Genomic DNA, 244727 nt, shown 5'->3' with positions numbered 1-244727 from the left:
TCCCTTGGTATTACACTTAGTGAAATCCTTCAGGGTGTAAACCTTTTTATTCTGTGGATCTATAAACTCTGTATTACTTGTATTACTGCAATAAACACAATGCCCACATGGATTTTGTCCTACTGGTTGCAGGGAAACCGTGTAGAATACTGGGAAATAGTGATGGTGTAGTATCTTTGAACTCACTTCTAACCAATATATCTCTTGGATTCTTAGACCTTTTAAAGGATATCTGTATTCCCTCTTCAAACCCCTCTAGATCTTCTAGCATGTCCCAGTGCCTTTTTATGCATTTGGTCAGTTGATTTGTTACGTGATCATATATCAGTATACAGTTTACATGGTCCGTAGGTATCCTTACTTTTTTATTTAGGAGATCGCTGTGTCTCTTCTTAGTGGCCTTAGCAAGGCTATTTACTATGACCTCATCTGGATATGAGCATATAAGTTTTAGTACAGGCCCCCTGCAATCTATTTTAAAGATGAATCTCTGCTCCCAGAAATAACCAGAAATGGCAGTCCCCCATTGGAGAGCGGGGGGGGGGAGAGAGAGAACATTCTGAAGGAACAGGAGAATCAGAATTTGAGCACAGGTACTCAGCCTCTGTGCTGCAAGGTCAGAAGACCAGCAGTCATAAAATTGAATCCACGCAACGGTGTGAGCTCCCATCGTTTGTCCCAGCTCCTGCCAACCTAGCAGTTCGAAAGCATGTAAATGTGAGTAGATAAATAGGTACCACCTCAGTGGGAAGATCACGGCATTCCGTGTCTAGTTGCGCTGGCCATGTGACCATGGAAACTGTCTACGGACAAACACTGGCTCTACGTATTGGAAACGGGGATGAGCAGCGCGCCCCAGAGTTGGACACGACTGGACTAAATGTCGATGGGAACCTTTACCTTACATTGTACCTAATGACAACCAAGTTATTCTGGCACATGAGGTAACATATCCCACAAGTATTTATTCCTGCCCATAAAATAACATATTCATAAGTAACAATTTTGCCCTTCTATAATGTTCAGTATCTTTTACCTGAAGCAACTGCCTCACTCTGTCTTATTGAAGGGCTGGCCCTCTTTAGCCAAATTGGAGTGCATTAACTGTACTGGATCCTCGCACCACAATGTCAACATAGAAGCAATGCAAGGAGATAATTAGCATTCAGGAATTACTACTGGAGCTATCTAGAATAACGTGGGGGAGGAGCCATAGGTCACATGCTTTGCTCACAGAATGCCCTAGTATAATTCATGACATCTACAGTTTCAAACAGAAGTACAGGCATTCTCCATTCTGTTTCTATGTGCCATCAAGTCAGTTCCTACTTATGGTGACCCTACTATGTTTTTTCAGCACTATGAGGTAGGTGTTCAATGAATGGTTTACCATTGCCAAATAGTCCCTCCCTCCATGCGTTTCAATGGCTGAGCACAGTTTTGAACTCAGATTTTCTGCAACCTAGACGACAGAGGATGAGATGGTTGGACAGTGTCATCGAAGCAACCAACATGAATTTGACACAACTCCGGCAGGCAGTGGAAGATAGGAGGGCCTGGCATGCTCTGATCATGAAGACTCGGACATGACTTAATGTCTAAACGACAATGAGTCAGGCACTCTATCTACTATGTAACACTTAGCCCTGGATAATTTTTTCTATTCAACTACTTCAATGAAATTTCTCAGAAGACTTTTTTTCTGGGAGCATTTTCTCAACCACACCATAGATTCTATACTATAGAAAAAGAAAAGAACTTAGCAAAATGTTTTCTAAGATAATACTGTATTATTAGTGTGTGTGTGGTGGCTACCATTCCTGCCCCACAGGCCCCAGAAGTAGGGAAATAATATGAGAAAGAGAACTAGACTCTTATGTCTTTAATAGTTGTGTGGAAGGCGTAGTTTGTCCTATATCATGTCACCACCGATCTATGACCCTTCATTCCCTTTCCACTCAGAACCTCAATACAGTATGTGTTATTTGTTCCTGCCACATTTACCATATCAGCAATTCTGTAAGGTAGTTCAGGTGAGATTGAGGGAAGGTGGCCCAAGGAACTTTGTGGATGAATAGGAATTTAAATTTGGATTTTCTCAGTACTACTCAGACAGTCATAGGTAAAGGTAAAGGTTCCCCTTGACAATTTTTGTCCAGTCCCCATGTTCAACTCTAGGGGGTGGTGCTCATCCCCGTTTCCAAGCCATAGAGCCAGCGTTTTGTCTGAAGACAATCTTCCGTGGTCACATGGCCAGTGCGACTTAGACACAGAACGCTGTTACCTTCCCTCCAAGGTGGTCCCTGTTTATCTACTCGCATTTGCATGCTTTCGAACCACTAGGTTGGCGGGAGCTGGGACAACCGACAGGCGCTCACTCTGTCACATCACTCTGTCACATTGTTCTTATAGATGAAGATCTACAGAAGATCTACAGCACAGAGGCTTCTGCGGTTTAACCCACAGCACCACCATGTCCCTCGCGCCACCACGTCCCTCAGACAGTCATATTCATTTAATTTGTATCCAGCCTTTCTCCCATGAGAAAGCTCAAAGTGGCTTACTATAAAATAGTAGAATTGTTTAAAATGAAGAAAGGCATACAAATTTTAAACACAATCTTAAATATTCACCAGTAAAAAACAAACTCAGCATCCATAATGTTAAAAGCTTCCTCTGCAAAAGGCAAAAGCTGTGTTGAAATTAGAAGGTCTTTGCAATCCTTCAATGAAGGTTATCCTATTTTTGAGGGATGCATAAACTGCTTCTGAGTACATACCTTATAGGCAGAAAACTCTTGAAGGGTCATCATAACTCAAAATCAACTTGACAGCACATTAGCGTTATTTATTATGATTATTTGTGGCCCATGAAATGTTAGTGGACCGTAATTCCTGCCAGCTTGAGCCAGAACACCCAACAGTGAGGGACAGTGGGAATTGTAGCCCATCAGGATCTGAAGAGTGACACATTTCTTACTTCTACTGCAGCATCTCAGACTCTGTGTGAAAAAACACAGACAAAACCTCAGCTGTCCACATATGGAAAGTGAGCATCTGGGAAAAAGCTAGGCTAGACTTTTTTTATCTTCCAGATGCTTTTACTCTACAACTTGGCATTTCACCCATTTTTCTGTTATCCCGCTTCTTAACTCCAGGGGGAGTTGTATAAGAAGTGAGGCCCTTATTTCAAATCACCAACTTCTTCAGAATGTACACTCAAGGTCCTGTTACCCAGAATGGCTGGTGATTAGGCGAAAAGTGGAAGCTTCTTTGATTATCAAAATATACTGTAAAGCAAAAAAAAAAAAGAAAAAAAGAGAGAGAGAGAGAGAGAGAGAGAGATACATTTCGTTATATACCTTTGATGCTGGGGTTATTTCTCCTTTCTGCAATTTGATCAAAGGAAATTGTGCTGTTATCTGAATGAGTCTCCATGGCTAATTCATTTTCAGTGATGAAAGTTTGCCACCTTGATAAAAAGGAGAAGAAAAAAGAGAAAGGGAAGGTTTACACCTGCATATAAATGAGGGATCAGGTAAACTTTCTTTGTGTGGTTTTGTCTTGAGAATCTGGGCTGGCCCTATCATAAGACAAAATGAAACAATCATGTCAGGCGTGTGGATGCTACAAGACGGTAGTAAGATATTGAAGTAGAGATGAGCCGTTCCTGCAGTTTATGATGCTTCGTTCAGATGCAGTGATGGGTACCAGCCATGTAGAAATATTAAATGGTCCAATCCAGTCAGTTTATGTACAACAGATAGAAGGGGCCCCTATTTGTTTCAGGCAGCAAAATATTTCAAGATGACTTAGCATAATTATATAATTATACAAGAGGAATGAGTTCTTTTGTTCATCCACACTTGATCATCCAAAGTGAGATCTTGCAAATCTAAAGCCCTAGACACGTGGTATATCAACATGGTTACAGGGGACATCCAAGCCCTACTCCCCCTCCCATTGCTTTGTTCACACAAGCAGTGAAAAGTCTGAAGGGGGAGATCCCTGCTTGTGTGTAAGTTCTACAAATAATTCTGGGTTCTGGCTCATGTGTGGAGTCCACATATGAGCAGGACCCTTCTCTTCTTCAGCCTTATATCTGCACATGTGAGCAAAGTTACAAGGGGTGCAGGTGGGGGTAGTCATCCCCCGGGAAACACATTGATGATTACTGATTTTAGAATGACTGGGGGGGGAGGCGGGGCTTTGTTGCGGTGCTGCCAGCAACTCCAGAGAGGAGCTCTCTCTGGAAAAGCTGGAACCCTCCGGTCCAGGATCCCCTTTTGAAATGGGGATCAAAGGAGAGTCTAGAAGAAGTCTCTCTGAAGCAGATGGTGAGCAGCAGAAGGAGAAGAAAGGGAGGCAGACCCGGACTTTTTTCTTCTGAAGAAATCACCGTGCACAGACCGGAGCGGGCGCCATTTTTTGGCACTGAGCCGCGAGGAACCCTTTACCGGGGGAGAGGAGAGCAATCAATATAAACTAAAAATATATAACAAGTAAGTAAGCCGAAGCCTCTGATTTATGAAACAGCCTCATTAAGCTGAAATAAGAATGAAAATATTTGGCGGAAAGAATAAATGCAGCGGCGGGTTTATCTTATCAGTCTGACTCAAAAGCGAAACTAAGCTTCTCCAAGTGAACTATTAAAACGCCAGGCTGATTCTAAAGCCGAGAGTCTGAGATGGAAAAATAAATCTTATGTTTCTGGAGAAGAATCCCAGATAGCAACACTGTCTGACTGGATTTAAGAGACTTCGGTGGATGCAGTGTGGTTGAGATACGCTACTCTTTGCCTTCTCTGGACTTTGTGAACTATAAATAATAGAATCTGGTGGTTTTCGGGAGAAGGAGCTGACGTGGCCAACTGGACTAAGGAGCATTAAGGGGTTAATGAAGATCACAAGACGAGCTCCAAGGACAATCTACTGGACAGTTTGAGACTCTGTGACTGTTGTTTTGTTTGTGACCACGTGTGAGTCTAATAATAGAAGCTTGCTGAACTCAGGAGAAGAAGAAATAACTGCGTCACGGTTCTAATTGATATTGTATTTGCTGGGCTAAAAGTTGATTTTTATACTACAATATTTGGACAAAGATTGGAGGGAGATCTAAGGGGAGGTTTATGATGAGGGGTTTGAACTGTTGATTATTGTGGTATTTATACAAACCCCAAAGCCTGAGATGGACCCCAAAAATTTAAAAGAACAAATGGAGACTTGGTCTGTTCAATCCCAAAGTTCTGGAATAGTGGTGCAAGAAATAGAAAAGGAATGGCAGATTAATATACAAAGGCTAATTTTAACAGGGTTTCAGCAAGTGAATGCAGGTCTTAGCAAAATAGAAAATTTGATGAAAGGGACGAAAGAGGGGACAGTAGATGCCAAACAAAACTTAAATGAAGTTGTACAGACTTTAGAATCGTCTGTATTAGACATGACACCAGGTAATATGAATGCAGTAGAGAGTTATCCAGTGACCCATGCAGCTTCCAAAATTAAAAAGCATTATGACAAAAATCTTAAGGAGGCAGAGATACTGAAACCAGATAATTTTATGGTGAAAATATGGGAAGTGAAAAAAATGGATATTCTGTCAGATGGGCTGAAAGATTGTTCAATTCAAAAAGAAACGGAACGATGGGATGTATTGTATAAATGGCAGCAGCTACCAGACAATGTTGGAATAACATAGAATAAAATTAAAATTAAATGATAAGATAAAAGCAGGAGGGTAATCAAACTGTGAAAAAGCAAAAAGTTGATATGTATTAGTAATATGAATTGATTGGATGATGCTATACTTTATGCTCTCCTATCCCCCAAAACCATTTTTCCTTTTCTATCCCCTCTTTCTTTCTGTACCCTCTATCCTTGTTTCTAAATAAAATAAAAAAAAAAAAAAAGAATGACTGGGCATGGCATAACCAAATGGCAAGCAAACATGAGTTCAAATGATTCTTGTTGAGACTATACATTCACTATAATTTAGGCTTAATTTCAACAGTGAAGCTCATTTTCTACAGTAATAAGAATCTTCTTTCTGGCCTGCCTGACAGAGTTGTTGTAATAAACTAGTTTATAGAAAAATGCTTTGAGCACTAAGGGAACATACCCCCGAAACGTATGTAAAATAGCATTTATAGTGTCTGCATTGAGCAAAAGGTGGGAGTAGGCGCAATGTACATCTGCAGGAAAAAAACTATATGACAGGGATAAATGGATCTGTTGACCTCTGAGCCATACAGGGCCAATCCTACCACTAGGGAGATTCGGGTAGATTCTGCGGAGGGGAGACTGATGATAGCATATTAGTTGTTGCTCATGGACTCCCTTGTTATTTCTATCTGTTCAAAAACAAAACCATAGATGTTCAAACCTTTTCCACCCCTGATATCTCAAACATGCCTGCTGCTTCAACTCTGGTGGAGGATGTACTCCTAACATCAGCTTAAGAGAAGTTTCAGCTGCCAACAACTCTGTCTTTTCTAAATGGAATTGGGAAGTACCACCGTCTTATACTTCACCTAAGGCAAGAAAATGTTTGGGCCAGCCTTGGATCCATGTCAATTATATGCAAGCCCATTCATAAATCCTTTATTTCATTTTTCAGTAGGGAAGTATCACAGAAATTGCATACTACATAGTCAGGACAGAAATGAATGGAGGCTTCTAAAGAAAGGTGAACATAACAGAAGGTGAAGCAAGTAAGATTGTCCTGTCCCTATAAACCCAATTATTTCTACAATCTTATACTTTGGGGCAGTGTGCATTCATTTTGCATCACTTCTGCAGCTTCTGCTTCTCATGGCTTGGCAAAAAAGATATTTGATATGTTCCAAACCATTTGGGATCCCTGGTCAACCTGCTTCAAACTTTTGTGATTGCATCAGTCCACCTGTCTCATTTTGGAATGGTACACTCATGCACATAGCTGCCTAGAGTGGTCGTTCGACTAGATAGGCGGGGTATAAATGCAATCAATCAATCAATCAATCAATCAATCAATCAATCAATCAATCAATCAATCAATCAATCAATCAATCAATCAATCATCTGAACCATTAGTGGAGTAATAGACAGGCAGATGCCTCGGGTTCATTTTTTTCATCTTGTCTTCTCTAGAACTACATGTAGCTTGGTATTCTTAGATTCCCTTATCCATCTGAGGTCACTTCCTGCTTTTGCCTTTTCTTAGAGCATGGGTAGTGTGGCTGTTCCTGTAGCTCATGCACAGAATGGCAGCCCCTATTAGTGACTGTGATTTCTGTGGACCATTGGAAGTAGACCATAAATATTTGCATTGATAAATTAAAGTAACTGAATTGATTAATCAAAAATTGGATAAAGTTGTGGAAAAATATAAAAACCATCACTACAATGCTATAAAACATGTTTGCCTGGATTCTCCCCTATCAATGGGGTGATCATAGACTTCATCTAGATTTAGTCATGCTTGAAGTAGACCCACAGTGCAACAAGTAAGTTAGTTGTAATGGACTCATCTCATTCCAATGTCTCTCTCGAAGCAACCCAGTGGGCCTAATTTACAGAAAAATGATGGCACCTATTTCAAGCCATTCTTTATCCAAAGGGCTGCCCAATCAATATCCACATTAAAGGCAAAGATGCTTAAGAAAATAGAATAGCAGGGGCTTTGAAGCTGCCCATCAATCATTAGCACTTGGATAGCAGACTGTGCAGACAGGCAAAGACCACACCCGGTCACAGTCTTTCCACAATGACCAGTGAGGTATTTCATTTCTATTTCTATTAGAGTAATTCTTTCAAAATTAGCATCTATGTGTATGAAATACCATTTCCCCAAATATAAGACCTAACCTGAAAATAAGCCCTAGTAGGATTTTTCAGGATGCTCGTAATATAAGCCCTACCCCCAAAATAAACCCTAGTTAAGTGAAACCCCACCCTCCACCATTGTGCAGCAACCAGAAGATGACATGACTGTATTTGAATAAATGTGGATGGTTGTACATGAAAAAAAATCCCCTGAAAATAAGTCCTAACGCATTTTTGGAGCAAAAATTAATATTTTTGTCTTATTTTCGGGGAAACAGGGTACCTCATTCAATTATTTTTGACAATTAGTGTCTTGGTGTGTGTGTGTGTGTGTGTGTGTGTGTGTGTGTGTGTGTGATTATTTCTTCTTTTTGACAGTGCATGATTGGCCACCCAACACACAATTGGTATTTAATCATCATACATAGCACACTTGAGCACACTTGTACTGCTGGATCTGACTTGTAGTTTTTTTTAAAAAAAAATGGGTCAGAAAGGCAGTTCCAAAGTTAAATTCAGACGAAAGACATTCTTCACCATTGGGGGGCTTGAATGGAACAGTTCTGAATCTGAATTTCTCCATCAGAAAGAAGACAGAGATGGCTTACTCCTTCTTTTGTATAAATCTTTAATGGTTTTGCTTTCCTTCCATAGACTATGAACGTGAATAAATGGCAGATACATTTTAATATCATGATTAGGCATCCTTCAGTTTCGAGAGACTGTATGGAGAACTTGGAACAGCGTCTACTGTGGCTGAGAAGGCCAATTCGAGAGTGACAATCCCTTCCACACTGAAGACAAATCCTATCTGTCCCCTGTCCAGCTCCCTGATTTTGCTGCTTTCGTTACTGCCTCTTTGCCTTGGCCTGCTGGAGCAGGGTCTCTTCAAATTGGGAGAGGCTGTGATGCACCGCCTGCCTCCAGGCTGAACACTCAGATGTCAGGGTTTCCCATCTATTGAGGTCCATTCCTAAGGCCTTCAGATCCCGCTTGCAGATATCGTTGTATCGCAGCTGTGGTTTCCCTCTGGGGCGATTTCCCTGCACTAATTCTGCATACAGGAGATCTTTTAGAGATTCTAAGATTTCTAAAATTTTAATATCACATTGGATGTAAATATCTGTATCTCAAGAAAGAAAACATGGCTGGTGTATAGAAACCACTGGAATCTTAGAATGGACGGTTGTCACTCTCCTTTTCCTCTTCTTCCATCATCATGATCACAACAGCATACTCATAACAGGAGCGGCAGCAACAAAATTTATATCCAACATTTCATACAGTTGAAGATAGCATATATGGTTCTCCATCTCTCACTTTATTATAACTTATACATAAGTTTTTATTTATTTGCATTATTTGTTATTTATTTATATTTCCTTTTTCTACCAGTGTTGAAATCCAAGTCAGTTTACAATGTAACTGAAATATATATATCCAGCTAAAACACAGGTTTTAATAGTAATATGGGAAAAGAATGAATTATTGGCCAAAGTCCTCTTGCATAATCATGCCAGCACTAATGCTAACAGCATATCTTTGGGTGGTAAATAGTCTCAGGTTAAGAAATAACTGTAGACATGATATGTTGCACAACAAAGGTAGCTGCAGCAGTAGCTGAAGGGCAACAGCAGTAGCTGAAGGTAATACTGGCTGATGAGGCAACAGTAGTGACATTCAAACTAACTTTAATTAGTACGGCACAGAGGATATCAATGGTAAAGCTTTGCTGAACTTTCCTTACTATGAAAACTGTATCATCATATGGTTGACCATGAACCAAAAGAACTATGGACTGAAACCAAAGAATACAAAAATACATTTTTAGTAGTAAAGAGAAAAGAAAAATCCAGATGGATGATGGAAGAAATACTTAAAATGGTGAAGTACAGGTGAGAAGCAATAGGTGACAGAAGTAGGGTCAGAATCCTAAATGCAGTTTTTCAAGAATTGTCATGTAGGGACAAAGAGGCAATAACTGGTACAAGGAAACAGAACAACAAAGGGGGTGGGGGATAAGAGATCTCTTCCAGAAGATCAAAGAAATCAAAGGGAAATTTAGTCCTAGATTAGGAAGGCTGAATGACCAACAGGGAAGCATACTAACTGACTAGGAAAAAATGAAAATAAGGTGGAAACAGTATACTGAAGAACTAATACAGGAGAGGTAAAAGAATGACAGACTCCTCTGAAGAGGAATCCCATGGAGAAGAAGCTACAGTTCTAGAAAGTAAAGTGAAAGCTGTTTTGAAAGCACTAGGAAGAAGTAGATCACCAGGGGTAGATGGAATACCAATAGAACTATTTCAAGTTACAGAGACTGAATCTGCCGAAATCCTAACAAGAATATATCAAGAAATATAAAAAACAAAACTATCACCCACAGACTGGAAACACTCAATATACATTCCAATTCCCAAGTAAGGAAATGTCAAGGAGTACAGGACCATAAGAATTTCAGAAGATCAGTTTATGATTTATTGACTACAGAAAAGCCTTGTGTGGATCATGAAAAGCTGTAGGTTGTTCTGATAGAAATGAGTGTGTCTCAGCACTTGATTATCCTGATGTGTAGCTTGCATTGTGGAGAAGAAGCTATCATTAGGAGAGCTTTCAGACAGACAGAATGGTTTCCTATAGGCAAAGCCATCAGACAAAGGTACATTTGTTCCCTTTATCTGTTCTATCTGTATGCAGAACAGATCATATGAAAAGCCAGACTAGGTTCAGATGAAGGAAGAGTGAAAATTGGTGGAAGAAACATCAGTAATTTAAGATATGCAGACGACACCACCTTCCTGGCAGAAAGCAGCAATGATTTTGAATGACTTTTAGGGAAAGTGAAAAAAGAAAGTGACAAAGCAGTTCTGTAGCTAAATATGAAGAAGGCTAAAATTGTGACTACAGAAGAAATACACCACTTTAGTGTTGACATTGAAGAAACTGAAATAGATGGAGATTTTGTATACTTTGGCTCAAACATCAATCCAAACAGAAACTGTAGCAAAGAAATCAGAAGTCAGACTTGGAAGAACAGCAATGAAAGAATTATAAAAGATCATAATATGTAATGATGTGTCACTTGAGACCAAGACCATTCATATTCTTGTATTCCTAATCACCATGTATCAGTATGAAAGCTGGACAGTCAAAAAAAAAGCTGACAGAAAAAAAATGCTTCATTTGCAATACAGTATGTGCTTGAGGAGCTTTGGGGATACCCTGGATTGCCAGAAAGACAAACAAGTGGGCCCCAGAGCAAAACAAGCCTGAATTAACTCTGGAGGCAAAAGTGGTGAAACTTATGCTATTCTACTTTGGGCACATCATGAGAAGGTAAGATTATCTGTAAAGACAATAATTCTGGGAAAGGTTGAAGGCAGCAGGAAAGGAGGAAAACCCAATACAGGATGAATTGGCACTTTAAAGGTGCCCACAAGCTTGAGTTTAAAAGACTTGCTGAGGACATTTTAGAGATTGTTCATTCATAGGGTTGCCGTAAGTCAGAGGAAACTTGATTGCACATAACAACAGTCCACATTATAAAAGAGAGACTAAGTCTCAGGATGTAGAAAATAGAATCAAGCTCTTTATCCTGTATTCTTTAAATGAGCCATTAAAAAGCTCTACACGCACACGCACGCACGCACGCACGCACACACACACACACACAAACACACACACACACACACACACACACACACACCTAGCTTGGGACTCTCAAATTTTATAAATACATGCATTTATAATGAGCACATTAGGCCTGATAAAATATATTAGACAGAATATCAAACACATAAGCTTCTTTATACCCTTTGTATCTTTCTTTGGTGTATATCAGCTCCAAAACTAATTGAAAGTGTTTGAAAGTGCCGTGGTCACATGGCCAGTGCGACTTAGACATGGAACGCTGTTACCTTCCCACCGAGGTGGTTCCTATTTATCTACTTGCATTTTCATGCTTTCGAACCGCTAGTTTGGCAGGAGCTGGAACAAGCAATGGGAACTCACTCCGTCGCGTGGATTCGATCTTATGACTGTTGGTCTTCTGACCCTGCAGCACAGGCTTCTGAGGTTTAGCCCGCAGCGCCACCACGTCCGATGGGAGAAAATCTATTTCCTTGTTTAACCCATGAGAAACTAGGCCAGTGGTTGGGAAACAGGGATAAATTATCCCAAATGGGATAAAAACGAAAATCCTTGGGGTAATGAGGAGTGATCATTAAGCCCAAGAAGGTAAAATCTTTCACTGCCTCCATATCGTCCCCTTCTATTTGCCAGGAGGTGATGGGACCAGTCATACTCCTTTCCCAATTTTGAACCAATCAGTTGTTGCACATCCTGTTCTAACTGTTGCTTCCTATCCCACGTATAGGTTTCTCAGGAGAGAGAAAAGGTGGTCAGGCACTCCCCTTTCTTTAAGAACTTGCCATAGTTTGTTGTGGTCCACACAGTCAAAGGCTTTTGCATAGTCAATGAAACAGAAGTAGATGTTTTTCTGGAACTCTCTGGCTCTCTCCGTAATGCAGCACACGTTAGCAATTTGGTCTCTAGTTCCTCTGCCCCTTCAAAATCCAGCTTGTACTTCTGAGAGTTCTCAGTCCACATACTGCTGAAGCTTACCCTGGAGGATTTTGAGCATAACCTTGCTAGCGTGTGAAATTAGTGCAATTGTAGAGTAGTTGGAGCATTCTTTGGCACTGCCCTTCTTTGGGATTGGGATGTAGGCTGATCTTTTCCAATCCTCTGGCCACTGCTGAGTTTTCCATTGAGAATGATAAAAAAAAATAGCGCGCTGCTCCTTTGATATTGGGCTGTGGCACCAGGGTGGGTGACATGACCTTTAGCCTGGTTTGTTCCTTTTTGCACACCACACACAGAATTATTAAAATGGTTTGAAAAGCCCCTCCACTCTGCATTGGCTGTCTCTAGCAAGCACATCATTGATAGCACCACTCTGGTAGCCATTGATGATGATTAGATCCTCTACGAGCTAGCAAAATTTTAATGCAACTTGCTAGGCACATTGGACACCTTACTACTCCCTATACCACCCCATGGCTGGAGTGCAATGTGTTCCAGCAAAAATAGTGCACATCTTTATTAAATTTGGTGCATCCTGCTAGTTCGGTACATAGCATGGCAGCCATTGATACTGATGATATATACTGCTAGTTCGGTACACAGCCTGTGTAGATTCAATAATATTTTGAATTCAAATAATGTATGATTTCTTTCCTTTCAAATCAAGGGGGGTAATAAATTATTCAAGTGCATATAAATTATTTTGGGGGGGTAAAAGGTAAAAAAGTTCCCTGACCTTTGAGCTAGAGAGAGAGTGCTGAGTAGCACAACAACAGTTACTGGGATTAACAGCAAAAAGACAGGTCCTTAAATCAGTACTTACACTCAATACTAATTAACTCAGATGTAAACATGTCACCCAAATGTAGCCAAAAGGGGAGTCGTTAGGCAGAAAGTTTACCTCAAGAAATGGAGGGAAATGGAGACCCTTTAACTTCAATGGAACAGGAGGAGACTGATGAAGGTGCCTCAGAGAGAAAAAGGGATCTAGTCTCCGAGGATTTTAAAAAATGGAAATTGGAACAGGAATTCAGGCTCAAGGAAATGGAAATTAGAGAAAAAGCCAGAGCTGAAGAAAGAGCTAGGAACTATAGCAGGAAAAACAAACAAATGGAATTTCAAATAGAGATGAAAAGATTGGAAACTGCTGCTCAAAACAATAATAGCAATAATAACAAGAACTTTAGTGAGGGGAATCTCTCACAAATCATCCTAAAGAAATTTCCCCAATATAGAAAAGGAGATTGCCCAGAATCTTTCCTCATTTCATTTGAGAGAGCATGTTCAGACTTTGATATTAAGGATGATGAAAGGATGATAGTGTTTAGATCACAAATAAGTAGAGATTTAGCTGATCTTTATTCTCACATGCCTCTGGAGCAGGCTAGAGATTTTGAGGCCTATAGAAAAATGATGTATTCAAAATCTGACATAAATGCAGAACATCTGAGGAGAAAATTTCATTCCCTTACCAAAAAGCCTGAAGAATCTTATTCTTAGTTAGGGGCTAAATTGGTTCAGTGTTTGGACAAATTGATTGAATGTGAAAATGTCACTTCTCTAGAGCAGATGGAAAATGTCATTGAGTTAGCACAATTTTATTCTATTTTGCCTGGGGAATTGCATTATTTAGTCAAATACAAAAATCTTAAAAATTTACTAGAAGCAGGTAAAAAAGCTGATCACATTGGTGAGATTTGAAACCACAAGTTCTCTGTGGTAAAATTTTACAAGCAGAACTGGGACAACGGTAAGAAACCCTTTAATGAAAATTACCTCAGTAAAACATCAGGGAAAGAAGGCCAGTGTAGTACCTCACCTAAGTTGCCAAGGCCTAGTCTGCAGAAGTCAATGAACCCTGAGGAAAAGTTTAACAGTTCACCTCAGAATGATTGGAGGACTTATAGACAATGTTATAAGTGCAGAGAGTTTGGGCATTTTCAATTTAATAGTATGAAAAATCAAAATAAAACAGAAAAAGTTAATAATCAGACCAAGAATTCTTGTTGTGTCAAACCCATAGAAGCCACTGAGGGAAGTTGTAGCCATAGTTCAGTCTCCATGACAACCAAGACTGCTGCTGAGCCTGAGGAGATCCCTGAAGCCCTTGTAGTTCATTGTTTTTATATAGAAAATGACAATTCTCTTCTTAAACAATCTGGGGAAGCAATAGTAGTAGACAAAAAGAAGTACATTGCTCTAAGGGACACAGGTTCGCAAATTTCTATTGCACATTCAGACCTGATAGCTCAGGACAACATAATTCCAGGTAGAACTATGACCTTAAAAGGAATTGAGAAAGAAACTGTAGTTTTGAAAGTGGCAGAGGTTCAAATAACTTATGGGACACCGCGCTTACCATGGAAACAGGTGGCGTCCATGGTCCGTTCCGCCTATTTTCATCTATGGCGGATTGCCCAGCTGCGACCATATCTTGACAGGGGGGCTCACTACTCTTGTCCACATGCTCGTAATCTCGAGGTTAGACCAATGTAACACACTCTACATGGGGCTGCCTTTGAGAAGGATGCAGAAACTTCAAATGGTGCAAAATGCGGTAGCCAGGCTTGTTAGTGGGGTGAGAAAATATCAGCATATCTCCCCCACCCTGGCTGCTTTGCACTGGTTGCCCATTTGTTTCCGCATTGATTTCAAAGTATTAATGATGACGTATAAAGTCCTTAATGGTTTGCGACCTAGATACCTGGCAGATCGCCTTCTCCCACCCAGGTCTACCTGAATCACTCGACAAAGCCAGCAAGGACGGCTAAGGGGTCTTATGCTGAGAGAGGCCTGGAAGGAAAGAACAAGAAACTGGGCCTTCTCGGCTGTGGCCCCTTGGCTATGGAATACCCTCCCAACGGAAATCCGTCTGGCTCCCTCGCTGGGCATTTTCAAAAGCCATTTAAAAACCTGGCTCTTTAGGCAGGCCTTCCCTCCAGTCAATTAATTGATTTTTTTGTTTCTTAACTATCCCATCTTGACAATGTACATAGACATTAGTTTGTTAGTTATTATGTTTTATTATGTATGTTATTTTATTGTGTTTTATTACTCATGTCGCCCCTGTCTCCTTTGTTCTTGTACAATGTGACGATGTTTGCATCCTTCATGTCCTGTGGTACTCCACCTTCCCTCCAGCAGAGACAAAAGACTTCATACAGTTCAGTGGTGATGATCTCCTTACAACATTTCAGCACTTCAACAGGGATGTCGTCAGTTCCAGGTGCCTTGCTGGAGGTGAGGGAATCCAAGGCCACTTTTATTTCTGCTAAAGCTGGTTCGCTGTTCAACTCTTCCAAAACAGGCAGGCACTCAATGTTATTTAATGCTTCTTCAGTTATTACATTCTCTCTGGAATATAGCTTAGAGTAGTGCTGCACCCAGCGTTCCATCTGCTGTGCTCAGTCCTGGATGATCACACCTGTAGCAGACCTCAAAGGAACAGATTTCTTCTGTATTGGACCTAGGGCTTGCTTGATACCATCATACATTCCTTTGATGTTACCTGTGTCCGCTGCTATCTGGATCTGAGAGCAGAGCTGAAGTCAATAATCATTGGAACATCTCCTGGCATCCTGTTGGACTTGGCTACGAGCAGCTCAAAGAGCTTGCAAGTTGTACTCACTAGGACAGGCTTTGTATGCTGCTAGAGCTCTTCTCTTCTCCTCGATGTCTGGTATTAGTTCCTCCGAGTGGGCTTCGAACCAGTCAGCCATCATTCTGGTCTTTTTGCCAAAGGTGGAAAAGGCGGTGTTGTACACAGCGTTCTTGAAATGTTCCCATCGTTCGGGTGCATATACATTAGCCGGACCTGGAAGGGTTTCCTCAAGTGCTTGGGCAAATTCCTTCACTTTTCTTTGATCGCAAGCCTTGCTGATGTCAATACGTGGTCTTCTTTCCTTTTTCATATGATACAATCTCTTTGTTCACAGTTTTACTCTACTACACACCAGGGAGTGATCAGTATCGCAATCAGCACTCTGGTAACTGCGTGTGATCATAATACTAGGAAGGCTAGAACGTCTAGTGAGGATCAAATCGAGCTGATGCCAATGCTTGGATCTTGGATGCCTCCAGGAAACTCTGTGTTGAAGCTTCGTATTAAAGAATGTGTTGCTGACACAAAGACCATAATAACAACAAAACTCCAGCAAGCGTTGGCCATTTTCGTTCATTTTTCCAATGCCAAAATGGCCTAGACAAGTGGGCCAAGAATTGTGATCAGCACCAACTCTAGCATTAAAGTCTCCAAGAACGAACAGTGCCTCCCTTTCAGGGACTTTTTTGATAGTAGCTGCCAGATCGTCATAGAATTTGTCTTTCACTTCTGTAGTGGATGACAGTGTAGGTGCATATGCACTAATGAAGGTTACTGGTCCTGCTGATGAGTGAAGCTGCAGAGACAAGATTCTTTCACTCCCCACAGTAGGTGGAACAATGCATTTCAGAAGAGTATTTCTGACTGCAAAGCCAACACCATATTCCCTGGTCTCATTCGATGGTTTTCCCTGCCAGAAGGATGTGAAATTTTTTTCTTTGACTGATCCCGAGTCTGGAAATCTTGTTTCTCGCAGGGCAACAATGTCCATCTGCAGTCTACTCAGTTCCATGTCAATGACAGTTGTCTTGCGCACATTGTCTATTTCTTGTAAGTCGTCAGCAAAGCCACCATGGCATCTCTCTTCTTAGCGTTGTAGGGAAGCTGCTTGCCTGTGTTGTGCTGAAGAGGCTCCAGGTGCAGACATCTTCATGCTGGCTGATGGGCCAGTTAACTAGAATAAATAAATTAAATAATTAAACTTTTTTTTGTTAGCCAGCCTGGTGCAAAGGGCACCGTCCTGTGGCAGTCCTCTTAAGATGGTGGCAGCAGTGGAGGAAGAGGAGGCAGCAGCAGGAAAACATAGGTAATGGGGCAGTGGGAAGGGGAAATGGGGCAGTGGGGAGAAGGCAGGCTGTGAACCAGAAGGTTTAGAAATTGCCAAAAATGTTTTTGGTTCAGGAAAGTTTGTGTTCTCCAGTTTCAACAAAACCAAACTGATCTGAATCAATGAATTACTGATTTTTGAGGAATTTCCTGGTTTAATGTTAACTTTGTGTCCATTTCTAATTACAACCCATGCACCAGCATATATGAAAATCTCCATGTGAGTTACCAGACATAAGAACTGTAAATGCAAAATGCTTAAACTGATCATCATACCTTTAAAACAACAAAAACAAGAACAAGTCAGAAGCAACCAATAGACATTCCTGTAATCAGCACAAAGACAGCTATGGCAGAAATTTCCTGTGCCCTGACAATTTTAGTTGCTCTCATTAAAGCTTTGTCAGTCAGAAATATAGCAGTCACAAAGATTCTGATCTACTTCCTGCGTGCACCTGTTTCATCAGAATGGCCACATGAGAATTAGTCCTCCGTCAGAGGGATTGTTCACACCAGATCCAATTTAAAAATAAAGAATCATGAGAAGGGCGAGCAGTGTGGGTGGGAGGTCTTTGAAGATGCCCCCCAACTCACAACCTTTGGTATCAGGAGAGAGATTGAACAGAAGGCATATAAGTCAATTGGGAATGGACCTTCATCTATGATGTTAAATAATAAAACTTCTTTCAAAATTCCATCTGTGATTCTAAATTGGCACGTTCAATTATTTTTACAAAAAGATGCATTTCCTGTTATAATGAATAACTAGGTACCCAAAGAAAGTCCCAAGTTCTGCTCTGGCATCTCATATAAAAGGAGCAGGTTGAAAATGGAGATCTCTGTTGTGAGGATCAATGTGAACGAAAAGTGCCTAATCTGAAACCATGCATATTTCCTGAAATCAGAGAAGTCTGTCTGCTGTTACATATTACCAGCAGAAAAAGATGGCCATGACTTCTTGGAATTTGTAGGCTAGCCAAGCGTAACATGACATGAAACCTCTCCTTGTGGCAGAAAGAAGACGCAGAAAGGTTTCAATCTTTCAGCCTGAAAAGACAGCAGTGTCTCTTTCACAAAACTGAATCTGACAGTGGCAGTATTTATTTTTCTCCCCCCCCCCCCGCAAGATATTTCCATCTAGGGACAGGATCCATCATGAACTTCAGATCTTGGGAAACTGTTCTTCTAAGGTGTGGCCCACTCCTCCCCTTGTTCTCTGGAATTTTGCTTTGGGTGGGGTACCGGAGTTGGAGAACTCTTGTTCCTGTGTGAGGTGTGAAGGTAGTGATGCTAATCAACACTTTGCTTTATCACCTGGATGACTTGTTTTGGGAAAAGAAAATAGACTTGCACTTTGGAAGTACCTGGCTTAGAAAGAAAATATAAACTAGCTACTACCTCTCATTTGGAAGGAATTTAAATATGCAGCATAGGGGTAAGGGGAGTCAAGGAATAGAGCACTGAACAAACCTGCACACAAATGGTCTCCTAGAATTCTCCACCCTATTTGGGGGCAGAGAAATGTCATCAAATTTCTCCAGAAATGAAGAAAAAAATCATAGTTTCTCAAGGGCGGGGTTCACACTTAGCTCTGGCAGTAGCAAAAGTTCTCTCTCTCTCTTCTTTCAAGATGAGGTGGGATCCTTTGGCCTTACAAATGTTTTGAACTCCAACTCAAATAATCCTTTGCTGTGGGCCATGTTGAGTAGATAGACAAAACATCTGGCAGACCACATGTTCCCACCCATGCTTCCATTTTTTCTCCCTTTTTCTCTCTGTCTCTTTTGTGAACATGTGTTGCCACTATGATTGAGAGCTTTCTCTCCCAGGAAGTTCATGTGGACTGGAATACAGTAGCTGTTGTCCTAAGCTTTGACAAAGGGATTGAAACCAGGAATTCATTCAAACACCCTGGTCAGCTTGGACAACCTAAAGCTTTGACAAAGGAACTGAAGCCATTGTCAAAGAAAACTATAGTGCAAAGGAATATGAGCTTTTGTTGAAGTCTTCCATGTAAAAGAAATGGACCACACAAACTGAACATCTCTTTGAAAGACCTCTCGGCTTCCGGGTAGAATTGTTTGTTTTCACTGAATGTGTTCTGACCATACTGATATGGTATTTAAAGTAATATAGTATTTAAAGGAAATTTAGTTACTGTGGGTAATTTGTATTTTGCATTTAGTTAGACTACATGGGTATTCTTTTCATTACTTTACTATAGCACCATGTTTCTCTTGTTTTGGGTGACCACTGTTTACACATTCTGCATCTTCCATAATGTCTAAATGGCTTGGGTCCAAGTTATGTAAAAGACCATATTTCCATCTATGAGCCTGCTCAGGTGTAAAGATCATAAAGAGAGGCCCTATATAAATTAATTAATTAATTAATTCTTGGTCCAGCTATCTTCTGAAGTGCATCAGGTGGAGACACAGGAGAAGACCTTCTCTGTTGCTGCTCCCATACTTTGCAACTGCCACTATTCACACTGGGTTTCTCTTAGTGACTGTCGTAAGAGGGGTTTTTAAATGGATTATTGTGCCTTATAGCTTTGAATGTGCTTTTTCGTTTGCCTTTGCTTACTGTTTTTAAGTGTGGTATTTGCTTGATCTTTTTTTTGTATATGCACACTTACCATTTTTAGCTTTAAATATAGTGTTCTGATTATGTAAGCCACCTTGGGTCCATTTAAAGGAGAAGGGCGGGGTAAAATATTTTAAACAAATGAATAATGCATTCTCCCCACTGAGAATTGTTGTGGGGCATTGTGAAAAAGAAATGATAGCCATCACAAAAAAATAAAATAAAAAATAAAACTGGTGGAAAGCTTTAGGATACGATACTGCAAAGCAGACCCTTCAGGGAGTGGGTGGAATCACAGACATTTTATTATAGTACTATCTGCTGATAAATTTTAGTTCAACTCTAATACTGAGCCATCATGTGGTTTTACAATAGATGACTTAGAATTAGCAGGTGCCATGCTACAGTCCAGAATGGGTGAAAGATTCTTTAGCTTGACATTTGAACAGAGACATACCCAATTCCTACGTCAACACACACAGTGTTGACCCAAGCAAAATTGTAATTAGAAATCCATAAACCTCTGAGCTTGTGATGCAATTGACATTAAAAAACCCAAGTAATTAGAAATTAGAAAATGTAACAGAAGGTGTATTGGACTCGAACTTCGAGCGGAGGAAAATGAGAGTTGCAATCCAAAATTGCACTGGGGAGTCCAGTTTTTAAGGTGGTATAGCTTATATAGAACACCATACTAGTTAACCAGTATAAGAAAACAAGACAAAATTATAACTCCTAATTGATTAGGCTGCAATATTATGTTCTAGCAGATAGGCGTTACAAGAACACACCTGTTTTGCTGAGGTGGACCTACCAAGAAATATAATGAAAAGGGCCCTGGTGAATCAACTGAAAAATGCTGTAAAATGCAGCTGTGGAGACACAGCCTGAGAGTCTCCATACTACAGTTATACCAGTTTGACTCTATTTCTCAATTTTTAGTTTGGTGAAATACTTAGTAGCCACTGCTACAGAATTCTAGAGCTGTAATCCCTGTCCATCTCCCCTTTTTTCTAAATTAAAAGAACCTGAATGGTTTAGGTAGTTTTTCTGTGCAGGTGTTCATCTATAGGAAATAAATTTGTATTTCCATATCCTACTGAAATACCCGAGTCAATGGCCAATGGGATGAAAGTCATCTTGCCTTAGAAATTCATACATTTTAAAGGCTATATTGACAAAAAAGTGCTTGAGACTATATATTTATTTGAAAATAAATAATTATTAAAATATGTTTATTGAAATATATAAAAATGCATACGTTAAGGAAGTTGTCTATAAAATGCATGCCTTAGGGAGAATATGCAGAAATTTCTGTGTCAGAAACAGGGGCACATGTCACACAACCTAGTACAGAATTGCAATAGGGTAAGAACGCTGTGCTGGTTGATCTATAAGAATACAATGAAAAGGAAACCGTTTTTCACATTGCTACCTTTAGCCCCTTGATCATTTCAACTCTAAATTGATTAGGAGAGGTCAAATATGCTTTCTATTATTTATTAAGTTGCCCTTTATGTGAGCACCCTAGAAGCCAACTTCTTGCTGCCATTCTTAGACTCCTATGTGATAGCTCCCACCACCACCTTGGCTCAACTTTGCATGCTGCTTGTGGGTAGGGATGCAAATACTACTTATCAAGTAGTACAATTTGCTTTGGCAGTGAAGAAAATACGTGCCAAGCATCAAAAGTCTTAAGAAAGCAGGGAGGTTATGTCATCTTGAATTTATGTATAGATATATGGGGTTAGTGCAGTTTTGTGTTGCTGTTGATACTGTAATAACCTATGGTATTAAACAGTAAAATTTGTGTTTTATATAGTTTTATATAAATTTTATATAGTTAATGTCTGTAAAGTATAAGGCTTCACAGTCAGAGAGATAACTGATTAAGAACTATGCTATGAACTCCCAATCGCACACACACCCTGCACTTTCCTGGTTTATGATATTCCATCCAAGCTGCCATATAACTAAATTGTAATCATGGTTGCAAACTTGGCTCAACTATCTGTCTGCAGTTTATTGACACTGGGTTCCACTGGCATCATCATGTAATAACAATACAGATATGAGACCATGACACAATTCCTAATTAGTAAATGGATCTGCGTGTGCTTTTGCAAGTGCATTGATACCAACACCTGTCTTGTATCTAATTTTTTTTTCAGGGTTATGCAACCTGGTTTCATAAGAACCCTAAGCTACTGAGCTAGATTTAAATTTCCAGATGTAAAAACAATTGCATTGCATAGAACAAAACAGTTTTTTAAAAAAATAAAAAGAAGGCCGTTTCACTCTGGTGTGCATTGGAAAACCACTGAGAACTACAGCATTTTCAGGATAAAATGCATACACTCCCCAACTGAGAACTTCACAGTGCTTAGCCAGGGCACTATCTTTTACAGAATCATAGAATAATTGAGTTAGAAGGGGCCTAGAAAGCCACTGAGTCCAGTCCTCTGTTCAATGCAGAAATCCAAGTCAAAGCAAATCTGACAGATGATTATCCAATTTTCTCTTAAATGCCTCCAGGACTGGAGCGCTTACCACTTCCTGAGGTAATTTGTTCCATTGTCGTACTGCTTTAACAGTCATGATGTTTTCCTGATATTCAGCCTACATCTGGCTTGCTGTAGTTTCAGCCCATTATTATCCCACTCTGGGATGATTGAGAACAGACCCTATCCCTCCTCTCTATGGCTACCTTTCATGTATTTGAAAAAAATGGTATCATATCTCCCCTCAGTCTTCTTTTCTCAAAGCTAAACATGCCCAATCCTTTCAGTCTTTCCTCCTAGGCTTGGTTTCCAGTCCCCTCATCATCCTTGTTGCTCTTCTATGAACTTGCTCCAGTTTGTTAGCATCCTTCTTAAAGTGTGGTGCCCAGAACTGGACAGAGTAGATGGGGCCTAAGCAGTGCCAAATAGATGGGAACTTGTACCTTGTGGGATTTGGAGACTATATCTTTATTGATGCATCCTAAAATAATATTTGCATTTTTTTTCAGTCACACTACAGTGCTGGCTCATATTCAGCTTTTGATCTATAACAATTCCAATTCCAACATCCTTCTCACTCACAGTATTACTGTGCCAAATATCCACCATCTTGTAACTCTATATTTGTTTTTTTCCTCCTAGATGCAGAACTATGAACTTATGCCTGTTAAATTTCATTCTCTGGTTTTCAACCCAGTGCTCAAGCTTATAAAGATCTTTTGAATTTTGTTCCTGTCTTCCAATGTATTAGCTATTCCTCACAATTTTGTGTCATCTGCAAATTTGATAAGTATTCCCTGCACTTCCTCATACAACTCATTAATAGTTGAAGAGTTCCAGGCCCAGGAGTGAATTTTGGGGTACCCTACTTGTTATCTTATATCATTGTTGTTATGACAACTTTGATAACATATTTGCTATATTAATATCTTATAGCTATGTTACCCTCACACAGAGAGACAGAATTAGAAAAGACAGTGCAGGTGTGCCTGTAAAGCAAAAGCAAAAGCGTGCTGCTTATATACCGCCCCACAGTGCTTCAAGCACTCTCTGGGCGGTTTAACAAGTTAATTATCCAGGCTGCACATTGCCCCATCCTCCAGTGAGCTGGATACTCATTTTACCCATCTTGGAAAGATAGAAGGCTGAGTCAACCTTGAGCCAGCTACCAGGGATTGAACCCCTCCAGTGATCGTGAGCACAGTTTTGGCTGCAGTACAGCACTTTAACCACTGTGCCACGAAGCTCTTTCATGTACCCTTATGAATGAGTTTCAACCCCCTGAATCACCCACCTCTCCTTGGTTGTCTTGTGAACTGCCTCCAATGAAAAGGATTGCATATATAGAGAAGATTCAGTAAGTTTTTGGTAACCTTATTTCTGTGAATTGCAGTCCTTATGTAACTGCACCAAAGGAACTTACCAGAGGCTTGCGGATCACAAAGTTCATGGGACTATAAAAATACCTTTGTAGAAAATGATCCTACAGCGGAAGCCCCAAAATAGTCCAGCAATGACTGGCCAGTGCTACGAAAATGAAGGGTCTCTGCAGTAGAACCGAAATCTATGACGGAGAATGGCCCAGAGAAATGGAGTGTCCTAAAAGAAGAGGAGGCTTGCTGGAACCCTGAACAATTTACACTGCCCCAGTTTTTGTAAGTTCTGCTCACTTGTAGTAGATCTAGTCTACACAGATGATTGATGCCTTTTGGAATGCTCCATCATGTTTTATTTTACTTTATTTTACTTTATTTTATTTCATTAAAAATCTATTTTCAGATAGGAAACTAACATACTGGGCAAAAAAATTCTAGTGTAGGTTGCTTTTCCATACTCTCCATTGTTGAGTCATTGTTCTCCTCCTCTTCCTTTTTTTTTCAGAGGCACACAAGGTAATCCACACTAGCACTTAGAAAGAATGTCATCAATTCTTCCACATGTTAGATCCAGTATCTACTGTAGTAGGTCTAGAGCATTCATTCTTACATGCAAGTTATTCCTTGATGAAGTTGAGATACCCCAGATGTATTGATGGAACTGCAAGTTAACTTAGCAATGAAGATGTATATCGAAAAGAATTAATCTATATGATTAAAATTTCATTCTTTTCAAGGTGGTTTTATAAGAGCCATTATCTTCCTCCATCTCAGCCTTCTCCAACCTGATTTTCAAATTTATTGGAGTACTACTCAATCATCTCTGCTTGATGCTACATATGGAGGACATTGCTTTTCTACAGTATTTAATGTATTTAAGATTTTTGTTCAGTTTATATTTTTTTAAAATGAACAAACCTGACTGGCATGGCCGGGTGGGAAACATTTTATTTTGAATAAGATACTTACCTGATTTTTGCAGTACAGTTCTCAGTTCCAGAAAAGTTCCAACATGCATACAGAAATCTAGCTTTTAAGATAACTTCATACTCAAATGTCCATGTAAGAACAAAATGTCTACATACCACCCAACTGGTTCCTGCAATTGAACATTCCAGCCCTGTGAGTCATCACCTTTGTTGGGTGATGAATTATGATATCTCAGCAGTTTAACACAGACTCATTGGTGAAACTCAGGCTTTGCATACAGAACATCACAAGTTTGGTCTCAGCATTTCAAGGAGCATCAGGGAAGCATCCAGCTCAAAAGCCTGGAGAAAAAATTGCCAGTCAGTGTTAACAGTACTGGGTTGCATGCACTAACTGGGTCAGTGCAACGTGACTTCCTGTGATTTTAGGACTTTGCATATCATAGAATCATAGAGTCATGAGGTTTGAAGGGGCCTATAAGGCTGTCAAGTCCAACCCCCAGCTCATTGCAGGAATGCAAATCAAAGGATATCTGCCAGGTGATTGTCTACATTTTTCTTGGATGCCTCCAGTGCTGGAGCACTCACCACCTCTTAAGGTAATTGGATCCATTGCCATATCACTCTAACAGTTCGGACATTTTTGCTGATATTCAACAGAAATCTGGTTTCCTGTAACTTGAGCCCATTGTTGCATGTCCTGCACTCTGGGATAAATGACAATCTTTCAAATATTGAAAAAGTGTCTTCTTTTCCCAAGGCTAAACATACCCATAGGGCTTGGTTTCCAGCCACCTGATCATCTTTGTTTCCCTCCTCTATACTTGTTCCAATTTGTTGGCATCCTTCTTGAAGTGCGGTGTCCATTACTCAAGATGAGGCCTTGTTGTTTAGTCAGTAAGCCATGTCTGACTCTTTGTGACCCCATGGACCAGAGCATGCCAGGCCCTCCTGTCTTCCACTGCCTCCCGGAGTTTGGTCAAATAAACCCCTTCACGGATTGCTGCCTTGTCGTGGTGAAGAGGCTTGAGTAATTCAGAGAAGCTATGGGCAATGCCGTGCAGGGACACCCAAGACGGACAGGTCATAGTGGAGAGTTCTGACTAAACGCAATCCACCTGGAGCAGGAACTGGCAAGCCACTCCAGTATATTTGCCAAGGAAACTCCATGGACAGAAACAAAAGGCTAAAAGATGAGGCCTAACAAGTGCTAAATAGAGGGGAACTAGTACCTCATGGGATTTGGAGATTATACTTCTGTTAATGCAGCCTAAAATTGTATTTGCCTTTCTTAAAGCCACATCACACTGTTGGCTTATATTCAGCTTGTGATCTATAATGACTCCAAGATCCTTCTCACTCATAGTAGTGCTGAGCTACGTTTTCCCCATCTTGTAACAGTGTGTATGGTTTCTTTTTCCTAGATGCAGTACTTTCCACTTATTCCCGTTGAATTCCATTCTTTTGTTTTCAGCCCAATGTTCAAGCACCTCTAGACAATTTTGAATTTCTAACTCCTGTCCTCTGAAGATGCCAGCCATAGAGACTGGTGAAATGTTAGGAAGAAAAACCTCCAGAACATAGCCTCCAGAACACGGCCTAACAGCCCAAAAAAAATCTACAACAATTCTTTTGACACAGTGCCCCATGATATTCTGATTAGCAGATTAACTAGGTGTGGGCAGCTGTCAGGTGGGTATACAGTTGGCTACAGAATTGTACCCAAAAGGTGATGTTCAATGGCTCCTTTGAATTTTGAATTTTGTTTCTGTTTTCCTGGGTATTACTTATTCCACCCATTTTTTGGTCATCTGTAAATCTGATTAACATTCCCTGCACCCTCTGATCCGGGTCATTAATTTAAAAAGTTGAAGAGCTCTAGGCCCAGGACTGAGCCCTGGGGTACCCTACTTGTTACCTCCTCCCAGTTTGAGAAGGAGCCATTAAACATCACCTTTTGGGTACAATTCTGTAGTCAGCTGTATACCCACCTGACAGCTGCCCACACCTAGTTAATTTGCTAATCAGAATATCATGGGGCACTGTTTTCAGGTCCTCTCTGAGGTTTTGGTGAAGCCACAGTGGCCTTTCCCCCCTTGGCTACCACCTTTTTTTTCTTGTTGGAATTGTTTGTAGTTGTGCCTTTAAGAACTTCCTTCTTTAGAAGCTTTCACCCTTCTGGGAGTCCTTTTCTTGTCAGGATCTCCTGCTGTGGGACTTTACTAATCCTTGCTATGAGTTCATTAAGGGTAGACATGCCCAAGTCTGGTATCAAGGGCTTTCTTCTGCTTAACTTTGGTTGCTGTTGTCAACTTCCCTCTCCAGTGCTGTCCCTTTGGCCATGCTCTATTTGATGGCACAGCACACTGTGTCCTGTAATTGGGCAGGTCACTTCCTTATTGTTTCATTGCAATGTTATGTAACTAGAATTAAATCAGATACCTACCATATCCAGGGTAGTCCAAAAGGTGTAATTAGCAGACTTGCTTTAGGAGCTTGGGGGAGCAAATGGCATCCACCAGAGGGAGAGAGGCTGGAGTATACATGTACTGTGTGGTATGTGGAGTATAAATGTGTTAGCATTAGTTTTTGCAAAAATTGAAGGTCCTCATATGGCTAATTAGTGGGTAGGGGTGGGGCTGATGAGTTCTTCCTTTAATATACATATGAATGTTATGCTGAGGGCAATTTTGTTTCCTAATGAGACCTTGGATTTCTTAAGAGGCAACAGGCTGACAGCCATTTGCTGTCACAGCCTTCTGCACATTATCTGTCTGCAGCTCCCTTTGGTAAGTGTGGTGTTGTGGTCAGAGCAGAGAAGGGGAACCTTGTGATCCTCTGTGGGGGGTTGGACTGCAAATCTCATGCACCGTCATCATATTTATTTATTTATTTGCCACCTATCTGGCAGCCAAGGCCAATCTGGGTGATTTACAACAAATAACAACAAAGTAACAAAATAGCAAATAGCAACATTAATACATAGGGGCGAAAATCAAAAAAATTATAAAGTGCAGTGAGGATAAAATTATAATACAATAAATACAATTAAACATGGGCCATGGCAGTATGATAGAAGTTATATTATTGGACACTATTGTATCAGAGTATAGTTTGTTCATGGAAGACCTGTCTAAATACCCAGGTTTTTTAGTAGCTTTTTGAATGTGCCTCGTGAAGGGGCCAGGCAGACTTTAGGTGGAACAGAGTTCCATAATTGTGGCACCACCACCGAGAAGGCCCAATGTCTAGTGGTTGTTTTCTGGGCCTCTCTCGGGGTCAGAACTCTCAGCCACCCTGCCCGCAATGATCTTATAGGACAGGCAGACCTAACTGGAAGGAGGCACTCGGCCAGATATCGAGGTCCCAATCCATTTAGGGCCTTATAGGTTAGTACCATCACCTTGAAACTGGAATGGAAGTGAACAGGTAGCCAATGTAAGGCAGCCAGGGTGGGGGAGATATGTTGGTATTTTCTAATCCCACTCAGAAATCTGGCCACCACACTCTGGACCCGTTACAGTCTCTGTAGCAGTCCCAGGGGCAGCCCACGTAGAGGGCATTACAGTAGTCTAATCTCAAAATTACCAATGCATGGACCAGCGTGGTGAGAGACCTGTTGTCCAGGTAGGGACGTAGCTGGGCGATCCACTTTAGGTGGAAATAAATGGATCAGATCACAGACACTATCTGAGATGTCATTGATAGCAATGGGTCCAAAAGCATGCCAAAGCTACGAACCTCATCCTTCATGGAAAGAGTGCCCCCCCCAAGATAGGGAGGCCCACAGACACTAGAGTCCCCCACCCACAGGATTTCCATCTTGTCTGGGTTCAGCCTCAGTCTGTTGTCCCTCATCCATCCCAGCACTGCATGCAGGCAGCACTCAAGGATGGGATAGCATCCACTGCAGAAGGATGGATGGAGAGATAGAGCTGAGTATCATCCGCATATTGGTGACACAAATATGAGGAAAGAGGGAAGACATGATAGCACTTTTAAAATTCTTGAAAGGCTGTCATATAGAGGAGGGGCAGGATCTGTTCTTGATCAACCTGGAGTACAGGATGCATAACAATGGGTTCAAGTTACAGGAAATCAGATTTTGTTTGGATATCAAGAAAAACTTCCTGTTAGAGTAGTAATGACCTCAGGAAGTTACAAGTGCTCCAACACTGGAGGCATTCAATATTAATTTAGACAAAGACCTGGCAGATATCCTTTGATTTGTATTCCTGTATTGAGCAGGAGGTTGAGCAGGACTCAATGGCCTTATAGGCCCCTTCCAACTTTATTATTCTATCATTCTATGATTATATAAGTCTGTTTGTATATAGCTATTTCTTCAACGTCCCATACTGGCCCCAGAATTATGTGGAAGTTATTCCAAAAATAATTTTTCTTATCACTTACTACTCTTTCTTGATCTTGTGAGTTGTAACTATTCCCCACCTGTTTCCTTCCCCTGCCTTTTGCTTTAGATTAGTGTCAGCACAGAAAGCAGCAGCTCTGGTGCTGTCAGGGCTTCTCTTTTCTGACTCTGAACCTGCAGCATCTGGAGCGAGTGTGTTAATGTCAAGTAACAATGTGGGTCTAAAGTGTGCATGAGTTCTTCTTGCTCTGATCAGGCTGGCAGAGACTTCAGTTCAGGAGGTAACTTGGCTAGTTTCCAGCCCAGGTGTTCTACATTCAGAAAAGCTGACACTCCCTTGGTGTCCTCATCCCAACCTGCTCTGCTGTGCACAAAAGAGCCAAAGTTGATTGCTGTGAACGGCTGGAGCTGGCAGGTACAAACAATGCACATTTCACACCTGGCTGTGGTGAGGCTGATCCTTTGGGGTGGCCTGCTGGGGAGACCAATCTCTTTTCATCAGTCCAGAGAACGCAAAAGCCCAAACAGCCTGCTCCCATTGGAGATTGAAAGAAAGAGAGTGAGAGCTGGTGCTGTTACTGGCCAGGAGTATAATATGCAGATAGCAATAGGGTGCTGTAGAAGTTATGTCCAACCATGTGAAATTTTGGGGGTGGAAGCAGTTGGGCGGGAAAAACAGCTTCTATGCACACTCATTATAGAGATTCTTGGCATAGACTTTTATCGTGTATACACTGGCATAGAGAAGCAGAAGCCCTAGGGAAGTGATGAAATCAGATTACAACTTATTTCTAGGTGGTGTTTTTAATTTTTTGAAAAAAAATACTTTCCACCTTGCTCCTCACCATAAATGGACGGCACAGCTGAGACAACAGGTTGACATTAAAACAGGTTGATTTGCATTCTTAGTGTTTTGCTGTCACTATGAAAGTTACAGGACTATAGGAAGCTGGCTTACGCTTACTGTCCACCCAGCCAGTCATATAAAATGGATGACTGTTTTTAGAATCTGGGAGTTGTACCCCCAAAATCAACACTTCCAAATTTTGCAATATGCAAGGTCATAATCTTGTCTATGTTAGTCCAGAATTGCTTTTGTTTAATTTTCTTGTCTTAGTTAATTAACATCTTATACATAATGTGTTTGTCTCCAAAATTTTCTGAAACAGTGAGATTTTAAAAAGTGGAATTTTGCAGATTTTCCAACATTAAATAACAAATTTGGTTATAACTCAAAATCTTTTCCCTCAGAACCCTGGTGAACCCCACTAATAATTAGTTCATAGTAGTATCTGATCATATGCATTTGATGGACAATTATATAAAGCATATCAGATAAATTTCAGCTATGAGATCCTTTCTGTGAGCTAACAAATCTTATATTTGCAAAGGGTTGTTTGTTTGTTTGTCTCGAAATATATCTGAAATAGAAAAACAAATATGTACAGATACTATTGATTTCACAACTTAAATATGTATATTGGTTATATCCTGACATTGGTTCCTCCAAACCCTAGCTGGGCCCACTCTTCTGCTGTGTTATATAGACTGTAACAATGAAGTCCTTCCCCTTTGGTTGTAAACTCTATACTGTAGTTCATCTCTTGTGTACTAGGCATCTGTTAATTCTTTTTGCTTTATTTTATTTTATTGCATACAACAATATCTATCTTAATAAATATTTTTAAATGTCTTGGAAAATTAAAAATGGCTAGTTCCAGACAAGTCTTACAAACAATATACTCTGAAAAATGCTATTATTTTTAATTGTAATAATTGTGTTAATGTAGCACTGAATTTAGTATCCCCTTATTTCTAGATGAGGGACTACTGGGATAAGAGGAGGGGAAATGGCTAGCATTAAAAAGGAAATTTAGGTTAGGGATACACTAGAGATACATCACTCTTTGTGTGTGGAATGAATATATATTAATGATTACTATCATATCTGTGTTATTTTATGTGAAAAATTATTTGTTAAAGATAGATAGATAGATAGATAGATAGATAGATAGATAGATAGATAGATAGATAGATAGATAGATCGATAGATCGATAGATCGATCGATCGATCGATCGATAGTATTACTGTTGTCTTTATTTTATTATATTGTTTTTACTTTTATCTATCATTGTTAGTCACCCAGGATCGACTTCGGTCTAGATGGGCAGGGTATAAATAAATAAATAAATAAATAAATAAATAAATAAATAAATAAATAAATAAAGAGACAGACAGACAGACAGACAGACAGACCACTTTAGCCATAAGCATCAATTTAAAAGAAGAAGAACAAATAAACCATTATTTTGTACAAGACTAGTATTAACATAATTAGATCAAGCCTGAACACACTCTGAAGGCAAAAAATGACAAAACGGAGGCTGTTGTACATTGAACACATAATGATATTACAAAAGTTGGTGGAAAAGACACTAAAGCTATGAAACGTTGAAGGGCACAAAGAAGAAAACAAAATATGAGACGGATTGATTCCATAAAGGAAGCCACAGCCTGGAGTTTGCAGGACATTTTAAAGGTCACTTCGTTCATGAGGTCATCATAAGTTGGAGCTGACTTGATGGCATGTAGCATCAGGAATTTCTCTGGAACTATTTAAGAACTGTAAAGTTTTGTATCATTTTAACGATTAAAATTGTTTTATTTAGTATGCTAGTATTTAAACTGCCATTTTTTTTGTTTATTTTGTTGCAACAAACCTGGTTAACACTGAGGAAATAACTCAAGCTGAGACAATGTATTTGCGAAGGCTCGCTCTCGGTAATGCCTGAATCAGTCATATATGAAGGATTGCCTTAGGGCTGCCCCCATGCATGTTTGAGATTTATTCCACCTTTCCATTCCCATGTTACTTATTTGTGAAAACAATATTTTCACAATGTAATGTCAATTTTAAACATTATTATTTGGGAGCAAGACCTACTGAAATCAACTTGGCCTATTTTCTGACTAAAAAAAAACAAAACACCACAACTGTCCTTCGTGTCGACGTGTAATACACAGGCAGTGCACTGCTCCACTTCGAGATCCGCTCCCGATTAACGTGGGGAAATACCAAGAGGACAAGGTCTTATAAGTGGGCGTGGCCAAAGCAGCATTTTATCCGAAGCCGGCAGGAGCTGGGTAGCAAAGTGGGCTGGGCGCAGCGCAAACGGTCACGAAGAGGCAACGATATGGGTGTGGATTGGGCTCGCAGCGGCCCGGCAGTGAGATCCGTTGCCCAGGGTTACTAGCAGGTAAATCAAGAGGCGCTGACGTCACGAAGGAGGTCCCCTTCTTCTGCCGAAAGCGTCTTTCCTGCTCCTCCTCCTTTAGAATGCCGGCTGGGAAGGGCCAATGGGAGAGCCCCGAGGTCCGGGTCCTTTGCCATGCTCCTTCCAATCAGAAAGCGGCACTCGGGTCAGGTCAGTGTAAGACTCTCAGACGGGTGTGTGTGTGTGCATATAAGGCGCGCAAACACGGTGACAAGAGGGAGTGGCTTTGGGGTTTCCCCTCGTCGTGGGGAAGGGAGCGCCGTGCGGGGAGCCAGACTGGGCTAGAACGACATTTTTGCTCTGTCGCGCAAGACAAAGATAATTTGTCTATAAGGGTACCTCTCAATAACAGGAAGGACCGGGGCTGTTATAGAGGCACGGAAAGGAGTTCATAAACACTGAAGCCCCCCCCGTTCCCGAAAGAGGGCACATGGTCCGTGTGTATGTATGTATGTATGTGTGGAAATTAGGGTAACATAGGACGGAGTCCGTAAGAGTAAGGCATGCAAAGCGGGGGCTCTTAGAAATAGGGCAAGGAGAAAGGAGGGCTCTGAAAGGAGAAGGGATTCTGTTCTGTGCCCTCAAGTCGCTTCCAATTCACGGCGACCCTAATAGGGTTTTCAAGCTATGTGAGCTATTTAAGGAATGGCTTACCGTGATCACACCCGCCATTAGTTTCCAGGTCCAGCGAGGGCTTGAACCCAGGTCCCCTGAGTCCTAATCCAACACTGTACACACCACACGGGCTGTGAAGCTAAGAAGTAGGGCATATGAAACGGGAGTGGGGTGGGGTTTTCCGCACGGAGGATCGGCACTATAGGAGGAGGACAGATAGGACTTGCGACAGGCAGAAGAATGAGGCAAGCCTGGCGCTGCGAGGGCTTTGGGGAGGGAGAAATAGGGTTGTGTCTGCGCAGGAACCGAAGGGCTGCTTTCTGAGGAGGCGCAGCGGCCGCCTGGGGGGCACCACCGAATACATAAATGGAGGGACGGGAACCAGCATGGGTATGCGCATTTTTAAATAAAAGCAGGCGGGGAGAGATGATGGAGCGGAGAGCAAGAGCCAAGAGAAGGGCCAAGTCCTCCTCTTGGCCCGACTGCTGCCCTTCCGCCCCTCTTCTTCTCCCGCTTCGCTTCAGGAGCGCAGATCTCACGCGGCGGCGGCAGCAGCAGCAGCAGCAGCAAGAGGAGGAGGGGGAAAGCCCGGCTTGTTATGATCATGTGGTTTGGCTGGAGCTTCCAGACTGTGCCGCCGGCAGAGAGCCGACCAGACTCTCACGCAGCCAGCCAGCCAGCCAGCCAGCGAGGAAGGCAGGAGGGCAAGGCAGGGAGCGGGCTGGCGAGGCTCCGGGTGCTTCTGCTCCTCGTCCTCCTGGACTCGCGTAAGGTGCTGAGCCAGGCCCCGCCTCTCTCGCCTCGTCGCCTCCCCCTCCCCCCCCCCCAAAGTGAGGTCGGCCCGCCTGGCGGGATCTCTCCCTCTTGTGTATGTGTGCGTGCCTGCGCGTGCTCTCGCCCGCTCGCGTGCGTTTTACTCACAGGCGCTGTTGGTTCTGGGTGAAGAGAGGGCACCGAACGGGGGGGGGGGGTCGGTGGGAGGAGGGAGGCGAGGCGAGGCGTGAGTGGCGGCGGCGGCGGCGGCGGCGGCGGCCGTTACAACTGCTGGTTGCACCGCCACCGCCGCTCCTCGGCGGGTGCTTTTGCCGCCGCCTCCTCCTCCTCCCTCCTCCTCAGCATGTTGCCATCCCGCCGGGTCCCCAGAGAGAGGCGGCGCCCGCTTGGGGCGGCACGAGCACAGCAGAAGAAGGAGAAGGCGAAGGAGGAGGAAGACGAGGTGACCAACGAGGAGGAGCAGCAGCTGCACCAACAGCAGCAGCAGCAGCAGCAGCAGCAGCTGGCCACGGTGGGGGCCGGGGCCAGGGGCCGCGTCAAAGTGGACCGCGGCCACCCCAGCAGGTGCTAGGTGTGGAGCGAGAGCGAGGCGCGCGGCTTGCCTCGCCGGCGCGGACCCAGGCCGGCCGAGCCCAACCCGTGCCTGCCAGGTGCGTGTCGCCGCCGCCGCCGCCGCCGCCGCCGGCGTGTGGTGAAAACCAGAGGGAGAGCGCGGACCGGGCGGGAGCCACCGAGACCATGCCAGCGCTAGTTCCACACCTCCGTTTCCACCTCGGGGCCCCTTAGCGCCGGATGAGTCTCACTGCGCCTTCGCCGCTCCTGGTCATTCCTGAGTCTCGATTTTCTGCCTGGTGGGGCATCCTTTTTGGCTCCGGAGCTCGGAGGAACGGAACTCGCCTTGACCCCGGAGGCTGAGGTTGGCCCTTCTTTTCGCCGGGGATCGCGTGAGGAAACCCTCAGCCTCCAAAGCACGCTGCTTCTCTCCTGCGTCCGGCGCGCTCCTCCTGCTGCTCATCTGTTGCTCGAACGAGCGTTCTCCGCCCCACTCCTCGCCTCTCCTTAGTCGGCTCGATGGAGGCGGCGGCGGCGGCGGCGGCGGCAGCCTCTTTTGGCCACTCCTTGCCCTTCTAGCTGAGCCTCCTTCTTGCACGGCCGGCCCGGGGGTGTTGCGAGGGGGCACGCGAGTGTCTTTTCTTGCTCCCCTCCCCCCCCAAATCTCTCTCTCTCTCTCCCCCCCGACGCACCTTTCTCCCCAAACCCTGAGAAGCAACGTCTCCATATCCCGCCCCCCTCGCTCGATTGCGCTCCTTCTCCCCCCTCTCGCTTTCTCTCCCCCTCCCCGACCCACTTCGGTGCGATGCTTCTGCCGTGGAGGCTCGCTTCCTAAAGCACCGTCTGCTCCCGGCTTGCTTGTCTACGCTTCCCAGTTCTTTTCTTGGAAATTTACAAAGGAGACACCGCCTCCCCTCTGGATCAACGGGAGGAAAAGGAGAAAGGGGGAGAAAAAAAAAGGCGGCTGCGGGGGGGGGGGAGGGGGAGGAACATGGGTGAGAAGCTGCAGGTGCATCAGGTTGATATCGACCCGGATTTTGAACCCCAGAGCCGGCCTCGTTCCTGCACCTGGCCGCTGCCTCACCCCGACTTCCCGGGAGAAGAGGACGATGGAGCCGCGGCTGCCGGGATTGGCGCCGCCGCCGCCGCCGCCGCTGCTGTTGTTGGAGGCAGCGGCCCCAAGCACCCCTTGGCCGGCGGAACCGAAGGCGCCGAGAACGCTGGAGTGGCGGCGGAGCGCGGCAAAGCCGCCCCGGCGCTGCCTTCCCTGGGCGCCGACGTTGGACAGCTCCGCAAGGCAAAGTCCTCGCGGCGCAACGCCTGGGGCAATTTGTCTTACGCGGATCTCATCACCAAGGCGATCGAGAGCTCCCCGGAGAAGAGGCTCACCCTCTCGCAGATCTACGACTGGATGGTCAGATACGTCCCCTATTTTAAGGATAAAGGAGACAGCAACAGCTCAGCGGGTTGGAAGGTACCTTGACGCCTCCTTTCCCTCCCTCCCCATCTCTTGCTCTCTACCTGACTTCTGAAGGGATTCCAGAGCCCTGGGTTCCCAGAGCTGCTCCTGAAGTTTGCTCCAGCTCTGAACCATCCAGGATTGATGTAGCCCCCAATACACTTCATGGGGATTGCTTACCCAGTGGCAGGCTTGAAGCACACCCTTTCTTCTGTAGTAAGGAAGTTTAATTAAAGACTCTTAAAATTATAGTGCTCTCCCTCCCCTTCTGTCCTTCCTCCTGCTTGCACATAATTTACTGAAAAAGAGGTGATTTGACTGAGACAGTGATTAGGACACAGGTGGTGGCAGCCACAGTTGCAGAATTGGTAGCCACTCCAGAACGATTCTAAATTAAAGTCTGTTGTCTTTGTGATGGGTGCTGATGGGGCAGAACGCTTACCTTTGTGGCAAGGTAGGGACAAGTTTACCCAGGTTCTCTTGGAGACCAGCACCTCATTCATGCCAGGTAGATGCAGCAAGAGAGTGGCTCTCGTCATCTCTTGGGTTTTTTGGAGGGAAATGGAAGGAAATGAATAACTCTTCCTGCCTCTTTAGAGCTACTCTTTAGAATAGACTTGTTCGATTTACTGGAGCAAGCTGGGCAGTTCCTCTCACCCCTTCTCCCCCACTGCTCATCAGAGAGATCATTCTTCAGCTGTAAAGACACACCTGTTCAGCTGCTGGGCCCATCTGTCATCTTTTTTTTTTCCTTTTCTCCAAAGTGTGGGTGGGGGACGGGGCTGTGTGAGGACAGTCTCTCAACCGTTTTTGTTGCAGTTCAGTGACACCTCTCTGGCATGACCGAGGGAGGCAGATGTGGATTTGAAGCTTTTCTTGTGGTGTGTTTGATTGATACAGCAGCACTTGAAGAGGAAGAAGAAGAAAAAGAGAGACATGAAAAGTTTTGTCTGTCTGTTGGGGCACAGAGTAGATAATTTTGGAGATAATTTTGTAAGATTCCCTTAAGAAAAACCTTTTGCAATGTCATGTATGCTGTTACAGCTGCTATAAATCCCCACAGCTTGTTGCCACTTAAAATGCAGCTCATATGTAAACCCACTGGGACAGGGTTTTTTTTTCCAACTGAAGATACGTGACCATTTTAAGATCTTGTGTTCTGAGGAGTTGTAAACAGGAGAGTACAGTTAAGCTGTCCACATCAGCTAGTTCCAAACTTTGCCAGGCTTTAATGCCGTGCAACACAGAACATGTCTGCTTATTAAAGATGGGATAAAGATTTGGTAGGACTCTTCTTTCTCTTCTCAGCCCCCAACCTCTGTCTGTTATTGGTGTTTTGTCTTGTATGAAAAGAGGAATAAATGGCAGTGCTGGTGCTGCAGCTTTTTTTGGGAAAAGGTTAAGCATCTTGTCTAGGTCTGTCCCCTAGCAAGTGTGCTTTCCAAAGGGAGCATGAAAGAAGTTCTTTTCTACATGGGAACTTACCCATGTGTAAACGGACCTTGTTGGCCCAGGGGTGTGGTTGTGGAAAGTCAAGAGACAGGAGATGCCATTCTTTCTCTTTTCTCTTTCTATGTAAGACGGAGGCAAGTGCCTTTCTGGGTTTGGCTCTTCTGGCAGAGCTCTAGGATGTTGCCTCTTGATTATTAACTATTTCTGTCACTTATGAGCGATTTCCCTTTTGTTGTGACTTAGTGAAGAATTGTGTCACATACCCCTGAGCTTACAAGGAGCGTGTGTGGGTGTGTGGGTGCTGGTATACTTTTTTCAGTTCACTGAGAGGCACACAGCTATAGTCCTTCCCAGCACAAAAGTAAAGAGGTGCTTGAAGAATGAGGTATCTTGCCCACACCTTCCAATATTGGGTGTTCAGATATGAAAGGGAAACGAGAATATTGTAATATTGCAGTCTAAAAGTGTAAATTTAAAAAAGGAGAAAGTTCTGTTTGACCTCTCTTTTTTGCCTTCTAACTGTTCCATAAGATATTAACATGTTCATTCAAGTAAGTTCATTCCTGAACTCATTGTTCTCTGCAAGTCAGGAGTGTTCTTAGAGTTCTAGCCCTCTATGCTGTACCTGGATTTGCTCTCAGCACCCTCTTTCCTTCTCTCTGTTCTGGTTACTTGTCAATAGCTAAAGATGTATTTGGTTGCTCCAGGGCCCTGAGGGCCATGGGCTGTAAGGAGAGTCATGCTGGATCAGAATCGGTTCTGTCACAGGAATAGACTTTGTATACTAGGTCAGACTATTTGCTGATCAAAGTTGACATTTTCTATTCTGATAGATAAACTCTTATCTATGGCACCCAAGTGTCTTTCCTCTTATATCAACTGGAATCCTCAGGGAAGTCTACATATGGGGCATAGAGACAAGCCTTCTCCCACTGTTAGTCTCTTAGCACCTGAGCTTCAGTAGGCTGGTGCCTCTGACTAAGCATCACTGTGTTTCAGATTATCTCCACTTCAGTGGGTCTTTAGCAAGACTGTGCATAAGCCCAGCTGAAATGGAGGCTTGCCTCACACTAGCAGTGCTGAGTGGATTGTGTCCTCAGGTATGTTTCTATGATATTTTTTGGTTCAGAACCCCCTGTCTAAAATCTGTGACAATTATACATGGGCGATTGAATGTGCAAGTAAGAGAACACTAGCAATATCCCCAGCTATGCTGTGCAGCAAGTGCTTCATATAGTAAAATTGTGGACTTCTGCTGTAGTTTGTCCTGAATTCCCTGGTGGGTAGTGGCTATGATCTCTTATTCCACACCTGTCCTGCTGTTCCAGATGCTGTATGATAGAATGGGACTCAGTGGAGTGCAGTTAGATTTCTTTGCAGACACTTAACTTTCCCTTTCCTCCAAATTTTAAGAAGAGTTCAGCAGGATATGACTTCCACTCATTGGTAGTGGCTGCTGGTAATGGCAAGAATGGACTTAGCAATTGAAAGCAAAAGGTTGCACATTGCACATAGGATTGAGGCATGGCTAGGAGTTTGTGAATTCTCTTCCAGAGCTCTGTCATGATGGATCCGAGAGTCCTACACTTCTGGAAGTATATATGTCTATCAAACCCCTTTTTTCAGATCCAACTGCACTTCCATATACTGGGTTAGCCCAGGCCAAAGTCCCAGGTTATTCTGGACTGTGGAGATCAGAGAGGTACTGCAAAAGTGTATCACACTCTGCCAAATCAGAGCTGTTTGGACCCGTCCTTGAAAGCATCAGTTCTGGTTCATTTCTTGTGCAGCTACTTTTGTTCTCTGAGATATGGCTGCATTTCTCTGACAGATAATGAGATGTATCTCCCCATGCCCCACCTTCCTTCTTTGGATTGCTGAAGTATGGATTCATCTGTGCTGCATAGGGACTGGGGTTCAAGACTAGATCTGTAGAGAAAGTAGAGTCAGAATATGGACAATCTTTTTGTAATCTGGGCTACATAGCCACATAGGGTTTGATGGGTGTATTCATGTGATACCTTTTGCTGCAGATTGCAACAGGTCAGAGGGGAGTAGAGTGTAGCAGTGATGAGCATTTTCCAGCCAAGCTGCTAAGAAGGGAAGCCAGGTTGAAGGACAGTCCAAAATACCGATTTAGGCATGCTATCATTTCTTGTTCTGTTTCATGCTTGGTCTTGATTTGCTGTTGTTTTTTTCCCAAACAAGAAGGAGAAATATGGTTCCTTAAGAGTTGTTTAAAAAAGACATTGAGGAAAGGTCACAGCTATAGGAACTTGAAACCAATGCATCTTTGAACAAATTATTCATCCGCTGCCAAGATGTGCAGATGGGTAGCCAGGAGAAAGCAACTCATTTCCATTCATATGTGGAACTGCAACTCCCGTCTTTTCATACTGTTAGCAGTATTGACTAGGAATGGTGATAGTTGACATTCAGCAATATCTGGCTGGTCTCAAGTTGCCCACTTGTGTGTGAGGCTAATCATTGATAAATGCAGTAGATAGCTAATATGATCAGGCCCGTCACCAGTAGTCAGCATAATATGGACACCTGCTGATGCTTTGCTCTTAGCCGAGATCCCAGGAACAGGTACTATCTCTACTCTTGTCCACTCTTTTTCTCACTTCCCTTTCCCAGTAATGGCTGGGAATGATGATAATCATATGAGCCATCACCATCTCTTCCTAGCAAGACTCAGCACCTACTAGAGCTCTTTGCAGGAGCTCTTGCAGGCCATGAGATTGCATCTTTCCTCTCTGCCTGTTCTGATCATTCCTGATTGTGAGCAGGAGGGGCTCCTGAGTCTGCAAAGAGAACGGAGAGGGGAAAGGCTGCAGCAATACAAAAGAAGATAGAGGTGATGGTGGCAGGAACAACTCCATCTCAAGCACACATGAGTCTTTCAATACAGAAGCCAGAAGAAAATGCTATTGGTCCCTTCTCTGTTGGTCCCATGGAATCTAAGAATTCACCCTGAACTTGATCTCAGACAGGGCTGGGTAATTTTTGCAGCTCTGGGTCTACACTAGGAATCCTCCAATGGCCTCACAAACCACTAAAATGCCAAACAACACATGCATGCATACATGCATGCACGCACGCATGCACACACACACAGAGCCAAACACCCCAACCCATATCCAGAAACAGCCATAAATTCACTTCTAGTTTTGGAAGGTGTACCACCTCTGTTTTGCAGGTTGCCTGAAGTAGTACCTGTTTTATGTTGAATTATATTTCTGGGGAGGGGGGCAAAGTTGTGAGGCCATGGAAAGCAAAGTGAAGTTTCAGGGAGCTACACTTTGTCCACCACTGATCTGGGAGATTAATTCCTTCACAGATCCCAATCGGATCACATGTTAGACTAATTCACCAAGTCACTTGGAGAGTAAATATGTCTCACAACATGGTGCATGAAAGAGCATTTTCCTTTTCAAAGTGAGTGGCTGAGCCTTGGGTTCTTGTTGTACTCCTTTCGCAGCCTTCTCCAACCTGGTACACTCCAAATATTTTCGTCTCTAATATCCATCATCCACAACCAGTACAGTCAAGATGGAAGTTGTTGTCCAGTAAGGTAAAGGTAAATATGGAGTAGGGAGAGGCTGCTGTGAGTTGTCTGAGACTCTCTCTTTCCTTTCAGGAAATTCAGAACGTTCCCTGACTCCAAGGTTTGTAGGGTGGCAAACGGACTAGAACATGCAATGTTCCTTAACATCTGCATGCTGGCAACCTTTAAGCAAGGCTGGAGCTGCTGGGTAGTGATTAGATATTTGGCTGTGAAGCCAGAAGTTGGGAGTTTGATTCCCCGCTGTGCCTGCTTGACACCAGTTGGACTCGATGATCCATAGGGTCTCTTCCAGTTGTACAATTCTAAGATGATGATGATGATGATTATCCAAAATGTAAAATGAGGCATGTTTTACCTTGTGTTGCTTTTTTAATGGTATGGCTACTAAACTTTCCTTACTTGTGTTTGGTGATGACCACTGCTCGTGTTTTTTTTTCTCTCCCCCCCTTTTGCCTTTTTGGGGGCAGTTTTGCACTACTCCTTACTTGCTTTATGTTGTATTATTCAGGCCTAAATCAGAGTCCAGATCCCTGAAGTCTGGTGTTTTATTAATGTGTGATTCTTATTTTCTTAACCTACATCTCTGCACCCTTCCTTGCACAGACTTAAATCTGCTCCATCCCACCACCAACCACAGGTGCATTGCTAGATTTTCTTTATTCCTTCAGAGACCAGGATGCATGTGGCAGTCCTCTGTTTTGTGGTATCAAGCAGTGTATCTTTTCAGGTTCAGCCCTGTCAGAAGGCAGAATGAGTGGCTGCCCCAGGCAGCACATTTAATATGTCATGAAAGAACAGGAAATTGTTAGCTGTTTAATTTGTCATAGTTATATACTTACTTTTGGGAGAGGTCCTTTTAGGATTTTCTGCTCCATGCACCAAAATAGTTTGATTGGCTTTGGCAACTCTGCCTTTTAGGTTGGGTAGGGCAACTTGCTGTTTGCCACTCCCTTTCAGGCAGCAAAATGTCTTGGACTGATTTTCCTGGTTCTGTTCCTTAAAGATCAATGTGAGGGAGCTGGCTGTCCTTCTTAAATAAGAAATGTCATAATTTTAGAGGGATTAATTACTACAGAGTTAGGAAAAATTATATGTTTGGACAACTCCCAGAAACCCTCAGGTAGCATCGTCAGTGGCCATGCTTGCTGGGAGATTCTGAAAGCTTATTTTTAAAAATGTGTTAAAAAGTAACTTTTCCAAGCTGTTCATTACTATCCACTTATTTGTATGCCTACATACATTGCGTGGTGGGAGGGAAAGGAAGTGGCTGGTGAAGAGTCTCCGTATCTAATTATTTCCAACTGGGACCCGCAGCTTAATACACATCTGTCACCAAGAGTAGAGGCTTGGTAGCTGAGACTTCCAGAGAATTTCTCCATATTATGAAGAATGAGACATATTTTTCTGGAGGGGGAATTAGGTGCTAAAATGTAAAACTTCCAGTTGCTTCATCAATCTTTTCTCCTAAAGCCTGTTTAACAGACATCATAGCATCTTTTTGTGTGTGTGTTTCCATTAGTTATTACTCACCAGGGCATGCATATATCTTTATGCTTTTAAAGAAATGATTTGTGGGAAAATGTGTTCCTCTGCCGTGTTGCCTCCAGAATCCAGTAAAGGCCAAGGGAGTGTGAGTGGCAGTGATGGGATGCTATAGACTCTTGCTTCTGGAAATGTAGTTCTGTCAGTTTGCTGTCCCGTATCAGTTACATCTGGGCTGTAGCCTAGCATTGCATTGTAATTAGGCTGAAATATGGCTCTCTGCAGCCTACACATTGTCCCTGTCTGAGAGGAGTTGCTTTCTTGGGGAGGGGGAAGAAGCTGGTTAGTAAAAACTCCTGGCACAAGCCAATGGAGCAAATATTAGCTGCCAGCCTGATGGGGCAGGAGATTGGTGCTGGGAGGGAAAAGAAGGAACCCACACTGAAGCTGTATCAGTGTTTTGTAAAATGCTATGGGTTTTCCTGTTCTCTTTTTCCTTTGGCTCACCTGCAGAGGATCTCATTCTATATACAACCAAATTCTTAAACTATATATTTTGTTCCACAAATAGCAGAAGTAGTGTAATGGTTAGAATAGCAGTAGGGAACCTATGGCCTCCAGATTCTCGTGAACCCAGGGAGGCTCATGGACCAGGATGGAGGAAGCATCATCTCCAGTTTTGTTGGGGGTGCACCTTTATGCCCTGTTCAGGAGCTGTACTCAATTGGACTACAACTCACATCAGCCCCTGATAACCAGTGGTAAAGGATAGTGGGAGATATGAAATCTGTAGGGGAACATGGTCTTGAGGCTTTTAGACCAAAAAATAACTCTTCTAAGCTCTGACTGGGTAGCTAAGCTTTATCTCACAAGATTTGTTGCAGGCATAAATTGGTGGAGGGAAATAACCACTTTGTTTTAGTGAAGGAAAACATATACATGTAACAACCATCAAGTCTTTTATATAGCTGGGCAGATCTGGGAAGAGCTTTGACAGAAACTCCCCCACTCACTCCCATCCATTCTGAGCAACTTGGAAAGAAAATACAATAAAAAGGGTAAGAGGACCCAAGGCAGCATCCAGTATCAAAACATTTATTCTGTTTTCCCCCCATGTTTTTCCTTCATGGTAACATGCACTGCATTTTTCCCTTTTAAAAAAATTCTCAACAGTCTTGTGAGGTTGTTTAGGTTGTACCTTTTGATCAGGCCAAGCCACCTGATGTGTTGCAAGGCTACAGGTCTCTCCCATTCTAGTCAGACAGGCTAGCTCCTATATCACACTGGCCTTTAGGTTCTTTGATGTTGCTGGTTGTGTTTTTCATGGAATCTTCAGATTTATTTATATGCCACCCATCTGGCCAAAGGCCACACTGGGCAGTTTACAGCATGAAGGAACAAAGGACAATCAAAGTCAAAATTATAATCATAAATCATAAAAACAACAAATCTACTGTATAATGTATACAATAAAAATAATCAAACCATTAAAATACTACAATACTACAATATAATAAATGATAATTAAGCATTTAAATTGGTTGCATTCTCAGAATATTTCGGCCTTAAGCAACAATTTAGGTAAACTTCATAGATGGAATATTTTTAAATGCCTGCTGAAATAGCCAGGTCTTAAGCTGTTTCTTGAAAGTACCCAGTGAAAGGGCCAGGTGAATAGTGGGTGGAATTGATTCTACAGCTGAGATTAACCCCTCTGACTTCAGTGAGACAGACCTGGAGGCCACGGGTCTGTGGAAAACAGTCTTTATGATGAGTCTGTGGCTTGTAGACCCAGGAGTCAATGGATCTGTCTTCCACCTCCTTTGTTACTTTTCCTTCTCTTATCTTGTGACTATAAAGATCAGGAAAGCTTCTCCTTAGCTCTGGGTGATAGCCTCCGGTTTTCTACCAGGCCGCACCTGTACACTGGCTTTCAGAGCTTTTATGCTGCACACGATTGATAGGAGATTGTTTGCCCTGTTTGGATGCTGCATGAAAGGCCCTGATGACTGACAGCCCTGCTTAATTAGGGAGTTATTTTATCAATTCCAAAGCACTTGAAGTTTTCTGCTCCAGCTCCTGCATTCCACTTGTTAATGGGAAACCAACACCCCTCTGTCAAAGAAGTAGCAGCTCTGATGCATTTTAAGGCGCTCTCTGTGCCACTCTGACATCCAAAGTATAATAATAATAAAAAAAGCTATCAGCTGGTGGATGCCTGTTTGCTGAAGGTCTGACAGTGTCAAAACCTTAATCTCCTAGCCTTCCCACTCCCCCACCCTACTCCACAGGGAGATGCTCCTTTTCATCATGTCTAGGAGTTGGCAAGATGGCATAATGCTCTGAGCTGAGGAGTCTCCTTTCAAGGGCAAGGGAAGAACCAGTCACTCACCTTAGGGTGTGTGTCAGGTATTTAGAACTTATAATTACAGGGGCAGTTTTCTTGGTCATCCTGCAGTACAGTCTACTCTTGAGCAAGAACCATAGGGAGGGATGAACATGCATTAATAAAGCAGTTGCTTTGCTTGCATAAAGTTGCAGGTTAACTCCGTGCTGCTGCTAATTAAAGAGATCAGGTATCAACTGTGCAGAAGCAGGAGAATTTCAGCAGATAGAGGTTGTAGTTCAAGTTAAGGCAGTGGCCACCTACAAGAAATTTCCAGTGGCTGAAATTCTGTCTTCTACATAACTACTGGATTCCCAGAGTGGTGGAGTGGACAAAGTGATGGACTAGAACTCTGGAGAACAGAGTTCAAATCCTTGTTGTGCCATAGAAACTGACTGGGGGAGTCGAGCTGGTAAAACCACACCTTAATTATCTCACTTACCTTGAAAGCTTTATTTGGGTCACTATAAGTCTGTCCTGACCTGACATCAGAGAACACACACACACACACACACACACACACACCCCACTACTAAATATGCAATAGTCATGTCTTCTTTTTCATTTGCCAACCCTACTAGAAGATGAGGAGAGAAGCCTCTGCTCAACATCCTAGAGGGCCGTGGCCAGTTAGAACAGATGGTGGTGGGCTAGGCATGTCATCGTCCAGACTGGCATAAAGCAATGTTTTGTAAATGGCAAGAAGGGGTCGGCAGGCTACTTCTGTGCCCGTTGCTCACTAGGCTAAGATGTATTGTACATTTTCCATCTTCCTGTCTCTCTCCCCCATCACACTAAAGGGGGATCTGTACTCATCCTCTGGATGTTGTTGGATTATGTATTCCATCATCTATGAACATTGGCCAAGCTGATGGGAGGGAAGCCATTGACTTCTGGAGGGCCACAGCTTCGTCTTTTCTGTACTGCTTGGTTGTTTTCAGAAGGATACAAGGGAAAAGCAGGTTAGTGACCTACAAGGACTGCTTTAATGTACAATTCTTCAGATCTGATTGGTGCTGGAACATTAACTGCTTTGCCTGCTATGTGAAAAATATTGCAGAATGACTGCAAGGTTTCTTTAAAGGTGGTGTCTCTCTGTTATTCTAAATAAATGTGTAGTCAAAAATAAGAAAGTCAGTAAACCTTTAAGTGGGGCTTATTCACAGGTATAGGGATTGCAGCCGAAAGCCAATGAAACCATGTAGGCACAGTTGGATCTTATGCATGGTTACTCAGGAACAAGTGTTGCTGTGGTTCATGTGGTGTTTACTATCAAATAAGTGAGGCTGCATCTGCCACTGTATATTTGCAAAGGTGGGGAGCAACTTCAATGACTCATCTAGTCTACCATTCTCTCGTGTCCATTCACCAGTCCTCACAGTATTTAAAAGGAACTTGGAAAAGTTACTTTTGGGGAAAATAGTTCCAAGAATTCCCCAGCCAATACTGTCATGTCAAAAAAAGAACACTTTCAAATCCCTGTGTTTATGTCTGAATTAAACATTCCACTTCAATTCTTTCAACATGGGCAACAATTCTTTACAAAACCTGGCCTTATATGCTACGTTCTGTCCAGTCAGCTTCAACTGATGGGCAATCCTAATAAGGTTTTTGAGGTATGTTCAAAAATGACTTACCATATGGCCATTGAGGGTATTTGAACCGAGGTCTGACAGTCCTTTACACTCCAATGGCTATCTTAGCCTGCTGCTCAGAAATAAATCCCATTGTATCCCCATATATATGAATATAGGCTTCCTTCTCAGGTTAAGTGGGAACAGAACTGCAGCATCTACTCTGTTCCTCCCCCATGCACATGGAATTTCTGGGGTCCTCATTTTCTCCTACTCTCCATGAGACCAAATGCCATTGAATCAGGCAGGAAGCATGTTTCCCTCACATGACATTCCAGGCTCTGTCTTGGGAATATAGGAAAATGCCTTACACCGACACAGACAATTGGCTCATCAAACAATTTTACTTTTCCTGCCTTCTCCCTGTATTCCTGATGAAAATCTCTTCTCCTTTTGCCCTTGTTCATAATTCACCTAGGGTGGGACTTGCCATTAGATGAAGCTACTGTATTTTAGAGCTGTGATGGAGCTGAGCATCTCCATGAGAGGATACTGAGGCACCAAATAGTATGGCCCCACTGAAATAACCTCACCATCCATGCAGCTTAGCAGAGAGACGTCTCTTATGGTGGTCTGTGAAAATTACAAGATTCTGCTTTCAATTGCCTTGGGATTGTGTCCCACCCCCTACCAACAGTTCTTTCTAGCACATGGTTAGTCCATTCTGTAGCCAAGCGGTTTGGCAACACTATCAACCAAACCCCTCCATTCCCCTAGTGTTTTGCACTGTTTGAAAATCTCTCGCCTAGTAGTTGAATAACAGTTATGCTTCATCCTTAACTGTGACAGTATGGCCAGAGGTGGAAATTGACTGATACTGTCAAGGTTGGTTGTAACAGCCAGGCTTTCTCCTTGGGACTTGTACTAGTTGTAATGGAAGCACAAGATCTTCAGTGCCATCTGGCATCTTAATTATTGTTGATGGTTACCTAGGATGTGGAGGAAGACAGCCTTTTGGACCTCCCTCTGTATTTTGGTGCAGCTGGGTAAGGTTCCTTGTTTTAAATCTACAGCTCTCAGAATCTTCCAGCCATCATAGATTTAGGTGGATACAATCCAAAAGAAGAAATTTTGCCAAGTGTTACTTTTCTACCAGCACTGTGTTCCCTTAGAAAATCCATAATTGGATGTTTATATTTTTTTCTGTTGTACAGTGTTTAAACCCAATGCTCCCAGTGCAATTTACAATATAAAGCCAGAACACCACACACAATACAATTGCATATTTTAAAAACCCTAATCAGTTAAAAGATAGTAAAACCTAGGAAAGAATCTAAATAGATTATCAAGGCAATATCACTTATGTCCTACTTGTGCTGAAGGGAACTAGGTCAAATACACTTTGCAAAAGATCAGTTTACATATGCATAATATGCATCGGATCATCTGTACGCAGGGAGTGTCCCAATTGGAGTGGCATCCTGGGAAGGTTCCATATCAGGCTTGGTCAGTTGGTGGTCATCCAAATGTGGATGAACTCTTCATAATTTGCTTACCATTAAGTATGCTGCTAGGACTCATGCTTCATGAACATCTGGAGGGCTACATGTTTTCCTTTCTCTGGATGTTGCGGCCATTTGTTGTATCTTGGATGATGAGGCTGCATGGAAAGAGATTTACTTCCATGTCGTTAGGAAGCTCTAGACTGTGGAAGCTTTAAGGGAAGGGTGTGAAACCTCTTTCCACTTTCAATTTAAAATAAGTTCTTATGGGTCTTATTCTAATAATTGATGGTGCCAAAGGCAAAAGCATAGGGTCTAAACTGCCAGTTTAAAACTCTTACTGCTAGCAACTATGCCAAATGAGAGGCATTTCAACCTTCTAGATTGGTTTAAAACTTGTATCAAAGCTAGAAAACAACCAGAGTTGTATTATGGAAAGTGTATGGTGTCATCTGTAGAACACCACAGGGCCAGATTCAGCCCAATGGCTTGAGGGACTTCACCTCTGCTTTAAAGGTTAGCATTACTTTGAGGCGGAATGAAAAAAAGCAGAATAAATATCATTTAAAAAATAAACTAATGTGCAGGGAGAAGATTTTAATACATCTGTTCCTTTCCTGACTGTGTTGAGTATAATAGGAGTGGCCCATCTTTCTTTCTATGTTTGGAGTATGCTTCTGCAGTTGTCCTTTTCAGGGGATAAGAAATGGATTTGATTGAAGGACATTTTTCCTGTTTATTCTGTGTTGTTGTCTATTCTTTCACATCGTCTTTTCTCCCCACCCCTTTATTCTCTTCACCTTTCTGGAATTGCTTTTTAGGCCGTGCTAACTGCTGAACTAACACAAACCTGCTAAATGGTCCAGCTTTATGATAGCATAAAAATGATACTACAGCAGTGAGTAGAGCTTTATTAAACCCCAGGGACAGGCTGCAAATGAACAGCTTGCTCTCCTCTTAGGTTTCCCTCCCACCACCCCAGTTTGTTAATAACTGCTGGAATATAAACTACATTTAAGACATTGTGGACTAGGAGCACTTTCAAGTTACAGCCAAATGCCTTTTCCACTCATATCCTTCTCTTTTGATAGAAGCCTCTTGTAAGTGTTAGTTTGGAAAAATGATTTCCTGGCATTTGGAATACTAGAAAAAGAGGCCTTGGAGATATTTCACCAAGCTTGAGAAGAATGATGTAACTCAAGCCTGATCCACTAGAAAACCTGTACAGGTGGAGAAAAAAAGATTACATCTACCAGATACTTCCACCTGAATGACTGGCAAATCATCTTCCCAGTGATGGTGCTGTCAGTGACTTAGGGCAGCCGGAGCATCACAGCTAAAAGCAATCACGGAAGCCATGTATTCAAACTCCCTGCCCAGCACAGTTTTAGAACTGGAAGGGACTGGGAATAAATTTCTTTTTCATCTCACCTTTCCTCCAATGAAAGCAAGGAACAATATGTCGTGTACTCCACATATTTATCTTCACAAGACTTCTCTGTAGGATATGCCAGTCTGTGGGACAGAGTGACTGGTCACCCAGTTATTTCAGGGGTTCAGTGGAGACTAGAATCTGGATTTCTCAAATCCCAGCCCAGCAACCTTCTGTGCTACTGAAAGTCATCTAGTCCAGCCACTTGTTCAGGACAAGTTCTGCCATGTTGGAAGCAACTGTGTGGCTGCTCAGCTGTCATATGTCTTTTGGTGTAAGGGGCCTATTGTTTCCTAGAAGGTTAATTTTTTTGAAGGTTCTCCAAATGTTTAGCCAATAATCTCAAATTGTGTTGTGTTTATAAGGCAGGGTGGAAAAATCCTTACATAGGGCAATGATCCTGGGTGGCAGAGAGTGCTCACCTCCTTTGCATATCATGAATTCCAGGAAAAAAATTAAGTCATGTTGTCATGAACTGGGTTCCCATCTTCCAATCACATTGATGTTCAGCTAGATGCTGCTAGAAGATTGTATGAATCATGGCAGCAGCTGCCAGATCCTAACACTGAAGTTTATACATTTTATGCTTCCCCTCCTCTTTTTTGGTGTATCATTAATCCAGAGAGTAGCTTTCCATAAAAGCTGTGTCTTGTGTGATTGCATGGGCCAAGAAGCTAGTTTATTTCTTTTTTCTTTTTTTAAGAAAAAAGTATAAAAGGCCTACCTTAGTACTGACTGAACATCACTGCCTGCATTGCATTTGGAACGCAAACATCTGGGTTTGATGCACAAGAGCATCTTGGAGCATTCATACTGTGGCCGTTTGTTTTCCCCAGCAGGTTTTAAGTTGGATAAATTATTTACACTACCTAGCTCAGTGGTTTGAACATCTAGCTGTTAAGCCATAGGTTGCGAGCTTGATTCCCATCTGTGCCTCCTACAAGTAGAGCCAACCTGTGTGGCCTTGGGCAAGCTGCAGTGTTCCAGAATGCACCCCAGAAGAAGGGAATGGTAAATCACTTCTGAGTACTCTCTACTTGGAAAACCTTAAAAGAGTCACTGTAAATTGTGGTTATTATTATTTACCCACTCGTGCATGCTTTTAGTATAAGATGCCAGAAATTGCACCTTAGATCTTACACATGCTAAATAGCTCCACCACCACTGAGCTGTGCTTCCACCCACCCAGCCATCTCAAATAAGCTACCTATAATATGGTGGACTGCAGTAAGTTCTTTGCACTCTGGACATAGTATTCCCCTGCCTTTTGTTAGATAATGGAAACTTTACATTTTAAGACCCACAATCTCCCAAAGGCTGGTGGATTCAGAATGGTGAAATCTAGAAAAGACAGAGATTCCCACGTAAAAAGCTCTATCTTTTAATCTCATAACAGTCTTGTGAGGTAGGTGGTTGTTATGTGCTATCAAGTTGGAACCAACTTATAGCAATCCCAATAGGGCTTTCAAGAAGAAGAAGAAGAAGAAGAAGAAGAAGAAGATGATGATGATGATGATGACGACAACAACAACAACAACAACAACAACAACAACAATGTACCATTAAGTCAATTTTGACTTCTCATAACCCTTTTCGGGTTTTGTCCAGGTAAGGAATAGTCCGAGGTGGTTCCTCCTGGGAGTGTGCAGCTTGTCCAAGGCCACACAGGCTGGCTCTACTCACAGCGGGGAATCAATCTCTCAGCCTTTGACTCTGTAGCCAGATACCAAACCACTGAGCTATCTAGGCTTGAGATGGGCACAAATTAAAAAATTAATCACCAAATTCATTTTTAAAAATTGCTAGTTCATAGATTCCAATTCATATGAATCAATGTCCCTGACAAATATGAATCAATGAATTGTTAGTGATTTTTTATTCATCAATTCATTTGGCTATAAAATGGACCCTCAGGCACCTAGAGTCATCAAATTTGCAAGGAAGCATCCTCTTTACAACACAATCCCTCCAAGTTTGGTGAAGACTAGGTTTCCCAAGCCAGCTGCTGAAGGGCATTTTCCTGGTGGGGGGCAATTGTGGGTGTATAAGTTGGATGTCTGAAACCCAGTCTTCACCAAACCATGAAGGGATTGTAGAGGAGAGTCAGTAGAAGCTTCTCTGTATTTTGGTGTCTCTAGGTTCCTGGGGAGAACTTTCCCAGGTGGCCCTCCTTGTGGGTGTATAACTCAGATGCTCAAAACTCAAACTTCACCAAACTTGCAGGGCATGTACAGGAGAATCAGGGGAAGTATCCCTGTGAATCTGGTGTCTCTAGGTGCTTGGGGGGCTGTTGTATAGGGTTTTAAAGTTAAAAATGAATTGAATCAATTTGTTGATTCATCAGAAAAAAAATCATAAATTCATAATTTGTGATTTGTCAACCTTCAGTTTGTCAAATGAATCACCATTTTTCTGATTCATGCCCATCTCCAATCCAAGCAGCTGTGAAATGTACAGTATTCAAGGTGAGTGAGATATATTTAAGGAGTGGTTTTACCAGTTCCACCCCCACCCCTATGAGCTTCTGTGGCTGAGCAGAGATTTGAAACTAGATCTTGTGAGTCTTAGTCCATCACTCTACTACACACTAGGACTCAAGAAGGTTAGGCTGTATATATTTGTGTCCATGTATTCGCAGCTGAACAGGCATGTGCTCCCAGAGAGCTCCAGTATAGCCACTCTACCAGACTGGGGGCTTAGCATCTGCCCTCCAGCCGCACATTGCTCCAAGCTGTGTAGACTGACCACTCCTGCACCCAGTGGCTTGAATAATGAAGCTTTCTCACAATGCCTTTGTTAGCTGTATTGGGCTTTCCACATGTGCTCCCCTTATTCACATGACTCACATATCCTAGAATCCTAGATCTATCTGAAACAGTTTTTCTGCCCACAGCCCACCCCTTTTCACCCTCAGGCAGCTGCCTTATCCCATCCCTCCCTTTCAACTGCAGAAGGTGCTTAACACTACAGTACTAGCCAAGGTGAGAGGCAATTTAGGTTATGGAAGGATATTCAGAAGTGGTTTGGCTCATGAGCTCCTGCTGCTGCTACTACTATTCAAGCTCATTTTGGACAGCATATGCTGCTGCTGTTACTTCTCAAGCTAGTTATGTGCAGCCTTGGCAGTTTGCCAGCCAAAGGAGGGAACAGAACGAAGCACAAAGATGGCTTTCACCCACTGGAGGAGAGATGACTGAGGGGAGGCATGGAGTGGAGTGGGGGCCTGAGGAAGACCTCGGGGTCCTGGGTGGGAAACAGCAGCATTTAATATTTATACCTCAGCCAGGCAGACATCCTAATCCTTGCCAAGACCAGAGGTCCCCAGGCATGACAGAGCCAACTCCCTTGGACGATATCTTATGGGGGTGAGGAGACCTGATTTCCTAAAGCAGGTGTTGGGCAGGAGGAAAGAGAGAGACAGCTGTCAGTGCCTCACTGCCTATCCACCCATTCTCCATTTCTCCTTCCTGTAGCCAGTGTGTGCTTCGCATCATTCTCATCCACCACTAGTCATGTGCCTTTTGTTACAATGCATGGCATTCTCTAGGTCACTGTGGCAACGATCTTTCACTTGAGGGTAAGGCGTACTCTTCAGTCAGCAAGTGTTTGCCACCTGGTTGCTTCTGCCTAATGGCACAGCTATCTCTGCTCCTCAAATCATTATATATTTATTGTTATTTAGATTTATGCCCTACCTTCTGTCCAACTAGGAGGGAACATCTTCAGTCTCACCTACTTCTTTTGGCCATTTCTTCCAGGTATGCCACTCTGCCACCCACTTAACATGCTCTCTAACTTATAACTCCAGTATGGCAGAGGGCTGCCTTTAAGATCTCCTCATGTACATTTTACAGAATGACTCCACTTCTTGGATCAGTTGGTGGCAAGGGGAGGGCTAGGCCATACTAAGCTGTCACGCCAAGCAGAGTGAGAGGCAGAGAGAAGCACATTGTTTTTCCCTTCCTGCTGTGAAGTGTGTGCATGTGCCACCTACAGAATGACGAGGACAATTCCAAACTAGTTTTTCCACATCTCCTGTCATGTGAGAAATGAGAGTTCATTCCCTTTCCCAGCTTTTTTCTTCAATAGTGACAAACTACAGCTCATAGTATGGCAAAGCACATACTCTATATGCAGAATATTCCAGATTTAAGCTCTGGTGTCTCCAGATGAAAAAGAATGAGGTAGCAGCTATGGGAGGGAGGTGCTTAGAATTCAGTGTTGGAAGGCACACTTTACACACCAAAGGTAGCAGGTTTAACTTTTGCATCTCCAATCAAGGGTAGGAAAGAATCTTGCAGAAAACCCTGGAGAGTTGCTGCCAGTCAGAGATGGCAATATTGGGGCAAGATGGACCCATGGTCTGATGGTAGATTTCTTTGTTCCTATGAGAGCCCAGAGAGCTACTGCCAGTTACAACAGACAGTGGCCAGTAGTATCACAAATAAGAGTAGGTCCATTGAATCAGTGGAACTTAGAAAAACAGATGTTGACTCAGCAAATCTGCACTGATCCAATGAGTCTATTGTAGTTGTGACTTACTACTGAATTTCAGCAAATATTGGTTAAAGTGGACAAACAATCTGATCTGATATAAAGACAGCTTATTTCCAGTAGCTTAATTGTTCTGATGCTTGTAAACCCAGCCAAAGACATTTTGCTGCGAAGAAGAAATTTTAATTTCTATGTTTTTATGCATCAGGGTGTAATAAAAAATAATTTGGTCCTTATCAGGTCTGAAAATTAGGTAAATACAAATTCAGATGAATGTATTATACCATGTCAACTTATTTTACAAAAACAAAGTGAAAATGGAGAGGTAATGTGTGAAAAACTAAGTACACCTTATGATTCAGTAGCTTGTGAAACCACCTTTATCAGCAATAACTTGAAGTAATCATTTTCTTTATGACTTTGTCTGTTTCTCACATTATTGTGGAGGAATTTTGCCCCACTCTTTTTTATAATGTTTCTTCATTTGCGGGCATTTGTTTATGCACATCTCTTGTAAGTTCCTGCCACAGCATTTCAATCAGGCTTAGGTCTGGACTTTGTGTCATTGCAACACCTTGATTCCCTTCCTTTTCAGCCATTCTGTTGTAGATTTGCTGGTGTGCTTGGGATCATTGTCTTGTTGCATGACTCAACTTCAACCAAGCTTTAGATGTTCGATAGATGGCCTGACTCTAGAATACTTTGGTATAAAGAGTTCATGGTCAATTCAATGACTTCAGGGTGCCCTGGTCCTGGGGCTGGAAAAGAAGACCAAATCATCATCCCTCCACCACAATACTTGACCATTGGTATGAGGTGTTTGTGCTGATATGCTGTGTTTTGTTTTTGCCAAATGTGACATTGTGCATTATAGCCAAACGTCTCGTCTCGTCTGTCCGAAGAACATTGTTCCAGAAGTCTTGTGGTTTGTTCAGATGCAATGTTGCAAACCTAAGTCATGCTGCCACATTCTTTTTAGAAGAAGAAGCTTTCTCCTGGCAACCCTTCCATACTTGTTCAGTCTTTTTCTAATTGTACTGACCTGTAGAGTCTGAGATGTAACTCCTTTTCTCTCTGTGTGTGTGTATGTGTGTGTTTGGTGATTTCACTGAGCATTGCACAATCTGAATTTGGGGTGAATTTGCTTGGATGTCCATTCCAGGAAGACTGTCAGCTGTCCTGGATGTTTTCCACTTGTTTGACAATGGCTCTTCCCAGATTGATAGGCAGCAACAGTTGCTTCTCTACAGACATTGCTGATTTGTTTCCTCCTTGACATTGTGTTAACACATCCCTGAATGCTTCAGACCAGCCAATTAGTAAAACTTTGACTTTAATAGAGGTGGTCACACTTGCTGAAGATCAAGGGCATTTGGTTAGCAGTACCTGACTGCTACCTAGCTTCTTAATTCCTGTGGAAACAGTAAGGGTGTACTGTACTTAGTTTTTCACACATGGCTTCTCCATTTTGGCTTTATTTTTGTAAAATAAATCATGACATAGTACTTTCTTTTTCACATGACTGTATTTTGCACAAAATATGGTTTGTGTGTTTGCACAAAACCCAGGCCTTTTTTTGATAATACTGCTGTTGACAAATAAAATCAATTATTAAAGAGACACCGACATCTCATGATATATATAGCTTTATTACAATTTTTTAAATTGCTGTATATTTTATATACATCCTTAGATGTCGGTCTCTATTTTATAATTGGATATATTCCTTTAAGAAACATAGTAGTAGCATGAAAATTGACTTTCCATGGATGCCTTTTGGCAAAGTAATGAACAGTACAAACACAAATAATTATTATACAGAAATGCAAGAGTAGGTGATACCTTTATTAGACCATTAAAAAATAAATAAATCAAACAGTAAGCTTTTTGTTCTTTTTGTTTGTTTGTTTGTCTTAAGACAGGTTTTGCCCTCTCTTGTTTTTGCATAATCTTGAGGTTCCAACAGCCTTTTTCTGATTTTTTTCAGTTAGGTATAAGTAATGTTCATATGGTACTAATATACATTAAAATGTAGCTGTTTAGATGTATACAAATCTCACGCACACTAGATACAAATTTACTTCCCATGAAAGATCTCTAATGGAAGTTGGTCTTTAAGGTGTCTTTCTCACCCTTTAAGTTCATATAAAGGGAAGTAGATGAAAATTGTACAGTATACAGTTGCAAAATGCTTTCTGTCTTGGGTGCATTTTCAAGTTGTCAGAGCTTGTGTTGTGAAAGCAAAGGCTCCTACCATAACCTTTTGGATTGACTGCACCACATGTATCTTCCAGCGCACAAATTTTCCGGCTCTTCACTGAGAAAAGGACTATAGAATGATGGTAGACGGTATGCTTTTAGAATCATAGAGTCCTAGAATAAGCCGCCTAGAGTGGTCCTATGTGATTCAGATAGGCGGGATATAAATTAAATAAATAATAATAATAAATTGGAAGGGGCCTATGCCATCGAGTCCAATCCCCTGTTCAATTTTCATTCAGTAGTCCCAGGTTCAATCCAAGCCATCTTCGGGAAGGCTGGGAAAGCCTTCTGTCTATCTGGGAGGATAGACACTGTTGAGTGAGGATGCCCATTTACTCATTACCAAAACATGAGGGAATGCATCATCATTGAAAGAGAGAGAGAGAGAGAGAGAGAGAGAGAGAGAGAGAGGACAAAAAGGTTGGGATTTGCACAAGCTAATTTAAATGTACAGTTAAATTTTAGGAATAATTGCTGTATTTCAAATAACAATACAGTCTTTTACTCCGTAGTAGAGGAGATCATGATCAGGGTACCTGTACAATTTGCTGTCCAAATGCTAACTGTTAGGGGGCAACTTCAAGGCTCCCCCGCTGCTTATGGGCTTTCATATTTAAACTGGACTTGGTGGTGGTGGAAGGAACTTCCAGCTCACTGTTTTGCCAGTTTTGGAAAGGGAATGGAGCTCCATGATGAAGGAAAATATCATTATATCTCTTGATAGTCCCAGTGGCAGGGAAGACTTTTTTGTATTGTGTTAGTTTTGTGTTTATGTTTTTAAAGGTTTTCTTGGTTAGTTGTTTCTCATTTTAATTTTTTTGTGATTGTTGTAAAATAAAAAAAGTAAAAAAAAAACTATTTAAACAGGAGTTGCATTGGAGATCTCTTGAAAGGGTAAATTAGGACAGATGCAGAGCTTGGAAAAGTGATTTTTCGGTTGGACTGCAAAAGAGATTCAGTGAATTGCCACCAGAAAAGTAAGCTTCTGAGCTGTGCTGGATGGGGCATTCTGGGAGATGCAGTTTTATTGTTTTTTTGGGGTGGGGGAGATAGGTCACTTTTCCAAGGTCTAAATGGGCTACCCTGGTAAGGGAAGGAATGGGGTAAGACCAACAGGCTCCCTTTGTATTCGCGAAGGCTTTCACTGCTGGGATCTAGTGGTGGTTGTGTGTTTTTTCTGTTGTCCTCTGAAGATGCTGGCCACAGAGACTGGCGAAATGTTAGGAAGAACAACCTTCCGAACATGGCCAAAGAGCCTGAAAGACCCACAACAACCAATAGGCTCCCTTTGACTGCCTCCTCCCTGAAAGAAGCAAGGAGAGAAAAGATAGTCCAACTTTAGTTGAATTCGACTAGAAATGAGGAAGTGAGTAGGGCAGGAGAGTCAGGAGCCTTGTGCTGATGAAGGAGAGGAAGCTGGGAGAGATGGGGTGTGGCCGAGGATAGTGAACCTCTGAACCTGAAGTCTGGAGATCAGTTCATTACCTTAAGATGAGTTAAAAAAATAAATGCCCCATCACGTTAAACAAGCCTGTCTGCAATTATAGCTTGGCATGCCAGCTTCACAGGGTCCTGAGCATTGCTCCAAGTGGCACGCGGCTTCTAAGAGCCCCCCCCCTTAAGAAATCAAAGGTGCCCACTCACCTTCTCTGTCTCCATTTCCCCTGTGACTCAGGGCATTCTTCAAAAACTCACATGGACTCATGCCCCCAACCCAACCCCTGATGCCCACTGCTCTACAAAAAGGTCCCTCTTTGCTCTTTCAAAACTTGAGTGAAGGCTCAATCACACCTGCTTAAAGAACCTCAGTTATACTGATTTCACCATTGTTTAGAGTGCTTCATAATTTTCCATTCACATGATGGAAAATTCATTTGCCCTGCCATTCAGTTTATTTCCCCCTTTATGGGAGAGTTGTTTTAAATTCTACTGATGATGAATTGTTTTATTCCTTATCGTTCCAGTGTATGTGAATGTTGCTGTCAATTTCTTTTCTTTGCAAAGGGATCAGGTTTCTATGTGCTGTGGCCACTTCATGGCTGCTGTGCTTGTATCTTTTTTTAATTTCTTTTTTTTAAAAAAAGATATATTGACAAATCATTAATAGCAGCTGCAGGCAATGCTGCCACTGCTCCCGCAACCACAAAAAACCCGACATGAATACATTGCTCAGAAGGAGACAGCCTTTCTCTCCCTCCCTTGCACGTGGAAGAGGGCCTCAGATTTTTTTTCTTTGAATTGTTGCAGTTTTTAACGCTGCTCTTCACAATACTTTGCTAGTCTCAAAACCCGCTTCCTCACTCCGACGCTGTTTAAAAAGGAAAAGATAAATTAAAGCCAAGAACTGAGAGGGAGATATATGCAGGGATAGTGAGTAAAGGAGAGAAAGGAAAAGGGGAGAGAAGGCCCTGCTTCATTTATAGATTATCTTTGTTAATTAAGAATATATATTAAATTGTATATAATTATATTTTAGAGTTGTTTTTTGTTTTGTTTTGTTTTGTTTTTTGGTTGGCTTTTCTGAATGGTGTCTAAGAACTAGAAAAACAGGATATAAATCTTTCTGGGAAGAACATTTAAACAGGGTGAGGAGAAGAGGAGAAATGTCATCTAGGCCAGTGGTTCTTAACGTGGGCGATAATGCCCCCCAGGGGGCGATTTCATTTTTCAGGGGGGCAGTAGAACGAAAAGGGGCGGCGTGGGGGCGTTGGAGCAGAAGGGGGGCGGTAGGGGGGCGCTGGAGCAAGCCAAACCTGTGAAGATGGCTGCAGCCTTTTTACAGTGTGCATGAATATATATATTTTCCTCCAATTTTAATTTAGTTTCAGACTTTTTGTCTTGAAATGTTTAGTTCCTGCATTTGTTTTTATGCCCTTTTTATATTTCTTTTTGCATCTTAAAATTCACTTGCAACTAAATCATTAAATGTTACTTTTTGGGGGGCATTTCATTTTCTTGGAATATAATTTTGTTTTCAGGGGTCATTGGATTTAAGTGTCACAAACAAACAAACAAACAAACAAACAAACAAACAAACAAACAAATAAATAAATAAATAAGATATCATCCCCGCGGGGAGGGGGTTGATGATAACTTCCTCAATGACTCAAGGGGGCGTTTCTTTCAAAAAGGTTAAGAACCACTGATCTAGGCATACCAGATTGGATGGAGAAAGAAGTCTGTATTTATCTGTCTGCTGTTTCCCTGACTCTTTACCATTATTTAGGTCCCAGTTTTCTATGACAATCATGGAATCATTGAATTGGAAGGGGCCCAAAAGACCATCTAGACCAATCCCCTGCCAATGCAGGAAATCCACATCTAAAGCAATTTAACAACAATAGATTTACACTCCTCTGCTACAAATGCATAAATAAAACAATAATCCAAAATCCACCTATATTAAAAATTTAATTTAAATAACCAGTGGCAAAAGATATTTCAAATTATGTGCAACATAGCAGGAAATAGTTCTGTCCCTTGCACTCAGCGGTCATGCAGCTAATTGAGAGAAGGTGGATAACTGGAACATGGCTATGCTTACTGGCACATTCTGGGAGCTTTAATCCAGGAAGGAATTCTAATTTGGGGTTGATCTCAGTACTTAGGGTTGGGGTGAAAAGTGATTCTTGAGGCCTTCAAATACAGCATGTTTGTGGGTGAATGATTTGCATACCCCGGGGGGGGGGGGATAGTATGCATGAGTATACATGTTTCAGTAAAGAAACTGGGAGCTAGACTGTTAATTGGTGTGCAAGGTACAGTAATTGTACCTATATTTTGGAATGGGAGTGCAGTACCCTGGAGAAAGTGACTCAACCAGTAATTCAGTAGAGGAGGCAATTGCTTGGGTGAATGTGGGCATAGTGCCTGCAGATTGACACACTTGCAGAGCGTCCTCCACAGGGTGAATACCAGGTTTTTCTCCTTAGACTTCCATCTACACATCAGCCCCAGCCAAACTGGCCAGTGGTCAGATCCCATGGGATCTGTTGTGGTCCCAAACATCTGGAGAACATCTGATTCAAACAATCATCTTCATTATCCTCATTGTTCCTCTAGTTGGCATGGGCAAGCACCTTGCCAACTAAAGGGACTGAGGTCTTCACCAGCCTCATCTTCCATTCAAGGAAACCACAGCAGTTTCCACCCCAACATAAAAATGGTTTAACAATGAAACAGAACAAAAATAGTTTTGGGGATGGGGAAGGATTACATTATAGCATCTTAGGCTTGAGCAGTTATGTTCAGTTCTTCACTTCTTAATCAGCACTTCAAGTCAATTATAGTGAGTCAAAGGAGTTTATTGGATTACAGTAAATGGGGTAAGAAGAAAATGTGGAACAAACTCAGAGCATAAGAAATAAACACACTTGGTTTACAATGTGCCAGAACAGTTCCCCCTATTCTGATGGCCCTCGGACATTTTGGGGTACAGTTGCCTAACTCCAGCCAGCAGAACCATAAAGGTGCACTACTTGAAGATGGTGGAAGCTGTAGTCCAACTCATGCCGGCATCAGGCGGTTGAAAGTTGTGTTTGAAGTATAAGGCAATTTATTGAAAGGATGCAAACAAATGTTTTGGATAGTTTCTGTAGCTCCTTAGGGAGTAAAGTGAGTCATGGAGCACCTTCTTTGCTTGCTTTACTTTTTGGATGCTTAAGGCTCAAATTGGAAGGATCAGGCAGCAAGTGATGGGAAACATTGCCTGAGACGAGGAAGAGTTCCATTGCCGTCCATCAGAGGAGGTGTTTGGTTAGACCAGTGGTTCCCAACCTTTGGTTCCCATATGTTCTTGGACTAAAACTCCGAGAACCCTTCACTGCTAGCTATGATGGCCAGGATTTCTGGGAGCTGTAGTCCAAGAACATCTAAGCATCCAAGTTTGGGAACCTTTGGGTTAGGGGGACAAAAATTATGATAGGACAAAAGGCAGCGCTGTACTTCCTTTGCTTCTTGTGGCAGCCCCAAACCCCAGCCTAGACCTTTCTCCTCTAGAGCAGGGAGGGCCAACATATTGTTTGTGGGTTTTTGAAGCTCCAAGGCTCTCACAGGCACTGAGGAATTTATATTATTTATTAGTTATTATTATTAATAAAAGATTCTGGGAGGACGATTCTGGGAGCTGTTGTCTAAACTGTTAACTTTATTAAACTCCATCCAAATGCTGCTCCCAAAACTATATTGCTGAATTTTGGTGGCCAGTCAATAAGAGACATTAAAAACGTGTCGCCCACCCCCTTGACCTAACAAAGTCACCCATTTCTACTAGAAAGTCTCAAATGAAGACTTACATGAGATCTTTTGGACTGCAGCTCCATGATCTCTCATCCTGGCAGGCTAGAGTGGATGGGATTTGCAGTCCAGTACAATTTGTAAGGCCACAAATATTTTCCTCCCCTCCAGTCATGGCACAGAAACATCTTCAGGCTGTGTTTTTAATTATTCTCAAGTCTTGTTTTGGCTTTGTCCACTCCCATTACTTGCTGTAGGTAAGTTTCCCCAACAAGGAGATGTATGCAAAATTGCATTCTACCGGATTCATTGATCCAGAGGTGGAACAACTATTACTTAGTCGTAAATAAATTTAGCAAGTCATTATGCTCTTTAAGAGTTTGGAAGTAAATAGTCACAAGTAATTATTAGCCTTTAGGATAATCAGTAATGTAATGTAAGTTTACAATGAAATATAATCACAGTTACTTTTAAGTATAAGAAGTCACATGTTCTACTTTGAAAACTTACTCTAAAAAACATTTTAAGGCATTTTAGGGGCATTTTATTTAATATAACTTTTTTCCTGATCTAATGCCATTTTGCCATCTATTGTAAGTGTCAAGGGAAGTATTCAGTGGTTTCGTATTTTCTTGTGTTTTTTAAAATATCTGCAATGTGCAGTATCAGAATTGGCCACTAGAGAATGTTCCATAGTATTTTTGTAAAGGTAAAGGTTCCTCTTGACATTTAGTCCAGTTGTGTCTGACTCTAGGGGCGGTGCTCATTCCTGTCTCCAAGCCGTAGAGCGAGCGTTTGTCTGCAGACCGTTTCCGTGGTCATGTGGCCAGCGCAACTAGACATGGAACGGCATGACCTTCCCACCGAGGTGGTACCTATTTATCTACTCACATTTTTACATGCTTTCAAACTGCTAGGTTGGCAGGATCCGGAACAAGCAACGGGAGCTCTGTCGCATGGATTCAATCTTAGGATTGCTGGTTTTCTGACCTTGCAGCACAGAGGCTTCTGCGGTTTAACCTGCAGCGCCACCACGTCCCTTTTAGTATTTTTGTAGCCTGCTGTTATCTGCAACTTAATACATTAACAAGCACTGAATTACATGTGAGATCAAAACAGCAACAATGATAATGGCAACCTGGCTACCCAGGAACAATGAATCATGTGATCAATTCCTTTGAAAATGTAATGTTATATGATCTATGATCAATTGTCTTAAAAGTTAGTTTCTGATCTTTACATTGAGCCTGAAATTATGTACTCTAAATAGCAGGGACACATTTCTGGAATGTCAGACAGAAGTCTCATTCAACATACTTTTATTCTACTTTTTTAAAAGGGAGATGCCAAAGTCCAAATACAGGCCCTTCTGCAAGCAAAGCTGGTGCTCGTCACTGAGCCAATTAAATCCAAATGAGTGGAACACTAACCCATTGATTCTAATGCTTTCACCTCCACATCTTGTCTTGATATCATTTAGCCTCATTTATCAGGTGTGGTTTATAAGGGATGACTGCATTTCTTCTGGTTCTTGCCCAACTTTCTTGGCTAGAAAACTAGATCAGATAAAGATGAGCCAAATTTAACTTAACCCTGTTGAGCAGAAGCAGATATTTTAGCTTGCTTGTGACAATGAAAGAGAACGATGGGAGTGTAAAAAGCTTCCCAGGACTCAAAAATATTTTTAAGAAACATGATTCCTGAATTTATGCCAGAGCTCACTATGGCTCCTCTTTGACATCTGTTTTCAGTACCAAGGTTCAGTCCATGAACATGCAGAATAATAATAAATGAAAATACCCCTGAGGAAGGATATACAAATCTCTTGGTCATAATTTTGGTGTTTGTTTCAGTATCAATAGCATTATCTTTTCCACCTGTGTTTCATACAGTATCAGGTTGTGAGACTTCATGTTTGCTTCCTAAACTGAAAATCATGTGCATTTTACATGCAATTTTGAGGGGTAGTTATCACATTTATTTGTGCATTTCACATAACTTTATAGCCCCATGACCAAAGCATTTTGCAATAGTGTGCATTTTTAACCATTTTTATTTTTGAATGTGAACAGTGTTTTCTCCAAAAGACCATATCAGCCTTTCAGTTTTGTAGATTCTTGAGTCAAGACATGTTATCGGTTGGTTTTTTTTACATTTTTATTCATTTTCAATGGGAATAGGATTGGAAGTAGGGGGGATGGGGGGGCAGAGGGGAATAGATATGGGTGGGGAAAGGTAAAATTCCAGGGAGCGAGAGAGTACTTTTACATACACTTAGTTATGCTAAAGAAGAAGATTTTTCAAAAAGCACAATTTAATAAGTTTTACCAGAATTGCTATAGTTGCTAATTTCTTCATTCTCTAGTTGGACCTTCATATTCCTCTTTTATCTATGCTTACCTATCCATATTTCGAGTCCAGCTACAAAATTGTTCCCAGTTTTTCAGTCCTTTTTCAGATGACCTTTCATTTAGTGCTTCTGTTAGTATGTCCATGGCCACCACTTCCAGTATCTTTTCTGTCAGCTCCTCCCGGGACAGTATTTCTGCTTTCTTCCAGTATTTCCCATATAGTAAATATTTCCCAGCTGCAGTAATTACATCTATTATCAAATATCTTAGTTCTTTATCTACAATCTCAGGCATAATATTCAATAGAAACAATTCCAGTTTAAATTGTATTGCACAAGAAACATTTTTGTAACATTTCATGTACTAATCTCCAGTAATTTTTTGCTTCCCTACATATCCAACAAATATGAATGAAAGTACCCTACTGTGTTTTACGTCTCCAATGTTTGTTGGAAACATTTTCATACATTTTAGAAAGTTTAGCTAGAGTTATATGCCATCTATAAAGCATCTTATGTAAATTTTCTTTGAAACTTGCTGATTTTGTAATATTATTCTGCCAAATCTGTGTCCAATGTTCTAAATCAATATTATTACCAATATTTTGTGTCTATTTTATCATAGTCTTTTACCACTTCATCTTCCATTTTCATATTTAAGAGATATTCGTACATTCTTTTAATTTTTTATCACTTGTCCCTAGCAATAGTTTGCCAAATATCATTTGTTCTTCATAAAGGCCCATTGTTTTATATTTTATATAACTCAAGTTTTACTGTAATCTCATCCACCAATCTAGAAAGACTTTCTGCTCCTCTAGCTCCTCTCTGGTCTTTAATACCCCGTCTTTCTTAAGCAAGTCTCTATACCTCAGACATTTTGTTGAGTCCATTAAGGTTGGATGTATAAATGATTTTAGTGGTGACCCCGATCCTGGAATTTTACGATACTTTTGCTTTTGTATCTTATTCCAAACCCGCAACAAAGAATTCCATACCATATGATTATTGAAGACTTTATGGTTTTTAGCTTTTTGATACCATACAAAAGCATGCCACCCCAGGCTAAGATCATGTCTTTCCAGTTTAAGCAATCTCTCATTATCCAGAGTAATCCGTTCTTTGATCCAGGCCAGTACACAGGTCCGATAGTAGATATTCCAATCTGGGAGAACAAAATCCACTCTTGATTTAGAGTGGGGGGGGGGCAACCTTTCACCTTCCCTGGGCCACATTAGAAGATGAAAATTTGGTTTGGGCCACACATAAATTTGGTTTGGGCCACATGGGGGGGCAGCCCTAGCCGTCCTCCGCAGCCCCGCTCCAAGCACGCTTTCCGGCAGCTGCAATCGCAGACAGCAGAGGCTGTCAGCTTCGACTCCGGTGGCTTTATGGGGTCCACCTATTTATTTATTTATTTATTTATTTATTTATTTATTTATTTATTTATTTATTTATTTATTTATTTATTTATTTATTTATTTATTTATTTATTTGATTTTTATCCTGGACCAACGGTCCTCTCTATTGACGGGGACGGCACAATGCAGTCACACAGCCCCCCTGTCCCCCTCCCCTTCCACTCCTTCCTTCCTTCCCTCTCCCCCCAACCGTTGTGACGTGCCCCAGCCGCATTCCAGCTGCAAGCACCGGCAGTGTAACTTGAAACTTTGGAATTTCTTTAAAAATAAAAAATTGCACTGGGCCGCATTATGAGCCAACCTGGGCCGCATGTGGCCCTCGGGCCGCAGGTTGGACAAGCCTGGTTTAGAGTCTTGTAGTGCTTTCAATTTAACCCTCATTTTTTTCCCTTGCCAAACAAATTTCATAATTTAATTTTTTATGGTCCTGAAGAAGTGTTTGCTGTATTGTTGGGAAAAGAAAGATCACTTTAGGTAGCACATTCATTTTGATTACTGCTATTCTTCCCATCAATGAAAGTTTTAGCTTATCCCACTTCTACAAATCTTTCTGTATCTCCTTGAAAAAATTCATGTAGTTGTCTTTTATTAATGTGCTTGTCTAATTTGTCATTTGGATTCCCAAATATGTAACTCTTTTTTTCCTCTTGGAAGCCCATTGTGTCTATCAATTTATGAATCTTCTCAGTTAAAATATTTTTGTCTAGAATTTTTTGTTTTCTGCCAATTCACTTTCATTCCCACAATTTCCCCATAATGTATTACTATTTTCATCAGTTCATCAATAAATTTACTGGGTTCTCCCAAAATAAAAACTAAATCATCGACAAATGCCTGTAATGTATATTCTTCTCCCCTTATTTTCAACCCTCTTATGTTTTTATTAGCCCTAATCTGCTCACTGAGGACTTCCAAAGAGAGTATAAATAATATTGGAGATAATGGACAGCCTTGTCTTGTACCTTTCTGTATTTGAATGTCTTTTGTAAAATCTCCATTAATTTTGATTTTAGATTTTTGTTTGGTATAGATGGTCTTTATTGATGTGATAAATCTTTCCCCCTTATCCATCAATTCTAGTTGGCTGTATCATGAAATTATAGTTCAGATTGTCAAACGCCTTTTCCGCATCTAAAAAGATCATAGCCATTGATTTCTCCTGATGTGATTCATAATATTCAAGTATATTTAGAATCATTCTAAGGTTATTTCTCATTTGTCTCTGGTAAGAAATCAGATTGGTCATGGTGAACTTTTTGTGTGAAAAGAACTTTTATAATCCACATTTCGGAGTGATATTGGTCTGTAGTTTTTAATTTCCATGGCATCTGTTCCTTCTTTAGGAATAGTGGTAATTAATGCTTCTGTCAATGTTGGTGGGATTACCCCTTCTTTATCTATAACTTCTAGTAGTTTTTTATATGGTTTAGGCAGTATATCCTCAAAAGTTTTGTAATATTCTCCCAGAATCCCATTTCCTCCTGGAGTTTCCTTTCCTTTGCTTCCTGAAGGCTTCTACTATTTCATTAAATGAAAATGGTTTGTTCAGTATCTGCTTCTGTTCACTTGCGAGCTTTATATTACTATGTTTCCCCAGATAGTCTTTCTTTTTCCCTTTAGGTATCTCCCTTTCCCAATACAAGTTTTAACAAAATTTGTTTACAATCATATTTATTTCTTCCTGCCTAGGTTTTATCACTCCTTCCTCATCTTTCAAGTTCTGAATAATGAATTTTCCTCTTTCTTTACATAGTTTATATGCCAACCACCTTCCTGGTTTATTTGCATTTTCAAAAAAAAAATGGTCATGAATTTTATCCTTTTTTCCATTTCTTCTGTCATCAGAATATTCAATTGATGTTGTATTAATTTTATCTTCATCCTCAATTGTGTCTTGCTCAGGTTTTGCTTTAACTGTTTTTTGCACAAAAACAATGGCTTGTCCAAATCTCGATATTTTTCTGTCCTCTCTTCTTTTAGTGTTGCTGCAGATCTTATTATTAACCCCCAGAGAAAGGCTTTACTTGCTTACCATACTGTAATCATTGCCGTTTCTGGAAGCATATTGAGTTTAAAAAATATATCCATTTCTTCTCTTATTTGTTTCAAAGGATATCATTTTTAAAGGGTTGTATTTAATCTCCAATATAAAGATTTAGGTCCCATTTCCAATTGCACCGAGATAGAACCATGATCAGCCAAGGTATTAGGCAAGATGTCTATTTTCAATACCTCTTTCATCCAACCTAGTGAGATCCAACATGCATCAATTATTGACCAACTTTTATGTCTATCTGAATAAAATGTAAAGTCTCTTGCACTTGGATCCTTGTTCTCCAGGTGTCAATCAGATTAAGCTGCTAGCTTCAAAAAAGGATTTTGGCAACATAATTCTTCTTGTTTTTGTTTTCCCTTTTCCTGAATTTATATCTAAATGTCTATCAAAATGGTATTAAAATCTCCCAAAATGCAATACTCCTTGTATTTTCTCATTATTATTATTTAAAAAAAATTATTCATAGAACAGTTCTTGCGTTTCATTGGGGGCATATAAAGTAACAATCAGCACATTTTTGCCTCATTTTGGATTTCCACCATTAGTACCCTCACATCCTCAGATGCAAAGATTAGCTTTGGGTCCAATTCCTTTCATATATACGTTGCCACACCACTTTTTCTTGCTCGAGTTTGATGCTATAAATATTTCTCCTATTTTTAAATTTTCTAATAGATGGGTTTCTTAGAGGCAGATAATATCCAATTTTAATTTCTGCAATTGTTGGTAAATTCTTTTACATTTTCGGGGTGAATTTAAGCCATTTACATTGACTGAAAGAATTCTGAGCTTTTTTTTAACCATTTGGTCCATCGTTATTGTTAAGGTTTTCTTTCCTCCTCTTGGATTGTCTTGTTTCCATGGTGGACTTTCCTTTGATGCTTCCCATTTGGTTTTCTAGCTCAGATTCCGAACTTCCTTCTGAGTTTGGTCCCAATCGTCCACTTGATTGCTCCTCTTCCTGCTTCTCATCTGCCTTTTTTCTCTTCTTTCCTACCCAGCCATTTCCCCCCTTTCCCCATAAAGTCCTGCCTTCATTGTTGAGTTAATAGAATATATCTGCAACTGGAATTGGAAAAAAACACCATTAGGTATTAGCCACTTGTATGTAATTCAATTTGCTTTCAAGGATGTCAGCTCTGCATATTGTCTCCATTTCTGTTTTATCTGCCATGGGATATGTTTCAAAATCTTAATTTCTTTGTCTTTTATACTAGATTCTTTATCTTGCATGTTTTTTAGAACTTTTTCCTGAAATGCCATTCTTGTGAATTTAACATGAATTTGTCTGGGGAATTTATTATTCCTGGTGTATGCTGGCAAATCTGATGACATTCTTTTCTACCATTATCTCTGAGAAGGTGCAGATTGCAGCTCCTCCACACAGGAAATCTCTGCAACAGTCTTATGATGAATATGTGTTTGTGTGTATCTGTAAACCTTTAAGTATCCCTTTTCACCTTTGTATACCTTGCCAAGATATTAATGGATTTGATTATTTATCACACCATGATTGGGGTGTTAACCACAGAATTACTAGATGTGCTTGGAACAGCAAACCTTTGCATGCAAACCTGTTTCCTTTACACTAGTCATGTTTGTGGATCATGGAATGAAGGAGAGGCCCAGAGGGTCTCCAGTGATGTCTATAAATTCAGTAACTCTTGCATGTCTCTGCTGGGAAAGAAAGCCCCAGCTTGCTTGTGTGCATGACCCTGTATGTATCCGAAAGAAAGAAAGAAAGAAAGAAAGAAAGAAAGAAAGAAAGAAAGAAAGAAAGAAAGAAAGAAGTTCTGATTGTCTGTTGGGCACTGAAATGAGATGAACAGCCAGAGCTTGGGAAACTTGCTGGTTTTAGACCACAGATCCCAGAATCCCCCAGCCAGTATGGCCAGCTGTGGCTGCCGAGGGATTCTGGTAACTGAAGTGCAAAAGATTCAAAATTAAATGTTTGGATCTCTATATAGGGTTGGGAAATACTATTGTTGAAATCATGGCAGATTACTTCCTACAGAGAACCAGTCAAAGTCATTTTGTTGCCTGAGACACAGCAGCAAAAAGCATCTTCTGCTCATCTAGTTAAGAAGCACATTACCAACAACCATCCACATGATTTTGGCACTTGAAGCAGAGAAAATCCCACAGAGATCTCTCCCTCCAATTCCCAACTACAGAAATATGAGGTTTAATAAAATAGATTAGAACTAGTTTTCTGCCCTTTCTTGAGGCCAGACCTGAAGTGTCTGCTTCATCCTGTCTGATGGTAGGGCTGGCTGGACAACAGACAGCTCCTCACAGCAATGTTCTGGATTGGTAAAGGAGAGTTTCCTATGATATTGTCATATAGCATGGCTATATAACTTCGGCAGATAACCAAATCTTGTGGTTTTGTGTTCAAAATTTTAATAATAATATTGTTTGGTTTCTTTCCTGTAGTTTCCCCCCTTCTGCACCTTGGCTTTAACTCATTTAGGTTTAAATGTCTTTAATTTGAGCATCTTTTTAGCAGTTGATGGGGTTTGAATGAAAATTAAGGTCTCCTCTGGTTTTGTGCGTTGTAATGGTAATTTAATTAGCTGGCTATGATCCCATAAAGCACTAGTTGCCCATTTCAGAGGGAAAACTCCAGAAGAAGAGTTACATTGTTTTGATACATCAAGAAAATTAAGAGCATCACTTCATGGGTAAAGTTGAGTTATTTGGTTATCGAAGTATTTCAGACCTGCAGTATATCAGTACATGTCAGAGTGGGTACAATAAAAAATATCATTTTAAAACAATCTAAAACAGTTCAAATGCTTCTAAACACTTTAATAACACACACAATAAAAACTGCAAATGGACAGAAAAAAACGGGGGGGGGGGGGTCTCACTAAATAAGATGTTAATTCCAGATCTTGAAGAAAGGGCTGTCTATTTGTGGTAATGTCAAATACAGTAATAATAAGATTGTAAAAATGTTTTTCAAAGTGTGAACTGTCGAACCTACTGAGGGGTGCCGCAGGAAAGAGAAGGGAACACTGAGCAAGGGCTCTGCCCCCCCCCGCCACAGCTCCTCTGCAGTGCCTGGCGGTCCCAATCTCTGACACCTCCTTGGTCTGCGTTGCTCTCGCCTGGCCAGGCCTCGTTGGTGCTGGTGTCGCTCTGGCTGCTCACTTGTGAGGGGTCTGGGCTGCCTCCCAGTCTGCCTGCTTCCTTGCCTGGCTGACCCCTGAACTCCCTGTCCCTCTCCCCACCCGCCATGTCCCCACCACGGAAGAGGCGGCCTGGCTCGGCCCCAACCCCTTCCGCAGCGGGTGAAGGGGGTGAGTACCAGGAGTGGGGAGGAGTAGGGGTGAAAGCTGCCTTTCTGGCTGTGCTTCCTTGTGAGGTGCTGCAGCCTCAAGGTATCCCCAAGGAAGTGGCAGCAGCAGCAGAGGATGTCCGCCTGCCTGCTTGAAACTGATGGCCCGTCTGAGTGGGCTGGGAGCCAGATTTGGGGAGAAGGATGAGCCACATGCGAGGGAAGTAGTAGGGAGGGCAGAGCTGGGGGCTCTCATCCACTCCGAGCAGCCACTCCATGCTGGGTCACCATGGGAACCTACCAGACAAAGAGGCAGCCTGTTGGCCAACTGAACAGGCACATGGGCTGTGTGCCATGGGAAACCTCTGTACAAGTTTGGAGGTTTTACCATGCATTTCCTTGTTTTGCTTCTGAGTAAGCCAGCAGGCAGGAGGAGCCGCGACCATCTCTGCCTCCCAGGAGAAAGTTTGCAAGAGGAGAGGCTTTAAGCATCCCTATGCATTCTTCATAGCATGGCTCCCTCTAGTGGCCACTTCTGGTGATAAATATGAACATACTCCCCCCCCCCGATTTCTCTTTTAATATTTTTAATACAGTATTTTCAGACTGTGGGTAAGTGAAACAGCAGATACAGTATTGATCTCATGGAGAAGGGGTTCTTACTGTAGTCTAAATACACATTTGGCAAATTAGCTTGCTTTTTTATGTACTTGATAAGCTGGAAGGTTGTACAAAATTGTTTGTTTGATCAGGCACAATCTGTATTATGTTCTATGTCTTTTCTTGGCCAAGGACCATAATAATAAACTAAACTAAAATGAATGAATTGCTTGCCTTGCATGATAATGTAAAGAAAAAGTAGTGTATTTGCCTTCATGTGTGATCCAATCTCATGCTTTAACCTTACTTGGCTTCAGATGGTTGGATGAATTAGAGAACGGGAATAAAATCTTAAATTTGTTGTGTTAATGTTCAAATAATCACTTTTAATATTGAAATAATCACTTTTGCCTTCAACAAGGGCAATGCATCTGAATTTTTAAAACTGTATTTTGAAAGTAACATTAGAATGCTAAAATGTTACTTTAAAATGTTATTGTCTGCATACATTGGCTTATATTCCTGTTTTGTGCAAAAGCAATAATTTTAGCATTAATATATTGAATTGTAATAAGTAGCTGAGCTGTAGCTTGGCACTAAAATAAGGCTGAGGAATTTAACCAAAATTCAAAACCACTCAGACCTCCCCATCCCCGCTCAACAAGAGTTCAAAAGCAGACTGCCATTCTGGTCCATAGCAGCAAATGAGAAACTCTTTTTGTTTTCGATTTTTGGGAATGCTAATGACTCTCAATTGCCTGTTCAACTACTTTGCATTGAAACAGAGATGACTTGCAATAATATACTGATCTGGCAAAAATCAATTTCTTTCTCGGCTACTGTGACAGTTGCAGCTAAACTCAAAGGGAACAAGAAGGTTCAGGCAGATGATATCAAGTTGTTGTTGTTGTTGTTGTTGTTGTTTAGTCGTTTAGTCGTGTCCGACAATTCGTGACCCCATGGACCAGAGCATGCCAGGCCCTCCTGTCTTCCACTGCCTCCTGGAGTTTGGTCAAATTCATGTTGGTAACTTCGATATCATCGTCTCTCCTAAACAGAAAGTCACGGGGCTTCTGCTTTCTGAAACCCGGCTGGTGCTATTGCATTTATACGTTTTATATGGGCTTTCTCCAGGCTTCTGCTTACGAACTGTGGGAGCTGTTGAACTGGTAAGGCTTTTGGTGAGATCCAATAGGATTCTTGTTCACAACACAAGTGAAATGTGGTAAATTCAGAAGCCAGGATATTATTTTTAAACAATTGTTTGAAGTTCATTATTTTTGAACTTGATGAATTTTGAATACAGAACACTATGAATCATCCTACCATTTGGCATTTTCCTAGTTGTGCAACCTTGATTTATGTGGGCTTGGCACAATGAATATTAACTGATAAGCCTGACAGATTTACCAGAGTGAGTCACTAGTGAATTGTGGGCCATTATCTGTTGCAAACTGTCTTTGGAATCCTTTAGGGAACAAGCTGGAGAGGGCTGTCATTAAGATGATTACCAGTGTGTAGCACCCAAAAGGCATTGGACACATTACAGCTTGACAGGAAGCTCTGGTTCCTGCTCCCAAGGAGTGAAGCAATTATCTAGTTACTTGGCAAGTTTGGCAATAGGTCCCAATGGGATGAAATAAATATGGCTTTTCATATTCACAAATCAAAAATAAGCATTTTGTCCACTAAGTTTGTAGCCCATAATACAACCCTTAAGAACTCTGACAATTATTTTAGCTCTGGTTTCAGAATGATTCACAAGTTGTGGCTTTTACAATTTGCAGTTAATAATGACTTACCCTTTGTAGTTAACAATAACAAGACAGGACATGCTTCTGGGTTAAATACTAAAGAAATTGGTTTGGAGGAAATGAGATGGTGGTTGTACTGTGGATTCAGCCACTTTCTTGCTTAATGTTTGTGACCTCCTTCAGAGAGTCTGTGCCACTGTTTCTAACCTGGCACCTTGAGAAATCACTTTTACAAACCGGGTTATGAGGGTGTCTAGTTAATAGTAGCTTTAATAATCGTTCACCCTAAAAATGAAGTTATGCACAAAACCAATGGGGACTAACATCTGCTAGCCTGATGCTCCCCACATTGTTATGGTTGATGCCAGCTTTTTCACTTTTCAAGAAACCTACACCTGTCTTTTCCTCTCATTTACTTTACCATATAACACTATTTTCAGCTAGCTGGGTAGCTCAATGAGTTGGGTACCTGGCCGTAGAGCCAGAGATTTTGAATTAGATTTCTTGTTGTGCTACCTGAGAAGACTGACAGCCTATGTAGCTCTGGATAAGTGAAAGAGTGCTGGAGCTCCCTCAGGAAAAGGGAATGGTAAGCTATTTGTGAGTACTTTACAACTAGAAAACCCTGGAAAGGGTAGCCATATATCAGAATTGACCTGGTGACATGCAATTAATTAAAGGCCTCTTTTAACAAAAAAATAAATTGTAATTTAAAACTGGGGATGAAGCCAACAGTTTTAAGAAAAAGGTGTACAAAACATAGAACTGCTGCTGAAGAAATGAAAATTTCCAAAAAGTTGTAGCTTCCAATTTTCTTGCCCTAGTTACATATTTATTTATTTTATTTTATTAGATTTATACCATGCCCATCTAGAAAAAAGGTCTACATAAGAGGCAGGTGGGTTATATTTTGTGGCTACTGAAGATCCATACCAATAGGAAGTATCTTGGACCCAAAAACCAAAGTCTTTGTCTGCCCATTTGCCTGAAGACAGTGTAGATTCCAGACAGCCTAGTCTCTTCTGACTCCTGTCTGACTCTGGAGAAAACCATCAAGAAGATTGTCCATGTATATATATTGTATTTATAGGATATTAATGTGAAATTGGCATGAAGAAACAGTCTAATTTAGGGGTGATATGGAATAGGACAAAGCATTATATATAGTATCTGTGACTTAACAGAGAATCATAAAGTTAGGAGTGACCTCACAGGTTTTGTAGTGCAACCTGCTGCTGCAGCATGAATTTTTCATTAATTTGTTCATTCATTCTATGTATATCCCTCCACTGTTCCAATTAACTCAAGGCAGTGTGTATGCCTCTCTTCCTAGTTTATCTTTTATTGTTTTGTGCCTTCAAAGTGGAACAAATTTATAGTGATCCTAATAGGGTTTTCAAGATAAGTGAGATATATAACAAGCATAGAAATAAAAAGATGAAGTGAGGAGGGAGGAGAGGTCCAAATGAACAGTCAAGGTTTGATTCCAACCCCCTGGGCCTGGAAACTATGAGGCCAAAGAAGATCAATGCAATGAAAGGGATTATTAAAAAAGTTAAGTGTTAGAAGTGAAATGGGTAGGGGAAAAAGATTTATGTAGCGGTGAATGATATGTTATACAGTGGTGCCTCAACTTATGAACATCCCTACTATTTCGACCATTTTGAGTTACGACCAGTTCCGGCTGCAAAAGTTAGCTTCTACTTGCGACCGGAGCTTCCACTTATGAACAGAAAAAGACAAAAAAAGGAAAAAAGGTGGAAAATTCAAATTTCCAACTGTAGGTGGCGATGAGGCTGCTTCTTTGTAGCTCTTTCACCCCAGCAGTCAAGAGAGTGTTTGTCAGAGGAGGCTTGAGACTGCCTCACTTCTGTTTCTGAGTGAGCTTGTGTGTGCGTTTGCAGGGAGGCTTTGGGCTGTTTTCTGCTTTTTAAAAACGGTTCTGGGTGTTTTTTAGCATGGTTTTGGGCTGTGCGGGGTTATGTTTCGGTGCTGTGATGGGTGTTGGGAGGTTGTTTGTTTTTTGGTTCCCTCCATTTTTGATGGGTCTTGGGGGGTTTGTTTATTTTTTGGTTGGCCACCCCCACTTCCAATGGATGTTGGGGGGTTTGATTGCTTTTTGGTGGTTTTTCCTCATTTCTGATGGGTCTTGGGTTTTTTAATTTTTGTTCCCCCCCCCATTTCCGATGGGTCTTCGGGGGTTTGTTTGTTTTTTGGCTCCCCCCCCATTCCTGATGGGTCTTGGGGGAGTTGGTTGCTTTTTGGTGTTTTCCCCCCATTTCTGATAGGTGTTGGGAGATTTGATTGCTTTTTGGTGTTTTTTCCCCGATTTCTTGATGGGTCTTGGGTTTTTTTTTTGTTTTTATCTCCCCCCATTTCCGATGGGTCTTGGGAGGTTTGTTTGTTTTTTGCTTTCCCCCCCATTCCTGATGGGTCTTGGGGGTTTGGTTGCTTTTTGGGCTTCCACCCCATTTCTGATGGGTCCTGCATGCTTCCCTTGCTTTTTCCTTTGTTTTCTTTGCATTTCCGACCTGCCCCCTTTGTTTTCTGTGCATTTCCAATGGGTCTTGCATGCTTGATTGCTTTTCTCCCTCCCCCCCCTTTGCTAGAAGGGATTAATCGCGTTTCCAGTGAGTCTTGCAGTGATTTGTGTGTGTGTGTGTGTCTGTGTGTGTGTGTGTGATTTTTTTTCTTTGGTCGGAATGGATTAATTGCATTTCAATGCATTCCTATGGGAAATGCAGATTCGACCTACGAACTTTTCGACCTACGAACCACCTTCCAATACAGATTAAGTTCGTAAGTCGAGACCCCACTGTATTACTGGCTTTACTCACACATAAACCAGATAAACTTACACAGGTAAACCAGATAAATATGTTGCCTTTAGAATGCCCCGTTTTAGAAACCCCCACTCTTCTTGGCCTCCTTTTCTTGTTAGGATTTCCTGACATGGAAGCTTACCATTGTCCAGAGTTTGTTAAAACTGGCTTTTAAAAAATTCAGCATATGTGTTTGGCTACACTCTGCTTTGGTTTCTTTTGAAATCAAGAATTCTCGTAGAATATGGCCATTCTCACCCAGAGTTCCCTTTACTGCCACTTCCTCCACCAAGTCATCCCTATCAGTTAGAATCAAGTCAAGGATTCCTAGTTCTTTAGGTTCTTTCTTCATTTTTTTGGTAGGAGAAAATTATCAGCCACACAAGCCAGGAATTTCTTGGAAGGACCATACTTGCAGAATTTGCCTCCCAAAAAAGAACAGAAGGAATAGAAGGAGCCAAGGAAAACTGTTATACAGTTGTGGGAGATGGTACTTAACACTGGTGAAATTGAATTTATTAAATAAAACCGTATCATCTTTATGTTGAAGATGTAAAAAAGAAAAGGGGACATGTAAGGAAGAGGGAATGGTCAGTGGTTTTTAAGGATATTATGGTAAAAATGGGCATTATGTACAAAAGTCTCCAATTACTGCTTTGTTGAATATGGTTAACAATAACCTATTAAAGAGAGAAGAAAAGGGAATAATTATTTTTATTATGGTGGCTGATATTTGCAAAGAACTGGAAAATAATGATCAATTTACTATGGATGGCTGGTTTAAGGAAATGTGAATTGTGGCCATTAATGATAAACTAACCTGTGAAATTAAGATTAGAAAAGGAATATCAAAAGAAATATGGAACTTATTGTTGATATATGTGTTTTAGAAAGAGGAAGGATATTCACCTGGAGAAGATTCAATGTATTTTTGGAGAGAATGGGGTAGTACGAAATATAAAGAAAAATACAGTAAAATGAAAACTAGTCTCAAGGGTGGGGGTAGCATAGGGTAGATAATTCTAATTTTGTTTACATTGATTTATTGGCAGCGTTTTGTATACTTATTGTTTTGTTGCTGTTGTTTGGGTGGGAGTGGATGGGTGGGGTGGCAAGGGCAGGCCCACCACACCCCGTGCCCCCCTGCGGCAAAGCGCTGCTTTCAGAAACCTCCCGGGTGCTTTTCCACTGCTGAACAAGCCCTGAGAGGCTTCTGAAAATGGCGCTTTGCTGCGGGAGGTGCGGGGGCTGGCGGGCCTGCCTCTGCCACCTCACCCCCACCCACCCCATGGCAAAGCACCACTTTCAGAGGCTTCCCCGGGTGCATTTCCACTGCCTGTTTATCTGCTGGGAAAGTCCGGAGAAGCCTCTGACACCCTGCGCCGATCAGCTGTGAGGCGGGGAGAGGGGCGGGAGCGGAGAAGAGCACACACCCCTCCCAGCAAAGCACCGCTTTCAGAAGCCTCCAGGGGCTTCTTGCGAAAAAGGGCCATAGGAAAAATCATCTTGTGAGGCGCCAAAACCCTTGCCGGACCCATTCGTCTAGTGAGTTTTTCATCTGGCGAGGCACTCGTCTTGCAGGGCTCCACTGTAGGTGGTTCATGACCTATTGGCAGAAGGTATGGTGTTACAAAGGAATCAAAAACTATCTGAGTGGGAATCACAGGAAGGATGGAATTTGGTCAATAGGGTGGGTCAACAGACAGCAATTATGGAAATACATGGTGACATTGTTGTATCCTATTGACAGGAAAACACTTCATTATCTTGCAAAGAAGTTACAAGTTTGGAGACTTCCAAGGCAATAGGAAATAATGTTTCTATAGGAAAAGGTATTGTCCAGGTGCAGTTCAATTTACATAAGATTGGTCCTGGTATTTGCCTGGGGCAAGATGGACAAAGACCCAGGTGTGTCTGTTGGTGGAAGGAATGACCTCTGCTGTGTTTGTTTGCTCCTCCAATCTAGATTGGAAGGTGAGATAACCTGTCCTGGTGAAGGAAAACCTGGCAAGCCTTAATCTTTACAGAAACTCCTTGAGGGAACAAGAAACATGTACATATATATATATAATCTGGCTGTGTTTTATCTTTCCAAACTATATTCTGTGTGATCTCATTAAAGGCATGTTCTTGCATGTTTCATGTAGTGCCATGGTCACTTCATATATTTAAAGAGTTGCTGAGAATTAGTAAGCTTGTTAGGAAATAATAGCCTCAGAAATTCTGCTGTCCTCCCCCTAACACCATCAGCCCCTGCACCTCCTTTTGAGACTGTCAAACCCACTTGGGTCCCAGAGATGTTAGCCACTGTTTTGTTGCTGCTATCCTGGAAGCTACTCCCTTTTCTGCTGTTTTTATTTATCTTTGCATTCTGTTTCAATTGGATTAGAAGTTTAAATGCTTAAGAGTGCATAACAATATATTTTCTTATTAATATTAAACAATCATTTTTTTGGCTTTTTAAAAGAGTTCTGCTTTAAATTGAATCACAACCCCACCCTCAGCCCAGTTTGATTTATCCTTGCACTCAAAGAGAAATTTAATGCTAATAGGAGCAATCATTGCTTTGTTTTGATTTTTGGACTGTTTGGAAAACTTTCACTGCAAGGGAAATTACAGCATTATTAAGAGTCCATTAAAAAAGGGCTTGCCTAACAATGCTGATGATTGCCTGGAAAGTAGAGATGGAACGGAAACGCAAAGACGAGGAACTTGTTTTTCCAGGACCTCTTTCTCCACATCCTTCCTTAGTTGTAATGTAATTATTTTGGCAGTTATTATAAGCAAGTCTATTATATTACAGGTACTAATTGCAAGTCCCATTGGTTACAATTCTTTTGAGACACCCAAATAATAAAGAATGTAAATCACTGTAGAGCAGGACTCGTTTGGTTTACACCTGCATCTCTGATTAAGTGGAGGCCAATAATAGTGGCATAGTTAAGGCATCCCACCTGCCAGATTAGAGCACCTAAGGAATAAAGTTTTGCATGTGTTTCCTACTCACATATACCCCCCCCCACCATCTCTGATGGTAAAAACATGAGTTGAGATGTCCAGTGCATCGTCTTGTCCGGAGAGGTTAACCTGCTTTCAGCCTGTAACGACCAATGAGGTGGGCACGATGCTTGCACGCTGTCGTGCCACCACCTCCTCCTTAGAACCTTGCCTGGCTTGGCTCATTGAAGTAGCCAAGCCGGTAACAACAGAATGGGCCACTGCAATAATCGAGGAGGACACGGTTCCCCCTGCCCTCAAGGAGACACTCACCAAAGCTTGCTTTTCCAGTGGTGGCTAGAGAGTGCATGTCAGCAGCAGCAGTGGTAGCAGGAGTCTCCCCAGAAGTTGAAGATGCCCCTGTCACTGCTACTGCCACTCTGCTCCCCAGCCACTGCTGTTCACTTGTCTGCAGGACAAGCAAGCCGTATGGAAGAAGAAGGTCTCTCTTGCCTGACTGACACTGTACTGCTCTTTAAAATGATGCCCAATACACACTATTTTAAAGCACAGTGAGGTGTATGCCATGTAAAGCAACAAAAGTCCGTTTGTATTGACATTGGTTTCAAGAAAGCATTTAGTTCCAATCATTGTTAGTAACTTCTGATAATGCTACATTGTCTGTTGTGCTTTTAGGTAAGGTAAAGGTTCCCCTTGACAATTTTTGTCCAGTCGTGTTCGACTCTAGGGGGCGGCTCTCATCCCGCTCTTCAAGCCATAGAGCCAGCGTTTGTCCGAAGACAATCTTTCCGTGGTCACATGGCCAGTGTGATTTAGACACGGAACGCTGTTTACCTTCCCACCGAGATGGTACCTATTTATCTAATCGCATTTGCATGCTTTCGAACCGCTAGGTTGGCGGGAGCTGGGACAAGCAACGGGCGCTCACTCCGTCGCGTGGATTCGATCTTACGACTGCTTGGTCTTCTGACCCTGCAGCACAGGCTTCTGCGGTTTAGCCCACAGTGGCACCACGTCCCCGTTGTGCTTTTACTCAGTCACTATTTTTGCACAAGCACAAAAGCAAAAAAGCAAAAAAAAAAACCCCACAAATAATAATTAAGCATTAAATAAGTTAAGTTCAAACATACATAATGTACTAAAATACTGTGTCCAGTCATTTGATGAAATGGTTGTTGACTAAAATAATTTTAGGACCATTTATGGCCATTTGTTATGAGTGTTCAAATTGTATAAATCTTTTGCCTTTTACTGAAGATTTCTGTGGAAAAGACTATTGTATTGTCATGTTTAATTCTTGGTCATCAGCTGTTTATTTTCCTTTAAAGCACTAAAATTGAGATTAATTTACAGAAAAAAATGTTTCCACACAAATGTTAACGACCCAGATTTTAAGATCTTATTCACAGTGTTGTGGCTGGAAATTGGCTGGAAGAGATCCTTTTTGATTCTGCACCTCAGTTAGAGATTTCCTTAATATTTATATGACCTTTATGTTGATCCAGACCTTTTAAATAACTTCTGTAGTCTGGGCTTCTTGGTTTTAAAATCTCAGTGTTTAATTTTAGAATCCTATGAATTTTGTGCATTGTTGTATTGTATGTTCTTTTTGACTGTATACTTTGTGTTCTATTTTATATATAAACAGTTTTTAAAATATTTGTTTTAACTGTTATCACCCTATTTTGTTTACTATATGCTGCCCAGATAACGTTTATTATGAGGTAATGTGAGAATATTATTCATTCATTTATTAATGCATTCACAAAGAATCATTCATTCATAAATAATGGCTATTCCCAAAGTCCTCATGATAGAACTACAAGGCAGGACAAAAGTAAGGCCAGCCAGTAATGAGCAGTGGCTGTTTGCAGTTGGACCTTGTCCATTTTTTCTATGGTATTGAGCAGTGTATGATCCCAAGGGAAGCAGGTAGAATCTGAATTAGGAATTAATGGAAATAACAGGTGTTCTCAAGTACAGATCAATTTCTTCATCACTGTTAGATAGCTCAGTGGTTTAGGTATCTGGATGCAGAACCAAAGGTTGGGAGTTCAGTTCCCACTGTGCCTCCCAGAGAAGGGCTGTACTCGACAATCCATAGAGCCAGCAGCTCTGCAGTTCTAAGATGATGATGATTACATCAAACCACCCATGTTGGGAGAGAGGTTTTTACCCAGGACCAAGCCTACCATTAGGCAGAGTGAGACAGTGTGTCAGATGCCAGAGGGAAGCATAACATTTCTTCTAAATCACTTAGCCGTTTCCTACTGGTGGAGGATATAGCTGCACATGCTATATGGCTTCTCCTTCACCCCTAAATTAGCCCTATGACTTCAGGTTCAGTGGAAGATCCTGCCCTATCACCAGCACCAAAATAAAGTTCAAATTTGAAAGGGAGGGGCACAATTTTTAAATTTGCTTCAGACAGCAAAATCTTTTGGGGTGGCCTTACTCTGATTAAATAAAGAGGAAAATTTCTCCAAATATTTCATAGAACTCTAGGCAGCTGGGGGACTGTGTATGTTATAGTTCAAAAAAGGAACATTCCATGCTTTGATTTCTCTATATATGCTGGTGAGTGCCTGCTTCTGCATATCATTCATTTCTTGTGAATGAGAATTCTTACTTTTCTTTGCCAGTCTCTCAGCTTTGAATTCACAGCTGAGCTGCTCCATATGGCCTTATTTAGGTCAGGCATGAGTCCTGTCTTTATTGCTTGAATGTTTTTCCACAGACAGGAGTTAAGGAGCACCGTGATTGTTTTTAAAGTAAATTTAACAAAGCTAGTAAATGGGATCTTGACACACATGGCCCTTAGCAGTATCTTCTTAAAATGGTCATTTAGAAAAACCACAAGCTTCCGTGGCTTCCTCATAAAGAGGCCTCAACGAAGAGTTCACTAACAAAAGGTAATACAGGGCCTCTCCACATATTAAACCTTTAGCTACTCAATATTAGAGTAGCCATTCTCAATGGAGGCCAAATGGGTGCCCCCTGGCTCATTTGAAGGGGGGGGGGCATAGACTGGAAACAATTCTTCATACACCACTGTATGCAACTCAGACAAGCCTTTGGCCTATATTTCTTCCATATTGTGGCTGTTGCAAAAAAAAAAAAAAAAAAAAAAAAGGCCGAGAATGGCTGTATTAGAGGACCTACACAGAGATCTATGAGGGACATTCTTGAAAGTGCCAGGTGCTTAGGACCCTCTCCCCCCCCAGCTTTTTCAGCTAGCACACAGAAAATCCTCTCATGGCTACATTGGCTGTGGGATTCTGGGAGTGACCTTTCTAAACTCTGGTAGTAGCAGCCCTGCTGTGGAAGTTCCTTCAGAATATTTGGCAAAAGTCCAATTCTGTATTGGTCCTGGGGATGAAGGAGAATATTTTTGCCCTGTCTGAAAACAACAAAGGAGTGTCTGTAGCACTTTAGAGACAAAGCAGGTTCATTGTGGGCAAACTTCTGCAGACTGTAGCATGGGGTCTGAGGAAGCCAGATGCAATCATGAAAGGTTATTTAAAATAAAACTTGATAAGAACAAACAAGCTGCCACAAGACTTATCAATGTTTTGACTGCAACAGAGTAACATAGTTATTATTCTGGAAACTGGTACACCCAAGCTTTAAAAAATGAGAGTCTATAATGTCACTGGTGACTTAATTGCTATTTTGCAATTGTGTTTATATACAGTTCCAAGAACACACACACAGGGCATAGAGGAAACAGTCGAACAGATGACCAAAACTCGCTGCTTCCATTTACGTATGACCACCATGGGGACTCCTAGGCACCCAAAATGTTAGCTTGCAGTATCCTAGACCTCAACATTCCCTCTCTCTTTCTGGTTATTCCAAACTGTTGCATATTGTTCTGTTCAACAGACAACTTATTGTTCTATTTACCTCCCCGTACCCCAGGTGTTTAGAAAGGTGGGCATGCTTGCTCAGAGATTCTGAGAGTCCTTCTTTGAAAAAAGTAATTTTCATCAGTGATTCTTGATGAATCCTTCTCTGTCAGCCAGCTTTTTTGAGCCATCTGACTTTCTATGGAAGCATGTCATCTGAGTATCAACATTCCTTTGCCAACGCAGACTGCGTAGTATCTCACAGCAACCTGTTTTAATAGTCCTACTCACAGGATGGTAATAATTCAGGCTAAGGTATGTTATAGGGTTCCTTCTCTCATATGAATCTGCCTGTTGTGTAAGATCCTTGTCTGAATCCCTCCCTTAGGTTCCATGACCTCTGGAGGATGGTGGAGTAAGCTACTCAGAGACAGAACCTTGAGTGCAGTGGCTCCTGTCTTTGAAATGGAAATATGAAATTGGCACTCTTATTTACATGTCAAGTTAAAAACTATTTTATCCTTTCAAATGGTTGGCAAGTCATAGCAATTCAGTAGATTATACTTTGCATTGTTTTACTTTGGATTGTAAATTACCTTGAAGATGTTGCAGTAGAGTGATTATGTATAATGTTTTAATTAAACAAAGAAGTGCCACCATGATCAAAACATTTATGGAAATTTGTTGCTAATAATCAGGGGACTGGGACTTGAGTCACTGGACTTGCTGTCAAGTTGGACTTAGGTTGCCCCAGTGCCTTGACTCAAACTCAACATGGGTTTCTTTCAATTACTCAAGACTCAATGCATGACTCGGAACCCATCCACCTCTCCATTTTTTCTGGGGGGAAAAGTTTGTTTTTAATAGGAACTTTTGTTTTTAATAGGAACTTTTAATGGGAACTGGGGTTTGGGGCTTAGGACATGGTACCAAAGACTTGGATATAATTTGGGGGGGGGGGTGTTGGTGGGTAGGGGGAGAATCTGATCCTAATTTTTTTCTCCTGAAGATGGGAAACAGAAAGATGCAGAGTTTCATTAGACACATTTCTGAACTTTTCAGTCAATGCAAACTCTTTTTCCTCCCAAATAACTCTGTGTTAAAGTTTTGCATGCCATTATAACAACACAAGAACAGAGTACAGTGGGGTCTTGACTTAAGAACGGCTTGAGTTAAGAACATTTTGACTGAAGAACCGCTCTCATAGGAAAATATTGACTTGACTTACATACTTAGATTTGCGTTAAGAACTGAAAAAAACCACGCGGGAGGCAGGGAAAGTGCAAAATTTGAACTTTCAGTTAACTGTTGGCCAGTGAAAAGGGTGCCTGTCTGCTTCCTCACTCCTCCCAGCGTTTAGAGAGTGGATTGGGAGACAGTCTTTGGACTGCCTGGTACTGTCCTGCCTGGACTGCATTTTCCCTGCCTTCCCTGAACCTTTCTTGACCTAAGAAAAAAAGAAACAAAATATCCCCCTCTAGTGGTCGAAGGCGGAATAGCAGCTTCCCATTAGTTTCTATGGACGGAAAAGAGCAGATACGGATCAAATGGTTTTCAATGCATTCCTATGGGAAATGCAGATTTGACCTGAGAACTTTTTGACTTGAGAACCGCCTTCCAATACGGATTAAGTTCTCAAGTCAAGACCTCACTGTAAGGGAAAGTAAACCAAGTAACTTCCTGATCTCCTCTTTGAAACCTCTTTTTGTGAATGACAGCTCTGCCTCTTTGGAGAGCCCAGGGGAGAGGTTTGGGGAGAGATTTGCACCTGTTTCCCTCCCTACAGAGGAACATCTGCCTTGCTGATACTGATGGGGAAGGATGTAAGAGAAGACGCAAGCTTGACACCTGCTGCAAGTCTCCAAGGGGGGAGAGGCATTACCACTTTTGCTCGCCTCTCTTTCATCATGCCTATAAGCCCTGGCAATCAGAGGACCCAAGTAAAGCTGTGGTGTCTTTGAACACTCAGCTAATTCACTTTCCTAGTCCTCCTAGTCTTGGTAGTTCTGACAGCAACCAGGCCTTCTAGCACAGCAGGAAAGGAAAAAGAACCAGACTGGAGAGTGCATTTGGCTGAAGTAAAAGGATGGGATTGGTGGGGTTGATAGGGTGAGGGGAGGGGGGAGGAGACAGAATTTCCAAGTGGCAATTTGTGATCTTTTCTTCTCTCCCCTGTGTGTGGATTCCCCTGTTCCCCTTGCTTACCCACGACCTCATTCCTGTGCTGCCAGCAGCCAGGCTTCCTTCGCACGCAAGGCTGCCCCACGTAGCTAGCTAGCTGGCTGGCTGGGCGGTTTGCTTGCAGTTGCAGACTCACTGCCTGGCTGCTCTTTGGCAGTGCTCTCTCTCTCTCTCTCTCTCTCTCTCTCTTGGCCTGGCCTGCCTGCCCTGGGTGTGCAAAGAAGGGCTGTATAGGCCCAGCTGTTGCCAAGATGGAAATGAGGCTTATGTACTCTGCTAAAAAAGAAAGAAAAAGGGGGGAGGGAGGAGGTCTGGAATGGGGAAAGTGAAGGCCTGGGAACACACGTAAAGGAATGTGCATGGGAGTAAGATGTGCAGAACGGGTGTGCAGGGAACAGGATGGGAAATGCCCAAGGCAGGGTGTTGTACTGGTGGAGAAATGAAAATCTCTGAGGATCTCAGAACTTCAGTTTAGCCTGGTCAGAATCAGGTCTCAAGTGAGGCAGCTATAGCTGCTTGTATATAGAATACGCCTGGAAGTTCAATGTTATTTGGAGTGAGTGAGGTTTAGTGTTGGCATAAACATTTAATCTATAAAGGCCTATAGGGCCAGAGCAAGAGTCACTGTGAATCTTTTTCAGCCTGAAAGCCAGATGAAGTTTCAGAGAAATGTTGGGAGACCTCTTGCCAGTTGTGGGTGGAGCAAAAGGCAAAAAGGTGTCCCCACCATACAGACATATTTTAAGGTGTGTACTGCTATCAACCAAGCCTTATGCAAAGGAATTCAGCCTCTGGGAATGGAGGGAGAAAACCACTGAACAGCTGGAAAACCACCAAAGGATGGTGTCATAGGGAAGGAAGTGCAGCCACCTCTGGAATGCTAGAGGACCAGAGCTTCAGACCACTTAGATCTGCAGACGTCCATCCAAGAAATGCTTCTGAGGGTGCGACTACACTGACAAGTTGAATAGGAGCAATTCGGCTTTGCATCCACTTGATTTGCATTCTCTTTTGTGCCTTAATTTTGTTTAGTTGACCACATGAAGGCTCCAGGTTATTTCAATGCCAGAGTCCACACTTGGCCCTCAATCTGCACCCACAGCCCCACTTCCTTTGATACTGCCCTCCTGCTATTCCTGGCACTTCTATAGTCTGCTGTCAAGCCACTGGACTGTTTAAAGCGGTATAGCTTCTGGGAGTTTCAGTCTAAGAACATATGGAGACTCATGGTTGGGAACCACTGGTTTAAATACCGTATTTTTTGCTCCATAAGACGCCCCCCCCAAATGTGGGTGGGAAAGTCTGTGTGTCTTATGGAGCGAAGGCAGCAATTTCTTCCCCACTGGCTCCGTGGGGGGGAGCGTCGTAAGGGTCCGGGTAAGCCTTCCAGGACCCTTGGGATGCTCCCCCCCACCCCCACAGGGCCAGCGTGGGTGAAATCGCCAGCTTCCAAGTGGGGGGAAGCGTCGCAAGGGTCCTGGATGAGCCTTCCAGGATCCAGTGCCTGCGAAATCGCCAGTTTCTGGGAGTCTTTTGAGGCTTCCCAAGCCTCAAAAGACTCCCAGAAGCTGGTGATTTCATCCCCCCTGGCCCAGTGGGGGTGGGTGGGAGGAGCATCACAAGGGTCCGAGTGAGCCTTCCAGGACCCTTGCCACGCTCCCCCCACCCCCGCACGGATCCAGCGCCAGTGAAATCGCCAGTTTCTGGGAGTCTTTTGAGGCTTCTGGGAGTCTTTTGAGGCTTCCCAAGCCTCAAAAGACTCCCAGAAGCATTTCACCCCCCTGGCCCCGTGGTGGTGGTGGTGGTGGTGGGAGCATCGCAAGGGTCTGGGTGAGCCTTCCAGGACCCTTGCGACGCTCCCCCCACCCCCCCACGGGGCCAGGGGGTGTGAAATCACCAATTTCTGGGAATCTTTTGAGGCTTCCCAAGCCTCAAAAGACTCCCAGAAGCTGGCGATTTCACCCCCTGGCCCTGTGGGGGTGGGGTGGGGAGAGCATCGCAAGGGTCCGGGTGGTCCGGGAACACATCCTAGGACCCTTTGGAGGCTCACCCTGCCCCCCTGCTGGGCCAGAGGGGGGGAAATCGTGAGCTTCTGGGACTCTTCTGAAGCTTCCCAAGCCTCAAGAGTCCCAGAAGGTGGCGATTTCACCCCCTCTGACCCCTGGGGGGGCAGGGTGAGTCTCTAAAGGGTCCTAGGGTGTGTTCCAGGACCCTTTAGAGACTCACCCTGCCCCCCCAGGGGTCAGAGGGGGCAAAATTGCCACCTTCTGGGACTCTTTTGAGGCTTGGGAAGCTTCAGAAGAGTCCCAGAAGCTCGTGATTTTGCCCCCTCTGACCCCTGGGGGGGGGCAGGGTGAGTCTCTAAAGGATCCTGAAACACACCCTAGGACCCTTTGGAGGCTCACCCTTCCCCCCCCCCGGGCCAGAGGGGGCAAAATCGCCACCTTCTGGGACACTTTTGAGGCTTGGGAAGCTTCAGAAGAGTCCCAGAAGGTGGCGATTTCGCCTCCTCTGACCCCCGGGGGGCAGGGTGAGCCTCCAAATGGTCCTAGGGTGTGTTCCATAAGATGGACCTCTCCATAAGTCTCACCAATTTTTAGGAGAAGAAAACAGATTATTTTTTCCTGTTGTCTTCTCCTAAAAATTTGGTGCGTCTTATGGAGAGGTGCGTCTTATGGAGCGAAAAATACGGTAACTGCACAGTAGTAGCGGGAAAGGGGCAGTTTTCTAATATTCCTGATACATGTACAAACATACATACCATGGAAACATTGTAATCTGCTGGAGTTTGTCTAAGTTGATTAAATTTTACATCAATTTTTTTCTCTCCTTTTTTTGGCTGTGTGGAGGTGGTCTAGTACTAAGCTAATACAGCAGTGCAGTGATAAGGTAACCTAGCTCTTGAGTCAGTAGTTTATTTTTAAAAAACCACAAAAATATTTCAGTTCTTTCAGGAACAAAGATCATGGGTTTTGGTGTCCTCACTTTCAGAAGACATCTTGCTTACTACATCACCAGAAAACCATGAAAAGTCTTTGCAGTTCTTTTGTAGAATAAAACAATTGCACAGGCAAAACAGTGTTTGAATTGTTGCAGTTGAGAAAAAGTAGAACCTCCACCCTATCCCAGTAACATGAGAAAAAAGTCCAAATTTGAATAAAAGGGGGGGTTATTCATATTGATGTGTACATCAGGTGATCATTTAAAAGTACTTCAAATTCACCCATGCAAATTCTAGAGCAATCAAAATTATAAAAACATTGGTATTATATAACAGATACAAGTTTTAGCCAAAAACCTAAGTATCTGTTAAATATCAGTGCAATATACATGCTGTTCCTAATATTACCATTTTTTGTAGCTCTGATAGTGCTATTTCTGAGATCTGCAACTGCTTATAATACGGTGTGAAATTTCGTGATATTGTTCCCGAAGCCTTGATAACTATGGGGACCACTTAAGTGTGTTTCATCCATAAGTGAGATGTTTCAATTGCCAGATCTCTCTCTCTATATATTTAGTTTTTCCAATTCTTTATGTTCAAGTCTGGAATCCCCTGGAATTGCAATGTCAACAATCCAGACATTTCTTTATTCTATTACTAGTACTTCTGGTGTTCCAATGGGTTTTTGGAGACTGGCAAGTTTTTTTTTTGCCCATAATAACCAGTGCACTAATTTTGCCACTCTATCATGTCTAATTTTGTAATCTGTTAGTGCAGTCATTGGACATTTGCAGATTAGATATGACATAGATTCATCTTTTTCTTAGCAGAGCTGATGTTTGCCTTTAGCACTAATTCCTTGGATCTTGGCTTTCATCGCATTGGTTTGGAGTGCTTGTTCTTGTGCAGCAAAAATCAAGACTTCAGTTTCTTTCTTAATGGTCCCCAGCTTCAGCCATGCCCATGTTGAACTATTATCATGCTTTCCATCAACATTTCTCAGGTGTTGGCCATTTATTTTTCCAACTGTCTAATTTATTTTCAAATTGTTGTTTCGTTTATTGAGCCTTTGTTTCTGTTGTTTTTTAAAATATTCTCCATTTTCACTGTCCTAAGCAATTTTTCTCTACTTGTACTAATATATAATCATCTAGGATTCTTTCTTCCTCCTCTACTACCTGCTATATTTACAGTAGTCCACGGCCTCCAATTTTTCATAGTAAATATAATCAGTCCACATCACTTTTTGGGTGTAGTGCATGATGCATGTTAATTAGTTTTTCAATCTGATTCTTCTAATTCATTTTGAGTCCAATCTATTATTCCAGCTAGTTATCTAATTACTCGAACAGCCCATGTGTTTATGGTTTGATTGTACTTCCCCCATTTAATATTGATTTTAAGATTTTCTGCAGTTTTTTAATATATTCCCTTTCTGTAATTTCTTTTACTTTTGTGTGCACGGTGTTGTCTGCTTCTAGTATTCCAAGTTATTTATAATTTTCATCACTTGATAGTGATTTTATAATATTGCCATTTTTAAAAAACTCAATTCCATCTAGTTTTTGGATCTTGCAATGGTGTATAGACAGAGCTGCACATTTGTCAATTCCAAATTTCCTTTGGATATGCTCACTAAATATTTGCACTGTGTTTAGCAGTGATTCTATCTCTGTGGAATTTTTTTTGCATATAGTTTTAGGTCATCCATGTATAAGAGATGATAGATTTTTCCAGCTTGTTGTGAAATACGGTAGCCCAATCCAGTTTTATTTAAAATTATTGATATCCTCCTTCATGGATTGCTGCCTTGTCGTGGCGAAGGGGCTTGAGTAATTCAGAGAAGCTATGGGCTTCCAATATTGCATTCAGTTCTTGACCCCACTCTTCAAGACAGATGCCAACAAATTGAAACAAGTTCACAGGAGGGCACAGGGGGCTGGGAACCAAGCCCAATGAGGGAAGACTGAAAGAATTGGCATGTTTAGCCTTGAGAAAAGAAGACAGAGAGATGATATGATAACACTTCTCAAATACTTGACAGGCTGTCATACAGAAGAAGGGCAGGATCTGTTCTCACTCATCCCAGAGTGCAGGGCACACAACAATGGGCTCAAGTTGCAGGAAGCCAGATTTTGGTGGAATATCAGGAAAAACGTCTTAACTGTTAGACTAGTAACTAGTATGATAGTGGAACTAATTACCTCGGGAGGTAGTGGGTGCTCCAGCGCTGGAGGCATTGAAGAGAAACTTAGACACCCACCTGGCAGATATCCTTTGGTTTGTATTCCTGCACTGAATACCCCTTCACTGATTGCTGACTTGTCGTGGTGAAGGAGCTTAAGTAATTCAGAGAAGCTATAAGCTATGCTGTGCAGGGATACCCAAGATGGACAGGTTATAGTGGAGAGTTCTGACTAAACGTGATCCACCTGGAGGAGGAATTGGCAAGCCACTCCAGTATCTTTGCCAAGAATACCCCATGAACAGAAACAAAAGGCTAAAAGATATGACACTGGAAGATGGGCCCCTCAGGTCGGAGGGCATCCAACATGCTACTGAGGAAGAGCGGAGGACAAGTACAAGTAGCTCCAGAGCTAATAAAGTGGTTGGGCCAAAGCTGAAAGGACACTCACCTGCAGACGTGCCTGGAAGTGAAAGGAAAGTCTGATGCTGCAAAGAAAAGTACGGCATAGGAACCTGGAATGTAAGATCTATGAACCTTGGTAAGCTGGATGTGGTCAAACAGGAGATGGCAAGAATAAACATTGACATCCTGGGCATCTGTGAACTAAAATGGATGGGAATGGGCGAATTCAATTCAGATGATTATCATATCTACTATTGTGGGCAAGAATCCCGTAGAAGTAATGGAGTAGTCCTTCGGGTCAACAAAAGAGTGGGAAAAGCTATATTGGGATACAATCTCAAAAATGATAGAATGATTTCAATACGAATCCAAGACAGACCTTTCAACATCACAGTAATCCAAGTTTATGTACCAACCCCCAATGCTGAAGAGGATGAAATTGACCAATTCTATGAAGACATACAACACCTTCTAGAACTGACACCAAAGAAAGAGGTTCTTCTCATCATAGGGGACTGGAATGCTAAATTTTAGGCAGGTGTTAATACAGCTGTGCAGCAATGAGTCAGTTGCCTTTTTATAGTCTATCCAGGCCATGTCAAGGTTTATTTTTTCATACTTTTGCATTCTTCTGGATCATTTTATCAATAAGCAACCAATCTTTTGTGCCTCTTGACTTTTTAAAGTTCCCTTTCTGCTTAGTTGGGTATAGGGAGTTTTCAGTTAAGCATTTATATATTGATATTGCAAGTACTCTTGTGAGGAGCTTAAACATTGTTGGAAGGCATGTAATTGGTCAAAAATTACTGGGTTCATTGCCGGTTTGTTCCCTTTAGTGAGTTGGTTTGGATTGTTCTCAGGACAATATTTGCATCATTCAGTAGATCTTTTACTGATTTACTTTGTAATTAGCACAAATTGGGCAGCCTTTGTCTTTCTGTGTTCTGGATAATACAGGTTACTGTTTTCCCCCTCAGTGATATCAACACATAATTTCTAGGTTGTTCCATAAGTTGTTTCTCTATTGATATGTTTTCTTCCACTCTACCCTCCATTTGTCTTCCATATTATGGTCATTGTTCTGTGTTGATTTTGCTACCTTAGTTCTTGCAATTCCAATTCTGAAAACACTTTCCTTCGGATGATAAACCTTCTCTGGTCCATTAATTGCTGTTCAGTTATGTCACTACTGTATTTGGGTGTTTCCTTTTCTATATTTCCATCATTCTTTTTTGAAAGCCATGGGTTGTTGGGTTTGCCTCATAACATTTCATAATTTCTGGCGAGAATCCAAATTTTGCATTTACATTGTTCCAGTAGCTTTGCAGCAGCCTGTCTGGTCCCTCAGCAGAGTCTGCTGAACCCTGTAGCCCATTTGTCACCAGATGCCCAGGGGCTATAGCATCTGATATGGTCCTTGTTGACCTGGGCAACAACCGATACGGTATGGATTTCTGTTTATTTCTTCTGATCATAATCTATGCTTGGTGGACACAGTTAGTCTGGCTTCTCAGATGAGACCTGTCTGGCTTGGGAGAACCTTCAGCATAGCTCTGAACCTCACTGAAGCACTCAAGCCCTTCTGCCTCAACAAGCCTATGTCCATGGGGGGGATGATGTTTATGATGATTAAAAAAAATCCACCAGGCGTGGTCAATCAAAATTATAAAAACATTGACTGGTATCTGTTAAATATTGGCACAGTATGTATGCTGTTCTTAATATTGTTCTTTTTGTATCTCTCATGGTGTTATTTCTGAGATCTGCAACCGCTTATAGTATTGTGTGAAATTTTGTGATATTTTTCTGAAAGCCCTGATGACTATGGGGACCAATGAAGTGCGTTTCATCCACTAGCGAGGCATTTTGATTGCCAGATCTCTTTTTTGTTTGTTTGTTTTCCAATTCTTTGTCTCCAACTCCGGCATCCCTTGGAATCACAGTGTCAATGATCCAGACAGTTCTTCATTCTATTATTACTATGTATAGTGTGTTATGTTCAGGGTGTATGTCAATTTGGACCCTGAAATCCCATAAGATCCTGACTTCCTCATTTTCTGACACCTTCTCTATCTTATGTTCCCATGGGTTTTTGGAGGCTCACAAGTTGTATTTTTTGCATAATGACCAAGTGCATTAACTTTGTCACTCTATCATGTATAATTTTGTAATCTGCTTGTGCAATCTTTGGACATTCACAGATGAGGTATGACACAGTTGCATCTTTTTTTTTGGCAGAGTCAACATTTGCAGTCAGCACTAATTCCTAGGATCTTAGCTTTCATCATGTTGGTTTGGAGTGCTTGTTCTTGTGCAGCAAAAATCAAACCTTTGGCATAATAATAATAATAATAATAATGATAATGATAATAATAATAATAATAACAACAACAACAACAGCAACAGCAGCAGCAGCAACAATAACAACAACAGTAGTAGTAGTTGTTGTTGTTGTTGTTTCTCAACAAAAAGCAAATCTTCACAGAAAAACTTGCTGCAAGGAGGAAAGAACCCCCTAATTTTCTCTAGAGCAAGAGGCTCTGAGATTCATATTCCTGTTTATAAGTCATTGTACTTGCGGTATGTGGATGCAGATGTAATCAGCTGGTGAACTGATGGAATGAAGGGGGGAAATGCAATTGGTCAGCTCAGATAAAACAGCAACTCCACTGACACAAGCAGATATCGGGCTAAGAAAAATCTGGCTCTCCATTGGGCAATTAAGACATGGCAAACATTCCACTTTCTTTCCCACTGCTCTCTCTCCTCAGTTCCCAGCTCACAGCAACCTGTATGGACGCAGAAGCAAAATGTAGGCTAAACATTAGGAAGAGACTTCATGGAGCAGCTTGAGATGCCCTAGGACAGGCGGCATGGGGCTCAGGCAGCATCCTCTTCTGAGAAAAGAACTCGTTCAGGGTTTATCCATCTTGTTTTCTAATTATTAATCAGTCTGCATGCTGCCTACAATATGGTGACAGCTGTCAGCTGCCTCAGAATCCAAGCATAAAAGAGGGTGTGACTATATATAGCACCTGAGGCAAAGAAAGGAGGTGGCACTGGGTTAGCAGGAAGTGTCAGGGGGTGGGGTGGGTGAGGCAGAGAGAGTGGGGGTTGCTAAGGAAGCTGGACTTTGAGGCAAAGGACGTGGGGGGAGGGGAGGGCACAGGAAGTGAGGGGTGGAAGAGGAAACAAACATACTCTATGTCTACCCCAAGGAAATGGGGAGGTTGGGCAGAAGGAAAGGGTGGGGAACAAAATGACATTGAAGTGGGGGAGAAGACTAAAGGCCTCTGCTCCAGAGTATCTGGTTGGTAGCACAGCAACAGGCAAGAAAGCCACCAAAGAGTATATCGTTCTGCTTTAAGCCTTACATGATCTTATTGGTCTCTGGGGAACAGCCAAATAATAGGGATGAAATGACTTTCCCATATAGGAAATAGAGGTAAGATGATGCGTTCTCCAGGGCAGCCTCAGCTTTTAGCGATGTGCTCTGAGAGAGCTGAATCACTGAGAAAACCAAGAGAATAATAGCAGTGTCTTTGTGAGCCATCCTGAAACAACAGGGTTTCTGTGTACCCAGATGCGTCTAAGATATGGCGAGAAATGGAAGCTTTTGCTTCTAATAGGAAACTTTTTGTAGCTTTTCTAGTGGAGTGTGGTGAGTTTCTATAATATTTATACCAGATATGGGCTGAAGCTTTATATACAGTTGAGGTTCTTTTGGCAAGGATGTGAGTTATAGCTGTAGGAGGTCCCTTGACTCAAGCCCAAGAGACAGCTCTTCAGATACATTGTAATGCTTCATTCAGAGACTGGGCCTTAATAGGCATTAAGAAATCCAACCTCCTGAATTATACTTTGGAGTCCAGATCTGGGCAAGCATTCCGTATTTAATCAGCAATGTCCTGTCAAGTTTCCAGAGGCATCTGGCTGGCTACTGATGGAATACCAGAATAGTCCTCAACTGATTTTTCCCCCTACACCCACAAAATCCTCTGTTCTCTCCATCACCTTTCATTCATTGAGCTTTCAGAAAAATGATTTTCTGCCATCCGGTTTGGCCTAGAGGACTAGAGTCAGGCTCCGAGGATGAAAGAACGGCAGAACAGCAACCCATTCCACAGCCTCTATGTGCTCAGCAGCTTGTCCTCAGAACACCTCTTTCTGAGCATCGGCCATATGGCTGCATTCTTCTTCATAGCCAGCCAAGCAGCTCTGGAATCCCAGTGATAGCATCCACTTGGATCAGTTCTTGGCTCCACTGCTTCTCTAGCCCCCCTCCCTGCAGCCTCCCTTTGCTCTCAAAGCAAAAAATAAAGACATTTCCATCCTGTAGTCTGTGTGTGTGAAGCAAAGAGAGGCTGTATGGGAGGCTGCATACCAAACCCCGAACCAGCTGTTAGAGCTTCAGATTTATATCAGACGGAGGGTCGATGGTAGTGGCAGTGAGTTAATTTTGAACAGGAGGTCATACCTTGGGCCTGCTATGAAAGATTCATCGTGCCTTACGCTGGGAAATACTGGGGGAAATGGAAAGAATAAGGAAAGAAAGTGCCCCACCGTGAATTGGCAACATAACTGTGCCCTTTTTTGGCATCACCAACCAGCATGTACAGCTCAGAGCTATTTGCTGGCTTTTAAATCGGACAGTTAACAGTAATGTGTACTGTGTATTTCAATGGTCTCTTTGAAGGATGGGAAACAAAGGCAGGGAGAGAAGGGAGGTCCTGGTGGTTAAAAAACTTTGTCCTGCGGTTGCACAGGATAAAAAGTGTGCTCAACAGCTGCATGTGTGACAGTGTATGTGCATGCTGTCATGCCGAGTGTACATGCAAATATTTTGTGTCTTGTTGCCTGCATATGAATGACTGGCCCAGGTCACTCAATGTATTGCGTGGCGTGAATCTTCCCAAATTCAGTTCTCTTGGTAACTGTCCCACAATGACCTACAGAATTCCTTGGTTTCTATCCAATTTTGTTTCCTCTGTGGAAATGTAAACAAATAAAATGACTGACTTTGTGCATTGTCTGTTGTGAAAACTAGTTGGGGTTTAATGTTTTTACACATTTTTAAAAGAGATGGCACATAAAAATACACATCCTAGTAAAAGAAAGCAGCAGCATTAGCTGCTTAACTCCCAAAGTCTCCTAAAAGTAATGATGTCCTAGACCACTGGTTCTTAACCTTGGGTTACTCAGGAGTTTTGGACTGCAACTCCCAGAAGCCTCCACCACCAGCGGTGCTGATTGGGGTTTCTGGGAGTTGCAGTTCAAAAGCATCTGAGTAACAAAGGTTAAGAACCACTGTCCTAGACACTCTCTGCAGAGGTTTTATGGCCATGTGGCGCAGTGGTTAAAACGCTGTACTGCAGCTAAAACTGTGCTCACGACCTGGGGTTCAAATCCCAGGTAGCGGCTCAAGTTTGACTCAGCCTTCCATCCTTCCGAGGTCGGTAAAATGAGTACCCAGCTTGCTGGGGGGGCAATGTGTAGCCTGTATAATTAAAAATTGTAAACCGCCCGGAGAGTGCTTGTAGTGCTATGGGGCGGTATATAAGTCTAATAAATAAATAAATAAATAAATAAATAAATAAATAAATAAATAAATAAATAAATAAATAAATAAATAAATAAGTGACAATGGGGAGTAGAAAACTAGTGAGGTTAAAAGACAGAGTTTTAAAAAAATCTATAGCCATACAATAATTGTTGCAATTCAATAGGGCTTATTTTTCCTATTTTGTTCCGTGTGTAGTATTGGGTAAGACAGTTCATGAATTTTGCAGAATATAGAAGACAGATGTATGAGTATGCTATTAGAAGTGCACAGTCTTGCATCTCCTCAGACAGGTTGTCTGTTATGCCAAGTGTTTATACCCAAAATCATGAGAACAGTCCCTATCTACAGTGGGGTCTTGACTTAAGAACGACTCGAGTTAAGAACATTTTGACTTAAGAACCACTCTCATAGGAAAATATTGACTTGACTTACATACTTAGATTTGAGTTAAGAACTGAAAAAAACCACGTGGGAGGCAGGGAAAGTGCAAAATTTGAACTTTCAGTTAACTGTTGGCCAGTGAAAAGGGTGCCTGTCTGCTTCCTCACTCCTCCCAGCGTTTAGAGAGTGGATTGGGAGACAGTCTTCAGACTGCCTGGTCCTGTACTGCCTGGACTGTATTTTCCCTGCCTTCCCTGAACCTTTTTTGACCTAAGGAAAAAAAGAAACAAAATATTCCCCCTCTAGTGGTCGAAGGCGGAATAGCAGCTTCCCATTAGTTTCTATGGACGGAAAAGAGCAGATACGGATCAAATGGTTTTCAATTCATTCCTATGGGAAATGCAGATTTGACTTGAGAACTTTTTGACTTGAGAACCGCCTTCCAATACGGATTAAGTCCTCAAGTCAAGACCCCACTGTATTGTATACTTGTATATTCTGGAACAGCACTCCTTGTTGTGGTTTAAAAGCAAAGAAAATGTTTCATGTTGAGGTTAAAGCAAAATTGAACCTTTGGCCATTGGCTTAATTTTATGTGCTCTTCAGAAAGTGATCAAGGCCTCTGGAATGAGCAGTTTATCCTGGAGATGGAGAGATGGCCCCATCTACTATTGGTTCTGCCCCCTCCTGTCACCACCTTCAGCCCTGCTTATTACTGCCATGTGTCCCCCAACAGAGTACTTGCTGCAACAGAAGAATAAAGATTCTCCTTGTCTGATAGGCATGCAAACCTTTTCTTTTCTTTTCACAAATGAGAATGAAACATTCCACGAGTTTTCTCACCACTGGGTAAGATTATGAGAATAATGTGCATTTAGTGCATTTTTGTGAAAAACATGTGAAATTATGTTTGTGCATAAAAAAGAGAAACAAATGTATTTAGGGCAAAAAAAAACTAACACCTTGCATTTCACCCAAAATGCACAGTACTTTGTGCATACCTCCCCTTTTGCTAATGCTGCTGCAGACAAAAAAAAGGAAAAGGGAAAAAGCTGTGTATTTTCACAAGAGTGAAAAATCTTAGAGTGGCTGTCAGTGGGGATTCTCAAAATGTCAGCACACCCTTTTTCACCAAGGATGAGAAACTCTGCTAGTCTTACTGTCTGGCTTAAAAGGCATGTCAGAAAAACAGTCCCAACAGCTGGCTGTCAGCAATTCAGAAAGTGCCTCACTAGCCTAAGAAATGGGAGGGAGGAAGCTACAAGGCCCCTCCCTGTGCTTGTGTGTGTGGTTTTACATAGGGCTTGCTGCACACAATACTCACTCCCCTCTCAGCTGTCATTATGAGCTTTAATTTTAACAATTCACAAGAGGGAGCTGAGCCCCAAAGAAGGGGCAATGGGCCAGCTCCAAATAGTAACCTTAACACAAGGCATTCTCAGGAGGCAAATTTTGATAGCAAAGGGTGGGAAACAAAATCTCTAATTGAAGAGCCGGGGTGTGTGTATGTTTTTTTTTGGGGGGGGGGTAGATGAGTGGGGAGAAAGATATGGTGGCGCTGTAAGATCGAATCCACGCGACAGAGTGAGCTCCCGTCGCTTGTCCCAGCTCCTGCCAGCCTAGCTGTTTGAAAGCATGTAAAAATGCGAGTAGATAAATAGGTACCACCTTGGTGGGAAGGTCACGGCATTCTGTGTCTAGTCGCGCTGGCCACGTGACTACAGAAACTGTCTTCAGACAAACGCTGGCTCTATGGCTTGGAAACGGGGATGAGCACCATGCCCTAGAGTTGGACATGACTGGACTAAATGTCAAGGGGAACCTTTACCTTTAACTTAGATGAGTGGGATCATTCCTATTGCAACTGCCAGAATCCCCCCAGCCAGCAGAGCCCCCATGGTTTATGGAAGTCATAATTTTTAAAAGTTTTTCCATTTTGGCACATATGCCATGAGGTAAACTGGGCAGTAACTCTCCTGGGCTATATTTGTCATTTCTGCTATTGCTTTTTGTGTAGTCCTCCCGCCTGTAAGCCTCTTCCTGAGTAAAGTTAATGGCCCCTAATTGAGTGCTTGTGGAAGGATTCAGATTCAGCTTGCTGGAGGATGGCAGTGGCTGCTGGCTCCTGCAATAGCTGCTAGAGCCTGAATAATTTATGCTGTCATTACTTTTGTGAAATGTCCTTCCCCTGCTCCTCCTGGTTCCTCTCTCTCTTGGTAAAAGGCTGTGTGAATTTGTCACAGGCTCCAGGACAGAAGGACAACATAGACCTAGTGCACTCTTCAGTGAAGGCAGGAGACAGGAGCAGCCTCTCTGCCCTATTTCTGCTAGGTGTTTCCACCTGTGTGCAGCATCTTCTTGGTCTGTTCTTTATCGAACCAGCCTTTGGTGCTAGTATAACCCAAAATCTGCATCAAGAAAAGCTGGACTCTGCAACCTATAAAAATTAAGCACATATATTTACTTAATTTGCCCAAAGTGTTTAGGTTATAGGAAGGGGCATTCCTGTACCATGGGGCTGTGCTCAGTTCCACCCCAACACCTTTCATTGTGTGGGACTGCACACCCTTTAAATCTATTCTCATTGCGTGTAGAGCTAGAAAATTGCTTTCCTTAAAAGAATGAAGAGTCAAGAGCAAGCATTTTTCTTTCAGCACTTAATTTGACACCTAGATATGGGAACAGGTATGGGAACAACACCCATTGCCCACAATTAAATTCATATTATCCTCACAACCCACCATGTACCACCATCATCACCATCACTGACAATTATCATTATCATCATTGCAAACATTTTGAATTTCCTATACAGCATAATCCCAAGCTCGTTAACAATATTACCTACCTTAAAGTCAGTGCTTCCTTATGACAACACTTTCCAGAGTCTCCTAGGTATAGAGTGATTAGAAGTTGTTTACCGTTCCCTCCTTCTGGAAGCACACTAAGACTGTGCAACTTACTCAAAGCTACACAGGATGGCTGTCATCCTGGGACACACAGTGTGGAAACAAATCCTCAGCCTGTCTCCACAGCCATATATCTATGTCACTCACCTTGACATTGCTTCCTCACCTGAGAAGCATAAGCAATCCCCTGAGAATTTAGCTGGTCCCCTGAGATTTGGTACTCAGGGTTGGTTCTGAGTTGTTACAGCCATATCCACTGTGACCTTTAAGAACTCTGAGGGTTTGTTTTATAAAAAACAGTTTTAAAATGAGAAATTAAAAGGAGTGCACTAACACGTCTGCTTCAATAGCCAGCTCAGGACAGGCAAATTGCAGGGTAAGGGAGGAAAGATATGGCAGACAGAGAAGAGATTGCAGCAGTGTCTAACAGGGAATTATGCTCAAGAAGTACTTTTCTTTGGTGTGGGAAAACACAGATTTTGAAAAAATTAGAAAAAGGAGATGTGGTCTGCAAGATAATACAAATACAAGAGCAGGTGAGCTTTCAATGGTAATCTGTCTTCCTCAGGCTGTGCACCAAAATTTTGTGAAAGTTCAAAAATATACATGCGGTATATCACAGAAGTGAATACACCCCCTCACATTTCATAAATATTTTATTGTATATTTTCATGTGACATCACTGAAGAAATGACACTTGGCTACAATGACAAGCAGTGAGTATACAGCTTGTATAACAGCGTAAATCTGCTGTCCCCTCAAAATAACGCAACACAGCCATTAATGTCTAAACTGCTGGCAACAAAAGTGGCAAAGTCCAAATTGGGCACAAAGAGTCAATATTTTGTGTGGCCACCATTACACACAAGCACCAGCACATTTACACTATTATACAAGCTGTATACTCACTGCTTGACATTGTAGCCAAGTGTCATTTCTTCAGTGTTGTCACATGAAAAGCTATACTAAAATATTTATGAAATGTGAGGGGGTGTACTCACTTCTGTGATATAATGTATATGAGAATTCCAAATGTTCATTACAGATTATTTTGCCAGATCTGTTCCTTAAAATGAGTTCTAATATCAACTACAAATTTTTGTAGGTAGAGGTGGTGGTTTCAAACTCATGCCAGGTAGCATTTGGCTAAACCTTTCTTCTCAAATAAATGGCCAAATAATCTGCACATACCTCCCTTCCCATTGCTTTCGTTTGAAATCAGTGGTTTCCATTTGGCTTTAAATGTTTGAAGTCTCCCTTATTTTCTTCCATAAAATGTCAGACGGTGAAATAACAGTCTATCAGTATTATATCTACCTGTCTGTCTAAAACACATCTCGTGTCTGTGGTTCAGCGGAAGGCAATTCCTAGCACACCGCTTAATGCTTCCCCCTTGTGAAGAAACTCTAGGTCTGCCTGTGAGGGGTTAACAGGAATAAAACCCCTGTGAAAATTTTGACTTCGCAGAGCTACAGGCCAAAAATACATTTGTAACCTCAAGTGGCCGCCTTGAAGACACTCCAGATCTGTCTAGGAGCCGTCTGCAGCTAAAACCCTTTGATCCACTCACTCTCCTCTGGGGAGCAGACTACAGTAATGGTGCTAATGCCCCCATGGCGACAGGGGTTTAGCTGCTAGACGGATGTAGGCAAGACCCCTCCCTCCCTCCTTCTCACTCCATCAAGCTGAAAAGCAGCAGAAGGAAGAGGAGTGGGGCTTTGTGACAAAGAATAGATGCCTCAGGGCCCTAATACTTGAAGTTCTGAACACTTGATTCATGATGGATCTCTTGAGCAGTGCTGGATCTGTAGAAACAAAAGTAATGAATTATTTCCAGACTTTTGAAGAAGGAGAAGGAGAAAGGGGTGGGTGTTAATTTCTTTGGCTCGGGAAGAAATTTTTTGCCACAATTTGTGCTCTGGTAGGTCACAGCAACATGAATATATTTCTAATTGCTGAAGTAAAGGCATCTGTGATGAGATTACAGTTGGAATGTACATGTGTGTCCGTGTCTGTGTGAATCACAATGTGAATCAAATGTTGGCACCTCACTCAGGATATGTATAGAGCTCCCTATTTGGCCAATTTGTACTGAGTGAGAGCTTTGATCCATGTGTCCCGTATTGGTGGCGCCAGTTAGCAGAGGCTCCCCTAGGCTCTTCTTTCAGCTCTGCCCGGAGATGCTGAGGATTGAATGTGTGACCCTCCATACAAAGCTTGTGCTTTTTTGCTGAGTTATGGTCCTTCCCAAGAGAGGGAGAGAGAGCATGTGCGTGCTGGGATATTTGAGGATAAGTTTGATTCCTGTGTAGTGACATATTAATGACAGTGGTCTCCAATCTGGCACCTTCCAAACATGTTGGTCTACAACTCCCATCACCTTCTTAGCCAGCATAGCTATACTGGCTGGGAGGTTGGTGAGTGTTGGTAACTTGAGAGGAAACAAAGCTGGACAAGAAAACAAAACAATATTCCAACAATGTTTAGCTATTTGACTTTTTCAGGATTAATACTAGACAAAAAGGGACATCTCACTCTTGAAAAGATTGATATTAAAAAAGGACACCATTGTCGGGGGAAATGACATGGTGGACCTTTGTAGCTTCATGATCCAGAACTTCAGAGGTGGATGTGTTGTGTGCTGGATATCACAATTGCATCTGAGACAGTATTTTATACCCCAGTGGTTATTTTCCTTTCTTTTCCGTTCCTTATATCAGTAACAAAAAATATGAACATGATGGCCAAAATTGTTGTAGTAGTGGAATGGATTTTCTTGGAAGGTTGGCTGGGGGATTCTGGGAACTGTAGTCCAGAGAAGGATTTTCCCCTTCTTTTGGGCAACACTCATGTTCCCAAGGATTATACAGCAGGCGATGGGGAACATTTCCACTGTTGCTTCTTGGAGAATGCCAGTCAGCCAGGTCAGTAGGATGCAGTGCAGAGGCCAATCCCCCTCTGAATTTGTAGGCTGCATAATGGTGGTGGCCACACGGTTGGGGCCAGCAGGAAGTTACCCGGCCCTTGCACCCCCACAACAGGAAGAGTAACAGGGAGGGCCGGGACTGGCCAGCAGACCAGAAAAGGTGGGGCCTCTGTACCAGTCAGCTGGCAGGGTTCAAAAGGAAGAGCTGGGGCCCTGCTGAGCCCCAGTGCCTTCCAAGCAGTTTCTGCTCTCCCTGCCCACCCTCATTAGTTGTTTGCACTTTCTTATATAAGTTCTTTCGTTGCACTATTATGTGTTTGTTCATTTCTCCTCTATTGTTGGGTGGTTTTGAACATTGAGATGGACCATAATGTTCAAGAGACAGCAGGCAAGGACCTGCATGTTATGGATGGTAGGGAACCCAAAATGGGAACCGGGGGGGGGGAAAGCTCAGCTGTCCCAGCTCGGGTGGGACAGTTGCCTCTTCCTTTGGTTAGTGAGGAGCCATGGAGTGGCATATGTCCATGTGGCTCCATGAAAGCTGCCATTCCAAGTCATCATAGGCATCCTTCAGTCTCGAGAGACTATGGTAACATGCTCTGTATGGAGGACTTGGAACAGCGTCTAGTGTTTTGACGCTGTACACGAATCTGGAGTGTCCTCTCCAGGGCACAAAGCCTGGGTAAAATAATATGGAGGATAGGCTATTACCTAACCAGCAAATCCCCCCTCTCCACGTCACTGAAATAGTCCAATGGAAAGGCAGGAGCCAATAAAACTGTTTCCAGCGACATTGCAGGAGTTGACAGAATGACACAAACTGCCTCCGGGACTCTGGCTCCAGATTTTGCCTCGAGGTTAACTCCTGAAGCCTTTTCCATCAGTAGATATAGCCACAAGGCAGTGGAGGTTTGAAATCGGAGTTTTCCTTCTCCTAGATGGGGCTGCCTTCCAGGGCTGACAAGTCCCACCTACCCGACCTGTTCCCTCATGGCATGGGCGGCCAAGTGGTCTCACAGGAAGGGTCCTGTAGAGATGGTGGTAAAATCGGGTGGCATTCGGGCCCTTCCGATGAGGAGGATCCAACCCAATGCTTGCCAGGTTAACTGCTGGCCATTTTTACTCCAGTTATGGTGTGTGTGTCTGTTGTTTTGGGGAGGGGGCTAGGGCCTCCTTAGCACTAGGCCAGCAACAGATAAGCAGCGGTCTCACCTGGCATAAAGCAAACTTCTCCCTCCATGCAAGGAAGAGAGGCCAGCTGGTCATGCTGGGCACAGAGTGCTGTGAGTGGAGTGAGCACATTGTGTCCTGGCCTGGGCCAGAGCTGCCGCCTGGAACATTCCGCAGTGGAGCCAGGAGGAGGAAGCCAGCTGCTCTTTGGCAGGCCAACTCTGACCCCTGGGCTGGAAAAGGATTTCTCGTTGGGGTGGGGGTGGGGCTGGTTGGCTGGTTGGCTGGGGTGCCAGCCTTGCTTAATCATCCATTTAATGAGCTCTGTTCTGAGCCAGCCAGCTCCCACCCCCACAGCTACCTCATTCGCAAGGCAGGAGAGGAGGCTGGGAGGTTTGTCAGTTCTGGGTCAGTGTTTGAGGAGGTGGTGGCTGCCGGCCCTGTAGCAGCAGCTGCAGTAGCTGTTGAGTCAGCTTGCAGGCAGTGTGTGCCTGGTGCTGCATCCAGGCATCTGTGGCCATCCAGCTGCAGGCAACACTTCTCTGGGGCTGCAGCAACATTTAATTAATATCAGATAGATAGATAGATAGATAGATAGATAGATAGATAGATAGATAGATAGATAGATAGATAGATAGATAGATAGATAGATAGATAGATAGATAGATAGATAGATAGATAGATAGATAGATAGATAGATAGATAGATGTCACTAAGTCTGCACCCCAATGGTAGCTGGTTGGCTGTGCGACAGGCTAAATCAGACATTCTGCTAAGTGATGCTAGATGCAGGAAGGAGTCACATTAAAAAAGAGGGAAGTATGGGATTGTGTAGAATCTTGCACAACTGTGATTGTGACTCAGCTGGCTCAACCGCCTGCATCACCCCAGTTTCCACAGCCTTTCATTATATGCAGTACTTGAAAAAAATTTATCCTTTTTGAATAGTTCCTCTGCTAGTATGGCCTCTGACAGAAGGACTGTAAGAGTCATAGTTTCCCTTTGGAAAAGTTCTTTTGTGGTGGATCAATTCAAGGATTGGCAGAATCATTTCATGCAGGAACTGGGTACAGCAGTGCCTTGATTTACGAACTTAATCCTTTCCGGAATTATATTCTTAAATTGAAACGTTCGTAAATCGAATCAGCATTTCCCATAGGAATGCATTGAAAACCAGCTGTTTTTTGGTCTTATGCAGAGGCGCCGTTTGTAAGTCAAAGCATTCGTTCCCTAGGAACTAATGCAAATGCAGTTAATCCGTCCTCTACCACTAGGGGGAGAATATTTTTTTAACCCAAGATGACCTAAGCTTTAAAAAAGGGCAGGAAAGGAAGGAGGGAGGGAGGGAACACTTAAACAAAACATCTTTAAAACCAAGCAGCTTTAAACCAAACCAAGCACCTTTTAAACCAATTTTTACATTTTAAAATTACAGTACCAGGCAGTCCAAAGTCCATTTCCCATTTTTCCCACTTTTTTGTTCATAAGTTGAAGCTCTGTTCGGAAGTCTAAGCAAAATTTTGTCAATGGAGTTGTTCGTAAGTCGAATTGTTCATATGTAGGGGCGTTCGTAAGTCAAGTCACCACTGTAGATCTAACCCATCTTCCTTAGAGCCGAAGGAATCCTACTTTTTGAAGCAATGTTGGGAGCAGCACTTTTGCTGGCTGTAGAAGATTGAAGGCCTTCTACAGCGTATTTTTAATGTCCCAGGTGAGCCCTGTTGTGTTTCTGTTTTCTTTGCATAGATTGTGTGTTTATTAAAACACACATCTCCCTAACTCTCAGTCAATGGCATTTGAGGTAGCAAACAGTATTTTAAAACAAGAAGCACAATTAGAATGAGGTAAGAACAAAAACAAAACTAGAGGCCTCTGGAGTACTAAACTGAGTGAGTACTGGGGGTGGATGGAAGAAAAAAGAGCAGCATTTTTTAAAAAACGGGCCAGAGAGGGATAAAAGATAGACCACTAAAGTGGAGGTGGTGTAACAAATGGATATCTAAGCAGGGGAGAGTTGGATAGGTTTGCTAATTTTATATATTTTTCAACTGATTTCATGAGACTAGAGTTTGTTTTTACATAGAACAACAAAGATGCAAATTGATAAAGAATCATAAACACATGTATTTTGCCAGTAGTAACAAAGAGAACTTAGGCCTCCAGTCTAAGGTCCGCCTAAGGCTTCCCAGGCCTGGCCCTTCAGGAGTGGAGAGAATTAATGCTTGTGGGCAGTGACGACTGAGAAGGATATGTTGACCTCCAAATGTTATTGGATGGCAATTCCCATCAGCCCTAACTAGTCATGTCAGTGTGGGGGTTCATGGGAGTTGAAATTCAACATCTAGATACTCACACATTCTTTATCATTGGCAGAGAAAGTTATAGACCTAAATGAGAACATAGAAATGTTTTTTTTTAAAAAAAAATTGAATTACAGTTCTCAGCATTCCCTGCTGGTGCAGGGATTCTGGGAGCTGCAGTCCAAAAAATAACTTGCCCTAGCATTTGGGAGTAATAACTTACTAATACCATAATTATCCGTAACTACTGTATTTATATTTTGTGGTGAAAGGTTGTAATGAAACTACATTTCAAAAGTAAGGTAATAGGATCAAACTTGGTTCCCTGTTATAGTGAGTAATGCTTTCTAATTACTACTGAAACTTAATTTTAAAAGGGCATTTAAATGTATTTTTAGAGATATTTTGACAAGTGTTTTTCCATTTTTCTTCTCTGCTCTTATGAAACCTAACTTTTAAAAAATTAACCAGAAGTGATGAGGAAAAAGTAACAAGCAATCAACAATGACAGTAGGCCACTTTTTGAGCATTCTAGCAGTTAAGAGAACAAATTATTTTCAAGAGTTGCCTTTCCAAACTTTGCTTAAAATGTATACATCTTTTCAGGTATCAGTTTTGTTTCACACACCTCTTTTAGTTTGTTTCTGGTGGAAACAGAGAAAGTACCACCTCAGCTGTTTTGTTTTTTCTTTAGTTCTAGGGCTTCATCATCTTTCTTGCACACACACATCCCTTTTTGTTTCTGATTCAAAAAAGATGTTTTAGTTCATGTTTCAGTCTAGGAAAACATAGGCCAGTTTTGCCTCTGTTTGGGTGCATGTGTGTGTTCATTTTCAATGCAACTCCATATGCCATAGCCTTCCACCCAGCCCAAGGTGAAGCCAGGGTGTGAGCCCTAATACTTTGACTACAGAAGGGTTTACAAATGGAGAGGCATGAATTCTCCTTCCAATTTTTGCAGCTGAACATACTCTGCCAATAAGAATGTGTGGTTAAAATGACATGCTGTAGTGTAGAGAACAGAAGTGCTATTTGATGTCAAGGCCTATTGCTCCCCCCTATCCCACCTGACCCCACCCTGCCACTATACAGGCCAATATTGCATTTGCATCAAGAGATTCACATTCAGGACTCCTGTGAATTTGTTGTATCTCTCTGCAGTGGGTAAATAGGAAGAGCAGTTTACAGCAGTACAGAAATGGAAGGATAATGGCTTCATCCTATCCGCCCTTCCTCCACGAAGAGCATCCTTAATCCTTCAGTCTTGGCTGCTGTCGTTTCCCCCAGAAGAAGGCAGCTCAGGCAAGGTTAAGAACAAAAGAAAGACAACATCACATTGAACACCAGCTTTTCCCTAACCTGCCAGGACCTGATCGCCGGGTTCTGTATGTCTCCCTGGCAACCGTGGAAGGCATCCCTAACACCCAAAGGAGGCAATCTCCTTGTTTGGCTTTAAGGTGGTTGCCGTGTCATCAGCTGTTTCCTGGGTAACACAGAATCCGGAAGCTGACAGGTAGATAAGGAGGGTTCCTATTATCTGGGCAGAGAAGTGAGAGAAAACACAGAGACAGAGACACACAAAGACAGAGAAAGGCAGACAGAGTGGCCAAATTTGGGAAACCAGGTTTGATAACCACTGTTATAATGGAGGTTGGTTAACCTTACTGTCTCACTCACTGAAGTCTTACTCACTGAAGTTGAAATTAAGACCAGACCAGATGAAAGATTTAAATGTGTGAATTATTTGGTTAACAGCAATGGTGCACTGAGGTAAGGAGGGAATAAGACCAAATAACATTGGTCTTCAGGTAAAACTAGACAATATGTGTTCAATATACCTGTTTTCCATTATTTAAAATGGGAATGGAGACAAGTAGGATTAGAACATGAGGTGCTCAAACACACTGCAGACCTCACAGAATTATAAAATAATGAAGTTAGAAGGGGTCGATAAGGCCATCAGGTCCAAGGATATCTGCCATGTGGATGTCTAAATTTCTCTTGAATGCCTCCAGTGTTTGGAACTTGAGCCCATAGTTGTGTGTCCTGTACTCTAGAATGATCGAGATCAGATACTGTCCCTCTTCCTTTCAAGTATTTGAAAAGTGCGATCATATCTCCCCTCAGTGTTCTTTTCTCAAAGCTAAACATGCCAAATTCTTTCAGTCTTTCCTCAAAGAGCTTGGTTTCCAGCCCCCTGATCATCCTTCTTGCCCTCCTCTGAACTACCCTGTTTCCCCTAAAATAAGACCTAACCTGAAAATAAGCCTTAGTATGGTTTTTCAAGGTGCTCTTAATATAAGCCCTACCCCCCAAGTAAGCCCCAGTTAAGTGAAACCCCACCCTCCACCAGGGACTCATTGTGCAGCAACCAGAAGAAGATGGCATGACTGTATCTGAATAAATGTAGATGGTTGTACATGAAAAAAAATCCCCTGAAAATAAGCCCTAATGTGTTTTTTGGAGCAAAAATTAATATAAGACCCTATCTTATTTTCAGGGAAACACGGTAGTTCCAATTGGTCAGCATCTTTCTTGAAGTGCGGTCTTCATAAACGGACACAATACTCAAGATGAGCCCTAACCAGTGCTGAACAGAGGGGAACTACTATCTTGAGGGATTTGGGGACTGTACTGTTAATGCGGCCTAAAATGGCATTTGCCTTTTTTGTAGCGACATCACACTGTTGGCTCATATTCAGATTGTGATGTACAACAACTCCCAAATCCTTCTCACTTGTAGTATTGCTGAGCCAGGTATCCCCCATCTTTTAACAGTGTGTTTGGTTTCCTTTTACTAGATGCTGTACTTGGCACTTAACCCTGTTAAATATCATTCTGGTTTTTTTTTTTTCCAGCACAGAGCTCAGGCCTATCCAGGACTTTTTGAATTTTGTTCCTGTCTTCTAGGGTATTAGTTATTCCACCCAATTTTGTGTCATTTGCCGATTTGATCAGCATTCCCTGCACCCCCTGATCCAGGTCATTAATAAAAATGTTGAAGAACACAGAGCCCAGCACTGAGCCCTCAGGTACCCGACTTGTTACCACGTCCTAGTTGGAGAATGAGCCATTAATCATCACTCTCATCCAGCCCATACCTAGTTAGCTTGCTAATCAAATTTCATGGGGCACTTTGTCAAAATGATGAGGTCAAGATATAAAATGTCTACAGCATTCCCTCTGTCTATTAGGGAGGTTACCTGCATCCCACCCATTCCCCATGATTTCAAGAAAATAATGAATAGTGGTTCTGAGGTAGGTTTGCCAGATACATGGGTACCAAAAGGAGGACATAGAAAGACAAAAAAAGAGGACAGAGGAGGACATATTGAATGTTTCATTTGAATCATTCCGGATTAAATCCGCAATCAATACAATTTTATTACAATAGCTGCCAATCAATGTCTCTTAGTGAACCAACCAAGAAACAGTCATGTTAAAAAATAAAAATAAATTCAACAAAGGCTTTTTTCCCAAAATACCAAAAAATATTATTTAAATAGCCAATTGTACAAGTATTACCTTATAATAAGGGGCGGGCTCAATGTGCGGGAGGGGAGGAATACAACACATAGGTTGGAAGTTATGAAAAAGCAGCAAAATGTTTTAACTGAATGATTTACAGTCCTGTTGCACATTTCTTATCTAGTTCTGAACTGAATGCAAATAAACAAATGCTCATTTGTTTGCCCAGAAGTCGACTTGTCCACAAAGGCTACCATTAAAATATAGCAATTAGTTTTTAAGATACCACAACATTTTTGTCTTTTTATTTGGTTGTGTGTTTCGTTTTTGCCTGACCTACTAGCACAGACTCACACGGCTACCTCTTCTAATACTGTATTATAAGTAAATATATAACATATAATAATGTTAATAACTAATTGCATTTTTACAATTGTGATCTCCCAGTGTCACTTAATTAAGGGGAAAGTGGCAAAGAAATGAAAATACAGTAAACGAATAAATAAAATGATGTATTCGTGAAGGCTTTCACAGACAGGATCTAATGGTTGTGGATTTTTCGGCCTCTTTGGCTGTGTTCTGAAAGTTGTTCTTCCTAACATTTCACCAGTCTCTGTGGCCAGCATCTTCAGAGGCCGAAAAACCCACAACAACCAAATAAAATGATATTGTAATAAACCATATACAGAATGTTCCATGGGGTTGTTATGAGTTGAGCTTCCCTCACCATTTTGGAAGCCACCCTTACTCCTCTGCTTGACTGAATTTCAGTCCCTCTCATATACTCCTGTATGGTTTCCTCTTTGACTTCATCTAATTGCTATCTGTCAATTTCTTATGCAAAATTTGAAAGTGGTTTTGCAGTTCCACTGGGGAAGAGTTTTTTCTCCTTCTTTTGCTCCTACCTGTGACTCTTTTCCATGGTGCTCCCTCCACTATGTTTGCTCTCTTCTCAGCATTCTCCTCCTCTGCCTTCCCTTGTTGCTCTTTCCCCTCCAGTACCTCCTTTGACTCCTGTTGCTGCTAAAGAGTTCTGTCAATGTATACTTCATCTTCCCTTATAGCCTTAAGTGCGGCTACTCTCTGCTCCAGTTGTCTAAGTTTTTCTTCTAACAATCCCACCAGTTTGAACTTGCTGCATGTACCGTATTTCTTGCTCCATAAGACACACCTCTCCATAAGACGCACCAAATTTTTAGGAGAAGAAAACAGGGAAAAATTAATCTGTTTTCTTCTCCTAAAAATTTGATGAGCCTTATGGAGAGGTCCGTCTTATGGAACACACCCTAGCCCAGTGGTCCCCAACCTTGGGCCTCCAGCTGTTCTTGGACTACAACTCCCAGAAGCCTTCACCACCACATCTGCTGGCCTGGATTTCTGGGATTTGAAGTCCTAGAACTTCTGGAGGCCCAATGTTGGGGACCACTGCCCTAGCCCCCTCTGGCCACAGAGAGCCTCCAAAGGGTCCTAGGGTGTGTTCCAGGATCCTTTGGAGGCTCACTCTGCCCCCCTATGGGGCCAGAGGGGGCGAAATTGCCACCTTCAGGGACTCTTCTGAAGCTTCCCAAGCCTGAAAAGGGTCCTGGAAGCTGGCGATTTCACCCCCGTTGGCCCTTGGGGGCTGGGGGGTGCCTCCCAAGGGTCCTGGAAGGCAGACTCTGACCCTTGGGAGGCTCCCCCCCACCCCCCACCCCACGGGGCCAGAGGGAGCGACCCTGTTAGCTTTTTGCTTTGATCTCTTTGTCTGTAAAAACCCTTTCCCTTAATTTTATTACCTTGAATGTAGCTGAGAAAGTCTACTAAAATATATAATTATTTTCAAAAGTCCAATCAAACTCCAGTTAGTTCACCCTGACCGTGAGCTCCCTGGGTCTGCCTCAGCTTTATTCCTCAGCTGTGGTCTGTCAGGAGTCAGCAATCAAAAGACCGTCCCAGAACTCACAACTGCTACTTGTAGCTCTTAGCATTAATCAGGACACACTCCCTTCTTGTTAAGTTGAGCGCAGGGCCCTTGCTGTTAAGGACACACACCCTCCCTTGCTTTTAAGTGGAGCACATGGTGCTTCTGAGTGGGGAATCCCTAGGGGTTACCCCAGGTCCCTTCTGTTGTTAATCAAAAACACTTCTTTGCCTTTATCTCCTTGGTCTCCCCCTTTCTTTTGCTCCTTCTTCCAGTAGACCTTTCCTTCCTGTGTCTCCCTTGTCAAATTCTTATTCACTCCCTCTGGTTGCAAGCTTCCTGGGTCTGCCTCGGCTTTATTCTTCAGCTGTGCTCTGTTAGAAGTCAGCAATCAAAAGGGTGAGAAGTTGCCACTGACACCCATTTAATTGGATCTCTAGCAGGGGGAGATGGCTAAATAGACATTATAGTGGGTGTCCTGATTGCATCTCCCCTTGGAGCTGTAATTTTAATCACAGAAATCAGACACATCATATGCATACATTTAATGTTTCCACAACATATTGTCAGTTACCTTTGTTGGTGGAGACTGATGGGCTCAAATTTCCATTCATGTGAGAAATCTTACCTTAGGTAAGTCACTCTCAGCCTAACCTACCTCATAGGGCTGTTGTGAATTGATAATTCATGGTTTCCTGAGTTCTTTGGAAGGAGAGGAGAAAAATGTCATGACTGGAATTTAAACTGATCCTGACAAAGCATGGGACCTTCCCTGCTAATGCTTCACAAATGAATTGCTCTTCCCAGCAAATTTAGCACTTATGGGCTTTGTTCAGAGTCCTTGTACTAGGACAATTTTCTCCAATGCCAGGGCTTTCTAGCTGTGCTTGTACTATAACTCCTTTTGTCCTACCCAGATGGGAATGATAGGACTTGTAGTATAATACATCAGGTTCAATCTCCCATTATCCCTAGCCAACTAGCTAGCTAAAAGTTGTGCAACATCTGTTGGAGCCCAACAATTTGGGAAGGCTGCCTGAGGACACTGAAAAGTGTACTTTTACAATTCCTTGTAACAGAAAAGGAAAGGAAAAGTAAATTAATGGGCAGAAAAGTTAGTCATGTTATTTCTTGCTCCCTTTGGATTTCCTTGCCTGTGTAAAACTATTTATTATTATTATTATTATTATTATTATTATTATTATTATTATTATTATTATTATTATTATTATTATTATTATTATTATTATTATTATTATTATTATTATTATTATTATTAATTGTATTTATACCCCGCCTATCTAGTCATTTCGACCACTCTAGGCGGCTTACAACATAAAACATACAGTAACAAGTTCAAGAAAAATTTATAACAATTAATTAATTAAATGATTTTGCAATGGGAAAAGTACAAAATAAATCAAATAAAGAGGGAAATAAAAGGAAAGAGGACAGGAATTAACTGGAAGGGAAGGCCTACCTATACATCCACGTTTTTAGTTGGTTCTTAAAAATACCCAACAAGGGTGCAGTGCGAATCTCCGGAGGTAGGTTATTCCAGAGGCGAGGAGCCACCGCCAAGAAGGCCCGGTTTCTAGTTCTTTCCTTCCGGGCCTCCCTCGGCATCAGGCTCCTCAGCCTCACCTCGTGGCTCGCGCGGGTGACACGGGTAGAGCTAGTTGGGAGTAAGTGTTCTGCCAAGTATCGAGGTCCTAAACCATTTAGGGCTTTATATGTGAGCATTAACACTTTGAAGTCAACGCGGAAACGGATGGGCAGCCAGTGCAGCATGGCCAGAGTAGGAGAGATATGTTGATATTTTCTCATTCCAGTAAGGAGTCTGGCCGCCGCATTCTGCACCACTTGACGTTTCCGCATCACCTTCAAAGGAAGCCCCACGTAGAGCGCGTTACAGTAGTCTAATCTAGAAATTACGAGTGCATGTACTAAGGTAGTGAGCCCCCCCATGTCTAGGTAAGGTCGCAGCCGGGCAATCCGCCAAAGGTGGAAAAAGGCTGTGCGGACTACCAACGCCACTTGCGTTTCCATGATGAGCATCGGGTCCAGGTGTACCCCCAGGCTGCGGACCCCACTCTTCGCGGCCAGGGCCACCCCCCCAAACATGAGGGAGTTTCCCAAGCCACCATCCACAGGGTCACCCACCCTCAGAACTTCCGTCTTGTCCGGGTTCAGCTTCAGCCCGTTCTCCTGCATCCATTTCTGTACGGCCCCCAGGCAGCGCTGGAGAGACAGGACAGCATCACCTGCAGTTGGTGAAAAGGAAATGTAGAGCTGGGTGTCATCAGCATATTGATGACACGATACTCCACACCCCCTGATGACCCCACCCAGCGGCCTCATATAGATGTTAAACAACATTGGGGAAATTATCGACCGCTGTGGAACCCCACAATTGAGACTCCACGGGGCTGAAATACTCTCCCCAAGTTGCACTCTCTGGGGGCGGTCCTCCAAGAAGGAATGGAACCAGGCCAGAGCCAAGTCACCGATACCCAACTCAGAGAGCCTCCCCAGGAGGATACTGTGGTCAACGGTATTGAAGGCCACCAAGATGTCGAGGAGGACCAACAACGATATTTTACCGCTGTCGGCCTCCCTCAACAAGTCATCGTACAGGGCGACCAATGCCATCTCTGTACCGTGGCACGGCCTGAAGCCCGACTGAAAAGGATCCATAAATATTTTTGGGGGGGACCAAGATCCCAGCAGAGCTTCTTAGTTCAGATTCATTTCAAACCTTGTGGTGTGCGCCCAGCCGTTTCCACTGGATAACTCCATCACTGTTACCCAGACTGCATCTTCTCAATGAAGGAGTGAAGATGATAAAAATATTTTCAGCTGAGGCAGAATCCCATTTCCTACCTACTGTATAGGAAACCTGATAACTCTGTAGGCAAGAAAGGAACTATCCTGCTGGCTGAATTTATGCCTGTTTGCTGTGTAAGTAGATTTGTTGGTCATTTCAAAAGGTTCAGCTGTGCCCCGGGTCTCAGTTTCAATTCCTGGTTCTCCTAATGCTCATCCCTCTTTCCCTCTCAATTTCTCTTAGTATCTTCTTCTCACTTTCTCTGAGGTTTACAAAAATCCTTCTTAGCCAGGCCATGGAGCAGACAAGTCTCTTAAATGCAGGTCAACTTTGAGATCCAGCCTGTGATCAGGTTAAGATGTGGGTAGCTGTTTTTGCTTGGTTTACACACAGCAGCTGCCTGGCTGTAAAGTGAAGTGAGACTGAAGTGCAACCTTGTGGAATGTGGAATGTCTGATGATGGCTCATCCCTTCTTTGCTCTACTAGATAAGGGATTTTCCTGAACCTCAGTCCCAAGAGAAGCAACAAGTTGCTGGCCATACTCCAAATGCCTTTCTGTTCTGTCTAAACTGGCCCAGTTTCCTTTGTTTCTGGGGCCCTGTGTGGGTTGCAGATAGGACTTTTGAAGATATTGTGGGGCTGTGGATGATGGTGATAGAAATGGTAATAATCTTCTGAGCAACAGACCTTGGGTGTGGATTTAGGACGGATTTAGATGTGAAGGAAAATGAGGTGGAAGAATCTTGGGTTAGATGTTCTAGACTGCATGTGGGGAATCTTAGTGTCGAATGCTCTCTGTCCTAAATTTTCTCTGTGAGTTAAAACAGGAGAATAGAATAGAATAGGTCAGTCTCTATCATAAAGAAGTTCTTGGCTCAACATGTTCCTTGCGAGCTTGCTTTATATTTATTTCCAGTGCCATTTTTAAGAGAGCGGCGATAAAAATAACAGTCTTTTCCACTTGCCGCCTCAAGAGGTACAGTCCATTCATAAGTCCACCACCTTTCCCCATCTTTCCTATTATCTTTCCTTTTGAAAGAGGCTCCCTCAGAAGAAGGCACCAGTCTTTGTTGCACTTCTCTGGCCACTATCTGCCTGGCTCAGCTCACCAGATCCCTCACTCTAGACCGTATGCTCAGACATTTAGGCATTTAGGTGGGCTGTTCCAAGGGAACTCTGTTCCAGCAACCACTCTTGAATGTGTGGGTAGGGGGAACTGCCAGCAAGGGAGTGTAATTTGTGTGCCACTTGAGGTGGGGGGCTTCCTCATTCCTTCAAGAAGGTTAGCTTACTGATCCTCCTGGCTGGGACCAATGGGAGGCACATTACAAAACATCTCGATGGCAACAGTGGTGTATGAGACACTGAGCTAAAAAGCAAATAAGCAGATGTAATATAAGGCAGCCTCCTTGCTCCTGGTGAAGAAGTATGGTGTAGCTTAGTGGAAGAGGATGTGTTTTGCAGATAGGAGATGCCAAGTTCTCTTATCTTTAGAGGGAGATGAGGTGTTTTCTTTTGCTTTTTGGAAAGTGGGGGGGAGAGTGCAGCAGAGAGCATAGCTCAGTAGAGCAGCATAGAATTTGCATGCCAGTGGTCTCAGATTCTGTCTGCTCTGATTTCCTAGAGAACCACTGCTCGTGTAGACAGGACTGAGCAAGCCATTCTGTGGTGTTAGTGCCATGACCAGTGGCAGCTTTTGCAGCTTCCTAGAATTTCAGGTATTGTGACTTTCTCAGGAATTGGGTAAGAAACAAAGATGTGTAACTGCAATCTGAACGCAAGCTGAACCATTTTGCAAGAGGACATAGGCACATAACTGCAAAAGTGAGTTGAGAAAGACATGAGAATATTTGAATTTATTTTGTTTTTATTTTACTGTATTTGTTTTATTTATATTTCTCCTTTCTTCCAATAGAGATTCACCCTTTACCTCCCTCATTGTTTTTTAAAGTCTATCAACATCTTTGTTCTTGTGCAACATCTTTGTCTATGTGTACAAATGGACACGAACCACAAAAATGGTGGTGGTTCATGCCTTAAAAAAAGAACCGCAAAATGATTATTTTTTTTTCCAAGTTCGTGCCTGAGGGAGGAGAACAGAAGCCAGACCTGCTGTCTCTGTACATGTCTCTGCCTATCAGCTGATAGTTGGGCGCATGCACAGAGACAGCAAGTCCTGCTCCTAGAAGGGAAGCCAGAACTGTAGTCTCTCAAGATGGTGGCAGAGGGGGAGGATGGAGAGAAGAAAGCAACAGAACCAGGTAGGGAGGCGACGGGGGGACAGTAGGAAAGGGGTGTGGAATAAGCTGTAGGGGCAGGGGGAAGCAAATCAGGAAGTTCATTAAATCATTAAAAACAGTTCGTGGTTCAGGTCAGTTCAGGTTCGTTAGTTTTGATGAACCCGAACCAACCCAAACCAATGAACCAGCAATTTTTAACAAACTTCCTGGTTTGTTTTTTTCAGTTCGCCTCCATCTCTATCCACAGACAAGGGCTTTCACCATGTCCTCTGTCTCTTTCTCCCACCACCTTCCCAAAAATGTAGGAAAATGCCTTATATCTGGAAATGTTGGGGTTTAAACCTGTGACCTTCTGCCTGCAAAACATATGCTTTGAGGTACATGACACCAAGAATGTTACCTTATAGTGCATCAGCTGATTTGCCTATTCAGCACAGTGTCTATTTCACCAGCTGCCCTCTACCAGTTGCCCTCTAGATGTTTCAGACTGTGCTCTCCCACCAGTTCCAGCCAGGATGGTAGTTGATCAGTGATTATAGGATTTGTAGGCTAACCTTCAGTTACATAAAAGCCGACCAGAGCTTCTAAAACTTACGTTAGAAATAGCAACTCCCAGAATCTTCTCACCAGCATGACCAGTTGTGAGGCTTGTACAAAAAAGTAACTTTTCCAGCTTTGGAAGCTGGCCGTGATTCTCTTCCCACTTCTTTCTGGGGCTGCTGGAGACTGATGCATGGAATCTTTGCTATGAAAACCCTTTGCTTCACCACTGAATTATAGCCTCTTTGAGTCTCTTATGTTGAAAATCTCTATGCAGTGAGTGTAGAAACCCAATTAAGTTTACACCAGGTCTGGTGCTGTGGATTCTAAAACATTTTTCTATTACAGTGGGGTCTCTACTTAAGAACTTAATCCGTATTGGAAGGTGGTTCTCAAGTTGAAAAGTTCTTATGTTGAATCTGCATTTCCCATAGGAATGCATTGAAAACCATTTAATCCGTATCTGCTCTTTTCCGTCCATAGAAACTACAGTGGAACCTCTACTTAAGAACTTAATCTGTTTTGGAATGGTGTTCTTAAGTTGAAATGTTCTTAAGTTGAAGCAAAATTTCCCATAGGAATGGACTGAAAACCAATTAATCCGTTCTGGCTGTTTTTTTGTTATGTAGAGGTGCGTTCGTACTTTAACCAAAGCTGGTTAATACGTACTCTACCACTATGGGGAGAGTTTTTTTTTAACCTAAGATGACCTAAGGTTAAAAAAAAGAGCAGGAAAGGTTTTTTTCCTGTTCTTATCTTGGATTTCTGTTCTCAAGTAGAAGCAAAATTTAGCAAATGGAGCTGTTCTTAAGTTGGATTGTTCTTAAGTAGGGACGTTCTTAAGTAGAGACCCCACTGTACATCCCTTTTTTTGTCAAATATGACACACTCCTCTTTCCTATTACTGTAGTTCTACATTCCTCTCTGTGTCCCAGCTCTTTTGCCAAGGGGCCTCTTTGCTTCCTTTTTCTTCCATGACCTCTCATGTCCACTGTCTGCTGCCCCCTGTAGTTCTTTGAAACTCTTGTAGCACACTGTTGAAGGATTGACATAGAGAAGTGTTTTGGAAATGTGTGTGTGTGTTTTCAGGGTGGCAGTAAATAAAAAAGTTCTCTCTGAAAGAATGTAGCAGGCTATTAGTCAGGCTGTGGGCTGAGCCCATGATTCACGGCTTATTTGTGCCTCTTTTGCCCATGGGTGCCAGGAAGAGTGTTCATGGGCAGATCTCACAGCCAAAGAACTGGTCGGCCGTCATGGGCTTGAGTCATGTACCAGTTTCTTGCACAAATAAGCCATCTAAAGGCATACATGGATACCTTCCCTGGCCAAATCATCAAATTTGATACAATTCACAAGTTTTCAAGACTACTTGGAAAAAGCAGTACAGTGCTTTATATGTCAAAACAAGCACTTTGACTTGGGTCCGGGCAGCAACTGGTAGCCAATGTAATTTAAACAGAATCAGCTTGATGTGATCTCTAGCGGCCCCACCACTCACCAGCCGCGCAGCTCGATTCTGGACCAGCTGCAGTCGCCTGACCCTCTTCAAAGGCAGCCCCACATAGAGCACATTATGTGCTGTCGAGTTGCTGACTTACGGCAACTGATCTCCAAATCATTCCCCCCCCCAGCTTTCATTACTGTCCAGCTTTCTCACCTATACATGGTGATTTGGAATACAAGACTGTGCATGATTTTGATCTTGGTTTCCAGTGACACATCTTTACACTTGGTCTTGTGTAATTCCTGCATTGCTATCCTTCCAGGTCTCTGTCTTCTAATTTACTGGCTGTGGTCTCAGTTTGGGTTGACTGTTGAATGAAGGTATACAAAATCTCTAACAATTTCAGTTTCTTCATTGACAACATTAAAGTTGTGTAGTTCTTATGTAGTCATGGTTTTGGTTTTCTTTGTTTTTAGGTACAGTCCTGCTTTGGTGCTTTCTTCTTTCACTTTAGTAAAAGTAATTTTGAGTCATTGCTGTTTTCTGCCAATAAAATAGCTTCACCTGCATTTGTTTGTATTTTAGCACTCAGAATAGGGGTAGATTCTTATATGATTTTCTGTCCTATAAGACACAAACTCTCACCCACAGGGGTGGTGGTCAGAAGCCCAATGCTTTGAAAATAAAAAAGCAGAACAGGAAACTGAACATTTTTAGTTTATCCATTTGCTTTTGTGCTGATGTTCTACTTGCTGGGAGGTTTTAGAGTAATGGACTTTCAGAAATGCGATTGTTTTAACACCTATAGCTGGAAGAGGTGGAGCCATGTTAATACAGTATTGTATTATGGTTACTTAACTGGGGTGGGCAGGTAATCAGTGCTAGGAAAGGAATAAATGCATCATCAAAGAGAGAGCACAAACGGCATAAAATATAAATGTATAGATACAACTAAATAGAAGTTTAATTTAAATAGAAGTCCAGTTGCAGTAGGGAGGACTGACCAGGTGATCTGTGAGGCTAGTAGGTAATCTGCTGTCCAGGTGTTGACTGTGGGTGAACCACTGTAGGGCTCCTGATGCTCTCTCACTGATTAGGTTTCAGTTTTAGAAGAGAAAGCCATATTAGTCCATGCTAGCATATCAGACACAAACAAAAGAAAAATAATTTTAGAAGAAGACAGAATGTTGTCTGAGAAAGTGGACCTGTCCATGAAAGCTCACATTAAAATATAGCAACTAATCTTTAAGTTACCCCAATGTTTTTAGTTTTATTGTGCTCTTGCTTGATTGCTTCCCAGGGTTCTTCATCTTTAAAGTAGACCTGTGTTGGAAAACCCTTCTACTAGTAGACTGTTTCCCTCTAAAATATGGTTGTATAAGGTTTAACGTTGTTGTAGGAAATTGGAAAAGATATTGCATGCAAAACTTACTCAAAATGGATGTGTCAGTCTATGTTTATTTCCAAGTAACATTAGCTAGTGGTGGTAGAAGCTGGCAAAGTTATCGTTTTGAACTATAGCTAACAGAAACGCCCAGGCTATGGCTAAGCCATCCTAGGGTTCCCAATACTCTCCCTTGAAAGTTGTACCCCATACAGTAATGTTTCCAAGCTCTGGATTCTGCTATAAAGAGGAATGCTGGGACAAGGAATCATTTGGAACAATGTCTTTGGAGGGGAAACCATATGCAGATGTAACAGTGCAGGAAAGCACAAATGGACTGGTGTGTTAGAACCAGAGCAATCTGAGAGATGTCAAGAGGGAAAAAAGCAAGAGAGCAAGCCAGACAGAGAGCACAAAACCCTGTAGCCATGTGCTAACAATGGCCTTGTACAGCCCATGTGATTTTAGCCTATGGGTCTACACATCTGAATGCCATGATCTCAAGGGGGCATAATGGACATAACTTCCTCAGCCCTTCTGTGAAGCTGAGGAATTAATTTGCCAATATTCTGAAGTGGTTGGAAATCACAATATTGGCAAATGCTGCAGACCAAATAGGATTGCTTGAGGACTGTATGTTTTTAGATGTGGGGATCACATCAAATAGTAAATTGGACCTCCTAGTGACTCTATGTAGCCTGATCAAGCCTGTTCCTTTCCCAGGGCTCAGACAAACACTTAGTTATATACTGTACTTAAGTGTCTACCTTATAATGGAACGTTTTTTTACTGATAAAGTATCAATCTGCGGTAAAATCTTTGTGTTTAGTTTCAATCTTTGTGTTTAGTTTCTTCCATGAAGAAGCAAAAAATCAAAACTACAATTTCAGTGCCCATTTAGCAAGAGGTGCCTCCCTCCCTCCCTCCCTCTGTGTGTGTGTGTGTGTGTGTGTGTGTGTGTGTGTGTGTGTGTGTAATAAATTTACCTCTTTGAAATAATGCATGTGACAATTTCAACTATGAAAACAACGTAATTTTAATGTTTGTAGTATCTACTTCAGTGCCAGATCTTCAGTATAATTCAGCTAGGTTACTGCAGAACTTGCAAGTAAGTAGTTTGACATGAACTAGTTACTGGTAATTCATTTATTTTTGAAACAAAAAAGTATAAGTCATGTAAATTAATGTATTTTATAGTATTTCTGGTTAATCATTTAACATTGTGATTGTAACTTTTGATGTTAATTCTGTAGTTATCAGGGTAGCCTCACTACATGGTGAAGGAACTCTAGGACATGGTTCAATAGCACATGGTATGTGCGGCATCTCATGCTGCATTCAGATTTTGTAAAGAAAGGGAACGAGAATTTATGAGAAGCAGGAAAGCAAAATGTCGCTTTCATACATATATAACAGTTAACTAATTATTTTTGGGTGGAGTTATACTTACAATAAATTAGCAGAGCTTGAGAAAGTTACTTTTTGGACCATAAATCCCAAAATCCTTGGTCATCATGGCTGGAAATTATAGTCCAGAAAATGATGTTTCTAAGGTCTGCACATTAAAAATAACATTTCAAGTTCTTGTGATACGTGTCTCTGTAGTGTTTGGCAATCCTGCAGAACACAGTTGGGGTGGGAATATATGAGCAGCACCCCCTCAACAGGCCCTCAGGAGACATTCGTGACCTTCTGCATGGCTCAGTGCCTAGATTTCTGCAAAGGGTTGGAAAGCCTCCAGCTGGAATGAAGATCATGGGATGGAAATAAAGCTTGGCCCTTCCTCAAACGGATTCGGTTTGTGTTAGTGTCCAGTAACTGGCTGCTCCCCAAATTTCCTTTGGACTGGAATTCTGCTGGAGTGGACTCCCATGGGGAAGAGTGAACTTTTTCTTTGTGAATGAATTAGCTTTCTCCGCAGGATTGTGGTATTTCTGTCTCTGCCTCCAGCATGCTCAGAGGAAGAAGGAACAGAAAAGAGAATGTATTCAGATGCAACAGCCTCCCCCCTTTTTACACAAACCTTAAGATACCTATTTACCATTTTGGGGGCCAGCGGAAACGGTATGGGCTGGTGTCTATTTCCAACTGGACATCCAAGATTCAGCTCAAATGGCTTCACAAGAGAGAGGTCAAAAGCTCTTAGATAAATACACTTCTGTCTTAAATATCTATTACCATTGCTTAGCTAAGACCAGGGCTCCTCCCCTGCTCTTTTTCATATCCTTATCCAATTGGAAAGAATTCCGGCATATTGGTCAGGTCTGTTGTCTTATCTGGACAAAATCCAAGATGCTAGGGGAATAAATGGGAAGCTTTTGTTCAGTCCAATCTAATCCATTCCTCCAGGGCAAGACTGTTCCCTGTACATATTTGTTCTAAGAGGGGATGCTTCATTCTGTAGCATTTTGAGAACAACTTTCTGCAGTCAAATATTTTACTCTATACTTTGTAAATCTTTAGCTTTTTAATTATGTCTGTGCTATCCACCATGTAAGTCCCAATCAGAATGGCCAAAGGGACTTTCTGAAGGATGCCTGTATACACCATGGAAACACCAAATTCTAAATTTGAAATTAATCCTCTCTCTCTCTCTCTCTCTCTCTCTCTCTCTCTCTCTCTCTCTCTCTGAATTTTTGAAGATTTAGGATAATCTGATTAAATGTTTTGCTCTTTCTGTAAATTTGCACAAACTAGTAATCTGTCTCTCTTCTTCAGAGATTCTTTTTGACCAGTGTCTTGGATTTCTGAAATTCCTTCAGTATTTAGAAACTTTAAAATATTGCAGATTTTCCTGTGGAGTTAGTGCTGTACAGAGTGGCTGTCTTCAAAGCAATGTCTGTGTTTCAGGTTTCTGAACAACTTTGTCTCTTTGTGAGTGATCTCTGTGTTATTGCATGCCAGTACGTTTGCTCTTGCTCGTTACAGATACACAATTTTATCCAATAATATAGTTAGTCCATAACTGAAAGCTAACAATATTGTCTAAACCAGAGGTCCCAAACCTTGGGTTCCCAGATGTTCTTGGACATCAACTCACCTGGCCAACACAGCAAATGGTGAAGGCTTTTATCGGCATAACTGGAGTTCTTTTGGCAGGTGTGATTAGACCCTTAAATGCAATCCTAACTCAAATGAAAAAGGTGAATTCAACGGGTACAGCTATTCCCATCTAAATTCAACAGGTACAGCTATTCCCATTCCTCATCTGATAAAGATGAGAAGCCTGTCAGGGGAAAATAATGTGGCATCTCTGTTGACCACCACCTTTGTTGATGAATACACAGGGATTCAAAACCAAGACAGACATTAGTAGGTTTTTTAATGCAAAGAATCTGTGAATTTCTTTTCCTCATATTCATTTTTTAAAATTCTTTCTACCCCATTTATGAAGAAATCTGTTAATTACAGATGGGTACGGATTTAAAAATGACTCACCAAATTCATTCAAAAATTGCTAATTTATTAATTTTTGTTTATACAAATCAATACTCCAAACAAATATGAATCAGTGAATTTTTAGAGGTTTTTTTTGTTAGTTTGGCTCTGAAACAGTCCCCCAGGCACCTAGAGTCACCAAAATTGCATGGAGGTTTCCTCTGACTCTGTTCTACAGTCCCTCCAAGTTTGATGAAGATTGGGCTTCCCCAAGCCAGCTGCCAAAGGGAGCTTTCCTGAAGTGACTCACTTTGTGGGTTTATAACTTGAATGTCTAAAAACCCCAATCTTTTATTTCTTTTTTAAAAGTAGATTTATAGCATAAATTGGATTATTTCCCCCCCCCCTCAGGTCAGCTATGACCCCATGAAGAAGCAGGAGGGCTCCGTTCATACTTAGCCTACCCCATGTCTCTTTTGCCCCACTCTCTTTTCCCTAGTTCATGACATGCTTCCCAAAATTGCATTTATTCTCTGGCCAGAAAAGATTCCTTACCCCCTCATTTTCTCATTTTTTCCCCAAGGCTCAGGACTGTGATTTTCAACTATAAAATTTATAATAACCTGATATATTTATTGCAGTCCTTGTTGTTGTTGTTTAGTCATTAAGTCATGTCTGACTCTTCGTGACCTCATGGACCAGAGCACGCCAGGCCCTCCTGTCTTCCACTGCCTCCCGCAGTTGGGTCAAATCCATGTTGGTCGCTTTGGTGACACTGTCCAACCATCTCGTCCTCTGTCATCCCCTTCTCCTCTTACCTTCACACGTTTCTAACATCAGGGTCTTTTCCAAGGAGTCTTCTCTTCTCATGAAATGGCCAGAGTATTGGAGTCTCAGCTTCAGGATCTGTCCTTCCAGTGAGCACTCAGGATTGATTTCCTTCAAAATGGATAGGTTTGTTCTCTTTGCAATCCAGGGGACTCAAGAATCTCCTCCAACACTACAATTCAAAGGCATCAATTTTTTGGCAGTCAGCCTTCTTTATGGTCCAGCTCTCACTTCCATACATCACTATAGGAAAAACCATAGCTTTCACTATGCGGACCTTTGTCGGCAAGGTGATGTCTCTGCTTTTTAAGATGCTGTCTAGGTTTGTCATCACTTTCCTCCCAAGAAGCAGGCGTCTTTTAATTTCATGGCTGCTATCACCATCTGCAGTGATCATGGAGCCCAAGAAGGTTAAATCTGTCACTGCTTCCATATCTTCCCCTTCAATTTGGCAGGAGGTGATGGGACCAGTGGCCATGATCTTGGTTTTTTGATGTTGAGATTCAGATTCCTCCTCATTTTCTGCCATCAGAGTGATATCCTCTGCATATCTGAGGTTACTGATATTACTTTCAGCAATCTTGATTCCGGCTTGGGATTCCTCCAGGCCAGCCTTTTGCATAATGTATTCTGCATATAAACAGGGAGACAATATACACCCTTGCCATAATCCACTCCCAATTTTGAACCAATCTGTTGTTCCATGATGCTCAGGATGTCCATGTTTATACTTGCCATCTCCTGTTTGACTACATCCAGCTTACCAAGGTTCATAAATCTTACATTCCAGGTTCCTTTGCAGTATTTTTCTTTGCAACATCAGACTTTTCTTTCACTTCCAGGCACGTCCGCAGCTGAGCGTCCTTTCGGCTTTGGCCCAACCACTTCATTAGCTCTGGAGCTACTTGTACTTGTCCTCCGCTCTTCCTCAGTAGCATGTTGGACTCCTTCCGATCTAAGGGGCTCATCTTCTAGCGTCATTTCTTTTAGCCTTTTGTTTCTATCCATCGAGTTTTCTTGGCAAAGATCCTGGAGTGGCTTGCCAGTTCCTGCTCCAGGTGGATCGCGTTTAGTCAGAACTCTGTACTATGACTTGTCCATCCATTAAGAGGTTCTTTAATTCCTCCTCACTCTCTGCCATCAGAGTGGTATCATCTGCATATCGGAGGTGTTGATATTTCTTTCGGCAATCTTAATTCCAGTTTGGGATTCATGCATATAAATTAAATAAGCCGGGGGACAATATACAGCCTTGTCGTACTGTTTCCCAATTTTGAACCAATCAGTGTTTCCATATCCAGTTCTAACTGTTGCTTCCTGTCCCACGTATAGGTTTCTCAGGAAGATAGATAAGGTGGTCAGGCACTCCCATTTCTTTAAGGACTTGCCATAGTTTGCTGTGGTCCACACAGTCAAAGGCTTTTGTGTAGTCAATGAAGCAGAAATAGATGTTACCTTTCTTTGCTAGATGCAACGCCAGTCCATTGGCAGTGCTGTATGGGAGATTCAGTGGGATTCCATACAGCAAGAGGTGCTGCTCGTATGAGCTGGGTGGAGTCACTCTCACATAATTTTGCATTGTCCATTCTGTACAGATATCCTCAGAAAATATTTAGACGTGTTTTTGTTAAAGAAGGGGGGGCTGTTTGGATTGTGACACACAGGTATATTTTGTCAACATGTGAGTCAGTGATAGTGGAGAACGTAGTGGGTTGTTTTTTTTAACTAGATAGTGAGGAGTCGGGGACTGAGACATAACAAATTTGTAGATTAATAGTTTGTTGTTACCCTGTATATGTGTTTTTCTTATGTATGCCAATAAAGGCTCTGACTAGTGAATAGTAACCCAGAAAATTACATTCCCAAGCACTACACCATTTCAAACAGGCACCAACCCCTCTTTCTTTATAAATAGGAAATAAACAGAGGCAGTGGTTTTTAAGGGATGTTTGTTTTACTAATTAATTTTTACTAATTTTATCTGTTTTTCACTTTAATTGTGAACTGATCAAGGAACATTACATAGTAGCTGACATTCTGTGATCAGTTCACAATTAAAGTAAACACACAAACACATACACATACCAGATATTGAATGAAGTGAAAATTCAAAACTGATCAAAAGGGGAGAAATCGGAATTCAAATTAGAAAAAAAGAGTAAAAGGTCTTAAGATCGGAGAACATAAATTCTTGTTCATGCTGCCCCAACCCCAACCCGCAACACAGGTGGCCAAGAGAATGAAGGGGAAGGAAGGACCTGTTAAAAGGAAACATAAGAGGATATGCCGTTTTTGATATCTCAGACTTCTCATGGAAGATCTTCTGCCAGAAATCAGAACATACGTTTTTGACTACAGTTCCCAGCCAAGTCTTGTCCATGCAAGCTGGAGAACTCTGAGAATTGGAATTAAAAATAAAATAAAATAAAAAATTCCAAGGTCTAACAGCTTTGATGCTTACTGAGTTACACTGTTCATCCCACCTGTCTCCTTACAGAAAAACAATGCTGTTATAGACAGTCTTCAAGAGTGTGGTTGGTCGCTTCTTTCTGTGTCTTCTGAACTACTTTCAACTTGCTCTGACTAACCGCAGCCCTTGGGCACTGTGGAAAACGAGATGGGTGTGCCAGGGCGAGGGTGGGAAGGGATTGAGCCCTCATGGGGAAAAGGAGTTTGGCTGCTTTAATTAATGGATGCTGTAAGAATTCTGGGTGGAGGAAATTGAACCCAAGGGAGAAGAAACTGTAATTTCATGCAAAAATTACATGTTAACTTAGTGAGATCTTCTGTACTGCTTTTGGTGATCAGCACCGGGTTGGTGGTGTTAATTAGATCGCTGCCTATTAGAAAGTCAAGGGCTTCTTCATTTCCTTTGGGGGGAATCCAGCCTCAGATTTCTCTCTAGAGTTATCAAGTGACACGGGTGGTTAATGCTGCATAGTTTTGATTTTTTTTTGTTAAAATTTATTATGCTACATATTAGAAGTACAGACTCACGGAATAAAATAGCTACACATTTCCCAGATATTTTTCCCATTTCTTATTAACTTGCACTTAGTGTCTCAATAATTCACTCTGAGACATTTGTAGGAGAAGATTATGATGATTGTATTATCTGCTTTGATGGGTAGCAGACCTAGAAGATTTCCAAGAGGGGACTTTGCCATTACCCTGCTATCTGATCCTTTTCAGCTGGAGATGGTGATGACCGAACATCTGGGACTGTTCTGTGTGAAAAGCATGTGCTTTGCCACTGAATGAGGACTCCCTATTTGTTACAAGTCCTGCTCATGCTACGTAGTTTGCAATATCTATTCAGTTTTTATCTCCTAATTATGGGACTCTTCTGTGTATTTTTGCAGCATAGGTTTTTTTTAAAATCCGTGCTAAATTTGTGTATAGCTAGACATCTGCCTTTCTGAGACACGACTAGCTTTGCTGGGGTGAGTAATTTCAAGGAGAAAAAGGAAGGGTCTTTGAAAAGCTAGCTGTGGGATGGAAAAATAGGCACATGCAAACAGAACAGAAAACTGGAGAGCAGGTATATGTCTATAAACAAATCAGATTTAAAAGATTAAAAACCTTGGTAAATGTAGAGGAGGAAGGGTGGGATGATGTCAAAGATCACTGGAGTTCTGAAATGTTTTGCACCAGCCGAGGTACTCTGCACTAAAAATGTTCTTATATGTTAGCTTGGGAAATGTCCCCAAATAAAATATGGAGTAAGTCAGGACAAAACAGGAATAATAGGAGGGCAGAAATTATATCTGATTCACACTTGAACAAATTGCAGAGAATTTTGAACATCTTTTGTACAGAATTTTGTCCAGATCTAGAAAAGCTTGAACTTCTTTATTGAAAACGTATTCAAGAAAGGCAGATGAGCTCCATGTTATTATTAGTCAAACCATTGGCCAATCTAGCTTGGTCTTGCCTACAGTGGGGACAGGGGGAAATTTGGTCCTCCAAATGTTTTCAGTTTCCATTTCCAGAAGCCTCAGCTAGCATTGCTTGCGCAGTGGGGAGTTGTAGTCTAAAATACCTAGAGGACCACAAGACCTTTGGGTCTACACCAGTGGTTCTCAAACTTGGGTCCACAAATGTTCTTGGAGTGCAACTCCAGAAATCCTGGCCAGCACAGCAAGTGGTGAATTGCATAGCTTAGTGGTAGAACACAGACTTTGAATGCAGAAGGCATATATATAAAAGCCATCCCAGTGTGTGGCTCACTGAATTTACTAGATGATTGCCCATGTGATGATTACTAGATGATTCACCATTTGGCATCTGGATCTCTCCCCACCCCCATTGTTTTGAACCTGTATTTGGTCATACAAGGAAACAAAACAAAATCAGAAGTAAACTCAAAATTCCTGAAATCTGTCCCCCACTCCAAAAACAACAACAACAACAACAACAACAACAACAACAACAACAACAACAACAACAACAACAACAACAACAACAACACCTCCCTTATTGTGGCTAGTCAACTGGTGGTCTAAGCTTGGAAGAGTTACTTTTTGGGAACACACTTCACAGAATCCTGCATGGGTATTTCTAAAGGCTATGCAGTGGGGTCTTGACTTGAGAACTTAATCCGTATTGGAAGGTGGTTCTCAAGTCAAAAAGTTCTCAGGTCAAATCTGCATTTCCCATAGGAATGCATTAAAAACAATTTGATCCGTATCTGCTCTTTTCCGTCCATAGAAACTAATGGGAAGCTGCTATTCTGCCTTCGACCACTAGAGGGGGATATTTTGTTTCTTTTTTTCTTAGGTCAAGAAAGGTTCAGGGAAGGCAGGGAAAATACAGTGGTGCCCCGTATAGCGAGGTTAATCCGTTCCGGATTAACCTTCGCTATACGAAAACATCGCTGTGCGGGTAAGGAAAGCCTATTGGAACGCATTAAACTTAGTTTAATGCGTTCCAATAAGCGTCCAAACTTACCCCTCCAGCGATGTTTTCGCGTCCGGCGGCCATTTTGGAGCCGCCGATCAGCTGATCGGCGGCTCCAAAATGGCCGCCGGATGACCCGAAATGGCCCCTATCAGTGTTTTCGCGCCCTCCCCTTGCTTACGGAGGTCGCGAAAACGCTGCGGGGGGCCATTTCGGGCCATCCGCGGCCATTTTAAATGGCCGCCGGACGCCCCAATCGTCGCAAAGCGAGTGCGGCGATTGGGGCAGATCCGTATAGCGATCCCCAAAAAGGGATCGCTATACGGATTCTTTGTTAAACAGTGCGCTCGTTAAACGAGGCACCACTGTACAGTCCAGGCAGTACAGTACCAGGCAGTCCGAAGACTATCTCCCAATCCACTCCCTAAACGCTGGGAGGAGTGAGGAAGCAGACAGGCACCCTTTTCACTGGACAACAGTTAACTGAAAGTTCAAATTTTGCACTTTCCCTGCCTCTCACATGGTTTTTTTTTCAGTTCTTAACTCAAATCTAAGTATGTAAGTCAAGTCAATATTTTCCTGTGAGAGTGGTTCTTAAGTCAAAATGTTCTTAACTCAAGCCGTTCTTAAGTTAAGACCCCACTGTAGTTAAAAAAAAAAAGGTAATTCCTTCAGGTTCTGTTAGGACTGAGCTGGTTTAGGGTAGGTAACAACCGGAAGACAGCTATCCTTTTCAATTCCTTTTTACAGTTTTATTAGATGTGGAGGAATAACAGAATGTAATGCAGAAAGATGGCAGTGGGTATAAAGAGATTAGATGAAGACAAAATAGCAGGGGAGAGAGAGAGAGAGAGAGAGAGAGAGAGAAGCAAGAAGAGCCAACACATACAATGGGGGTGTGGGTGAAGGGGAGAAGACCAGTGAGGATTCTGGGCACTGTATTCCAGGAAAAAGTAACGTTCAAAGCTCTGTTTTTGTGTTACAGGCAAGTCTTTGCCATAGAACTACCTGGAAGGTGGATTCTTGGGTTTACATCTCCTTTGAACATAGGGTAGGGCACTCTGTCCACTTGAGGCAGATCGTGGGTTCTCCATCTCCAACTTTGGCTTTGTTGCCATCTCCCTCCTTGCCAACCATTCATTTGCTAGGGAGGGCTTCGAGCTCTGAGGCCTGTTGCCATGGTGCTAATGCAGTGTCCACAGGGAAGCACCTGGTCTTTCTCTGCTCCCTCCTTCCTCTCCCCCATGGGTGTTGCTGTTAACTCCTTCGCTGCAACACACTGGGAAATGTAATCCTTGTCATGGTGACTGCCGACAAGATTTCTCTCTGCTTCTCACTGCTCCAGCTGCCCAACGAGCCCATGGGGGAAACAGGCAGAACATGATTGCCAATTAAATCACCACAGGCTCACAGAAACCAAGCCACTGAGGCCCTAACATCTCGACTCCTGGGAATGAGAGAGGCAGGTGAAGCATGTATGACCAAAGAGGGGGGAAAGGGATCTGCTCGGCCGTTTTCCACCTTGCTCAGGCAAGGCTGGCCGATCTGTCAGTACAAGAGATGGGATATGGGGAATGTTTGGTTTCTGTACTATAGCTCTCAGAATCCCACAGTGTTATTGACCCACATCCCTTTTGAGTCAGTATGACTACTTCCCCATCCACAATCCCAGGAACATATTCGTAGCTGCATGGTGAAAACCTGCACTCAAGTATGGCTGGTAGAAGTGTGGGTAATCACAGTCTGTTCCATGACATGCAGTCAGTGCCAAGGGATCCCAAATCATACTCCTGAATTGTGTGTGCCAAAGTTGGGGTTCATGGATAAAATTGTGTTGGGTATCAAACTGAAATGTAGTGGAGTTGGTTTTGTATTTAATTAGACAAATTGAAAGCATTTACATATATTAATGTGGCATTTTTCCCATCATGCAACCCCGTTTCCCCTCGTCATCAGAGGTGGGACAAAGAATTCTCTTGAGTGCTAAATGCCCATTAAGGACTGGCATTCTCACAGTCTCAGGCAGTTGCAGGGGAATAAGAAAAAAGTGGTGGCCAATGATGCCTGCCCTGGGCACCCCCTTTTAAATTGACTTATTTTTCCTACTCTTGTGATTTGGACAGCAGAAGCTATCTGGGCCTGTCATTTAAATTTCCTACTGTGCTGCAGAATAATTTTAAATAGAGGCATATGCTGGGAAATTAAAATGACCGATAGCCCATTTTACAGTGTTAAAAGCTCCCTCGGCAAATACCAAAGTCATAGTCCAAATCTCATTGCAGATGTAATAAAACCTTACCATCTTCTTCCTTAGAGATACTTTCTGACCATCACAAAAGTTTCTACTTCCAGAAAGAGAAGAAAGCACAAAAGCCTTTATTTGTTTGTTTGCTCAATTTAAAGAAAGTTAAGCACCTCAACACACAGAGAAAGCATGAAAGGGCAAACTGTTTGCTCACAAATATATGAGCAACTTGTTAAAGGTAAAGGTTCCCCTTGACAATTTGTCCAGTTGTGTCCGACTCTAGGCAACAGTGCTCATCCCTGTTTCCAACCCATAGAGCTAGCATTTTGTCTGCAGACAATCCTCCATGGTCACGTGGCCAGCGTGACTAGACACGGAACGCCATTTCTTTCCCACTGAGGTGATACCTATTTATCTACTTGCATTTTTTACATGCTTTCAAACTGCTAGGTTGGCAGGAGCTGGGACAAGCGACGGGAGCTCATTCCGTCACGTGGATTTGATCTTACGACTGCAGGTCTTCTGACCTTGCAGCATAGAGACTTCAGCGATTTAACCCGCAGTGCCGCCACGTCCCACCATGTATTAGATGCTTCTAATTTTTAAAATTCTATGCAATAGAAAGGCAGTGGTTATCATTATTGTAACTTTTGTGTAATTGTACAAAAAAGGTTCTCACAAATGTACAGTTTCTTTCCATGAGCAAAACAGCAGCAACAGTGGCAGCAACAGCTTTCTCATTTGGTGTTCAAGGATAGACCAGATCACAATTTTATCTCCTTACTTCTTCCCATCCAGTGCTTCTTTCAACAAAAGAAAAAACATCAAGGGAGTCTGATTACATATTTCCCAAGATTACTTGTTTACCTCTAATATAGCTTGGTACATAATATGGGCACTCTCAGTGAGTTGGGTATCTGGCTACAGAACCAGAGGTTGGGAGTTCAATTCCCCACTTTGCCTTCTGAGAGAGGAACTGAACTGTGTAGCCTTGGACAAGCTGTAAATCCCCAGGGCACTCCCATAAGAAGAGAATGGTAAACCTAAGTACCTGCTATGTAGAAAACCCTGGAAAGAGTTACCGTAAGATTAAATCAATTTGATGGCACACTTGTTGTTAAATTTTAGTGATTAAATGGAAACATTTCTATATGCAAAAGATCTATGACTACATGAGAAATGAAGAAGGCTTCCTGCTAGTTGTCTGAACTTAGAATTTGCATTTTTAGCTGCCACTAGAAATACTACTACTACTATTGCTGTAAGGATCTTAAATTAGAATGTTATTTTAGGCTGAATCCTATGCAAGTTTACTTGGTTATAAGACAGCTGACATATGACAACCAACTCTTCAATAAATATGTTCAGAATTGGAGTTTGAGTGTGAAATCTAGATACCTGTATGGTAAAATTTGGTATGTAAGATTCACTTGGAATCTTTAAATATATCTCTCCATCCCCAAATCACTGAAATGTTGAATACATGGTAATATCGTAAAATTGGTGTATTATATTTTGTGTGTGTGTGTGTGTGTGTGTGTGTGTGTGTGTGTGTGTGTGTGTGTGTGTCTTGTGTGTGTAGGAGGCACTCCTATCCTTAAAGCAAGCTGTGGCAAGAAGTCTTGAACTGAAACTTTTCAGGCTGGTTTTGTTTCCCACTCATTGACAATGGCTGTAACCTTTGTCTATTATCCATCATGGGCTTTGGAGTTTCCGTCTTCCACAGCCCCTGCCTTTCTCTAAAATAGGTTGGTCCTGATATTTGAGGGCTGTAATTGTTGTTTTGCCTAAAGGCCAGAGCCTCCAAATGCACTGTATCAACATAAGAAATGCCTTCTATCCTAAACCACTGTTCCTCGGACTTCATCATGATTGGTCAATCAACCTAATGCAGTGCAAGGACAGGCATCTTGTGTCACTTCCATGTACACACCCACCATCCCTTGCCATTGGCTTTGTCAACTCTAAATGTTGGGAGTTGCTGTCCAACAGCAACTGGAGGGGCATACATTTTTACCATAGAGCTACAGTTGGGATAATATCCTTCTTGGCATCTAGACTAGGGACAGGTAATCTGGTACCCTCTAGATATTTTTGGACTACAGTTCCCATAGACTAAAACATCTGGAAGACACCCCTGGCATTATAGAACACAGGGCGTGATGGACAAATAATCTTACCTTGGACAAATAACCATACCTCGAGCTTCCTACGTTTCTAAAATTCCCAGATACAGTTTAAACAACAGCACAGAGATACATTTAAAATGCCATCCCTGCTCTTACTTACTTACTCAGCCACTGGAGTACATTCCATAATCACCCACTGACTTTCCCTTTTCCCCTTCCTTCTACATGCTGGAACTTTTCAGCCCTTGCGTCTGGGAAGCCCCCCTTTCCCAGCTGCATTCTGTAACTTGGCTGGGAGAGCCCTGCTGGCAGTGAGGTTAAAAATAGCTACAAGGAGACTGCGCTCAAGCATCTAATCAGTTGCCAGTCAATTGGCTGCCCGTCTGAAGAGCAGCTCATCAGAAGCAGAGCTGGCGGAGGGTGAGGGAAGGCAGCAATGGCAGAAGCAGCAGCAGCAGCTAATCAACAGTTAACCCAGGGTGGTTCACAGATTCCTAGTCTGACAAGGCTGCGGTACTACAGCTGGGAGGATGAGAGTGTGAAGCACACGGTGAGAAGGCATGCCCACACTTGTAGCCAATGGGAGGGTGCTGTTGTTCACCCAGTCCCAAGGGGCTGGAACTGCTGGAACACTGACATAAGCTCGAGTGCCGAGTGATAGAGGTGGCGCTGCCAAAGGAGCAGACTGGCATTGCTCTGAATTGGCACTTTGTCTTCTTAGAGGGACTCTGACCAAGAGAGATTTATTTGGGTTCAGGCACTAAGAAAAGGAACAAATATGCCTTCTTGAGTGTCCCTCCCCCATGCCCATTATCTTTGTAACACCAGTGTGTTGTCAAGAGCTTGGTATATGCTGATTCTTTGGAATTCCTATATTTTCCATCCCCAGGCTGATTGTAGAATTGTAATACAAAAAAGTAACATTTCCAACCTCTGCCCTTTTATCCTATTTGTGTGTAATGGCTTTCTGGAGAGGGGCAACTGGAGTCTGGAAAAAAACATGATTCTAAGTCAATGTAGACTTTTCCACAACATATTTTTTCACTTGCCATTTCAGTCACAGATCACTTGTGTTTTGCTTAGGTCGGCCCCAAGGTTGAAACTTGAAAAATGGGTTCGATAAAACAATCCCGATAGCTCAGGCATGTGAGCCAATAAACACACATGTTGCCTGAAATGTGAATCAGTATGCAATGGATAATGTTTATGGAGATTTTAGAATTTATATAAATTCACTTGCAAAAGGTATGCTGTTGGCAGAATAGTGCAACGGGATTTCAGTCATTAAGTCATATTTTCATTACCAAGAAAGTAGTTTCTCCCATCTCTATATATACACATACATCAAGCTCTTTGTAATCCTTTTGGGGAACCCACTCCACCATGCATGCATGTTTCAAAACTATTATCATCTTACTTTAGGATGGTTTCTTAGACTGCATTTGAGCTCTGGTGCAGGTTATGAGTTACAAAATTAACAAGCATTCATTTTGTAACTCGTTAATCCTTGGAAGGGTTAACACCCATGTTGCTGTTCTTCCTCTCCCTTGGGAGAAGCAACCAGAAGATGAGCAAGTCTTGCTTCTGTGTATCTGAAAAGGGAAGGTGTCAATTTATACATCTATGCATGTTTCATAATGGATGTGGTAAGCATGTTATTATATGCAGGTGCAGCAGTTCAAAGTACTGTATCAGGATGCCAGCTGGCCATACAGATCAAGGCTGGCTCAAAGTTAAGGAAACCTAAGAGGGAATAGCAAATACACAGTGCAGTGTAATGGATGGAACAGTGGACTGGGACTCAGGAGGCATGGGTTCAATTTCTCACCAAACCATGGAAACTCACAGGGATGGGATGTGGAACCAGTGAAATCACTCTTTAAATGAAAGCCCAGCTAGGACTGCTATAAGTTGATTGTGACCTGAGAGCACATAACATATACCCAAACAATTATAGCCAGGGCCTTAAAGTTGTCCATTCACAATTAGCATCTGCATAGCAATCTGAGTTGGCACTAATTATTTATGTGTGTAGATATTTAAAATGTTTCTGAATCAGTTGGAAGAAATCGTAGAGTCCAGCCTGATCAAGGTGGCTTAGTGGGGAATCCCAACCTCTGACTCTGCAGCCAGATACCTAACCACTGAACTAATGTGATGATGAGGTAGGCAGGAGAGGAGTTTGTTTTATACCACAAGTCAGGAGCTTCTTACATTCAGCATCCCTTTAAGTGACAAAGAAACACAGTATTTTTAAAATATACAATTCCTATTCAGTAATAGAGCTATAGGTCAAAACCCACCTTGTTGTCGTTGTTTAGTTGTTTAGTCATGTCCAACTCTTCATGACCCCATGGACCAGAGCACGCTAGGCTCTCCTGTCTTCCACTGCCTCGGTCAAATTAATGTTGGTAGCTTTGATGACACTGTCCAACCATCTCGTCCTGTGTCATCCCCTTCTCCTCTTGCCTTCACACTTTCCCAACATCAGGGTCTTTTCCAGGGAGACTAATCTTCTCATGAGATGGCCAAAGTATAAAACCCACCTTACACCATCGTAAAAATGGACATATTTCACTGCCATAGACTAGACTCTATATTGCACCATCCATCGAATTTTATTCTGAATTGACATGTACTGATCAATATTTATATTAATACAGAGATATTTAGGCATATAGAGACACACAAGCCCTATTCAGTAATTTAAAAATGTTTTAGCTTTATCTTCTCCATTCCCAGTTGTATGACCTTCTTATCCATGGAGGGAGACAATCTGAAGAGTTTTAATTAGTTAATTTCATTTCATTTATAACCCACCTTTCTCCCAACAGAGGGACCAGAGGCAGCTTACAAAGAATTATTTTTAAAAAGCTATCCATTGATCCACTCACCCACCCATCCTTCCTTCCGTCTGTGTGAGTATAAAGAAAAATTATGTTAGAAAGAAAAGAAAAGCAGTTGTTTCTCTGCAGAGTGCTACTCCATCTGGAAAGCGCAGGTTAGAGAGCCACCTGTTGAGAATGCCCTAGTTTTTAAGCATAACATTTTTGCTTCTGTCTTCTTCAGTTGCTCTGGTAAAAGTATGCTGTTTCTATCTAGGAAAACAATCATACTGCTTCCTTGGTTATTATTCTTTCTTGCTGTCTCTATGTCTGTCAATTTAATAATCAAAGAAGCAGTATGAACATTTTCCTGACAACACTAGCAGTCTTGGCAGGTGAAGTGGGGGTTAGAGTATGAGAGAGTGAGGACAGACTCCCAAAATTTTGCATAAAGAATTGAAAGTAGGTGCACTGAAATAAAAATTTACCTCAGTAATGTGGCTTCCTAATTGGTTAGCATTTTTCTGATGCTTTATTTGGACCATGATTGCCAAATTCATCCAGTAAACATGATATGTATTTCAGCTGCTATGAAAATAGCCCAGATGCTTCAAACAGCTGGTTGCTGCTAAGATTTCCTGAAATGTGAGTTCAACCTATCTGTCGTTACAGCAGTGGGTTTATTTTAAACAGCTAGGAACTCACCTGGCCTCATTGAGGAAACATGTCATAGGAAACCTGATAGGAAGGACTCTGTTGGCCGGGGGTGACCACTTAAACATTGCATAAAAGGAGGCACCTTCCTCCCAAAATAAGGCCAAAGGGAGGCTTAGATTTGAACCAAATGTGCACATACTCATTTTCAGAGCTTAGAAAAGTTACTTCTGGGGATTATAACTTCCTAAGTTTTTGGAATAACTTTCTGCTTATTAGTTCACCATCCACTGAAACTATTTGGACATAACTTAATGAGCAGCTCTTGAGTTCCAGTCTTATGTAAGAATAATAACTGATTTGTAAGAGCAGCCTCAGTTTTGTTACTATAAATCCTCCTGACATGCTTATTATTCTACTTTTCCATGGCAGACAGAATTTCAACAGGGTGAAGCTACTTGCGGTGACTTGAGATGTATTTTATCACCCTAAGTACTGCCATCGTTATTCTGATTCTGTGTCCCCCTGCTGTCTTAGAGCTTCAAGCTGTGCCCTTTAAGAGAAGGAAGAGAATAGGTGGGGCAGGGATAGGTTGCTGGTGTGGTCGAGTCCCTCGGCTTCCTTATTGTGTTGGTTTGAAAATAGCTTCCATGGGTTGTGGTCAGAAGGAGGAGGAGGCCAGACTGATTGGAAAACAATTGATCCCAATGCCAACTCTTTCTAAAGGAAAGCAACAGTGAGGCTTTGTTTTCTTGGAGAAAAGCATGTCAACCTGCTCCAAAGGCTAGAATGATCCAATGATATTTACATCACCGTAGAAATGTTGCTGGGGAGGAGAGGGCAGGAAGCGTCCGGCTTTATTTATTGTCTGGTTTATTTATTCATTTGCCCTGGGAAATCCTCCTGGGTGTGGGGACAGCTGGATAACATTCACTCAGGGATACTGTAAGTGCAAAATAGTTCATTGTAGATCTCGATTGGACTGCATCACAAGTTCTCAATTTTTGGTCCTCCTTATGTTTTGGAGTTCAGCTTCTGGAAATCCCAAAGCCAGGGATTTGAGGAGTTGAAGTCCAAAAGAACTGGAAGGTCAAAGGTTGAGAACAACTAGATTAGATGATGTGCAATATAGATTGGTTTCTGAGTAACAATTTATCCAGAAACTCTCAGGACTTGAAAAGTGTTGCAGAGTTCTGAATTTTGTTAAATTTCTCTAGCTGTGTGGAAGTACAAGTTCCACAGAATAACCATCCCTTTTTACTCATTAAATGGTGCTTAAAGTCTCAATAACTTACTCTGAGACATGAGTAAGGGAAAGAAATTAAAAGTTCCATTATTTAAAAACAAACAGATCAAAGAGGAATCTGACAAACATGACTGCCTCAAGCAACAGGCCTCAACAGATTACAAAATTTTGCTTTGACTTGCAGCCGGAGCTTCAAGTTACAACCAAAAAAAGGTGGGGAATTCAAATTGTTAATCGTTAGTAGGCGAAGAGGCTACTTCTTTGTAGCTCTTTCACCCCAACAGTTAGAGTGAGTGTGATCAGAGGAGGCTTCGGACTGCCTGGTAAGGTAAGGTGCTGGTTTCTGCTTTTTAAAAACTATTCTGGGTGGGTTTTGCATCGTGATTTTGGGTTGGGTGGTGGGATTATGTTTCTATGCTGTGATGGGTCTTGAGGGGTTTGTTTGTTTTTTGCCCCCCCATTTCCAATGGGTCTTGGAGGGTTTGTTTGCTTTTTCGGGGTTTCCCCCCATTTCCAATGGATCTTGCATGGTTTGTTTGCTTTTTCCTTTGCTTTTTTGCATTTCTGAAGGGTCTTCCACAGTTTGTTTGCTTTTCTTTTTTCTTTTCTCCTTCAGCCAGAACAGATTAATCATGTTTCTGATGGGTCTTGCAGTGGAGAATTTTTTGTGATTTTTTTTCTTCAGCCGGAATGGCTTAATTGCGTTTCAATGCATTCCTATGGGAAATGGTGCTTCGACTTACAACCATTTTGAGTTACAACCATCTTCTGGAATGGATTAAGTTCATAAGTCGAGGCACCACTGTAATTGCTTCCAACAGACATTGGAGGGTGGAGAAGCAGCTGAGCTCTTTGAAATCAGAGATAGAGAAGGAATTCTTGGTTAGTGCTGCTGGAGATTGACAGTCACCCCAGAACATAAAGGTCCTTCTCAGCCACACCTACGAGAGCAGCGTGTGAGGTTGAAAAACAAAACAAGCCCTGCCAACGCTGCTAGAACGATGCAGCTAAAATGGCATGGCCCAAACCATAGCACAACACCCCACCCCACCCCTGGGACTGGCAAAAACTGATTACGGCTGCTGCTGGTTCCACTTCCATCCTTCTTCTCTTCCTTCTCTCTGTGCACCCTAGTGAGCTGTCATAGCTGCTGACAAAATTTGTTGGAAATGTGTTCATTCCTAGGTTGATGATGGCAGCCAGCATCTTTCCCCCACCAAATTCTGGAACACATCTCACCCCTGTTACAAATCATAATTTCCCATTTTTCCTACTACTCAAGAAAGAGCTATACTATGGTGCCAGTCACAAAATTTAAAATAACAGGAGCTCAAATGTATGGGATAGCATCTGCCTGTGCCTCACTGGTGACCACCACCTCCCGTAAATGTTGAGTCAACCCTGTGAGATTACATGTGCTTTTGCATGTTATACAGTCATAGCCATAAATATTGGCATCCTTGCAATTCTGTCAGAAAATGCAACCCTTCTCTCAGAAAATTGTTTCAGTTGCAAATGTTTTGGTACTCACATGTTCATTTCTTTGGTTTGCATTGGAACAACACACACACAAACACAAACAGAGAAGAAAAGTCAAATCTGATACAATCCCACACAGAAACTCAAAAATGCACTGGCCAAAATAATTGGCACCCTTAACTTAATATTTGGTAGCACCCCCTTTGGAAAAAATAACTGAAATCAATCGCTTGCTGTAACCATGAATGAGTTTCTTACACCTCTCTACTGGAATTTTGGACCACTCCTCTTTTGCAAACTGCTCCAAGGCCTTCAGATTCAAAGGATGCCTTCTCCCAACTGCTGTTTTGAGATCTCTCCACAAGTGTTCTATGGGATTCAGATCTGGACTCATTGCTGGCCATTACAGAACTCTCCAGCACTTTGTTTGTAATCATTTCTGAATGCTTTTTGAAATGTGTTTTGGGTCATTGTTCTGCTGGAAGACCCATGACCTCTGGTGGAGACACGGCTTTCTGACACTGGTCTTTGTGTCAGCAGTGGTGCCCTCTTGGGTCTCCTACCATGGTGTCCCTTTTCATCCAGATGGCGACGGATAGTTCAAGCTGACACTGTTGTACCCTGTGTCTGCAGATCAGCTTGAATTTGTTGGGAAGTTATACTGGGTTCTTTATCCACCATTTGAACAACCCTTCGTTGTAATTTTTGCCCTTCCGTCCACATCCAGGGAGCGTAGCTACAGTGCCATAGGCTGTAAACCTCTTGATGATATTGTGCAAAGTGGACACAGGAACATTAAGATCTCTGGAGATGGACTTTAGCCTTGAGGTTGTTGATGTTTTTCCACAATTTTTTTCCTCTCAAAAGAGACAACTCTTTACACTTCATTCTGTTCTCCATGCTCAGTGTCACACACAACACAAAGATTGAGGAAACATTTCTCCATCTTAACTGGTTGCAAGTGTGATTACTATATTGCCCATACCTCTTACTTGCGACAGGTGTGTCTAAATGCAAATTAAAGGAGCATCACATGCTTGAAAAGCAATTATTTCTTACAATTTAGACAAGATGGCAATGATTTTGGCCAGTGCATTTTTGGGGTTCTGTGTGGGATTGTATCAGATTTGACTTTTCTTCTCTGTTTTTTTTTTTTTTTTTTTTTTTTGGTGTTGTTCCAGCACAAACCAAATAAATGAACACGAGTACCAAAACATTTGCAACTGCAACAATTTTGTGTGAGAAAAGTTGCATTTTCTTACAAAATTGCAAGGGTGTCAATATTTTTGGCCATGACTGTACATGTGGAAGATTCATGGTAGCCCACAGACAAACCCCACATACCTTCATCCTGGATTCAGCACAGTATTTAGTTTTTTAAAAAAATACTTCTTAAATATTATACTATGGTCTTTATTTGTACATATAACAAATAGAAACTAAATATAGCTGTTTGAAATCATTTTTCCTAAATACCCAAATTACAATATGTACAATAAATATTTATATTTCAAATGAAATTAACAAGGAAAGTATCTTAGAAAAAACAGGTACTGTAATCCTAGCACACTAACAGGGATTCAAACCCTGATTTTTAGGAGTTAAACATGGAAAAACCTGGACCTAAATGGATGGATTTGTTTGTTTTGGTTTCTTCCAAACTCAGTGGAAGAAGGGGAGGAAGAAAAAGCAGAGTGGGAGGAGAGATAGAAATGATCAGAGTCTTTCCATTCTGAATATGAAAAAAATAGAAGTTGGGGGGAGGGGATTCTGCAAAAAGAAACAGAAGAAAAAAATCCTTCCTTTCCATTCTTAGAAACCAAATGGTTAGCGGGGTTACTGAGCTGCCCTTTCCTTGTTGCATCCAAACTGGATGCTTTTCGCTTTTTCATTAGCCAAAGGTTGCCTGTCATGTGCTGGCAGTCTTCTGCTTATTAAGTACACTAATTAGATGTGAGCCAAGTTCTTGACTGACCAGGGTGGCGGTGGCGGTGGGGAGCACACATCAGGCCAGGATGCACGGCAAGCAGGAAAGAAACTCCAACTAAGTTTCCTCTGAGACACAGTGTTACTGTTTGCAAGGAGGTGCTGTGCTGCAGGCATGGCAGCCTTCTGCAGTGGAAAACTTGGTGACTGATACACTCCATCTTTGCTGCTAATGAGCATTGTTTGCATTATCCATCCATCTGGTTGCTTTGGGATCAGATGAAGTAGTGACCTGAATCCACCTAACAGCTACACAGAAAAACTCTCCTGCAGGACATGGGCCAATGCATGGCTTGGGGTAGGTGGGATGTATGAACACATGCAGTGGGCCTCCTTTGCAGTTAGCCACATTGAGGGCTGAGACAGAATGAACACACCATTTGGAGATGTTATACTTTTAGACTGCAGTTCCCAGTATACCTCAGCCCACTTGACTAGCATATCAGCCATTCTGTCAGGTGGGTGCTGGAAGCTATATGCTAAGAATGTAACACTTCTAAGCTTTAATACAAAGGCACTGCCCATCACTAGGCATAGCCTAGGCCTAGGGAATGTTTTTTTTTCCTGTTAAGGGTCACATTGCTTTAGGTGGTGCTGGTAATCTTTGGAGGAGCAACATTGAACACGTGTGGAGATGAAGTCCAAAGTGTACAGAATCACCCTATGCTTTCCACCACCTTTTCCCTTTCTTTTTAACATCCATTTTCTCTCAATTTACACAGTTCCTTCTCTCCATCTCTTTTCTCTCCATTTTCATCTTTATCACATGGAGGAAGAAAAGATTATAGTAGCCAGAGGTCTGATCTATCTTGCAGAAGGCTTATAGAAGTTCTTGTTTTATCAATAATTTGGGGATACTGATGGGCAAAAATATCTTCCCTTTCAGCATGAGGGCAGAATATATAGGCTCTGATTTGGCCGCCATGTTCTAGCCTGATCTGAATGGCTGTAGAGCACCATGACATCAAGCAAGCATTGTGCTCCCTAACTGGCTCAGTCATGTAGCCAGAAAAACAAAGAACCATGAAGAAAGGAGAAGAAAGAATCCAGAGGAGCTGGCAAGGAAGATAATGAAACAGTGCAAAATAAATGGGATAAAATAAAAAATAAGGCCATTTTAACTTGGTTCAGGGAAAAGATGATTTTTGAGTGAACATTTTAGGCTCCCAGAAATTCTTATTTCTGGGGGCAAGAAATGTTTGCCTTCAAACAGTTGAGCTCATCTCTACTTGCTGTCTAAATAAGCAGGTGATTCTGGAAGACCAACTGTAGCAAACCATTGGGATGCCGGTTCGGTGCAGGGACATTCAAAGAAGGCATATTTGCCTTCTGCCCCCCTTCTTCTCCCCCTAAAGCGTTTTGCAGTAATGGATTATGAAGGAATGTTGGGCCCAGGCTGTGCTGCTGTGAGCAAAGATTATCACAGCGAGAGCAGCGTTTCTGGGGAGTTAGAGAATTAATTAAGGATGAAAGGACAGATTTATCAGCCCAGGCCTGAACAGTTTAAATGCCGTAGCTCTCCTCTGACTCCGTTCTTTTGGCTCTACTCTGTGTCGCAGTGATGGATACCTTTTGGCCATCATGAGAGACAGGTGTGACGCCAGGGCCCATCCCTACCTTTAGGTGGAGTGAGGTGGCTACCTGAGGCAGGAGATTTCAGGGTAGCTATTTACTCTGTCTTACTGTATCTTTACTGCCAGGGAAATATGTTTATAGGATTTTGATGGCACAGGTTCCAAAATAGCTTGGGTTGACTTAGGTCAGTACAGGATGCCATTTGCTGCAATGTGTCAGGAAGCAAACTGTCTTTGGGTGGCTCTCTTTGCAAGCCCCCAGAAAAAGTCCCACACTTCTACCAGGTCAATATTATCTGCATCTTGTTCACTACTTTCTACAACAAAGATAGACAAGTTGTAATTTGACTACAAGTTTCTGCTGTCCTCATGATCATGGATTATGGGAAAGGATTAGAAGAGCTGCCTCAAGAGGTTATTGGTTAAGAGGACCTGCTCAAGACTTTAGGCTCCCTTTTTGCCAGCCCAGGCCTGAACAGTGCCATGATCGGGAATGAGCTATTTCCCCTTTGCACAAGGGGCTTAAGGAAATAAGCACCCTGATTAGACGGAGGCAGCAGAACATGACATGGTTGGAATAGTGGTTTATAGTATACCTTATGGTGCCGCATTCAGATTAAAATAAAAGACAAGTAAGTGGAAGTATCTATTTTGATTACAATTGAGAAATAGTAACTACTTCTGAAAAAAACTGTATTTAAAAAAATAATGAATTCTCTTCCCTATCCTGATGACTCCAAATCTGGTACTGGGGGACATTTTCTCCCCTGCCCAGTGGTATGAGTCGTTTTGCAATGAAAAGGTAACTGTTTAAATTCTTTCATAGCTACAGAAGTGTAGCCTCAGTAAAAGGAGGGGAAGAATTTGTTTGAAATACTGGTTCATACTGTTTTATTTAGTTAAAAAAAGATTAACTGTTGGGTTGCTGTTGGGAAAAAGAAGATACTTCTTTTAAAAAAGTACAGTGGTGCCTCGACTTACGAACTTAATTGGTTCCTGAACTTCAGTCGTAACTCGAAATGGTCATAAGTCGAAGCACCATTTCCCATAGGAATGCATTGAAATACAACTAATCTGTTCCAGCCAAAGGGAAAAAACACACACACGGACACAAAAACACTGCAAGACCCATCGGAAACGCGAGTAATCCATTCCGGCTGAAGGAAAAAAGAAAAGCAAACAAACCGTGCAATACCCTTCGAAAATGAAAACAAAGGCAAAGCAAAAAGCAAACAAGCCATGCAAGACCCATCAGAAATGTGATTAATCTGTTCCGGACGAAGGAAAAAAGAAAAGAAAAGCAAACAAACTGTGCAAGACCCTTTGGAAATGCAAAAAAAAAAGCAAAGCAGAAAGCAAACAAATTGTGCAAGACCGTTTGGAAACGCAAAAAAAAAAGTAAAGCAGAAAGCAAACAAACCCTGCAAAATCCATTGGAAATGGGGGGGGACACCAAAAAGCAAACAAACCCTGCAACACCCTTCAGAAATAGGATTAATTTGTTCCGGACTAAGGAAAAATGAAAAGAAAAGCAAACAAACGGTGCAAGACCCTTCGGAAATGCAAAAAAGCAAAGCAGAAAGCAAACAAACCGTGCAAGACCCATCGGAAATGCAAAAAAAGCAAAGCAGAAGGCAAACAAACCCTGCAAGATCCATCGGAAATTGGGGGGGGGGGACAAAAAAAAACAAACAAACCCTGCAAGACCCATCAGAAATGGGATAAAACAAACGCAGCACCTTACTTTACCAGGCAGTCCAAAGCTTCATCCAATTGCACACTCTCTAACCACTGGGGCGAAAGAGCTAGAAAGAAGCAGCCTCTTCGCCCACCAACGGTTAGCAATTTGAATTCCCCGCCTTTTTTCCCTGCCTTTTTTCTAGTTGTAATTCGAAGCTCCAGTCACAAGGAGAAGCAAAATTTTGCGGCCAGAGCTGGTCATAACTCAAAATGGTCATATGTTGGGGCATTCGTAAGTCAGGGCACCACTGTAATTTGAAATGTAATTGATTTTTTTAAAAAAGTAACTTGCAAAGAAATGAATATCTGCAATGCAGCTAGAGGTTTTTCTTCACCAATCCCAGATTTGTTAACAGACTGGCAAGACCCTGGCAAGACCCATGATCTATTCTGGACTTTACGGAACATTGTTAAATAAAAACAGATCTGGAAAAAGTTACAGTGTCCCACAGACACTGTAAGACCGAATCCTGTAGCCAGCTGCCATATTGGCTGTGGAATTCTGGGAACTGTAATCCAAAGAAATAACTGTCCCAGGCTTTGAGAAAAATAAGCATACCAAATGTCTTAGAAAGTTACAGAGATCTAAGCAGGCACATTGGGAGCTTGCATAAGGCACACAGAAGTGGTTTGCTGTATAGTTATCCCTATGTAAGGTTTAAACCAGAGAGAAATGTTAATGCAACTTCCCTTTGGCTTTGCACAGGTTCTTGGTTAAGATTCTAATCTACAGAAAGTTCAGTTAATGCAATATTCATGTTCATCTTCACTATTTAATACCTACTTAACAGTAATATCTAGTCGAGTCATTTGGAGCTCTGAATTAACTGATTTGTGCATTCAAGTCAATGAAGTGTTTGTACCGACTTCAAAATTGGCAAGTCACAAGGCACTAATTGCAAAGTCATGAATTGCAAATTATGACATCACTTATCCACAGATTCATGCATTATTCTGAGGACTGTAAAAATAAATAGAAAATAAACACACAATTTGAAATGTGTCAGAGTGCAAATGCAAAATTTGACTGCTGGTCAATAGGAAGGAAGATTGGAAATTACTTTGGTGAGTTCAGTTCCACTATTTGCTTTGTGGTAATCACAAGTAGAGTATCATCATCATCAATATGCTATTGTAGCAAGACCACTTCCCTCCTTTCCTGCCTAAAAGAACTTAGTTTTCTGCCTTGAGCTGGGTGAAAAATCTCTTTCATGTCAAAAGCTGAGTTCAGTTTTAGAGAATTTCCCAGGAGCCACCTTCAAATGGTAGGTGGGGCCAAAGCAAACATTGTGGGAACAAAAAGGCTGGTATATTTTACCTTAGCCCTCTTGCTATAGTTAAGCAGCAGGAGAGGTATTTCAACCTTTTAGAATGGGGGGTAAAGCACTCAATACAAAATGTGGGAAACTACCTCATGATGGCATCATGGGAAAGGGGGCGTGGCCTTCTAAAGAACCCTTGAGGGTCCTGGGAGGTTCCAGAAAGGCCAGATTTGGCCCCAGGGGCCTCAGGGTCCCCACTCCTGCTATAGGCCCTTGATATACTTACTTGCTTAATAATTGCAAAGCAAATATCCTGCTTCTGCAGGATGGATCTTTGCCTGATGGATGGGGGCAAGTTGCTCTTCCCTTTGACCTGATGATCTTCATGGGAGGCACAGAATGAAATCTCCAAGTGCCCCATGGTCAATTGGATAATGAAGGAAGGCAGGAAATGCATGGTGTGAGAGTTCGGTGTGTGTGTGTATGGGCCAACTCTGGCTTGTTCAAAAGGAATGCTTCAGACGTGGATTGCTTTTCTAACAAAGGAACATTTATTGTGTTCTTAACAAATAAATCAGTGTCTTTAATTGTATCTGAGTTCTTATCTCCTTCAGCCAACGTGGCCAACAGGAGTTTCCAATCATCCATAACAAACAGGTTATTATAACTAGTGTTCCAGGGTCCTGGGAGATCAGTAGACGTCCAGTGCTTCAAAGTGAGTGTCGGCGAACCCGGCAACAGGGACACAGTGTCATCTCTGGGAATCTCGTCCCACTGGGTATCCCCCAGCCTATCCAGTGTAATAGCAACCTGTAGAGTATCTGGCTTGTTTTTCAACACCCAGCTTCTGGGTGATGCTCCTAGCGTAACTTTTCCATTATGACCATTTCTAGAACGTGTTCCCCGTTTTTCCCTTTGGGTTTTATCCACCTGGTGGCACTGACCTGTATTTTCTGCGCTAAGGTTCAGGGGTGTATGCCTGGTTTAAGTCTAAGGTCTTGGAACCATCAGGTAATTATAACTAGTGTTTCAGGGTCCTGGGAGATCAGTGGACTTCCAATGCTTCAAAGTCGGCGAACCTAGCAACAGGGACACAGTGTTATCTTTGGGAATCTCGTCCCACTGGGTATCCCCCGGCCTATCCAGTACTTGCCATCCCTTTTCTTCTCCTCCATTCTCATCTCCAGAATCCTCCATCCTGTCTATGATGGACGGTGCTCCAGCAAGGGAAGCCTCATCCTTGCTGTCTTTCTCACACATGGGAGAATTGTTGTGCTTGCATTTCCCTATGAAAATTTCTATTGCACCTCCTCAGAATAGTGCTGGAATGAAGAACATCCTGCTTAGACATCTAATCTTTGCTGGTTTGAAGTGGAGGGAAACATGTTTATAAGTATTGTTACTTGTGAAAAAACATGTGCATAACATGAAAAAGGAGCATCATCATGCTTTAGTTATTAGAAAAACGCATGAAGAATTTGGATGTGTATGAACTGGGGTAAAGTGTCTGACTAACTTGCTGTCTGCATTATTCATACTCCACACAGATACAGAACACTAACGTGAGGACCCTCAGTTTATTGGAAGATTCAACACATATCTGAGGCACTTACTGTATTTTTCTGTGTACACAACCCCCCAATGTATAAAATGACCCGCTAATTTTGACCCTTGATGGAGACAGAGGAGCAGTTATGGGCAACTGCTCTTCCATTTCCGTCTCCTGCTGCTGCTGTCTCCACTGCCCACCTGATCACCTTCTCCAGTGCAACTGCTGGGGCTCACCTCCAGCTGATGTCACTACCTTGCCCTCTGCCCTAAGGAGATGATCGCTGGAGGGGGTAATCCAGCGGCGGCACCAGGAAGAGGCGCGTGAGTGCATGCGAGTGCATGTTTGCCTCCGCCTCTGCCTTCTGCTGCGTTCGCCATCAGAGGGGACAAGGCACTGACGTGAGCTAAGCCTGTCAGTCCCAGTGATTGGGTGGGTGGGGGAGGCAGCAGAAGACGCATCTGAGCACATGTGAATGCTCCTTTGCCTCCGTCTCGGCCTCCTCCTCCTGCTGTTGCCTTGGGGCCACCGGAGGGGACTAGCCGTAAGCTCTGGAAGAGGCAATTGGGTGGTGGTGGCAGCGGCAGCAAGAGGCGCTCAAGCGCACGTGCACAACTGTGTCCCGTGTATAAAAGGACACTCAATTTTTCCTCTATTTTAGGGGAAAGTGTCATTTTATACATGGAAAAATATGGTAGCTATTCTGCCAGAACAGCTCTTGATGCAATCCAGTTGCATTGATCACTACACATGCATGCACGAGTCTTATGCTTATCTATTTCATTTCTGGTAGACTGGTGTGACCTTCCAGCCTCTTTATTCTGAATGCACATCTGAGCTGGATTGGATTTGTGTCTCCCTGACTCTAGAATGTTCCATCACACATGCTCACAGTGCAAAACTAACAGCAATTGGTTCTGCCTCAATATACAGTGGTGCCTCGCTTAACGATTGCCCTGCATTACAATGAATCTGCTTTACGATGATCTGTTTGCGATCGCAATTGTGATCGCAAAACGATGGTCTAAATGGGGGAATTTCGCTTAGCGATGATTGGTTCCTTGCTTCAGGAACTGATTTTCGTTTTACGACAATCAAAAACAGCTGATCGTCAGGGTTTCAAAATGGCCACCGGGTGCTTAAAATGGCTCCCCGCTGTGCTTAGGGATGGATTCCTCGCTATACAGGCAGCGAAAATGGCCGCCTTATGGAGGGTCTTCGCTGGACTGTGAGTGTTTACCCCACTGGAATGCATTGAACGGGTTTCAGTGCGTTTCAATGGGGTTTTTAATTTCGCTTTACGATGTTTTCGCTTAATGGCGATTTTCCTGGAACAGATTATCGTCATTAAGCGAGGCACCACTGTGCATTATTAGCCCACCATCAAGGGCTCGGCTGGATTTTACAACATGGAGTCTCATTAGCTCTTGTTAGCCAGCACCACTGTAGTAAGGCAGTGCTCTCTGGAACAAGCTTGTTAAGCCAGTGGTCAGCAATCAGAGTTGCTGGCAGAGCTAGTACACCCTGTTGTGTTGCATGGCTGAGGGACTCTTTCCTTCAGCAACCACTTTTGGAATTATGGATCAGACTAATGCTGCTGGTGCCTGAGAACCAGAGGGCCGTCTTCAGGATATGCTTTGATTCCCACTGTCCTAAGCTGAGAAAAGTTACTTTTGGACATTATAACTCCCAGAAACAGCAATGCTACCTGTGGGAAACTGGGAGTTGTAGTGCAAAAAGTAACATTTCCTAATTCTGTGGGAAGAATAATAACTTTTTATTTTTATCTTAACAAAACTGCACCATCAAGTATCATCATTCTTGCAGGAATTTCAATCCCATTCCTGTAAGAAGCCATGTTGGCTAGGGAAATCTAGGAGTCAGAGTTTAAATTATTAATGCTGATCGCCCTCCCATGGTGCCTTTGCTGAATATCTTACTCTAGCAATAGGGAGCATGTGGTCCTCCGGTTGGTCCTGCAATTCCCACTATTTCTCACCATTGGCTATGCTAGGTAGGGCTGATGGAAGCCAATGTCTAGTAAAATATAGAGGGCTCCATAGCTGCCCTCCCTTATTTCATATGGTGTCCCATTTGGTCAGCTTACTGGGAATCTCAGGTATGGTATAAAGCTACCTTGTTGAGGTGTTCCCATATGGAGAAAGAAACCAAGGTCCATGGTTAATGGTACCCCTTGGCTTCCTCAGACTGTTTATATGGCTGTAATCAGGACCATTGTTAAAAATGGCATCTTTGTTGCTGCTGCTATTTGGCTGAATCTCTCAGTTGCCTAGCATTGTAAATCATCCACAGTACCCCTGACATACTTGCCATGTAAATTTCCCAGAGCACTTTGCAACTGCTGTGACAAGGGCTTTGTGGCTAATTGTACCAGCAAGTGGCTCACAGTTGCCCCGTGCAGCTCCTGAAGTTGTTGGTACAACCTGCTGAATAGTCATGCTGGAGGAGTTCTCATCAGGTGGCATTTTACCACAAGGGACTATATTCACAGTACTACCCCACTAGTTTTTTTGGCTGGGGATGGGGGAAGCTGAATTGCATATAAGGAACATTCACAGATATTTCCAGAATCAAAAACTACAAGTGTTTAGAAAGCAGTTCAGGCAATTTCAGATTGACCTTTCTTAAATTTTCCTGATGTTTTGCTCTCCCATTTTCTAACTGGGGCAAAGTGCAGGACAGCCTGTTTGTCTTTGAAGGAAAGAACACTGATTTGCAAGATCTTTCTAATAATCTGTTTATTCACAAATTTGTTGATTGACCTGGAAAATGTGGGCAAAACCTTCACAATTATTCTTACTGCATGGCTTAATAAGTTTGGGATGGTTACTGAATGGTTCCCAATACACAGTAAGACTGTTTTATATTTAGTTCACGAGACACAAGATTAGGGGAGATTGCTATTGTTATTAAAGTTCTTGCTTGCTTTCTGTTTTAGACCACACAGTAACCAATCTTAGTTATTGAACTGGTTCCTCCTCTCATGTCTGATTTAGTAACAAACCATAGGGAATCACTAGATAAGAGATTGATTCTGTATCTAGAAGCAGTGCATTCTGAAGAGGAAAAGACTGTCTGTGTATTGTAACGTGAGGGTGCCTCAATCCACACTTGTCAAATTAGCTTGCATTTTTTTTCTCATTGGTCAAGTGGGAGATAGCACAGGCTCAAGTGGGAGATAGCACATGTCTGATGTCTCAGGCAGGTACAGTAGTGCTGAAAGATTTGCATTACATGGAAGGGCATGTAAGAGGAGGAATGATGCTGCAAGTAAGAGTCTGCTTTGTAAAGGATGCTTTGTGTAAAGTTTGTGTACCAACAGGATCGAATGAAAATAAAACTCTGGTCTGTAATCTATGGTTTGTCCAAACCACAGTTTGCTTGATTGGGGTGGGAAAACATCCAGTACTGTACTTCAAAATGGATTGTCTTTATTTGGATACTGGGTCTGCTCTGGCAATAGCATCTGGCATTTTTATGCAAGGACCAAGGCCCCAGGATCTTTTCAGGGTCAACTACGTGAAGCCCATAGCCCTCATCCAGCTCTCCCGTGCTCAGGTGGAGTTCACTGCAGAGAATGGAAAAAGCTTTGCTGTAGTCAGATTTGAACCAGAGACATTTCTTTTCTAGACTGTGGCTTTCATGCTGTGGGATAACATCCTGGGAATTGTAGTCCACCCTCCCCACCAAGTAATGTTTGCAAGCTGTGGTTTCTAGAGCATATTGCTATCTTCTTTTGTCCCCAGAAAGGCTGATATAAAACAAATTATTTATTTATTTATTTATTTATTTATTTATTTATTTATTTATTTATTTATTTATTTATTTATATGCCGCCCACACTACCCAAAGGTCTCTGGGCGGCTTACAGCATTTAAAATACAATAAAGATATGTAACAATTAAAGTACAATTAATATATATATAAAATTGCCATCGGACCCACAGCTAATATTATTTCAATTAAAAGCCTTCTGGAACAGGAAGGTTTTGGCCTGGCGCCGAAATGTCATCAGTGTCGGCGCCAGACGAATCTCCGTAGGGAGGGCATTCCATAGTCTGGGGGCAGCTGCCGAAAAGGCCCTTTGTCTACAAGCCGTCCCTCTTACCTCCTTGAGGGATGGCTCTTTCAAAAGGGCCCCCTGGCTAGATCTTAACTGCCGGGTAGGCTCATATGGAAGGAGGCGGTCCTTCAGGTATCCAGGGCCCAAGCCATTTAGGGCTTTATATGTCAAAACAAGCACTTTGAATTGGGCCCGGGCAGCAACTGGTAGCCAATGTAACTTATACAGAATCGGCTTGATATGTTCCCTGGCGGCCACACCACTCACCAGCCGCGCCGCTCGATTCTGGACCAGTTGCAGTCGCCGGACCGTCTTCAAAGGCAGCCCCACGTAAAGCGCATTGCAGTAATCTATACGGGATGTTACCAGTGCATGTGTAACTGTCATGAGACTCCGCTCGTCCAGGTAGGGCCGTAGCTGGTATAGTTTCCGCAGCTGGAGGAAGGCGCCCCTGGCCACCGAGTCCACCTGGGCTTCCAGTGTTAGACTGGGGTCCAGGAGCACCCCCAAGCTGCGGACCCTGTCCCTTAGGGGGAGTGTAACCCCATTCAGGGCAGGGAGATGGCCCTCCAGCCTGTCTGGCGAAGCACCCACTAACAGCACTTCCGTCTTGTCTGGATTGAGTTTCAATTTATTGACCCTCATCCAGTCCATTATCAGGTCCAGACACGAGTTCAGCACAGAAACCGCCTCACCTGGATTGGTGGAAAACGAGAGGTAGAGCTGAGTGTCGTCAGCATATTGCTGACTCCTCAGCCCAAACCTCCTGATGACCTCTCCCAGCGGTTTCATGTAGATGTTAAACAGCATGGGGGACAGTATCGAGCCCTGAGGAACCCCATGACATGAATGCCATGGGGCAGAGCAACTGTCCCCCAGCACCACCCTCTGGACACGGTCAGCCAGGAAGGAGCGGAACCACCGTAAAACAGTGCCCCCAACTCCCAACCCAGCCAGCCTATCCAGAAGGACACCATGGTCGATGGTGTCGAAAGCCGCTGAGAGGTCCAGGAGTATCAACAGGGTCACACTCCCCCTGTCTCTCTCCCGGCAAAGGTCATCATACAGGGCGACCAAGGTAGTCTCTGTACCAAAACCTGGCCTGAAACCCGATTGAAATGGATCTAGAAAATCAGTTTCATCCAGCAGCGCCTGGATTACACACGGTGACATCCAGGACATTTTCCTACCTGGAGAAGGGAAGCAAATGGCATTCTCCTTCCCGTCCACTCATGTCACATCACATACCACCTGAAAGCTAGCTAAGTTATTTTGGCTCATGAAGCAGAAAATTCCATAGGCACCACCCCCTTCTCTGGCAGTTGAGATATAATTAGAATAAATGCAATAACTAAGGCTTTGCTGCCCTTTCATAACACATAAAACACATAGCACAGCTGAGGCAGCTGCCTGACTCTGCCCAATGGCAGAGCTGGGCCTGCTTGTTGCTCCTTAGAAGGAGATCTGGTGCTCATGCCACCATTATAAGCTTTATGAAGAGGGCTTGGGGAAGTTCCTTTCTGGATGGCAGCTCTCAAAATCTGCCACTTTGGCTGAGGGATGCTGGGAGTATATAGTCCAAAACAAGAGAGAAACTTTCCAGCTGCCCATGAAACAGCAGCAGAAGGCATACGGCCTGCCAAACCCACCTTTACAGCCCTGGCACAGCTTCCCTGTGCTTGTCTCTCCCCACCCCACAAGGCAAAATCCTGGAGAGAGTTAACTTGCGCTCGCTCTCATGGTTGGCAGAGAGAAAGGCCTCTGCAGTTCCAGCCTGGGGGCCCCTCAGTCTAGACCAACAGCTGCTTCTCACCAGTTCATCTCAGGACAAGCACGTGGTGCCAGAGAGCCTGCGAGCCTGCTGTGTGCAGCCGCCAGACTCGTGCGGGATATGTGTATGTGTGGCTGTGCTGGGGTAAGAGAGCTGTCTGCTTGAGGATGACTTCTCTTGTGTGGAAGAGACAGGAAACAGGGAGGGGAAGAGGCTCCCTCGCAGCATACTAGAGAGACTGTCTCTGTCTCCCACCTTCTTTCCCTTTCATCTTTCCTTGGGTTTTTGCCTTTCCAGCCACAGAGATGGTGTGTTTGTTTATATGCAGGGAGTAGAGACAGACTGTAACAGACTCTTCCATTCTTTTTTTTACTACAACTCCCAGAATTCCCTGGGGCCATACTATCTGAGGGGAGTTCTGGGAGTTGGAATCCAAAAAGAAACATCTTTTCTACCTTGGGTTGGGGTGCGTCGATGCCACCCTGCCCACCCAGAGATCCCCCTTTGCTGAGGTTGTGCATGTTTGTGTTTGTGCATCTGTGTAGAAGGGCACAGGAACATAATATGGGGTGGGAGAAGGAACAGAATGGAGTGACTGGAATCCAGAGCAGGGAAAGTCTTGTACTGCAACATTTTGTTACAGGTCTCACATATCTGATGGTGAAGGTGGCATTTCTGTCAGGAGTCTTAGTGCCCAACACACTGTTTGGGTCTCCTTCTTTGTTTTCTCTAAAATGTTTTCTGGCTTTGCAGTCTTCTGGAAAGATACTTCCATTCTAGAATGAAAACTGGGATTTATTTTTATCATGGTGATACATTTGTGATGGTAGAGTTGGTAAGGATTGCTAGGGTAAGCTATTTATCCAAACCCTCATTGTCATGATGACAGTGATGAAGCTACATCAAGACCTGTGCATGAGTGGTACTAACCATGAACTTTGGGAAGGGGAGGAAAAGGCTTCCACTGTCCATCATGGAAATCCTGACCTTCTGTTGTTTGCTCCATTTTTTTTGACCCCCTGGTTTGTCTTCCCCCCTCCCCAAGAACCATCAGCTGGAGAGTCCTGCCCTCCCTCTATGACTCTGTGTGAGAGGTGGTCAGTGACCAGCTGTCATGGGTACATGGCAGAAAGGTCCAAGACCTATGGAGTGGAGATCACCATGAGGACCTATCACTCACGACCCACTGGTGGCAGCCGAGGAGTTGAAGGGTGGAAGGACATCGGTAACAGGGCTGCAGGGGGGGGGCACGTGTCCTTCCACCAGGGTACAGGGCCGTTCTGCTGCAGGTGCAGCACATGGAGGCAATCATCTCGATGGGAGGAATATCACCTATGAATTCCTGGCCATGCTGAATGAGGGGGTACTGGAGGGTAAAGTCATCCATGGGCACCTGGTGATGGATGCTGAGATAAACATGTTGGAGGCATTATAGGCAATGAGCATAGTGTGCATGGTGCACAAGTCACACTTTGTTGTACTTGATGCCATTGGCCTGGGAAGCCACATCAAGCCTGATTGGGATTCTAGCACATGGGAGTCCAAGACAGTCCTTGAGAACTGCCGCCACCTGGTTGGCCACTTCTCACACCACCTGTTTGAGAGGCAGGAGGAGTTGGGGCAAAAGGAACATCTGCTGAACCTGCCCACCCAGTAGAACTCCACCTATGTGATGGTCTTCTGGCTGGTGGAGCAAAGACTGTTTAGGAGGATGTAATATCCTCCATGCCCATTCTGCTCTGGGGAAGAGAGGTGGGCATTGCTTGTTCTGTCCCAGATGGTTGAGGTCTTCAAGCTCTTGGCTTGTCCTCTCCCAGATGGTTGAGGTCTTCAAGCTCTTCCAGGAGGCTGCAGAGGTTCTTTGCATTCACAAGGCAAACCTATGGCAAGTCATCCCCCTTATTTGTGCCCTTGACCAGGCTCTGGATTCTGCTATGCCTCAGGGATCCTTCCTACTTCCGCAGACCAGAGCCTTGATACAGGCAGACATGCGGAAGAGACTCCATCCTGTCTGTAGAGTCAGAGCTTACCACATGGCTTGCCTGCGTGATCCCCGCATCAAGGGCAGCTTGGCAGCACAAAATGCGAAGCTGGAGGAGTGGAGAATGGAGCTCTCCATTGAGGTCCACAGTATGCTGGGAGTGCAATATGTGTGTGGAGAACTGGGGATGCTAGGGTGTGAGGAAGGCAAGAGGTAGGGTGGTTCTCAGGAGGCATGGGCAGGGACTTCTGCTGGCGAGGGCTCCATTGCATTACTAGAGCTCGGTGGTGAGTTGGGTGGTTGCCACCACAGGGGAGGGCAGACAGGTGTCAGACGAGGACTGGAGAGTCCATGGTGAGGGAGTATCTGGTGGAGCCCCACTATTCCCACCCAGATCAGATCCGCTCCAGTACTGAGCACGGAAAATGGGCACATGGCCAGACCTGTCCACTCTGGCCATGGACCTCCTTCCGCCACCAACACCAGTATCCAGAGTGAGCACGTCTTCTCCCATCTTGGGGACTATGCTTTAACCCTGCCACTCCAGACTGGATCCCTTAATTTGTGGAGACAATTGTCATTCATAAGCATGAACCTTCCCTTTTTGGGCTTGCCCTCATTGAACTCAACAAGGTAGGTATCCCATGCCAGCCTCTCTGCCTCCTCATCCCACCAAATACAGATCCACATCCCTTCACCCTATCGGCTGCCTCTGCCAGTCTGGGAAAACAGTGTGCCTGCCTCTCTCCCACCTGTGCCACTCAGCAGCACAAACCTACCTCTCTACCAGCAATCTGTCCACCAAGAGGCCCAAACCTACATCTCTGCCATCAATCGCTGCCTCCCAGGGCTCTAACATACCTCTGTGACAGCCGCCTCTGAAACTCAGGGCAAACCAAACTACTTCTATGCCTCTAGGTGTCAGAGGAAAATACCTATGCCTGCCTAGATGCCCCTTCTGTGAGTCGGAAGAACCTGCAAGTAAGAAACCTAATGTAACTCAGAGGAAGAAAGAAACCTGCCTGAAAGTCATTCCTCTAACCCGGGGGAAGAAAGACCTGCCTCACTGAGAGCAACCTATGTATCCCAGGGGAAGAAAGAAACCTGCCCCAGTTTCCCCGCCATTCATTCATTCTAACCCAGGGAAAGAAAGAAATCTGCCCACCAGGAGGTTTCTAAGCCAGGAGAAGAAATTGGTTTTCAGTTTGCCTGCCAGTCATCACTCTAACGCAGGGAGTCAGAGGAAAATGCCTACACTTGCCACTATGCCACCTCTGAGTGCTAGACACTCAGTATTAGAGGAAAATGCCTATGCCTGCTACGATGCCACCTATGAATCAGTCTGTGACCTCTGTCACTTTCCTAAAGGGATCCAGTTTGTGAGTGTATAAATGGGACGTCCAAAACCCAAACTTCACTAAACTTGCAGGGCTTGTAGAGAGTCGGGGAAAGCTTCTCTATGATTTTAGTGTCTCTAGTTGCCTGGGTGCTGGTTTATAGGGTTTTAAAGGCAAGACAAATTGATATGTCAGAAAAAAAATGTAAATTTGTGATTTGTTGACATTGACAAATTACAAATGATGGTGAATTACCATTTTTCTAATTTGTGCTAATCTCTAGACAGGACTCCTGTACCCTGAATAACAATATGTAACAAGGAATGTCCATTTCCAGAATTCCCCTTTCTCGTCAACTATTGAAGTTTAGGGTTCTGTTGTCTTTATCAGAGGTCCAACCAAACGTGGGTTGGGAACTGTTAGTCATTCTGCAGTAAGAGAAAGAGAGGGAGTGGGGAAGAAGAAGGTTTCAGAAAGTACTGGAAAATGTATTTAGGAGATTTTTAAAGGTATTGGGGCAAGGCAGGCACAAGAGAATGTCCCCTTCCCCTGTGTAATATAGCGGGGGAAATAATCACAGCTCGTATATTCCTCTGATCACAGAGGTTGTGAGTCTCAAAAAAGAGCAACACACTAATTGGGTAAGTAAATATTTTCCTGTATTCTGGAACTATAGAGCCTCGTGGCACAGTGGTTAAACCGCTGTACTGCAGCCAAAACTGTGCTCATGACCTGGGGTTCAATCCCAGGTAACGGCTCAAGGCTGACTCAGCCTTCTATCCTTCCGAGGTCGGTAAAATGAGTACCCAGCTTGCTGGGGGGGGGGGGCAATGTGTAGCCTGCATAATTAACTTGTAAACCGCCCAGAGAGTGCTTGAAGTGCTACGGGGCGGTATATAAGCAGCACACTTTGCTTTGCTTTGCTTTATATTTCAAAGCATTCTGTGTATAGCTTGCTGGGAAGCTTCGTGAATTGCAGTACCTGGTTATGAAGCCAGGGGTCAGGGGTTCAATTCCCCAGTGTGCCTCTCTGGTGAAGAGCCAGCCTATGTGGCCCTGAACAAGCTATGTAGTCTCAGAGCATCCCCAGAAAGAGGGAATGGTAAAGCACTTATGAATACTTTATGCCTAGGAAATCCTGGCATGGGTTGCCACAAGTCAGAATTGACTTGGTGGCACATAACAATAATTATTATAAATACTTGGCATTCTTGAAAGATATTGCCTGTGCTTGGCAATTAAGTCAACAATCCTGGCACATAGATCATTTCTCTTGTAATGCCTTGACAAACACTGTCAAATCACATGCATAGACTGGGTCTCAACATGCAAGAATTGAATGTAGCCTTCCTGTCTCGCAGAGGACAGGTGACAGCTTGCTCTGTCCTTGAAACTCTTGTCCTCAGAGGAAACCAGAATTGGTATTGAGCCTTCTAACAAGGAATTAGGGAGAGACTAGCACCTGTGGTTGTGCTACGAGATGGACCCTTGGTATCTGCTAACAGGTTCTAGCTTGCCAGAAGGAAGGAAAAGTGTCAGGCTCATTCATTTCATTCTTTAAGAATATCTCAAAGCAGGAATAGGAAGCTTGGTGTCCTTCCAGATGTCCCACACTTACAGCTCCTGTAATCCATGGCCAGTAGCTATGTGGCTGAGGTTTGTTTGTTTGTTTGTTTGTTTGTTTGTTTATGATTGCCTCTATGTCTTGCATTTCATGCATCCCAATAAAGAGGTGTGTGTTTTGTGTCATTTGGTCTGTATATGCCAGAGGTGAAGAAACAGCACTTAAATGGGATGACCATGTCCAAATGTCAGTTGTGCCTTCTGATGTTATTGGGTCCTATCTAGGAATGAGGAGGAGTCATTTGTTATGGTCCGGCTTTGCACCCCTGTCTGATCAGCTATGTTAGTGTCTATTAGGGCTGCTTTTCCTTTTGTTTGTTTGTTTTGACAGGTGCATTGTGTTTAGCAGCTATCCTCCAGGCAGGTTCACTGGTTCTGTGCTGGGAATGGCTGAGGAATTAGCTCTCCTTTGTTGGGAACTGAATTTGTCTACTACAAGTGCTTGAGAATTTTGTTTTCTTGCTGTGGGGAGAGGCACACAAAATGGATTCCAAAGCTCTTGTCATGCATGTGACACATGCTGAAATTTCCTTTTCTGTGCAACTATTAAAGACACAGCTGGCTGAATAGCTCTCTGGTTTAGATATCTGGCTGCAGAGCCAGAGGATGGGAATTTGATTCCCCACTGTGTCTCCTGTGAGTAGAGACAGCCTTTGTGGCCTTAAGCAAGCTGCATAGTCCCAAGATGCTCCCAGAAGATTCTGTATCTTGAAAACCCTGAAGAGGGTCATCATAAGTTAGAATTGACTTCATGGCACATCATCATCATCATCATCATCATCATCATCATCGTTGTTGTTGTTGTTGTTGTTGTTGTTGTTGTTGTTGTTGTTGTTGTTGTTGTTATTTTATTATTATAACAACATTGACTGGTATTATATAACAGATACAAGTTTTAATCAAAAACCTAAGTATCTGTTAAATATTGACACAGTATGTATGCTATTCCTAATATTGCCATTTTTGTAGCTCTGATGGTGGTGTGATTTCTGAGATTTAACAGCTTTTTCAAACTCTCTACCTATCATCAGAATCTGTGAAGCAGCTATAAGTGGAGCATGGCTTTAAATATATATAGGATGCCTCTCCCAGCCAGCTTCGACATCGCAGCACTGGTTTGTGTGGCCCCCACTTCTGGGTTCTTTCTTGAAATACACTATAAGCTATCAAGGAGTGTTTATGAACTTGCCCAGGTGTTAAGATCATCAGGGGAGGCCCTTGTCTCAGTCCCCCCCACCTTCACATATGCATTTGGTGGGGACACGGGAGAGGACCTCCCCTGTTGCTGCCCTCAGAGCCCCCCTCCGACAGGAAGCCAGGCTGGCCCCATCTTTACTGTTATTCTGCAAGCAGATGAAGACCTTTTCCTTCAGAAGGGTTTTGTTTTAGTGACTGGCTGTCTGAGAGAGGTTTTAAATGGAATGTTGTCCCTTGGTGTTTTGAATTTTCTTTTATTCTTTTGTAATACAGTGGTGCCTCGCATAGCGAGGTTAATCTGTTCCGGCTTAACCTTCGCTATGGCGAAACATCGCTGAGCGGGACGGGAAAGCCCATTGGAACGCATTAAACATCGTTTAATGCGTTCCAAATGGGCAAAAACTCACCGTTCAGCGATGCATCCCGGTCCGGCAGCCATTTTCGCGCCCTCGGTAAGCGAGGGCAGGGCGCGAAAACGCTGTGCGCGGCCATTTTGGGGCTTCCGGTGGTCATTTTGAAACCGCCGAACAGCTGATCCGCGGCTTTGTTTTGCGAAGATCAGTAAGTGAAACGCTTACCGATCTTCGCAAAGCGATTTTCGGCCATAGGGGCCATCAGTAAGCGATCGCATTAGCAATCCAAAAAACGGATCGCTATGCGATTTCGTCGTTATACGGTGCGCTCGTTAAGCGAGGCACCACTGTACATACTGTTTTTTGCATATAAACATTGTGTTCTACTGAGGTAAGCCACCTTTTTAAAGGAGAAAGGCAGGGCAAAATATTTTAAATAAATATAAATAAATAAACAAACATCCTGTGCTTTTAAAGACATACTTCAGTTGTGGCTATTGCTGCTGACTCCCCCACGCCTGGCTCAGTGCTTATGCCACATTGTTGGCATCTTAAAGTTGCCTCCTGCATAGATGTGAAGGTATTCCCCCCCCCACTGTGCCTAGACTCCTTCCTTGTCTGAGCATGCCACTCATGGTCAAAAGGACACCAGGAGAGGGGGAGGGGGAGGAGACTGCTTGTTCCATATGCAAATTGATAGTCAAGTCACTCATCAGAACAATGCCTCCTCCCATCCTCCACTTAATCCTTTTACAATGGGACTAATTGCTAATCAGACTGATTTCACACTGGCTGTTTTCCCTTGACAGTGAGCCTCCTTGGAGAGAAGCTGGGGGGGGGAGGCATGGTGAGGAGTGGCGGCAGTCAACACCCTGGAACACAACTCCTCTGGCAGTGCCAATTGGCAAGACAACCTCCTGTACGTCTGGAGTGAGTACACTCTTCAGCCTGTGTCTGCTGGGCTGGCAAGGGAGCCCCGATTCCCCCACCCTGGATAAAAGGCTACCTGCTGTTCTCCCTTCAAGAGGACTTGCAGTCCAAGGCTTGACTTCTCCAATGTTTAAGGAGCCTGTTGTATCACATTGCTGGTTAAAGATACCTGGCCAACCCCTGACCCCCCCCCCCTCCATCCTCTGCTGCTGCCCTCTTTAACCAAAAGCAGTATTATGGATCCACACAAATCATTTTTTGCATAAACAAATTGGTTTGGCCAGGAATTGTGATCTCAAGTAAGAGGAGCCTCTCCAATCTTGGCAGTGTCATGCCAGCATTCCCAGGGGATATGTCAGCCTGGCAGTATTGCTGTGAGAGTAGGTGTCAGGTGCTTTCCCTCCTTCCCTCCCTCCCTCCCTCCCTCTTTCTCTTTCTCTGTGGGATCCCATCCTTCCTGGGAGAAAGGCAGTATGATATTTACTCTTCTGCTAAGATCGTAGAGCTCCTTGGGTACAGCTTTGTACAAAGGAATGGGAGAATTTGTCTCCCATATTCCGATCGAATCCACGTGACGGAGTGAGCGCCCGTCGCCTGTCCCAGCTCCCGCCAACCTAGCGGTTTGAAAGCATGCAAATGCGAGTAGATAAATAGGGACCATCTCGGTGGGAGGTAAACAGCGTTCCGTGTCTAAATCACACTGGCCATGTGACCACGGAAAGATTGTCTTCGGACAAACGCTGGCTCTATGGCTTGAAGAGCGGGATGAGCGCCACCCCCTAGAGTCCGACACGACTGGACAAAAATTGTCAAGGGGAACCTTTTCCTTTACCTTTTTAAATTCATTCTGAATATGCAGTTTGCAAATTTTGGTAAATTCTTAAAAAACAAACTGAAATGCAATCTTCTCCATATTGCACCTGCGTAAATCAGTAAGTACAGATACACGTTCAGAAAACCATGCTTTCTTTACCTTCCTGCCTGCCAGATAGCTATTAAAAGTGAGGGCTCTGAGAAAAAGAGAGCGAGATAGCAATGCCAAATCAGCACGAACAGGGTTGCTGGAGATGGACAAATTTGTAAGTTTAATTTTCTTCTCCTTGGATCTTTGAAGATCTCAACTCTTTATGTCCTGAATATGGAAAAAAAATGGGGTGAACTGTGATGAACTGATCTTGTTTGATTTTGGAAGCTAAACCAGGTAGGGCCTGGTTAGTACTGAAGCAGAATATCACAAACGAATACCACAGATTTCCAAGCCGAACTATGAGTGAGAATCCTCTCTAAATCACTGGAGAGCCGCTGCCAGTCAGAGTTGACTGTAAAGCGCCAAATGAATCAATATGATTGTACTTAATTTTCTTTTTACAAAACTGAACTGAAATATATTTTGCATGAATATATTTTGCCATCTTTATTGGTACAGAGTCGAACACATCAATGTGCAGGTGAACAGAGCAACACCACCTATGGACAAAACCATATTCTGCAACTGAAATCCTGACTGTGCATGGGAAGAGCCTGCTTTTATTCATGCTTTGCCCCATTCTTTGGCCACCAGCCATTGCTCTTTAGTATTACCTTGTACATTCCCCATATGCCTCTCAACAAAACCATAACTCATTTGGCCAAACATTTGTCTTTTTAGTCTTGCCACCCGAGTCGATTATCAATGAAAAGAACAAGAGAATAAACGACACATGATTTATGGCAGCCTGAATTACAGCCAGGGCTGTATTGAAACATGCCATGTCCTAAGGTCTATCAAATTTAAGAAGTCCCATATCATTGTCAACATCTGAAATTAAAATATTATTATTCAGAAACAGTTCAGAATCTGAAGTCTTCTGCAGACCAGCTGCAGTTTGGTTTGGCCTGCATGCCAATTCAGCACCAGCTTCTCCTCTTCCCAAGTAGTGGCAAGACTAGAAAGATAAATATCTGAAAACTTTTCAACTTTGCTGCCACAAGGACTAGGCTGACTATTTGTGAGATGACTGATCTAGGATAGTCTTGTTCCAGGCTAGCATGCATCCAGATGTATTTGACTGTAACTCCCATCACCCCCACCTTTCAGACCAATCCCACACCTTCATTCAGTGTAACGAATTCTTCAGAGCATCTGCAGTTTGCAGGCTTGGGGAAAGATGCTGTGCTGTGTTCAGGATTAGGGTGAGGATGCTAAGGTCCAGTTAACAGCTAATGGTTGCCTGAAGTGATTGAAGGGAAATAGTTCCTTAAGAACAAGTAAATAAATGGCTGGAAGATGTCCCTCCATTTGTTGTCGGATTCCCAGTATGGTGTAGTGGATAAAGTGATGGACTAGGACTCTAAAAAACAGGATTTGGATCCCCACTCAGCCATGGAAACTCACTGGGGGAGTAGAACTGGTGAAACTACTCCTTAAATATCTCACTCACCTCGAAAGCCATTGGTTCTGACTTGAGGGTACCAAAAACAGACACATTTGTTTTTGGATTGCAACTCCCAACAGCTAAAGTTTAGTCAATTGGTGCAATGATGAAGCACTCCAACAACACAGGAAGTGCTGCACTTTCCCAGCGCCAGAAATAAATGTATCTACCCGTCTTTGATGCCACTTGTAAATAATGTGACTCCTTTCTTCTGCCCTTGCTTGAAGACTCGCCTTATTTCTCATCTCTCTATTCCTCCCTCTTCCCTTCTTAACAGTGAGTACAGCTTCCACTTTAAAATTTGCCATACTGCAATCAGCAGGGACAGGAGAAGAGGGGAAAACAGGTTGTAAGCATAGTTGTTTGAAAAAACATGTGCTTCGGATTAGTGTCAGGCTGAGTTACATTAGAGCATGGCAAGCAGTTGGTTCTGCCAAAGTCTTTATGGATCAGATGGGTTTTGTGGAAGGATTTGAATGAATTAAGAAAAGTGGCATCTCACTTGAGTACTGGGAGACAATTCCAAGTATAATGGAGCATACCAAACTGGTGGAGTCTTTTGAGGGAGTAGGACACCTTTTGATGGTGGAAGAAAATGAAGCTGAAGCAGCAAGGAATGCAGAGTAAGATAAACAAAAATGTGAGGCACCTGGGAAAGACTGTGGAGAGCTCTGAAGTTAAGGTTCCCTCAGAGGAGCTCTTCTTCTCTGCCCTGAATTAGCAACATCTTTAGTAAAGCATATAATCAAGCAAATGCACCAGAAGATGTGCACAACAATTCCGAACCGCAAAACAATGCCTGGTCACTCAATCCTATATATTCTTTAGGAAAAGTATAGCTCCCAGGAACTTCTAGTCAGTAAAGTCCAAATTGATCTCACCTTAGATTTCTTTGCTTTTTACTTCATTTCATCTTTGGCTCCACTCCTTTGGTTGTACCAAAGAGGACCTCAGAGGATACAGTGCATTACTTGTCTTTCAGGGCAGCAACTGGCTATAATAACTGTTCCTAGGAAGATGCTGAAGAGGCTGAAATTGACCAATTCTATGAAGACTTACAACACCTTCTAGAAATGACACCAAAGAAAGATGTTCTGCTCATTCTAGGGGGTTGGAATGTTAAAGTAGGGAGTCAAGAGATAAAACGAACAACAGGGAAGTTTAGACTTGGAGTTCAAAGCGAAGCAGGGCAAAGGCTAATAGAGTTTTGTCAAGAGAACAAGCTGGTCATCACAAACACTCTTTTCCAACAACATAAGAGGCGACTTTACACATGGACATCACCAGGTGGGCAGTACTGAAAACAGATTGATTATGTTCTCTGCAGCCAAAAATGTAGAACCTCTATACAGTCAGCCAAAACAAGAACTGGAGCTGATTGTGGCTCTGATCATCAGCTTCTTATAGCAAAATTCAGTGGAAGTAAAGAACAGGCTTAAGGAACTCGATTTGGTGGACAGAATGCCTGAAGAACTATGGATGGAAGCTTGTAACATTGTACAGGGGGTAGCAACAAAAACATCCCAAAGAAAAGGAAATGCAAGAAAGCAAAGTGGCTGCCCAACAAGGCCTTACAAATAGCAAAGAAGGGAAACAAAATGCAAGGGAGATAGGGAGAGTTACAGAAAATTGAATGCAGTCTTCCAAAGAATAGCAAGGAGAGACAAGAGGGCCTTCTTAAATGAACAGAGCAAAGTAATAGAGGAAAATAATGGAAAAGGAAAATTGGAGATATTAAAGGAACTTTTTGTGCAAAGATGGACATAATAAAGGACAAAAATGGGAGGGACCTAACAGAAACAGAAGCTATCAAGAAGAGGTGGCAAGAATGCACGGAGGAATTATACCAGAAATATCTGGATGTCCTGGACAACCCAGATAGTGTGGCTGCTGACCTTGAACCAGACATCCTGGAGAGTGAAGTCAAGTGGGCCTTAGAAAGCATGGCTAACAACAAGGCCAGTGGAGGTGATGGCATTCCAGTGGAACCATTTAAAATCTAAAGAAATGATACTGTTAAGGTGCTACACTCAATATGCCATCAATGCAGTGGCCAGAGGACTGGAAAAGATCAGTCTACATCCCAATCCAAAAGAAGGGCAGTGCCAAAGAATGTTCCAACTACTGCACAATTGCACTCATTTCACACCTAGCAAGGTTATGCTCAAAATCCTACAAGGTAGGCTTCAGTATTATGTGGACCGAGAACTCCCAGAAGTACAAGCTGGATTTTGAAGGGGCAGAGGAACTAGAGACCAAATTGCCAACTTGCGCTGGATTATGGAGAAAGCCAGAGAGTTGCAGAAAAACATCTCCTTCTGCTTCATTGACTACACAAAAGCCTCTGACTGTGTGGACCACAGCAAGCTATTTATTTATTTAACTTATATATTTATTTAACTTATAACTATGGCATGTTCTTAAAGAAATGGGAGTGCCTGACCACCTTATCTATCTCCTGCAAAACCTATACGTGGGACAGGAAGCAACACTTAGAACTGGATATGGAACAACTGATTGGTTCAAAATTGAGAAAGGAGTACGACAAGGCTGTATATTGTCCCCCAGCTTATTTAACTTATGTGCAGGATGCATCATGCGAAAGGCTGGACTGGAGGAATCCCAAGCCAGAATCAAGATTGCCAGAAGAAATATCAGTAACCTCAGATATGCAGATGATACCACTCTGATGGCAGAAAATGAGGAGGAATTAAAGAACCTCTTAATGAGGTTGAAAGAGGAGAGCGCAAAAAACAGTTTGAAGTTCAACATGAAAAAAACTAAGACCATGGCCACTGGTTCCATCACCTCCTGGATAGAAGGGGAAGATATGGAGGCAAAGAAAGATTTTAAATGTAAATGCTGAGATAAATTTAACTTGCCGAGCATTCTCAGGAAATACAGCCTCTTCTGTGCCTTCTTCACTAGCATGTCGGCTACATGATACATCATGCTCCCGAAACAGGAGTCACCAGCCTTAGCTGGGCATGGACTTAACCCAACTCAAGGAATGGTTTAGGGGTATAAGAGTACATTCCAATCTATCTGTATCCAAAAATTTGTCATACAGATTGAGCCAAACACACACTGACTATTTTGTAAGTGGCCTTTGACTGCGTGGACCACAGCAAACTATGACAAGTCCTTAAAGAAATGGGAGTACCTGAACACTTTATATGTCTCCTGAGAAATCTATACATGGGACAGGAAGCAACAGTTAGAACTGGATATGGAACAACTGATTGGTTTAAAGGAGTACGACAGGGCTGTATATTGTCCCCCCTGCTTAGTTAACTTATATGCAGAATACATCATGCGAAAGGCTGGACTGGAGGAATCCCAAACCGGAATTAAGATTGCCGAAAGAAATATCAACAGCCTCCGATGTGCAGATGATACCACTCTGATGGCAGAAAGTGAGGAGGAATTAAAGACCCTCTTCATGAGGGTGAAAGAGGAGAGTGCAAACAAAATGGTCTGAAGCAAAAAACAACAACAACAACAACAACTAAGCTCATGACCACTGGCAAATAGAAGGGGAAGATATGGAGGCAGTGACAGACTTTACTTTCTTGGGCTCCATGATCACTGCAGATGGTGAGAGCAGCCACAAAATTAAAAGATGCCTGCTTCTAGGGAGGAAAGCGATGGCAAACCTAGACAGCATCTTAAAAAGCAGAGACATCACCTTGCGGACAAAGGTCCGAATAGTCAAAGCTATGGTTTTTTTCAGCAGCAATATATGGAAGTGAAAGCTGGACCATAAAGAAGGCTGATCGCCGAGGAATAGGTGCTTTTGAATTGTGGTGCTTGAGGAGACGCTTGAGAGTCCCTTGGACTGCATAGAGAACAAACCTATCCATTTTGAAGGAAATCAAGTCTGACTGCTCACTGGAAGGACAGATCCTGAAGCTGAGTGTCCAATACTTAGGCCGTCTCATGAGAAGAGAAATCTCCCTAGAAGATTCACTCTGTTGGGAAAGAGTGAAGGCAAGAGGTGAAGGGGACGACAGAGGATGAGATGGTTGGACAGTGTCATTGAAGCTACCAACATGAATTTGACCAAACTCCGGGAGGCAGTGGAAGACAGGAGAGTCTGGCATGCCCTGGTTCATGGGGTCACAAAGAGTTGGACATGACTTAATGACTAAATAACAACAACAAGGCAGGCAGGAAGGATAACTCCTCCCTTACTTTCTCTTTTATTACATTAACCTGAAATCATCACCTTTATTTGCTAAAGTGGATCTGGGGATGTATGACTCTCTAGACGTTATAATCTAATAATCTTAAAACTGCAGAGCTGGAAGGGATCCTATGGATTATCAAACCCAGCTCCTATCAAGGAGACACAAGGGGGAATTGAACTCCCAACCTCTGCCTCTATAGGCAGATGCCTAAACCACAGAGGTAAATTGTCTCCAAAGCCCCAAATCCTTAACTATTGGTTATGCTGGCTGGGACTGATGGGAGTTGAAAGGCGAATACCTTATAGAGTGCCACATGATCCCCAACCGTCCAAATGTTGTTGGCGTTTCTACTCCCGTCATTCCCAGCCAGTATGACTGGTAAAGCAAATCCCATTTCATCAAGAGGCTTTAGACATGAAGATGCCATGGTTCAACATCACATCATTAATTTCTTTACCCTACTGGGACCCCCTCTAAACCTGCTTTTTGTGACATCATACTTGAAGTAATGTGAAATGGAATGATGGGAATTGTAGTCTGATAATCTGAAAACTGATACTTTTTTTGATCCTCTTTTGGGAGGCTTGGTAAAGATTGTACACTAATTTGGACTTGGGATTTTTTTTTTTCTTATGAGAAAACACAAATAACATTGTATTTTGTCTTAATGTTGAGTTGGCTGTAAAATGGTAAGAGATTTGGACCTCTTCTTTCTTAACAGTCCTTGGAAACGTAGGGGTGTTTACTAAGTTGCAGTGCACATATCAGATGTTAGATGGAAATCAAAATAGAACTAAGAGAAATGTAATTTTAAATAATGGTATCTGCTTTTTGTAGCTGAAATTGTATCTGTTTGGATTTAGAATTCCTAACTTTTATAATTATGTATGTTGTTGAAATTTAAGATGACTGAAAATAGCAATAACTTAAAGGTGTAGTAAAAATGTACTGAGGTCCTCAGACCAGTATCTCATTAAATGTTTATGTGTTACATGGTGATCGAACAGTGTACCAGTTGTGCATGATCTAGCACATGGCCAGCCTCAGCCCTGCTGAAGCAACTTCTGCAGAGGAGCTCTGCACACATAATTATTGAACAGGATATTAGCCTCAAGTATTTTGAAATTCCCATATATTTTTTAAAACAGTCCATTTATTATCAGATGTTTAGAAGGCAGTCTGAAAAGAGTTAACATTAGAGATGGGCACGAATCAGAAAAATGGTGATTTGTTTTGATTTGTGATTCATCAAGGTCAAATTTGACCCTCCAGCCCTTTCATGGCTACTCTTCCCCTCCACTTCTGCAGCCCTTTGATCCTGCTTTTGCAGGGCTTAGGAAGTGGAGGGGGAAAGCAGCTATCAATTTTTTTATTTGGGGTTGGAAAAATGGGGGTCACCTTATACATGAAAAAATACGTTATACACCGACAAAGTGGGTCCCCCGAGGAAAGTGCCCTTTAGCAGCTGGCTTGGGGAAACCCAATCTTCACCAAACTTGGAGGGATTGTAGAAGAGAGTCATGGGGAGCCTCTATGGGATTTTTGTGTCTCTAGGTGCCTGGGGGGAACTTTCCTGGAGGGGGTCTCTTTGTAGATGTATAACTTGGACATCCAAGACCAATATTCACCAAACTTGAAAGAATTGTAGAGGAGAGTCAGAGGAAGGTTCCCTGCACTTTTGGTATATCTAGCTACCTGGGCCCCCCAAACAAATTAACAAATCATAAATTGCTAAAAATTCATTGATTCATATTCGTTGGGCGCATTGATTTGTACAAATGCGAATCAATGAATTAGCTATTTTTTGAACAAATTTGGAGATTTATTGGCCTCATTTCATGTGTCCTAGTTGAAAAGCATTTGTGCCTCCTCATGTCAGTTTTGTAATTTGAATGTAGGTCTCCATTAGAATTACTCCAGTTGTTCTCCCTCTCTCCCTCCCCCTCTCTCTCCTCCACGTAAGTTTTCACACAGTAGCCTTATCTGTATACTTACTGTGTTTCCCCGAAAATAAGACAGGGTCTTATATTAATTTTTGCTCCAAAAATGCATTGGGGCATATTTTCAGAGGATGTTTTATTTTATTTTCATATACAACAATCTACATTTATTCAAATGCAGTCAGTCACCTTCTTCTGGTTGCTGCACAAGGGTGGAGGGCGGGGTTTCACTTAACTGGGGCTTATTTTGGGGGTAGGGCTTATATTACAAGCATCCTGAAAAATCCCACTAGTAGAAAGGTCAACTACGGACTGTTCAAGGCACTCCCACATCTGCGAGGCGGTATGTTTATAGGGATTCGGAGGAAAATAAATGTTCATAATCAATATTGAGAAATTCTTAACTAATACACGGACGGCCAGGGAACTACTGTTTTTTTGAGAGGACAATACCAGCTCAGATTTCATAAATTTTTTCATCAGGATCGCGAGGTCAGCAGTCATACGCCCACGTTTTTCACGGCGAAAGGCTGGCAAAGTAAAGCTTTGGTAGTCAGAAAGTGTTATTACTTTATCAGTCCAAGTCTCTTGGAGACAGAGAATGTCATATTGCCTTAAGTAGTCAAGAAATGCCGGATTATGCTGTTTCTTGGGCCAGCCCGCCACATTCCAGGACAAAATTTTCAGATTACCCTTGACAGGGGGTGCGTCAACTGGAGGCAGCGGCCTGCTGCCTAGTCAAGGTTGGACCGCGGAAGAGATGGAAACCGTTGAGTCGGGATTTGGCAATTCCATAGGTGGAAAGTTTATTGGAGGTTTATTTCCGGTGTCTTGTGATTGCTTCGTAGGCGTCGACTTCTCAAGACACGGGACCATGTGAATGGGGTTGTCTTGGGCCCCAAGAGTGGAAAGATCTTTGGTCTGGGCCACGGATTCATCACAGGCAGAGCCTTCCTTTTCTGGGGCGATGAAAGATGGAGGAGGTCGAGGAGATGGGTTATCTCTATTGTTCGCCTCCGGCTTGTCAGTCAAACTAGCAACTTGAAAAGAATGGGTAGTCTGTCCGGTGAGAAGAGACTGATAAGTAGGTGTTGTTCTTAGATAGTGCGCTGGAGTAGATTTAATGCCTCGATTTAATGCCTCCCACTAGGGCTTATTTTCAGGACAGGTCTTTTTTTTTTTTTTTTTTTTTTTTTTTTTTTTTTTTTTTTGAAACAGGGTAAGCAGTGGGCTACTGGAGGAAAGGGGTGTTACAGCTTTTTTTAAAATAGTGATACATTTTGAAAGGCAGGCAATCTTCATAAGAATCTTTATACCCACTTACACTTTAAGAAGAGTCAAAAAACTAGAAAGCATGTGTATACATACCCCAAAGAGCAACACACTACTCAGTTGGGCACAGCAGAAGTCCTTTACTAAATCCTATCAGTTGTATTTAGCAGCCTAATGCATTTAGTGTAAATCTCACTGGCAACTTGCCACAAGTGAAAAAGTTAGCATAGGCATTTGCTTTTGCTTCGCAAGTTGTGAACTAGGCAAATTGCATTGCACTGGTATGAAAACTCATTTGGATTTTGGCTGTAGAAAAGTAACAAAGGCTAGTGTAGTAGTTAGTGTGTTTCACTTCAACAGAGAAATGAGGACGCCCAAGAAAGGGAAAGAGAGAAAGACAATAAGTCCCTAAGGAGAATTAGACTACCAGCTCAATATTTTATAGGCATTTATTTTCCCAAAGAAATTTTTCCCGATTGTCAACAAACCCATTCTAGCAGTTTTCATCATTAAAGGTAAAGGTAAAGGTTCCCCTTGACAATTTTTGTCCAGTCGTGTTCGACTCTAGGGGGCGGTGCTCATCCCCGTTTCCAAGCCATAGAGCCAGCGTTTTTGTCCGAAGATAAACTTCCGTGGTCACATGGCCAGTGCGACTTAGACACGGAACGCTGTTACCTTCCCACCGAGGTGGTCCCTATTTATCTACTTGCATTTGCATGCTTTCGAACCGCTAGGTTGGCGAGAGCTGGGACAAGCAACGGGAGCTCACTCCATCACGTGGATTCGATCTTACGACTGCTTGGTCTTCTGACCCTGCAGCACAGGCTTCTGTGTTTTGGCAACCTAAAATTTCAGTAGAGATAAGTTGCAAAAATATATGGGCCAGAATTCTGTTGGTTATGCCAGTTAGTGCAACAAATTGGTATAATAGTCAGGGGCAAGTTGTCTTAAGTTAAGACATCGGCATTGTCATTTTGCGCCAAGTTGCATAATTCTGTGTGCAGCAGCAGCTAAACAGCAACACAGACTTCTTATCTTGCAACCATTCACCATAGAGATTTTTTTACCAGTTGTGCTATACTGGTGTAAAAATAGGGTTCCCTTTTGGTGGGAAAATCCATACTTTGTTCAGCAATGGAAACTGCAATTGCATTCAGACAAATGGATAAGTTTGAAAGAGCAACCAATCTAAGTGCCATCATCTGTGCTAATCAGTAAGTCCCAACAAACTGAGCACCCTGTGAGTTCTGACTCCTGTACCCTACTGTGTATGCTTTGGTTCACTTTCCAGAAAATTAAAAGTAGCCCAGGGTGCCTCAGCTTAAAACCCTTGAGGGATCCTTGTATTCCCCTTGTGTGGTCACTGCTCATATCCAGTAAAGATCATGGAAATGAGGTTGTTCGTTGATGCCTTCATGTAGTGTCCCTCTCACAGGTGACAGTACACAATGAACAGCTAGAGGGTGCTGTTGGAGCAAAGTCAGGGAGCAATGAAGACAGTGGGCTTACTCTGTCCCTCGTGCTTCTTTTGGAGTCAGTGTGAGGCTCCCCGAAAGAGCCTACCGATAAGTCCAAAAAGAAAAATTGTGTTGTGATTTTGTGAATGTGAAGCCATCCCATCCCACCCTCACGATGGGTGCATTTTCAAGAGCTGCCTTTAAGGAGCAAAGTCTTTTGATCTTTTGGTATGGGAAATGCAATGCCAAGCACAAATTGGCTTCTTCCATGCAATTGATAAACCTTTCTGTCTTCATCGGCCCCAACTCTGCAGTTGCTTTTCTGGTACGTCCACCGGGAATGGGCATGAACTGCTGAGCATTCCTGATTCTCCCCTATTCTGAGCTGATGAATATGGGGCCAGCAATTTCCACACACCTACACATGTGTAGCCCATGGCCTGGAGGGCAGGCAAGCCTGACTGAAGAAGAAATTGGAGAATACATTTCCTTCCTCCCTGGGTTTCTCTTAGAAGCCTGGGCCAGCTATTCTCGATTCCTGTTTGTGCTAAATGAAGCCTGTGCATCTTTGATGCCGAATCCTTTGAAACAAAAGAATGTTTTAGTTTGTAAGAAAAAAAATCACCTTCAAAAAGCAAATGTGTGTGAGCTTTAAGAGCTTGAGCCAGAGCTGTAAGGCCATTTTGATCAATGTCTTCCTTCCACCTCTGGGAGGAAGAAAAAACCTTTGGGGGTTTTTTAATTAAAATTCCTAGAATCCCACAGCCAACATGGCCGTTAGCTATACTGGAATCCTGGGAGATGCTGTTCAAAATCCAAAATATTTGCCATCTCTGGCCTCTGATTCTTGGACAATTTCAGGACAGGGAGACACCTTCCTGCGTTTCCACTCTTGCCCTTGTTTGCCTCTGTCTGCTGGCACCCGCTTCCTGCATCATCTGCTCAGACAAGCCCCGAGGCAGCTGCTAAAAATGAGGTTCGTGTGACTGAAGGAACCCCACCCCGCCAACCCAGATAAAATAAAATTTCATGTTTCTGTCAGTGGTGACTGTAGGCAGGGAGAGAAAAGTAAAAAAGCACCAGTCAAACATGATGAAATACTAGTAAAACCCTTTTCTGTCTCACACGGCCCTTAAAACAGAAGGAAGTTATGCCACCCTGGTAGCCAGTTGTGGATCACCATCCTCTATTTAGGATAAGATCTGCACAAGATTTGTCCTTGTGACAACCCCCTTCACTGCCTTCATATGATTAACAATTTCTTATCAAGGCCAGGAAACAATGGCTGCCAACTTCCAGATCCTAATACAATATTTTTATCCTTAAAAAAGGAGCCAAAAGTGTTTAGACTACATCTCTCATTCTCCCTTATTATTTGCAATGGTCGTGGAGGCTAATGGGATTTGCAGTTCAGAGCATCTGAAAGCTCTCACTTGAAGTAGACAGTACTGGCCTGGGTGGACAACAGTCTAATGAGTTACGTGCCAGGCTCTTTTGTGGTGCCCTGAAAGGATGGCATTGTTCCCCTCCTGCCGGCAGGAGGTTTGGCATGGGTGCGGGGAATCAAGCCCTCAAATAGCCTTATAGAAAAGAGCTGGGGTCTGGGAAAGCATGTGGGTGTCACAGCCTCTTGCTGTTTTAGAGAAACTGAACAGGGACAGGGTGGATCACTTTTTCCTTTCAGTGAGAAAAATATTTTTCTGTCCAACATGCCCCCATGGTTATCTCCCAGGATTACTTAGATATTTTGTGGAATTTTTTTTCCTGGAAAAAATGCCAAGGTGTGCAGCATGATTACAATTCCTACACAGATTGCCATCTTTCCTGGACAGGATTCACTGGAAGGGTGCTAAGCAGTGCAGAATTTGGCAGTTTCTTGCACAGAAAAATGGGTGAAAAGCAAAAAATATAGTAAAAGGAATGTTCATTTTCATGGAAAGCTGAGAAATCTTGTTGATACTCCATGAAGAGTCCCAGCATGGCAAGATTTGGAAAATCACCAAGAAAGAGGAATTTTGTGAATATTTGTTGCATTTCTAACCCTGGGGAACAGAGTTTTAGAGCAGAGTCTTTGATCCTCTATATTTTGGACTACAGTACCCATGGCCCCCTCCTAGCAGCTGTGCATGTTAACTAGGAGCTGAAGTCTAAAACATTTGGAGAGCCAACAGTTCTGCAGTCCTGCTCTGTGTGCTCCCCACTTCCAAAACATTGATGTGGCAACACAACCGGTGTGTTGCCATAGTAGGCAAGTCTGTGAGTGCTGAGTCTCAGGATGGAAGGGGTTAAACAGCCAGCCCCTACCTGCCACTGCATTTTTAAAGATGCTGAGATGAAAGCCCATAATTTATTCTCCCCACACACGAAGGAGCAATTAGTTCTAAACACGGCTTAATCAGTCAGCGCGAGATTGATTTCTGTAGACTTGGATTTGGTGGCTGCTGGCAAAGTGCCAGCCTGCGAGCAATCTCCAAATAAATGAAGTGCAGAGAAGTAAGCCATTACATAATATGATATATGGGGCCTGTAACTTCCTCGCCTGTTCATTAGTATGCTTCTGGACAAAGGCATGGCACCGCACCGACGCTCTGCAGACTCCTCAGCCATCCGGCTTCTCTTGCCAGGCTGTGATGGGATTGCCCTCCTCTTCTTGCTTCATGCCTTCCCTCTGGCCGTGCAGGGGCTTGACCATTGGATTCAGCCCCCACCCTAATGGGATATGTTCCCAGTCCCAAAGGGAAAGAAGAGCAGTCATCTCTTTTCCTGTTATCCAGCCAGCATCTGCTAAGAGGCGAGAAGGTGTCATCTTTGGAGTTCCACAGATCTCTAAATCAGGCATAGTTTCTCTCTCTGGGTGTGTATACATGTATGCATAGGGAAACCCACACAACCAGCCTCTTAATTCATTATACTCCCAGTTCTGTTACCACCCACACTGCCTTTTGTCAGGCTGCCGTGTGTTTTCTATATTACAGTGTACAGATTTTTTTTAGGAAAAAAATTTTTTTTCAGCATTACAGCATTTCAGAATTGTAACCAATAGGCTCTGTGCTCTCCAGAGGGTCTCAGACTCACAAGGAAATCTTGTGAAGAGAATTTGAAGTAGTTTCTTTTTTGAACGACGCTCTGAATGCTCAGCCACCATGCAAGAACAGTATTGTGTTCTGAGAAGCCCCATGTTTTTCATTTTAAAATGCCTGTGCCTGCTTCTAGTCCCTAGAGAGGCAAAGGTGAAAGACAGATCAATGCCTCGTGTAGTGTCAGAGGTTGGTGTGGGGCTGAGCAGGATGGTATTTCTGCAATCAGGGATTAGGGCCCAGAGATTCGGGCACAGTTTAGAGGAAGTGAATGCATGCATTCAGAATAAGCAGTGGCATGAAAATTCTCTTGCATAATTCATTTTTGAAGCATGGCACAACATATGTTGCATTTCCTACATCTCGTGCGATGCTAAATGCTCCCATTGTGCAGAGGTGGAAGACGGAGGTATGAAGCAGATGTGCAATTCATCCCAAAGACACAGGAGAAGTTTATCTTTTTATTCTTCCGAAAGAATGCTCCTGTGGATTATTCCATTTTATTTTTCTATCAAACCTGTGGGGAAAGTTAAGTTTATTTTGCCCCCAAACCACAGCTGGAAACCATAATCCTTCCTATGACAGTGACTAGCCTCACTTGACCTAAAATCCAGACCTGATCTATATATGTGGGGGAATGAAATAGAGATGAGCTGCCACAGTTCTGACTAGAGATGACAATATTTAGAACTGTTCTTACACGTTTGTGTGTCATCTTTGCGCATGAAAACTGGGAATCAGTACATTCTTCTTCTCATCTGTGAGAGGTTGAGCTATTTTCTGGCACTCTTGACAAAATTTATTGTATTAGCATCATACCGTACTTTTGCACAAAGTGAGCAATTGCACAAAACTAGAATGGCGGCTGCCTTATGGCATGGACTTTTGAGGATGAGAAGCTGTGGAGGCACTGTTTGTATCCTTTTGAACAGTAGTCGAGCTGACTGTGCTTTTGTGCTTTGCTTCTCAATGGGAAAAGACACCAAATTGTGCTTAGACCATCTTTGATAACTGCAGAGCTGCACCATAAAATGGCCTTGTACTGGAGGCAGTAAACCTTGAGAAGTTTGAACATTCCTCTTCAAGGCATCTCAACATTTTGAGACTGCCAGAATCAGTGAAAGTAACACATTTTATAAGTGGTTCTTCACATCTTTAATCCTGAGGTGGTATCAGGGATTCAATTACTCCAGACTGTAGGTAGGCAAAGTGTGTGTGTATGTGTGACCCATGCGCAGGTGTTCCCCATCTGAGATAAACTCCCTGCAAGGGGAAGATTACTACAATAGGACTTCCTTATCCACGGTATCAGCATCCACTGATTCACTTACCCACAGCCTAAAAATATTAAAAATATTAAAAGAAAAAAAATCCAGAAAAAATATTTTCACATGTATTCTACTAGAGAGAACTGGCCACTAGAGGGGGTCAAAAATTGTGCTATGAAATCTCTGGTGCTCTCTAGTGGCCAGTGTGATGAGATGGGTTTTTGAGTTAAAATCTTGTAAGGAATATGGGTTTTGTAATTAAGAAATGAGCAAGAGAGGTTCCATCTTGTTTCTTTGTATAAAGAATCTATGCTATGCTGACAGGTTGTTTGCTAGTGCGAGCAGGGAGAATATTATTCTGAGAGCCTGAGAAAGGACTCGGTGTGATTAGATAGATGGGAATTGTTGTGACTCTTTGCTAAACCACAGTAACCCAAATAACATCTGGTGTGTATGGGAAAGAAGTCATGTGGTGCAACAGGACTGTTTGCCTAGTAACAGACTCTGATTGGATGACATCGTGGGAAGGTATGATAAGCCCTTGCCAGTTACTCTTGAAAAAGGAACTTTTTGCCTATGGACATTGTCATTCGTGACTCACCCTGTTGTCTTTCACGACTGACTCTTCAGTCTTTCGTGACCAACCCTGAAGTCTATCGTGACCATTCTTTACATGGACTGATTCTTATGCTATATGGGATTACCCTTGGACCTATGGACTATTTCCTACGGACTATTTCCTATGAATTATCTCTCTATGGCCTTTTACGTTTGGAATAGTTCATATGGACTATGCTCTTGGACTTTTCTAAGGACAATGGGACTTTTACTGGAGTTCTTGGTAATGCATGTAAATATATATTTTTTCTGGGTTTTTCCTTTTACCTTTTAGGTATCAGCAGGGAGGGGGTGGGACTTGGAACCAATCCCCAGTAGATATGGGGTTCCTAATGTACTTCAACATCTATTAATGTGTTCACTTTTTATACACATATGTTTTGGTTTTTCTCATATACTTGTGTGGCAGGAGGTGTATTTTCTAAATCTAATCTTGACCCCAGCAGTCTAAAGTGGTCCAGTTTCCTAGCTTCTTCTGCTATGTGGGTCTTGATGCAATCCAGTGGTGAGTAATAACTTTCCCCTTGTTTGGTGCTAGTGGCAGCTTCCAGTGGGGATGGCGGTTTTATATGGTGGGAAGAAGAGTATTCATTACATGATGAGGCTTCATTCTGGGTCCGAGTCCTCAGTGAGATTCATGCTGGTGCTGATCCCTGGTTTGTGGGCCCTGGCTGGGGTGAACAGGTCTTATCCCTCTTAATGGTGTCACCCTTGTCTTTTTCTGGCCTCTCCCTTTATGTTCCATCTACTGCACCAACCATGATTTCTGTTGTTTCTCTTCTCCCCCATCTCTTAGTGAGGGAAAAAGCAGCAGACAGCAAGGAGGAAGGGGAGCAGCAGGAGAGTTCATTGGGCAAGAAAGTTCCAAGGATTATCCATGTTCTTCCCTTGACCAGAGGCATCATCAGAATTCAACCTTTGGTGCCTGGCCTTGTCTGTTGCTTCACACTCCTTATAAGCCCAAGGGCAGCAGAGTCCCTCCTTCTTTTGGCCTTCTATAGCATAGATTCTTCCCTTGCGGCAAGGGGGCACAGTCACCAATGCCCAGCGGGTTCGTGGGAGCCTGTGGTTTTAGGCTTGCAAGCTCTGTTCAGTGGCAGCAGTGAGGTTTTGACACTTTCTATTGTCCGCAGGACTAATCAGCTGTGCGAAGCCCCATTGAGAATTCCCTGGGAAAATTTCCTTGGAGGAAAGCAGAGGAGTAATCCACAGGTCAAAGGCAAAAATTTCCCAGCATCCCATACTTCTCACTGACTGAATTTCTTGCTGGTTGCCTCTGCCTGCCAGGCATTAGAATCAAAGTCATCACTTGTGGTGAAGAGAAAACATGAGACTCCTCCTTTCTTTTTATTTGCAAACTTTAAACTCACTCACTTTTTGATTATGATAATGATGATGGTGATGATGATGATGATGGTGGTGGTGGTGGTGGTGGTGGTGATGATGTCAAAACATTTATCTGATGTCAGGCAGCCCTAGCAGGGACAGTGAGAAGCTCCATCAGCTCCAGGGGAACTTCATCTGTGAATGGGAGACCCTTTTCTGTGACTCAGCCATTGAATGGGGCATCAAGGATTGGTGGGGTTGCTGGTTGACCCGTCTATTTGAACAGGTAGAGCATGGGGTTTAAATGAAGCAAAAAGATGGCAGCTACTCATCCTTCCCTTTGAAAAGCTGATTTGGGAATGAATAGTTAGGGATGTTTCAAACATCTTCAATCCAGTTGCTGTCTTGTCTGGTGCAACAAATATCTACTGCTGTGTGTGTGTACATACGTATAACGTGCATGAGTACACACAAGTTAAAGTACTAGCAATAGTGCATGTGATTTTTTTAAGACATGCAAAGCTGTGCAGTAATATGTTAACACAATTAACACACAAAGGATGCAGCACTACAACACTCTGTGCATTTCTCTGTATACTTTAAAGTAATAAATTGTCTATGTACCTTTCTTCCCTGTATGTGTGGCCATCTTTATGTGTATGAGAAGGAGAGGGAGAGACAGAAGCAAAGAAAGAATGTGAAATAAGGAATAAGAGAGGAACACAGTGATTGAGAACAAGGGGTACTAGGAATGAAGTTCAGAGTGACACTCGCTATTTGAGCAATTTTCAAGTCTATCTGATCAGTTTTCCCTTCTATAGCAATATGTACAATTATTCTCATTTACATTTTATTTCAAAACGTGCATCTGTATCCCAAGTTAGCAGATATAATTGTTATGTAAATTGTTGTCCCCATTTTCTTCTGGACATACTAAGTAGAGTTTATGGAGTTTAAGAACATAAAAAGAGCCAAAGACCTCGGGAACTTCCTCTGGTGAAGTCAACCAGGTGATCCCAGCAAATCTTAAAAGCAATTAATAGCATTTACTGTTTTAAAGCCAAAGGCAAGTATCCTATTGAGCCTCAATTAGTAGGGTGTCCTGCATAATGCAAAGGCAATGCATAAGTAATGTAAGGATCTACCACATGTACAAACATTGATATTGAATATGTGGAGGACAGGTCTTCTTCATGGAGGCCACAGCTTTCACAATGGTAGAGCTTGCTCAAGAGGTGTGATCCTACATTCCTGTTCCATGGAAACTCTACAGAAACTTTGTTGAAATGTCAAAACTTGGTTACCATTGTGATAATTTTTTTTAAAGTAACTTTTACTTTTTTGTTCAAATATAGCTCATATATGTGGTACAGAAAACATGCAAGTAATAAATGAAAAAAGATAATTAATTACAAGTAAGTAATAAACTCTGTCCACAGTTTTGGTTGTCCCAAAGTAGAGGTATAGTGCTTCCGACAGTGGATATTCCATCATGGCATCATAGAGCTATTCACTGTGCATTTTTCTATATATGCTTTTAAAAATAGCTAACATGGGACTCCTCTCCCCCCAATTACAACTGTGAATTTTATACATGCTATTCTGTGTGAAAAAAATATTTGCCTGCCTTGGATCTACAGCCAATGAACAAAACTTAAAATGTTTTGCTTCTTTCCATTGCGACTCCCAGAACATCTAGCCACCAGAGGTACTATTATGATGATTGGCCAATTTTGAGACAAAATTGTACAGACAGAGAAGCCTAGGATCCTGTTCAGCACCAGAACACTTGAAAACTGCATCACTGTTGTAATACCAGATTTCCTGCTTACCATTGTATGAGAAGGAATATACCATTTGAGCGTTCAGGGCTTCTGTTTGTGCAAGGAGGTTCTGGTGAATATGTCAGACCACTTACGCTGTCGTCTGTTGCATGAGTGTTTTGATGGAAGAGGCTCTTGGCCTTCATTTTTAAAGCTCTCTGTGTATAACACCATGGGAAAGAAAGAACTGCATGTGGTAAGCATTGAGTGCTGATTGGTTCTTCCTCTTTGTGTTTCTTCTATTTCTAGAATTCAATCCGCCACAACCTGTCCCTGCACACCCGCTTCATCCGTGTGCAGAATGAAGGCACAGGCAAAAGTTCCTGGTGGATGCTGAATCCCGAGGGTGGCAAAACTGGTAAGACACCCCGTCGGCGGGCTGTCTCCATGGACAATAACAGCAAGTTCCTCCGGATTAAGGGGAAGGCCAGCAAGAAGAAGCAACTGCAGGCTACTCAGGAGCGTGGTGTAGAGGACAGCCCAGCTGGCCAGCAAGCCAAGTGGTCTGAGAGCCCTGCCTCCCACACCAGTGAAGAGTATGATGCTTGGGCTGACTTCCGGACACGGGCCAACTCTTCGACCAGCACACTGAGTAGTCGCCTTTCTCCCATCATGGCCAACCATGAGCCTGATGAGCTGGAGGAGGAGGATGTGACACCTTCTTCCCCACTGATGTATCCCAGCCCATCCAGCACCATGTCCCCCTCCCTGAACACCCGCTGCTCTGTGGAGATGCCCAGGCTGACTGATCTCACTGGAACCATAAACCTGAATGAGAGTCTTGGTGAAAGCCTTCTTGATGACCTTCAGGACAACTACAACATGAGCCCCACCCAACCGCTTCCTGCTGGGGCTCTACGGCAGAGGAATTCCAGCTTCAGCTTCAGCTCCAAGTGCTCCACTGTAGGTGGGGGAGGGGGAGGGGGAGGAGGCAACACCTACTGTGGGACCATCTACAGCCAGCCGGCCATGAGCCTTATGCGCCGTCTGCCCATGCAGACCATCCAGGAGAACAAGCAGGCCACATTTGCTCCCATGAACTCCTACCGCAATGCCTCATTGCAGGACCTTCTCTCTTCCATCTCCTACGCACACAAAGAGGGGGAGCCACACATGCCACAGGCCAACAGCATGGGGCCACCACCCCGCAGCCACCGACAAAATGCCCTGATGTGCAGTGGTGGTGGAGAGATTGGTCTGGTCCCCTATCTTCCCCATTCCAATTCCCTTATGAAGACCAGTGCGTTGTACCATCACCCGTCACCAGCCAGCCACCACCCTCCTATCAACAACAGTGCCTTACCCTCTCCAATCAGCCTTATGAGCCTGCCCAGTGACACTTGCAACATGGTGGCCATGCCTCATCATGGGCACATCCATTCCTACATCAACAACCAGGGGGCACACATGAGTTTGCTTGATTCTTTACAGGGACCCTACCCAGAAGCCATGCACACCCCTGTTTTGGGCCAGGACAGATTCCCAGCAGACTTAGATTTGGACATGTTCAACGGTAGCTTGGAGTGCGATGTGGAATCCATCATCCTCAATGACTTTATGGACAGCGATGAGATGGATTTCAACTTTGACTCAGCTCTTCCACCACAAAATGGTCTCAACATGGCCACTTTGTCCAATGCCCCACAACCCACCAATCAAAGCTGGGTGCCTGGGTGAAACCCACTCAGACAATTCCAGCCCACCAGTTGGCAGGATAGGTGGCGTGGGGGTCCTGAAACAAACTCTATCTCCCCAAATCCCCATTGCCTTTCTAATTTTCTTTGCCTTCGTTTGTTCAGCCAAGCTACAGCTATCTGTTTAAACTTGACAACACTAAACACACACAATGTAGGGTAAAAGAAAAAAATGTTTTGACAGGTACCAGCGACTTCCTGCTTGTGCCCAGGTGTATTGTGCAGTACGTCAGATCTGTCTTTGATGTGTGCAATAGGCACGTTAGCCATGGCATTGCAGAGCTGATGCCCCCTCCTTCTTCCATCTCTCCCTCCCACCCTGGGCACCTGCACTATTGCGCAGGAGAGACCATATGGCCTAAAGATTTTTTTCTAGAACTAATGCTAAGTATTGATCTTGGCCTAGGTAGCCTCAGTGGAGTGGTAGTCCTTGGTTTTCATTGATCCATTCCCAACTTGTCCCTACAATGAATCTTCAGTTTGATTGGCCCTTTTCTCGAGTCCTTGCTCTTCTTGGCACCCTACGGCAATGGCCAGTACTTCTCTATTTATATAGTGCAGTTCTTTTCTGACAGACTTGTAATGCTGATTAACTAGTGATATTGAAGTCAGCAGGCAAGATATTTACCCACTAAAACCAGTGTTAGTCCAAGTGAACTCTGGTTCATCCCCGCTCAGTGGTGCCCATTAAATCCTTGTGGGTTTCACTCACCAGATTAAAGGAAAATCAGTAATACTTATTGTATGCTTGAGTGGAAGGAAAAAGCTGATTGTGGTGTGGAGGAACCAGGCCTTTAAAGGTTGAAACACTGGGATGTTTTGAGCAGCAGGGACAATTATGCTATCTACCAGCAGCAGCCCAGGTTTACTTTTTCCTTCAAGATGATCCTTATTCTACACAGAAGCTGGGAAATAGCAAATAAATTTTTTCAGCAGACAAATATTGTGGCAAGGTAGCTAGAATGCAAATTATTTGGGGAAGGGAGTGGCATGGTAGTGAATGGACAATTCATCCCATTAACTTCACCTGCGTCTAGTAGAAATGAAAACTGGTAGAATGCCTTTGCTGTTGCTGAACAGCACAACTGGCTGCATTTTTGGACCATCTTTGGGGATGTACCATAGAATGCTAGTTCCAATAGCTAATGCTGTGAACTATAGTACACAGTGCATAAGTGGGTGCATAGTGGTGACAAGAAATTGAGCCAACCTGACCAAAGCCAGCTTTTTCAAGGATGGCATCTTCTGTGTTCTCTGCTTGCAATAGAAACACATACATTGGTAGTACAATATGTGTATGCACATAGCACAAACAATGGCATATGTGCTGAGGCATCCCTGTTAACAGCATGCAGATGTGCATAGTTTTGCATGCACGTATTCTCTCTGTCTTTCGTTGTCTTTCCGTCTCTCTCTCTCTTTCACACACATACTCAAACACACACATATAAAGGGTAGTTGGTACTACGTTAAGAGGTAGCCTCAGCTTTGACATGGCCACCACTGGCAGGGTGAATTGGGAAGGTGGGAATGAGATGGGCTAGTGGCAGCTACTATTTATTTTGCTTCACTGCACAGTCTTGCCAATAAACACTTAACTCTTGCTAATACAAACCCTTAAGTTTAAATGAGAACAGGACTGCACTGAACTAAAAGACCTATGGGAACAAGGGGAGGAAATGGCAACATACAGATAGATGGAGAGATGAAGGAGGGGGGAGAGAGAGAGAGGGTTTAGAGTTTGTTTCCTAAATTCTAGATTTGGATATGACAATCCCAAACTTACCTAGAATGGGGAAGAGATACTTCTTCCTATACAGTGTAGAAATCTATAAGATAGAAAGACTGTGCTGAGTTGATGAAACAAAGAAGAAAAGGTTGAAAAATACAGGATAGGTCTGCCTGTCAAGAGAAGAAATGGCCAAACTAGCTTAAAAGAAGAGACCATGGCAGGTGGTGGCAAATGGATGTCAGTGATGCCTTCAGGGAGAGGCAGGCTAGGTCACTCTAGTTTACTGTGCAGCATGGTGCTCTCTAAAGCCCCTGGTAACCATCCAACTGCATGCCAGGCAATCATTAATTCCTGCTTGGGCTCTGTCTGCCTTACCCATTTGTTATACAGTATTTTTGAACAAGGGCAGAACCTGCCCATTTTGCTTTCTTAAATGCTTCCATTCCAACAAGAAGGACAGCTGCTTCTAGCCTGCACAGTGAATGCTTGACTGCATGTAATCCATATCAGACAAAGTTCCAGATGTTTCCTGAATTTGCTGTCTTTGGACAAGTACAGGCTTTGGGTAGTATGTTGTGTGGGGCTTCATGAAATGAATATTATATGTCTTACACTTGGTTGGAATCTTGCTCCATCTAGTTCGGTGGCCTCTAAACTGGCTGCCAGAAGCTCATCAATGTTACAGGGTCTTTGCTAGCCCTTCTGGAGATGTTGGGTGTTGCATCTGAGACCTCCAGCACAGGCTCTGCTGCTAAACAATTGTTCCTTGGTGGGTTTTTTACAGCCAGTGTGACATAGAAGATAAGAGTTCTTGACTAGCACTTAGAAAATTGGGTTCAAATCCCTGCTTGGCCATGGAAAGTTATCACTTGGGGGTAAAACTATCTCCTTAAATATCTCATAAACTCTATTAGGGTTATTTATGTAGCTTGGGTGTCACTTTGACAACAAATAACAACATAGCAGAAGGGAGCAGCACATGGCTTCTTGGTATCATGCTGTCCACATGGGCCCTAATGCAGGAGCCCTGGAGCCACCAGAACATGCATATCTCCAAATGTTATTTAACATCTGGTCATAATGTCCAATTGTGCTTGCTAGGTAGTATTTAGGTAATTTTTGCCATGTTTGGGTGTCTTCCAACAAAACTGCCCCCACCAGCCCCAGTTTTACTTTTCTTTAAAATTTAGCCACTAGACAGTTTCTGCTACTCATCCCCAATCACCCCAAGTGTCGGTTAAGCTTATGTTGGTCAGGTTGAGCACGGTTGCCATCTACAGTTCTAGATCCAGTTCAGAACCATCCTATGGACTAAACAACACACTATATTAAATGCTTAGAGTACAGCTGAGGTTTATTTTATTTTTCATTTTCAAATCAGGACCACCTGAGTAATAATAAATAACAATTGCATGCCATCAAGTTGATTCTGGCCTATGGCAACCCTTTCCAGTGTTTTCTAGGTGGAGAATACTTGGAAGTTGTAGACTTCCTTCTTCTGTGGGTGATCTGGGACCGTGAAGCTTGCCCAAGGCCGAAAGCCCAAGGCTCATCTCCCTGGAAGCACAGTGAGGAATCAAACTCCTAACCTCTAGCTTCAATCTCCCTCCCCATGGCCACTTCTCAAAAAATTTAGCACCTAGTTGCAATACTAGTTCTGCAACTGCACTATCTTCCTGGAATCTTTCCTCTGAGCATGTAATGACTCCACCACAGTATTGGGAAACCTGTGGTTCATAGGGATTAGAGTCCAACAATATCTAGAACACCATGGATCCCCCATTCTTGCCTTTGCAGAATTGGACTGCTTTCTAGGATTCCAGACCAAATATAAGCATTACATGATATAAAAGTAAGTGCCAAAGTTGCAGACCTATGTGTTTAAATCTTTCCTCCTTATGAGGAAATATTGAAAGAATTGGACATGTTTAGCCTTGAGGAAAGAAGACTAAGGCGAGATATTACAGCATTTTTCAAATACTTGAAAGGCTGTCATCTAGAGCAGGGGCAGGATCAGTTCTTCAGCATCCAAGTGTGCAAGAGACGTAATAATGGGCTCAAGCTAGAATTGGCCTAAATATCAGGAAAAACATCTTGTTAGAAGAGTACAACAATGGAGCCAGTGACCTCTTGAAATCGTGAGTGCTCCCATGCTGGAGACATTCAAGAGGAAATTGTACAACCACCTGTCAGATCTGCGTTGATTTGGATTCCTGCACTGAACAGGAGGTTGGACATGATGGCCTTATAGGCCCCTTCCAGGCCAATCATTCTATGATTCTAAGACTCTGTGACTGAGCTGCCCAAGTCCCATAGGAAACCTTGTGCCTTGCATCATCTTTTACTATTAAACATGCTGGCAGAGCTGATGGATGCTTTAGTCCATAGCATCTAGAGCAGCTGTGTTGTAGGGGGAATTCAGTGCAAAGATCAAAATGGCTATGCATGTGCCAAAGGCTTCTCTAACATTGTGTTCTTTATATTGTTTGGATGACAAATCCCATATGCTTGTTTTTGGCCATGCTAGCTGTGGCTGATGGGTGATGGAGTCCAAGGATCCCAGATTGACAAAGGCTATCCAATCTGCATTGCTCTTACAAAAAGATGGTGACAGGTGCCAAAAGAGAGTGAATTCCAGAACACACCTTGGAGTTCTCCAAGGCGTTGCCTTATACCAGGTCAGACAATCCATCCAGCCCAGTATTTTCTACCCTGACTGGCCGCTCCTTTTAAGGGTCTCAACGAGACCTGTTAAGTGGATTTTTGTGAGTGGGATGCCAAGTATTGATTCTGTGACTTAATTCAAACCAACCATGAATTTTCTTATTTTATGTTGCTCTTTATATGTCACTCCAGCCTTCTATATGACTGGTACATGTTTAGATTGAAACGTATGGTGCCACCACCAATGTGTCATCTTTTCTTTTGTCCCACTGATTTTTTTTTCCTAGAAGGATTAGGTATACATTTATTTTCAGAACTGGTGCTTTAAATTTCTCCCATTGAATTAATCTGACCTCAATACACCTAAAGTTTTATCCAAATAATAAAAACATATATACCAAATATCAGAGATAGAGTTACACCCTGCTTCATCTCAAGATACTTAAATGTATTTTTATATTTTCCTTTTCCTAGTTAAATTGGGGAAAAAAGGAAAATATAAGCATTGTGGTAAACAAAAAGAAACATCATTTGGGCTTAGAAATAGCTACATGCAAGGAAGCAAGTTACATGAATACAGAAGGGCCCTCTGGGTGCCTGGTTGATACAACTTCTGTGAAAAAGAAAATACACCATCTTTGAATTCTATGGTTTTATGTAGCAGGACATAATAAAAATAATCTGGTCTCTAATAGGTCTGAAAATTAAGTAAATACAACCTCGGGTGAGTAACAACACAACATATTGCACTGTGCCATGAATTATTTAACAAAAATAAAGTCTAAATGGAGAAGCCATGTGTGAAAAACTAAGTATACCTTATGGTTCAGTAACTTGTACAACCATCTTCAATAAGTTGAAGTCATCATTTTTGATATGACTACCGATCACCATTGTGGAGGAATTTTGGCCCCTTGTTCTTTACAATGTTGCTTCAGTTCATGAGATTTGCAGGCATTTGTTTATGCACAGCTCTGGTAAGGTCCCACCACAGCATTTCAATCAGGTTTGGGTCTGGACTTTGACTGGGCCATTGCAACGCCTTGATTCCCTTCCTTTTCAGCCATTCTGTTGTAGATTTGCTGGTGTGCTTGGGATCATTATCTTGTTGCATGACTCAACTTCAACCAAGCTTTAGATGTTCGATAAATGGCCTGACATTTGACTCTAGAATACTTTGGTATAAAGAGGAATTCATGGTCAATTCAATGACTGCAGGGTGCCCAGGCCCTGGGTTTGCAAAAGAAGCCCAAATCATCATCCCTCCACCACAATGCTTGACCATTGGTATGAGGTGTTTGTGCTGATGTGTTTAGTTTTTGCCAAATCTTCCTCACTGTAGAGTGATGGTCTTTAAATTATTTGGAAATGGCTTTATAATCCTTCCCAGATTGATGGGCAGCAACAATTGTTTCTCTATGATCATTGCTGATGTGTTTCCTCCTTGGCAATGTGTTACTCACCACTGAATGCTCAAGGCCAGCAAACTGTTAAAACTTCAGCTTTTATAGAAATTGTCACACTTGGTGATGATCAATTACTCAAGGGCATTTGGTTAGCAGGACCTGGCTGCTATTTAGCCTCTTAATTTCTGTGGAAGCAGAAGGGTTAGTTTTTGACACATGGCTCCTCCATTTTGGATTTATTTTTGTTAAATAAATCATAGCACTGTGTAATATGTCATGTCGTGTTGTTTATTTGAGTTTGTATTTACCTAATTTTCAGACCTGCTAAGGATCAGATGTTTATTATGTCCTAATACGTAAAACATAGAATTCAAAGAGGGTGTACTTTCTTTTTCATATGACTGTATCTGCATTGCAAATTGGGGTATTTTTTAAATTGGATGTATGTTTTAAAGTGCAATAAGGTTGCAGATATGTATCAGTGAACATCTACTGCTTTTCATATTTTGTCCAGGATAAGAACATAACCGAAGGCAGTCTTTAGAATCACAGAAAGATTTGAATTGAACCAATGCAGGAAAACCCAGCTAAACCCAGCTGACTATCTGACAGATGGTCATCCAACTTATGTTTAAAAACCTCCAGTGAAGGAAAGTTAAATGCCTTGTGAGATAATCTGTTCCACTGTCCCATAGATCTAACCATCATGACCCCCCCCCCAATGTTTTGTTGAAACGTCCTTATAATTTAAATCTATAGACTCAGGTCCTGCCATCTGAAGGAGCAGAAAACAAACTTGTTCCATTGGTCACATGACTGCCTTTCACAAATTTGTGGTCTACATATCTACAGTTCACAATGTTATAATGTGGCTTGTTTCTGAAGAAAACCCATCATAAACAGAGTTTTCTCTCATGCAGCTTCCCTTAACCTGCCACCTTATATACGTGTTGGAATACATTTTCCATAATCTACAGCTGGATAGAGTTGATACGAAACAAAATTACCCTGAAAGGCAGAAGGTCTTCTGATTGGAGAGGAGCTCTGGAAAGCAGCTGGCACAATCTCAGCATTCTGAAAGAGAACGCTTGCCCTATTCTATAACGTGTGCAATTTCCCCTCCCCCCCGTCTTCTAGTTCTTTTACTGTGTGTCTCAAGAGTGTCAGAGAAAGGTGTTCCTTCAAAATGAACAAGCATAGCCTTAGCATCAGATTTCAGAGCTTTGGATTATCATGCCCAGAATCCCACGTGAGCATGACCATTGATTGTGCTGGCGGGGGAATCTGGATCTTACGGAACCAAAGAGCCAGTCCTGTGCCAACTTAAACATTATAGAGAGTGAACCAAAATCAACCAACAGGAAGGGGAACTCAGTCTATAGGAATGACTCACAGTCTATCCAAGGATAGGATCAACCTTCCCTACATTTTAAAATTTTTATTTTGAAGAATTATTTATGCTATCTCCCCTGAATTACAACGTGCTACTTACCCGGGTTAGGTTTCTGAAAGCTATCAGCAGTGGAGCATACTATCCTGCTCAGAGCTTGAAAGAGCTATCTTTTTGGACGACAACATCAGAATATCCCATACTTAACTGCATGGCTATCCTGGCTTGGGTTTTCTGGGAGTTGTAGTTTCTCAAACTTCACCACTTTTCTAACCTCTGATTATGCTACAGCATGGAATAGTATTCTTGGGCAAAAGTTGGTAAACCTCTTCCTTCTGAGATTGACAGAATGAGTTTGATTAATTGATTACTCTTTCATCTAGATCCATATTTGGCACATCCTAAAAAAATTGAGAGAAAAATAAAATTAAATTAACTCAGTTAACATAAATGCTTACACTGCTGGGGGTTGATTGAATTTAATATACTCTAATTCCTTGGAATTCATTTTTTTTAGCTATAATTGATTATCATTTTGGGTTGTTTTTTTTAAAAAAAATCATTCTAATTATTTCATCCAGCTTTTGAATTCCTTGTATGATTTCAGTTTGCCAAACTTATTTAACAAACAGAATCAATCAGGTTCAACATTTCCAGAGCTAGCTTTCTTGCCTGGAGGACTGTTTTGTTAAAGAATGAGAATAAGTCTTCCCCCTAATGTTTAAGGATATATCTGCCTCCATTTAGGCTGCAGTCCTAGGCCTATTCACATACGTAGCGCTCTAGGCCAAGGGAATGCACACAATATCTTTTAAAAAATAATTCTAAGCATTTCACTAAACCATGGATCCCAGGATTCCACAGGATGGAACTGAGATAGTTCAGACTCCTGTAACTGTGAACTGTAATGACAGTCTCAGTGTAGCCTCACTTCTAAGGGCTAAACTACTGCTGCATGAAATAGACAGGCCAGTCTGTTGTTAAATTTATGGTGCACCCACTGAAAACTTGGAAGTGTCTATGGAGAGGTGGAGAGGTCAGATGGGCATCCTAGCAGATGCACAAGTAAACTGGTGATCACTACAGCCACTTCTGTTTGCAGTTATGCAAGTGGCAAATGGAACAGGAAAGTAGCCATGGAATGAAGCTGAATTTTAAGCAGTTCTGACCCATACTGGAATAACCACACCATGCTTGTGGAAGTCTCAAGGGGCTTAAACCCCCATCCCCTCCCCCAGTTATTAGCACTCCGACATCTACTGCACAGGAAGACTGAAGAAAAGGTGAAAAGGCAGCCAATCACCCCATTCATCCAACTCTATTGTAGCACCTTAACTGTTTACCCTTACCCTTTTGTGGAGACAGATGAAGAGGAGAACCCTCCCATGCCATCTCACCTAATAATATGGTGGACCACGTTGTCCACTCCCAGGAAATGCCCTCTTTGCTCAGCCATCTTTGTGGTGTGTGAACTGTGGGGTCGTTGTTATGTGCAATAGCGTCACATTTGCTAAGCGTTGTGTTTAATACTGTCTTTTGTGGAAGTGCAGTACAGTGCCAGCAGGCTGGAAGAGACTGAGCAAGGTCTGGGCAAAGGTACACCAGGGAGACATTTTCAGCATCCACAAGTGCGGGATTTAAAAAAAAGGATAGAGGTGTGTGTGTGTGTTTGTGTGTGTGTGTGAGAAAAGTGTCTCCCAGTTGGGGACAGTAGAGTACATGGCAAAAAAGAAGCATGGTGGCAAGTAATCTTTAAAAAAAAAACCCAAGGGAATCAAACTCAGACTCAACAGATGAGGAATGGGACATTTCAGGGACATGTGGATTAGTTGTTGCCTTTGAAATGGAGATGGTGGTTTATTGATCCCCTTGTTTGAGGATTCTAAATCTTTAGCAACAGTTTCAGCATGGGTAGCCAAGTTGGCAAACCTACGTGGATTCTGCTAACATGGTGGTCCCTCAGTCCTTCTGGTTACTATGTATCACCCAGAGCTTAGGGTGGCCTTTCCCACTTCCTGGCATTCTCGGTGAAACATGATGGTCTAATCCTTCATCCTCAGCCTTGCACACCTCAAAAAGTGAGTGGCTGACAGTCCTAGAACCATGCATGTCACCTGCCTGGTCGTCGGACTCAGTGATTCTGTGCCAGGCAAAAAAAGATTTCCTGACCATTAAATTGTTGGTAATAGCAGTTACACCACTATCTCACTGCTCCAGTTGGCAGCAGCCATGACCAAGAAGCACAATGTGGCCCCAGTTTTCATAAGAGCCAAATTATGCTTCTTTAGTGCAGCCAACTAAACATTCTTTGCTAAATATACCATTCATTTTTAAACCTATAGAAAGGAAACATTTTATTTTATTTTCAGAATTTTGCACTTTTTCAAGGGGGAGCAATCAATTTTTTTAGCAATACTCTTTTTATTTTGGCAGTGAAAATTTGCTCTCATAGTGGAAGGTGATCATTCTTACTAGAAAAGGCTACCATTCATGTCACCTATCTTGCTTTGTATTGGCTAATGGTTTCCTCAAAAGAGCCAATATTCCTGTGATTTACACTGGTTTGACTCCATCATGCAATCACCAGTGTAGGTAACCAGGGATTCATGAGTATCCCCCTTCCTTTCCTGAAAACTCTTTGTCCAACTCCGTGTTTAACACAGACAGTTCTTAATAATAGCCTGCTTTCATTGCCAAGGCTTATCTAAAGTCACTTAAACAAGGAAAGAAAAGGATGCCACAGAAAGGATGTGCAATATCGCCCCCCCCCACTCACACAATCCAGCATGCTAGATAGTATGGAATAGGGACAGAATCTCCAAGCAGAAGGGCAGGCTTCTAGGCCAGCTCATTTCCTATTTTAAATTTTAAGAAATAATAGGCAATATAACTGATTTGGGTGAATGGGCAAGAATGTGTCTCGCTGGCCTAGCCACCTGTGTTCTGCAGCAACAGCGTTCTGTGGTTTTTGAGATCAGGTGGTGTGGGTCCTGAGCTGTCCTTGGCTCAGCCTTCCATCTTCACGATTCTGCAGGTGTGCATGGGAAAAACGACAGTGCCCAGAACACCCCCAGCCAGCATGGCCACTGCAGTTTCTGGGAACTGCAGTACAAAAAAGTTACTTCTCCAGATTTTGAATGCCATCTTTTTCCTTGAGTCTTAAAAGAAAATCTCCATGAGGAGCAATTCCCATTAGCTATCATCTGGTTTCATTCTCATTTATTCCATTGCAACCCATCCTGCAGAAGGGAGCAGATGGCTCATCTAGATCCCTAAATTAAGCACAGTCATAGTAGCGCACCAGCCCAACCTCCCTACTCCACATGTGGCCCCAATGCCTACCTTTACAACCCTGCACAGAAGAACTAATTCATACAATCTGATGTGTGGTCACTTAAGGTGGGACCATGTACCATGTCTGTGACTGCATTTTTTTTATCAAAATGGCAGGCCGACAGAAAGGAGAGTAGCCCTATACCAAGAGATTCTGTGAGAAGGATGGGCCAAACCAAACTTTTCCAAACTCCCCCCCCATGTCTTGCTCCCCCTGTTATTTATAACTGTACAGACTTTGGGGGTTAGGGGTTTTCAACAGGCTGTTATTTCTCACCACACATATATTGTACGCAATGTAATCTTCTTGATTGTGCTATTCTAGTTTTTGTGTATGTGGCAATGTAAAGAACTGTGTATAGTGCATTGTACAGCATATTTTCATGAATAAAATTTGTTTTAAATATGACAAGAAAGGGCATTACTTGTGTTATGTTTGTCAGAGGAGCCGTGAAGAAGAGATTTAATTGTTATTTACACACCCACTCTCTCTCTCTCTCTCTCTTCCTCTCAAGATTTAAGGCTGATTCAACACTGACTGGGATGACTTTTGGCTGCTCTGATGTTTTGCTGTTTTGTTCATGCAAGCCACCCTAGATAATGGTATAGGATTCTTGTAGTTTGAAATATCTGCGGGACTAAGATTCCTTACTTGGGATTTCAGCTAAGAATATGACTACACAGCAGGGAAAATACAGATTGATCTGCTGTGATTCAGATCTGTGGGAACTGGGGTTTCCTCGGTTAAATCACTGTAGCTGTCCAGATTTGCAGGAGTGAGCAGAAGCAGAGATCTCAGTGTGCACTGACCTCCAACAACAGAAGTTGCCTTAACAAGATGCATTGCTTACAAATATCTGTTGGCAATTTCCACCTTTCTCGCTCTCATTTTGATTCTCCAAAGCCCTGTACAGAAACTGTTCTAGTGCCAAGTTGAAACTTTCTTTTTTAAAAAAAAGAAAGAAAGGAAAGAAACAGTTTGGAGACAAGGGGCTCTCGGTTAAGGGGAACTGATCCCTCCACAAACACAAATACTCGTTGCTGCAAATTAGACAGTCACACTGGCACAAAGTGGATGACAGCAATTCCAAACTGACTACAACAAATGTAATTATTCCTGGTGGAAGGGCAAAAAAGAGATGATTCCACTGCATTGATTTTACATCATGTAGTTGTTGGGTTTAATTTGAATTCATCAGTGTCCAAACTGACACAATGGTAAATGTAGTTGCCCCCTAAGTTATTCCATGTTGTTCCTACTGAAAGGAATGCGACTATACATTTTTTCAATGAGTTTATCGTTAGAAGTAACAGCTTTGCTCAATCAGACCATAAGCCCATCTAGTCCAGCTTTCTGCTTCATAGAGTGGCCAACTGGATTCTGCAGGTCATCACATTACTTTAAAGAATGAACTTGGTTCACTCCTGTTAACATCATTTTTTAGCATGTTACCTTCAAGCATGAGAAGCTGTCTTCCAAAATGCTCTGCTTTGTAGGTGAAAAGAGGGGCTATTCGATAGCAGAAGGCTATTCGATTGAGTGGTAGTCGCCTGGGGTGCTAGGGAGACATGAAAGAAATGACACCCAAGCAATTCCTCTGGAGCCTCACAGCTTTAAGCCAGAAAACAAGAATTGTCCTGTATTCTGTACCATAAGTGCAGGACTTTGGGAATGAAGTCCGGGGCCCCAGTCTGCAGGATGGGCAAATGTGACCTGAAATACACCAGGTCTGACCTGCTACATTTTGAATGATGCAGAATAAGACAATGTCACATAACAAAGATCATTAGGTCCACAGTTTGAGAGTACAAAATCAGCCACTTTCCATTTGTACCCATGGATGATTCTAGAATGATGTTTAATAGCCACCATTAAAATCAACCTCAAGGACTCCTTAACACTAATTGACCACCACCTTGTCAGGCTGTTTTTCCTTCTTATACATTTTATAATCACATCTTCCACTTGCCATAGAGTTTACTGAGGCAATGTTAAGCATCTAAGGAACTGAGCTGCAGTCTGCAAAAGCTTATGTCAAATAATACTTGGCAAGCCTGAAACTTCCACAAGTCTCCTTGGTGTTTATGATTAGGAAAATGATGTTTAAAATTATCACTTGGTTAGATTGACGTTCAGGTTCCTACTCTGTCATTAACACTGGAATAAGAGTAAAATGCCAGTCAGGTTAACTTCATTTACCTCAGGCTGCAAAAATCCAGGCACGATTTCTCTTTTGTAGGAGTGATAACTATTGTTGGCAAGCTGGCCACCACTTTGCATTTTCAGTAATGCCTCAGAACTAGGACTGTAGTAGGAATTAGTAGCAAAAGGGGAAAAAACGGGCTCCCTCTTGGAGCTTGCATTGTTTCATTTGACGTCAAGAGAGGAATCTCAAATTATGACATTTGTGTCTGTAGAATTAAATATGAGAGGAGATATTCTTAAACTATCTAGCGATTATGGTTGCCCGACTTGTTATCAAACACATTCAAAGAATCTGAAATTTTGTGTTTCTTAAGAATACCAATGAGCATCTTTCTTTGGCATATCCACTTACAACTTCTTCCAAGTGATAATGTGACTTGAAACATCCTTAGAAGTGCTGTGTGTCAAGAACTTACGAGGTTCTGTTTACTGATCTGACAACTCTAGTAGTGGGCATGTATTATTTCTTAAAAGTGACCACTGTAGGCTTGTGAGTACATTGATATTTACAACACTAGACTCTTTCTGATATGCATAGAAGGTAGATAACATTGGCCTGTAGGTGGAAAAACAACTTTTGTCCAACCTTCTGCACAAACCTCATCAAAAAGAAGTGCTGGTAGTTCAGTCTTCTAAATTGAGAAATCATTTGTTGAAGGTCAAAGAAAAAAAAAATTAACTGCTGATTTGGTGTTCATTCAAGAATACAATTGTTTTAAAAATGGAATGTTTAAATCGATGAAACAGAAAATACTTAATGACTATAAAGTTATCTTTGCAAGCAGAATTTCAACAGTCCAAGAGAGTAAGGTGGATTCAAAAGTGAAATTGGAAGTGGTTGGGGAGGGGTTGGGTGACCACACACTGGAGCCTGAGAGACTGAGAGAAGGGCTCCCTAGAAGAGCTTAAAAACCAGATGGAATTGGGTCTCTGTGGGTGATCACGGAACAAAGGAAGGTTAATTGCCTTAGAAAGAAAACAAAGGAGTCAACAATGAAAGCCCAAGCCAGCGGAGCCTACTGGAAATGCCTTGAGAGCTCTTCTTTACTCGGCATGATTACATAGTACTGTATGTTATGAGAGAAACAGATAGGACACTAGTTACCTAATGATAACTAGGATTGGATAAATTAACCCTTTGATCTTATGCTCTACCTCTAAGCAAAAGGGCAAAATAAAGGGCTATCCCACTTGCTGGCAGCTGCCGCATCCTGCCAGGAGAGTTTGCACGTCACTGGAACAGAATGCAGCTACAACCTTTAAGCAGACGTTTCCCACATTTCCCCCTTTTTTGTTTGTTTGTTAAGCAAAAGCATATATTCTTTAATATATCTGTAAACTACATATAAATCTTTTTGGTGAAGGCCTGAGGGTGAAGCTTTGAGACAGGTAGTTATCATGGAAAAGGAGGTTGGTATACATTGAATAAAGCAAAAGGAACTTATAAAGAGTATGAGGAGCATAATTCCATACATTAACACAGTGCAAAGCCATCCAAAGTGGGGTAGTCATGACCACAAACTGTCCCACCAGAAAGGAAGTATGTCCTGTCATATGTTATTGGTAAACTGTTTAAGCTGAGCAAGCCGATTATTTACTGCATGACTGTTATCAGATAAATTAAAGCAACAGAGATTAGCAAAAGACTCACAACCAATGTGATTACGCAACATGCAGACACAGCAATATTGTTTTGTAAATTATCCATGGTCAGAATCGCAGCGTCTTTCCATTCCTGCATAAACAATTATGTATTGAGCAGGATTTAGCATTGCTTTAACCAAGACTTTCCAGTCAGCTGGAGTAAGTTTTCCATTTCCTTGTAGCCCATCAACCAGCCCAAGAGTAAAACCGCTATGGAGACCATTTTCAACTACACTTTTTTCCAACTCTTTATGTATGTATGTATGTATGTATGTATGTATGTATGTATGTATGTATGTATGTATGTATGTATGTATGTATGTATGTATGTATTTATTTATTTATTTATTTATTTATTTATTTATTTATTTATTTATTTATTTATTTATTTATTTATTTATTTATTTATTTATTTATTTTTGATTTGATTTGATTTGATTTGATTTGATTTGATTTGATTTGATTTATACCCCGCCTATCTGGATCACCAGACCACTCTAGGCGGCTATTTAAATGTGGCAAGGGGAAAGACTTTCATGGATATGCTGTCCCTGATTGTTATGAACCACAGGACAAACAGACATAAGGGGGAAGGCGGCAGCAACATCCTCCAGACTTTCTTGGGCCATAACATCAGATAACATTTGCTGCGCTGCTGAATGAGGAGGGGGAGAAGGGGGAGGATGGGGAGGAGAAAGGGGAGAAGGAGCCGTTGGAAAAGCGGCAGGAGCTGCATAGGAAGGAGAATTGTTTCTATTTTCATGGAGATCTGGTGGCTTAGAGGGTGGCAAAATCTGAGGGGCTGTTGGAAGGTTAGCTACCAAAGCGTTCACAACCTTTGAAATCATGTCCTGGCAAAGATGCCATGTATGGAGGACTTTAACTGGAGCAACGGGGTCTTTGTGCAGTTTATTCCCAATTTTATCCTAATCTGAAAGCTTAAAACTGCCCTCTTCTGGATATCAAGGACATTGAGTACCTATTTCTCTCATTAAATCCTCTACTGAGGCAGATACACCACGGTAGCCTTCTTTATGGAGCAAGTAAACTAGGTCTTTTTTATGTTGAGTTTGAAGAGCTGTGAAAGTGTTTCCCATCTTGAACTAATACTCACTGGGATCCAAAAGAGGATTCGAGGACATGTTTGGAGCCCGTGCCAGGTGAGCTGAGCTGCTTAGATTGTCTCAGGAGCCTGAGAGACTGACAGAATGTCCCTCTTTGGGGGCCATTTGTGGCTGATCACAGAACAAAGGAAGGCTAAATGCCTTAGAGATTGAACAAAGGAGTCGACAGTGAAAGTCTGAGCCAGCGGAGCCTACTGGCAACGCCCTGAGAGGTCTTTTATTTACTTAGCATGATTACATAGTATGTTATGAGAGGAACAGATAGGATACTAGTTACCTAATCATAACTAGGATTGGATAAATTAACCCTTTGATCTTATGCTCTACATCTAAGCAAAAGGGCAGAATAAGGGGCTATCCCATCTGCTAGCAGCTGCCACATCCTGCCAGGAGTGTTTGCACATCACTGGAATAGAATACAGCTACAATCTTTAAGCAGAAGTTTTCCACAGGTCTCATTAATACCAGACTACAAAATTCTGGACAGTCTCTTTCAGGTTTTCATGTATATGTGAAATAGTATGGGGAAACATGGAACCCTGAAACACTACACAGGCTAGTAATCAAGGTGTTGAATAGAAGTCCCCCAGCACCACTACAATATACAAAGTGACACCACACAAGGGAAAATCCCAGAAGCTGACTTCCTTTTTCATCAGTTAACCACTTCTCACTCAAATACAAAGCAGTTGTCAGGGTTGTTTTTCAACAGGTGTAAATAGTAGTGAGCAGAAGAAGGTATCATGTAGACGAGTGGTTCTTAACCTTGGGTTACTCAGGAGTTTTGGACTGCAACTCTCAGAAGCCTTCACCACCAGCTGTGCTGACTGGGGTTTCTGGGAGTTGCAGTTCAAAAGCATCTGAGTAACAAAGGTTAAGAACCACTGATGTAGACCACCTTGACTGCTGCCATTGCTATTGTCAACATTCAGGCTGCTCTTTGCTATGTAAAGCCTGGCATTCTTTTTCCTACTGGAAACATGGGTATGATATTTTGCAGACATATTGGATCATTTCCTGGATTTTTGAATGGTGGGTACAGAAGCACAATATCCCACATTCATAAACTGGAGGTTTTTAAAATAATTTAATTGAGAGTTTAAAATAATTAAAATGAGAGTTTAAAAATACATAAGCTCCACACTAATTCAATCAGAAGTTTCCCTCCTACAGTGGTGCCTCGCTTAACGATTACCTCATTAAACGATGAAACCGCTTTACGATGAAGTTTTTGCTATCGCTATTGTGATCGCAAAACAATGTTTCTATGTGGAAAATTCGCTTAACAATGATCGGTTCCCTGCTTCGGGAACCAATTTTTCGCTAGACGATGATTTTAAAACAGCTGATCGGTGGCTCTAAAATGGCCACCCACTGTGCAAAATGGCTCCCCACTGTGCTTTAGGACGGATTCCTCGCTTTACAGGCACCGGAAAATGGCCACCCTATGGAGGATCTTCGCAAAACGAGCAGGTATTTCGCCCATTGGAATGCATTTTTCAATGCATTTCAATGGTTTTTTAAATTTCACTTGATGAGGATTTCACTTAACAGCGATTTGAACAGAATGAATTATCCTCGTCAAGCAAGGCACCACTGTATAGAATTACCTAGTGGTAGAGGATTCCAGAAGATGAACACATGATCTGTAGTATGGTTACTGGGTGAAGACAGAAGTGACAACAGCTTGGATGTGGCTGTAGTCTCTTCATGCCATAATATTTTGAAGGTCTGCTTAGGACTTTGGTGAAGCAAAAGTGTGAGTGGGTAGGTACAACACTTACAATGGAGAAACATCCACAGTCTTTAACCTCTAATGTTTCTATGTCTGCCAAATGCAGACTAGAAAGCAATGGTCCAATTTCAAATTCTTATCTTTGAGTTAGGTAAGCTGAGGAAGAAAAGCTATATTGGACTGAAAGTTCTAGATACATGTTGTGTGCATGTTTTCCTAAAGATGTCCCTTTGCTTTTTGAAATAATAAAAAAGGAAGCAGTTGTAATTAGCAAAGAATGTTACTGGAAACCAAGATCAAAATTATGCATACTATGTGAAAAGAAGATAGTGAAGAAAGAAAGGGACAAAAATCAAGTCATTTGAAATGTGGTGTTGATACAGATACTAAAGGCAGCCAGAAGAACAGAAATGTGGGTGCTTAATCAAGTCAAGACTGAACATTCTCTTGAAAAAAAATGAGGAACTAGAGCCTATCCTACCATAGACATATAATGGCAATACAGACGTGATCAGAATAGACTGTATTGCTGAGAAAACTACAGTGGAGGAGTAGGAAAAGAAGATCTAACATGAGATGGGTTGACTCTGTAAAGGAAGCCACAGATGTTAGTTTGCAAGATCCGAGCAGAACTTAATGGAAAAGACAATATTGCTAGGAAGGGATGGAAGCAGCAGGAAGAGAGAACAGCCTAATGTGAGATGTTGTTGATTTTCAAGATTTGAGCAGAGCTCTTAATGATGGGGCAATCTGGAAGTTAGTAATTCATGTATAGAGAGAAAGAGCGGTAGTGGTTTTCTGTCTCCCTAACCCTAATATTCTCCCCTCATGCTGCGGCTGTCCTTGGCTGCTATTGCTGCTCTCTCCTTACTCACAAGTAAAAAGCATAAAACTTGCTTAAAAATCAACCCAACACAAAGGGGAGGGGAAACAGCAATTTCACAGCTTAAATGAGTGAGCTGCTTTCTTTCACAGTGCTGTGGCAGGGTCCAAAATTCAATTGCTTTAGAATGTTTCCAGTTCATACTTGAGTGAATAGTACTGTAATTTTTCAAACTTGAAAAGCAGTAATTACTAAAGGTCTGTTACAGCCAAGAATGGGTTAATTTATGTGAAATTTTAAAAAGTGGAAGCCAAGGGTACTTTTTCCCCCAGGTACTGTACAGTGGTGCCCCGCATAGCGAGGTTAATCCATTCCAGATTAACCTTCGCTATGGGGAAACATCGCTAAACGGAACGGAAAAGCCCATTGGAACGCATTAAACATTGTTTAATGTGTTCCAAATGGGCCCAAACCTCACCGTTCTGCGATGTTTCCCCATCCGCGAAAACGCTGCGCGCGGCCATTTTGGGTGTTCTGGTGGCCATTTTGGGTGTTCCGGTGGCCATTTTGGGTGTTCCGGCGGCCATTTTGGGTGTTCCGGTGGCCATTTTGGGTGTTCTGGCAGCCATTTTGGAACCGCCGAACAGCTGTTCCCCCATCGCAATGCAATAAAACATCAGTATGCGATTGCATTAGCGATCGCAAAATCCGCATCGCTATGCGGATTCATCGTTAAACGGTGCACTCGTTATGCGAGGCACCACTGTATATCAATATATTTAATCACTTTTAAATCAGCTGGATTGGTTGGTTCTGTGTGAGGTAAAACTAGTGTTATTTTAAAAATGTAGCTAAAAGACCTGTTGCTCAAATGTCTCCAAACTTGGCTCAGAGCAGGAGCATACGGTCTTCTCCCATTGTACCAAACTTGGTGCTGATCTAAATCCTACTTTTTTTGCTAGAAATTTTTGTTTAGACTGCCACTCTTTTCAGAGTTATCTGGTAGACTGTGGTTTTTCTCAACTGTATAAATATCATGACCGGGCTCTCATCCAATCATAATGACAGATTACGACATATCAACAAGCATGTTACTTAAATACACCCTGCCCCCTAAATCCAACTACAAGTATCTTGGGTTTAACAAGATGACCAACGAGGTATCTTCAAACTGCCAAGAGTTTGTAAAAGTTATTTTTTGGGACTACAGCTCCTCCAGCACATGGGCACTGGACAGCAACACGAAGGATTCAGGGATTCGTAGTAAAAAAAAAAAGTAATTCTTCTGAGCACTAGCAATTCTCAAAATCTGTTTCTGTGGTTATACTATGAAAGACTGGAGAATGAAAAAGTCTAACACATTGCAACCCTAAAACTATATATTTTAAAAAGAAATTAAAACTAGTCCAGTAATTCTTTGACATACAGTATGAAGTTATTACAACTGGCCCATAAGGACTATCCAAAACTGTTTCTTTTTCTGTTTTTATTTTTCCCCAGGTGATTTGATAGCCTTGGTCAGGGGTCCCCAACACCCGGTCCGCGGCCCAGTGATGGTCCGTGGGCTTCCTGGAACTGGGTCATGGAAACAGATCTCTACCCCCTCATGCACACACAGTGGGTGCGTTGCATTTGCAGAGGGGTGTGTCATGCTCGCAGATGGGCACGTTGCTCTTGCCTCACCCGCCTGCGCATGGAGCCCACACACCCCAAAAAGGTTGGGGACCACTGGACTTGGTAACCAAAGTTCTTCACCTTCTACACAAAAATGCAAGCAGTTATCTAAATAAGCAAGAGCTCCACAAAACTAATTTGAAGGTGGGAGTATAGAACAGGCATAGGGCTATCTCATCCCGCCATAGTGCTATGGCCCATTTTGAGTATTTAAAAAAACAACAGCCAAAGAAAAAGACTCCAGGCAAATGAGTCATCGTGGATTTGGATATCACTACCTGAAAATTCTGTAAGAGAAGAGCAATGCAAACAGGGAAACAAAAATAGCTCCAAAAGGGGTCTATAAATAGGCAAATGAATGCAGAATAGCAAAAGCTAACTATCAGTTCACAGTTTTTTTAAAAAAGGGGGGGGGAGAGGAAAGCGAAGAAAGGGAAGAGAGAAAAAAGTGTATATGCAAGGAACAGCAAGATTAAAAACCTAAATTGTTCTGAAAATCACACAGGTATCACAACTGCAGCTCACCTAATAGAGTAATGGTCTGGAACTTGGCCTTGCTTTGCACCATAATTCACAGTGGTCACTACAGAAGAATGTGAATAATTGGTAGATGTCGCATGTACATCCTTAGCATCCACATATACCACCTCCCAAGGTCCTCCTAAGAATGGGCAAAAGTGACAGCATGTTTGAAACTGTTAGATTTGTAGAGGAGAAATGCACACCTGACTGCTTGCACATTACCAGAAATGAGGCCCCTCCCCCACCAAGTAAAGAATACTGGTTTGCGTAACATTCTGCCTATTTATATGTACAGATGCAAAATTAGTAAGAATTTAAGCAGGATGACAAAGCACCTCATGGGGTCTGTTGTCTAAATGCTACTCAGTGTGGATGGGCAACTTAAAGATCCTCGATCTCCCTTCTTATACTTCTTTCCCTTTAATTCGACTTGGATTGGGCAGTTCAAGCAGAACACACCTCCAAAACAAAGATTGCCATCTAGAAGCCCTTCAGATCGAGGTCTGCCCTCCATAAAAGGAGAAACATACAATGGATGTCAATGTGCCTGCACTTATGGGAACTCATAGGATTAAAGCACTGGGGTTTTTTTGACTAAGTATGACGATAACACCATCTGTCCCTGGCTTCCCTGTTCCATCTGAGCCTAGCTGCAAATCTCACCATAGCAGGGGGTATGTGTGGATTCATATGGTGAACGGTTGCTGTTGCTAGACATCCCGGGTTATCCCCAGAATAAGGGAATGGTCAACCACTTCTGAGTATCTCTACCAAGAAAACCCTGGAAAGCATCACCATAAGTCAGAACTGACTTGACAACCCATGATTATTATTATTATTATTAGCTGTATTTTGGGCTTGGATCTCTGGCCAAGTATCTTTGATACTAAGCCAGTATTGTGTGTGGTGAAAACTAGTGTGGCTTCATGGATAGTGTATCAGACTTGACTTGTGAGATGTGAGCTCAGATTTGTAGCTAGCCACAGAGACTCACTGTGGGGGTGGCAAAGGCAAACTATTCCTTGGACATTTCACTATCTCAAAAATCCCATGAGGGTCACCTCCATAAATCAGAAATGACATGATGGTATACAACAACAGCAGTAATGTGTGTGATTTGTGTAGTGGTTACTCACTCAGCTGTCAACCCCCTGACCTTGCACCAGTCCCTCCCTAACTTTCCATCTCCCTACCTAACTTACCTCACAGGGTTGTTGTGAAGTTATTGGGTTCATGAGGAGAATGGGAGATGCTGTTCTCAGATACTTGGAAGGAAAAACCAACAAACACCCAATTTAGCTCCCAATCCCACAGACTATCTATCTAGCCTGGCTGACTGAAAGGAAGGAGTATCAGAGTGCCAGAAGCATCCCATTGTTTGTGATCTTTATGCGACCCGTGAGGGGGCTCCCGCCTTGGATAGTGGGGCAGAGCAGGCAGGTTGCAACTGGGCGTGCTCAAAGCAACTCGGAGAACATTTACAAGGCATTTTTCTGTCATAAAATATTCCATTTGCAGGAATCTTGGAAGGCTTTGAAAGATCCTTCCCTCCCCCACACAATGTTATTAATTAAGGCAAAAGAATCCCCATATGGAAAGAGAAACAGTCAAGTTATATTTTTGCTAAATACGCAGCACCATATGGTAACATACAGAAAATTGGCCACATAAGTGGCTTTGGCTATATCTTACCATATGGTCCTATGAGCTTTATAATTTCTTTGTTTTTGCAAAGAGGGCATTGTCTTATGGGGTTAGAAATGAACAGCCAGCCCCTGGGGAACAAGAGAGAAGCAGTGAGGCCCAGCTCATGCTTGGAAATGAGCCTGGGAAAGGATCCAGACTCTGCAATTCTGAAGGGTTGGCAACACAGGGCGTGGACATTTCATTGGGATGTGTATGCTGCCGGGTGTCTACGTGGAGAGACAAGCAGAATTCCATTTTCACAGCAGGAAATGCCAGGTATGGTTCAACTCTCCTGGGATATAATATATTTGGCAACAGCTACAGATACAATAAGAAGTAGGACTATGAAGAAAGCGTTGGAATTTTTGCAGCCTTGCATGCTGTCTCTGGTAGGTGTGGCTGGAAGCGACCTTTCTAGGCTGGTGTGACTATCAATCTATCCAGCATTAACCAATCATTCATGCCCTGTCTCTGATTCAAAAGACAGAGACCTGCCTCTCTGCTCTTCTCTGCAGTCTGTTGGAATCAGTTAGTCTATTAAAAGCAGGTAGTCTGCTGCTGATGGCTGCAAGCAGTCATGTTTTGTCTATTGATGTTTGATCTCTTGATCTGGAAGTAAATGAAACCTTCCTATTACTAATGTCTCAGATTGAGTTACTGAGACTGTAAATGCCAGTTAATGAGAAAAAAAGGAGTGGACTAATCTAGGGAACTTGAAGCTATTCTACTCTGTGACTCTCTGCATGTCTGATACACAGCTAGAGGAATCTAACTAAAATTCTGTAATGGAAAGTACATGAGATCGTGTAAGGGAGATATTGCTGGAGACTGAGTCAAGATCAAGAACACCTATATTATAGTACAGTGGTGCCTCGGTTTATGATTGCCCCGCATTACGATGAATCCAGTTTACGAAGAACTTTTTGCGATCACAATTGCGATCGCAAAACGATGGTCTAAATGGGGGAATTTTGCTTTGCGATGATCAGTTCCCTGCTTCGGGAACTGATTCTTCGCAAAATGATGATTTTTCAACAGCTGATCGGCAGTTTCAAAATGACTGCCAGGTAAATAAAATGGCTCCCCGCTGTGTTTAGGGACAGATTCCTTGCTATACAGCCAGCGAAAATGGCCGCTGTATGTAGGATCTTCGCTGGACGGTGAGTTTTAAGCCCATTGGAATGCATTGAAAGGTTTTCAATGCACTTCAATGGGCTTTTTATTTTTGCTTTACGATGTTTTCGCTTAATGGTGATTTTCCTGGAATGGATTGTCGCCGTTAAGCGAGACACCACTGTAATCTTAGTTACTATGCACAGTATGTGTAAGCTGGACAAAGAAGAAAATTGACAGGGTAAAAATGTTCTTTCAAAATGTGATGTTGGATGAGCGCTTTCTAGGTAACATGGACTGCCAGAAAAACTAATACATGGGTTCTAAATTGAATCAAACCTTCAGCCTCACTAGAGGCTAACATGAGGCTAACAAGTAAAGCTATCCTATTTTGGGCCTATCACAAGAAGGCAAGACTTGCTAGGAAAGTCTGAAGGCAGGGACAAAAGAGGAAAACCTTACACAGATGGATTGATTCAGTAAAGGAAGCTACGGCCATCTACAAGATCTGAGTAAGGCTGCCAATGACAGGACTTTTTGGAGGTTATTAATTCATAGGTTCACCAGATGTTGGAAATAATTTGATGGCACATAACATAACAAAGATTTAAGGCGGATGTGCCTGGAGCAGAAAGTGATGTGTCATGTGCTTTGAGTTCTTCCATGATTTTCGGTCTTTCTGCAGTTTGTGCATCTCCCATAGCATCTCAGCATTAGGGACAAGTTGCATTATACCAGAGCTAGAAAAATTTGCTTTAGGGAATGATAACTCACAGACTCTTCCAGCTGGCATTTGTGTTGGCTGGGGGAATTCAGGTAGCTGTAGGTCCAAAAGTAACTTTTGCCAGTCCTGCTTTGTACTAACTCAGACTACTGGTCTGTCTTGCTCAGTATTGTCTACACTAGCTTCCACCTCAACCTGCCATCTTCCAAATTTGTTGAACTGCAAATTCTCCTTATCTAAATTGGAACCTGAAAGACTGAGGCAAAGTACCGCCGCTGGAGCCCTTTGACCGCCCCTTTTCCCTTTGCAAAAGGCAGGGAAGAGTGGCTGTCAAAGTGACCGCAGTTTTTCCCTGTCTTTTGCGAAGCCACAGGGCTTAGCAAAAAGGGAGAAGCAATGCTTCACAAAAGGCAGGGAAGAGCAGCGGTCACTTTGATAGCCACATTTCCCTGCCTTTTGCGAAGCTCCGTGGCTTAGCAAAAAGGAAAGGAAAAGCAGGGATAAAATTTTCTAATTTGGGGTTAGAAAAGGGGGCACGTCTTATAAATGGAAAAATACGGTATATGCAGGAGAAACAAGTGTAACACTTTTGCGTTCTTTGGGGATATTTGTTTACTTAGATATCTATTGATGAGCCTTGCAAACAGTTCCACAAAATGAGTCTCTTCTTATTCACAGTTGTATAACAAACAACATGAGCAACCATAATAACAACCAAATGCTGCAATTTGTACACCGAAGACCTAGGCAACAGCACCATTCCCGAAGTTGATTGTAAAATTGTAAATTTTAAGTGTCCTTTTTGATTCAAGCTCAAAACAAAAATCTAAGGTATCTTCCTCAACCAGCTCCACATACAGAGTCTTCAAAACCCTGGAATAAAATAGCAATTCAATTACATATACATGAATTCATTATGTGGATTCATCTCTCCAACCCAAATATATTGTATAGATATTATACCTAGACCAAATTGGCAATGGCCTCTCCAGTCTAAGTGGCAACAGCAGCTTTGGCCTCTTCAGCTCTTCCAATCTTTCTGATTCAAATCTCTACTCGCAGGCCCACACTTCCTTAGTCCCATTCCTTTGGGCTACACCAATATTTCATAAATGTGACTTTAATCTCCCCCCCACGCACACACACCCTGCTTCCAATTCAGTTTAAAGCCCTCCCAATGATGCTCTTCATGCTGTGGCATGTCTCCTACCACAACTACTCTTCTCTTCTTGTTTTTGTAGGGTGCAGCTTCAGTGAATGTATTTTGCTCTGCTTCAGCCTATTTACTACAAATGGTGACACTGTTCCAGGGTGCTTTCCGCACTATGTTTGGTCTCTCCTCAGCATTCTCCTCCACGTCACTTTATCTTCCCAAAGTTCTACCAGTTTGCACTTGCTATATGTGTATGCTGTGTTGTTCTCTGGAATGAAGACAAACATTGCACACAGCACCACTGAAGCAGCTCTTCCCTCCATAAACCCTGTTACCTTTTGGCATTCTTCTGTTTGTCTATGAGTGTCTTTTCCTTTGTCTTGTCTATCTTAAAGGCTGCAAGGAAAATCCACTAATATTCATACAGAAATCAAAATAGAAAAAAATAATAATTAGGGGCCTTCTCTTTAGCCTCCCCAACCAAACTCTCTCCCCCCCCCCCCCGTTAAACTCCTGTTCCCAGATCCCTGGGGTTAATCCAGATCAATGGCGGTTGTTAGTCTAAATCCTTCCCTCTCTCCCCTTTTCTCATGTCTCTTTCTCCAGGACTCTTTCCTTATTACTTCTTTCCTGTCAAACTCCCATTTGCTCTGCCTGTTTGCTCACTCTCTGGAGTCTGTCTCTGTTTTATCCTTCTGCTGTGCTCTGTTAGGAATCAGCAAACAGAAAGGATTGCACAGTACCATAAGACTGCCCCAAAATTAGAGACTGGAGACTGATGATAGTTATCTAGTAAAGTAGGACCCTGGGGGATTAGTTCCACCACCACCACCAATAGATGCGGAAAAACATGAATTATAGTGAACATTATTTATAATTCATAATTATTTATAATTATTTCTTGATTATGGTGAACCCTATACATATCATGGGCAAGGGACGTGGTGGCGCTGCGGGTTAAACCGCAGAAGCCTCTGTACTGCAAGGTCAGAAGACCTGCAGTCGTAAGATAGAATCCACGCAACGGAGTGAGCTCCTGTCGCTTTGTCCCAGCTCCTGCCAACCTAGCAGTTCGAAAGCATGTAAATGCGAGTGGATTAATAGGTACCACCTCAGTGGGAAGATAACGGCATTCTGTGTCTAGTCGCACTGGCCACATGACCACGGAAACTGTCTACAGACAAATGCTGGCTCTAGGGCTTGGAAACGGGGATGAGCGCTGCGCCCTAGAGTCGGACACGACTGACTAAAAATGTCAAGGGGAACCTTTATATTTACCTATACATATAATGATCTCTGGCTTCCTCTAGAGGCCAGTCCAGGTAACTTCACCTTTAGAAATATATACAGTATTTCTATAATTTTTCTTTTAATTTTTAAAATATTTCAGACCGTGTATAAGTGATACTGATCCCGGGAATGTCGGATCCTACTGTACAATGAAATTAAAGGTGAGCATTTTCAATCTTCTAGACATGCAATAAAATCCTTACACTTGACTGAAGGAGGCATTCCCCACTTCCAAAACCCAGTCAACTAGTATCTTGCTGACTGCTTTTTATGCATTGACAAGAGTCAAACACATGTTGCGATTTTCTCCTCTCCAACAATCTTGTTTATATTCTTAAGCTACAGATTGATGTATGTTCTTTATCATTGGGCACTAGGGCCCAAAGTTACATCCACAGGACCTTTGTCAACTGCAAGTACTACTTCTGTTTTCCATTTCTCAGAGTGGCATTTGTTTCTTCTTCTTCTTCTTCTTCTAATATTTGTATACTTATTGTTCTTATCTTTAATATTGCCTCTTAATGATGTAAGAAATATCTTTATACTTATTGTTCTTAACTTTAAATATTGTCTTTCATGGTTGTAAACTGCCTTGGGTACTTTTCAAGGAGAAAGGTGGGGTAAAATATTTTAAATAAATAAATATTCATACTGGATCAGATTCAAGTGATTTTATCTGCACAATGTTACATAAATCCTTCACAGTGAACTGTTGAATTGCCTGAATCCTTTTCTTATGCAATGGACTGTGCCAGGCCTTTGACAACTGAACAGAACTCCACAAGTCAACTATGCAAGTGCAGTGGCAGCAGAAAAGAAGAACGTCTTTACCACTGTCATCAGCATGCTCAATCAGATGTATTCCAAATTTCCTGCCATCATCAGTCAAGTCTCCATCGCAATCCTTTTATCACTCATGATTCCTTGGTAAATCAGGGGACATTTTTGGTCCCAGTCTGTAGGAGTAAACATATATTTCCCCATTTCCTAGGTCAACCAATGCTTTGAAAAGACTTTCTCCAGAGATGACAGAAAAGTTTCCAATAGTAATCAGAAGCCATTTGGATCCATTGGCTTTTTGAGGCAGCCCGTCTAACCCCTGAGGAGGCGTTGAGTTCTAAACCTCACTGGATTTAAACTCTAAGGATGTGTCTGTCTATAGAAAATTCCTCTATATCCAGGTCACCATCATCTCCAACCGATGTTCCCCCTAATTTTCCAGAGTGCTGGGTACAAGCTTCCAGCCACAACCAGAAGCAAATTGGTGGCAACACTGGCTCGGCAGCGTGGCCCTGATTCTATGCTGTGCACGCACATACAGCTTAGAGGGAACATTTTCTCCAACCCCTGAACCAAACAAGTCCAGAGTGTGCTCCATGGTATGAATGGGGCTAGATACCACTTGGGACAGGCCTGTGATGGTCATGAGAACTATGGAGTCCTGGGCCATTGAACCTGCCAGGGTACTCCTGGCTTGGACATTGAGACCCCCAGCACAAGGTAAGGGGACTTCAGCACCAGCCTTGACGCCAGCTCAGCTAGCTTTGGAAGGGAAACAGTTCAGCAATGGGTTGGTAGTATCCACCTCTTCAGAAAATGCCACTTTCAGATAAACACATTCAAACCTGGCAAGCTGTAGGATGTTGAACCTGGCAAAAAGGATGGAGTCATGATGGATCACTGCAGCTCTACCTCCCCATGCTCCAGGTTTTGCCTCCTACTGCACAGAGAACCCAAGTGGGCAGAGATGAGAAAAATTCCCACCAGATTCTTCTAGCCATGTGTCACAATTCCACGTGGCCCCTGCTTGTTTCACCAAACTGAGAGCTCACGCTACGTGTCTTTCAGCTGCCACCAGTTCATTACATCAACATTATCTATTATAAATGATAGAGGTCCAGGCCATATGTCATTTTAAAAGAACCAAATAGAAATTGTTTATTGTTACAGATGATGATAGATCAAGCAATGTTGTTAACTCTTAACAAGCATCCTCCTTCGTCCACTCTCAAACAACTCTCTCCCCCCCAAATTCCAAAATCACACCAAACTCCTAAACTTCCTCAGCTAACTCTTCAGCTCCCTATCTACTCCTCCTCTTGCTGCTGAGTCTCTTATATCCCATGACTCTGCCCTCCAGCACTCCCATTGGTCTATATGCAGATAGCATATGAATATTCATGACCTGGGTGGACATCACACTATGTTTCTGTAATACAATTCAGGTCAACACACTCAGCCAGAATCAAGTCTTGAATGGCTGCTGTTTTCCCATTCATTGACTGTAGCATTCAGCCCTGCCCTCACCTGTCCGTCACAGCTGGGCAGTGGAACATCAGCCAATGAGGGGAAGGAAGGTAGTGCAGAAGGGTGAGGAGCTGGAATATATAAAGGGGTGTATGATGTAAAGAGAGAGAGAGATTTTGAGAGAGTGATGAGTGTGTCTATGGGCCTGTGAGCCAAATAGTCAGTGAGGGAAGAGTCTGTGTGTGTCAGTGAGTGAGAGACCTTGATTAACATCTTGTGATTTACTTACTTTATTTTGTTAAACCAATAAACAGGTTTTTGTTTGGAAACAACGATTGTCTTTTTTAAAATATTGGATAAAATTGGTGGCAGCGACTGAAGAAGAAGAGTGAGCACTCCTGTAGGCCTGAGTTGGTAGAGGCTTCAGCATGCTCGCTACAGTGACCAGCATTTTCCTCCCTGCAGACCTGATACAAAGGCTACTCAAGATATCAGAATTGTTAGGAGAAACCAACACCCTGTTGTCCTCTGCTCTTTCACAGTCTCGCAACTGCCATCTCCCTCCATATCTCTTATGTAGTTCTAGTGGCCTCCTCCTGTTTATCTTCACCACCTTCCCTGATACAAAAATGCCCTCCCTCATATGAAAACAATCCTCTTGTGAAAAAGTAATATGTCTCACTTCCAATCAAAATAACATGATTTTCTGTGAAAAAAAAAAATCTATGTGCATTGTGTAATCACGGTTTTAAAAAATATAAATAGAAAACTTGCTAAACCTGATTCAAATATGGATCCCCCCCCCAGTGTAACCACACTCTGATACACTTGCAGCTAGAGGACAGGCTGCTAGATGGCTACTGCAGGAAACAAGAAGTTGTTCTAGTTAGTGCCACCCCTGGAATTTGGGGTGAAGAGGGGAAAAGGACTCAATCAGTCCTTTGCCACTGGGAAACCTACTGTACCTAGGAAGTCACTGAAATCCATGAGGCTCTGGCAGATATTGCTTGGGAGTTGGGCACTTACCAGAATCTTCAAAACAGCATGACCAATCACTGACCCTTTTGACTTGGTGGATTCTGGGTGTTGTTCTGGTCTGGTGGGCGTTGATATTCTAGTCTCTCTGTGTGTGTCCTGAAATTCTCAGTAGAAATGACTGGATTTTTAAATTATTCATTTAAAAAAATCCTGCAATCTCTCTGTGACTACATTTCAGTGCATCCCCTGTTCTGCAACTGTGTCTGTTTTTCTCTTCAGTTTTCAGCAGCTGAAATGTCAATTCCAGATGGTAGGACATGTTAAAAATAACAACTCTTTAGGAACTACGAAACTTGCTAAAATTAATGAACCGTCTTGTGTTGTACACATAACAGTTTCTGGATTTGTTGTTGTTGTTTAGTTGTTAAGTTGTGTCTGACTCTTTGTGACCCCATGGACCACAGCACGCCAGACCCTCCTGTCTTCCACTGCCTCCTGGAGTTGGGTCAAAAAGTTTCTGGATTAATATGGGCCAATTCCCAGTTCACTGCTCCATACTCTCTCCCCTGCCCTTTGTTGGCATCTCCAGAGAGCATCTAGGTACCTGACCAACATTTTTGCATGATAGAAAACACCTCCCACTGCTTTCTTTTTCCACATGGCAACAGTGTGCCACAATGGTGCAAGTAACTTCTGGCATAACTTTAGGTTGGGAGGTGACAGGAGTTGTAATCCCGTTCATCTGTACCATGCAAGACAGAAAGTTGTACAGAGAGTTATCTAAGTCAATTGCTTCTTTTGAGAAGCTGAATGGAAACTAAACTATGCTATACAGTCAACTTAAAAATCTATATTTGTAAAATATTTTTTATACCTTTGTCAATTTGTTTTAATTAATTGTTATCAGTTTTTTGTATGTTGCCTTTCTCACTATGAGAAAGGCCGGATTTTTTTAAAAAATCAAATATCTATATATAATTTTTAAAAAGAAACTTTCATTACATTCTCCCATCCAAATGTTGGTTCTAGTTCAGGAAACCTAAGCTTCTCTTGTCTTTGTCAAACCTAGTTTCCCAGAACTGATATCTTACATAAATCACAACCCCACTCACGTGGGGGGTCATACACTCGACCTGGTTTTTTCTACCAATGGGAGCGAGAGTGGTCCGATGGTGACTGACCTTGAGTCGGTACCCTTGTCATGGTCGGATCACCACCTAATAAAGTGTACCATTAAAATGGCTCTCCCCCCCTGCAGGGAGCAGGGATCTATTGTTATGGTCCGCCCTCGAAGGCTACTGGATCCTGTTGGATTCCAGGATGCCATGAGAGGTGTTACGGCTGACCTGGCAGGCGCTCCTGTCGAGGCTCTGGTGGATGGCTGGTTTGCTGCCGCGACTAGGGCTGCTGACATGATCGCACCTAAACGCCCTCTCCGGCGCAGAGACCGCCCGGCACCCTGGTTTAACCGGGACCTCCGGGCGAGGAAGCGGGTCAGGAGACGGCTAGAGCGCAGGTGGAGAGGGGCCCCGACGGATCTTAATAGGATAGCTGTCAGGGTCGCTACTAACCTTTATCTTGCTAAGGTAAAGGCTGCTAGTAGATCATACCTCGCTAACCGGATAAGCGAGGCGTCCAACCAGCAGGCGGAGTTATTCCGTATAGTACGCGACCTTTCCGGAGTTGGTCCGGGTGATGGGCCTCCCCCTAGTTTTTCGCCGGACCAATTTGCAGCATTTTTTAAATCAAAAGTGGAGGCCATCCGCCGGGACCTCTCTCCTTTTTTGAGTACAGTGAGTCGAGCTGAGATGTCCAGCGCTCCGTCTTGCCCGGTGACTTTGGACACCTTTCAGCCTGTTACGCCTGATACTGTCTCCAGGGCGCTTGATCGCTGTCGTGCCACCACCTCCTCTTTGGACCCTTGCCCGGCCTGGCTAATCAAAGCAGCCAGGCCGTTAACAACGGAGTGGGCCACGGCTATTATAAATGGGTCTCTCCTTGAGGGCAGATTTCCATCTGCCCTGAAGGACACACTCATTAGGCCCATTAGGAAGAAACCTAGTTTGGCGGCGGACGAAATTGGCAACTACAGGCCCGTCGCCAATGTTTCCTTCCTTAGCAAGGTAGTCGAGAGGGTGGTGGCCGACCAGCTTCAGGCGCTCTTGGAAGAAACAGATGCCCTGGATCCATTCCAGTCAGGCTTCAGGCCGCGCCACGGCACAGAAACGGCTTTGGTCGCCCTGTGTGATGACCTACTGAGGGAGGCCGACAGGGGTAAAGTGTCCCTGTTGGTCCTCCTCGACATCTCAGCGGCCTTTGATACCACTGACCACGGTATCCTCCTGGGGAGGCTCTCCGAGTTGGGAATAGGTGGCCTGGCATTGTCCTGGCTCCGTTCCTTCTTGGAGGACCGTCCCCAGAGAGTCCAGCTTGGGGAGAGGGTCTCGGCCCCGTGGAGCCTCAATTGTGGGGTTCCACAGGGGTCGATTATCTCCCCAATGCTATTTAACATCTATATGAGGCCGCTGGGTGGGGTCATCAGGGGGTGTGGTGCTTCGTGCCACCAGTATGCGGATGACACGCAGCTCTACATCTCCTTTTTGCCAACCGCAGGAGAAGCCGTCCTGTGCCTCCAGCGCTGCCTGGGGACTATACTGGAATGGATGCAGGAGAACGGGCTCAGGCTGAACCCGGACAAGACGGAAGTGCTGAGGGTGGGCCCCCCCACAGTCGGGGACTTGGGTAACTCCCTCTCTTTTGGGGGGGTGACTCTCCCTGTTAGGGATGGGGTACGCAGCTTGGGGATCCATCTGGACCCGGTGCTCTCCATGGAGTCACAGGTGGCATCGGTGGTCCGCACCGCCTTTTTTCACCTTAGGCGGATAGCCCAGCTGCGGCCCTACCTGGAAGTGGGGGCGCTCACCACCTTAGTACATGCGCTCGTAATCTCAAGATTAGACCACTGTAATGCGCTCTACGTGGGGCTTCCTTTGAGGCTGCTGCGGAAATTACAGGTGGTGCAGAATGCGGCGGCCAGATTACTTAGTGGAGTGAAAAAATTCCAACATATTTCGCCCACTCTGGCCGCATTGCATTGGCTGCCCATCAGGTTCCGCATCGACTTCAAAGTGCTAATGCTTACGTATAAAGCCCTAAACGGTTTAGGGCCTCGATACTTGGCGGAACGCCTACTCCCACCAAGTTCTACCCGGGTCACACGGGCGAGCCAGGAGGTGAGGCTGAGGAGCCTAACCCCGAGGGAGGCCCGGAAAGAGAAAACAAGAAATAGGGCCTTCTCGGCGGTGGCTCCTCGCCTGTGGAATAACTTACCTCCTGACATTCGCGGAGCTCCCTCGCTGGGCACTTTCAAGAATCTATTAAAGACCTGGATGTTTCGGCAGGCCTTCTCATAAGACTATTTTTTGATTTTCTTATCTCTTTATTGTCTTTTCTTTTATCTGTTTTTGTATTTGTTGTGTATTCTTATTGTATTTTAACGTTGTTGTAAGCCGCCTAGAGTAGTCTTCGCGACTAGATAGGCGGGATATAAATAAAATAAATAAATAAATAAATAAATAAACTAACTAGTGATGTGAAAGTAAATGGAAAATGATTAAGCCGTGGTGTCTAGTGACTCTTCTGTCTGCTCTGGGTTTTAGTCTGAACTGCAAAAAAGTTATCTCAGGTCCTAAACCTATTTTAGGGATAGGGTGCAGAACCCTGGATAGCTCCTGTAAAGTTCAGATGAAAACCCAGAGGACACGCACCAGCTCCACACATCAGTTTCCAGTGGGATGAACAGTTTGACTGTCGGTGAGCTTAATATCTGCTTCAATAGGCCAAGTGAGAAGGTGTATGAATAATGCTTGCACTTCTTTGAAGAACTGGGGTATGATATCCAATCAATAGCTTTCTTAGCTGTAACTTTTAAGCCACAACTCTAATGCCGCCTCATCTTTCCTAACTTACATGTAAGAAAAATGCCAAATCCATCTACCACAAACTTCTGAGACTCTAAGTTCTTTGTACTAACAATAAGACATTGGTGCAAGCCTGATGAAGTGGGCCATGAAAGCTAGCAGATTGTATTACTCCTGCATTTGTTTCAATAAAAGACCACTGACTATTAGACCTTTTCTACTAAGTTTCTTATATTTGTGATTAATCCTGAGCATGCAAATCTTCCTCTACACATATTAGATATAAGTTGCTTGACATGAATTTTCCCCAAGTTTGGACCCTCTTTTGGGCTCCTTTCAACATATGGGCTGCAGGGGATGTGGTGGGGCTGTGGGTTAATCCGCAGAAGCCTCTGTGCTGCAGGGTCAGAAGACCAGCAGTCGTAAGATCGAATCCACGCAACGGGGTGAGCTCCCATCACTTGTCCCAGCTCTTGCCAACTTAGCAGTTCGAAAGCATGTAAAAATGTGAGTAGATAAATAGGTACCACTTCGGTGGGAAGTTAACGGCGTTCCGTGTCTAGTCATACTGGCCACGTGACCACGGAAAGTGTTCTTCGGACAAACGCTGGCTCTATGGCTTGGAAACAGGGATGCGCACCGCGCCTTAGAGTCGGACACAACTGGACTAAATGTCAAGGGGAACCTTTACCTTTACAAGGTATGGGCTGCAGAGAAGGACATGCAGTTGATTGATCATGACAATGTATCATCAAATAGTTCTGCATTGCAGGTGGGGACAGCTGCTCTGTAATCCTCCCAGCTGATCAGGAAAGGCTAGAAGGGAGGGGTGCTGTTCACACTGGTGGACTTGGGGGAGAACTACATCTCCTTGGCCCTCTCCTAAGAGATTATGGTGACCAGACTTGCCTAGCCATTACATTTTCTGGCCATCTACTTAACTGCTTTCTTTGCATGACTGCTACAGCTGCTAGTTCTCAGTGCTGATGAATTTGCCTTTGTCGTGACAATTTTGATTTTGTTCATGAACGGCTAAAGTAACCTCTTTGCCAGAATTTAGAAACTGGAGGAAAGATATAACTGCTGTTGTGGCATTCATCCAAATCCTTAGTTCTTAATCAAGAAGAAATGGCCTCTTCAGTCCTACTCTGAGAGGCTAACTTAAAGGATTTTGGGGTGCAGCCATGGACCATGGAGGCTGGTAGCTTTGAGTTCAGAGAGATGGTGAATCTATTCCAGGTTACAGTCCAATTTTTACAGAAACAACCCAAGGTGTTATCTCCTAAAAAAGTTCAGCACCTTAAGGCCATACCAAAACTCAGAATAGATGATGATAATAATAATAATAATAATAATAATAATAATAATAATAATAATAATAATAATAATAATAATAATAATAATAATAATAATAATAATAATAATAATAATTTATTGTCGTTGTAAGTATATACACAGTATACCCATACAATGAAATTCACAGACACCCAGAGACCAGACACATGCATACACATAAAATTCCCCAAACACTCCCCACCCACTAAAAAAATCCCCCAACACTCCCCACCCACTAAAAGTCCCCACTAAAAATACAAACATCTACACCGCAGGCCAAGTAACACAGTCCAACTAACTGTTCACTACTGGTGGTCTTTAAGCTCATTATTAAGTGCAATTATAGCTCTGGGATAAAAACTATTCAGAAAACATGTGGTCCGAGTCTTAATTGTTCTATATCTTCTGCCAGAGGGCAACAGTTCAAAAAAGTTATAAGCAGGATGGGAAGAGTCTCTCAGGATGCTGTCTGACTTCCTCAGACAGTGGGATGTGAAGATGTCATCTAGGGTTGGTAGCTGGAGCCCGATGATATTCTGTGCAATTTTAATGGTTCTCTGTAGAGCTTTTTGACCGCTACAGAACTACTCCCAAACCATGCCAGAATGCCATAGGTTAGGACACTCTCAATGGTGCTACGATAGTATGACAGAAGTAAATGCTGAGATAAATTTAACTTGCCGAGCATTCTCAGGAAATACAGCCTCTTCTGTGCCTTCTTCACTAGCATGTTGGCTACATGATACATCATGCTCCCGAAATAGGAGTCACCAGCCTTAGCTCGGCATGGACTTAACCCAACTCAAGGAATGGTTTAGGGGTATAAGAGTACATTCCAATCTATCTGTATCCAAAAATTTGTCATACAGATTGAGCCAAACACACTCTGACTATTTTGGAAGTGGCCTTTGACTGCGTGGACCACAGCAAACTATGACAAGTCCTTAAAGAAATGGGAGTACCTGAACACTTTATATGTCTCCTGAGAAATCTATACATGGGACAGGAAGCAACAGTTAGAACTGAATATGGAACAACTGATTGGTTCAAAGGAGTACGACAGGGCTGTATATTGTCCCCCTGCTTATTTAACTTATATGCAGAATACATCATGCAAAAGGCTGGACTGGAGGAATCCCAAACCGGAATTAAGATTGCCAGAAGAAATATCAATAAGCTCAGATATGCAGATGATACCACTCTGATGGCAGAAAGTGAGGAGAAATTAAAGACCCTCTTCATGAGGGTGAAAGAGGAGAGTGCAAACAAAATGGTCTGAAGCTCAAAAAAAAAAAAACTAAGCTCATGGCCACTGGCACATAGAAGGGGAAGATATGGAGGCAGTGACAGATTTTACTTTCTTGGGCTCCATGATCACTGCAGATGGTGACAGCAGCCACAAAATTAAAAGACACCTGCTTCTTGGGAGGAAAGCAATGACAAACCTAGACAGCATCTTAAAAAGCAGAGACATCACCTTGCCAACAAAGGTCCACATAATCAAAGCTATGGTTTTTCCAGCAGCAACGTATGGAAGTGAGAGCTGGACCATAAAGAAGGCTGACCACCGAAGAATTGATGCTTTTGAATTGTGGTGTCGGAGGAGACTCTTGAGAGTCCCCTGGACTGCAAGGAGAAAAAAACCTATCTGTTTTGAAGGAAATAGCCCTGAGTGCTCACTAGAAGGACAGATCCTGAAGCTGAGGCTCCAATCCTTTCGTCATCTCATGAGAAGAGAAGACTCCCTGGAAAAGACCCTGATGTTGGGAAAGTGTGAAGGCAAGAGGAGAAGGGGATGACAGAGGACGAGATGGTTGGACAGTGTCATTGAAGCTACCAGCATGAATTTGACCAAACTCTGGGAGGCAGTGGAAGACAGGAGGGCCTGCCGTGCTATGGTCCATGGGGTCACGAAGAGTCGGACACGACTTAATGACTAAACAACAACAACAAGAACCTATTTGTCCTTATATTTATGCAGGTACTTGTATATTTCTGGATCAACACTGTTTTTTGTTTTGTTTTTTTAACTGAATGAGGAAAACAAACAGCTATGAAAGATCTGGGCATGTTTAGTCTTGAGAAAAGAAGACTGAGGGGAGATATGATATCACCCTTCAAATACTTAAAAGGTTGTCATACAGAGAGGAAACAGGATATGTTCTCAGTTGTTCCAGCATGCAGGGCACATGATAATTGGCTGAAGTTACAGGAAGGCAGGTTTCTGTGGAATATTAGGAAAAACTTGGTTAACTGTTAGAACAGTTCAAGAATGGAACCTATTACCTCGGCGGTGGTTGGGTGCTCCATTGCTGGAGGCATCCAACAGAAAAATGTACCACCATCTGTCATCTGTATATCTTTTGTGTACAGTATACTATGATTCTACAATTTTATGACCTGGGACTTTTGGGAGTGTGATTAACCTTAAATAAAGGGTCCAGTGTGCTTACATTTCAGACAACCGCATCCTTTTTCTGATGTGAACAGTTGCCTCCAAAGTAGCAACTTGCATCAGGAAGGAATAATCGACCAGATTGTCCTAAATGCTAAATCCAGAGAAGGACATGCTGTGTAGCAACTCTTTCAATCAGCAGCCTTGCTTCCAAAAATATGCCCAGGCATGACACCAAAAAGATTTTCTTCCCAGTAGTGATAAAATGCACCAATGATCAAACCTCCAGAGAAAGGATGATTTGATTTGAAAAAATACTTGGTTCTTCCTATTTTGAATTGAAAAATATTTTGGTTCTTACTTCTGCCAGCAGGTTCTCAATATGAGGAACAGAAGAAGCAGAAAAGTGGGGAAAAGGGGAGGCAAGAAAGAACATATGCATTGATCCACATCCCCCTACCTTGGATGTTCTTGGACAAAAACTCCCAGAAGCCTTCAACATTAGCTGTACTTCCTAGAATTTCTAGGAGTTGTAGTTCAAGAGCACCTGGGACCTAAGGTTGTGAACCACTGCCTCTCTACAATCCTGATAGTGGGATACAAAAGTGGAAGTGGATTAATATATATAAAAAAGAAAAAAGTTGCAGAACACAATGGCTAGCCCTAAAGTAATGCAGCATATTCTTACTACATGCCTAAAGGAAAATAGTTGCCTTCTGCCGGGAAATCAAGACTCTGGTGACCTCCCTCTGAGTCCACCCCAGAATCTCAGCTGTTAGAATGTTCCACAGAGCTCCAGGGTTTCTTTGGTGTTTTGACTTCCTGTCTTCTTGGTGCTTCTTCCATAGGCTAATCAGTAGGCTTTGGTAATGTTTTAACCCCAATATTGCCAGAGTGAATGCATGTGATCTGTTTGGGTAGGCATCCTGTCTCAGGGCAAATGTACTACTGCCTTGATTGGGTCCATTTTGCATTTTTCCTCTAAAGAATGTGCACAACCCTAGTCTGGATGGTGGTTGTAAAACCAATATGGGTTGTCAGCAGCAGCAGCAAGGCATTCTTTCACTACTTTCTTGGACTATTCAATAGTTTTGTTATCTGGTTTAAACAAACTCATAAGGAGGGGAGAGTGTTAGTCCCTCTATTTTTGCTCTCCATATGGGGTAAGTGATGGAAGATATGGGAAACCTAGTGCACTCACCCCCTTATATGTTTATTTCAGTTGGGAAACACAATGTGTGAATAAGATAAATTCAGGCCAGCCTTACTGTCAGACTCTTCTGACAGCACAGTTTGTAAGACATGAAATGCATTGACCAGGATTCAAGGCCTTACCACTGTGAAATGGTATCCAATAAACCTTGTAGCATTCTTTTGTCTATTATTCTGTGCATGCATACTTTCTCTTACTCAGATGTGTTGCTCCTACATTTGAGCAGAAAGAACCGAAGAAAGAACAAATTATGCAATGTGTCTGTGAAAATGCCCAGTCGATTTCAGAAAAAGCTGTGATTCTTTTGTCAGGGGCCAAAGACAATGTTTTAAAAAGTCACATTTAAAATAAACAACTATACGTAGATTGTGCTTGCAAGTATTTCGAGAAACATATGATACTTGACACTTTATTTATTTGTCTATGCGTTATATGCCATCATGTCAATTTTGAGTTATGGTAGCCCTAGTAGGGGTTCAAGGTACAGTATATCACATAACTGAGTACACAGCCTCACATTTCATAAATATTTTAGTGTATATTTTCATGTGACAACACTGAAGAAATGACACTTGACTACAATGTAAAGCAGTGAGTATACAACTTGTACAACAGTGTAAATGTGCTGTCCCCTCAAAATAACACAACACACAGCCATTAACGTCTAAACTACTGGCAACAAAAGTGAGTACACCCCTAAGTGACAATATCCAAATTGGGCACAAAGTGTTAATATTTTGTGTGGCCACCATTATTTTCCAGCACTGCCTCAGCGCTCTTGGGCATAGAGTTCACCAGAGCTTCACAGGCTGCCACTGGATTCCTCTTCCACTCCTCCATGATGACATCACAGGGCTGGTGGATGTTAGAGACCTTGTGCCACCCCCACCTTCTGTTTCAGGATGCCCCACAGATGCTCAATAGGGTTTAGTTCTGGAGACATGCTTGGCCAGTCCATCACCTTTATCATCAGCTTCTTTAGCAAGGCAATGGTCTTTTTGGAGGTGTGTTTGGGATTGTTATGTTGGAATGCTGCCCTGCGGCCCAGTCTTTGAAGGGAGCGGATCATGCTGTGCTTCAGTATGTCACAGTACATGTTGGCATTCATAGTTCCCTCAATGAACTGTAGCTTCCCTGTGCCGACAGCACTCATGCAGCCCCAGACCATGACACTCCCACCACGATAAATGACTGTAGGCACGACACACTTGTTTTTGTACTCCTCATCTGGTTGCCGCCACACACGCTTGACACCATCTGAACCAAATATGTTTATCTTGGTCTCTTTGGACCAGAGGGCATGGTTCCAGAAATCCATGTCCTTAGTCTGCTTGTCTGCAGCAAACTGTATGTGGGCTTTCTTGTGCATCATCTTTAGAAGAGGCTTCCTTCTGGGACGACAGCCCTGGAGACCAATTTGATGCAGTGTGCGGCGTATGGTCTGAGCACTGACAGGCTGACCCCCTACCCCTTCAACCTCTGCAGCAATGCTGGCAGCACTCATATGTCTATTTCCCAAAGCCACCCTCTGGATATGATGCTGAGCACAGGCACTCAGCTTCTTTGGTTGACTATGGTGAGGCCTGTTGTGAGTGGAACCTGTCTTGTTAAACCGCTGTATGGTCTTGGCCACCATGCTGCAGCTCAGTTTCAGGGTTTTGGCAATCGGCTTATTGCCTAGGCCATCTTTATGGAGAGCAGCAGTTCATTTTTTTCCAGATCCTTAGATAGTTCATCACCATGAGGTGCCATGTGGAACTTCCAGTGACCAGTCTGAGAGAGTGAGAGCGATAACACCTGCTCCCCCTTCACACCTGAGACTTGTGACACTAACAGGTCTCATGACACCAGGGAGGGAAAACAGCTACTTGGGCCCAATTTGGACATTGTCACTTAGGGGTGTACTCACTTTTGTTGCCAGCGGTTTAGACATTAATGGCTGTGTGTTGTGTTATTTTGAGGGGACAGCATATTTACACTGTTATACAAGCTGTATAGTCACTGCTTTACTTTGTAGCCAAGTGTCTTTTCTTCAGTGTTGTCACATGAAAAGATATACTAAAATATTTATGAAATGTGAGGGGGTGTACTCACTTATGTGATATACTGTATGTGAGCTATTTAAGGGATGGTTTTACCATTGCTGTCCTCCACTGACTTTCTACAGCCAAGAGGGGATTTGAACCCAGGTTTTCTAAACCCTAGACTGGCACTCTATCCACCACATTACACTGGCTTTCATTTTTATTTATATACTTATTGATATATTTATAGACTTAATATATACCTTGTCTTTTTCCAGCAGAAGGAACGAAGGCAGCTAATAAAGAATTTTAAAACACAAATATTAAAACAATTAAAACCCTACAGCTAGAATTTTGTTCCACATTTTTAAGCTGCACAACTTGGATGAGATCATCATAGGTGGCTCCTTGGGGGAAATTAAAAATGTCCTATTATACCGTCCCATGTTCGGAGATCTTTAGGGTCCCTTTGATCCTGGGGAAGCCAATGGTGGCACCAGAGGCAGGTCCAGGAACTACATTGCCAACTCTCAGGCACCTAAGAGTTCCACTCCTTCTGAACCTCCTAAAGTCTTCCCAGGATGAAAGGGATCCCTAGAGAATTCCAGAGCTGGTGGGTGGGATATGAAGCTTTTAAAGGTAAAGGTTCCCCTTGACATTTTTTTACTCCAGTCATGTCCAACTCTAGGGGGTGGTGCTCATCCCGTTTTCAAGCCATAGAGCCAGTGCTTGTTCGAGGACAGTTTCCGTTGTCACGTGGCCAGCATGATTAGGGAATGTTGTTTTACCTTCCCAGCAATGTGATACCTATTTATCTACTCGCATTTGCATGCTTCCGAACTGCTAGGTTGGCAAGGAGCTGGTGCAAAGCTCCGGGACCTCACTCCGTCACATGGATTCAATCTTACGACTGCTGGTCTTCTGACCCTGCAGCACAGAGGTGGCACAGAGGGGTCTGCGGTTTAGCCCACAGCGCCACCACGCTTTTAGTTCATTCCAAATGGCCACAGCTAATTACATCATCTGAGTTGTGCAGGGGAGAGTTGTGCAATAAAAGTAGGGCCAATGACTTTTGATGTTAAAACAAATGAACATATTAATAATTAGAAAGTACCGAATAAAATCCCTTCTTTAAAAAGGCTTTTTGTGGGGGGTGGTAAGGGAGACAAAATGATGCAAAACCAGGATGGGATAAACATAAGGTTGGATGAATGAGAAATGGCGAGAAACCGGAATTGACCATCTGTCCATTTCTTTTAAATAACAGCTACGAATGGAGTTTATTGCCCCATTTGTACTGGTTTATCACATTTTGAGATGGGGGGGAGAAGCTTACCTTTTTCTCTCGTTGTCAAGCTCTTTTAGAGGCTGTCTCCTTGTAGCAGGTACTTTATTTAATCAGAATGCCTTGATTTTTCATCATTCAGAGGTGCTGCAGAAGCAGAACGGTTGCTGCAAACAAAAGGAACAAAAAACAGTAGATTCAGAAAGAAAATGGGTGAAAACCATCATAAAAGCACATAAAACAAATGGACTTCTGGCCAACACAAATGTGATCTTTAGGAACACACAACTAAATCAATGCAGTTGTCAGCAGCAAATGCAAATGGGATAATGACAAAGAATAACATTGCACTGGCCAACATAGATAGATAGATAGATAGATAGATAGATAGATAGATAGATAGATAGATAGATAGATAGATAGATAGATAGATAGATAGATAGATAGATAGATAGATAGATAGATAGATAGATAGATAGATAGATAGATAGATAGATAGATAGATAGATAGAAGGAAGGAAGGAAGGAAGGAAGGAAGGAAGGAAGGAAGGAAGGAAGGAAGGAAGGAAGGAAACAGAATTTGGGGAGGAGGTGTTAACAACAGACAAATAATGAGGGGAGGATAAGTGTGATTACATTCCTTTTGCAGCTAGGTAGTGAGTTTTTGAAGGGAAGGATTTCTTCCAATTTGTCTCTCCTCCTTGCAGAATGGTAAACATGTGTCTAGAACATGCATATATGAATGTATATTCATATGTACATACACACGGGAATGCCCTCTCCCAGGAATCTATTATATTGCATTTGAAGGAGCTTCAGTGCAATCAAGGCACTGGCAATGGGGAAATGCCTTCAGTCCAAACCCCATCCTTTAATTCCAAAGCTCAATTCTGTGTTTTGTTACTTGCCTTGGTGTCTCAGCTGCCCATGATGAAATGGATTGCCTGAGTTCCCTGTTTTCCTAGCATTATTATTATTATTATTATTAATAATAATAATAATAATAATAATAATAATAATAATAATAATAATAATAATAATAATAATAATAATAATAATAAATGAAATGGATTGCCTGAGTTCCCTGTTGTCCTAGCATTAATAATAATAATAATAATAATAATAATAATAATAATAATAATAATAATAATAATAATAATAATAATAATAATAATAATAATAATAATAATAATAATAATAATAATAATAATAATAATAATAATAATAATAATAATAATAATAATAATAATAATAAAAGTCAGAGACATTATACTCCAGGTTCCTGATATTTTCAGAGTCCTTGGCTGCATGATTTATTCATAAAAAGGCCATTATTTATGCCAAAGAAAGAAGACAGAATGGCTTAGCTTTTTAAGTGTTTATAATGCATTATATGGTACTGTAGTCTGCCAGACATCATTTATAATTGTAGAATCCTTTTCCCCCCATGGTTCCCCCCCTCTTTTTCTCTCCTTCATATCAGCATGGAAGGTGATAGCAAACTCAGTTAATTAGCAGAAGCTGACAGATGTGGCAAGGAGAGGTAAGGTGAAATATCATTCAAGGAGCAGTTTATCAAGCACCTAAGAGTGGAGAGCAGTTTCTTTCTGCCTGCCTTGATCTCCCCTGTGCAGTGAACTGAAGAAGGAATTGGGGTGAGGAGAGGGAGAGTCAGAGTCACCCAGAAAGGCATTAGCATTGCTTGACACACATCTGCATTCAAAGCTGTGATGGCATGTCTTACGCTAGTCCAGATGATGGAAATGTTTCTTTTGGTGGGGAGGAGCCATCAAATATCCAGAATATTCCAGTCTGCATGGGCAGTGGGAAGGTTAGCTCCATCTGAACTGCTGCACTCCATTTTTTTCTGTTTCAATAGTTCCAGTGAATCAAAATTGCTGCCTCAAATTGTTTATCAGTCATGCTAATGGTTGGCTCCAACTCACTCTGTTTATTGACTACAACAGTGGTCCCCAACCCTGGGGCCTCCAGATGTTCTTGGACTACAACTCCCAGAAGCCTTCACCCCCACCTCTGCTGGCCAGGATTTCTGGGAGTTGAAGTCCAAGAACATCTGGAGGCCCAAGGTTGGGGACCACTGGACTACAACATAGCTGCTCATGGAATTCTGGGGGTTGTAGTCCAAAAACACAACTGACACAGCTGAGAGACTCTCAAATGCTTTCATCCAGGCTTAAAGGGGGGGGAGAGACAGAAAACAAGTGCTTTCCTTTGGAAAGATGTTGGGGTCTCAGCAGACTTTTTTAAAAAATGCTTGTTTCTTCCATGAATATGTAACTTGCATTTGGACAACTTTTTTCATTCTTTCATGCTGGCGTTATTATTGAAGCCAGAACACTGGGAAGACCAACTCCTCTGTAGGTTTCATTGTGTCAGTTGGGCTTACTCTGGTTGTAACTTACTGTACTATACCAGGCAACTGGATTTCAGCCATTGAGTAGACTCTGTGCAACATTATGAAAACCATGGTCCCCTTCTCTTCAGCCATCCAGTCCTGATCAAAATGCCCTTTTGATCACCATCAGAAAGAAAAGACAACACAAGCGCAAAGCCAAGTATACATAGCTTGATAGGTTCTCAACATATCTGTTCTCCACCTAAACAAGGGGTGGTCTGTGGATCCCAGCTAGAAAGCCCCTGCTTTAATCTTTCATTTTAAGAACTTAGCTCCCCCCTCCATCATTTTGCCTGTTCTTTTCCTGCACCTTAAAACCCCAATGGGTCCTTTTTTTATTATTAAATGCCTGGACTTGATGTGAACAGCAGTCCTCAAAATGTGATGCTTTGTGATCCAATTTCCTGACTAGTCAGGGTACTTTATAAATTTAAAATATTTTATCCTTTTTTGTGATATTCCTTATTTGAAAGCCTTCTTGTCACCATCACTGATAAGATTGCCTTCTCTTTGGTGATTTCTTTTTATTTGCAACACTCAGCAAAGACCACTGGCTTTAAAAAATAAATCCAATTCCATTTCTGTCTGGGGAAAAACGGATTCTTCTCCCAGATAGCGCATCCGTTGCTCTTTTGTCATTGGCATGTGGATTGCAACTACTTGAATAGGATGGAAACTACGTAGAATGTGAACAGAGTTAAATGAAACTGCTGCCACTGGCATGAGGTGGAAGTCAGAAACCGAATTGCAAAAGCAAAGACTTACACCATTCTTAGTTTGCAAAAAGTTGTTTGTTTCTCCCTGTTCACAACATTCCTCCTCAGCAATGCATTCCCATGTGCAGTTTTCAAAAGAGTGCTTGAAAATACAAAAAAATGGCCACAGTGGCCGTGAAGGAGCCCTGCATAACAGTTCCAAGTACTGAGTGGATGCTACTTCTTAACATTTTAAAGCATTTGTTCTGGTATATTGCAAAGCTAGGTTGCTGCTGGTTCCTCTCAAATGTACCGTTACAAATAATGCTGCTACTTTTAATACTTTCCCCCCCAAGCTGTCATGATGAGAACTTTGTGATTTTTGAAACATGTTTAGAACTGAGATACTAGTCTAAAGAAGGAGTTCTTATTTATATACTGAATTTCTGAACCGCCTTTCTCAAATAATAATAATAATAATAATAATAATAATAATAATAATAATAATAATAATAATAATAATAATAATAATAATAATAATAATAATAATAATAATAATGTCTGCAAGGTGCCTAGTAATAACACAAAAATTAAAAACCATATTCAGATTAGAAACATTTTTGAAAACACAGAGAAGAATAAAGTAATAAGAGACGTAGCCAGCACTTGACCAGTTAAATCCCCTTCAACAGCAGATAAAATGACTGCCTGAATAAAAATATACTTGATGAACAATCAAAAGGAAACAGAAAAGGAGGAAGCCAAGTGTTCCTCAGCAGGGAGTTCCTCAGTGTGGGAACAATTACAAATATGTCCCTCTTACTAAATAGGGTTCTGATAGTGGCTGAAGCAAAAGAAGGGACTCCTCTCAATATTACTTTTTCTTATTTTTCTTAAGAAAAAAAGAGTGGTGAACAATGCCAAAGGCACATCAGCTCCCAACCAGGAAGAACCACAATTTCATGATTTTCCGCTTACTTTTTATACATGAAATTCTCAGCTACAATCTAGTGGAAATCTATTCAGGAGGCAGCCCAATTAAATACTATGGCAGTAAACATCAAGTGATCTGTTCAATTGCTTATCAGATCTCCCAGTGCAAGGGTGTTTTAGGCCATAACTAACACCTTCAGGAAAACCCAAAGGGTATTCTGTGACTGCACACAATGTAAGCCCTGGTATGGGTTAAAAATGGCAGCAATTAGCACTTTTAAAAACCACCGCTGGCATGCCAGTTCTGGAATGATTCCCAGCTACTGACACAGTGCTGGGGCTGGGACAGCAAAGTTTGTGATATGCAGCCATGGGATCTACCCCGAGGGAACCTTGGTGCTCACCAAGTTGTTCTTGCTGGGGAGGAGGGGGCAACTCCAGTGGCTCCATTTTCTCTGCATGTCAAGCAGGTGAGCTGCTGCCTTGACCCCAGGGCTGCAAGCAGTGGCAAGAAATATCCCAGCACTGGCCAACTGGTTGGCCAAAGGCTTCTCCACATCATACCTTAATGTGAGAAATTGCATGTTTGCAGATTGTGGTTGTCATGTGCCATCAAGTCACGTCCAAGTTAAGGCAACCCTATGAATGAACAATTTCTAAAATGTCCTGTCCAGAACAGCTCTGCTCACTCCATCTCACATTTTGGCCTTCAACCTTTCTCAGATAATCTTTTCCAAAGAATCTTGCCTTCTTGTGATATGCCCAAAGTAGCACATTCTCGCTTTCATCATTTTTGTTTCCAGAGATAGTTCAGGCTTGATTTGATCTAGGACCCACTTGTTCATCTTTCTGGCAGTCCAAGGTATCCACAAAACTCCAAAAAACTTACTGTGAGTCATCTGAAATATATACTTCCTGCCTTACACCTGGACTAGGAATGCTTGAGAAAGAGATATTATGGTAACGTGCTCTGTATGAGTGTCCTCTCCAGAGCACAAAGCCTAGGGAAAATAATATGGAGGATAACCCAAGCAGCAAATCTCTCCACGTCACTGAAATAGTCCAATGGAAAGGCAAGAGCCAATACAACTGGTTCTGGTGACAGCGCAGAACGACACAAACTGCCTCCAGGACTCCGGCTCCAGATTTTGCCTCGAGGTTTACTCCTGAAGCCTTTTCCATCAGTGGATATAGCCACAGGGCAGTGGAGGTTTGAAATCAGAGTTTTCCTTCTCCTAGATCTAGCCCATCTAGATCTAACCCATCTAGGAGCTGACCTACTCTGAACCTTTTAAACTAATGTCCAGATTTGAATCTAGTTATCTGCCAGTTTCCGTACTTTGGTATTTAAAAGACACCCAGTGCTCCTTTTGTAAGCAAAGGGATGAGGTGTCATTCTGCTTCAGGACTGTGTCTGTTGTTGGTTTCTGTTTCCAAATGACGGCTGTCATATTTAACTTGGGATTCTTCAGCCATTTCATCACCCCCACCCCCACCATCATGTTAGAACTGCAGAGCTGGCAGGCACCCTATGGATCATAGGGCATCAAACGTCCAACCTCTGGCTCCGCAGTCAGATGCCTATACAGTGGTGCCTCGCATAGTGAGGTTAATCCGTTCCGGATTAACCTTCGCTATGCTGAAGCATCGCTGAACGGGGCAGGGATTGCCATTGGAACGCATTAAACATGGTTTAATGCGTTCCAAATGGGCCAGATACTCACCGTTCAGCGATGCTTCAGGATGGCCGGCAGCCATTTTCGCGCCCTTGCCTCACTTAACGAGGGCGCGAAAACGCTGTGCGCGGCCATTTTGGGCCATTTCCAGGCTTCCGGCGGCCATTTTGGCCGCCGAACAGCTGATTGTCGGGGGTCGTTTTGCGAAGATCGGTAAGCGAAACGCTTACCGGTCTTCGCAAAGCGAATTTTCCCCTATTGGAAAAACGCTGAGCGATCGCATTAGCGATCCGAAAAAACGGATTGCTATGCGATTTCATCGTTACACGGTGCGCTCGTTAAGCAAGGCACCACTGTACCACTCAGCTCTCCATTTTGGACTGTAACTCCTGCCCATTCCATTCCAACCTGGCTGGTTAGGGGCCATGGGAACTGTCGTCTAAAACATTTGGCAGAACCTGTGTCGGGGGTGCAGTGTCCTATATTATTACCTTCACCATATGGGAAATAATTGACTGAATTTATTTTTTTAGCGAACATTGAATTCTCTTTAAAAAAATGAACAATATATTAAGAAAAATCATATTCCAATAATTGAACAATGGCTAGCAACAATACAGTGGGAAAGAGTCAAAACTAGAGCTTTTAAAGTTTATTTTTTCTTTTACAAATTTGCCTCTCTTCTTTTTGAAAGATTGAAGCTTGGAAGAGCTCCTTGTTTCTCAAAGCATAGAAATGTCGTGTTGCCTTTCTAAGGAAGACAATGGGATATCAATATAAAAGTCTGATGGGAATGAGTACACACAAATAGTTATATATACTTAAGCTTGATGAGGAGGATCCAGACTAAGTCATTTAATAAGATGTGGTGTTACCAGAGCCTCCATGTGTCCTCTTTTACAGGAGGTTGTCCTCATTTCAAGAGATGCCAGAGGTAGTCCTCCTTTTGCAAGTGTTATGTTTTAAGAGCTATTTAGTCGAAATATGATTTACAGATGAAGAACTGTAAGGACCCTTGCCACCCGGACAGCAGACTCACCAAGCTTACAGATAATGGATTTCATCCCCACTCAGGTGAGCTATACTTATCTTGCTTGGGAAACAGCACACTATTGTCAGAGCAAGTGATGAAGGCAGAAGGTGAAACTTACTTCTCCTCACAATCCTGAACCAAATGGCCTTTTTCTATTTTTTTTTCTGGACTATACAAGATGCCACCAATGGCAACTCAATAGCACCATCTTGGATTCTCTTAACATCAGCCATGAGGACTTTTGAGGTAACGACAAACTGAAGAAGCATTTACTCACTAGGTAAAACTATTAATTTGACTACAATTGGCTCCTTCTACCTGGTGAATAAACGTAATTTTAACCCCAGCCTTCTAACAGAGGTTGCTGTGTTTCTGTATTGCTTTTTCCTTAGCCCAGAATAAGCTTCATGTTTCAAGAGCAAGCAGTGTGGTGGTGGTGGGCAGTCCCAGAGTAATTAGCAAATCCTTTCTTTGGTGTTTGGGATGGAAAATTCCAACCATGTTGCAGGAGATGGTGCTCAAGACCACACACACCCAGCTGACTTTACAATCTAAATCCGAACTCACCTCATACAAGCAGACTTAACACAGACATCTGCCATGAATCTTTGGAACTCTGACCTACAGTTTTTCTGCACTATCAGTGCCCAGCCTGAAGAAGTGGGATTTTACCATGAAAGCTTGCGATTGTTTTGATTTTTAGTGGTTCAATAAAGGTCTTACCTTACTCTTGCATTTATTTAATCCTGAACCACATGGCCTTTTCCTAATTCTCTTTGTTGTTCACCACTATAAATCTATATAATTTATGTCTAATCACTCACTCTGTCAAAGAGATCCTCCAAGACAGAAACAAAAAGGCTGTTCTTTTCTGAAAAAGAGATTGATATGTTTGTAAGCAATTTATCATTTATGGAAAATGGGTGGGTAGGAGAAGAGGGTTTAAGAGAAACACGTATTGTCCAAAATAACTACTACAATCCCAAGAGATGACAGAGAGATTATCTGAGTTGGTAGAGATTGCATGTGTCACATTAGTAGGAGGGCACAGGAACTGCGGGAGAGTGAAGTCTTAGTGATTGTGTTAAACCCTAAACGGAACCTGCAGTGCTTCTGTGTCTCCCAGCCCCATGGTGCATGTTCTGATGTATAAGTATATATAATTTTATGCAAATTAGTGTCCTCTCTTGCCCTCGTTTTGGATGTGCAAGTAGCTACAGTAGTGCCCTGAAGGCAGGATCTTGGGCAGAAATCTCACACCACACAGCAGAAGATAAAAGAGGACTCCTGAATATGACAGAGTGGCTTACCCATTTAAGAATAAGTGAAATAGCACAAATAACCATCTCAAGACCTCCACCCCAACCCAGGAGTCCAAAAATACCTGTCTATTCCTCTTCGTTGTTATTGACATGACTTTCATCTGGGACCATTTTTAGTGGCCCATCATCATAGAGTACTTGATATATAACCATCAAAAACCTGTTGGTGAAAATCAGCCACTGAACTGCTGTTTTGAAGGCTGCTTCATGTAAAATCGCAGAGCAAAATCTCATTCTTAAGAGATCTGAGCCATAGGTGTTGTCACACTGTTTAGTTTATTGTTGCAATCTAAGATAAAGGTGGAGATATTAGGACATAGTGGTAGAGTAGTGTAACTAAATCAGCTAGGAAAAAAGAAAACAAAGGTACAACTTGCACACATGTATGCATACACCTGCACGCCCACATGCGCGCATGTACACACACACATACACACACACACACACACACACACACAAGTGCAAACACATTTTCAAGCCAATTAAATTCCCTCTGTGAAAAGCTCTTTTCACCCACGCTCACCAGGATCCGAGGGTATCTGTTTCTTTGGCACTCAGTGTATGAATAATTAAAAACACAACATATGTTTAAAAATGCAAACAGTATATGATACTGGTGGAGTGGCTGTGTGATTATAGAATTTCCCTGCAAAAAGGGAAGGTAGATATAAATAAAAATGTTGCCAATAGAGGAATATACTAGAATTTGCTAACCTTAGTGGCTAGCATACAACTTCCCAAACCAGCCAAGCAGGAGTTAAAGCCATTTGGCAGAGACTAACCCATTAGGCCTAATAATTATGAAATTATAGAGGTACTCAGGTGACTGTGAATTTCACACATACTGTTCAGCTCTGTGGCTAATGAGGGCCTGAAGAACTCAAGTGCCTCATCTTTCTTGTTGAATGGTGACCTGCAATTAATGAGCTTCTGCAAGAAAAGGCAGCATTTTGCACTTGGGGCTAATAAGATGGCTTTTGTGAGGCAGCATTGTGATACCACGAGCTTTCGAATGAAGATTAAGAACTTTCTCCCTTATTTATTTATGAGCAGCACAGCGTCTCAGGGACCGCACATCGAGGGGAACAGCCTGGGTTCTATGGCTCTCTGTGTGTGTGTGTGTGTGTGTTCATGCGCGCACACACGTGTATCTGAGTCTTGGAACCAACCTGAGAGATTTGTTCCTCCAAGACAGAGAGAGGTAAGAAAGAAACTCTGTCCCCTCAGCTGGGGAAGGAACCAGCAGGAAAAAAGTGGGAAACATTGTAAAAAATTAGGGAAGGGGGGTACAGGTGGTGTGGGGGGATGGAAATGGGGTAGGAGACACCCTTCAATATTCCTCCATTCAGCAAAATGTGCTGATTTTGTTCTCAATAGCTTAGGCTCTTCTACTTTAATATTTAGGATGTAAGATGTATACAGAAAACTTTTCCTTGATTTTAGATGTCATCAGGGGTGTTGGTGTCCATGAAGTGGGTAGGTTTGGTGCTGTGTTGCACCCAAAATATTAGTTTAGGAGGTAATCAAAGAATTCCACACATCTGTCTCATAAATGCAGTCATTTTATTTTATAATTGTTAACCCAGTGTCTGCCTCATGTGATATCACAAGGGCCCACCCCTCCGGTTCCAGGATTGATCTGAAATCCCAGGGAATGAGAAGCTGCTGGTCTTCCAAGGCTATCTGCCATAACTTGCAGCTTCCTCTGTTCCCTTCATAGCAGCTGGCATAGGGGAATGAATTCCCCCAGGAAATTATGTCTTTATGGCAGAGCCACCATATTTGAAGAAAAGGGGCTTTAGCTTTGGCTCTCTTTACTGTCATCTCCATTACCCCTCTACAAATGGATGTGGCAGGTATGCACAAGGAGAACAGTATCCGTGAGGGTTCACCATGTGAGCTGGGACCAAGGAAATCATGTGGAGAGCCCTTGTGGGTTGTAGAAGCTCTCTCACTTCAGCCGCATCATCCTCCATAGTTACAAGGGTGATGAAACTATGGAAAGAGTGTAAGGCTTTATCTACACATGGTGAGTAGAAGTAATACATGATGTATGAACAGAGCTTCTTAGCTAAGAGAGCAATAAAGTATCACAATCTTCTGTATCACAAATACGTCATTGATTTATTTTAATAATTTAAAATATTTTTATCCCACTTTTCTTCTTAAAAAGAACCCAACAGAATCATGAGAGGAAAAATGATAGCTGTCTTGTAGTTAGCTAAAGTAGAGATGCTATGTTTCCTCAGGAATCCAGGCAGGATGACATATTGAGTGGTTCTGGAAAAGCAGAAAGGTGTATTTAGAATATGAATGGCCTTTGAAACCTGTTGCTCCAATGCCACACCATTCTCAACAGGCACCAGGACCCACCGGTAGTGAACGTATTTGTGTGCATTCTACATGCTCAGACCTGGTGCACCAAAAAGCTACTAGACAGCGAGCTGGTCAGTACATGTACCATCAGAAACATGGCAGGGAATGAAGCACTAGCATCCAAACTCATGAGCATTCTTGTTGACAAACTTTTGGCAGCAGTGATACAAGATCTGGGGGGGGGGGTAAATCTCCATATTCTAGTGGGGAGTCCTCCACAAATCCCTGAGTAGCATAAGACCTGGAAATTATTTTCACATGTCTTATGTGCTGCAGGTTGAATTGGCTAGACTATGGTGCTGTCTTGTCGCTTTTCCCCAGCTACAACAATGATGTTGGCAACATTTTTGGACTGAGGCTTTAGTCAAATTATGAAAACTTTCATGCATTTCAAGAGTTCTTTGCTAACAACATCAGTGCATTGAGTCAAGCTCAGTACTGAGAGAACTGGCACCTATCAAGTGCTCATCCATTAAATAGGCATTAAACATAAACACCTAAAATAGGATCTCCAATCATAATCACAATCACCAATCATAATCCATGTATCTATTACGTAGAAACATGCGACTTCATCGCCACCTCAGTAACCTTGCATTTTTGCTAAGTGTAACATGACATTCACTTTCTCTCTTACCTGCTCTGTTCTTCCTGATGAGTTATTGTTTCCCAGACACTTCTCTCCAGTTAATTTATACATTCTTGCCTTTGACCCTATGCACACATTGATAATTGTTCCTTTGCGTTTCGCTGTGGAAAAGACCTTAATATACCCAACTTAATGACCCCATTTTAACTTGGCCAAAGGCCAAGTGCAAACAGCATAGAATTCTGCCTTAATTTCTTAAGAATTAAATGAGAAACATTTTATTATATTGGTTAGACATCAGTGTTTTAATATGCAGAAGATTCATACAGGGAGAAAGATAATGCTAGATTTCATTTCCAAATTCTCCAACAATAATTTGGGGCTCAAAAATCAGCAGTCACCTGCAAAATAAGAGACTCGTCTGTCCTTCAAGCTAAGTTGTTTCTGTGCAAGGTGAACAATCACCATATCAAAAGGCAAATCATGGCATCCTTGAGTGACCAGGTCCATGAAATTGTCCCATAAAAGGCCTCTTTGGCTCCTCCACTCCAACGCAGCCCAGGCTCTGAGATCTAGATTATGCCCCCAGCAAGAAGCAGTCCAACACACAAAACGGTGACCAATCAGCAGAATTCAGATCTGAGACAGTGGGCACTCTGGACCTGCAAAACAAGAAAATGCCAGAAACCTAGAACTGTGGCAATGGGCAAACATATGTGAGATATCTGTGGGAAAGACCATCTCCTCACCTGCTTAATCCCTTCTATATTGTAACCCAAAGCTGCTGCCGTTGAGGCTGCCCCTATACGGAATGAGTACATCCCAAACTTCCATTCTGTAATCTTAGCCAAATGCAAGGCCTGTAAAATCCTTTTCCAAAATTGGACTTTAATGGGGCCCAATCCCTATGGATAAACAAATCCCCCTCACCTTTGCCTCTCAGTGAAAGATACTCCTGCATGGCTCCCACAGGGCGTAACTCTGTCAGAGAACACATTCCCAATGAAATAATCCACCCCTTGCCCAGCTGATCTGTCTTAATTTTCCATAGATGAATGATGATTCAACCTTCAAAGAACAATATGTCAGACCTCTGGAAAGCTGCCTAGGATCTACCAGCCCTAGATGCCACCACCAACTCGCTTACTCTAAATGCACCCCCAATGCGACAAGTGCAATTCTAAACAAACTAGCCTCACAAGCATCCTTCCAAGCATCTGACCGCACAGCTGACAATAATTGCAGCATGGATGGTGAAAAAGGGCTCCTCCTCTGTGAAGTGTGGGTATCCTTGGACCTTGGCGTAAAGGATCAAGGCAGCCATCCTACCCCTGATCGATCTAGGTGCTAAATCTCTACTATGTAAATAAACCTCAAACTGTAGGAGGTGATCCACCAGGGTGGGCCACTCTTGGGCCAACTCCTCCCTAATGCGAAAGGATAAAAATTCCTCACATGCTGCCACATATATACACCGGGTGCTAGGTGTAAGTGCCATAGCTATGGCCTGGTTGACTTCCTCTGCTGGAAATATATCTGGCTAAACACAGGCCCCTACAGCCAGTGCCATGATCTGCTCAATCTGGCATCAGCTAGGACATTGTCCGCTCCAGGTATATGGCAAACTATGAGATGGAAGAATTTGCCCACACATTGCCCCACAACCACAGGGGCCCCAGTATTAGAAAAAATTCCAAGAAAATCAGATCCCTAACAATTTCTTGTTCCTTCTGTTCTGGAGGTCAAACCCTGGTGAACCATCAGCCTCGAAAATCCATATCCCAGAGGTCCTGCAGTGTCTGTTTGCACCTGAAACTCTGTCCCTAAATGCAATTCCAAAAAGAGATGCTGTTAAAACCCTCTAAGAATTGCAGCAACACCCATAAGTCCTCCCTCATCCCTGCTGAAAGGCGCCTCCGATGACGATGTATAGAGAGAGACCCTTCATCACCAAGCAAAGTCACCAAAGGGAAGTCTTTCTGAGTGCCACTACCTTACAGGCAAAATTCATGGTCCACCACCTCTTTCAGTGTTACTTTATTCTTGGGCAACAGGGCTCTCAACCTATGCTGAAGCTTTACCAACTTGTCCTTGGGAAGCCTGCTAGATTGATGCAGGATATTGAGCTCAGTACCCAAGTAAGTCAACACCACTTATGGCTCTTTTGTTTTCTCTTCCACTAAAGCAGACCTGGGCAAAGTGTGGCCCGAGGGCCACATACAGCCCATGAACCGCTCCTGCCCAGCCCGCGGACAGTTTTGAACATCAAAACCATTTATAGCTTTTTGTCTAAAGTTGATCAGTTGCTTATCTTTAACATGCCGAAAAAAACCTCTTTAGTATTTGTGAAGATTAGCAAATTTAAAATAAAAACAATCATAACATCACTGTTTCATTTTATTTTTAAGTAAAGTTGGTTCGGCCCCTAAACACAGTTTAGATTTTTCATGTGACCCCCCCTATAGAAATTAATTGCCCACCCCTGCACTAAAGGCATGCCCAACTCTGGTCATATCCCAAGAAGCTTATGAAATGCATAAGCCATTGGCATCGGCTTCTCTTTTCCCAAAATGAAAAATCATCTAAATAATGCACTAAACTCAGAAAGCCCTGTCTGATGTCTGAACGCCCACTCCAAAAAGGAGCTGAAATTCTCATAGGCCACACAATATTTTTATTCAGCAACCCATCGGCAGCATCTAATCCATGTAAAAACAACCCTGAAAAGAAAATCCTAATAATTTGAAATCCTCTGGCTGTATCAAGAAGAGACAAAATGCTGACTTGATGTCACACTTTGCCATTTGAGCCCTGACCCCGCATGCACATACCATGCACACTGTTGAATCAAATGACATACTGTATGTTGAACACTGTGTAACTCCTGTGGGAGCTGACTGTTCACTGATTCCCCTTCCAAATAAGTCAAGTGATGAATCAAATGAAATTCACCTTCTACCTTATTTGGTACCATCCCAAATAGGGACACCCTAAGATCAGGGATCAGTGGGGCAGAAAATGGGCCCAACTCATGACCTTACACGACTTCCTTTTGGATCTTTGCCTGCACAACTGCCTCTAACCCCTGAACAGACATCACATTCTTGGACAGCATGGCTATCTTATCCCCTACCACTGGAATATGAAACCCCAACTTAAACCCACCTGACAAGTAACAGGCCATGTTCAGCTCAGGAACCCAGAGCTGCCTTTTCCCCACCCCCCAGACTCTTTTCCTCACCCTGGGCCTGTTCTCCCTCTGAAACATGACATTGATGGATGCGCGTCATCACAGGTGGTGCATTGGTTCTGGAACCTACATGCCCCCTGTGCACATTGAATTCCCAACAGATGAGGCAGGGCTGAACCACCTGGCCTACCAATGTGCAGGGCACTGCAGCTTGCGAGGCCATCTGAATTAGGTGGCTGCTGTTAAAGTGATCACTCAAAACCGGGTGGGCTGGGTATGCAGCCCAAGAGCATTATGCTGCACATCCCACTGCACATTATGACAAATAGCCGCACACATATGGAAACTTTCATCATATAGCCACCAAGCCATGACCCAGAAAGTCCATATAGGTCCTGTATATCAAATATACTGAAAAAGGGAAGAAGCCCTGTTTGGCTCCATTTGAATGATCGTCCTGGTGTAAATAAGGAGCACAGGAAGCTAGTTGTCCTAGGCTTGTGCTTCCGTGCTGTCACTCACTCCTTTTCTTCCTTCCTTCTCTGACTCCTTCTTTTCTATCTTTCTGTTTAACAGCTCAAAAACACCCACACAACCTCCCCTTCAGATCTTCTCCACCATTGCTGGGTGATCTTCCAAAGGTGATCTTCCAAAGTCAAGGGAGAGCATCCCAGGACATGGAATTATACCCAGTGTCATGAATGGCCAGCAGAGGCTTCTCTATTGCCTCCCCCCCCCCGACCTTGGCTTGGACAAGACTACTGTTGGTGCCCAAGCTAAATGAAATGTCTGATGTGGTGGCAGACTCACCTGGCCCTGCTACTGTCAGCACTAAAACGTCATACCTGCTGTCCACTGCCATATCCTGGGAGCCCACCTTTGCAACCTGATCTGAACCAGTATTCCTGGAAACAGTCTCTGATGCCACACCATCCTTCATGTGAGTCCAGGACTCCACCCTCATCACCTGGACACTGCACTCTGACCTCTAAGCCTGCTCAACTTCAGCCACCACCTACTGCCTCCTAATCCCACTCTGGACTCCTGGAACTCCTGCTGCTGCCATTCCTGAAGGAACTGTCCATTCGCTTTCTAGAGCTTCAATCTAGGACAACATAATCTGAGCTAACTGCTTTTGCTCATCTAATTTATGTGCCATAGAATCCCAACTTGACCTACACAGCCCAGTAACATTCTTAGAATCCCTAGCTAAAGCCTTCTGTCTCTAACACACTAAGCTTGCTCATTAGGTTGTCATAATCTGTCCTCTTTATTGGCTGAAGGGGCGCTGCAAACAGCTGAGCTAGCACTTTCATTTTGCCGGCTGCTTCCCCTTCTTCTCTCCCTGGCCCTTTTTGGGACTCATTATACCCCTATAATTCAGATGAGATTATCTGCCTTGCCTAATTATGCTAATCAAACTCCAATTTTTATCACCTCTCCTCTCCTCTCCTCTCCTCTCCTCTCCTCTCCTCTCCTCTCCTCTCCTCTCCTCTCCTCTCCTCTCCTCTCCTCTCCTCTCCTCTCCTCTCCTCTCCTCTCCTTCCTTCCTTCCTTCCTTCCTTCCTTCCTTCCTTCCTTCCTTCCTTCCTTCCTTCCTTCCTTCCTTCCTTCCTTCCTTCCTTCCTTCCTTCCTTCCTTCCTTCCTTCCTTCCTTCCTTCCTTCCTTCCTTCCTTCCTTCCTTCCTTCCTTCCTTCCTTCCTTCCTTCCTTCCTTCCTTCCTTCCTTCCTTCCTTCCTTACTTACTTACTTACTTACTTACTTACTTACTTACTTACTTACTTACTTACTTACTTACTTACTTACTTACTTACTTAACAGATGGGAAACCCTGACATCTGAGCGTTCAGCATAGAGGCAGGCAGTGCATCGTGGCTTCTCCCATTTTGAAGAGACCCTTGTCTAGCAAGCCAAGGCAAAGAGGCAGTCCCCAAACCAGCTGGACAGGGGACAGATTGTATTTGTCTTCAGTGTGGAAGGGATTGTCACTCTCGAATTGGCCTTCTCGGCCACACTAGACGCTGTTCCAAGTCCTCCATACAGAGCATGTTACCATAGTCTCTTGAGACTGAAGGATGCCTAGTCTAAATGCCATAAGGAGAGGTTTACAGGCCTTGGAGGTCTCCTTCTCATCTTCATGTTCTCTTCTCAGAACCTGTCTGGGCAAGCCAAATGATAGTCTCTGCCAAATCTGCTCCTGCTCCTGCTCCCTTTGCCTATTGGTGCAGTTTGTTTACACCATGTGGCCACATTTTTGACAGAAAGTAAGTCCACAAAACCACTCACATCCCCTGCCAGTGAGCTCTGGCCTCTATGCATGGGAGGCTGGGGCCTATCATCGCTTTGTTCAAGGTATCTGACCCAAACTCGCAGATAGCAACACCCCCTCAGTTTGCCCATTATTACAGGTTTCTCAGGAAAGATGCAAGAGAAAACTCTTCGGAATGACAGCAGTCTTATGCTTTGGCTCCCCACCCCCAGAAAAATAAGGATAGAAGAGGTGTCATGGCAGAATCAGCAGACACAAAGATGCTTCAACGTTTTTTGATGAAGAGAAGATTGACTTGTCTAGCAGACAGGAACAAGCAAGGGAAGCAGCAGGAATCAAAGAAAAGGCTGAGTTGTGAACGAGACATGCTAGCAGCTACCAATTCACACCTGTTAACTGCTGAGCACAACACCAGGAGTGCCATTAAAATGAACTTTCCCCCAAGCAGGTGTACCATTTATCCATTGTTTAGAGTCCCCAAAATGTGGCTTTTGGGTCTCTCCTTGGCAGGTTTCCCAAGGCAGTTGCCATGTCAAATTTCAACTCCACCCAAGTAGAAGAAGGCTTTTTCAGTACAGTTTTGCAGTCAGATGCATCAGGCAAGTAAGCTCCACACTTGGAAATAACAATGGTAGAAGTAATGGCACTACCTGTTGTCAGTTTGGGATATAATGTAATGACTACTGATATTATCAGATTTTTGCTATTAACAAAAAGTACTCCTTCAAAATATCATTTTGTGGGGCCATTTTGACGGATTTGGGGGCATTTGAGGAGTATTTTAAAAACTGATTCAAACAACAATGAAGAATAACATGTTCTAATGCATTACTAATAGGTAACATTACTTAGTCAGTATGAGCAATTAGCAATGAGCCTTTTCAAAAAGTATGATGTATTAGCTTTGGAAATACCACGTTCTGGCTGAGCCAACGGGAGAACAGTATAATGCAGCATGCAAAGAAGCCACCAACCAACCCATCAACCGACCAATCAATGAAGGCTAGGTTTAATGTTTGAAGGGTCCCCAGCAAAGTACCTGCTGGAGGACCCACTTTCACATCTGCAGGCCTTTTCTGACTTTGGTAAACCCTGGGATGTTTGTTTGGCAGTCACTTTGTTTATACTCTCACAGTACCTAAAACCACAATGGACCAGGGCATTTGGGGAGTTTAAACAGTGGATTCCTAGATCTGCTTCTTGGCACTGACAGAGTGCCAGAAAAGTTTCTTTTAAAACGAGTCAGGCATTAAGCAGAATGTTGGTGCCTCAGGAGCAGTGTGACTATGCCTGTTCCAAGACATGAGACAGGAGATATTCTGTCCTTTAAAAGACCATCTTCAAAAGGGGTAAACTCCTACCATGGGATCAAAGTGGCCCAGTATCCTGTGGTCAGGACAAGAACAATGAAGTAAGAAGGATGCAAACATTCAGAGTCCAAAATTTGCAAGGAGAAGCACAACAGAGGGGCAACATTTAGGAAATTTTAGCTTCTGGGTGTAATAGTCTTGTGCTTGCCTCCATCTTTAAATGTTAATGTATCCTCCTGCTTATCCTTCTGAATGGAACCTTAGTCTTCTTCCAATGTCCTTCCCACAGGGAGCCTCTCTTACAGCAGCAGTTTTTCTTTTTCTGATGTAAGTAATATAATAGTTGGCTGTATAACTCAGTGGTTAGGTATCTGACTGTGGAGCCAGAGGTTGGCAGTTTGATTCCCCACTGTGCCTCTAAGAAAAAGATCCAGCCTATGTGGCCTTACACAAGCTGCACAGTCCCAGGACATCCCCAGAAGAAGGGAATGGTAAATAACTTCTGAGTATTCTCTAACTGCAAAACCCTGAAAAGGGTCACCGTAAATCCAAATTGACTTGATCGCACATGATTACTATTTTAAGCAAAATACTGTACTGATTCTATAACAGTTTAATAGTTAGTCAACAATTAGGCATTTAATAAAAACAGAATCTCATTATTTACTTTATTTTCTTTGTTTTTGTCAGAAAGCACCACAGTACAATTGTTAAAATATGAGATAATTTTAATAATAGCTAACTTGATCATATAAACCACACCTAGATCCTAATATATTGCTGGAAATGGCTGCTTCTCTGGAAATACTCAATGCCATGAAAAGCATTATTTGCAAATTTCTACACAATAAAGCCATATTAAAGAAAAGAAAAATGGCCAGGTTAGGGTTGTTTACTTGGCATGTGGGCAACTTATGCTCATTCCTTCTATTTTAGCTGTGCAGTCTCTAAGTACCATTGCTTCCAGCATTTTCTCATGAAGAGAAAATCAGGACAAGGCCACATGATCCCCAAAACAATGCAAATGCAAGAACATTGAAAAAATAAAAGATAAAATAAAGCTAGCTTTTGATGAGTGAGCGCCCGTTGCTTGTCCCAGCTCCAGCCAACCTAGCGGTTCGAAAGCATGCAAAAGCGAGTAGATCAATAGGGACCACCTCGGTGGGAAGGTAAACAGCGTTCCGTGTCTAAGTCGCACTGGCCACGTGACCACGGAAGATTGTCTTCGGACAAAACGCTGGCTCTACGGCTTGGAAACGGGGATGAGCACCGCGCCCTAGAGTCGAACACGACTGGACAAAAATTGTCAAGGGGAACCTTTACCTTTACCTAGCTTTTGATGATCATTCATCTTTGTCAGGCTGTGCACCAAGTTATCATGGGTAGCTCCAAAATTATGTTGTTGTGTGTTTTTTTTTAAAAAAAACCCAACTTTCAAGAGCGTTGTTGGGACCAGGTGTAGTTTCTTAGGTGGAGATAACTGTAGCCTGCAGTCTGCAAGATGTTTGTGGGGGAAGGGTGTGGTTCCCTTCCCCTCTTCAACCAGTGGTTTGGAATTTATGGCCCATTTCTCTAAACAAAATCATCTCCCCCTCCAACCTTTCACTGGCATCAGAGATACCACTAGCCTGGCAGATAATCAGTAATGGAAGAAACTCAGAATTACTGGAGAATGTTGCAAAGACAGACATAAACAGCACCTGTTAAAATGACAAAATTGTAATTGATTTCAGTCAATTTGAATTAAAATGCCAGTGATTTGGAAGGAGGGGAGTAGCAATACAATGGCCTCTAAGCAAAACACTTCATTATATTTTCTGTGCAATTTGTGTGTGTGTGTGTGTGTGTGTGTTCCATTTCAGAAGCAGCTGCCCCTCTTCCTCCCTCAGCTCTTCATTTTATGGAAACTGAAAAGAAAGTGTGGGGGAGGGTTGATTTCTCTGTCTCCCCCTCTCCCAAATTTGTCAGCCTGGACAATCAATTGCACTTCCATGCTTCTCTACAACCTTGAACACTTGAAGCCTCCACCCATCCATTCTTTAATTACCATACACGTTGGACACTTGCATTTGTGCTTCTATGCATTGCTGGTCCTGTGTGTGTGTGTGTGTGTGTGTGTGTGTGTGTGTGTGTGTGTGTGTGTGTGTGTGTGTGTGTGGTGTATGTCTGTGTGTGCAGTGAGGTGGGTGGTGTGGGGGAGGTGGTCTGGCCCCTCTTGGATCAGGACCCTGTGCAGCTGGGAGGCAGTGCACACATGAGAAGGAATTTGGCCTTCCTGAAAGGGCCAGGAGGCCTCCAGGCATTCCCTTGTCCTGTGGGCAGAACACATGGTGCCTATTAACCGCCTTTCATGGGAAAGTTTGATCGATGGGGGAAGGCAGTCCAACTGATTATCAAAGCAAGGATAGTATCTGCGAACCAGACACCAATTAGCGATGCCTTTTTAAAGGCTGCCTTGTTAAGAGGGGAATGGGGTGGGGGGAAATGAAATTGGCCAGAAAACATGGAGCTATTTAACCTTAATTAGAAGGAAGGTGTGGGGTTTTTTTTGGGGGGGGGGAGTCTTATCTGAAAGAAGTTTTCTCTTTCCTCTTCCTCCCCTCCTACTCCCTCCCTCCCTGGGTATAAAAACAGCCTGCCTGCTTGTTATAGACTTGTTAGAGTTTATAAGGATGGGCAGGAGGCTAACTTGCAAAAATGCCTTTTATGCTGCTTGAATGTGTGGCTTTCCCTGTTATAGGCTGCCACGCTGCCAGGGTTGGCAGCTCAATAGGAGCAGAGTGAGTGTGGTGCTGCCAACTGGCTATAAATTTCATGAACATCATAAATGTAAGTGCTTTCTGGAGAGCTATACAGATTGCACATAAAAGAACCCCTTCTGTCCCTGTAAAACTGGAAAAAAAAATAGAGGGCTTTCTTAGCAAATTAAAAATTGTGGATCGTACTGAGTGTCAGACAAGGAAGCTTAAACGTGGGGGCCTTTTTTCCCACCTGCAGTAGATTTCCATAGCATGGCTAGAGGGCTTTCCATCCACTTCAACATCAGCAAGGCACTGCAACTGTAGAGAGGTCCATCGCTGAAGCATCTCCTCAGAAGAGGGCATTTGTCAAGAGAAAATATCGATCTGCAAAAATCTGCATATGCTAAATGGTGTATACAGATGCAAAATCAGAAATGATTTTTATAATTTGAGCAGAATTATAATGTTTTCTCTGGATAAAGGATAGGGATTACACAGGAGTCAGAAAAGCAGTGGGACAAAAGAAGAAATTATTAATTAAAAATCACCCCCCTGCAGATTACACCTTCAGGTATAAATTATGCTACAGGATTTCAGCCATTGGATGTGAGTTCAGTGAAAAGAACATAATTAGGGGCTTCCAACATGGAGAAGTAAATTTTGTGGGTTGAGGGGGTCAGTTCTCAGTTCCCAGATTTCTCTGGGTCAATACAAACCACACAAAATACCCCAAACCAAAAGACCAAGACAGGAAATGTCTAGTACATTTAAAACACTTCTAGGCGCATAAATTCTCAGAAGATTCACTCAACCAGCCATTGTCTTTTTGGAAACTCGTGGGTTTCTGCCTTGACTTAGAAGCACAGAGAAATGTGGCACTTCTACAACAACTGAGCTGGAGTGCAATTTTTTGGCATACGGTAGAGTTTTAGAAAGCCAGTTGGACTCAGATTGTAAGTTTTACACAGTACCCTTACGTTGCTAAAGTGTTCTTTTTTGTGCCCTGTCCCATAAATACTGCAAATATTCCCCTAATGGCAAATGGGAATTTGCGGGGAAGGCCATCTCTCTCACAACCTGGCGTAGTCTGGATGACCTCAGGGTTATGGTTACACCCCCTCCTTTCCCACCCTCATTTACCTGACATCTGGATAACATGGAGGGAATGGACAAATGAATGATGGACAAATGAATGATGCAATCAAACATAACAACTTGACTTGGTTTTTTAAAAAATGGATCTACAGTGGAAAGTTAACTATTTTTTGGGCCTTGAAACAGAACCTGTAACTAAGTACCCTGTTTCCTTGAAAATAAGACTTAACCTGAAAATAAGCCCTAGTATGATTTTTCAGGATGCTCATAATATAAGAAGAGAGATACCACGGTAGTTATTGCAGTCACCC

General features: G+C 42.6%; 1 protein-coding gene, 1 long non-coding RNA gene and 1 pseudogene across 2 annotated transcripts; 2 read left to right on the top strand and 1 right to left on the bottom strand.

Moving 5' to 3' along the window:
- Window positions 1–2769: 2769 nt before the first annotated feature.
- On the bottom strand, window positions 2770–3465 carry LOC140702017 (uncharacterized). The gene is made up of 2 exons (XR_012081059.2): window positions 3362–3465; window positions 2770–3001 (listed from the first exon to the last, which is right to left on the bottom strand). It is a non-coding gene; the product is annotated as an uncharacterized LOC140702017 (long non-coding RNA).
- A 730-nt stretch (window positions 3466–4195) lies between these two features.
- On the top strand, window positions 4196–192095 carry FOXO6 (forkhead box O6). Its single transcript, XM_072979892.2, has 2 exons — window positions 4196–35770; window positions 179710–192095. Exons 1-2 carry the CDS (start codon window positions 35288–35290, stop codon window positions 181135–181137), a joined length of 1911 nt encoding a protein of 636 aa, XP_072835993.2. The 5' UTR covers window positions 4196–35287; the 3' UTR covers window positions 181138–192095.
- LOC140702115 (U5 spliceosomal RNA) lies at window positions 79600–79704 on the top strand (annotated as a pseudogene).
- Window positions 192096–244727: the final 52632 nt, after the last annotated feature.

Source organism: Pogona vitticeps, chromosome 9 (genome assembly GCF_051106095.1).
Source record: "Pogona vitticeps strain Pit_001003342236 chromosome 9, PviZW2.1, whole genome shotgun sequence".
Lineage (NCBI taxonomy): Eukaryota > Metazoa > Chordata > Lepidosauria > Squamata > Agamidae > Pogona > Pogona vitticeps.
This window is presented reverse-complemented; position numbering and strand designations above follow the sequence as displayed.

Bases quoted from the DNA above. Each gene is read 5' to 3' on its own strand.
- FOXO6 (XM_072979892.2), top strand. From the start codon at position 35,288: ATGGGTGAGAAGCTGCAGGTGCATCAGGTTGATATCGACCCGGATTTT. The intron at 35,771-179,709 runs GTACCTTGACGC...TTCTATTTCTAG, and splicing joins ACAGCTCAGCGGGTTGGAAG to AATTCAATCCGCCACAACCT.